The following is a 288,358-nucleotide window of genomic DNA, read 5'->3' as shown; positions in this document are numbered from 1 at the left end:
ACAAACAAACAAACAGGAAGTTAAGACATACCCAACATCTATTTGTGCTAATTCATCAGAGATAGAGGGGTGGGCTCAGCAAACCCACGTGGGTACTGTGTCCTCACTAGCTGCCCAGTGCTGTCTCCAAGGTCATGCCCAGTAAGGGTGGAAAAAGGTTTGGACTTGGAGATTTTGAGTCCTCGCTCTGCCCCTGATGTGCTGTGTGACTCTGGGCATGTCACTTTGCCTCTCTGGGCCTCAGCTTCCTCAGTACCAGGATTCTTGTGTTTATCATTTTTATGCACATTATACCTGACAGGGTCCTGACATGTGGAGTAGGTGCTTCATAAATGGAGTTAAAAGAAAGCTTTGTTCTCCCCACCTACGCCCCATTATGCCCACCCAGCAAACTTCTACTCGTACTCATACCCGTACCCATCTCATATGTCACCTCCTCTAGGAAGTCTCCCTTGACTCAGCAAGTCACCTCTATCGCAGCACAGAACTCTGCTCCCACCTCAGACAGCCTGGACTGTGATCCCTCTGAGAGCAGAAATCATGTCTGAACCATCTCTGGGTCCCACGTCCCAGCCCAGGACCTGGCACCAGGGAATGGCTGTTGGACTAATTATCTAATCAGCACATAAGAAAACTTGCTCCTTCAAGAGGATCCTGAAGGGATTCTGGCTGAAGGCCACACAGCCTGTTCCCAGTCAGCGGGGAGCCCCAGCAGCCCGGCTCCTCTGAGAGGCCCATGAGCGAGGCGAGCCACGAGGCTGCTGGGGAAGTCACTGGCATCTGGACGCTGCCTCCTCAGCCGAACCCATGACACACATGAGACTCTCATTTACTCACTTATTTTCCAACACTGGCAATACTCCAATAGTGGCATATTTTTTTTTCTGTTAAGTTCTGCAGACATAGATGAGGATAGTAATTGGCATCAATGCCAACTTAAATACATCCTCATGACTTTCATATCTTAGCCAAACGGCACAGGGAAACTCCCACTGCTCCGCCTGTGGATTGCCCATGGCAGTGCGGACTCCCAGGTTGCTTCCCTGGGCCTCCTGGGCCACCCGCCTCTCTCATCCGAAGCTAAGGTTAGCCTTAGCTAACCTTAAAATAAAGGTTTAAAAAAAAAAAAAAACCAAAATAAATACCACATTTTATTTTAAAATAAAATAAAATCTGATGTCCTGAGATTTGATCCTGGTATTTGATCACAGACCCTCGGCCTGTTTCAACCCAGTCCAGCTCAGTTAGGGGTGAACTCAGACCCAAGGCAGCCCATGGACCATGCGCCAGTCCCTCTATAAGACCCCTGTAGGAGCCAGTCTGTCCCTCTGCTTCTCTGCCTGCTTCCCCATTTGCATACCAGTGCAGCCTGAGACACCGTCTCAGAAACACCCCTCCAGCTGCTGGTCAGAGAGAGGTGAGAGAGGGGAGACTGAGGCAGGAGACCAGTGCTGCAGATGCTCTGATGCCCTGCCCTACATCACCCAAGGCCACCCCAGCTGCAATAAACGGTTCTCACACTGTGACAGCGGCCCACCCATGTGCCACCCTCTCTCTGCTTCTCTGTCCAAGAAGATAAGGGCTTTCACATGAGCCTGTTCCACCCTACAGATACCTCAGGGTGCCCAGTGAGACCAAGTTTGTTTCTCACATATACTTCATTGTTTTTTCTCCTCATTTCCTCACTGCCTGCTTTGCTTCTAGGAGGATCACCCCCCCCCCCCCACCCCATATACTACATAACCCAAGTCCTTATATCAGGGTCTGCTTTTGGGGGATCCTAATGAAGACAGCCATGGAAGAGGCTGAGGGAATGGTGCAGAGGAGAGATAACCATGTGAACCTGGAGAGGGACTGTGAGGGCGGAGAGAACTGATTGAACAAGCAGAAGGGGTGGGACCTGGCAACTGATTAGATATGGAAGGTGGGGTGAGAAAGAGGGAGGAGGCAAGAGTTATATCCAGGTTTCTCATTAAAGCAGCACCTTTCCTGTGAAACTATAAGGAGGTATGGTGGCTCACGCCTGTAATCCCAGCCCTTTGGGAGGCCAAGGAGCGTGGATTGCTTGAGCTCAGGAGTTCAAGACCAGCCTGGGTAACATAGTGAAACCTTGTTTCTATAAAAAAATACAAAAATTAGCTGGGTGTGGTGACTTGCACCTGTAGTCTCAGCTACTTGGGAGGCTGAGGTGGGAGGATTACTTGCACCTGAGAGGCAGAGTTTGCGGTGAGACTGTGCCACTGTACTTCAGCCTGAGCTATATGTACTTATGAATATATTGCATATACTTATTAATATCCTTGTGAGATATTCATAAGTATATTGATCATGTCAGAAAAGGGATTTAAGGTGGCTTATGAGTTTTCATAAAATTACAAGATGGTGTGAGTACAGGATTGTACATTTAATCAATAGGATGTTAAAGGCAATTATCAAAACAATGACATAGAAGAAAGTTGGCCGGGTGCGGTGGCTCACACCTGTAATCCCAGCAGGCAGGTTGAGGTTGAGGTTGCAGTGAGCCGTGATCACTGCACTGCACTCCAGCAACAGAATGAGATCTCTTTTTTTTTCCCTCAAAAAAAAAAAAAAAAAAAAAAAAGGAAGAAAAGAAAAAGAAAACAGCCTTTATAAAGGAGAGCTCATTTTGGGAGTATGTATGTACATGGCTATGTGTAACACATTCCAACCACAGAGCACTCATATGTGCAAAATAAGTGGTAATTTTATTTTTCTAACTAAATTTGGTTTCTATTATGAGCCACCATTCTGTGAAGTGGAAACTTAATCTCAATCACTTCTGGATCCCCCCTCACCTCATTTTCCCTATTCCTACAGGTAGGTCCTCCACTATATCCATCTACAGTGGTGTCCCCTGACACATCCCGTCAGCTTGTCTGAGCCCTGGCTGTCAGTCCTCACTGGTCATTGCCTGGTCAAGCCTTGTTCCCAGCCACATGGCCCTTCTGTTCCAGGCAGCTTTCTTGGCTACTACAAGGTCCTTGTGGTAGGCAGACAAAATGTCCCCCTTCCCCAAGATATATTCACTTCCTAATCCCCAGAACCTGTTAGTGCTGTTATTACCTTATATGGCAAAAGATGAATATTGCCTTATAGGGCAAAATATGCGATTAAGATGAAGATCTTGACAGCAAGAGCTTATCGTGTGTTACCTGGATGGGTCCTAAATGCAATTGCACATGCCCTTACAAGAGGCAGAGGGAGATGAGACAGATTCACAGGGAAGGCCATGTGCAGATGGAACCAAGAAAGATGCAGGAAAGCTTCCACCCTGGAACCCCAGAGGTCGTGTGGCTCTGCTGACACCTTCGCTTCAGCTCCCTGAACTGATTTCAGATTCTGGAACCAAGAGAAAACACATTTCTGTTGTTTTAAGCCACTCAGTTTGGTGTCATTTGTTACCACAGGAAACTGACACAGCTGCACGTCAGTATACTGTGATTGCTTCCAGGTGTGTGTAAACAAAGGTGCACCTGGGATGGGGGTTCCCCGAGGCTTTCCATCACTCCCCACAACCCTCTGGGGCCCAGGACTCCCTCTGCTGCCCCAGACCCTTTCCAGGGGTGTGGGACATTTTGTGAAGCTCTCTCAGGCCCATTTGCCTGGACTTCTCTCAGGCATCTGTGCTCTGCTAGCCAGGACCGCAGCGGGCTGTCAGGAACTCGAGTGCCCTGGCGCCTCCCAGGTTCTACTGAGAGGGAGGGCACAAGTCCTCCCTGCTCTGGGAGTCCCAGCACCCCTCAGTGTCCATCTCTGTGTGGCTGGTTCTCACTCATTCTCTTCCTGGGACAAAACTGGGGAAGGCAGGTGGCGCAGGACCCCTTCTTAGCACCCACAGTTCCTTGAAACTCTCCCTTCCCTCCATCAGAATATTTTCTGACTGGCCTGGAAGCTGGGTTGCTTGACTCTTCACCACTTCTTCCAAATGTGTTGCTTACACTCAAACCCCCAAAGCCAAAGGCCTTTACTGTCAGTGTTCCACCGCGGCATGAAGGCGTGGTCCCCAACAGCCCAGGTGAGAGTGAAGGTCATGGGTTAAAGAAACTCTGGAGGAAGGGGAATAACGTTTAATAGTTCAATTGTTTTTTCTAGCTATGCACACACACACGTACATACATATACACACGTACCTATGTATATGATCGGAGAGAAATACTACAAAAAAGATTAAAATTGCTTAGCTTTGGTTCACAAATATTTACTTCATGGTCCCTTTCCTGTACATTTCCCCAAATACCTAACAGTAACATGTATTGTTTCTGTAATTGAGGAAAAATTGTTATTTTAAAGAAATTGTTTAAAGGGCATAACATTTAAAACAAAAATTTTAAGTAGGCATGAAAGAAACAAGTGCAAGAATAAAGCTGGAATTGCTTAAAGACCAATGCATTTGCCATGGGGAGAGCACATGCTTTGCTTCCCACCTCCCAGCAGCCCGTAAGCATGAGAAACGCAGCCACAGTGTTCATGAGACTGAAACAGACCAACTGCTCAGAAGGACTGCTATTCTTAGGCCCAAAAGCAGACAGACATTTCTGCCAAGGATCTGTTAGACACATAGCATTAATCTAGTTTTTAAAGAGGAAAGTGAAGCTGAGTGCTGAGATGATTTGCCCAGAGATGCAGCTACCGAGATGGGCAGCTGGGGTTTGAACCCACAGAATAGCCATGAGGAGTGATCCTTTTAGAATATGTCACATCATGTCTCTTCCCTGCTCAAAACCTTCAATGGCCCAGGCCTGGTGGCTCACACCTGTAATCCTAGCACTTTGGGAGATCAAGACGGGTGGATTACGAGGTCAGGAGATGGAGACCATCCTGGCCAACGCGGTGAAACCCCGTCTCTACTAAAATACAAAAAATTAGCTGGGCGTGGTGGCATGCACCTGTAATCCCAGCTACTCGGGAGGCTGAGGCAGGGGAGTTGCTCGAACCTGGGAGGTGGAGGTTGCAGTGAGCTGAGATGGCGCCACTGCACTCCAGCCTGGGCAACAGAGTGAGACTCCATCTCAGAAAAAAACAAAACAAAACAATACAAAACAAAAAAAAGTTCCCTCCAATGGCTCAGGTCACTCAGGGCAAAAGCCAAAGCCCTTACCATGGCCTGTAAAGCCCTGGTGAACCTGCAGTAACAAATAGCCTGACCTCCTGCCCTAATGCTCTCCTATTCCCTGCCACCCACAACAAGCCAGGTGGCCCCACCTTAGAGCCTTTGCCATGGCTGTTCCTTGGCCAGAAACATACTCCCCACAGACTATTGGATGATGAAGTCCCACACTCTTCAAGCCCTGGCCCAACTGTCCTTCTAAAGAGACCTGCACAATTTAAAATTGTAACCCACCCCCTTTCCCCCCACACTCCCCCTCGCACTGCTCTATTTTTATCCGTAGTGCAGTCATTTTCTAACATTCACTGTGTTTGCTCTTTGTCATCTGCTCCCTCTACTGGAAAGCAAGCCCCACAAGGACAGGATTTGTGACTTTTGTTCACTGATGTCACCTAAGTGCCACAGACGGAACCTGACACAGAGTATATATATGCTCACTAAGTTTTTGTTGAGTGATTGAGCAATGCACAGAGAATGCTCCCCACATTGCCTCTCACACAGGGAGGCTCAGAGAATATGGCCCTATTTAGCTTGTGCAGGTCAAGGTCAGGGCCATGCCTCTCACATGTGTTACGATGGATGGGTCAGGTCCTGCGTTAGGCACTGGGGATCAACATAACCCAGTGCTCAAGGACTTCTCATTCTGATGGGGAATACACACCAACTAACACAACACAGAAAGCAAGACAAATTTTTATTGAAGGAAAAAAGTATCACCATAAGGAGATAATTTATATGCTAAAATCATGCTGGGCATGTTTGTACAAGTTTTCTCACCAAATGCTCATAGGACCCACAGGTAGGTACAAACAGCACCATATGCAAGCAAGTAAACGGAGACTCATTGAGTCAGGTAACCTGCCCGAGGTCAGGTTGGTGTGGGAACCGTTCCGACCCGGGGGGATCTTGGGGAGTTGCAGTAGAGCTGAAGGATAGGTAAGATGTTAACAGAAAGAGAAGGCGGACTGCACATCCCAGGTGGCAGGGACAGCAGAACCAAGGCAAAGACGCAGTAGCCTGTGAGACGTACTTAAGGGCAGCTGGAATCAGGAAAGGGCAGGTCTGTCTGCTATGCCGCCTGGACCCATGCTGAAGTGGGACAAGAGTCTGGTGCTCAGCCTGGGGATAGAGTGTGCCCAGGCTCACTGCTGAGATAGGGAGTGAAGCCTGTAGTCCTGAAGACAGCCTCACCCCTCCATCCAGGCCCTCAATGGCAGGACTGGCCCTCTGACCCTGGCCTCCTCGGGCCTGCTTCAGGGTACAGCATCCCCAGATTTGCATCTCTGGCTCTCAGCAGTCACCCTGGCCACTTGGTCAAGAACCTGCAATAATAAGTTGGGCACGCTGACTCACACATGTAATCTCAGTGATTTGAGAGGCCGAGGCAGGAAGATCACTTGAGCCCAGGAGTTCAAGACCAGCCCAGGCAACAAAGCAAGATGCCCATCTCTACAAATAAAATAAAATAAAATAAAATAATAATAATAATTTGCTGAGTGTGGTGGTGTGTACTTGTAATCCTCGAGCTAAGGAGGCTGAGGCTTCAGTGAGCTATGATTGCACCACTGCACTCCAGTCTGGGTGACAGAGGAGACCCTGTCTCTTAAAACAAACAAGCAAAAAAACAACCTGCAAAAAGTCTCCAGGCACCTTCACTCAATCTGCTGTGGGCTTGAGGGCCACTAAAAGGCAAGCCAGGCCCTTTTTCCATGCTCCTTAGCAGTTTGGGCTTAAGTGGGGCATCTGCCCCAGCATTTTGTGACTCTTGATTTTTTATTTTAAGTCTTGTACTAGGATTATCATAATTTATATAAGGGCAAATGTGCATGAGCACTGACTGTGCACTTTCTTATTCCTTATTCAATTTCATTCTCTTGACAAGTTTGCAATGTAAGTTTTACGTCTCCATTTTCCTGAGAATCTGTGATATATGCAAAGCCACAGGTGATCAGTGATTGAGATTCAGTCATTCATCATCTCCTCATCCCTTCATTTGTTTACTGTTCAATTCTTTTTGAGCATCCCCCTGGCCAGCCACAGAAGGCATAGATGGGATTTGAACACAGATACCCTGACTCCTGGCTTATTCTTTTGTCAGGCTTTCAGATTCCTTCCCAAGTAACATTTATCAAGAGCCTGCAGTGTTGGAGGTTTTATCCATGTCTTAACATGTAATTCCTATAACAGTGTACCAGGAGGGAATCTGCTGTCCCATTTTACAGGGAAAAAACAGAGGCTCAGAAAAAAGAACTCATTTGCCCGAAGCCTCCCATTGGCAAGGGGCAGAGCCCACGATCCCACAGGGCTGAATCTAACCTGTTGATTCCCACCTCAGCATTCACATTTCGTCCCATTTTTCCTTTCTGTGCCTTGCCCTCTCATGCCTGGGTTCTCCTATATCCCTCGGACTGGGTTCTAGAGTGAAAACTGAAGTAGCGAGATATCTAACAGCCCAGCTCCCAGAGGGCTCTGCGGGAGAAAGGCAGCAGAGGAAAGCATTCCCCAGTGTGTGTATGTTTGGGGGTGGGGGCATAAGTGCAGCCCCTGTTCTGGGGCCTCCTCCCTCGCCAGGCACTGGAGCAGTCAGGGACTGGAAGGGACCAGGCTGCTTCATGCAGGGTAGGGGTGGGGCATCTCCAAGCCGGCAAAACTCAGATGACCTTGGCCATGGGTCACAGCCAGTCCCTTCTCCCCCTCGGGGAGGCAACGCTGAAATGTTGTGGGTCCAGTACACTCCCCCAGCTGTCCTGGGGCACACACCCGACAGAGGTGTGTGGAGGAGGTTGGGTGGGAGAGGGGATTCAGGCTGGTCAGGGCAGGTTCAGAGGCGGGCCTGGTTCGGAGAAACAACCACCCGTCAGCCAGGCTTGGGGAGGGGAAGGCCAGAGAAGAGGAAGGAGGAGTCTGGAGAAGGGAGAGAAAGACGTAGAAAACCATGCAAGGAGAGAGGGCAGGAGTTGGCGACACAGGTACCGGAGCGAGTAGAGACACAGAGACGAGACAAAAGACACCAAAGACAAAGCCAGAGACGCACAGCCTGAGAGGCAGAGCCACACGGAGAGAACGGAGCGGGGAGCAGGGTCAGAGGGTCCTGACGGCGCAGAGGAGGACGCGAGAGGACACAAGAGGGACTTTCCCCAGGGGCAGGGAGAGGCCTTGGGCAGCTCCTCTGCTGGACTGGGCTGCCTGCCTGCTGGACTCCGGGAAGGAGGCAGTGACCACACCCATCTGGAAGCTGTCAGGTCCCTCAAGGATGAGGGCGTTGGGAGGAAGCCAGATATGAGCCACGTCGATGTGAGTGGGTAGAGGGGGCAGGGAGGTTGCAGTAGACCGGGTTCTCCTGTCTGGAATTTTTCAGTGGGGAAAAGAGAAAGAGTCTGGCAGTTTGGGACTCTTCTGGAGAAGGCCTGGGCTGGGCGGGTTGGTCAGAGAGAAGGCCAGCTCCCCAGCTCCACCTCTGTATAGATGGAAAACAGAGCCCTAGAGAAGGGAAGTGACAGGCCCAAGGTCACAGTTTTCAGGTCATCTTATCATTCATTCATTTATGCACTCATTGATTCAGCAAACATTAACTGAGCCCAGTACTGTGTTAGGTTCTAAGGGAACATAGATGAGCATTAGGTGGTCTCTGCCCCAGAGCCCACAGTCTGTGAGGAAGGCGGGCACGACTACACAGTGTGCCAAGTGCCACCATGCAGAGAAGCCCAGGGCTGTGAAGGTCAGTCTGGGGGTTCAAAGGCAACTTCCTGAGGAGGGATGCCAGGGCTAAACTGAACCGACCAAGAGGAGCAGGGAGGGAGGGCATGCCAGGCCGTGTCACACTGGTGGGGGGAGTCACAAAATTCAGCTCACTTTACTCTTCAGTGCACAAGGAAGCTGTGATTTATGTGTTACTAATCTGACTTTCCTCCCAAACTGCTCCCTCCCCTCCCTAACCCCAGACTGGCAGGAAACAGTTACAGAATGCCATCTAATTTGGTTGAAAGTTTGGTCTGAGCTGATCATTGAAACTGTCTAGGTAATATCAGTCTGTCTTGTATAAAAACGCCCTGTCCCTCAGGTCGCTTCCCCTTTCACCTGCCTCTGAGCTGTGTGGGAGCATCAGGGGTGGTGGGGGAGAGGGGTTTTAGTGGGAGCAGCCAGGCAGGCCAATCGTCCTGAACTGGCAGATGCAGTCAGTGCCTCTGCCTCTCCAGGGCCATCCTGAGCCTGTCCAGTTGCTGGTTTCTCCCATGGGGTCTTCAGCTCATGAACTCAGGGCCTTCCTTTAGCCCAGGCCATTCCTCCAGTGGTGGCCCTGGCTGATCTGACTGCACCTGGGCTCCTGGTGCTTGCAGACCCACAGTCTCTGCCCTGGTCCCCATCAATCCCCCTGCCCAGTGGGCTCTCATCAGCCTCTACCACCCAGGCCCTTTACCCTTTCAGGCCTATTCGTTCACTGGCCCTCAATTCAGTCTCCTGGTGCCCCTGGGTCAGACCAGCCCAGGGAAGCTGATGCTCAGGCCTCCCTCTCTTGGGCCACATTGTAAGTCTAAGTTTACAGGGCTGCATTGCCTTGTTGCTCAATGGCATTCCATACTATAAATGTATTGGAGTTTTTTGTTTTTCTTTTTTGAGCCAGGGCCTGGCTCTGTTGCCCAGGCTGGAGTGCAGTGGCACAATCTCAGCTTACCGTGACTTCCACCTCCCAGGCTGAAGCCATCCTCCCCATATCAGCCCCCCTAGTAGTTGGGACTAGGGGCACACGCCACCATGCCTGGCTAAATTTTGTTGGAGTTTTTAACCACTTCTTATTCTTGTACATTTTCCTGCAATTTTTCACTATTATAAACAGTGCTGCAATGAATATCCTCTACTTTCCTCTTTGTGCACATATGCAGGTGTTTTTCTGGGGTAGATACCATGAGGTGAATTGCTGGGTCAAATACATAAAGATATGTGCATTTTAAATTCTAATAGAGCAGGAGTGTCTAATCTTTTGGCTTCCCAGGGCCACATTGGAAGAAGAGTTGTCTTGGACCACACATAAAATACACTAACACTGGCCGGGCGTGGTGGCTCATGCCTGTAATTCCAACACTTTCGGAGGCCAAGGCAGGTGGATCACCTGAGGTCAGGAGTTTGAGACCAGCCTGGCCAATGTGGTGAAACCCCATCTCTACTAAAAATACACACACACACACACACACACAATATATATATATGTGTGTGTGTATATATATATATATATACACACACATATATATATATATCTGGGCATGGTGGCGGGCACCTGTAATCCCAGCTACTTGGGAGGCTGAGGCAGGAGAATTGCTTGAACTCGGGAGGCAGAGGTTGCAGTGAGCCGTGAGCCGAGATCCCGCCACTGCACTCAAGCCTGGGCAACAGAGCAAGACTCTGTCTCAAAATAAATAAATAAACAAACAAACAAACACTAACACTAACGATAACTGGTGAGGTAAAAACAAAAATTCACAAAAGTGTTTTTAAAAAGTTTATGAATTCGTGTTAAGCTTCATTCAAAGCCGTCCTGGGCCACATGCGGCCCGTGGGCCCCAGGCTGGACAAACTTGTGATAGAGTCTATCAGATGGCCTCCAAAAGGCAATGCCAATTTACATGGCCAGCAACTCTTACCAATGTTGACTATCATCAACATTTTTCAAAATGTGTCAATGTTATAGGTGAAAACTAATTTCTGATTTATGTTCCTTTTATTTATTCATTTATGTACTTACCTATTTATTTGTTTAATAGAGATGAAGTCTCCCTATGTTGCTCAGGCTGATCTCAAACTCTTGGGCTCAAGCAATCCTCCCACCTTGGCCTTCCAAAGTGCTGGGATTACAGGCATAAGCCACCACGCACTGCTCATGTTCCTTTTAAACTTCCATTTCCCTGATGACCAGTAAGGAGGGCATCTTTGCATGTATACATCCTTTTTACTTCTTTTGTGATTTTCTTATTCAAACACTTTGCCCAGTTTTCTGTTTTGTCTGTCTTTTCCTATTGATTTATAGGAGCTGTTTCTATTTCCCAGACATTGATCTCTTCTTACACACGGGGCAAATACTTCTCTTGATTTGTCATTTATTTCTTAACATTATTCTGTCTCTTACTACAAAAAAAGTTCCTAATTGATATGTGGTCAAATGTAGCTGACTTAATTCTTTAGGGCCATTGTGCTTTATTTTTTTCTAAATTAAAATTAAAATTTGCTCAGATCTCCAATCTTACCTTTCTTGGGGAGAGACCCCCTGAATTGTCCCCCAGACAGTGGGACTTAGTTCAACTTTCCCAGTCAGTGAGCCAGCACCTGTGTCCAAGGAACCCTTGCGGCCATCACTCCTCCCAACCACCAGCAGCACTGCATGGAAACTTGGCCCTGCCAGCTGCAGCAGGGCCCTCTGCCAGGCCATCGTGGTCCCCTGAGGGATCATCCCACTACCTCCATGCCAAGCTCAGATAAGGGTGCACCTGGTCTCTTTGCTTGGCAGCCCTGGCCATGGGTGGTCCTGGTTGGGTGGAGGCTGGCGCCACCACTCTCTCAATGATAAGACTTCTGTTCCCTCGTCTCCTCTGGGTTGGCTCAGGGGCCTGGCAGCTTTTCCTTTTCAGCCCACAAAATACTTTAATTACACTCTAATTACACTCCCATTCCCTGCCACACTGCTGTCCCCACCCAGGCATGGCTTTTCTCCATGCTTCCCTGGCCACCCCGTTCAAAGGATGACTGTGTTTCCCAGGAGCTGAGAAGAATACAAATCCTCTAGCAGCAACCTCACCCCTTATCAACCCTTTGTACACTGACAGCCTAAGCATATGGTGTTGCAGTTATTAGGGGGACCCCGTTCTCATTTTTCATTCCCAGGCAATCCCAGAGTCCGAGATGCAGGTTGCTTCCAGGGTCTGCTTTCTGAAGAACCCTGACCTACCCCTGTTCCTCCAGGGCCCTCTCACTCTCCTAGGACAGTGGAGGCCTACCCTGCAGCAGCGTTGTAAGGAAGGCCACATTCAGGAAATCCAAGGTCATTTTCTGCCTATTAGGCTTCTTGTTAAATAAAATACAATTTAATTCCTTACAGGGCCCTCCTTCAGGGAGAGCACCCACTGCTCATCTGAATTCTAGAGAACCACTCAAGTGCATATAGACATTCAGGACGGCATCCATCCTAAGAAGGAAAGTGCTCTCTAAGAAGCTACTATGCCTGAAATGCCACCATATGTATACACCATTCCACCGTGGAAAACGTTGCCTTTTCGGGGCTCTTCCTGTGAAATGCAGGCATATTTAGCTCTTCATGCTATAGTATGAATTAGCCTGTCACAGGGTTCCCTTGTGACAAGAAAGCCCATGGCAACCAGACTGCCCAGGTTTCCCAGGGACATCCTGATTCTAAATATTAAAACATTGCACTAACCGGAATCTATGTAACCAAAGTTTGTACTCGCTACACATCATCCTGTTCTTTTCAAGGAAGTCATTGGTTGAGTGTGTGACTGCATATGGTTTCATTTTTATGCCTTATTGACACTTAACCCTGTTTCAGGCTGTGAGCTAGTGCTGGAGATAGCAGAACAAAGACACAGTCCCTTCAAGATGGCATTCACAGCCATAGGGCGGGACGACAGGTGGGCGACAACCATAGCCAGCAGAAGAGCAGACGCTGGAACAGAGGTTCGAACCAAGCACTATGGAGCCAGCTGAGGTGGTAACTCATGGTCTGGGGAGCTGAGAAAGCCCTGAGGGATCTCTGGATGTAGCCAGATGGAATAGACTGGGAAGGGCATTCCAGACAGAAGGAACAGCCGTGCTAAAGCCCAGAGGCTGAAAGCAGCATCTTGCTTTCAGGGAGTGGCAATCACCTTGGTGCTGTGAGGGCTGGAGAAGGGGTGGGTGGAGTGAGAGGAGGACGGCAAGGCAGGGGCCAGGTCATGAAGGACTTTGCATTTACCAGTCTAGAAGGGAGTCTGTAGGTTTTATCCTGAATGCAATCAAGACTCAGGGAAGATTTTATTTATTTCTTTATTTTAGCTTTTTTTTGAAGCATAATATAACATACAGAAAAATTCACCTATCATAAGTATGCATCTTGGTAAACTTTCACCAGGCATATACCCATGGAACCAACATCCAGATCAAAATCTGTCAGGCGTCTAGCACCCAGAAGCCCCTGCGGGTCCCTGCCAGTTACTATGTGTCCCCAAGGCTGACCAGTATCCTGTCTTCTGGTACCACAGGTTTGTTTTGCCTGTTTTTTGAACTTTATAAATGCAAGTGTACAGTATGAACTCTGTCGTGTCTATTCTGTTGTTCAACAGGACATCTGTGAGATTTCTCAATATTGCAGCTATCTCCGTAGCTTGTAGCACTCTGTTGTGTGAATCCACCACTGTCTGCTGATGGGCATTGGGTGGTCTCCAATTCTTGGCTATTATGCATAGTGCTCTGAATGTCCTTGTACACATCTTTGATACACATGTGTACACATGTCTGTTGGGTATATTCCCAAGAGTAGACTTGCTGGGTTGGAGAGTACATGCATGCTCAACTTGAATATGTGACGCCAAATCATTTTCTCAAGTGTTTGTAGATGGAGGGTTTTGAGCAAGAAGGTGGCAGGAGCAGGCCTAGGTCTCGGCAGTCCCTCTCTGCACAGGCTGAGTGTGAGGGGCATAGGGACATCCCAGTGGAGTTGTCCTAAGGCTAGAGAGCAGTGGGTCTGGAGCTGGGGAGCTGGGGAGCTAGGCAGCAAGGCTCTAGGCTGGAGAAGGTGGAGAGGGTGTGGAGTGAGGAAGGCAGGAACCAGGGCCAGGCCATGGATACAGCAATAATTAGGATGCCATGGACACAGAGGAGCCCTCGGAGGCAAGTGAGGAGGTGCAGCCTAGAGAAGAGGGAAGACGCAGCAAGGGGAAAGGAAGAAAATCACATGGCTGCCAAGGGGAGCATCTGAGGCAGAGGCAGGCCTAGAGCAACAGAGGCACTAAGGGGCCAGTTAGTCAAGACTGAGCAGGAGGTGTTCACCAAACTTGATAAGGGGGCCATGGGGACCTTAAGGAAGGCATGGTCAGTGGGGTTGGTGTGCATGTCAGACTGCAACAGAGAAAGCAGGGAAGAGATGAGGGATGAGCTTTAAGAATTCAGCACTGCACCTGGAAGCATGGTATTGGTGCTGCTGAAGTCAGCCCACCTGGAGGCTGGGCTTCCCTAGCATCCTCCCATCCCCCAAGTGTAGTGGGAGCTGTTCTGCCATTCCAACTAACAAAGGCCTCCCATGGCCAGTGCATCGTGGAGGAGGAGAGTGGGGTGGAGACTCAAGGAGATTGAAAGGGACAGGCAGTTCTCTCTACTCTTCCATTGTTTATCTGAAGCTTAAAGGTGATTAGAGAATGTAGAAATGGGAGTAGCTTTGTGGGATGAGAATGAAAACAAAGAACTCCCCACGGACTGTTTCCAACACAAAGCAACTTTGGTCACTGTCCAGGTCTTCTCCTCCCTGGGGACACCTTGCCATTTTCTCTCCCTGGGTGTGGCTCTCTCATACCAAAGAGACCTACATCCTAACCCTAGGGATGACAACCACAGCGGAGTATTCTGCCAGGCCTTGTGTTAAATGCTTCCCACACAGCATCTCATTTAATTTTCATTACAATCTGATGAAGAGAGAATAGCGTATTATTACCCCATCTTATAGATGAGAAAACTGAGACTCAGGGAAGTAAAATGACTTCCTCAAGATGGCCCCAACCAGAAGGCTGCAGACACTGACTCCAAAGCCTGTGGGCTTCTGCCAGCAAGTCAGCCTCCCCAACACCCAGGCTCTTAGAATCTTGGAGTCATAATGTGGCCACCTGCTCTATTCTTTAGGAAAACCCAAATCTACCCTTTTTCTCTTGACTTCCCTGAAGTAGGACTCTGTTTTGTATCAGGGAACAATGGTGCCTCCACAAGAGGGTAGAATTTTCTACTAGCTGCACAACCATGGGCAAGTCATTCCTCCTCTCCCAGCTTGTTTTCTCCCCTGTAATATGGGGATAATAATTTAACCTCTGAGATTAACTGAGCTGTATGTTAAGGCCCGAGCGCGGGTGTCTCAGAGTAATGGTCTACCCCTGTGAGTTCTGTTCTTTCCCCCTCCAGTTTCCATGCTTGGTCCTCCCATCTCCCTTTCTCACCAGAGACCTGGGCCTCTGCATGGACAGATCCAGGGATGGTCCTCGCTGTGAGATCTGGTAAGGGCTCATGTTTGCTTTGGGTGACCCAGATCTCCCCAGCTTCTGACAGCCTCCGCTCACCTTTCAGCCTAAAGAGCCCCTTACCCCAAGACACCAACAAACCCTGCAAAAGAAAAAAAAAAAGACAAAAAACAAAAACAAGGCTGAGAGTCTTTTGGCTTAGAGCCACTGAACTGGCCTACCAACAGGCTAACTGTTGGGATCCTCATTTGAACACCCTGACTCAGAGGCTGATAGGTGTGTAGCACTTGCTGGGTCTTCATTCAAACTTATCTGACTTACTTTCATGAAGTTCCTTGTGTGGGCGCACTCACGCACACATCCTCACAAAAGCCCTGCTCACAGGTGCACTCACAGCCAAGGCCACAGCCACACATACTCATAGCCAACAATATATGCCCCAACTCAACCTGCTAGCAAGTGAGCTTGGGGGTGCAGGGGCATCAGGTGAGCAGGATACAGAGTTCTGTTATGTGGGAAATTTCATGGTCCTGAACAAACAGGGGTCTGTTTTTAGCCCCCCCCTCCAAAAGAAGAGTGAAGCTTCCAGCCAGAAGGGGCTTTGCTGTGATGTGTGTGCCCATCACTGCCGAATGGCAGGTGCCCACTGCAGAGAATTGACACGGGCTCAGCATGGAGCAGGCGCTGAGCTCCGTCATGCCACCAAGCTTGTGGACGCAGAAGCGTCACCTTAACGCTTCACTCTGGTGCTGGTGGTCATGATGCTGGTCAGTTCTGGGTTCCCTCAGATAATTCAGGGCTTTTCCCCACTCCTACTTGGAGTGCATTTGTGTTCTGGAGGTGGGAGAGGTACAGAGGGCCAGGGCATTGGCCTAGGTCACCTTCAGTCTATAAGGGCATCCCCCGCTGCCCCTCATTCCCACTGGTAGCTCGAGCACGAGCATCTCCCCTCTGACATCTGTGGAAGGCTTACATTTCCACCTGCTCAGACCCATAAGGGGCCTGAGCTTTGAGATTTAGAGTCCCATGCATATCACAAAAACTTAGATACAAACATATAGATGGAGTCTTATAATAAATCATTTTGAAAGCCCACTAACCGACTGAAACAACAAAAATGACCGGAGATGGCAGTAAGAGGCAGATTTCCTCCTCTCCCTGCCAGGCTGGAGGATCTGGGCTGAGATGTGGCACCAGTTGAGAACAGAGCAGTCCTGTGTCTCAGGCTCGCTGAGGTGTCAGGAGGGGAAGGCACATTGCAAAGATGGCCCTTATCCCCTCACATATCCACGTGGGCTCTCAGCTGCCCCCACTGTGCCTGGACCCCTCCGATCAGTGCTACCAGCACCATTAACCTCACAGCAAGTCTGAGCACCAGGAGGTCATAAGCTCAGACAGGCTTTGGGGCAGTCATTAAATCAGGCCAATGGCAGTGGGTCTAACTGAGTGCAGGAAAATGAGGAAGCATCTTTAAGGTTCTGAAGGAAAATAGAAGCACAGAGGCATTCCCACGGGGCCTGGCTAAAGCTCTGGACTCAGGTAAGGCGGGACTCAGGTGGCACAGGGCAGGGGGTAGAGGACAGGAGTTCCCAGCTGTGACTCTGCCCAGACTCATCAAACCTCAGAGCTGGAGGTTCCGGCAGTCTCTGTGCAGCTGAGAAGGTGAGGTCCAGGGTGGGCAGGGCTCACAGCTGAGCCAGGATTGAAACCAGATCTTTTGATAAATGGCTCTACCTACCTCCCCATGCACCTCAGGAGCCCTGGAAGTTCCAGGCTATGACTCATCCCCATGTGACTGGGGCTTTGTTTCTTCATCATAAGATAAAGATATTAATGAGACCAAGTCACTGAATCCTACCTTGACCCCAAGCAGGGCCCTGCATCTCCACGATGACAGCTTCCATCCCCCAAAGACAAATATAACCTTAAGAATAGCTGGTCAGGCCGGGCGCGGTGGCTCAAGCCTGTAATCCCAGCACTTTGGGAGGCCGAGATGGGCGGATCACGAGGTCAGGAGATCGAGACCATCCTGGCTAACATGGTGAAACCTCGTCTCTACTAAAAAAATGCAAAAAAAAAAAAAAAAAAAAAAAAATCTAGCTGGGCGAGGTGGTGGGCACCTGTAGTCCCAGCTACTCGGGAGGCTGAGGCAGGAGAATGGCATAAACCCGGGAGGCGGAGCTTGCAGTGAGCTGAGATCCGGCCACTGCACTCCAGCCCGGGCGACAGAGCGAGACTCCGTCTCAAAAAAAAAAAAGAAAAAAAAAAAAAAAGAATAGCTGGTCAAATTAGCAAACTCAGCACATAGATTTTCGGCTATTGCATTGCTTTGGAAACTGACCTGAGTTCAAGGACTGGTCCCACTACTGACTTGCTAAGAGCAACTGGATAGTCACCTGATCTGTCTTAGCCTCAGTTTCCTCAGCTTTCAAATCAAAATAACCCATTCCTTGCACAGTTCTTGTGAGAATTACAGAGAGCATCTTGCATTGTGCCAGGTACACAGCAGGCCCGAATGACACGTAGTAGGTCAAACCATGAGGAATTGTCAGTTTTTTGAATAATGGATCCACCTAATAATTATCTATTTTATTCGTATTAGCATAATCATTATCAACTATGTGCATATTACTTTATCTCTCAGTCTCCTCATGCAAAAAACTGGAGATGATATGCAAAGCACCCTGCATAAGGCCTGGCACCCTGCAGAAGGTGCTCACGAAAGCTTCGCCTCCTCCCTCCTCACCCCCTCCTAATGCAGTCACTTCTTCCATGGGTGGACACGGGGAACTTGTCCTCTTTCCTGATTACCACAGCCCTGTTGGCATGAAGCTGAAACTGTGACTGAGAGATGGGAGAGGAGTAAGAAAATGGTTTCTAAAATAATATTCTCAGAGAAGTTTAAAAGTTAAAAGAAAAGGAAAACATGTTGTGTTTTCAAAAACCTGACACAGTGCCGCACTTTCAGGTCATGCCCAAGACTTCTGGTGGGTTCTGGGGCAGGAGACCAGAGCACTGCAGATGGGCCTCTCCCTTCCCTTCCGCCCCCTGCTAACACTCTTCTTGACTCCCTGAACAGGGTTCTGCAAGGAAGTTATGAGTGTTATGAGGCACAGCCGACCAAACAATCGGAATATCTTTTAGGCATCCAGATGCCACCTGGAGCCATAATGGAGTAGAAGATTCCAGGTCCGGTAAGGCTCCAGCATCTCTGAGTCCAGCTGTCTGCCTCTAAGTGGAGTAGCTGTCACACCCTGCAGGGCAGAGGCTGGTGGCCCCATCCCTGATGCCCCCTGCAGGGTTCTCTCTCATGCCAGTCATGCAGCCCTTTCTTTTGTTCAATCTCAGCCCTTCCTTCCTTCATCCATTCATCAGATAACCCGTGACAGCATCACTGTGCTGGCACAGGAGTAATGCAGGGATGATGGAACAACCCCTGTATGTTCCCTAGTCTGTTTCACTTGGATGGCATTACCTATTAAGCACCCAACTTCTCCACCAGCCCAGGCGCAGGTGAGGCTGGAACCAGGTGAAACAGGACCCAGGTAAGGCTGGACCCAGGTAAGGTGAGACTCAAGTGGCACAGGGCATGGGAGGTACTCTCTAAATAGTTGCTCAATGTTAAAGGAATGGATGAACAATGAATGAATAGCCAGGTCCATAGGAACACTTTGGTAACAAGATGCTCACTGCTTCAAATGCAGCTCATTTTCCTGAAGGTTGGAGGTGACAGAACCAGGTTGAGGCAGGCATAGCTGGCCCCAGATCTCCTTCTGACATGGGAGGTGGCATCCATTGGAGAAGCCGCTGCTACCCAGAACCTTCCCATACATGCCTGGGCTCCAAACTGGGAGCTGGGGGATTCCCCAGGCCTGGAAACCCCCAGTAGGGTTGTCTCACTCCACCCACACCCCACAAGGCTGGTCATTCTCAACCCTGCTTCTTGGAAGGAGAAACTGGCTCATGATCAGAAGTTCTGGAATTCACTACAGGAAGTGGCCATCGAGTGAGAGGAAAGGCCCTTGGTTAAATGAGCCAAGAATTCTGCATTCTGATTCCCACTCCAACATTTAAAGGCATGGGATGCAGGCTCAGGCGGACCTGGGTTCAACTCCAGTTTTGCTGTTTAAGAGCTGCTTGGTTTCTGGAAAGTTACTTCACTAAGCCCTGGTTTCCTCTTTTGGGAAAGGGATTACAGTATTTGCCTCAACAGGTTCTTGTGAGGATTCTAAGAGGAACTGGTAGGGCTGATACTCAGCTGGCATGCAAAGATTCTAACTTACTGCTTGGTAAATAGCCATGACTCCAAGCACCTTGAGTGTCCCTGCCACGCAACCCCGCATCCCCCGACCTTCCCACCATGATTCAGCAACCAAGGGGTTAACATCTAGCCCCTTGGAAGGTCCTCAAGATCCTGGCAACCCCTCTGATTGGTTGCTGCCCATATTGAACTAAATGGGTGCCAGCAAATGCTCTGTAAACTATAAAGTGCTGGCTAACTCCAGATCCACACTTCCAGCTCCAATTTATCTCCTGGAGCCTCTTCACCCAACTCTTGGCCCTTCCACCCGCATACCTCATGCAAATGGCACACTCACAACTCCCAAACTGAACTGAGTTTCTCCAGTTACACTCATCCCAGGGACTGCCTCCACCTCTGCCTGGTTGCTCCAGGCAGACAAGCCTGGGAGACCCCCTCCTTACCCAGTCTCTATCTGGCAGTCCTGTTTCCTCTATGTCCCCCAGCTCTGTCCCTCCTTCCTGCCCCCACCCACCTGGTGCCTTCATCATTTCTGTGCTAAATCACAACGACCACCTTCCCACTGGCCTCTGGACTCCAATGTGTCCTTCCACATCATTCTCACACTGCAGACAGAATCACCTTCCAAAAGCGGGGTCTCTCATTGAACCCTCAGTGAAATGTCAGCCACCATTGATATCCCTCAGTAATGATCGTTGGAGGTTTGGTTCTTGGGGAAGGAGACTCTGAGATGAAGATTCGCTTGCGGGAGGTTTACTGGGGGAGTACGTTCAAGGTCAACACCTGGCAGGGAGTGATTGAAGCAGAATTGGCCAGAGGGATAAACTGGGTTGTGATGCAGACCCCACAAAGGCCTCGGCCAGCCCCTCAGGGAGCTGTGGAGCTGGAAAGACTCTTTGTAGTTGTCCCAGGTGGGGGCAAGGGGCCTGGGATTTTATACCCCCATGCGAACCCATCTCTGGATGCAGGCTGGCCCTGGAGGCACCATGGCATTAGGTGAGCAGGCAATGGTGGTGATGGGAGGAGTCTCACCTGCAAGCTGCCTGCCCTCAGCACTCTCAGCAGCTGAGGGGTGGGGGTAGGAGGCACAGGCATCGGCAGCCATCGCAGTGCCTGCTACAAAGATGTCTCGGGTCAAGTAGATCCTCAGGAATGTTTGTCGCATGATGAAAATAATAACTCCCCATCGCCTTCAAGACACATTTTGAATGTCTGGTGTAGCACACAGGCTCTTCATGATCTCCCCCAAACATCCTCCCCATTCCGCCTTCCTCTTGCCCTCTCCCCACTCACACCATATTGTGCTTCTTGCAGTTTCCCAAACTCAACATGCTATTTCCCACCTCTCTGCTTTTGCACGTGTTATTTCATCTGCCTGGACTGCTTTAAATGGAAAAAAAGAAATCCTATTCTCTTCTTCCAGCCAATTCCTACTCCTTCATCAGGACTCCAGCTAAGCTCTGCCTCCCCTGGGAAACCTTCTATTAATTCCTCCAAGTCTGGTGCTCCCACCTCACACAGAGCACAGCCATTGGGTGCTGATCTGCCCCTGGGCTCCTCCGGGCTCAGATTCACAGGGCCTGGTTACTCCATTACTTAGGATGCATTTGTGCTGGAAGAAGTCTTGGGGGATGGTGAGGGAGAAGAAACGGCAAGTGTGAAGCCTGGAAGCATGGAAGTACCCAGTATGTCGGAGAAGGCTGAGCAGCGTCTCACACTGTTCAACACAACGGTTGTCACCATCCTTTCCCCACTCATTCCCATCTTCATCATCATCATTGTTGTCATCAAGGCCACACTTTCTGAGTGCCGACTACATACCAGGCTCTGTGCTAAGTGTTTTAGAGACACTTCCCTTTAATCCTTATTTTATCCTCACTATTAATAACCTTCAAAAGTAGGCACTATTATTATCACTGTTTTACAGATACAGAAACTGAAGTTCAAGCAGGTTAAGAGCTCTGCTCGAGGTCACACAGCTGGTTTATGATCTGTGTGACCCAAGGACACTCTCTGTTCACTACTCCAGCAGGGAGCTGGGCCACACTGATCTCATCCCTTTCCAAGCCTCCTGCCCCATCACTGTCTGCCCGTTTAAGGAAACTCCTTTCCTAAATGAAAGGACATGCCACTGAGAAGATGTGGGGTGGGCCCAGCTGGGGCAGCCAAGAGACCTGGGAGGGGTCAGGGAGAACATTCTGACCACATTTGCCCTTCTAGATCCGACCAAGACAGGGTTTGATTCAGCTCCAGCTACTGCATGTTGCTGGGAGATCTTGTTCCCTCTTCATGTCTGCAAATAGGGAATCTGAAGTCCCAAAAGGGAAGGGCCCCATCCAAGGTCACACTGACCATCAGGGAGTCAACTGAAGCTACAGCTTAGACTCTGGGCTCCCAGACCAGGGCCTTGCCCACTGCCAGCCTAACTGCAGGCAAGGCTACTTTTGAGGGATAATTTGAGGGTGCCAGGAAGAGTGCCTCCTCCCCACACAAGGGTGTGCCTTCCCAGGCTGCTGGTGATACCTGGAATCCCTCCAGAGGGCACAGGTCATGAGCCCTGGGTTCAGGCCCACCGTCTCCTCTCCACCTTCCTGGGACCCTCCTGCCCGGGCTTCCTTGCCTTAGGAAATGCACAAGCAGCCAGAGACTGGCTCTGAGGAGGCTGTGGAAGGAGGCTGGCTCTGAAGCAGCTTGGAAGGAGGCTGCCCCTAAACCTGGCCATGCCAGGAACAGAGAGACAAACCAGAGGCAGCAGAGCCCAATAAGACTTGTAGCCAGATTGGTTTTAATCAGGCTCCACGCATACTAACTGTGTGACCTTTGGGAAGATATCTAATTGCTGTGGGCCTCAGTTTTCTCGGTTACAACATGGGGATGAGAGTTACTATCTGGCAGGGCTGTTGTGGGGATTCAGTGAAGTAGATATTGCTGGTATTTGATGAGGTGGGGGGCTGAGCGCCCAGAAGGGGCTATCGGTGGCAGCTGGGATTATTATTGAGTCTGGAGTCGGACAGAGCTACTGGACTTTATGCCTGTCTAGTCCTTGCTGGACCACACTGGTTCCTTCATGATCCTGGAGTCTGGCATGAGGCCTGGCCAGGGTGCCCAGTACCTAAGGTCTGTTGAATTGTATGGAGTTCTGTGGCAGCAGAACTGACCCCAGTGGTTGGGTGATGTAGGAAGAAAGGTACAGTGTAAGGGAGACCTTCCTGCTACCTGAAGGTAGAAGGAAGCCGTGGAGATGTGGGGAGTTCTCTGGAAGTTTTCAAGCAGAAGCTGGGTGGATACTGGGCAATGATGCCATCACTGAGAGTCACGTAGATTCACTGAATTTATGTGCCTGGGGAGAATGTCTAAGTTGGAAGGCCTCTCACAGGCCCTCAAGTCCACCCCCTCAACACATACATGGGGAGACAGGCCCAAAAAGGGAAGAGAATTACCTAAGGTGAGTCAATGCCAGATCCGGGACGAGGAGCAGGGCTCTTGTCTCTGCAGAGAGAGGACTGGTGCTATTACAACCATTTTATAAAAGGGAAGACTGAGGTCTGGGGAGAGGTAGAAACTTTCTGAGGTTACCAAGAGAGTGCGTGAGAGACCAGAATCTATGTCTCTGGCTTCAGGGTTCCCCCATGGCTGCCTGGCTGGAGTAGGACCAGAAGCCTGATCCCAGCCCCAGAAAGGCTGGAATGAATTCTTCCTGGGCCCTTCCTGGGGCCATTGAGCAGTGTCTCCTGGCTGGAAAAGATACCAAAGCACGCACTAGCTCTAAAGTCTGTTTCGTCTGCGAAAACACTAGGTCCCGGAGGAGAGGCCTGCCAGGCGCTGACGACCCACCCACTGTGCATCTAAGGAGGAACCTAGGCTTAGAAAGGGGAGTGGTGGCTGCTCCAAGATCCCATGGCCACCCTGGCAAGGCCAGGCCTGGACCCCAAGGCTAGACTCTCTCAGGAGAGGGACAGAAACAGACAGACAGAGGCAGAGATACCAGCTCAGACAGGAGAATGTACTCCCCCGGCAAAGTCAGAGCAGTAGGGAGGAAACTTCTGCAACCACTTGGCAAACGCAGGCAGCTCCTGGCAGCCCTGGCTCTCCACAGTCAGGAGCCTCTGAGCACTGGGAGAGAAACAGCTTGGATTTGCTGTGTTCTGTGAGATCCCCACCGTTGTCTCAGGGGACCCTCCCACCACCAGCCTCTACCTTCCCAGACACTGCACTCAGTGACAGCAGCAAACGCCTCTAACTCCACACAGCCTTCCTGCCTTCCTGCCTTTGCACAAGCGGCTCTCTCTGCCTGGAATGCTGCCCCTCCCTTGTCCCCCTGACCCTTCCTTGTCCCCCTGACCCTCCCTTGTCCCCCTGACCCTTCCTTGCCTTGTACTTCTCAGCGGATGTTTCTCTGAGGCTTCCCAGGTCCCCGAGCCGGCCCGGCCTACTCCCTGAAGCAGATCAGATGCCATCTGCCCTGGCTTCCCCAGCCAGAGTGCCTCCTTCCCTCTGTCACAGTGCAGGTCACACCCGCAGTCACTGTCTGCCTCTGGCACCAGAGGGGAAGCCTCTATCAAGCAGGGTTGGGCTCTAACCTAAGGCAACATCCCCACTTGCAGCAAAGGGCTGACCACAGAGGATCCACAATTTCCACCCTCCCTCCCTCTCTCCCTTCCTTCCTTCCTGCCGCAAGTACTGACTGAACTCCTGCTGTGTGCCAGGCACTGTTCTAGGTGCAGGAGCTACAGCATTCAACCACACAAACAGTGAACAAAGTCCCTGCTCTATGACCGCCACTCTAGGAGGGGATGAGGAAGCAGACAACAGTGACAATACAATCAATAATCCAGAGAAGTTTGAGTGGTGACAGGTGCTATCAGAAAGTAAAACCACATTTGTTAAACTCAGAACTGCAGACAGGGAAACCAGGGGTGCAGACAGGTACAGTGGGCAGGAAGTAGGAGCAAGGTAAATTTCAGACCCTCTGGGCCCCTCTGTTATCTTCCCTCTCAAGGGCTGCCAGGCGCTGGGGGAGGCAGGCATGTGGGAAGGAAGCCTTGGGCCCCCCCTGGAAGTGCCAGACGTCTCTCCCACCCACAGACATACTTCCTGGCTCTCCAGGAATTTGATTCAGCAACAGTAACTCAGCAGTTCCTTGTGAAAGTCACAAGAACTCCCTTGAGAGCTCCAGCGGTGGAGATGGCCTCTCACTAAGCCTGCCAACAGCCTGGCGAGGTGCGCATGATTAGCCTCCCATCAAAGGAGGGCCCAGGGTCACACGGCTGGTCGCTGGTCTGGCTGAGATTTGAGCCCAGGTCAGGTGACTGCTGGGCCCATGGGCCTCCCACCACCCCCCATAGCCTCCCAAAGCCTTGGAGGGCAAGCAAGTGGTCCAGCCATGGCCAGAGCCTGGACACCAAGGACCTAAGCCCAGCACAGGTGAACTGAATGGGAGTCCCTCAACTCCTCTGGGCCTCAGTTTCTCTCCGAGGGTAACTGTAAGCATCAGATAAAACGCAGCGTGCACGCACTGTGGAAAATGCCCCAACGCACCTGTCAGCCCCTGCACCCGAGGCTCCTCCCCTCCTGCCCTCTGTGCCTGGCCAAGTTGGTCAGTCGCTCACGGCAGGTGTGCTGCTGAGCATGGGCAGAGGCAAAGCAGCTTTGAACTCTGCTCACCTCACAGCCTGGCACACAGAAAGCTGTGAACTCTGCTCACCTCCAAGGACAGGGGTGGGGCTGAGGGCAGCACTGCTCTTCTGGGGAAAGAGGAGGGCAGGATCGAGGGTCAGGTGTCCTGGGTCCATGCTGAGGCAGGATGACTCAGTAACATTCCCACTCCCCTCCCCTGAGACAGCCAGCCACTGTTCCTAGGCCTGGAGGGGAGGCAAAGCCAGCATTTGCTGAGGGCCTACTATGTGCCCATGCTTCGTAGGGTGTTACTGAGTCTACTATGTGACACACCGAGAGTTGAGTCACTAGCTCGATGTTGCATGAGTGTATTCATTTGCTAGGGGTGCCATAACAAAGTACCAGAGACTGAGTGGCTTAAACACCAGACATGTGTTTCCTCGCAGTGCCAGAGGCTGGAAGTCAGAGATGGACGTGTCAGCAGGGCTGGCTTCTGGAGGCCTCTGTCCTTGGCTATAGATGACCATCTCCATGCTCACAGGGTGTTCTCCCTCTACATGTGTCTGCGTCCAGATTTCTTCTCCTTATCAGGACAATGGTCATCCTGGATTAGGGCCCATCCTGCTGACCTCATCTTCACTAAATTACCTTCATCCTGAGCCTCTATGTAAGTGAAGCAATTCAGAGCACAGGCTGTGAAACCAGAGGGCCTGGATTCGAGTGTCAGCTCCACCACTTACTGGCTCTGTGAACTGAGAAGTTGCTGAATAGCTCCATGCCTCAGTTTCCCTCTCTGTAAAATGGGGATGATAACAGTAGTGTCTTCCAGATAGAATTGTGAGGATTAAATGGGTTAAGATAAGAATGTGATCTTGCCCATTGTGAGCTTCAGCTAAGTTGTTAACTTTGTTTTATTTACTGGGGCCACTCCTACACATGCCAACAGCATAAAAACTAACTGTGTGTCACAGCTCTGCTTCTCTCTCACTGTGTGGCCTTGGACAACCAATTTCCCTCTCTGAGCTTCAGCCTGTAAAATGGGGGTAGGAGTCCCACCTCCCAGGGTCACTGTGAGCATCAGATGTGACCACAGCATAAACACTGGTAAATTCTCTAAGAATGTTTCATCCCTGTAATGACACCAGGAATGAAAATGAAAGCATGCCGACAAAGTATCCTTTTTCCTTTCTGCTACAGGGCCTGTCCTGCAGCTCCAAAATGAGGACTTAGAGCTGACTAGGGTGGGAGGGAGGATCTCAGCTTAGCCATGGGTGGTTCACTGACCCTGGCCGCTCACCAGGGGCTTAAGCATCCCTCCTTTGCAAAATCGTTCTGGCATGTCTGCTCTGAGAGCACAAAGCTGGTGAACTTTCTTCACCCCTGGCAGGACACCTGGCTCTGGTCAGGTGGTGGCCTTAGGCACACACACTTACACAACTGTGCACGGCCTGGCCCTGGCCCTGCCCTTTTACCCCCTCTTCTCTCTCCTGCCCTCGCCTCCCTCCTCCTGCCCCTTCCATTCTCTGCTTTCTGTGTGTCCAAACTAGACCACCCCACTTCCTCCCTTCAAGGCCTGGTTTTGAGGACAGACCCAGCTTCCAGATCTGTCACTGGAGACACCTAGGATTTCAGTCTTTGGTGAGAAGGGGAGGGGCATTCTGAGTAGTGGAGACAGCCAAAGCTAAAGCTTACAGGATGGAAAGTGCTGCCGTGTTTGGGGCCTGTCACCTAGTACGGGTGACCATTGGCTGTGCCTGGGAGGGGGCAGATGTGTGGTGGGCAGTGAGGCTGGATGGGCAGATGGGACCTCACCTTGTGGTCCACAAGGACATGGAGAGGTGGAGGCTGGAAGGGGCTGGGTCAAAGCCCTTTTGGGCAGCATTCTTCGTGGAACCAGGGCTCACTCGAAGGGTCCAGCGTGGCTCAACACAGTATGGCACAGAGGACCTACCAGCTGAGACAGAGGACAGGCAGGTGAGTGTGTGGAGGGTGCTCCGGGACTCTCAGGCCCAAAAGCCTGAGGTGCAACTCTGTCGTGCCACTCACAAGCCATACAACCTTAGTCAAAGCATTTTCCCTCTCTGAACCTCGGTTTCCCCATCTATAAAATCAGACTAGTAATTGCACCCACCTTGTAAGCACTCACCAAGGTGGCAGTTGCGACATTTTGCACAGTGCCTGGCCCACAGCAGGAGCTCTGTAAATATTAACCCCTTCCCCATCACCCTCCAGTCTCAGCCCTGAGGGCAGCTATGTGAACTGATTCACCCCTGCTATTCACCAAGGTTCACTGAACACCTGTCTCCATAATTCTTGTTATAAGAGATCGTTATAAATAAACACTTACTAAGCAACTACTATGCATCCAGAATCACGTGAACCACTTTACATAAATGATTTCATTAAATCCTTTCCACTACCTTGCAGGGTAACAATTTTCTTCATTTTACCGACAAGGAAATAGTTTTTAAGGGACTCACCAGGAAGTGGCAAAGCCAAGATTTAAACCCTATGAGAGGTCACAGCTGGAGATACAGATTTGCAGTTTTTCTGCATCAGGAAACAACTGAATGTGGGGGACAGGGGAGTGGTCCCAGAAAACTTCCCATTGTAAATCGTTAGTGGGATGTGAAATCAATTTACAGGGACATGACCACCATTGCTATTCCTAATGGAATAGAATGGAGTAGAAAGGAAAATACCAGTCCATATTACATGCAGCAAGGGTGAGTACTGTCTGCCAAGCTTGTGTTTCATACACACACACACACACACACACACATATATATATTTCCCCGGTTGTGTGATAACATGCGTATCTTACTATGGACTAACTTTTTAAAAAAATCTGAAAATCCCTTAATGGAACTTGTTTGCTTAAGGCCAGGACTGATTCTAATGTGCTCTGAAGTAACCTTCTGTGGGGTAACATTCTAAAGTTCTGTTTGTCTTGGGACAGAAGGTAATAAATTGAGCAAATAGCCCTTTGCACACAATAACATAATCACACAACAACCCAAGCGTGATAACAAAGTTCCCCGGAGTTCACTGGCCCTCAGAACGCTTAGACCTAGTTGAGAGGCTTCTGGGTCATGGTGACATCTTCCCCTATAGGGGGTCAGAAGACTTTATCAGCTGAAATCACCCTGCAAATACTTGTTATTAATAAGATGCTCCTGCTCAGGTCAGTTGGTGGCAAAAATAGGACTGGAATCCCGTGTCCTGCCCTGACCTCCAGTCGGGGGCTCTGTGCCTGGTGTGGTTGCTAAGACACAGGGAGATGATGAGCAAGGGAGAAACAGTAGGGTCTGCATGATTGGCAAGGGCTGATAGGCCAAAGGGAGGGAGAGAGACCAACAGAGGACAGACAAGAGCGGGGAGGGGATGAGTCCGCAGGCCTGTTTGGGGACGGTGGGGAAGGCAAGAGAGAATTGCCAGGCCTCTGGGAGGAGACCAACAGGCTAACAGGAGGACACAAGGGTCCCCAGTGCTTGCCCTCCCTCCCTGGGTCCCCCCCACCGGGACTCCCTCAGATGAGCACCTGACAATGAAGACACCATCTGTGGCTCCCATGCATGTGGCACCAAGGCCTGTCACCTCAGCCTACCATGTCCCAAGAATGGTAGGGACATTGTCCCAAGAATGGTAGAGACTCCATGTCCCAAGAATTGCTCCCCTTCTTTCAGACCCATGGCCTGTACCCAGCCACGCTGAACCACTTTTCGCTCCACAACCTCCAGTGTGGTCTTTGTTCATGCTTCTCCTTTTGCCTAGAAGGGCCTTAACTTCTTCACTAAGCCCACACTCCCAGCCCTCTGTGCCCAGCAGGACTCTCTCAGCCAGGCCCTCCCTCAGGACACTTTGCCTGATGGCTCTGGCCGGCACCGCAACCCTCTCTGCTCCGAATGCTCTGCACAGATTTCTAGTGGGCATCCAAAACTCTTCAGGACCTACAGTATATCTGTGTCAGTGTGCCCACCCCAACTTTAGGCTCCTGGAGCCCAGCGCAAGATTCAACATGTGTCAGAGGTTCAGCAGGTAAACATTTGTTGGATGGATGGATGGATGGATGGACGGATAGAGAGTAAAGACAGTAGGACACATGGATGGAAGGATAGGATGGGTGAGGGGGAATACATAGTGATGTATGCCATGTAGAGAAGTAAACAGAGCTCTTGACTGGGAATCTAGCTTTCCTGCTCATTAGCTCTGTGACTTTGGACAAGTCACTCTCTCTCTCTGCACCTCAGTCTCCCACCTGCAAAATGAGAAAGGTGTTGAGGTTAAATGCCTGATATCTGATCCCCAAGGCCCTCCAGCTCCCATGCTTATTTCATGGTGCCTGGAGCATCACATCCTGTCAGAACATGCAAGTCAGCTTAGCTCCTGGATGCAGGGATGGGGCAGAGGTTTCAGGCTCAGAGGAAACCTGGAAGCAAAGCTGGGGAAGGGCAGTGCTTCTAGTGTAGACCTGGCCTTCTGGAACTAGATCAGCTCTGGCAGCTGCTCAGGAGACAATTTGTTCCTGGCCTCCTCGCACCACCACCAAACTAGGAAATTTGGAGGGAGGGCTTGGCAGATTTGACCTAACAGCCTACTGCCTCTTTATAGGTTACAGTCTCCTGCCTAGAAAGTGGACTAGAGATCCACACGTGGCTCCAACTGAGGGAACCTCCCTCTCTACTGTGTCCCCTCCCCCAACCAAGGGCCAAATCTACCTTCCATTTTTTTCTCTTTGTGCCTTCCAAGACTCCCACATCTCACACTGTGCTCTCCTGGGCTCTACACGCTAGCTTCTGCCTCAGTTTCCCTGTCCAGTTTCTTTTGTTGTTGTTCAGTTTTTTTTTTTCATTGTGGTAACATGTAACATAAAATTTGCTCTCTTAGCTATTTTAAGTGTACAGTTCAGTGGTATTAAATACATTCATAATGTTATGCAACCACCAACACCATCCAGCTCCAAAATTATTTTCATCTTGTAAAACTGAAACACTTTACCCATTAAGTGTATGTCTATTAGATCTAGTTGGTTTATTCCATACTTATCTTCTGTCCGGTCATTCTATCCATTATTGAGAGTGGGGTATTGAAATCTCCAACTACTATTACAGAACTGTTTATTTCTCCCTTCAATTCCGTCAGTTTTTTGCTCATATTTTGATGGTCTGTTACTAGGCACATAAATGCTGATAATACCTTCTTGCGATATTGAAACTTTTGTTTTTTTCCTGAGACAGGGTCTCATTCTGTCACCCAGGCTGGAGTGCAGTGGTGCGATCTCAGTTCACTGTAACCTCCATTTCTGGGGCTTGAGCGATCTTCCGGCCTCAGCCTCTGGAGTAGCTGGGATTACAGGCATGAGCAACCATGCCGGCTTATTTTTGCATTTTTTGTAGAGACAAGATTTTGCCATGTTGCCCAGGCTGGTCTTGAACTCCTGAACTCAAAACAATCCACCTGTCTTGGCCTCCCAAAGTGTTGGGATTACAGGCATGAGCCACTGCACCCAGTTGAACCTCTTATATAATGTCCTTCTTTGTCTCTTATAAACTTTGTGTAAAGACTATTTTGTCTGATATTAATATAGCCACCCCTGCTCTCTTTTGGTTACTATTTAGTTGAAATACATTTTTCCATCCTTTCACTTTCAATCTATTTGTGTTTTCACAAGTATCTAAAGTGAGTCTCTTGTAGAGAGCAGATAGCTGAATCATGCATTTTTATCCATTCTGCCAATCTCTGTCTTGATTGGAAAGTTCAGTTCATTTACAATTAAAGTAATTACTGATAAGGAGGAATTTGCTTCTATTATGTGCTATTTGTCTTCTACATGCCTTATAGAGGATTTTTATTGTTTTTTATTTGTTTGTTTGTTTTGTTTTTTGAGATGGAGTTTTGCTCTTGTCACCGAGGCTGGCGTGCAATGGCGCGATCTTGGCTCACTGCTTCCTCCGCCTCCTGGGTTTATGCGATTCTCCTGCCTCAGCCTCCCTAGTAGCTGGGATTATAGGTGCCCACCACCATGCCTGGCTAATTTCTGTATTTTTAGTAGAGAGGGGGTTTTACCATGTTGGCCAGGTTGGTCTCAAACTCCTGGTCTTAGGTGATCCACCCACTCGGCCTCCTGAAGTGCTGGGATTACAAGCATGAGCCACTGCGCCTGGTCAATAGAGGTTTTGTACATTTCCTACAACACTGTCCTCTTCTGTGTTTAGTTTTTTTTTTTTTTTTGGTAATAAGACATTTCAATTCTTTTCTCATTTCCTTCTGTGTATATTCCATAGCTTTTTTCTTATTGTTAACACGGGGATTATATTTAACATCCTAAAGTTATAACACTCTAATTTAAATCTATACCAACTTAACTTCAATAACATACACAAACTCTGTTTATTTTGTTTTATTTTATTTTTTAGAGACATGGTCTCACTATGTTGACCAGGCTGGTATTTAAATCCTGGCCTCAAGTGATCCTCCCATCTCGGCCTCCCAAAATGCTGGGATTAGAGGCATGAGCTACCATGCCCAGCCCATAAATTCTGTTTCTTTAACATATTCCATCCCCAGGCCTTTTGGTGGTGGTTGTCACAGAATTATATCTTTATTCACTGTGTGCCTAAAACCACAAACTAATAATTATTTTAAATAATTAGCCTCTTAAATTATGTAGAAAACAAAAACTGGAGTTACAAACCATTGTTACAATACTAGCTTTGTAACTGCCCACATATTTATCTTTATTGAGACCTTCATTTCTTCAAATGTCTTTGAGTCCCTGTCTAGTGTCCTTTTATTTCACCTGCAGGACTCCCTTGAGTATTTATTGCAGAGCAGGTCTAACGGTAAACTCTTTCAACTTTTGTTTATCTGGGAATATCTTAATTTCTTCCTCACTTTTAAAGGATGGTTTTGCCAAATATAGGATTCTTGATTGACAGTTTTTTCTTTTTCTTTTAACACTTTAACTATATCATCCCACTGCCTTCTGACCTCCAAAGTTTCTGATGAGAAATCTACTGACAGTCTTATTGAGGATCCCTTGTATATGATAAGTAACTTCTCTCTTGCTGCTTTCAAGATTCTGTGTCTTTGGCTTTTGACAGTTTGATTTTATGAGTCTCAGTGTGGGTCTGAGTTTATCTGACTTGGAGTTTGCTGAGCTTCTTGGATGTTTACGTCTTTCATCTAATTTCAGATGTTTTCAGCCATTATTTCTTCAAATATTCTCTCTGCTCCTTTCTCTTCTTCTAAGACTCTCACAATACATATGTTGGTCCATTTGATGATATCCCATAGGTCACTTAGGTTCTGTTCATGTTTCTTCAATCTTTTTTCTTTATGTTCCTTAAACTCAACCATTTTTATTGTCCTATCTTCAAATCTGTGGATTCTTTTTTTTGCCTCCTCAAATCTGTCTGAATCCCTACGGTAAAATTTTCATTTCAGTTATTGTACTTTATGGGTCCAGAATTTCTTTTTGGCTTCTTTTTAGGTTTTTTCTCTTTTTTGATCCTTCTATTTTGTTCACACGTCATTTTCTTGACTTTATCTACATCTTCCTTTAATTCTTTCAGTATCTTTAAAAGAGTTGTTTTAAAGTCTTTGTCTAGTAGATCTGCCATCAGGTCTTTTTCAGGGACAGTTTCTGTTTGTTTTCCTTTTAATGGGCCATACTTTCCTGTTTCTTTGTATGCTTTGTGTTGAAAACTGAACATTTAACTGATGATGTGGTAGCTCTGGGAATCCAATTATCTTCTTTCCCTAGGGTTTGCTGGTTTTTGTTATTGTTTTTCTGTAGATGTTGTAGGCCGTCTCTGTGCCCAGGATCAGCCTGAGGTATAAACTGTTACTGTTTTTCTGTTGATGTTGTGGACTGTCTCTGTGCCAAACATTAGCTTGCAATGTAAACTTAAGGTCTTCTGGAGTCTTTTCTGAGCCTGAACCTTTCCCTGAACATACATGGTCACTTTCTAACTTTTCCTGTATATACAGTTGCTTTTAAATGTTCTAGTTTTTAATGTCTGGCTCTCAAAGGGGAAAAAGAGAAAAATAAAGGAAAAGGAAGGGCACTAGCCCTTTAAATCCTTTGGAAGTCACTTCAGCTGGAGGAGGAGAGTCTTGAGACAACAGAGGAGGTGCAACAATGGCCACCTGCTTTTGTGTCTGTATTTCTTTGATTAGAAGCAATAATCAGTGATCAGAGCTCAGATACCCAGTATTCACTACAGGGTCCTTTTTATCCACCCTGGCTCTCACAGGCTTTGTATAGGTTGCTGCAGGAACACACACACAGCCTCCTGGCCTGACATGGGGCTGTGGTCAGAGTGGCTGCTTTCATGTTAACAGCTGAAATTGATGAAATTAAGTACAATTTACTGTCCCAGACTTCCCCTGGAAGTTTCATGCCTTCAATAGACTCCAGTGTTACAAAGCAGTTACATCAGACAGATTCTGCCAGTGCAATTGTTGTCTAGGTGGGAAGATGGATTCCTGATGCTTCCTACTCTGCCATCTACCCAGAATCCTCTTCTCTGTCCATTTTTACAAACATTTTTCTTATGTTGTAAAGTGAATTAACAAGTTGTAAGAGTAGTAGCCAACATTCACCAAATACTTGCTACTGTATTAGTGTGTTACTACATTCGAGGCAGTGTTATACACATGCTATACAGATAATTCATTTAATCCTTACAACGTTTGAGGTAGGGACTATTGTTTTCCTCATTTTACAGATAGTAAGGCAGGGTGGGGTGGTTAAGAATTTGCCCACTTTGAAGCTAGGGTTCAAACCTGAGGTTTGGCTTCAGAGTCTGCACCTTGCTATAATGAATGAATGGGTGAACGAATGAACAATCTTGTTCATTACAGAGGTATCCTTGGTATACCATGGCATCACAGAGGAAGGGCTCCTAATAGTAGAATTAGGAGTTGGGGAGGTCAGGGGAGGCCTCCTGGAAGAAGTGATACCTGAGCTGAATTTTGAATAATAAGTAAGAGGTGGGGCAGGGCAAGGGGCACTTCTGTAGGCACAAAGAGAAGCAAAGACCCAGAGGTGGCAAGGAACTGCCAGAAGCTGCGGGAAACCCCAACAGCTGGGGATGCTGGAGCATCAAGTTGAGGCAGGAGGTTGGGCTGAAGAGACAGCTGTACTGAGGCACAGACCAAGTGTTTCTAGGCTCAAAGGAAGAGAAACTGTGGAAAATGGAAACATCTTTGTGCAGGAGGTGGCAGGGCTCGGAGGACAGTGAAAACTGCAGCTGGTAGATTGAACTGAGAAAAGCATTCCAGGCAGGGGAAAAAGCATGGAGGTGGAAGAGTGGGAGAGAAATATTTAGGGAAGCATTTGATTTGGCAGGATGGGAGAGGCATTTGTCATGCATTGACTGCTGAGACACCAGCAAAGCCCAGACACAGAATTCCGCCTGGCAGAGGAATGGCTGGAGTTCTGTCTGTGAGCCAGTTTTCAGTTCCAGCTGTGCAATCCTGGGTAAGTCACTTCTGACTCTCAGTTTCCACATCTGTAAAATGGAGGGAATAATCAACTACCTAAGAAGCCTGCTCGGAGGTTTAATGAGAACATGCGTGGAAGGTCTTCCAACTCCAAGGTATTCGGTCATGTCCCACAGCCCTCGTACTGACATCAGAATCACCAGAGGAACTTTTAGAAAACATAACCTGCCACACGCCACATCTACAGAGTCAGGGTTGGGGGCGGGCGTGGAGACACATCCTTCTTCTTCCGGCTCTTGTTGTCTGCTATTTCCACACATGGTCCTGATGCTCTATTAACTTAAGACTTGCCAGCTTCTGACAGCTGAAAAGAAGAAAATGCAGCAAGGAAAATAGAGATCCTGGAGGCTCACGGAGATACATAGGATCTGAAGAGTTTTCTGGTCAGGGCTTGACAGCTATAATGAAGGACAGAAAATGAAAGGCCTGTCTCAAAACACGGAAAACGTGCAAAGCAGCTGAAGGGACGAATAGTGTCTTCTGACCTCCACTTGAGAGCTCTTCAAGAAAAGAGATCTTCAACAGATCACCTGCAGCTGCAGTATGGCTGTTCAGGTAAGTCAGTTAAAATCACACCACGGCCAGACACGGTGGCTCGCACCTGTAATCCCAGCACTTTGGGAGGCCAAGGCGGGAGGACTGCTTGAGCCCAAGAGTTCGAGATCAGCCTGGGCAAGATAAGACCCCTGTCTCTACAAATAATTTACAAATTAGCGAGGCACGGTGGTGGTGTGCCTGTAGTTCCAGCTACTCAGGAGGCTGAGGCAGGAGGATCCCTTGAACCCAGGAATTCAAGGAAGCAGTGAGCTATGTATGATTGCACCACTGTGCTCCAGCCTGGGTGATAGAGTAAGACCTCATCTCTAGATAAATAAATAAAAGCACACTGCACCCTATGGCTTATAACACATTTGCATCTGTATTGATTCCTTTGATCACCCTGATATCCCTGGGAGGTAGGACTTCTTATTTATCCCTATTTTATAGGTAATGAAACTGTGGCTTAGAGGAGGAAATGACTTACCCAAAGTCCACAGCTAGCCAGGGATAGAGTGACAGTTTGCACGTGGAATCCTTAGATTCCCAGGCCTTTCTGCTACGCCACCTCTGCTCTTTGTGGAGATTATAAGGTAACAGAAAGAGCACCGGAGCCCTAACTGTTGTTCCAGCTCTGCAGAGAACATGCTATGTAACCCCAGACAGATCTCCTGCCCTTTCTGGGCCACACCACTATCCATCTAGTGTGGTTGTTTGGATTAAATCATGATCTTAAACGTATCCAGCACAATCTCAGACATGTCACAGTGGCCAAGATGATCACAAGAAGGGGAAGAGAACAGTGAAAATGATGGTGCTTACATACAAAGGGCATGGCAATATTATAGACGGAGAGGCCAAGTTCACCAGAGAGAGAGCTCCCTGGGGGCGAGGACACTGAACAGACTTGAATGGAGAATGTCCACCTCCCTTCCCTTCTTTCCAGGTGACTAGGGGACTAGAGTTTGAGACGTGTGCGAGGGGGTGGCTAGAACTGATGCTGGAGAGTGAAAGTGAGGTGGGGGCGTATCACACAGGCCTTGAATGATACGCCAAGAAGTTTGGCTTTTGCCATTGAAAGGTTTTAAGCAGGCAAGTGTCATGATCCATTTTGCAGATCTGCAGTTTAGAAAGGGCACTCTTGCTGGAATGTGGACAGCAGACAGGAGAGGAGAGTCTAGAGGCACAGAGATTCTCAACTGGAGGCACAGTTATGAGGGGAGGTGGGTAAAGTTCATGGAGATCCACCAGCTGAAGCCCTTCAAGGCCACCTCTCCCTAAGGGGAGATCAAAGGAAATGATGAATGTGGAAGTGCTCAGAAACTGCTGCCAGCTACCAGCCAAAGTGTGAAGGGTTGTTGATCACTTTTATGTTTTTGTTTTTTTGGTTTTTTTTGTTTTTGTTTTTGTTTTTGAGACAAAGTCTCGCTCTGTCGCCCAGGCTGGAGTGCAGTGGCTGGATCTCAGCTCACTGCAAGCTCCGCCTCCCGGGTTTACGCCATTCTCCTGCCTCAGCCTCCCCAGTAGCTGGGACTACAGGCGCCCGCCACCTCGCCCGGCTAGTTTTTTGTATTTTTAGTAGAGATGGGGTTTCACCGTGTTAGCCAGGATGGTCTCGATCTCCTGACCTCGTGATCTGCCCGTCTCGGCCTCCCAAAGTGCTGGGATTACAGGCTTGAGCCACCGCGCCAGGCCCACTTTTATGTTAAATGTGAGGTCTGGAGCCTCCAGCCCAGCTGGCTAGACCCTGCACACACAATGTAGTGGGAGTTAGCTTCCCTGAGTTCCCGGGCAGTTGGGTATTTTCATCTCCAGTTCTCAGATGCTGAACTTGAGACTCACTAAACAATTCCACATGGAGTAGAGGATGGAAATCGTTAGTTCAGGGCAAGGGGAGGGGGGTGCCATTTCTTCCAAAGAATGTCCCTATGGGAGGGGAGGAAGCAGCAGGAATATAAGCTAGACAAGCTAGGGAGTACGGAGGTCATTCCCAGGCACGCTCCCCTCCCAAGCCTGCTGGGCTTTCCAACCTCTACCCCAGTCCCTGACGGAAGACATTTAGCAACCACACAAAGGAGCTTCCTGTGAGCCAGACTAACGCTTTACCTAAATTACCTTGTTTATTCCTCAGAATAGCCTCTTCTACAGTTGCAGAAACTGAGTCTCAGAGAGGTTAGGTAACTTGCCTAAAGTTACCCAGAACTGGTAAGTGGCAGGGCTGGAAACTGAATCCTGACCAAGCTTGGCCTTCACCGGATGCTCCCATCCAGGTCTCTCTTCCATCTAGGCAGGGAGCCTTCAGAGAGGGGAGGGAATGGGAAGGTGGGAAATGGGAGGGGCCTGACTCCTCTCTATGGGTCCCAGGGGTTGTGGAGTTGAATCCCTGCAGCCCTTTCAAGCCCAACAGTGAGGAAGACACTGGACACCAAAGGGCCCACGGTGCCATCCCAAAGACTCCTGAGTGTGAGCTGGATGATCACAGAAGGCCTCCTAGTTCTGAAAGCTGGGATTCTAATCAGGTGAGGACGATGAATGGAAAGGAGAGAGGGGAGCTCTCCCTGCTTCCACACATATGAGACCAGGCTGCCAGCCTTTTCTCTGCACGTCCCTAACTGGCAGGGTCCACAGGTCTCAAACCAAGTGCATCCCCAAGACCACACAATGGCTCTGAGTGCATGGAGGGCCTGCAAGACCAGTTTGTTTTCTGGGCAGCAGATGATTTTGCTGGCCTGAGGCCTAGGGTAGTGGCCTCTACTCCTACCTCACCACCTCTCTAGTGTCTTCCTTCTTCCCAAAGTAGACCCGCATGCGTGCACACACCCAGGCCCAAGCAACTCCTTTTGTTAAAAAAATTTTAAATTTAATTAATAAGAAAAAGTAATAAGGAAAGAAGCAGCAAACAGACTGGGTGTGTTAACGAGTCTGGGCCACTGCAGGGGGGACGTTGCCCAATTTCTGCACCCCGAGGCCCTCCAAAGTCTAGGAGAAGCTCCTGGGAGGTCCAGGGCCCAAGATCAAAGCCTCTATCAACTCCCCCACCTGTGAACTGCCCCTCTCCGAAGGTAGGCATTGTCTGGGTGTGTACACTGGGAGCCACCCACACACCCAACTCTCCCCTCCTAGGGAATGCGTCCACCAGGTCATTTCTCCTGCAAACCCTCATTTTAAAGTGTCTTGGATGCTTTCCTGCCCCGCCCCCCCCCCGCCTTTTTTTTTTTTTTTTTTTTTGTAGCATAAAGAGGGATGAGAGCCCAAGAGCTGTAGCAGGGGGAATAGATTGAAACTGCTGCCTACTCATACGCCAGTTTCCCTTCTTAGAACTCTAACCAGAAGCCAATGGTTTCCTCCATAAAAGAAAAACTCAATCTGTTGACTTTCTCTCTCCTCTCCTGCCAGCTTTTCTGCCCGAGCCGGGCTCTCTCTTCTCTGTGGGTTCGTCTTTCAGCCAGTCTTTCTCTGCTTCAGATTCTTGGTTTCTGGCTCCCTGTCGTCCCTGAACCTTTTTCACTCTAAAAAAAAAACGGGGAGGGCGGTGAACAGGCAAAGAGGAAGGCCTCACCCACCCACCCCATCTCTTCCTTACTAGCAACTAATTCCCTCTCTCTACACACACACACACACACAGAGGCACGTACTCCGGCGACCTCCAGATGTTCCCGACAGTGAGGCCATCTGCTTAGATTGCTGGGGCGCGCAGGGGGAGGGGGCAGGGATCCGGGATGCAGGAAGCTGTGAGCGAAGCCTACTGGAGGGGGCGGGAGCTGCGCACTTTTGAGACGCTCCCTAGAGTGGAACCCGGGCTCGGCTCAGGCTCCGCGGGCAGGGCTCGCGCCGGCAGAGGCTGGCACTTTGGCGACACTCCCTGAGCCGCCCCGCGGCTGGCCCGAGCCGCCACCCGGCGCCCGGCAGGGGGGAGCCCGGCTGCGGGCGGGGACCGGGGGGCGGGCCGCGCCGCGAGGAGAAAAGCGGCGGCCGGAGGGCCCGCGGCCGGGCCGCCGGGGTGAGCGTGCCGAGGCGGCTGCGGCGCAGGCTTCCAGGTGGGTGCGGGTCCCCGGACGGGGCGAGAGTTCGCGCTCCGGGTGAAGATCCCGAGTCCCCGACCCCAGCCTCGCGGCCCCTTCGGCGGGCGGGCGGGGGACGCCGGTTGCAGGGGCGGGGCTGGGTCCCGCCAAGGCCCCTCAACTTTAGCCGGACGCCTGGGGCTGGGCGGGAGTGAGGAACGCGAACCCAGGGGAGAGGGCTTGCGGGAGACAAAGGCTCCGCCCGGGGGTCGTGTGGGTCTTTGTGCGGACACGTGCATCTCATGTTTGTGGGTCTTTGTGGATTTGCAGTCGGGGACGCGCTGCTGCCGGTGCCTTTGTGTATCCGTGGCTTTGCGCGGCTGCTTTGCGCCGGTGTCCACGTTTGCAGGCCTGCGCTTGGCTGTGGGCGTCGGTGGGCGCATCGCGTGTGTCCGCATACGTGGTCGGTGCCTGCCGACGTGTCTGGGCTGGGTGTCCACAGAGGGTGTGCGCGCTGAGAGCCCAACTCCGCCCCACCTCCCCGCTCCCCCGCTGTCCACTCGGGCCCACGACTTGGCTCCAAACTTTTCTCCCGGTTCCTCGGGCAACAGCCCCAGTCCTCCCCACCGCAGCCCGGCCGGGGGCGCCGGCAGCCCTCCTCCTCCCCCTCCTGAGGTCCCAGGACCGCAAGGGGCTGCGATGGGATTGGTGGTCGCGGGGATCGGCAGCGCCTGGGGACTGGCCGGGCAGGGGCTGGGAGGAGCGTGCGGATTCCCCCGCAGACCCCGGCTGGGAGGAGGAGGTGAGAGGTGGGTCCCGGGCTCCGGTCCTGGGCTGGGGAAAGTAAGGGACAGGGCGGCTGGCGTTGCCCTCCCCGCGCTTCTTAGAAAGAGTGTGACCCAGAGAGTTGTATCTGTTTGGTGGGGAGACAGGCTCCGCTTTGAGACCCGCTCTCCGTTTGCAGCCCGCCCCCGGGAAAGGGGGACCAACCCTCCGACCTGGTAGGGGAGCGAGCGACTGCCAGTTCAGATCATGCCCGAGGCGCCGGCTCGCAGGACCCGGAGCTGGGCTGGGGGCCGTGGGAGCCTCGCACACACAGGTTTCAACTGGGACGGCCACTGGCCCACTGTGCGGCGCTGGCAAGTTGCTCAGCTTCGCGGAGTCGCGGTCACTCTGGCACGGACAGGGCGAGAACTCCCTCGCGGCTTGGGGCGTGCGGTGGGAATAACCCGCGCTGCTGGAGCCAGGCGGAGAGCAGCGCCAGCCCACTTTTGGCCTGGCGAGGAGGTGACTCAAGACCTTCGATCCTTCTTTCATCGTTGTGCGCCCTGCCTTCCGGATAAGTCTAGACTTGCAGCGCCTGGGACTGACCGGAGAAGGGGGAGCTCAGAGCGGCAGGAGCCTGCTGGGCTTTTGAGCCTAAGTCGCAAAGGTAACCCTAAACACCCTCCTCCCCACCGCTCACTCCAGTCTTTAACCTAGAGCTTTGTCGGATGCTGCAGACATGATGGAAGGGCACAGGCTGCTAACCTGGGAAAGAGACAACTGTGGGCATTTTCCTTTCCCTCTCCGGCCTCAGTTTCCCTTCTGTAAGGGGAAGTATTGAGAGCCTCTTCTGTTCTGGCTGACTGCTTCAGATCCCAGAACCTAGAAACACTTTGATGTTTAACCTACACCTCCATTCTGACCTGACCTATTCCCAGGCACTACTTTGCTGCCCAGGAAGGCTGCAATGCTACAGCCACCAGGCTTCCACCTACCCTTCCTCCAACACCAGGAAAGGCAAAAGCTGATCAATGAGTCAAAAATGGAAAGGGAAGGGAGGGGGATTGACCTTTTCTCCTCTTACTTTTTAAATGACAGTTTGTGGGTGGTAGAGTCCAGATCAGTTTTCTTCTTAATCATAACTCTTGGGTCAACACAGGGGATGCACTTAAGAGTTCATGCTTCCTTTTTCAGAGCAAGGCTGGCCTGGGCACTGAGGACACTTCATAAAGAGGGTTGAGTCCTCCCTGAAAGCCCCCTGGCCAAAGCAAGTCCTAAGAGGGGTTCTGTGGGAATAACCCAGGGGAGGGGCCTCACCGGAGTTTCTTCCTGCTGCGGTTTTGAAGTCAGTGGGTACACAGAGAGGAGGCAGGAAGTATCTCCCACCAAAGGATCAGCATGTGCAGGACCTGTGCATGAAAACAGCACAGGTGGTCCGCATGGTGGATCGGCAGACACAAGGTCTTGAGGGTGGTGAACTGGAATTGAACTTGAGGCTGGGAAGGCAGGGACCAAATCACCAAGGCCTTGAATGCCAGGCGGAGAAGTGGGATTTGACCTTGTAGGCAATGGAGAGCTCCTGGAGGATTTAAACAGATACAGCAGGGTGGGGTTGGTAATTCTGTGAAACCGGTCTCTGGCTTGTGGGTGGTGCTGGAGGTCAGGAGACCAAGCTGGAGGCAGAGTGATCCAGCCTCTTAGAGTCAAAGGACCCGGATTTTACTCCCACCCCATTGCTTCCTACCTCTGTGGCCTGGGACAAGTAACTTATTTAAAATGTGAGGATATTAATTCTTGCTCCACTGATCTGGTGTATTAAATAAGATGATGAATTACATGTGCAAATAAATGAAAAGTGGTTTCTACTATGTATTACATTGTGTAGACAGAAATTCACTGGATTGCACCGACAATAGAAGGCAGAGACAGCATTGACTCTGGTCCTAAACCTGATTTCACCAGCGGGCAGAGCCCTAAGCATCCTGCAGGGTTGCACCAATTGTTATGTTCCCCACAAAGCAGAAGGGAGCTTTCTGTCCATCTACACCGATTCGTAGATGGCCACAGAAGTGGGCCAGTACCTTGACAGGGGCAGCCCAAGGGCCATGGGAGCTCACAGCATGGGTGGTCTTTCCTGGGTGAGGGGCAGGTTAGACTGGGAAAGCCTCACAGAGGAGGGGGCTTTTTGAATCAAATGTATGAGAATTTGCTGGTAGACAAAGAAGGGTATCTTTGTCTTCATCAGAGGGAACAACCTGTGCAAAAAGGCAGGTGGCTCTAGAAAAGTCACAGGCCTCTAGACTAGAAAGCTGTCTCTGTGGGATGGGTTTGAAAGAGGGAGCTGTGGTAGGGTCCTGGTCTTCTGTTGGGAAGTGCATTCTGGTGCCCAGCATGGCTGGCAGTTGAAGTCAGGGGCCAGGAGTGAGGCTGTTGCAGCAGGTCTCCTGAGCCTGACCTGGACAGTGGGAGGTGACTGTCCAGCTTAGGGATGTGGGAGAGGGAAGACAGTGATTCCACCAACCCAGGGGGAGCTGCGGATCTGATGCTGAGCCCTCATGCTGTCACAGGCAACACAGCAGCTTCTGCTTGCTTTGGCCTCTGAGACCTTTCCAGTTCGCCCTTCCCAGTCTCCTGGGAGTGCCTTGTCAGCACCTCGTAGCCACACCGGGATCCTGGATGGTATGTGGAGAGAAGATCCAAGGCCTCTGGGATGAATTGTGGATTCTTCTCCATCTTCAGCCCCTGCCTTGCCTCAGGATTTGCTGGTGTCACAGCACCTTTTTCTTCCCTGGTCCCTAAAATCACTCACTGGGGACAGGAACCAACATTCAGTGAATACCAGTGTGTGCCAGGCCGGGTCTGGGTCTTCACTTTGCCTCATGTAATCATCACAGTGACCCATTGGGACCAGCATGGGGAATATCACCATGTTACGGATGAGGACTCAGAGGGGTGAGGGCACGAACAAGCCTCAGAGCAGTGAAGGCCCTGTAGGGTTGGAACCCAGACTGCCTGGTTACAGAACCCTTGCCCTCTGCCCCGTAGCGCCTCCTCGTGTGTCCATGTACGCTGCCTCAAGTTGATGGGAACTTGAAAATCTTCAGGAAGAAGACATACTGGAAGGAAAATATCCTATTGGGAGCCTTGCCCATCTCCCTGTAGATTATCCTCCTTGGGTAAGTTGTTAGGCTTACGGGTCCCTGGGATCATGTCATGGAGGGGACCAGGTACTGGATGTCAGAATACCTGGGTCCTGGTCCAGCCCCATCCTCTCTGGCTGTGTGACTCTGGACAGATCACAGAATCTCTGTGGACTTCTTTACGCAGCTGTAAAGTAGATACGATGCCGTCTAACCTGCTGATTCTGCAGGGTGACTGAACAGATGGTAGTTGAGGAAGCATGGGAGAGGTTGAGAGGTGTCCTTTGGTGAGGTAGCGGTATTCTAGATGCTTGGTGCATCTTCACATGGTGTCTGCTCTGTACCAGGCTCGGTGCTCAGCTTCAAGGGCATAAAAAGGAACCTAATACCATCCCTGCCCACAGTAGGATAGACAGGTAAACATGTAAGTACAGTTCAGCATGACCAGGTCTAAGCTGTCTTGCACATGTGCTCATTTGGAAGCTGAGGCAGAGTGGATTTGGAGCTAAGACATCTGGGGTTAAGTCCTGGGTCCTCTCCTTCCCAGCTGAATATCATCCATTCCCATGTCTGCAAAACAGGGACAGTATCCCCTGGGTCAAGGCTGTGGTGAGGCAGAAGTGAGATGCTGATGGAGAGCACATGGTGGGCTGCTGTGTTTGTCCAGATGTGCTGCATTAGCGGGTCTGTTGCAAGAGCTGGCCCTCGGGGCTCCGGGAGTCTGGCCTTGAAATTCTTTCTGCCTTGCATTTCCAGAGCTGACAAAGTGGTTGGAGGGCAGGACATTTCTGAAAACCGTCCACCTGGGGATTTCCTTGGCATCAGCTTGAGTGAGCTCATGACTGAGGGGAGCAGGGTGGGAGGCAGCTCTGCATTGAGGAACAGCCGGTTGAGACAAAGGCCAGTCTCAGGAGGGTGCTGGGGCTCTGTGCCAGTGGGGCCCTGTGCCAACAGTGCCCTGTGGAAGTTGTTGAGGGCAGTGGGAGGAGCTGGAAAACTTTACAGACCAGAGATGCTGTAGTGCAGCACCAGGGTCAGGCAGCTGGGGCCAGGTGGGTTCAATCTGGAACCCAACACCCAGAGAGCTGTCCTTATCAGCAGACACCAGGGAAGTGACTGGAGAATGTCATCACAGGCAGTCTCGGACCTGCTGCACTCCTGGGCTGCACTAGGAACTTGGTTGGGGAGGAACATGAAGGATCACATGGTGACTGCCTTTAGAAGGCTTAACAAATCACCGTCATTGTCTACCACACATTGAGTACTTGTGTAGCAGATAGTGAGTGGAATGCCTGCCATTCGGTCATTTAATTCTTTCAACAATCCTGTGCTCTTAGCCCTGCTGAGGACCCTCGGAGCGGGTCCCAAGACTTACCCAAGGCTGGTGGGTACAGAGCTAGGTTCACACCTTGTCTGGGTCTTGCAGTTGACCGGTTCATCCTGCTCTTCCTCCACGCACCCTCTAGGCCTGGCTCTGATCCCAGGTGGGGGAAAGAACACACAGTTAAAGTAGGCACGGCACTGCCCCATGCTGCTCACACATCAAGTAGGAAAACAGCAGGTAACTCATGGCAGAGAATTTACTGAAGGAGGCCTGTGGGTAGCCTGTGGGGTGAGAGGCCAGGAGGGAGGGGTGGGGGGGACTGAGTGGACAGAACAGGCTTTGTTCTGCTGGGAGCAGGCCAGGGGCAGGCAGGATGGATGCATGCAGTTCTGGCAGTCACATGAGGCATCAGGTCCTAGGTCCTGGGCCCTGCTCTGCCATTCCTTGCTGTCACTGCCCCTCTCCGGGCCCCAGTCACCCATGATCCCCAAGGGGCCGTCTAGCTCCCAAGCCCTGGAATTCTCCAACTTTGGAGATGTGTTAGCAGAGGGTGAGAGTTGTTCAGAGTCCATCAAGGTGAAGACTGTTCCCACTCTGGCTGTCAAGGAGGGTTCAAATCCACATGGGGGGCTGGGGACAGGTGGGAGGGGAGAAGAAGGTGGTGACAACTTGCAGGTGCCTCGTGCATGGGAGAACTTGATTTCTATAAGTAAAAAGCAGAACCCAAGAGGTTTCTGGTAAGGAGAGTGATGTGGCCAAAGCTGTTTTAGAGATGTCTCATAGCAGTGTGTGAGGTGTCAACTGGGGAGACCTGCCTGGGGCCTGTTTGGGCCGTAACATTTACTCTTTGTCCTTGCAGACCATCAGCAAACTTAGAGTCACTGTGGACCTGGCCCCGTGGGCCCAACAATGCATGATTCATGGCCCTTGCACTGGAAGGTCTTACAGTATATCCCCCAATCCACAGATGGATGTGGTTTCTAAGCCCTTGTCCTCCTGTTCTTGTGTTATATAATCTGGTCAATCAGTGGATATCTTTTATCTGCAGGTCATGGTTTGGAAATAAATGTTGAATCTTGACCGAAAGATCCCTTTCCTTCTCAGCCTTCTTTGGTGGCTACCAGTCTTCATTTCTCTTTCTCCTGGGGGTAGAGTACGGGTCCCAGAGGGAGGCAATGTGAATACTGTTACACAGATAAGAAAATCAAGGCTCAAAGAAATAAAGAAAACAGGGAAGGTCACACAGATAGTGGCAGACCTAGGACTAGAGCCCTAGTCTCCTGGGTCCAAAGCTGGTGTTAGTGATCTTGTTATAAGTTGGTCTTCTATTCTCATTGCTGGTCTGTAAGCCCCATCAGGACAGGGACCCTAGTATCTGTCTCGTCACCACCACCCCCTGCCCCCTACTCCCCACTCCCTCCTGGCTTAGCCCAGTGCTTTGTATATACTTAGTAGAAATTTAGAAATTTAGGATAATGAATGTGCTTTTGTTAAACTTTAAAATCCCAAAACCCTGGAGTTGGATTATCTAAACTGAACCTCTTAATGTGAAGCTGGAAACTGAGGCACAGAAAGGGGAAGAGACTTGTTCAGAGATGAGATGAGGACAGTCCATGGCAGAACAGGCACTGAGACCTAGGGCTCCTGACAGTCCTGCAGGACTTATCTTGTCACCAGGTACAGTTGCCCTGTCACCTCCCTGTGAGTGTCCCAGAGTGTGGGGAGGGACGTAGTTGGTGACTGTGTCTCAGTCTACCATTGGCTGCACATCTGTCAGTGTCCTGGCACTGTGCTGGGTGTTTCACACAAGCAATCTCTAGCCCTTGCGGCAACTCCTTGAGGAAGGGATTGTTAACTCCATTTTCACTCTCCATGACTTCTGATATGGTTTGGCTGTGCCCCCACCCAAATCTGAACTTGAATTGTCTCTCCCAGAATTCCCATGTGTTGTGGGAGGGACCCAGTGGGAGGTAATTGAATGCAGGAAGCTTTTGCTTCCTCCTCATTCTCTCTTGCCACTGCCATGTAAGAAGTGCCTTTTGCCCTCTGCCATGATTGTGAGACCTTCCCCAGCCACGTGGAACTGTTAAGTTCAATTAAACCTCTTTCTTTTTTATGTTGCCCAGTCTCGGGTATGTCTTTATCAGCAGCATGAAAAAGGACTAGTACAGTAAATTGGTACCAGTAGAGTGGGGCGTTGCTGAAAAGATACCCAAAATATGGAAGCAACTTTGGACCTGGGTAACAGGCAGAGGTTGAAACAGTTTGGAGGGTTCAGAAGAGGACAGGAAAATGTGGGAAAGCTTGGAACTTCCTAGAGACTTGTTGAATGGCTTTGCCCCAAAACCTGATGACAATGTGGACAATAAAGTCCAGGCTGAGGTGGTCTCAGATGGAAATGAGGAACTTGTTGGGAACTGGAGCAAAAGTGACTCTTGTTATGTTTTAGCAAAGAGACAGCAGCAATTTGCTCCTGCCCTAGAGATTTGTGGAACTTTGAACTTGAGAGTTATGATTAGGGTATCTAGCAGAAGAAATTTCTAAGCAGCAAAGCATTCAAGAGGTGACCTGGGTGCTGTTAAAGGCATTCTGTTTCATAAGGAAAGCAGAGCATAAAAGTTTGGAAAATTTGTAGCTTGACAATGCATTAGAAAAGAAAATCCCATTTTCTGAGGAGACATTTAAGCCAGCTGCAGAAATTTGCATAAGTAACTTGGAGCTGAATGTTAATTCCCAAGACAATGGGGAAAATGTCACCAGGGCATGTCAGAGTTCTTCAAGGCAGCCCTTCTCATCACAGGCCTGGAGGTGTAGGAGGAAAAAAAGGGTTTCTCGGGCCAGGCCCAGGATCTCCATGCTGTGTGCAGCCTAGGGACTTGGTGTCCTGTGTCCCAGATGCTCCAGCCATGACTAAAAGGGGCCAAGGTACAGCTCAGCCATGGCTTCAGAGGGTGCAAGCCCCAAGACTTGGCAGGTCCCAGAACTATCATTCACTGGCCTTGGGCAGGTGACCCAATCTCTTTGAGCATCCACAAAAGGAGATAATTGTTCATTTTACAAAACCCAAACCAAAGCTCAACAGCACTTGGCAGCTTCCACATGGTGTGGAGCCTGTGGGTGCACAGAAGTCAAGAATTGAGGTTTGGGAACCTCTGCCTAGATTTCAGAAGATGTATGGAAACACCTGGATGCCCAGGCAAAAGTTTGCTGCAGTGGTGGGACCCTCATGGAGAACCTCTGCAAGGGTGGTGCAGAAAGGAAATGTGGGGTCACAGTAGAGTCCCTACTGGGGCACCGCCTAGTGGAGCTATGAGAAGAGGGGCACCATCCTCTAGACCGCAGAATGGCAGATCCACCAACAGCTTGCACTGTGCACCTGGAAAAGCTGCAGACACTTAATGCCAGTCCGTGAAAGCAGCCAGAAAGGTACCCTGCAAAGCCACGGGGTGCAGCTGCCCAAGACCATGGGAACCCACCTCTTGCATCAGCATGACTCAGATATGCAAGATATGGAGTCAAAGGCGATCATTTTGGAACTTTAAGATTTGACTGCCCTGCTGGATTTTGAACTTGCCTGGGTCCTGTAGCCCCTTTGTTTTGGCTAATTTCTTCATGTGGAACAGCTATATTTACCCAATGCCTGTACCCCCATTGTATCTAGGAAGTAACTAACTTGCTTTTGGTTTTACAGGCTCATAGGTGGAAGAGACTTGTCTCAGATGAGACGTTGGACTGTGGACTTTTGGGTTAATACTGAAATGAGTTAAGACTTTGGGGGACTGTTGGGAAGGCATGATTGGTTTTAAAATGTGAGAACATGAGATTTGGGAGGGACCAGGGGTGGGAATGATACAGTTTAGCTGTGCCCAAACCCAAATCTCAACTTGAATTGTATCTCCCAGAATTCCCATTTGTTGTGGGAGGGACCCAGTGGGAAGTAATTGAATCATGGGGGCCAGTCTTTCCCAAGCTATTCTCATGATAGTGAATAAGTCTCATGAGATCTGACGGGTTTATCAGGGGTTTCAGCTTCTGCTTCCTCCTCATTCTTTCTTGCCACTGCCATGTAAGAAGTGCCTTTCGCCCTCCACCATGATTGTTAGACCTTCCCCAGCCACGTGGAATTGTAAGTCCAATTAAACCTCTTTCTTTTGTAAATTGCCCAGTCTTGGGTATGTCTTTATCAGCAGCATGAAAACAGACTAATACAACTTCCCAGAGTTGCACAGTGTAGCAAGTCACTCCTGCTAAAGATGGTCAGCCACCTTCCTTTTCCCATCTTCAGTTCCTCTGCTCTAAAATGGGGATGAGACTGCTGGCTCACAGAGTGACTGTGTGGACTGAATGAAAGCATGTGTGTCCAGCACTAGCAGAGAGTGAGGACTGTCATTGTTGGCACTTCCCACTGCCAATGCCCAGCCCTGGGCATAGGCCCGGCACAGAGCAGGAACCCCGGGAGAGGTGTCCACTGTGCAGGGCTGAGCAAGGAACCTAGTCCAGTGCCCTGGGAGCATCTGCGAACAGTTACCTAGGTAACTCCTGCCTCTTTACATCAGGTGCCTCTTTATATCGGCTGTTACTACCATTGCCTCAGTTCTGTATCTTCTGGCTGCTGGGTTATGACCGCCCTGTGCATGTGCACAGCCCTTCACAGTTGGCAGTAAGGGTTAATCAACTTAGGTGAAGAGGGCAGGGCAGAAATTGCCACCCTTTAGTGCAGAGGACAAGGCTGAGACTTTAAGAGGGTCAGCGAGAGGTCCCCTCTGGTGGGAGTGGATTTGGGCAGTGTTTTGAGTTGCTGGTTATGTAAGTGGGAGCTCATACGAGGCCATTTGGCATTTCACGGACCCCTTGTATAATCCCCTCTGGGAATCAAAGGGTAATCTTGGGGCCTTTGTGGTGTTTGTTTAAACCCCAGGAAGGGTGGGTATGAATGAGCAGATCAGTTTAGCAGGGGAGGTGGGGCCTTTGGTGGTAATGAGCCCTGCGGTGAGGAGCTCACCCAGGGGAACAAAGGGGGCCTGGAGCAACTTAGTATTTTCCTTTTGGTTCCAGACATTGGAACACTCTGTCCTGCCTTGGTTGGGACCATGCCCAGGACGCACCTGGGCTGGATTTAATCCTGAAATTGGCCTCTACAAAAGAAAGAGGTGGGAGAGGAGGGGCCTACATGGGGATGGGGGCAGGGGAGAAGAGTCCCACTTTTCCCTGCCCCTGGGCAAAGCCAGAGTGCAGATCAAGTGGCTAGCTCTTTAAAGTTTCATGCAAGGCTGGTAATACAATCCTGCTCCCTCCCCACCCACCTTCCAGTCTGGAAGCGGGGCAGGTCCCTGGTCCATCTCCTCCCCCCATCTCACCTCCTTCCTGAAGGGCAGAGGGAGGGATGGGCAGGAGGGCAGGGGGCCCAGAGCAGGGCCACCCAGATGAAGAACCCTGCTAGAAGGAAGCTTAGTGCCTTCTGTCTCCCAGACTGCAGGCCGCTGTGCAGGGCAGGGGTGACCACAGACTATCCAATTCGTCTAGTTAGAGGCTCCCACTGCCCAGCCCTCTGCTTCTCATGCTAGCACCACTGAGCACCAGCATCCCAGGAGCTACAGTGGACGTGAACACAGGCTTTGAATCCAACAGCAGTGGGTGGTGTGACCACTAGATGTGACAACACATATGTAGCGCCCGGCATCTGTGGCAGCCACCACTGTAATTGTACAGAGGGAACTGAGATCTGAGGAGGGACACTGGCTCGTGCCATAGTATGTGTCAGTGGGAAAAGCCCCTCCTGCATCCTGCCTCTCCACCAGCTACTCTGCCAGTCCAACTGGAGGCAATGCATATGAATATAGGAATTGGAGTATAGCAGGCCTGGGTCCCATTCCTGCCCTGCATTTTACTAGTTTGGGGTAAAGCCCTATTCCTCTCTCAGCCTCTGTTTCTTCATCTGTATAATGGGGGGAGCAGCCTAATTGCCTGCCCAAGGTTAAAGGAGGCACGAAAGAGGTGTAGTAGCTTAATCTGCTGGGGGAAGGGACAGGGTAAGGGGGAAAGGTACTCGGGACAGGTGTCCCCAGAACCCATCTGGGAGTATAGACACCCACGCTGGACACCAGGATGCCCAGTGAGAAGGGAAGATCCTGCCTCTGGATGACAGGCTAGGGGGACAGGGCAGGTGGAGTAGGGGTGTGGTGGGGTAGTCACTGCAGGCCCCATTGCAGGGAGGGAGCCCTGGTCTTGAAGTCTGGAGTGTGGGTCTCAGGCCTGGCTCAGCCCCAGCCAGACCACAGCAGTGGGCGGTGCTTTGTCTGTCAGTGTCCCCTCTAGTGCCACTCCACTCTGTTGTGTGGCTGTCCAAAAGTGTCTTAACGTAAGGCCCAGTCCCTTTTGGTAAAACAATTTTCTGCCTTGCAAGGGGGTCGTGAGGGTCAGATGTGACTGTGCTGTGGGGCAGCCAGAACAGCACCTGACACATAACACTTGCTCAGCAGAGAATGGGGCACCCTGGGCACACCCTACCCTCAGCCCAGTGGATGAGCCCCTCACCCGGGGATCGGGGTCTAGACCAACCCAGGGACTCTGGACCATCAGAGCTGGAGAGGCCAGCCCGAGAAGCCGTCTAGTCTGGTGGGTTTCCTAACACCCTAGGCAGGGATGGTGGGCAGAAGTGGAGGGCTTCAGGTCCCCCTCACTTCAGCCAGACCAGGCCTGCCTTCATCTGCTGCTCTTGTTTAAGAAAGGAGTCTGCTTCTTCTAGTTGAAAATTCACCACCTAGCCTCACGCCCCTTTACCATACAGATGGAGAGGCAGAGGCCAGAGAGGAACTGGGTCTAGGAACTCTGGGGAGTGTTCCAGGAAGCATTCCAGGAGGTTGGGGCCTGTGACACCTTCCAACGGTGTCTAGACTGGGCTCATGTTCTGTGCGGTGGGTTTAGACCATCTGGTGCATTCAGTCCTCACCCATGGCTCTCTTTCTAGCCCCCACCATGCCGTGGCCCCTGCTGCTTCTGCTGGCCGTGAGTGGGGCCCAGACAACCCGGCCATGCTTTCCTGGGTGCCAGTGCGAGGTGGAGACCTTCGGCCTTTTCGACAGCTTCAGCCTGACTCGGGTGGATTGCAGTGGCTTGGGCCCCCACATCATGCCAGTGCCCATCCCTCTGGACACAGCCCACTTGGACCTGTCCTCCAACCGGCTAGAGATGGTGAACGAGTCGGTGTTGGCGGGGCCGGGCTACACGACGCTGGCTGGCCTGGATCTCAGCCACAACCTGCTCACCAGCATCTCACCCACTGCCTTCTCCCGCCTTCGTTACCTGGAGTCGCTTGACCTCAGCCACAATGGCCTGACAGCCCTGCCAGCCGAGAGCTTCACCAGCTCACCCCTGAGTGACGTGAACCTTAGCCACAACCAGCTCCGGGAGGTCTCAGTGTCTGCCTTCACGACCCACAGTCAGGGCCGGGCACTACACGTGGACCTCTCCCACAACCTCATTCACCGCCTCGTGCCCCACCCCGCAAGGGCCGGCCTGCCTGCGCCCACCATTCAGAGCCTGAACCTGGCCTGGAACCGGCTCCATGCTGTGCCCAACCTCCAAGACTTGCCCCTGCGCTACCTGAGCCTGGATGGGAACCCTCTAGCTGTCATTGGTCCGGGTGCCTTCGCGGGGCTGGCAGGCCTTACACACCTGTCTCTGGCCAGCCTGCAGAGGCTCCCTGAGCTGGCGCCCTATGGCTTCCGTGAGCTACCAGGACTGCAGGTCCTGGACCTGTCGGGCAACCCCAAGCTCAGCTGGGCAGGAGCTGAGGTGTTCTCAGGCCTGAGCTCCCTGCAGGAGCTGGACCTTTCGGGCACCAACCTGGTGCCCCTCCCTGAGGCGCTGCTTCTCCACCTCCCGGCACTGCAGAGTGTCAGCGTGGGCCAGGATGTGTGGTGCCGGCGCCTGGTGCGGGAGGGTGCCTACCCCCGGAGGCCTGGCTCCAGCCCCAAGGTGGCCCTGCACTGCGTAGACACCCGGGAATCTGCTGCTAGGGGGCCCAACATCTTGTGACGAATGGTGTGGCCCAGGGCCACATAGCAGACTGCTGTCCTGGGCTGCTTCTGGTCCCGAATGACTTATGTTCCATGTGCCAACACCAGTGGGGAGCCCGCAGGCCTATGTTGCAGCGTCACTGCAGGAGTTGTGGGCCTAGGAGAGGCTTTGGACCTGGGAGTCACACCTAGCAGCAAAGTCTCACCCCTTTGTCTACATTGCTCCCCCAAACCATGAGCAGAGGGACTTCGATGCCAAACCAGACTCTGGTCCCCTCCTGCTTCCCTTCCCCACTTATCCCCCAAGTGCCTTCCCTCATGGCTGGGCCGGCCTGACCCGAGATGGGCAGAGGGTGGCTGCGACCCCCTGCTGCAAGGCAGAGTTCAGGTCCACTGGGCTGAGTGTTCCCTTGGGCCCGTGGCCCAGTCACTCAGGGGCATGAGTTTCTTTTCTAACATAGCCCTTTCTTTGCCATGAGGCCGTGAGACCCACTTCCTCCTTTTCTATTTCCCTAGAACCTTAATGGTAGAAGGAATTGCAAAGAATCAAGTCCACCCTTCTCATGTGACAGATGGGGAAACTGAGGCCTTGAGAAGGAAAAAGGCTAATCTGAGTTCCTAGGGGGCAGTGGCATGACTGGAGCACAGCCTCTGGCCTCCCAGCTGGGCCCATTGTACTTTCTTGTCTCCTCTAATAAGCCCCACCCTCCCCACCTGGGCTCCCCTTGCTGCCCTTGCCCATTCCCCATTAGCACAGGAGTAGCAGCAGCAGGACAGGCAAGAGCCTCACAAGTGTGACTGTGGGCCTGGTGACCAGCTGTGTGGCATGGGCTAAGTCACTCTGCCCTTCGGAGCCTCTGGAAGCTTTAGGGCACATGGGTTCTAGCCTAGCCAGTTTCTCACCCTGGGTTGGGGTCCCCCAGCATCCAGACTGGAAACCTACCCATTTTCCCCTGAGCATCCTCTAGATACTGCTCCAAGGAGTTGCTGCAGTTCTGGAGCCTCATCTGGCTGGGAGCTCCAAGGGGCCTCCTGGATTCAGTCCCCACTGGCCCTGAGTGCGACAGCCCTTGTCACCCTCCCAGGAATGCCGTGAAAGGAGGCAAGGTCTCCCCCACCCATGTCTATGCTCGACCCCCAGGGTAGCATCTCAGCTTCCAAACCCTGGGCTGTTTCCTTAGTCTTCATTTTATAAAAGTTGTTGCCTTTTTAATGGACTATCACTTTCAACCCGCCTGCCCCACCCCTGCTGGCCGGGGATGGAGACATGTCATTTGTACAAGCAGAAAAAGGTTGCATTTGTTCACTTTTGTGATATTGTCCTGGGCCTGTGTTGTGGTGTTGGGGGAAGCTGGGCATCAGTGGCCACGTGGGCATCAGGGGCTGGCCCACAGAGACCCCACAGGGCAGTGAGCTCTGTCTTCCCCCACCTGCTTAGCCCATCATCTATCTGACTGGTCCTTGATTTAATAAACACCATAAAAAGTTCTTTGCTTCACTCAGCCAGTGTCCACTGGCAATCCCTGGGCTGGGCTCTGGGGCCACAAAGATGAATCAGGTTAGGCCATGCCCTGGGCAGCTTGTTCTCCCTGAAAAGCCTGATAATCTCAGGATTAGGGGAGTAAGGTGACGTGAGGGAGGGAGTTCCTGCACCCTGCTCACTCTCATCTCCCCCGGCCCTCCCCGCTGTTCCTGTCACCCCAACTCCAGCCATAGCCATGAGCATGCCAGGCAGGCCCTTGCACACCTGTTCTCTTGCTCAGGTGTTACTATGGGACCTTGCCCTTGTCCTCACCCCTGTCTCTCAACCTCCTTCCCATCCAGTAGACCTAGTGCCTGCCGGTCCTCAGAAGCTTCCCTAGCCCCTCCCACCTCTCTCCTCTGAACTGCAACAGTATTTTGTTCTTCCTTGGCGCTTCAACTGCTATGGTACCCCAGCTCCTGTTTGCACACTTCCACTGACAGAGATCAGGCTTGCAGCTCATCTGGGTGGCTCTGCTGTCACCAAGTTCTTCCTTCTAACTGGCCAGTCTACAGGGAATGTCTACCATCATCACTAATGTCAGGTTTTCCCTGATACCTACTCTGTGCCCAGAACATTCAGGCCATATGCACTGGTAGAGAGCTTGCCCATCTTGTAATCAGGCCTCCCCAGGGAGAAGTATCAACCTGAGGCCCTGGGTCCGAGGCTGGCACCCAGCGGTCAAGGTAGGAAAGGGCTGAGGCATGGCGCAGGGCGGTGAGGGGGAGAGGGAGGTCAGGGTGAGACTCCGGGCCCCCACAGTCCTCCTGTTCTACACCTCCCCCACATTTCCTGGGACAAGAGAGGCTTCAGATGGAGGTTGGGATCACGGTACTTTCAGCCACTGGGTCAGGGTTTTCCCAAGTCCCCGCTTGTGGAAGGAGTCCTTGAGGGAGGGCCATGGAACAAAAAGGCCTTAAACACAGGGCCAAAGTGCGGAGGCAGCGAAGGGAAGGAGGGGGCTTCTGCGGCAATCAGTTCTGGAGCAGGTCACCTCTGCCTGAGCTGCGGCTTCCTCCTCTGCAAAACGGGGCAGGGTGAAGGCCCAGTGAGATCATGGGCGTGGATGCCATCACGCTGAGCGGGCTCGTCCTTCCTGTTGGGGAACCTGCCCTGCACCCTGCAACCCTGGCCTCCTGCCAGCCATAAGGAGAGTGGAAGCCCCGGCGGGCCTAGCCGACCCAGGAGTCCCCGCGCCCCTCCTTCCCCTTGCGGACACTCCCGGCCCGCAGCGCCATCTCGTGCTCACGCATGGCCAGACACCCCAGGGCCAGGAGCCAGGCCCAGGGCGGCTGCAGAACAAAGTGGGCTGCGCTGTTTGCTTTATGAGGCCAGTCCCTCCACGCCTGCCGGACTACCCTCGCCCTGCCTTACTCCACCCTCCAGGAACCCTGGTGCTCAGGGCGAGGGCCTTCGAATCTTACGCAATCAGGAAAATTAGTGCAAAGAATCCGTTTTGGAATTCACAGAAAGGGTTGAAATCTTGGGTTCATCACTAACCAGTTGTGTGATTTTTGACCAGGTCACTTCACTTCTCTGAACCTGGAAAATAGGGATGAAAATATCCCCCTCAAGGCCGGGCACGATGGCTCCTGCCTGTAATCCGAGCACTTTGGGAGGCTGAGTCAGGAGGATCGCTTGAGCTCAGGAATTCAAAACTAGGACTAGCCTGCGCAACATAATTTAAAAATTTAAAAATTAACCGGGCATGGTGACGCCTGTAGTCCCAGCTACTTGGGAGGCTAAAGTGGGAGGATGGCTTGAACCTGGGAGGCTGGGCGACAGAGCTAGACCCTGTTTAAAAAAAAAAAGAAAAGAAAAGAAAAGAGAGAAAAAGAAAGAGAAACAAAGAAAGAAAGAGGAAATATCTCCTTGATCCTGGGAGGTTGAGGCTGCAGTGAGCTGAGATTGTGCCACCGCACTCCAGCCTGAGTGACAGAGCTAGACCCTGAAAAAAAAAGGAAGGGAGGGAGGAAGGGTGGGAGGGAGAGAGAAAGGAAGGAAGGAAGGAAGGGAAAATAGCTCCCTCCACAGGACTGTATGAAAAAGAAATGAAGTAACATTTGTAGAGAACCAAATACTGTGCCTGGCACAAAATGACAGCCTGTAAGTGCTCTTTCCTGCCCTCATCCAGCTTCATAGAGCCTTCCGAGTAGCTGGGACTACAGGCTTGTGTCACCATGCTCAGCTAATATTTTATTTTTTAGTAGACAAGATCTCGTTTTGTTGCCCAGGCTGGTCTTGAACTCCTGAGCTCAACTTCATAGAGTTATGAAGTAGATTACAGAGCCATGTAGTCTGAGTCCGTTTTTTATAACTGTCACTCAGAACTGAAGAATTTTGTAAAGTTCTGGGACTGTAGAATCACAGAACAACACCTGGTAATCCACAGGGTCATGGAGTAGGTACTCACCGTCAGCTGTGGCCCAGCTCACCATCCTGGGTCAGCAGGGTCACCAGTCTCTTTATGCCTTTCATAGTAATGCAGCGGCCAGCTATGGTTATGTGTTCCTCATGCTTTGGGTACATGCCATCATCTCCTCACAACTGCACCAGGTTTTTTGTCACTATACAGTTGAAGAAACCAGCATAGGCCAGGCTTTATCTGTCAGATGGCAATTCTGACATTCTTCCTTGTCCTACCCCAGGGGCTGGGCCAGCTGTGTAAACCCCATGAATCAGAGAGGGTAGAGGTGCCCTGAGAGACCAGAGAGCACTGGGATTCCATTGCTTTTTCATTTTCAAATAAATTGGAGAAGTTAATGCAGTTCTACATAGCTCCAATCAGACTGTTGATTCTAGATCTTAGAGTATAAAAAGCCGAAGTTCAAAGTTAAAGTCCTTTCTCTCCTGGCCCCTTTTCACAGATGGGGAAACTGAGGCCCAGAGATGAGTAAGTTGACATGGTCCATGGCCAGGATTCTGTGCTTCAGAACTGCCTGTATGATTTGTGCCTGTATCAAATGAAAATGTGGGGCCCCTTGTTCGAAGTTATTAGGATTTCAAGATGACAAGAACAGAGCATTAAACCAAGCACAGGGTCCTTCCATGGTTTCACTGCCCAAGAAGCCAGCCCTGCTGCGATTTGATTATCTCATTTCTAGAGGAGGGGCAAACACCCAGACAGTGTTGGTCAGGATGGCAGAAGAGAGTAGGTGTGGATTTGTGTGTAATCCAATCCCTCTGTAGTTCAGGAAGCCAATGAGACTCTTCCAAATTCAGAAATGTCCCTCTGTTGTTATCACACAACTCCCTGGTTTCCCCAAATTGCCATGGCCAAAAGGCTTTCAGAGGGAAAAGGTGGCTAAAGAGGTAGATTCTACCATCCAGCTGCCACCAAACCAGCTCATGAGCTGTTTTTCTGGACTGCCAGGAATATGGCGGGCAGAGGCCTACCCCTTACTCACTTTATATGCTTACAGAATTTAAAGTCCACCAGTGCTAACGCCCACGCATACCTAATCTCCACCAAGGGCAATGTCTGTGATAACAGAGGTCATCATAGGCTAATAGGGCCTTGCCCATCAATGTTCAGTGTTCCTTGTTGGCTAATGTTCACCAGGGTGCAAATGTGGGTTGATATCTAATGTTTATCATATGAATGATAGCTTCCACCAATGACCAATATCCACAAAGGGAAAATGTCTGTTGGAGGCAGTGTCCACTGTATATCAGTGCCCAGTGTTCACTGGTAGCTAACTGCAATTATACTTGCTCTGTGCATCAATACCCAATGTCAGTCCATAGCTCAGCTTCTAATGACAGCAAATGTCTATCCAGTTAAGTCACATGCCCTGTGTTTATTCTTCTCTTTATTTATTTAAGTACTAGTGGTTCTGTCTACAGGGATTATTGTGTTTGTTGAGCTTGGAAGGAAATTCCTGTATGTTTATTCTTTAGTTCCCAAAGCTATTTATTATTTTCTTTTGCATATCCATTAGATAGTCAAAGTGTTCTGAACTGGAGGTACAAACACATTTATGTTTCTTTTTGTCTTCCTTCCTTCCTTCCTTCCTTCCTTCCCTCCTTCCCTCCTTTCTTCCCTCCCTCCCTCCCTCCCTTCCCTCCTTCCCTCCTTCCTTCCTTCCTTCTGTCCTTCCGTCCTTCCTTCTTTTTCTTTTTTCAGGCTCTCATTCTGTCACCCAGGCTGGAGTGCAGTGGTGTGATCATAGCTCACTGTAGCCAATCTCCCTTGCACAAGCAAGCCTCCTGCCTCAGCCTCCCGAGTAACTAGGACTATGGGCTTGCATCACCATGCTCAGCTAATAGTTTATTTTTTAGTAGACAAGGTCTCGTTTTGTTGCCTAGGCTGGTCTTGAACTCCTGAGCTCAAGAAATCCTCCCACCTCAGCCTCCCAAAGTATTGAGATTACATATGTGAGCCACTGTGCCCTGCTATGTTTCTTTATATATGCACATATGTATATGTAACATATAAATAATTGCATATATGACACAGGAAGACACAGAAATAATTATATACATGATACAGGAAGACACAGAAAAAGAGAAACTGGTCTTTTACCAGAAGTATCAACTCAGGAACAATTTTCTAATTAGCTGAGCCTCAGAAGCAACAACTTGTCCAAAGTGAAGTGATGAATGGAGGTGCCAGCCCTCTTGCTCAGGTTAAGAAAGGCAAAGAGCCCAGCTTTTGGCTGTAAAAAGCCAGGTTCCCTAATCAGGTGAAGGCCTGAGGCAGGGACTCCTTAGGGCAGTGTAACTAGTAGCCAAGGCACAGGCTCCAAAAGGAGGTTGCTTGGGCTCAAGTCTGGCCCTGCCACTCACAGCTGGGTGTCCCGGGGTGAGCTGCTCAGCCCCTCGTTTACCCTCAGTTCCACATCTGTAAATGGAGGTCTAGTAGCTACCTCACAGGGCAGTTGTTGAAAATAAGCTAATGCTCCTAAAACCCTGAGAAGAGTGCTCTGTGTATGATAAGTGTTCATAGACATCACATGATTTATTTATTTTGAAAATTCTTCTTTTAGTCAAACTTAAAAGTTTTCTGTGACTCAAGATATTCTCAACCAGGGTTTCTTTAGTGGCCATCAGCTCCCAGAGGGTGATATCATGGAAGCTGTTATGCTTAGGAATTTGTTTAAAAAGACATCCTACCCTGTGCCCCAGTACATTTCAACACCACCCAGCCACACAGTCGCCTTCTGGCCCAACACTCTTAAAGACACAGTGCTTAGGAAATGTCCTCATGCCCCTTTCCTGAGGCAGGTTTGCCACTGTTTCCCCAGGCCTGCATCACAGATGGCAGTCACTGACCTGCTGTGATTTAAGAGATGGAGAGAAAAACCTTCCACTCTTTTTACTCTCCCTAATAGCCTCAGTCTCCGCCTTCAGTTCCAGCATTTCCCTTTGGCTTAAGCTATGATTGTTGTCCAAGACCTCTCCTAGATAGGCAAGGACGCAGGATACCAAGAGTGTGATGAGGGGATAGAGATGAGATATCTGGGTTGGATGCGGGAGTGGGGCATTTTCTAACTAATGGGGTGCAAGAGGTACCTGAGCATGCTCTCAAAATGTGTTATACCCTAAAAAATGTTTTTAAGGTAGTGTGTTGATATAACAGTTGTTAAGACCATGATGCTAGAGGCAAGACTGTGAGATCCATAGAGAAGGTAGTTGAAAGGTAGGGCGTTTTATTCACATATATGCTGCCTTCTCCACCAACTGATGTGATATCCTTTTCTATTCCAGTGAACCCACACCTCTGAGGATTTACACCATTGTATTTGTACTCCTCTTGAGTCTGGGCTGGAATGTGACTTTAATCAGTGCAGTGCAGAAGTGGTTCAGTGCCAGTTCTAAGACTACGAAGAGAAAGAAAAGTTCAAACTTCCAATATCCCAGCAGACTTCAGGCCCCAGCTGTGCCACCAGCTTCACACTCATGAGTGACCACAACAAACCCAGCCGAACCAACCAGCCCAGCCCAACCCTGGTTGCAGAGTCATGAGTAAATAAAATGGTTGCTGTTCTAAGCCTTCGTGCTTTGCAGTGGTTTCTTATAAGGCAATAGATGACTGAAACAGCAAAAGCCACAGCCTCCACCTCCCCCAGCCACATTTCCCCTCTCCTCCCTACTTGCTAACCTCGCTGGAGCCCTGGGACATGGGCAGCTGAAGATGCAGAAAAGATGCCAAATGAAAAATCCACCCTCCTTGACGACAGCCCAGCTGAGGGGAGCAGGCAGAGAGGGGCGGTTGAAGGAAGCACGCTGCTGCCTGGTGTTTGAAAGCATATGAGGGGCTGCTCTGAGCACATCTCCTTACATTCTTGTCTCAAGACCACCCAGCAGGCAGGGCCCCTCCCGGTAACCTCGCACGCTCCTCCTGTACTCCTCCCCAGTCCCTGGACAGACCCACCTCTCCCTCTTAGACTCTCCATGGGTCCCTTCTCCCCACCTGCTGCTGGGATCAGGAAGAATAAAGGCCTGAACTCACTGTCTTATTTGTTGTTGTTGTTGTTGTTGTTTGTTTGTTTTTTGAGATGGAGTCTGGCTCTGGCACCAGGCTGGAATGCAGTGGTGCAATCTCGGCTCACTGCAACCTCCGCCTCCTGGGTTCAAGCAATTCTCCTGCCTCAGCCTCCCCAGTAGCTGGGACTACAGACACATGCCACCACACCCAGCTAATTTTTGTATTTTTAGTAGAGATGGGGTTTCACCATTTTGGCCAGGATGGTCTCGATCTCTTGACCTCGTGATCCACTGCCCTAAGCCTCCCAAAGTGCTGCGATTATACGTGTGAGCCACCGCGCGTGGTCTTTTTTTTTTTTTTTTTTTTTTTTTTAAGACAGAGTTTACTCTTGTTTCCCAGAGTGCAATGGCATGATTTCAGACCACTGCAACCTCCGCCTCCCGGGTTCAAGCAATTCTCCTGTCTTAGCCTCCCAAGTAGCTGACATTACAGGCACCCACCACCACACCTGGCTATTTCCGTATTTTTAGTAGAGACAGGGTTTCACCATGTTGGCCAGGCTGGTCTCGAATTCCTGACCTCAGGTGATCCGCCCGCCTCGGCCTCCCAAAGTGGTGGGATTACAGGCATGAGCCACCACGCCCGGCTCACTATCCTGTTTCCTTCAGACCAAGGGACTCCCAGGAGGGAACTGAGGCTAAATGAGGCCAATCACTGTGTGGGAGCAGGTGGAAGCTGCTCAGAGGGCAAGAGGTGGAGGGGACAGACCAGCACTCCCAGGGGACCCTGGGAAAGGCGTAGCTTTTGGGTGCTTCCCGCAGACTGTGGGCAAAGTCATACTTAAAGCAGGCTTTAAATACTTTCCCCACACACAGACACAAACACTGTCATTCCTGGACTTGCCCCACCCACCAGTAACATTCGACATCCTGCTCAGACACGTGAGGCTGGCAGGGAGGGGACAGAATGGATGCATGCTGGGCGTGTAGGAGTGAGTCCGGATTCTGAGCAGACCTCAGGAGTGACTACATAGATGTCCTTTGCTAACATGTTCTAAAGAAAGGTGACCTCAAGGGTAGAAGAGGAGAGGGGGAGGAATGAATGCTTCCCTATCCTCGCACCCACCAGCCTGATTAGCTCCCATTCATCCTTCCTGCCTCAGCTGCCATGCCACCTCTTCTGGGAAGCCCTCCCTGACCACCTTCCCCCATCCTACGACAGGCAAAATTAGATGCTCCTCCTCTGTGCCAGCCCAGTACCTGGTCTTCCCTTCAGAGTGATGCTCATCACATTTACTTTGTGTTTATTTTTCCCCAGAGGCAGGAACTGTTCCTGCCTTGCTCCCCACAGGGTCCACATCACCTAGGCTGCCGTCCAGCACATAGCTGGTTGTCAATTCATATCTGTAGGATTAATAAATGGGACTGTTATATCCATTTTACTGATGGTGAAATGAAGGACCGGAGAGAGTAAGTGGCCTTTCCAAGGCTGCACAGCAAGCTCGCGGAAGAAACCACCAAGAAACCAGCTCTTGAGACTTCCAGCGTTTGTTCCAGTTCCTCTGCAAGGGAAACCCCCATTCCCTGCTCCCTCTTCTTCCCCTCCTCACAGGCAGCAGGTGTGTGCACAGACAGGCCTGGAGCTGGGCTAGGGTAGGAGTCCCCTGTGAGGCTCCACCTCTGTCTCTCCACTCCTTGGCCAGGACCCACTTCTGCTCCGAATCTTGCTGGTGACTAAGTCTGTGCCCTGCCTCACTCAGCTCACCGCAGCCCCACTGCCTATGGAGAGGTGAGTCCCACCTCTCTGAGCCTGCTGTCTTCCTCAGCCATAAGACGAGTCAGCCTAGGAGATCCTGAGGCTCCTTCAGCTGGGAGAGCCTATGATGCCCTGTGAAGACGGAAGAGGCTGGGGCCAACTCCATGCTGCCTGCAGCATGGTTCAAAGCACAAGTCTTCACCAAGCAACAGAAAGGCCCAGAAATCTCATTTTTTCCCAAATGTTCCAGAATTTCACTTCAATGTCACATACTTTTAAAACTTTCCCCTGTGTGGGGTGAGGGTAGGGAGTCATAGTTTTCAGTTTTTTACAACAAGCAAATCCAGATGATCTTACTGCATAAACAGGTTTGGGCCACACTTTAAAGCTGACATGGATCTTCCATTTCATACCACACCTCATTTGCTCTGTATAGCCTTCCTGTGAGGACAGCAGGGCAGGGCTTAGCATCAGCACATTTCACAGTCAAGGAAAATGATGTCCAGAGAGTAGGTGGCAGGGCCTGGGACTTATACTCAGAGGACCTGTCCCAAATTATGTCTGCTTCCTGCTCTCCACAGAGTGATTTGAGTTGAAATGAGAAGAAAAAGGAAGGAAGGAAGGAAGGAAGGAAGGAAGGAAGGAAGGAAGGAAGGAAGGAAGGAAGGAAGGAAGGAAGGAAGGAAAGAAAGAAGTGGGAAGAAGGGAAGGAGGGAAGGAAGGAAGGAAAGAAGGAAGGAAGAAAGGAGAGGGAAGGAAGGAAGGAAGGAAGGAAAGAAGGAAGGAGGGAAAGAAGGAGAGAGAGAGAGGGAAGGAAGAAAAGAAAGAAGAAAAAAAGGTCGCATATAATAACTTGATTGGTAGACCTGCCTGAGGAGCCCGCTTAGCCCTGGCAGAAGGCTAAATCATTTTGTGGGAAGCCCTTTCTCTATGGGATGAGGTGAGAGATGACAAGAATAATAAAACTCTGAGACAAAGCCAGCAGCACGCTGAGTGACTCAAAGGATTAGGGCAGACCAGGGAGTAGGCCCCTGGGTCTCGGCGTGCAGGATTCGTCCCCACATACACGTGAGAGCCGTATGTTTGGCAGACACCACAGTCCTAGCCATGGGGCACCCAGAGATGGACCAGAGCCAGCCCTGGCCCCAGTGACTTTCCATCCCACGGGAGAGCCAGATAACTGCAATACAAGGTGGAAAGTGACGGCATAGGCAGGGCACGAGCTTGAGTTCCCACCTGACAAAGGGGCAAACTAGGGGAAACCTTGCAAGAATGGAGTTGCGGGCTGCGGGAGTGTGGACAGGGATTCCAGGTCTCCAACTTGTCACGGAGTTTGTGCCCACCAGAGGGCGCTGCCTGAGACACTCCCGTTCCTTTCTCCGCCCGCCCATTGCTCCCTTTCTTCCTGCCCTGTGCTGGGCTTGTCTCTAAAGGGGTCCCCACAAGAGGAAAGCAGAGGGCAAGCTCAGACGCAGAAGTCTGATGAGCAGTGGTTTTCAGCAGCCACCAAAGACTCCATCGCTTTCACGTCTTCCCCTCTGATAAAAGAACTTTCAACCTGGTGTTTTATAGAATTTAAAAAATAATGTTTATTCAGTAGGCTGGGCCTGGTGTTTCATGCCTATAATCCCAGAACTTCTGGAGGCTGAGATGGGAGAATTGCTTTAGTCCAGGAGTTCAAGACCAGCCCGGGCAACGTAGTGACACCCTGTCTCTAAAATAAATAAATAAATATTTAAATAAAATAAAATTCAATAAATAGTTCAGAGGGTCTCCTGCGTCCAGACCCAGAGACAAGTACTGGGGAAAGAGCCATGACCATAGACCGCCTTGGTCCCTGCTGTCATGGTGGTGGCCATCTATGGGGAGGGCCGACGATAAATGGGTGGCTGGGGATCTAAGTAAGTGAGAAGATGGTCAATGCTATGAAGAGGGCAAATGGGAGCACAGTAGAGGTGCCGGAGGTGCCAGCAGAGGTGACATGGCTGGGTGCTACTCTCACATTGAGCTGAGACTTGAACGAAGGGAGGTAGCCAAACCTGCAGGGACCTGAGGAACCTTTTCCAAGAGAGGGAATCTCAGTGCAAAGACCTTAATGAGTGAGTGAGCTTGACTTGCTCAGACAGGAAGCGAGGCTGGTCGGGGCTTGAGGGGAGAATTGAGGGCAGCAAGGCTGGCTGGATAGGCCACTGTCAGGGCTGCGGATTTTACTCCAGTCACAGCAGGAAGCCAGTTAGAGGCCTTTAGGCAGAGGTGATGCAGGCTCTGGGGACACTTTACAAAGATTGCCCTGGCTGTGAGTGCCAGAGCAGAAGCAGAGAGATCCATTAGGAAGTCCTTGCCATAAACCAGGAAGGAGATGAGAGTGACTTGATGGTAGCAGTGGAGATAGGAGGAAATGTAGGAATTTGAGTCTATTTTGAAATAAAAATAAAACTTGCAATGAAATGACAGGTTATCAGTGCCAGGCGCTGAGATGTAGACATTGTGTGTATTGACTTATTCATTCTCGCTGTGTATAAAGCTGTTTTACAGAGGAGAAAATGGAAGCTCAGAGAGGTTAAGTAATTTCCCAAGATCCCACAACTGATAAGTGACAGATTCTACATTTTAGAAACAAGTCTGTCTGGTTCCAGAGCCCACAAATAGACTGCTCAATGCAGAGAATGAAAAGCAAAAGATTAGCCATACAGAATCAGAAACGGAATCCCAGAGTGCTAGTCCAACAACTTTGACGCAGGCTCCAGCCCAGATCAGAGACTTGTCTCAACTGTTTGGTTGTTCTCTTGGCCAAGGACAGCTGCCCTGGGATCCAAAAGCTCATCAGAGAAAGCTCCCAGGAGCCCAAGCCTGCATTCTTCCCCTCCTTGGGTAACCTGCTCATGGTCACCACCCAGTTTAAATCCTGGGTCCTCTGACCTTCCTGTCCAGGCCTCCTCCCTGTCCCCACAGAGCCTTCTCAGCACAGCGTAAAACCAAGAACATCATGTGGCCACTGCTCATGTCAGATGACAGCATGGCATATTCCCCTCATGAGTCCTTGGCTTTTTAACATGGATCTCAGAGCTATAACTAAAAGTACTTGATTATGTATCCAGGTGCTGTGGCTCACGCCTGTAATCCCAGCACTTTGGGAGACCAAGGCCGGCAGATCACTTGAGATCAGGAATTCAAGAGCAGCCTGGCCAACATGGTGAAATCCTATCTCTACTAAAAGAACAAAAAATACAAAATAAATAAATAAATAAAATCCGCATGCCTGTAATCCCAGCTATTTGGGAGGCTGAGGCAGGAGAATTGCTTGAACCCAGGAGGCAGAGAGAGGTTACAGTGAGCCGAGATCACACCACTGCACTCCAGCCTGGGCGACAGAGGGAGACTCCATCTAAAAAAAAAAAAAAATTGATTATGTATGCAGAGGCACCCAGGCATAAAGGTAGGTAGCAGGGAAGGTATTTTGCTCCTTAAATTGGTGTGGCAAAGAGCTGGGTTACCTTGAATTCAATCACTCCTGCAATGTTCAAGCTGTGTCACAGAAGTGTGGGGGACATGAACAAGCATGGGGGACAGTCTTTCTCTGATGTTCTCAAAAGATCCAAACCATAAAAAGCTTTCTTTACCTGGTGAAAATATACTGTAGCATAATAATCTACTATTATGACATTAGCTCTCTTGCATGAGAAGTTTTATACAACCAGAAAACATGCATTGAAAATAACAATTTAGGCGGGGCGCAGTGGCTCATGCCTGTAATCCCTACACTACGGGAGACTGAGGTGGGCCAATCACTTGAGGCCAGGAGTTTGAGACCAGCCTGCCCAACATGGTGAAACCCTGTCTCTATTAAAAACACAAAAATTAGCTGGATGTGGTGGCATGGGCCTGTAATCCCAGCTACTTGGGAGGCTGAGGCAGGAGAATCCCTTGAGCCTGGGAGGCAGAGGTTGCAGTGAGCCGAGATCATGCCACTGCACTCCAGCCTGGGTGGCAGAGAGAGACTCTGTCTCAAAAAAAAAAACAAAAACCAGAAAATAACAATTGAGTGAAATTCCTTTATAAAATGTTTAAATGGCCCATCAGGTGACCAAATGTACCTGAAGCTTTGATTGTTTTCCCAGAAATATGGGACCAAACATTGGTTATAAACTATTTTAGCAATGTATAAGTCACCACACCAATATATTCAATTTGGATCATTTTATCTTTTCCGTGATGAGTCGTGAAATGCAGAACTTTTAATAATAAAAGCTTGAAGGACTCAGGAAGGACAAGGTGGTCATCCTGGTTCTCCATGAGTCCATGCTTAGTTAACTTTAGATTTATATCCTCTTGAATGCCAGTTGTTTCTTCAAATTATGTGAATAGCACTGGTAATTGATGGGTTATCATAGGTAATTTGACTTAGACCATGGTGTTCATTCAAATTATATATCTAGACAATTTCAGTATCAGCTGGTTAAACATGAAAATCTGACAAAATATTTTCTTGGTATTTAATTAATTTTTTGTTCTACTTGGGTTAGTAGCTTTATACAAGGAAATTTGGTTATTTCTGTGGTTTACAATCAGTTAACATAATCGCCATAATTATGATTGATAGCATATACTCAGATATATTAGAATTTTAGAAATCCTATACAATTTTGGAACATATGTTAATATTTCACACACAGAATTTTTTATAATATTTATTTTTTAAAAACCTTCCACAACTTGTTCAAACCTTTAGCTTTATCTTAACTTAAAATAATTCTTTAACACTTGGCAAAAAAAAAAACAAATTCACATTCCCATGCCTTCTTATAATCTTTTACCAAAAACACATTTTACTTTTCTTACACACCTTACATGTAAAACAGTTTCTTCAGTAGATTACATGTTACAGTGTTAACTCTTTGCAACTTTACTTTTGGTGAAAACCTTGATAAGTTTGGGATTTTAATTATGTACAAGATGTGGAGCCTAAGACCCACACAGAAGTGCAGATAAGGTCTGACTTCTTCCAGTGTCTAACTCCGCATGTCCCAGGTCTTACCTAGCTGTAAAGCAGGCAGGTTGTACAATTAAGAGTCATGGTGTCATTTTATGAAGCATTTAGGTGGCCTAATCACCTTTAAATTGTACAGCATTTCTTGCATAAATTCTTTCATAAATTCTTTCATGTCATACACAGACGATGTATGACATGCTTGGACTTTCTGACTTGTCCTAAACATCCCTCTTTTAAACAACCAATTATTTTACTTTAGGACAAAAATTTACCATATAAGATCCTTTCGTATGTAAAATATCTTTTCTTTATAACCTTCTTTGCATAGCTAGGGGGCATGGCTAATTTCACACATTCCCAGGCCTTATCTAGAATATAATGCTCCAAAATAAATTGAACAATTTTTAAAAGTCAGAGAAGTAGTTTATGACCTAAAGTATTTAGCAAAACTAGTATCTGACCTGCATAATTTAAGCCAAATGTTTACATTTTTTGAAGATATTTTTATTTTGCCAATAATCTTTCTAACTGTCTTTGTTCCCAAAGATTGTTTAAGTCACATGAACTAAATAAAAGGCATTGAATGGCCAGGTGCAGTGGCTCATGCCTATAATCCCAGCACTTTGGGAGGCTGAGGCGGGTGGATCACCTGAGGTCAGGAGTTCAAGACCAGCCTGACCAATATGGTGAAACCTCTTCTCTACTAAAAATACATAATTAGCTGGGCATGGTGGCTCATGCCTGTAGTCCCAGCTACTCAAGAGGCTGAGACAGGAGAATCGCTTGAACCTGGGAGGCAGAGAGAGGTTGTAGTGACCCAAGATCACATCACTGCACTCCAGCCTGGGCAACAGAGTGAGATTCCATCTCAAAAATAAAATAAAATAAAATAAAACAAAATAAATAAAATGCATTACACGTTCTACTTTTCTGACAAAATATTTAAGCTCCTATATCGGGGGAGCCCACCCCCAATATTTCGACATAGGTTCTTTCTATTTTCCCTAAGTGTTGGCTGGTCTGAGAAATAAAGAGAAAGAGTACAAAGAAAGGAATTTTACAGCTGGGCTGCCTGGGGTGACATCACATATCCACAGGACCATGATGCCCACCTGAGCTGCAAAACCAGCAAGTTTTTATTAGGGATTTCAAAAGGGGAGGGGGTGTAAGAAAAAGGACTAGGTCACAAAGATCACATGCTCCAAAGGGCAGAAAGGAGAACAAAGATCACATGCTTCTGACGAAAAGGGCAAGGACAAAATCAGGAACTCCTGATAAGGGTCTATGTTCGGCTATGCACGTATTGTCTTAATAAACATCTTAAACAACAGAAAACAGGGTTTGAGAGCAGAGAACCAGTCTAACCTCAAATTTACCAGGGCGGGATTTTTCCCCCACCCTAATAAGCCTGAGGGTACTGCAGGAGAGCAGGGTGTATTTCCGTCCTTAGCCACATAAGACAGACACTCCCAGAGTGGCCATTTATAGACCTCCCCCGAGGAATGCAATTCTCTTCCGAGAGTATTAATATCAATATTCCTTGCTAGGAAAAGAATTTAGTGATATCTCTCCTACTTGCACATCTGTTAATAGGCTCTCTGCAAGAAGAAAAATATGGCTCTTTTTGCCCGACCCCGCAGGCAGTCAGACCTTATGGTTGTCTTCCCTTGTTTCCTAAAATCACTGTTATTCTGTTCTTTTTCAAGGTGCACTAATTTCATATTGTTCAAACACACATGTTTTACAGTCAATTTGTACAGTTAATGCAATCATCACAGTGGACCTGAGGTAACGTACATCCTCAGCTTACGAAGACAACAGGATTAAGAGATTAAAGTAAGACAGACATAAGAAAAAGAGTGTTATTAGGGAAGTGATAAATGTCCATGAAATCTTCACAATTTATGTTCCTCTGCCACGGCTCCAGCCGGTCCCTCTGTTTGGGGTCCCTGACTTCCCACAACACTCTTATTATTAAACCAATTAATTAAAACTCTTTTATATTACACACACAACACATATAAATACACAGACAGCCAGAAGATAAAGGACTCATTCCCTAAGCCAGGAATTGAACCCTAAACCTGGGCCACCATTGTGAATAGAGAAAGCACGGCCACATGGTTGCAAGGTCAACCTCCCAAGGACATGACTGACCAGTTTGCTGGGCAGCCTTGAATAGTGAGCCTATAGGTTCCTAGGCTGACATTTTATCCTAAGGTACTCCTCTTTATAACAGAACAATATAGAAAGACACATAAAGCACACTGGATTCACTACAGTTTAAGACCAGCCTCAGGATTCTTTTTTTGTGTTAATCAAAACTTTGCAGAGAAGATAAACAGTGACTTTTACCATTCATTTAACCAGTTTGCACAGAGAGACAGAGGCCAGAGTCTGACTGGTAAGAAATTCTTACCCTTTTGCTGGTATGTCAGGCTTCTGAGTTCTTTCTCCCTGAGTGGCCCTAGCGGCCCTGCTTAACTGTATGCAAACAAACACATTGCTGTGAATTAAGAATATGCACAAATAGTTTACAAATTTTGGAAAAATTAGGCAGAGAGAGAAATATGACTCAAATTCCATTTACGAAAGTATGCTCAACACACTTAACATATTAGGAAGCTTAACTCCAAAAAGTCAGTTTAAGATTAAAAAGCTGGTGTGTTCCATTAATTCCTGAAAGCCTGACAAAGGTAGCCTATGAATTTCAGCTAAATGAAACCGATGATGACTTGCTAGAAACACATAGAAAACAAAATAACTATCCACAGAATCAAATCAAACCTTTTCACTAGAAACTAAAAATATTCATGATTTTATATATACATGCATACACAAGCAAAGCCCAGAGGAGAATAAACAGCAAACAAATGAAAATTAGAAGCAAAAACAAATAAACAGGAAACCAACCCTGAATTTTTCTTATTCAATCTACTGTGGAGGTTATGGTGTTACCCAGGGCCCCTAAAAACCCACATGATGAATATTTTATTCTTGATACACAATTCAATATCCTTAAGTTCACCAATATCATCATACATCCTGTGCAATCAAGAAATTCACCTTAGGCACATGACCAATAGGTACTCCAGTGCCAGCACTATCCATGCAAAACAGTAAACATAGTATGAAGCAATGCAAGCATGTATGTGAAATTTGGCTGCACACTAAATCTAGCTTCATGCCTAACCATATGTAAAAAAGAATTGCCAAACTGCCAATACATTTCTTTACAATATTTGTTTTATTTTAATCAAGACTAAGAGCTTTAACTATGAAATGTTAATTAGCCAAATGTCTCCAATTCTCTATCAGGTTTTAAATAATATTCTATTATCTAAACATTTCCACATCCTTACCCCCTACTTACTAGTTCTTTACTACATTGTTTCATAAATAACCTTTTCAAATCTGTAATTTGAACCAACTTTTAGATAACTTCTGAATTAGACAAAATGATTCTTTTCTGACTAATAACATAACCCTTTTGGGCACATTTTGTATACAGAATTATGTGTTAACTAGAATTCTTATATTTATTAATCTAAAACTTTAGTGAGACCCTAAAAAGCAAGAAATCCTGAACCATCAGCTATGGGTATTTACAGACAAGAACAATTCCATAATTTTAGAAACATGTTTTCCTGTATCATAACCCTTTCTCAATTGGAAATGACTCATATATTCAATGAGCATCAAAAATAATCTTAAGATTTTAATTTATGCAAAAAGTTTACCTAAAACATTTATCCCATGTACATGGACTCAATTCTCTCATTTTTAAACAGTTTATCTAGATTACTTCTGTAAACTGAGATATTGGACACTATCATTTGAACTTAGTTATTTCCTTGTTAACCATGTTTTTAATCACCAGTGAACATCAGATGCTCACCTAAACCAAAGTAAGAGCCTCAAAGTTAAATACATGGGTATTTTTGCCAACAACTCAAAAGATTTAGCTAATACTAACTTACTCTCATTTGTCAAAAAAAGGCACACAAACCAAGATCATTTTGTTTTGGCTGGGTTTATAGTTTTATAACCTTCTATGCTAAACCCTGACATCTCAAAATATCTAGCAGAGACAAATATAAAATCCAGACAAAAATGTACGCTGACAATTCTGAAGGTATTTCTATTTTTATTTTACCCATTATTTTAAAGTCAGCTTGTTTTGTAAAGTTATACTTAAGTCACGTGAACTTGAAGATTGCTTGGACTTATTTGCTTAATTTATTAGCGCTCTTTTACTTATCAGCCAATCTGATAGACACAACATATAACAATAAATTACATACAAATAAACACATCTAGACATGTACACACACATGAATGAAGATCTAATGGCTTGGAATCCTAGCCATGAGATAGCAATACAAGCTCACTGGTTTCACTTTGCCCCAATAGGTAATCCAACGAAGGCTGTGAACCAAAATTTCAGGTACAGAAGTTTCCCTGGCAGTTTGATTTTTAAAGCCAAACCTCTCCAGACTCCAAAGAATACTGGGCCCAAACAGCACCAAAGGAGAGCATCACAGGTTAACCAGGCCCCCTCCTTAGAACAGCAGCACAAAAGCCTGGCCACATGCAATGCCATCCCACTTTCCCATTCAACAGCAAACTTCAGATTCCAAACAAGATTGGGGCCAAACAGTATTGTAACTGTGAGAGTAAATTCGTAAGAGGGCCTAGTACTGGGCCTCAGCACTTCTGCCAAGGGCGTCCGCTTTGGAGAGGTTGAGGACTGGAGGATCTCCCGGAACATCCCCCTTTGGGGTCCAATCTTAGAGTGTCAGACATCTCTGACCTTAGGTGGGCACTGGTGCCACTTGCAAGTTTTCCCACCAGAGGCGATGGTCCACTGTGAGCTTTCCTTTTGTCCCAGGATGAAGGCCTTGACTTCTAGCATCCTTATAACTTGATAAGGCCATGCTTTCCCATGTTTCCTGTTCCATGAGCTTTAATGATAGGAGCTGGAGGCTAGGCGGGTTTCTCTGCCCTTAGCCAGTGGACTGGGAAAGGGAAGAATTTCGCATAAGAAAAGAAGGTTTAAGTCGCCTGAAACTCATGAGAGTTTGCCCGAGCTGCACCAAATGCAGGGATCAGGAACCACAACTGGAAAAGATAAAAAATTGTCCTTAGAGTGGCCCCAGCCAGAAGCCTGCAGTTGCCTCTGTTTAGGCACTGCTCACCAAGCGTCCCAAGTTGGAAACGAAAAGAGAGAGAGAGAGAGAGAGGGGGGAGAGGAGGAGGAGAGAGAGAGAGAGAGAGAGAGAGAGAGAGAGAGAGAGAGAGAGAGAGAGAGAGACTCATTTCTACAGAGCAGAAAGGAAAGTGGAAAGGAGAAAAATAAATTCCAAACTTCGGGCTTACCTCCTGGCTGGTTCACTAAAATATGTTACCAGTTGAAGGTGTCCAGGTTCTTGGCGTCTTGAACAAAGAACTGGACAAAACACACAAACAAAGCAAGGAGAGAATGAAGCAACAAAAGCAGAGATTTATTGAAAATGAAAGTACATCCCATAGGGGTGTCGAGCATAGGGCCTCAAGAGCCCGTTACAGAATATTCTGGGGTTTAAATATACTGTAGAGGTTTTCATTGGTTACTTAGTGTATGCCCTATGTAAACTGTCATAGCGGAAGTGTTTCCATTTGATTTAGTTCTAGGAAGTCCAGCGTGAATCGGCCTTTAGGTTCCCTGCCTCCGGACCCTATATTCCTGCCTCAGAAGAACAGAGGAGCGTCAGGGACCCAAAATACCCCTGTGGCTGCCCCCATACTGGCCCTTAGTAATCAAAGAAATACAGATTTAAATACTAAGAATTTTGTTTTGTTTTATGTCTAGGAGGTGGTCCCTAGCTTGGAGGAGAACAGGCTATTTCATACCCAGCTTGAGACACAGCATTGGTGCAAACCTTGCTGAGGAGCAATTTGGCAATACGTTCCCTATGCCCTAAAAATTACCTCAGTAATTTCACTTTGGTAATACTCTTCTTAGGAAACAATCATAGATAAGTAAAAGATTTAGCTACAATAATACTTATTTTGCTACTTATAAAAGCAAAAATATTGAAAACATTCTAAAGATTCATCAATAGCATGGCTGTTTAAGTAACTTATGATATGTCTCAGGACAGAATATTGGCAACCATTAAAAATTCAGCTGCATGGCAAGGTGCGATGGCTCACACCTGTAATCCCAGTACTTTGGAGGGTGGAGGCAGGAGGATTGCTTGAGCCTAGGAGTCAGAGACCAACCTGGGCAATACAGTGAGACCTCATCTCAAAAAAAGAAGAAGAAAGAGAAAAAAAGACCAAGCTGCACATAGGGAAAAAACTTTTTAAAATCTTTGATTCCTATCTCACATCTTATATAAAAATTAACTCAAAATGGATCACAGATCTAAATGTAAAACAAAATGGTACAATTTTTAGGAAAAAACATAGGAGAAAATCTTTAAGATCAAGGACTAGGCAAAGGGATTTTTAGACTTCAGATCTAAAGCAGACTCCACAAATGAAAAAATTGATAAATTGGACCTCATCAAAATTTAAAAGTTTGTTTTGTAAAAGAATCTGTGAAGAAGATGAAAAATTAAAGTACAGGCTGGGTTAAAATAGTTGCAAACCACACGTCCAACAAAGAACTTATATATAGTATGTACAAAGAATTCTCAAAACTCAGCAGTAAAAAGAACAAAATCTCAATCAAAATATGGTCAAAAAAACATGAACAGACATTTCACCAAATAAAATATACAAAAGGCAAATAATCACATTAAAAGATGTTCCACGTAATTGGCCATCAGTGAAATGCAAATTAAAACCACAATGATATAACACTACATACCTACCATGGTGGCTAAAATAAAAAATAGTGACAACACCAAATGCTGGCAAGAATGTGGAGAAAGTGGATCACTTGTGGGATAGCTGGTGGGAATGCAAAAGGGCACAGCCATTCTGGAAAACAGTCTGATAATTTGTTATAAAACTAAGCAATACACTCGTCATACGACCCAGCAATCACACTCTTAGGCATTCATCCCAGAGAAATGAAGACATATTCACACGAAACCTGGACACAAACCTTCATCATAATCATCTGTAATGGTCAGAAAGGGGAAACAACTCTGATGCTCTCCAACAAGTGAAAGGTATACAAGCCATAGTATATCCATACCATAAAATCCTGCACAGCAATGTAAAGGAACACATTATTGACACTTGAAAAGGTTTCAAAGGAATTATGAAATATATCCAATCCCAAAATGTTATATAGTCTATTATTCTAACAATATATAATGTATTAACATTAATATTATGTAATATTATATATTAATGTTATATAGTTATAGATTAATAGTATATAATATTGATAATATAATAATATTGAAATAATAAGATTATGTAGAATATATAATATTCTTGGAATCATATAGCATGTAACAAAAAACAGTAGGTATGTAATCAAAGAAATACACTATACTATCTTTACACACTATAAGAATGGTATGTAACATTCCAATCATACATACTATATAATTTCAAGAATATATAATATTCTTTTTTTTTTTTTATTCAAGGTCTTGCTCTGTCACTCAGGCTGGAGTACAGTGCCATGATCTCCGCTCACTGCAGCTTCCGCCCCTCCCCCCATATCTGCTGATATGACTAGTCCTGCCTGGACACTGCAGGGACACATGACACCCATCGCCCTTCCAGGAGAAGGAGGTAGGAGGGAGACATAGGAGGCATCTCAGTGCCAAGCCTCCCCAGCACGCACACACACACAGAGGAACCTGCATGTACTCATCCACACACCTCACTGCCCAGGAACGACTTCCAGGGTTCACAAATCCTTCATATCCCACCAGGAATTTCAGCTCTGCTCTCATAGCCCTAAGGGAAATGAGTCAGTGGGAGGAGCTGAGGAAAACAAAGAGAAGAAGGAAGGAGGCAGTTCTGGGTTTCCCACAGGAGTTCTGAGGTGACTTTGTGCGAGTCACTTCTCTTCTTGGAACCTCAGCTTCCTCATTTGCCAATCAAGGTGTGGGTCCCTACCCTAAACCACACTGGGGCCACCATGAGGATCCAGTAAGATCAGGAATAGAAAAGAGCTTAGAAAAATCAGGGACCTGGGTCAGATCGCAGAGGGTGGTACGGGGCTATTGCTGTATAAAGTGGTCTGAGATCTTCCTTCCTTCTCTTCTCATTCTTTCATTCATTCCTCCTCTCTTGGCCAAGCCCTGAACCAGGCGCTAGAGATGGAGAGATGAGTCAGCCAGGGTACTACCCTCAGGAGTATCTGTGGTGGTAGTGATGTGGGATGGGGAAGGGAGAAATGGAATGAACTCAGTCTGCAGAACACAAGGAAGGCTTCATGGAGGAAGTGACCTGGGGCTGGGATTTGAAGAAGGAATAAGAGTTTGCCCTGATGCACAAGATGGGGAAGGGCGTAGCCGACTTACAAAGCAAAGGCATAGATATGAAAAAACACCTCCCCCTCACAGTGCATGACAGATTCCAGGAAGAGCTTTCTAAAGTTACGTCCAAAGATGGAGAAAGACTTCTAGGAAAGGAAGAGCATGTGAAGGGGCCAGCTTTGTTTGGAATGCTCTGGGGAGTCAGCATTATGTGGAGAATGGAGAGGCTGGAATATAAGGCCTTTTGGGTTTTCTTAGGTCTAAACTCTGAGTTAACCCTGATTAGAAAGAAAACATAAGGTTGCTATGCCTCTGCACCCAAGAAGCAGTGCCACATCTCAGGACCAAAGAAAAATCTCAAGCTGGGAACAGTGGCACTCACCTGTAATCCCAGCACTTTGGGAAGCTACAGTAGGAGGATTGCTTGAGCCCAGGAGTTCGAGACTAGCCTGGACAACATAAGGAGACTCTGTCTCTACCAAAAAGAAAAAAAAAAATTCACCAGGTGTGGTGGCACATGCCTGTAGTCCCAGCTACTCAGGAGGCTAAGGTCTAAGGATTGCTTGAGCCTGGGAGGTTAAGGCTGCAGTGAACCATGATGGCACCACTGAACTCCAGCCTGGATGACAGAATGAGACCCTGTCTCAAAAAAAAAGAAAAGAAAAATATTGAACCAGGGTCACGCTATTTATTAACAAACTCACAAGTGAGTTTGCATGCTCTGGCAGGCAACCTCAAACACCCACAGCCTTTCCTGCCAGGGGCCTGAGGGCATTCGTCTTCCCATAATTAAGTCTTAGCATCCCATTCTGAGTTTTTCCAGGGAAGGCCTGGGCCCCAGGCCTCCAGCCTGAAGTAAAAACCTGTTAAAGCATGTGTAGGCTGGATGTGGGCTATGTGGAAGGGCCAAGATGAAATGGCCAGCGCCTGCACTCCCAGCAGCAGAGGCAGCCCAGTCAGCATCCTGACCTCTGAGGACTCCCAACTAGCACCCAGTGATACAGAGGTATTTTCTCCTTCTGATGCCTATAATCAATTTCTCCCTGATTCCCCTGAGATCTGCTCCCCTGAAAACACAGGTTCCAGTCATCCCCATTAAGCACTGTTCTCCTCCCCTGCCAAGACTGGGAGTTTTGGGCTTCTTTCTCTGCCCTCGAGGACAGTAGCTGAGTAAACTAAGTAACATCCTGGTTCAAGCTGACTCAGAATGGAGAGAAAGAGGAATTTGGAGGGCAATCTTTAGGAGGCTAGGCTTTTGTGATGGTCCAGAGACAATGGCTGAGGTCTGAGCTGGGCCGAGGACCTGGAGAGGAAGAGAGACCACAAGACTCTGTGACTGATTGGATATGGAGGTTAGAGATAGGGAGGGGTGCAGACCAAAAGTAAAACCCCCCAACTGACTGAATGGACCCCCATCTTGGCCAAGGGGTTCCCCCAAAAACCTGAAAAACTAGTACAGGCCACAACAGGAAGAGGGAAGTCTGAAATGTTTCCTTATAACCACTTCCTTTGGAGTTTAGGCACAGCTGACCAATGTCTATATTAAAACAGAGATCATAAGACTGACAAAACAGACTATTTGTAGCAATAAGATACCAAATTGCAACCTAGCTCTGGTATAGCATCACATGACAGATAGCAGGCCCTGAAAGAAATCTAAGTATTTTAGCCCAAAATATATTTCTTTGACATATCCTGAAATGACCCTGCGAAGCTGGTCTCTTGCTGGGGAAATGTGCATTGTGTAGATAATCTCCTTCCCTTACTTGGGTCTTTTCCAGGGAGTCTAACACCCTTTAAGTTTCCATAAGAGACATTTACCATCTACTGCTTACTTAGAGGCTTTGTCTATATAACAAGAACATAGTAAGAACCTTGGCTTCCAGTCCCCTTATGTCAATGCATGCCTCTCTTTCTGCTGACTCAATTCTTTAGGAAAAGATCAACTCTTTCAACCAACTGCCAATCAGGAAATCTTTTTTTTTTTTTTTTTTTTTTTGAGTCGAAGTCTTGCTCTGTCGCCCGGGCTGGAGTGCAGTGGCCGGATCTCAGCTCACTGCAAGCTCCGCCTCCCAGGTTTATGCCATTCTCCTGCCTCAGCCTCCCTAGTAGCTGGGACTACAGGCGCCCGCCACCTCGCCCGGCTAGTTTTTTGTATTTTTAGTAGAGACGGGGTTTCACCGTGTTAGCCAGGATGGTCTCGATCTCCTGACCTCGTGATCCGCCCGTCTCGGCCTCCCAAAGTGCTGGGATTACAGGCTTGAGCCACCGCGCCCGGCCTAGGAAATCTTTAAATCCACCTATGACTTGCAAGCTCCCCAGCTTAGAGATATCCCACCTTTCTGGGCCAAATCAATGTATACCTTACAAGTATCAATTTATGTCTTTGTGAAAAACTTCTATCTCCCTAAAATGTGTAATATAAAACCGAGCTGTAACCCAACCACCTTAGGCACGTGTTCTCAGGACTTCCTGAGGCTGTGTCATGGGTCATGGTCCTTAACCTAGCGAAATAAACCTCTGAGTTGATTGAGACCTGTCTCAGACACGTTTTGGTTTACAGGGGTCAGGGTGGACTCCAGAATTCTGGCTTGGCTGACATGTAGGCTGTAGAAACACAGAAGAATAAAACAGGAAAAAGGGATATAAAATAAGTCAGGAAATTAGCAGGAAATGCGCATGATCTCTTTTAAAAATTCACCTTTTGCCTAGTAGAAAAAAACATTATAAATAACTTAAAGTGTCAATAGAAGGCTGGGCTCGGTGGCTCACGCTTTTAATCCCAGCACTTTGAGAGGCCAAGGTGGGCGGATCACTTGAGGTCAGGAGCTCAAGATCGCCTGGCCAACATGGTGAAACCCTGTCTCTACTAATGATACAAAAATCAGCCAGGTGTGGTGGCACGTGACTGTAGTCCCAGTTACTTGGGGAGCTGAGGCACGAGAATCACTTGAACACAGGAGGCAGACGTTGCAGTGAGCCAAGATCGCACCACTGCACTCCAGCCTGGGCAATAGAGCAAGATCCTGTATTAAAAAAAAAGAGTCAATAGAGAGGTAACTTAAGTATACTGTTAGATCCATACTAGGCAATACTATGAAATACAAGACATGGAGAAATAGTCATAGTAAGTTATGTTTTGAAAGTGAGTCATAATGGAATCCAGAATAATCCTATATTTGTAAAGATAGATGTATATGTCTATACATGAATTTTTAAAAACTGAAATAATAAAGACCAAAACGTTAAAAGGAATCACTGGGGATTTTTACTATCTTCTTCATGTATTTTCGTCATTCTTTTCTAAAGAGTAATAACAATCATTACTTATCTATGTCCTCTGCAAGGAAGAAGATGTGGAGTCTGAGCTTATAGTCCTTAGAGCAATGACAAAGGGCCTGAAGGTCCTCCTGCCCCCAGTGTGTCTCCATCCTGCACGTTCTGTCATGTCAGGAAGCTGCCCCTCTGGCCCAGGCAGCAGCTAAATATCCCCGTTCCTACATTCTGAGAGGCACAGTCCCGCTTGATTCTTGGGTTTTGGTCCAGACAAGACAGAGGCCAACAAAAGATTGCTTCAGGACCTCTGGCCTAGGATGGCCCAGGGAGCTCACTGCTGGTACAGTGAAGACAACCTGCCAAGGCCAAGAGTCTGGAAGAAGAAAAGGACAAAGTGAAGGTGATGTTGAGCTGGCCCAGGAGCACATGGCAGATGTTCAGTAAAAACGTATTGGATGACTGAGTTAATTAATGAAGGGGGGAGATCAACTTAAAATCTTTTGAATATATTGGGAATTATTTTTTCAAACAATGAGTGAAATCAACAGAATTATAAGGAAATTAAATTCAACATCAAATGCCAGTTGTAGAATATCAGGTGCCCCAGATTAGCTCAGATCCTAGTAAGATCCAGTGACAAGAGACAGCACTGGCTCTTCAAGATCCAGCCGAACTCCCTCTGCCCCCATGGCAGGGTCCCGTCTATGGTGGCAGCTTGGTTACATTTCACTAAAGCGAACAGAAGGGGATAGAACCAGGGCCCTCACTCGCTGTGTCTTGTCTCTCCCCTGAGCTCCTACTCACATTTCACTACAGAAGTCCTATGTACATGGGGTATCCTTGGACACAATTGAAACTGGCAAAAAGCCCCAGACCTCTTCCCAGTGAGAGTGTCGTTAATGCACTCTAATTCCAGAATCACAGCCCATTGGTATTTTTTTTTCTTCCTTGCCTGAAAACCTATTAATGTAGGAGCATCTGGGGGATTTCAGAGTCAGTGATGAGCTCAACAACTTCTCCAGCTGCTCTGCCTAGGGAACTCTTGGGCACTCAGTGGGATTTAATGGGCTTATGTGAGCCTTCCAAGAAACTCCATGCTAGACTAACTCCCATTTAATCACTCTGACATCTCCTGAGCAGATGTCATTGCTATTTTCTGTCACTTACCCTTCATCCTGACTTGCTCTGGCCCAGTCGCTGTGGTTTCTGCTCCCCAGTATTGGCAGAGGTCTAAGAATCCAACCCTGAGTCATGGATTCACGGAAGGTCAGAGCTGGAGGGGTCTTGCAAGAGCAGTGGGTCCAATCCCCTCATGTGCAAATTCATTTCTTTTCATCCATCATTCCTGAGCTGCTTCTTTGTGCCAGACTCTGTGCCAAACTGTGGGGGCACAGATGGCACCCCGCATTCTCCCCAACAGCCCCTGAAGAATTTGCTCACAGTCGAGGGGTAGAGACAGAGTGAAACTTACCAAATTCTCTCAGTAGGGCAAGGCTTTGGTGGAGGGCTGTATAAAGTCCAGGAGCAGGCAGCCTGGAACGGAGGAGGAAATGGCCAATTCGACTTCGTGAGGTGGAAGAAGGCATCATAGAGAAACAAACATTTCCAGCAAACACAGAGTGACCTAACCGTGAGGAGTTTGGGCTCTGGAGTCAGACTGACTGAGCCTGAATTCACCCCTAACCAGCTGTAAGACCCTGGTTGAGTTCTCCATACTCTCTCGGCTCAGCCGCCTCATCTGTCAAATTCACAGACACCTGTGAGCAGGACTGTCACACGCAGTCTGTGGCACGGGACTCCTTCTCAGGAGATGCCCTTCACCACCGAGAGTTTCTCATGACAATTCTCCAGTGGATGAAAGTGAAGTGCTTGCTTTCTCAAATGTTAAGACAATGTGTGTCTGCTGGAAGTGTCTTGAAGAAGGGTGCCTTTTTCTAATTTGCACGGAGGCATCAGGTGGGCTACAGGTGGCCCAGTACTCATGTTTCTTTACCTCTTTCTCCTTTCAAAAGTGAAACTTCTTCCAGCAGGCTGGGGTCAGAGGAGGTTCAGTCTTCCTGCTTCTCCTGCGTCGCCGCCCCCACCCCCCCACCCCCCCACCCCCCACACCCCCACCCCCCCCACACCCCCACCTCCCCACCTCCCCACCTCCCCCACACCCCCTACCGCCGGAAGCACTCCCTGCTGTCTGGGGCTGCTGCCTGCTGGCTCTAGCCCTCTCCTAGGAACCTGCGCTGTGTGCCCTTCTCCATAGAAGCCCTGGAGGAGGCAGGAGGGAGCAGGGCTCCTTTTCCTCACAGCTCCATCCCTTTGGTTCCCTCTGAGATGACACAGCCTGCTGGGCAGTGGATGAACCTTTCTTCAAAGGGTACTGGGACGATTATAAGAGGAGCTACAATGTCCAAGAGGAAGATGAAAGCTCATACTCTCCTGACATTTCCCAGGTACAGAAGGGATCTTTCACAGGTGAAGTAGTTCCCTCAGGGCGTGCCCCGGTTTCCACCCTCCCTTCCTCACCCTGAGAATCACAGCTCTCTTCCCCCAAGAAAGGGAGCCTTGCCCAGGTGAGGTGGTTCACACCTGTAATCCCAGCACTTTGGGAGGCCGAGGCAGGTGGATCACCTGAGGTCTGGAGTTCGAGACCAGCCTGACCAACATGGAGAAACCCCGTTTCTACTAAAAATACAAAATTAGCCAGGCGTGGTGGTGCATGCCTGTAATCCCAGCTACTGTGGAGGCTGAATCACTTGAACCCAGGAGAATCACTCGAACCCAGGAGGCGGAGGTTGCTGTAAGCTGAGATCGCGCCATTGCACTCCAGTCTGGGCAACAAGAGCGAAACTCCGTCTCAAAAAAGAGAGGGAGCCTCCTTTTCTCAAGCCTCTCCTCTGGCCTCTACTCCAGTCCCACTGAAAACCAGTTCCTACATAGGGTGGGGGTCTCGCTCCCTGCACCCATTGCCCCCAGCACATTTCTCTGAGCAACGCCCTGCTCCTCAGCAGGTGGGCTCATCAGGGCTGTCACACAGTGCCTCAAGTCTGTTTGGGCTGTGTGGAGTGTGAGGTGTTTGTATGTGGATGGTGTGGTGTGGTGTGGTGTGTGTTTGTGGTTTGTGAGATGTGTGTGTGTGTGTGCTGTGGTGTGGGAGGGCTGTGAGGTGTGGTCATGTGGATGGTGTGGTGTGGGGGGTGTGGTCCTGTGTGTGGTGTGGTGTGTGTGGTGTGTTGTGTTGTACGTGTATTGTGTGGTATGTGTATGAATGTGGTGTATGTGTGTATGATGGTGTGTGTGTGAGTGTGGTGTATGTGTATTGTTTGGTGTGTGTATTGTTTGGTGTGTGTGTGAGTGTGGTATGTGTGTGGAGTGGTGGTGTGTGTGAGGGGTGTGGTTATGTGTATGGTGTGGTGTGTGTGGTGTATGTGTGTGGTATGTGTGTGGTGTGTGAGAGGTGTGTGTGTGTATGGTGTGGTGTGGGGATTTGTGGTCCTGTGTATAATGTGGTGTGTGTGAGTGTGGAGTATGTGTGTGTGGTGTGGTGTGTGTGTGGTGTGTGGGGTGTGAGTGTGGTGTATGTGTGTGTTGTGTGTGAGTGTGTAAGTTTGTTGTGTGAGTATGGTGTGATATGTGTGTGACTGTGGTATATGTGTGTGTGGTGTGTGTGTGTTGGGAGGGCAGTAGGCAGGTAGGGGGAAAGAAGGTCTGTTTTTCACACTACAGATCAAAATGATGAAAGTGCTTATCTCTGGGTAATGGAGTTATAGCTTTTTTTTTTTTTTGTCTTATCTATTTTTTTCTATTAGGAACATGTACGACTTATGTAATAAATCTTAAAAAGGAATTCACTGTATTCCACTGTCATCCATTTTGAGTCTTTCAGTCCGTCAAATCCCGTGAACACTCAGTATCCTAGTGTGATGTGTCGTGGGAGAGGACTCACGGGCAGTTTCCAGAAATAGAGCTGTTTGGAGGAGCCATCTAGAGACACTGGCCCCACACTGCTGTGGCATCCAGGGCTTGCCCAGATGGCCTCATAGGGCTTTGGCAGGGCCTAAGCATCTGATTTGCAGGGTTCCAGGCAGCTTTGGAGCTGGATCCTGGTTAAGGTGGGGAACAGGTGGAAGACCCAGCTCTGGAGAGAGGCCTGGTGAGAGCCAGGATCGCACCAGAAAAGTTTCCCCCACCACCCCAGAGAGCTGCCACAGCTCCTGACCTCCAACACTTGCATGTCCTCCTTGTGTTGTTTCTTGAAATTGGGATGTATCTGGTAATTGACAGTTACTGAGGTGAGGTTTCTTGTTTTTCCAAAAGCCTCTTGTTAAATCTACAAGTTATACACAGAATGGAGCACAGCAACTGGTCCATAGTATTTGTGGCTAATAAATATTTGTTAATAAATAAATACAATATGAAAATGAAAAGCATAGTATCTACCTTTCTGTAAGAGCAACGTGCCTCCCACCCTCACCCCAAAGTAAGTGATGCATCTCCCTTGGGCTTGGTTAGCTTGGCACCATCCCCCTGAGCACAGTTGTCCCTGGGCGGGTTGACACCCAAGGACTTCTTGGGAACCATAAGAAGTGCAAAGCTAATAAGGAGCCCTGGGGACCTTGCAGAGATACTGTGACCTGTGAGCTCTGCCTCAGGGCCAGGCATTCTCCCCCATTTCTTTATACACCAGCCCTCCCCAACCATTTCCCCAGAAACATGAGCAAGTTCCTGGTACAAAGTTGATGCTCAGTGCTGGGTTCTAGTCATGACCTTCTCCTTCCAACTTTGGCATTTGGAGAGTCCTGCCCAGAGCAAAGCTTTGCCTTCAGGGCATACCCAGGCCCACAGCAGGTGAGGGATAGAAGTGAGCAGCTAAGGTGAAGGTGAAGCCAGATATTAATGTAAAGCACCAGCCACCTCCTGCCCCTTACTCAAGGGCAAAGGAAGGGCAATATTTAAAGGAATATTAGATTGAAAACCTACAAGTGTAAAAAGCATTCAATCTATGTTAAATATATTTTATTTTTGTGCAGACAGGGTCTCACTATGTTGCCGAGGTTGGTCTCCAACTCCTGGGCTCAAGTGATCCTCCCGCTTTGGCCTCTGAAAGTGCTGAGATTACAGGTGTGAGCCATCGCGCCCACCTGACAATTCATTCTAGATGTTGGGTATTCACTGTAAGAAAATTAACCATTTTGAATAATTGTCCCTCTGCATTAGAAGCAAGTAACTGAGTGTCCAAAGGCATGTGGCAATGAGCTCAGTGGTCTCTAAGGGGTTCTCTTGGTGGACTGGGCACCTCCCCCACATTCTCTAGCTGCTGTTATTCCCTCACTACCACTTCCATCAAGTGCAGGTGGACTGGAGAGACAAGAAGCAGATAAGGCCTAACTTGACTGCTGCAGGCATAGCGTGGCACTGGGGCCCTCTTCAAGATCGCTATGTGGTTATCGGCATTTGTCTTGCATGAAGGTCCATGGGCCCCCACAGCCTTTCCTTGTCACTGGAGTTCTCCCGCCTATGGCCCCTGGACTTGGCTTTGGCTTCTCTGGCTGGGTGCTCTGATTCTTCCCTCCGGCCAGCTCTCATCTGTCCCTTCTGAGGGGTCATCTTCCCTTCTAGGAGTCCTCTTGAACTGTGTTGTGACCGTTTTAATTCTGCTCCTTGCCATGGGGACCCATCTGGGCCATGGAAATCCCCAGGCATCCTTGCCCAGCCAGACTCTAGGACATTCCCAAAGTACCCCATCTCGTGACCAGTCCCCATACCTGCTGAATGTCAAGGCACACAGGCTACGTTCTCTGGATGGTTCACTGGGAGCATCCCTCAGTTGGCCTAAGTAAAAAAGAAGCTCCCCTTCTCCCCTCCTCATGTAGGGGTCAGGACAAGGCACAGGCAGGCAGAGCAATGAACAATACTGTCCACTTTCCAATGAAAAGCCTCAACACTCCCTTCTAAATCCACCAAATCCTCAGCCTTTTTTTTTTATTTTTATTTTTTTGAGAGCGAGTCTCACTCTATCGCCCAGGCTGGAATGCAGTGGCGCCATCTTGGCTCGCTGCAACATCCACCTCCCAGGCTCAAGTGATTCTTGTGCCTCAGCCTCCCAAGTAGCTGGGATTATAGGCATGTTGGCCAGGCTGGTCTCGAACTGCTGACCTCAGGTGATCCATTGCCTTAGCCTCCCAAAGCTCTGGGATTACAGCCCAGCCCAAATTCTCAGCCTTCTCCCTTCCCAGTGGGGCTTTAGTCTCTGAGGTTGTCCTGTGGAGGTTGTCTTGCTTTTGGTCTCTGGTGCCAATGTGGACACTCTGAGCCAAACATGAAATTGTCTCAGCCCTCAACTCCCCCTTAAATTCACATGGATTCGGTCTGATGTGGATTCAGACCCTGGCCCTTTGCTTAACAAGTCTCATGTCCTTCGGCAAGCTGCTGAACTTCTCTTGGGCTCAGATTCCTCACCTGCAAGTTGGGTTTCAAAATCCTGTTTCATGGAGTCTGGGAGAAGTTTGGAGAGAGAATATTGCAGAGTGTTTGGCATGGTGCCTGGCTTATATAAATGCTCACCAAATGGGAATCATTACTCATATGGTCCTGCTGAGATGTGGGCTTGCTGCTCTTGGCCAGGGAGATATTCAGGTTTTCAAGGACTGCTCTGTAGTGGGATAACCTCATCCATTATGCTAGGAGTTGCTAGTTTGGCTCCCTGAGTTGTGGTGGGGAAAGATCACAGGTGTTATCTTCATTCAGGGCCAGGTTTCCATCCTGCCCTGTTGCTTCTCTCTGAGATCCATGTTCCTCCCCTGAAAAGAGAGGATAACATCAAACTGCCTCAGAAATAAGCACTCCTTGGCCTCACCAGGCTGTTGTGAGAAGGAAATTAGGGGACATATGGCGTATGTCTGGCACAAGGCTTGCAGCCTGGGGGCCCTCAGCAGTTGTTAATCCCTTACCTTTGTCCCATGAGATGGAGTGCTGGGAATGGCATCTGCCTTCTACATGTCTTAATCCACAAAACTGTTGTAACAGTGGAAGGAATGAGTGTGCAGGTATGTGTGCTGTAAAGGGTGATGCACTGTGAAGGGTAAGTGGGCTCTGATCATTGGCAGGAAAAAAGGAGAGGCCAGAGGTTCTATGAAAAGTTCCTGAAGAAGCAGCCTATCCCCGAGTAAGATTCCTAAGTCTGATCTCCCAAAATGTGTGTTTCTTTTGTGGGAATAGCTCCCACCTGATTGGTAAAGAGAGCCACGGTGTCCTCATTATATGAAAGCCATGTTGGTTCACATGCAATATTTTCCAGCAAGTACATGTGTTGAAGCAATCAGAAGCAAACTTTCTCTTAATAAAGGAGGAGGTATGAAGACCTTACGAAAACATTGAAAATCTTGCAGAAGCACCTTTCGCTGGTGGAAGTAGCTGCTGATTTAGTATCTTTAAGAACGCAGTATCAGCTGGGCATGGTAGCTCATGCCTGTAATCTCAACACTTTGGGAGACCGAAGCAGGAGGATTGCTTGAGCCCAGGAGTTTGTGACCAGCCTGGGGAACATAGTGAGACCCCATCTCTACAAAAAGTTTTTTTTTTAATTAAAAAAAAAAAGAACACACTACCCTTTCCACCGTGTTAGGCTCTTTGGGGAAGCGAAGAGTGCAGATGAAGAAGCTGTGAAGAGATTTCCTCTTGTATTTAAGAAAAAAAAAGTTTAGTTTTTTAAGAACTCTAAACCTCAGATCATACGTTTCACTTTGGTGAATCCAATCTCCATTACAAATGTATGCTAAAAAGGTCCCACATCTGGGAGAAAGTACAAAAACCAAAGGTTTAAAGCTGCCAGGATGAAGAGACTATGATGCTGGGTACAAATGCTGGTGATTTAACCCTGTGACTGTTTTACTAGGATTGGTGCTGTTTTTGTTACAGCTGTGCTTACAAAGACCATACGTTTTAAATGATCTGCTCCAAACTTTGTTGTTGTTGTTAAGCCCTATAATTTTTACATCATAGTATTTTGCAAAAGGATTTTGTTTTGCTTTGTTTTGTTTTGTTTTCAGGATGATATATATGGTGTTGAGACAAAAATGCATCCATCAGGAGCCGCTGGGCAAATCTGAATTTCCCAAATTTCTAAGATGCAAGACTAAAGTACTTTGGGGCTAGTTCATTTCTCCTCAACCACAAGTTTTCCATTGAAAGCCATGTTACCGGGAGAAGAAAATACTCTTTATATACAAAATATGAAATTAACATGTCCCCTCCTCCAGAAAGTGCTCCCTGCAGGTTTCCACCAGACTGGGTTAGAGGATCCTTCAGCTTTCTCCATTTGTCTGTCTTGCCTCAGCCCACATTGTATTGTGTGGTCGTTGCCCCATGTCCATGTCTGTTCTGACTCCCTTGATATGGTTTGGATGTTTTGTCCCTTCCAAATCTCATGTTGAAACAAGACCTGCAATGCTCAAGGTGGGCCCAGTGGGAAGTGTTTTGCTCATGGGAGCAGATCCCTCATGAATGGCCTGGTGCCATCCCCACAGTAATAAGTTGACACGAGATCTGGCTGCTAAAAAGAGCCTGGTGCCTTCCACCTTTCTCTCTTTTTAATTTTTTTGAAACAAGTTGTCCCTCTGTCAACCAGGCGAGAGTGCAGTAGCATGAACATGGCTCACTGCAGCCTTGACCTCCCAGGCTTACTTCCTGAGTAACTGGAACCATGGGCACATGTCACCACACTCGGCTAATTTTTCTTTCTTGCTTTTGTTTTTGGTAGAGATGGAGTCTCATTGTGTTTCCCAGGCTGGTCTTGAATGCCTAGGCTCAAGCAATCCACCTGCTTTGGACTCCCAAAGTGCTAGGATTACAGGCATGAACCACTGTGCCCAGCCTCCTTTCTGTCTTGCTCCCTCTCTTGCCATCGGACACACAGGCTCCCCTTTGCCTTCTGCCATGATTGTAAGCTTCCTGAGGTCTCACCAGGCGCAGATGCTGTCACGCTTCCTGTACATCCCCCAGAACCGAGAGCCAAGTAAACCTCTTTTCTTTATAAATTACCCAGTCCTGGGTATTTTTTTATAGGAACACAAATGGACTAACACATCCTTGTCGACCTAAGGAAAGAGACTGAGGCAAAATTTATTTAGAGAGTTTATTCAGGTCAAGGCTCAGGACAGTGGCCCAGGACATACTTCCAGGTTGCCTTGGGGAGTGCTCTCTTCCCCCTTTGTTATAAGCAGGCTTTAAAGGCACAAGGGGACAAGAAATGGGCTGATACAAAATTGCTTGACAAGGGCTAGTGCGGCTCATGCCTGTAATCCCAGCACTTTGGGAGACCAGGCGGGCAGATCACTTGAGATCAGAAGTTTGAGACTAGTCTGACCAACGTGGCAAAACTCTGTCTCTACTAAAAATACAAAATTAGCTGGGCATGGTAGCGTGCACCGGTAATCAAGCTACTCGGGAGGCTGAAAGAGGAGAATCACTTGAGCCTGGGAGGCAAAGGTTATAGTGAGCTGAGATCTCCAGCCTGGGAGACAGAGCAAGACTCTTACTCAAAATAAATAAATAAAATAAAATAAAATAATAAAAATAAAAAACCCAAAACAACAACAACAACAAAAAAAAAAAAACAAAAAACAGCAAAACAAAGTTGCTTGACAGGGATTCTCATTGGTTTATAGAAATAACATTGATTAGTGATTGGCTATAACTGTTGAACTATAGGGTATGATTTATGGTGTCCAGTGTATGACATTTTATGGCTACTTGGCATCAGTGAGTCTAGAGCCCACGTAGCAAGCGGCTTCAAGAGCTAAGTATTTAGCTCAAGGGGGTGGTGAAATATGACTGCTGTCACATGGTGCCACATTTCAGTGCCTCGCTGGGCCTGATAATTAAAGGGAGCTCATATCCCTCTGATAAAAAGTTTGTTTCCTTTTTCCCCTCAGCCTAGGTTCGCTGGTCGTTAGGAGTCCAGGGCCCAGCAAAAGGCCAGGCACTGTGGTGGCTTCAGGAAGTCTTGTGGAGCGAACAGAATGATCCAGCAGGAGATTGGAGGCTGGTGGCTATAATGATGTGCCTGCCTGCACTTCCAGCCTGTGAGAATTTATTTCAGAGACCGTTTACCATTGTAGGCCAGTTAGTAAGCGTGTGTATAATCACTTGTTATAAAGCTTGTGAAATATTTCAGCTTTGTTTATGAGCTCTGGCACAGGCTTCCTGACAGCCTAAAAATCCCCCTGAGCCTTGGGAACTGTGTGGATGTATGTGAAACCTAGGACAGGACTCAGAATGCTGCATGTGAATAATGGAAAAAACCAAAGCAGCAGCATTCAGGGGGCATCAAAAAGCATTGGGCTACTTCAGTTCTGCTCTAAGCTGCACTCTGCCATTCACGTGCTGTGTAGCCTAGAGAGTCACTTTGCCACTCTGGGCTATAGCTTCCTCATCTGTAGAATGAGGCCTGTTACGGACAAATGTCTGTGTCGCCCAAAATTAATATGCTGAAATTCTTTTTTTAACACATTTTTAAAATAAAACATTTTTACTTAAAAATTTTTGTAGAGATGAGGTCTTGCCATATTGCCCACCCGTATGTTGAATCTCTAACCTCCAAGGTGATAGCATTAGAAGGTGGCAACTTTGGGAGGTGATTAGGCCATGAGAGTGGAGCCCCCGCTGTGAATGTGGGATTAGTGCCCTTATGAAAGGGATGCCAGAGAACTTTCTTGTCCTCTTTCCTCCATGTGAGGATACAAGGAGGAGAAGGCAGTTTGTAATCCGGAATGGGGCCCTCACCAGAACCTGACCATGCTAGCATCCTGATCTTGAACTTCCAACCTGAAAATTGGTAAGAAATAAATTTCTATGGCTTATAAGCCACCAGTCTATGGTATTTTTCTTAAAAAATAGCAGCCAGAACTAAAACAAGGGCCTTGGAATAGATTTCACCATTTGTTCAACAAACGTATTTGTCTTCAGGTCCTTGTGACACACTGGCTCCCCTTGGCAGGGAAATGATAAAAGACAGAGCTGTCCTTGGGAGGTCACAGCCTGGAAAATGAAGCGGCTCACACCCACATAGTCCTTGATGGAGAGAAGAGGAATTAACATTTAATGAGCACCAAGTGCTTACCAGGCAATTTATACCCAGTATCTAGTTAAATACCTCATGTAAGGTCGACGTTATTATCTCCATTTTATAGCTGCAAAAACTGAGGCTCAAGAGGCTAAGTGACCTATTTGTGCTCATGAAGCCAGCAAATAGTAGAGCTGGCATTTAAGCCCAGTTCTAAAGACTGAAATGGTTCCCACCTAACCCGAACAGTTTGTAACTCCATGATGAAAAAAAAAAAAAAATTAAAAAGATTAAGTCAGGAGAATACATGACCATTTCCTTCTTTAGATCTGGGCTTTTAATAATTTAAATTGTATCTATTTATTTAAAGACAGGGTCTTCCTCTGTTGCCCAGGCTATATAGTGCAGTGGCACAATCATGGCCCACAGAAGCCTTGACCTCCTGGGCTCAGGCAATCCTCCTACCTCAGCTTTCCCAGTAGCTGGGACCACAGGCGACGGCCACCACACCTGGCTAATCTTTTAACTTTATGTAGAGACAGTAAAGATATAAACAACAAAATATGATGATTTCAGTTTATTATAAGTTCTAGGAGAAATATAAGCTAGAAGTACTATGGTGTGATTGAGGGGTCTGTGTAAGTTAAAGTGGTCAGAAATGGCCTCCATGAGGAGGTGAAATTTGAGCAGAGATGAAAAGATTGAGAAGGACCTTGCCATGCAATGATGTAGGAAAAGTGCTTCCCAGGCTTCAGGAATAGCAGGTGCAAAGACCCTGAGGCAGGAACAAGCTTGATGATTTGAGGGACAGAAAGGAGACTAGTGTGGCTGGAGCAGATTAAAGACATGGAAAGTGGCAGTTAAAGTGGCAGATAAGAGGGAGGGAGGTGGGATCACATGGGAGCATGGCATGGGCTTTAGACAGCAAGGGAAAGTCACCAATGTGATGTCAGCAGGTTGGTGATGTCTACATATGCAGTGAGGGAGTGAATGCAAGAAATACCTAGATGGCTCCCATGGAGACACCTGGTATAGGAGGCAAAACGCCATCTTTGGAGGGTTCCTGTAATTAGTCAGTATGACCTTGGACTAATCACTTTACCCTCCAGAGACTGTGGCTTTAAGATTAAATGAGATAATGTATGTGAAGCTGCTGGCATAGTACCCAGACCTAATCCTCAGGCAACAAATGTTACTTCCTTTTTCCCTTCTCCCCACTGGCCTGTGAGCTTGCCAAGCAGGGGATCTTTGTTAATGGTGCCTGAATCTGCCCACACCCTCAGCACCAGGCACACAGCCCAGTGAACAAACAATAAACATATGTGGACTCTTGAGGTTGCCTTTGCAATATTTCACATATCTGTTCCTTCAGTTTCATCCTTTCTGCCAGAAACCTCCCTCAGAGCATCATCTTCTCTCATGGAAGCTATGCCAATGGCCACCTACTGGTAGTCAGGGAAGGGCTTGTTCCCCTCTAGCTGTACTGAGCATGGTATGAGATTTGTCTTTGTAAAACACAGCTCAGACCATGCCTCTGTCTTGCTCGGAAGTCTTTGTGACCCCTATGGCTGGCCCTCTTCACTGCTGCTGTTTAGGCTGGTGTTTGAGGCTCACGACAGTCCACCCCTGGCTGTCCTTGCTGTGTCCTCTCTCTGTGTCCCCTCTAACCCTCTGCCCCACACCCCCCAAGCCACAGTTCCTTAGGCTTTGACATCATTGTGCCTCTGCTCACAATGTTTCCCTGCCTGGAACAGCCTCCTGTGAGCATCACACACCCCATATTCCAAGGTCCCTTCCTGCACCTAAGTTTTCACAGCACTTCACAGTCTTCTCCCTGCGCACTTGCTGCTTTGAACCTTGTGTTTACCTGCATGCATGACGGAGCGGGCACTTAGTAAATGCAATAACAAATACATGTCCCCACCGTAAGGGCAGGGACTTGTCTCCTCCATCTCTGAACCTCTCATCTCTCTCACATACCGTTTTCTTAAACACAGCAGGAATATAATACATATTTGAGAGACACATCAGTCACCTCGTCTTGTCTGTTCTCATTTGTAAAGGTGTCTTGAATGAGTCTCCTGTTCCCCTTAAGCCAGGTCACATCAGCTTTCACTTGGGCTGTGACAACAGCCTCTTAACAGTCTCCCCTCTTTCCATCTAAGCCCCACACAGATGACCAGAGCCATTTTTCTAAAATGAAAATTGGATCATGTCTTTCTTCTGCTGACAACCTGTCATGAGTTCCCCAGTGCCACAAGAAAAAGTCTCAGCCTCCTACAGCCTAATAGCTTTTGTTTCCCCTCTTCCCCATCTCCCCCGAGACACTTCCTTGCATTCCTCCTGAACTACCTATAATGCCACAGTAGCCCTACACTGTTTTGGACCTTTCTGTCTAGGAATCTACTGCTCCCTTTTCTTCAAATGACACCCCCACTTCCACTCCCTGCCCCCATCTTCTGACAAACAGGGGTCCATGCCTCCCAACCCAGTTCTGATGAAAACTTCTCTGTGAAGGAGGAGATGGCTGACCCAGGAAGAGAAACCTGCACTAATCACACATTCACTCGACAAATGTTATTGGGCATTCTCCATGCTCCAGACACTCCCTCTAGGCAGTGCTTGTACTGTCAGGTTGCTATGGTTGCAGTCATCACCCCATATGGACATGAATGGGGTTCAAACCTGCCTCATTTCCAAGTCTGGGAGTCCTGAGGTCAGGGGCTACCCTGACTCTCATCACCGAGTCCTCACACAGTGCCAGGCTGTGGGAGAACCGTAAATGAACCCCATTGTATACAGGGGAGAGGGAAGGAGGAGGTCAAGTGAGAACCAGAGCGGGACAGCTGCCAAAGTCCCACCCAGGCTGACAGGGTCTCTCACATCTTATTTTATAGCCCAGGATCCTACTGATCAATAGCAAAAAGATACTTCAGCTTCTCCTGTTCTGAGGCTCCCGTGCCCTGGCTTCCATAGAGTGGTTCTCAGTGGCAAAATCCTCGGGAAATTCCCTACAACCCCCAAATTGTTGGATCAATGAACAGGTTATACAGGCTGCTGACAGACCAGCACAGTGCAAAATGCATCTTTGTTACCGTCAGGGTGGCAGGAAATAAGTTCTGGCCCTGGCTTCAAATGTGCAAACTCAATGTGTCTGTTCTTCTCTTTAAAAAAGCTTTGCTGATGGCTGCTTTGTGCTTGGCACCGGGGACAAAGGGATAAACTAGACCAGAATCCTGCCCTGGAGAAGCGCCCCGTCTGGGAAAGCAGGCCAGTGTGTTCAAAGACATTGCCCTGAATGAGTAAGTCACTGCATGGCTAAGTCCCAAACAGCGATTCTCCAAATTTCCTTTTTTTAACTATTTATAAGAAGTAAATGGAGATTTTCATTGGATGGGATGGCTTGAACAACTTTTTAAGATTTCTAGCTGCCTTTAGCTGACTGGCCTTTACTTTATCTTCAGGATAGTATTTTGAGGAATGCTCACTGGGCTCAGTTTGTGCTCGGTTCCCGGCTGCTGCAACTGGAGGGACCTGGAGTAGACAGAAGGGACCCTCAGCTAGGAGTGGGGAGTCAGTACCAGCAGACAATGGCCCCATCCAGTGGGGAAATGGAGGCTGGAGGCACAAGGGGACACACTGGGGTCAAAAGGGAGAAGACCGAGGGACAGAGAGAGGGGAATTTGCTGGAGAGTGGCAGAGAGCAGAAGAGCTTTAGGGACAGAGGGAGAAATGCAGGGGCTGGAAAAGAATATATCTAGAAGAATCCTTAATGTTCCAGAACGTATTATTCTAATGTAGACATATTCTTGAAGAACACATTCTTACTCCTGAATAAGATTCTATCAGTGATGTTTCCTTTTCCTAAACATATTCGTGAATAACATGTTCATAAATATATTCTGAAATGTTCATATTCTAATGACTTCATTCTTCTCATGGCCTTTGGTCTCGTCTTCTCTCTGCCCCTCACTCTTTCCTCCCTGCCGCTCACTCTCCTCTCCCTCTCCCACTCTCAGCCTCCCCTTCTCTTTGACCCTCAGTCTCCTCCTCATTTTGCAGTCAAGCAGTGGCTGGGAATGGAGTGTCCTAAAGGCTTCCTCATTTGCATTTCTTGTGCCTGCACTAAGACTCTAGTAGCCAGGGTTCCTCAAGCTTCTTCCTCTAGTTCTGTGTTCCTTCCCCTTGGTATCTCCAGCATGCCAGCCCCGAGCTCCAAAGGTGTGTGTCCTAAGAACATATTGCCCTTGGTGACTTAGCCTCATTAGTCATAGAGTGTCACTTCCACAGGCTCTCCCAGATCAAAGGGCAGTGAACAGACTCCACTTTTCAAAGGAAGAGGATCAGTGTCACATTGGGACTGGCACAGGCTGGTGCAGCCACTTTGGAAAATACCATCTTCCTCAAGTGAGTCTTTAAAACCAGCTATCTGCTATTTGCTGAATATAAATCTAAGGTAAAATAACACACACAAAAAAAGGTGAAAGTAAGAGTAAAGAAAGTTATACCTGGCAAATATCAAGCAAAAGAATGCTGGTGTAGTAGTTATTTTAATATTAGACAAAAGAGATTGTAAGGATAGAGCATTACAGAATTAAAGAGGGTTGCTAGGTATGATAAAATGTTCAAATCAACAGAAGGATAAAACAATTCTGAATCAATACACACCCAATAGCATGTGGATATACTCACATATATACATATATATGACAGAACACACACAGATACACATCTGGTTGGTGCTTACTCATTCTTTGGGACTCAACACAGATCTCCAACAAACCTCCCTTCCTCTTCCAGGTGGAGTTACAATCCTTGCTCCAGGCCTGTCCACTCTTTCTTCCTTCTAATAGCCCTGATCTTACTGAACACCAGACTCTAGGTCAATTTTTCTGACAAGTAAATCATGGAAAGTCAGCTGCCCAAATGAAGAATTCCTCAAACCATCACTTTGCTGAATGGTTAACATGTTAGAAGCTAATTCACCAAAAGTCAAGTCATTCAAAGTTAATTCTCTAGTTTTGCTTATGTCTTTTTCAACTATTATATAGTTCACAGCAGTTGATATTAGATGGCATAGGTTTTTCAAATTGTTGTAATAAAATTAAGTAGGTAAAAATACTTACAAAGTAGGTGCAAGGTATAAAGAATGATACAACAAAACGCACGCACCCAAAACCAGTTTTTTAAAGTGAACATTACTGTTACCTTTGGAACCTCCTCAGTTTTCTGCCCTGAGGAACACCCCACCCTATCACCTTCCTTCTCACCCCAGAGATAACCATTCTTCTGAATATTCTGTGTTTTATTCCCTTGCTCCTTCTTCATAGTTTTACCACATATTTTTCTGCTCAAAGTGCTTTTTTTAGTTTTTCATGTTTCCTTTAGGTTAAAGGAAGTATGTATTTTTCTGTGACTCACTTTTTTATTATTTTTAAAAAGTATTTATATAAATTACTTTAATCTGGGCTCAAGTGATTCCAGTGCCTCGGACTCCCTAAGTGCTGGGATTACAGGAGTGAGCCTCACTCTTTTCATTCAACATTATGTTCCCGAGACTCATTCTTGTTGATGCCTAGAGTTTTCATTCATTAATTTTCTTGGCTGCATAGTATTGTGTTTTATGGATATATTACAATCTATCCATTGAGTGATGGGACACTTAAATGGCTCCAGGGTTCCAGCATTGCACACAGCATGGCTAGGAACATTTTTCCTTTTTTCTTTTTCTTTTCTTTGTTTTTTTTTTTTTTTTTTTTTTTTTTGAGACAGAGTCTTGCTCTGTTGCCCAGGCTGGAGTGCAGTGGCATGATCATGGCTCACTGCAGCCTGTATCTCCTGGGCTTAAACAATCTTCCCACCACAGCCTCCCGAGTAGCTGGGACCACAGGTGCATGCCGCCACACTCAGCTAATTTTTAAAAAATATTCTGTAGAGATGGGGATCTCCCTGTGTTGCCCAGGCTAGTCTCAAGTAATCCTCCCACCTCAGCCTCCAAAGTGCTGAGATTATAGCCATGAGCCACTGTGCCCAGCCAGGAACATTCTTATATGTTTGTCTTAGGGCACTCATGCTATGATATTGATTTAATTCATTCCTTACAACAACCATATGAAGTATGTATAATCAGCCTCATTTTGGAGATGAAGTAATTGAGATTAAAAAAAAATTAAAGGACTAAAGACAAGAGTCTAATAAGAAGGGAGAGACTTTGATACATTAAACCTCCCCATGTCATGAAGTTGTCTTTCAGAAGGGAAGCCTACCCACTGACCCATTCTCTAAGCAAAGAGCTCCTCTCTGGACAATTCCTATCCCCCTTTCCCCATCCCCTTTCTAACAATATCCCGCCAGTCTCTCCCTTCCAACCTTATCCTTCCCTGTTCCCTTCCTCTCGATCCCTAAAACCCACCATGATTCCATTTCAAATTGAAGCTGCCCATTCAGAGTTAGAACAAAGAGCCTTAATCTCCCGCCTAATGTTTTCCACCTTCCCTATCACTCAGTCTCTTGTCCCTAAACTCTGACCACCCACAGCTCTGCTCTACCTCTGTGATGATTCTGATTACTCTACCCAGCTTGCAGTGTATCCCATCCCAGGTAGAAGCTCTTTGAGCAAGGGTCTGTGCTTTTTATCTCCATTTCCACTGCAGTTCCAGAGAACCTCTAGAGTATATTTAGCATGCTCCGTCTCATGTTAAAGGACCTGTTTCATTTTTCCAGATCTCTCCAGGGCCCTGCTCAGTCAGAATCCTGCACAGACTGAGTTAACAAATATTTAATGAAAGGATCAATTCTTACCCAAACCACTTTTTGTGTGGTGCCTAAATTAATTTCAGTTAATGTTTACTAATCTGCTTTAAAGTACCAAATACAGTGCAAAGCCCTCCTGCGCCAGGTGAGTCAAACCACTCCTTCCATCTCATGTCTCCAGGCTCAAGCAGAGAGCCAACCCTGATCTGGTACCTTCCTGGGCACAGTCCTCTTCAGAGACATCCTCAAATTCTACCATTTCCTAACAACCACCATGAACATTTACATAGCTTTTCTGAAGTTTAAGCAAGTGTAAGCACTTTCAGACATATTTGATCTGCCTCAGCATCCAGTGCTACAGGTATCATGGTCCCCATTTTGCAGATAAGAAAACCAAGACCTAGAGACAAGGGATTCCCCCTAGTCCACACAGAAAGAATTAAATTCAATTTTTCTTATTTCATAGGCCTTGACTTTCTTCTCCATTAAGCCACTGCTTCCATGAAGCCTTACTCAAGGCAATGGAGTTTGGCAGGCAACACATTCTAATGGGAATGGGTGCCAACTTGGGGTAAATCAGCCTTTCAGTTTGAGTTCTAGCTCCATCACTCAGTGTGACCTTCATCAAGTCACTAATTTCCCTAGTCCTGAGTGCTTCATCTGCAAGTGGGGTGGAATACCTACCTCAAAAAATTATGAAGATTGAATGAAAAAAGAAGTGTATAAATTGTCTCACATATAGTCAAGGCTCAGTAAGTGTTAGCCTCTTATCTGGCCCCGCTTTGCTTTCACCCGCCTCCAATCTCTGTGATGATAATCCAAGAGATCTAAACGCTGTGCTCTAAACCAAAGTATTAGTTCAGTCTGTGCACGCGGAGGATTGCTCACCTACAGAAGACACTGCAATCAGCACGAAGGATGAATGCATATTAATTTTCTGACTCCTGGGTCCAGCTCTTTATCTTCCTCTGCTTGGTTGGTGGCTTGCTTTTCCCAAGACTTCTGAGCATTTATGTGTCTGGGTTTGCCCACCGCCTTATGGGGCCTGCATTAGCTACAGAGCATTATCTCAACCTTCTCCCATACTGAAACCTATCGCCCACTCCCCAGCCACTCACCTACAAAGGAATGTATAATTCCTTGAAGCCCATATTGCCTTCAAGGAAATTCTTTAATACCTGCTTTTCATCTTAGAAATTACTCCCTGCCAAAGGAATGAATTGTTTATTCCGGTCCAGTAGTCTAACAAACGTTTCCGAAGAAAAAGCACCAGCTCATGTGCCACACACCAGTAATAGTTACTACAAAGACTACAGTTGGCATTTATCAAGCATTTATATGTGCACAACAATGCTAAGTGCTTTACACACTTAGTATTTCATCACACTTTATCTCCTCTAATCTTTACAATGGAATACAAGATGGGTGATTACCTCTATTTTAAAGATGAGAAAACTGATAATTAGACTTGGTGACTTGCTCAAGACCACACTTAATGGCAGAGCTATGGTTCAAAACCCTGATTCATTCCAAAGCTGAGTTATTTCTTTGCCCTAAGAATCTCCACAATCTGTTAATGGGAGATACAAACCCAGAAAACACATATTTTGTTCATTTATATATCAAAACGCAAATGTTCTTTGTTTCTGATTATGATAAATGGTTCTGAATATAAAAGTCCTCCTCTGGGGAAGCTACTGCCTATGGGGTAGCCCTGCTTTACAAGGAACAGTAAAAAAATTAAATAAATAAATAAATAAATAAATAAATGTTCTCCTCTGGGGAAGAGGGCTAAGGCGTAAGAGGGCTAAGGATGCGATAAGAAGACAACTTATTTTAAGCATTCTTTTGAACTTGGTGCAGTTTTTTTTAAACCTGTGCAGTTAATTTTTGTTAACGTAGCTCTTAAAAACAAAATGTTGTAAAACATTTAGCAAATACAGTCAGCAATAAAAATCATTGCTAACCTCACTTTATATGGATACTCATGTAAAGTATTTTTTTCTACACATACATGCACACACTTAAAAATGAGATCATACTGAGCATGCTGTTTTATAACCTGATTTTTATGCTTATCAGTATCTTATGCCATATTTCATCTTTTCATGTCCACAAATATAGATCTGATGGTACTGAGGGAGTTCAGGTGGTTTACAAGCTTTTGATACTATGAAAATGCTGAGATAAACTTTTTTTTTTTTCTTCATATGAGTCTCGCCTTGTTGCCTGTACACCCTCTACCAGTAACATATTTTGGTGAGCCAGCCAGGAGGTAAGCCCAAAGTTTGGGATTTACTTTTCTGCTTTTCCCTTTCCTTTCTGCTCTATACAGGAGAATCTCTCACTCTCTTTTCCTTTCCAACTCAGGACCCTTGGTGGGCAGCGCCTAAACATGGAAGCAACTGCAGGTTTCTGGCTGTGGCCAGTGAAACTGAGGGGTTTCCATGTGGAGATGCCTAACTGCTACCAACTGGTTCGCTTAAGGGACCTGGATCTTCTTCTTCTTCTTCTTTTTTCCTTTATTTTTCAGTCTTTCAGCAGCTATTTCCTAGTAGCTCCTTGGAAATTGGGGACAACTAGCTGGGGCCACTCTCCGGTGTTGCCTGAAGGCCAAGAAGTGAATGGGGATAGTTGCCCTGCCCGGAAAGGAGAGGGACTCTTTTCTGTGTTTGCTGGTTGTGGTCCCTGCTCCTTACATGTGGTGGACAGCTCCTCTGGGGCAAACTCTCATGCTTTTCAGTTGACTTAAACCTTGTTTTCTTATGCTAAATTCTTCCCTTCCCCTACTCAACTGGCTAAGGACAAAAGAAACCCACCGAGGCTCCAGTCTCCTATCACAAAGGTTCATGGCTATCACTCTAGCGGAACGGGAAGCATGGGAAAACGTGGCCTAATCAAATTTTAAAGATGCTAGATGTTGAGGCCTTCATCCAGGGACAGAAGGAAAACTCACAGTGGGCCATCGCCTCTGGTGGGAAAACTTGCAAGTGGCACCAGTGCCCAGAGGTCAGAGACATCTGACACTCTAAGATTAGACCCCAAAGGGGGACATTCCGGGAGATCCTCTGGTTCTCAACCTCTCCAAAGGGGATGCCCTTGGCAGAGGTTCTGAGGCCTAGTATTAAGCCCTCCTTAGAATTTTCTATCACAGATGACAATAGGAACTTTTGCAATACTGTTTGGCCCCAATATTGTTTGGAATCTGGAGTTTGCTGGTGAAAAGGAGAGTGGGATGCATTGCGTGTATCCAGACTTTGGTGCTACTGTTCTAAGCAGGGTCAGGCCTGGTAAGTATGTGATATTCTCTTTTGGTACTAGGTGGTCCCAGTGTTCACTGGAATCTGCGGAGGGTTGGTCTGTAAAAATCAAACTGCCATTAAAACTGCTTTTCCCAAAATTTTGGATCACAGTCTTCATTGGATTACCTACTGGGGCAAACAAAGTAAAACCGGCAAGCTTGTATTGCTATCTCATGGCAAGGATTCCAAGCTATTGGATCTTCATTTGTGTGTGTATATACATTGAGATGTGTTTATTCCTATGTACGCTTGTTGTTATATGTTGTGTCTACCAAATTGGCTTATAAGTAAAAAAGCTCTCATAAATTAAGCAAGTAAGTCTAAGCAATTTTCAAGTTCACATGACTTAAGTATAACTTTACTAAACAAGCTAGCTTTAAAATAATTGGTAAAATAAAAATAGACATGCCATCAGAATTGTCAGCATACATATTTGTCTGAATTTTATTTTATTTTTTAAAATTTTATTTATTTATTTTTGAGACAGAGTCTTGGTCTTGTAACCCAGGCTGGAATGCAGTGCAGTGGCCTGATCTCTGCTCACTGCAAACTCTGCCTCCCAGGTTCAAGCGATTCTCATGCCTCAGCCTCTTAAGTAGCTGGGATTACGGGCATGTGCCACCATTCCCAGCTAATTTTTGTATTTTTAGTAGAGACGGAGTTTCACTGTGTTGGCCAGGCAGATCTCGAACTCCTGACCTCAAGTGATCCGCCTGCCTTGGCCTCCCAAAGTGCTGGGATTATAGGCATAAGCCACCGCACCCGGCCTTGTCTTGATTTTATATTTGTCTCTGCTAGATATTTTGAGGTGTCAGGTTTTGACATAGAGGGTTGTAAAACGATGAACCCAGCCACAATAAAATGATCTTGGTTTGTGTGCCTTTTTCATTTTTTGACAAATGAGAGAAATTTAATGTTAGCTAAATCTTCTGAGCTATTTGCAAAAACACCTATGTGTTTAACTCTGAGACTCTTACTTAGGTTTAGGTTAGCACTTGATGTTCACTGGTGATTAAAAACATGGTCAGCAAGGAAATAACTAACTTTAAATGATAGTGTCTAATATCTCAGTTTACAGAAGTAATCTAGATAAACTGTTAAAAATGAAAGAATTGAGTACATAAAAATAGGATAAATGTTTTAGGTAAAGTTTTTGTGTGAATTAAAATCTTAAGATTATTTTTGATACTCATTGAATATCTGGGTCATTTCCAATTAAGAAAGGGTTTTGATGTGGGGAAATATGTTTCTAAAAATGGTGGAATTGTTCTTATCTATAAATGCCCGTATTTGATAGTTCAGGATTTCTTGTTTTTTAGAGTTTCACTAAAATTTTAGGTTACCAAGGATAAGAATTCTAGTTAACACATATTTCTATTTACAAAATGTGCCAAAGGGTTGTGCTATTGGTGAGAAAAAGAATAATTTTATGTAATTCAGAAGTTACTAAAAGTTGGTTCAAATTACAGATTTGAAAAGGTTATATATGAAACACTGTAGTAAGGAACCCGTAAGTAGGGGAGAAAGATGTAGAAAAGTTTAGGTAATAAAATATCCTTTAAAACCTGGTAGAGAATTGGAGACATTTGGCTAATTAACTTTTTTTTTTTCTTTTCAGGCAGAATCTCCCTCTATTGCCCAGGCTGGAGTGCAGTGGTACGATCTCGGTTCACTGCAAACTCCACCTCTCAGGTTCAAGTGATTCTCCTGCCTCAGCCTCTCCAGTAGCTAAGACTACAGTGCGCCACCACACCCTGCTAGTTTTTTAAAAATAATTTTAGTAGAGCTGGGTTTTCGCCATGTTGGCCAGGTCTCAAACTCCTGACCTCAGGTGATCCACCCACCTCGGCCTCCCAAAGTGCTAGGATTGCAGGTGTGAGCCATCACAACCAGCCAAATTAACGTTTTTGTAGTTAAAGCTCTTAGTCTTGATTAAATTCCTATTTGACATATTGTAAAAAAGCATCAGCAGTTTGGCAATCTTTTTTAATACTGTTAAGCATGAAGGTGGATTTAGTGTGGAGCCACATTTCACACACATGCTTGCTTTGCTTCACACTATGTTTACTGTTTTGCATGGATAGGATAGTGCTGGCACTGGAGTACCTATTGGTCATGTGCCTAAAGTGAATTTCTTGATTGCACAGGATGTATGATTATATTGGTGAACTTAAGGATATTGAATTGTGTATCAAGAGTAAAATATTCATCATGTGGGTTTTTGGGGGCCCTGGGTAACACCATAGCCTCCAGGGTAGATTGAATAGGAAACATTTAGGGTTAGTTTCCTGTTTATTTGTTTTTGCTTCTAATTTTCACTTGTTTGCTGTTTATTCTCCTCTGGGCTTTGCTCATGTATGCATATATATATATATAAAACCATGATTTTTTGAAGTTTCTAATGGAAGGCTTTTATTTGATTGTGTTGATAGTTATTTTGTTTCCTATGTGTTTCTAGCAAGTCATCATTGGTTCAATTTATCTGGAATTCCTAGGCTACCTTTGTTGCATCTGTAGGAATTGATGATGCACACCAGCTTTTTCACCTTAAACTAACTTTTTGGATATTAGGCTTCCTGATATATTAAGTGTATACTTTCATTAATAGCATTTACAAAATGTTGTTTACTTTCATAAATAGCATTTAAGTCATATTTCTCTCTCTCTGCCTAATTTCTCCAAAATTTGTAAACTATTTGTGGATATTCCTAATTCACGGGAATGTGTTTGTTTGCATACAGTCAAGCAGGGTTGCTAAGGCTGCTCAGGGAAAGAGAACCCAGACGCCTGGCATGCCAGCAAAAGGGTAAGAATTTCTTAACAGTCAGTCTCTGGCTTCTTTTTCTCTGTGTAAACTGATTAAATGAATGGTAAAAGATTATAAGAAGGCATGGAATATAAATTTTTGTAAACCTTTAACATATTTAGTAGGCTTCCCAAAGTCTAATTTAAGCTTCAAAATCATACATGTTTAGTTACATGGGAAGCATTGTCAAAATAAAAAATGTTTAATCTTCTTCAGATTATATTTTGGTGAATGATATGTTTATGTTCCAAAATTGTATGGACTTTCTAAAATTCTAATATGTCTGAGTATACGTCTTGTCAATAGTGTTTTTAACTAAAAGTCATTTGAACTCCATGGTGTATGTCAAATTACCTATGATAACCCCTGAGCTATCAGTGCTATGCACCTAAATTGGATAAATAACTGGTTAAACAAGAGGATACAAAGCCAATGTTAAGCACGGACTTATGCAGAACCAGGACAGCCACCTTGTCCTTCCTGAGTCCCTAAAGCTTTTGTTATTAAAGGTTCTGCATTCCATGACTCATCATGGAAAAGATAAAATGATCCAAATTAAATATACATTGGTGTGCTGACTAATAAATTGCTGAAATATTTTATAAGCAATGTTTGAATTGCCCAATTCATATTCCTGGGAAGGCAATCAAAGCTTCAGGTACATTTGGCTACCTGAGGGGCCATTTAAACATTTACAAAGGGATTTCATTACATTGTAATGTTCAATGCATGTTTTCTGGTTGTACAAAAGCTTTCCTGTGCAAGAGGGCTGATGCTGTAACAGTAGATTATTATGATACAGTATATTTTCACCAGGTAAAAAAAAGCTTTCTATTGTTCACTAAGGACAATTAACCCCTTCACAATCTAGAACCCAAGGACTGGATCTTCTGAGAACATCTACTGTAAAGGCTATAGTTACACAACAGACTTTAAATTATTTTGTGAAAGTTATGATAGAATTGGCCGAACAGGCCAGGCACAGTGGCTCACGCCTGTAATCTCATCAGTTTGGGAGGCTGAGGTGGGCAGATCACATAAGACCAAAAGTTCGAGACCAGCCTGGCCAACATGGTGAAACCCTGTCTCCACTAAAAATACAAAAATTAGCTGGGTGTGGTGGTGCGTGCCTGTAATTCCAGCTACTTGGGAGGTTAAGGCAGAGAATCACTTGGACCCAGGAGGCAGAGGTTGCAGTGAGCTGAGATCTCGCCACTGCACTCCAGCCTGGGTGATAGAGCAAGAGTCCATCTCATTAAAAAAAAAAAAATTGGCTGAACAGCTGGGTGTGGTGGCTCACGCCTGTAATCCCAGCACTTTGGGAGGCCAAGGTGGGCAGATTGCCTGAGCTCAGGAGTTCAAGACCAGGCTGGGAAACATGGTGAAACCCCATCTCTACTAAAGTACAAAAAAAATTAGCTGGGCATGGTGGTACGTGCCTGTAGTCCTAGCTACTTGGGAGGCTGAAGTGGGAGAATCACTTGAACCCAGGAGACAGATGTTGCAGTGAGCCAAGATCATGCCACCGCACTCCAGCCCAGGCAACAGAGCCAGACTCCATCTCAATGACAACAACAACAAAAAAAAAAGAAAGAAAGAAAGAAGAATTGGCTGAACCAATGAACAGAGAAATATCTGTGCAACCGCTGGTACTCCTGGCCTATGGAGAAATACATCAAATGAAGATTATAGAGATTTAGTTACAGGGAATTAACAAAGAGATTGCTTAGTTATAAGTAGACTGTTTAGCTCATTCTTCAATCTATTTAATTTCAGGAGGTTTGGTTTATGGGAACCCCGAGTAAGGAGTATTCTCCAAACTGTTGGTATTATCCTCCCAATAGTCATGATAATAGTCTCCTTGGTGCACTGTATTCTCTCAAACGTTTTAAATGTTTGCACGTAGACATCTCTAGAATGTCAGAAGGTCTCTCTTCAACTGGAATGACAAGAGCTGAAAGAAGTGTGCAACCATGAGGACACCATAATCTGTGAATGATGTGCTGAGACCAGGAACCCAAAATGATGGTAACTGAGAGTGGTGCTAAGGCCCTAAGTTTTGGTCACACTCTCACCTAAGTGAGAACCTGACCAAAAAGCGGGATTTTTTTTTTTTTTTTTTTTTTTTTTGAGACGGAGTATTGCACTGTCACCCCAGGCTGGAGTGCAGTGATGTGATCTCGGCTCACTGCAAGCTCCGCCTCCTGGGTTCACACCATTCTCCTGCCACAGCCTCCCGAGTAGCTGGGACTACAGGCACCTGCCACCACGCCTGGCTAATGTTTCTGTATTTTTAGTAGAGACGGGGTTTCACCGTGTTAGCCAGGATGGTCTCAGTCTCCTGACCTCGTGATCTGCTCCCCTCGGCCTCCCAAAGTGCTGGGATTACAGGTGTGAGCCACCACGCCCAGCCAAAAGCAGGAATTTTTTAAAAACGAAATTATGGGAGGCCATTGTCTTGGACTGAGCTCATGCACTAGGCCCCAACAGACCAAACCAAACCAAAATGGAGTTGCTTGTGCTAAGACGTTAAGGAAACATATAGATCCTAGAACAGACCAGTTTTTTTTCTCTCTCTCTTGAAAAATCTCTATAACAAACATTCCTGACAGCATAGGTATCCACTCACTGAAGTTCCCATTAAATCTTTTAACCAAATTAATTTCCTCTCTCCTAGAGACCATCAAACTTCAGATGATCATGTGACAAGTGTTCCAGCCAGTTCCAGGTGAAGACACCACCCCCAAAGAAGCTAACCTGTTTCCACTAGACAAAGAAGGGTGAAAGTTCCATGATTTCATGATTCCCAACATGTAAGGACTACACCCCAATCAGCAAGAGGCAATTACAGAAGAAAGACCATTGGTCCCTCTGCCTCTCATAAAGACTTATGGAGATCACATCTCTCAGGGAAAATGAGGCAGGAGAATAGGGTCTGGAGGCAGGGATCTTAAGGCCGATTCACACTGACTTCCTAGAACTAAATCAAAAGGAAAACCCCAACTTTCCACACCTAAGTAACCAAAGGACTACAGGCTACTTCCTTTGCAAACCACGCCCCCGCCACCCCCTCCCCCCCGCCCTTGCCCCCCTCCCCCCCCCACACCCCCGCCCCCTGCTGCCCTTTTTCTACATGGCAGATGGAAAATTTAAAGTATCTCTGATTGGTTGCAGATTGCAGAAAGCAATCAGAGGTTTGCATAGGAGTGTAACTTTGTAACTTCAGCCTCTGATTGGTTGCTTTCCTAAGCCAGACAGACTAATTGCAGGTCACTACTTCATTTACATAGAGTGTACACTAAGTAACCAATGGGAAACCTCTGGATGGTATTTAAACCCCAGAACATTCTGTAATGGGGCTCTTGAGCCCCATTGCTTGGGCCACTCCCACCCTGTGGAGTGTACTTTGATTTTCAATAAATCTCTGCTTTCGTTGCTTCATTCTTCCCTTGTTTTGTTTGTGTGTTTTGTCGAATTCTTTGTTCAAAACACCAAGAGCCTGGACACCCTACACCGGTAACACATACTATGGTCAATATCTATAATTTCTGTCTCCAAGTATGCAAGCATTCCTTTGAACTGCATACACTAACAGCTTGGTGTTCTGGGTTATTACCTGCAAATCAACAGTCTGTTTTAGTCACAACATCAAGTGTCATCAGGGAGATGCTCTGGAGAGGAAAATGTGGGTTTGGGATATTGTTGATACTACCTATCAATCAGCTATGTGTTATTTGGAAATTCTTGGCCACGTTTGGCCCAAACTTTGCTGCCTGTTTTGCAATGTGTGGTTTGGCCTGGTTCTACCATTCACTTCAATTCATAAGCTTCGTATAATAATATTCAGCACCTCCTTGGTTTCCAACATATTCAGGTTACTCACAATGATCCCAACTTGTGTTTTGTGTCACCTGTTGGTGTGCATACACAAAACATCGAGTTCTATTGGAACAAATTGTAAAATAAAGTGCAAGATCATAAGAGGAGTTTGTCTTTATATGCTGGACTCATGTAACCAAATTTATGTGGCACAATCAATTTGGAAATAATGCTTTCAATTCCCTTTTGCTGTATATATCAGAAGAACAATTTCCTGTTAACTAGTATCATGTTTTGACTTAGGGTTTTAGCATGTTTTATTACAAATATCCAGAGACAAGTTTTTCAGTAGAGTCCATTGGACAGACAAATTGTTCAATTGACCCAGTTTTCTTATCTATAAAATGAGGATAGTGATATTTATCTTGCTAAGTGACTGGGATAATTAAATAAAGTAATGCATATAAAAATGCTTACTCCCGGGTGTGGTGGCTCAATCCTGTAATCCCAGCACTTGGGGAGGCCCAGGCAGGCAGATTGCCTGAGCCTAAAATATTGAGAGCAGCCTGGGCAACATGGCAAAACTCCATATCTACAAAAAATACAAAAATTAGCCAGGTGTGGTGGTGTGTGCCTGTAGTCCCAGCTACCTGAGAGGCTGAGATGGGAGGATCATTTGAATGTAGGAAAGGGAGGTTGCAGTGAGTTGTGATCACACCACTGCATTCCAGCCTAGGCGACAGAGCCAGACTCTGTTTCAAAAAAAAAAAAAAAAAAAAAAAAAACAAAAAAAAACATGCCAGGCATGGTGGCTCATGCCTGTAATCTCAGCACTTTGGGAGGCCAAGGTGGATGAATCACCAGAGGTCAGGAGTTAGAGACCAGCCTGGCCAACATGGTGAAACCCTTTCTCTACTAAAAATACAAGAATTAGCCAGGCATGGTGGTGGATGCCTGTACTCCCAGCTACTCGGGAGGCTGAGGTAGGAGAACTGCTTGAACCTGGGAGGTGGATGTTGCAGTGAGCCAAGATCATGCCGTTGCACTCCAGTCTGGGCAACAAGAGAGAAACTCCATCTCTCTCTCTCTCTCTCTCTCTCTCTCTCTCTCTCTCTCTCTCTCTCTATATATATATATATATATATATATATATATTTTTTTTTTTTTTTTTTTTTTTTTTTTTACTTAAATGCCTGGCTAGCAGGTGCAGTGGTGCACACCTGTAGCCTCAGTCAACTTGGGGCTGAGGAGAGAGGATTGCTTGAGCCCAGGAGTTCAGATTCCATCTTGGCAACATAGAGAGACTCTGTCTCTAAAGAAATAAAATAAAAATTTTAAATTCCTGGCTGGAATTAAACAGGCACTTCATAAATAGTAGTGGTGGTGGTGGTGGTGGTGGTGGTGGTGGTGGTAGTATATGGTCAATTTGTATTGAGTTTTTGCTATGTTCCAAGGCATTGCCCTAAGTGCCTTAAACTCAGTATCTCATTTACTTCTAATAGCACCGTTATGAGAGTAATGTAAGTATTAGCCTAGTTTTTCAGGTGAAGGAGCCAAGGCATATACAATATAGGAAAATAACTCAAATTCACAGAAATAATAAGAGGCATTGCTGGCTTCAAATCCAAGATCTGTCAGGGTGTTTGGAATTGATCCCATGAGCAATAGAGAATCACCAAAGATTGATTGATTAATTGATTGCTTTACCTATCTGACATCAAAGTCTGTGTACCCTGTAACTAGTAATCATTCTTTTAAGTGGATGACACCATTCTACCTCATTCACATACGCAGCAACAAGGCCTGAGAGGTGGGCAGGAACCGGGTCACAAAGAGCTTTATCTGTCATGTAAGGGAGTTTGGACTTGATCCTACAGGTAGTGGAAAGAGAAAGGATTTGGTGTTACACAGATAGCTCACTCTGTGCCCTGCCCTGTGCTAGGCACTAAAGACACACTGAGAGTCAAGACACTTTCCTTGCCCTGAGGCTGCCTGGAGTCTGCCTTAGTTTCTCAAGATGTGGTTCCCGCCTCACAATGACCCAAGCTTGCAGATCTAGGGCCCCAGAGATTCTGATTCTTTTTTTTTTTTTTTTTGAGACAGAGTTTTTTGCTCTTGTTGCCCAGGCTGGAGTGCAATGATGCAATCTCGGCTCACTGCAACCTTCACCTCCTGGGTTCAAGCAATTCTTCTGCCTCAGCCTCCTAAGTAGCTGGGATTACAGGCACGCACTACCACACTTGGCTAATTTTTTGTATTTAATAGAGATGGGCTTTCACTATGTTGATGTTAGGCTGATCTTGAACTCCTGACCTCAAGTTATCCACCCACCTTGGCCTCCCAAAGTACTGGAATTACAGGCGTGAGCCACTGTGCCCGGCCAAGATTCTGATTCTTTAGGTCTCGGCTGAAACATAACAAGCAGCTATTGTGATATTCTCTTAAGTTTGAGAGCCGCGGATCTTGCTGGTGGGGAAGACAAGCAGACAGATGATTACAATGCAGAGTGATGTTACGATCTACAAGAATTTCTGGAGAAAGCCTGGTTTGAGCTGAGACTTGAAAGATTAAACAACAGTTAGCTAAAGTGGCAGAAAGGGAAGCTGAGATTCAAGCTGAAGGGAAAATGTTCACAAAAGCCCAGGAGTGAGAAAAGGGGTTCTCTTAGGGAACAGAAAGTATTTTAGGAATGCAACAACAAGGCTTGAGAGTTGGGCAGGAACTAGGTCACGAAGAGCCTTGCTGGTCATATCAGGGAGTCTGGACTTTATCCCATAGGTTGTGGAAAATCACTGAAAGTTATTTTGTTGTTTGGAAGAGGACATTGATAGAGCCCTCTGGCAGCCACAGTATAAAGAATAATAGGTTGTGGGATTGGAGCAGGGCAAGACTTTCCTCAGGGCTATCAGGGCACAGGCAATGATGACTTGGACAGAGATAATGGTAGTAGGGGAGACAGGAAAATGGACAGATAGAAGAATCCATAGGGTCTGATCACTGGATAAGGCTGCATGGAGATAGGGAGGTATCAAGGCTTCTTTCTTTTTTTTTTTGAGACAGGGTCTTGCACTGTCGCCGACAGCTCACTGCAGCCTCAACCTCCTGAGCTCAAATGATCCTCCCACCTCAGCCTCTTGAGTAGCTAGGACTATAGGCTCACGATACCACACCTGGCTAACTTCTGTATTTTTTGTAGAGACAGGGTTTCACCATGTTGCCCAGGCTGGTCTTGAATTCCTGGGCTCAAGTGATCTGTTCTCCTTAGCCTTCCAGAGTGCTGGGGTTACAGGCATAAGCCACCGCACTGGTCAAGGCTTCCTTCTTTAACAAACTGGGTCAATGGTTGTGAATTTCACTATGAAATAAACAAAACAACAAACAAACAAACAAAAACAGTAGAAGAGAAGCCAATGTGGAGGGAAAATGAGATAACTTTAGAACATAACAAATCTGAGATGCTTATGAAATATCCGGCCAGGCGCCCTGGCTCACGCCTGTAATCCCAGCACTTGGGGAGGCCGAGGTGGGCAGATCACCTGAGGTCAGGAATTCAAGACCAGCCTGGCCAACACAGTAAAACCTCGTCTCTACTAAAAATACAAAAAAAATTAGCTGAGTATAGTGGTGGGTGCCTGTAATCCCAGCTACTTGGGAGGCAGAGGGAGGAGAATTACTTGAACCCGGGAGGCGGAGGTTGCAGTGAGCCGAGATCACGCCATTGCACTCCAGCCTGGGAGACAGAGTGAGACCCTGTCAAGAAAAAAAAGAAAGAAAGAAAAACAGAAAAGAAAACGCATCTCTACAAAAATATATAAATTAGCTGGGCATGATGGCAGGTGCCTGTAATCCCAGCTACTCGGGAGGCTGAGGCAGGAGAATCACTTGAACCTGGGAGGCAGAGTTTGCAGTGAACCGAGATCATGCTGTTGCACTCCAGCTTGGGTCACAGAATGAGACTCTGTCTCAAAAAAAAAAAAAAAAGAAAGAAAAAGAAAAAGAAAAAAGAAAAAAGAAATATCCAAGAATTGTCCAGAAGATAGTCAGAAATGCTGGTCTATGGGAGATCCTATCAGTTGGTCACTGAATATCCTGTCCCCCTACTTTTTTCCTAACAGAAGCCAATTTTGTTTGGACAGTGTGGTGCCCAGCTAAAACATCCACTCTGCTAGACTCTTTTGCCAGTCTTCCCAGACTATTTGTGGTTGGTCTTGAGACCCCTGTTCCGACCAAAGAGTTCTAAGTGGATATCAATGGGTATAGGTTTTGAAGAGGCTGTTTCCTTCCCTTCACTCCCTTCCTCTCTTCCTCCCTCCCTCCCTCTTTTCTTTCTTTCTTTTCCTTTCTTTTTCTTTCCTTTCTTCCCTTCCTTTCCCTTCCTTCTCTTCTCTTCTTTCTTTCTTTCTCTTTCCTTCTTTCCTTCCTTCCTTCCCTCCTTCCTTCCTTCCTTCCTCTCTCTCTCTTTCTTTCTTTCTTTCTTTCTTTCTTTCTTTCTTTCTTTCTTTCTTTCTTTCTTTCTTTCTTTCTTTCTTTCCTATTTTTCTTCAGAGACAGGGTCTCACTGTGTTACCCAGGCTGGTCTTGAACTCCTGTACTCAAGTGATCCTCCTGCCTCAGCCTCCCGAAGTACTGGGATTACAGGTGTGAGCCACCATGCCTGGCCTGGCTATTGTTTTTGTGATAGCAATGGACAGCCCTGGCTGGAATTTGCTTTTTACCCTTGCCCTTCTTCCTTTGTCCTACCTAAACAGAGTTGGGTTTCTTAGACAAGAAGCAATCATCTTGTGACCATGAGGATGAAGACCATACCCTAAGCTGGCAGAGCAGAAAGAAGGATTCTGGCACTGTGGAGCTGTAGCAGGGCCCTGGACTGTCTACTGCCTGAGAAAAATAAACCCTTTTTTGGTTAAGGCACTGGATCTAATTTTCTGTCACCTGCAGCAAAACATGATCCTAACTGATTGAAGAGCCGAAGCTGTGGAGACTGATCTGGGTTAGAGATAGAAATTTGGGTCAGCCTCTAGATGGTAACTGTGCTAGGGTAGCTACAAGAAAATCAGGCATCCGTCTATGTACAGATAGAAATTATGAGTTAAAGAAAAGAGAGGGCTCGGCTTACAGGCAATGTTGAAAGGAAGGAATTCCTGTTCATGGGGCAAGTGTCTTTAGGGTACTTTTAAAATTGTTAATGTTTCCATAACCTCATTCAAAACAAAACAATCAAATTAGAGCTATTCAATTAATACTCAACTTCTTGAAATTTATTTTGTAACAACTTTCCAGGTGGAAAAAGGCTGTTGACTCTGTTCATATGTGTGGTGACTTACCTCCCAGGGTGTGGCGTATTTTGGGCTCAGGAGCTGACTTGGTAAACTTCAGCTCTTCTCAGTCTTCCACTAAGCAAGGAACTCTGAAGTTCTCTCCTGGAAAGCTAGCGCAAGGACCGTCCAGGACCTGCGATGCAGTTTAATCTGACTGTCCTATCCTTTGCCAAGATTATTTGCCACAGCCTTCCAATTGATTTTCCTGATCTCCTGCCTCCTCCTTACCCTGCCCTACTACAAAAAAAAAAAAATCCTCAAATCAAAAACTTATTTCTTCTAACACATGGATTTAAACGTTATTCCTTTTCTTGAACACTAAGATAAACCCCAAATGCATTATCACAGCACATTGGGCCCCAGCCTTTCCATCTTTAGTCCCTGATATTTGTCCTCACTCCTCCCTCATGTGTGTACACAAGTTCAGCCACTCTCAATGTCTCATTCTGCCTGTTTTTCTCTTGCCCTTTCAAGCCCTTGCAGTCTGTCTCTTGCCCAGAAATGCTTTCTCTGTCTTCTGCTCTGACCAACCACCCCCAACAATCTACTACAGCCAGATTAATTTTCTGGCTTTCCCAGCAGTTAGGAATGGCTGTAAACCTACCTCTTCCTTCTCCTTCAACCCTTCCCCACAGTCTCTCTCCAATTCCTGTTGATTCTACCCTCTAAATATCTATGAATTTGTCCTCTCCTCTCCATCACTATTGCTGCTCACCCTATCACTGCAATAGTCTCTTCTACAGGCTCCATATCTTCAGTCTTTCCCAATTCAGTCAATCTGTCCTCCCTCCTGCATATGTACCCACATCAAGCTCTTGCTTAAAACCCTGTAGGCCCTTGATGGCATTGTCCCTGCAGACCTCATAAACCTTATTGCCTACACTTCAGATGCAAAGTAAAACCAAACACAGTGCTGGCCTCTAAGGAGACCTACAGTTCTCTCTGTCCAGCACAGCCCTTTCTTCCAAGCTCACACAGCTAGCTTGGCACAGCAAAGAAGAACATGGCCTCTGGCACCAGACTGCCTGGATTCCAGCCTAGGGTGAGCTGCTTATGATCTGGCTGCCATTGGGTGAAATACCTAACCTCACTGTGTCAGTTTCATCATCTGTAAACAAGGGTTAAAAGTAGTACTTAATTCACAGGATTGTTAGAAAGATTTTAAAAGATAATCCCCAGCTGGGCGCAGGGTCTCATGCCTGTAATCCCAGCACTTTGGGAGGTTGAAGTGAGTGGATTACCTGAGTTCAGGAGCTCCAGACCAAGCTGGCCAATATGGCAAATTACTAAAAATACAAAACTTAGCCAGGTGTGGTGGTACATGCCTATAATCCCAGCTACTTGGGAGGCTGAGGCAGAAGAATCGCTTGAACCCGGAGGCAGAGGTTGCAGTGAGCTGAGCTCGTACCTCGCACCATTGCACTCCAGCCCAGGCAATAGAGTGAGACTCAGTCTCAAAAAAAACCCATTTTGGCCTTTGAGATTTGTCTGTTTTTCCTCTTCTATTGCCCAGAATAGTGCCTGACACACAGCTGGGGTTCTTTAAATATTTATTAGAAAGTGAATTTACTAACTTGCTTTGTGTGTTTTGTCATATTTCATTTATTACCAGGTCAAAATTGGGAATACTCTGTATTCCCAACACTAAGCTTGCTCGATAATAGATGTTCAATTCATTTTGCAGAGTCTCATGTAAACTGGCTTTTACTTATTCAAGTTTTGCAAAGATGTAATGCAACTGGAAGAGACTCCAATTGGGAGAAAATGGGAGAGAACATAGGGGCACTAGCAGGAGACATGGCAGCAGGTGACCTGTGGCGGGTACAGAAGAGGTCTGCAAGGGGAAATCCAGGGAGACAAGGGGCCCAGGAAGTCTAGCTAGCTCAAGGAGCTTGAAATTGACTTTTGTTCTGTGTAATCCAAGTTTCTTCGGAGTTTAGAAAATAAATCTTATGAGAGAATCAGGCCTTATGGGAAAATCAGGCCCTAGCACTAACGCTGCCTGGAGGGTGGGGCTTGTGGTCCAGCTGCTGGGGTCTAATGCCTTCCTGGGGTCGTCAGGATGGCATCAGAGTAGAGTCTCAAAGTCTGGAATTGGGAGTGATGATTAGATGTTTCTGGAAGCATAAGCATCAGCAGGTACATAATACATTTATTTTTCAATGCTTATCACTCATTTTAACTAAAAACAGAAAGCTCCAAAATGGTTTGTATTTTATAACTATTTTAACAAAACATGTATATGTATATGTATGAAAAATATCTGGCTAGTTATACACCAAAATATTATCAGTGTTTACTAAGTGATGAAATTCCAGGTGATTCTTGATTCCTTTTTCTTTCTTTCTTTCTTTTTTTTGTTTGAGATGGAGTCTTGCTCTGTTGCCTAGGCTGGACTGCAGTGGTATGATCTTGGCTCACTGAAACCTCCAGCTCCTGGGTTCAAGTGATTCTCTGCCTCAGCCTCCTGAGTAGTTGGGATTACAGGCGCCCACCACCACGCCTGGTTATTTTTTGTATTTTTAGTAGGATGGGGTTTCACCATGTTGGCCAGGCTGGTCTTGAACTCCTGACCTCAGGTGATCCACCTGCCTCGGCCTCCCAAAGTGCTGAGATTACAGGCATGACCCACTGCACACAGCCGATTCCTTCCTTCCTTCCTCCCTTTCTTCCTTCCTTTCTTTCTCTCTTTCTTTCTTTCTTTCTTTCTTTCTTTCTTTCTTTCTTTCTTTCTTTCTTTCTTTCTTTCTTTCTTTCTTTCTTTCTTTTTTTTCTTTCTTTTCTTTCCTTCCTTTCCTTTCCCTCCCTCCCTCCCTCCCTCCCTCCTTTCTTTCTTTCTTTCTCTCTCTCTCTCTCTCTCTTTCTTTCTTTCTTTCTTTCTTTCTTTCTTTCTTTCTTTCTTTCTTTCTTTCTTTCTTTCTTCTTCTTTCTTTTCTTTCTCTCTTTCTCTCTTTCCTGCTTTTTTTTTGACAGGATCCTGCTCTTGCTCTGTTGCCCAGGCTGGAGTGCAGTGGTGTGATCATAGCTCATTGCAGCCTCGAACTCCCAGTCTCAAGATGTCCTCCCACCTCAGTCTCTCAAGTAGCTAGAACTATAAGCCTGTGCCACTACACCTGATTTATTTGTAATTGTTTTGTAGAGGTAGATTTTACTATGTTGCCCAGGCTGATTTTGAACTCCTGGCCTTAAGCAATTGTCTCACCTTGGCCTCCCAAAGCACAGAGATTACAAGAATCAGCCACTGTGCCTGGCCTCAGGTGATTCTTGACATATTTTTTCATTGTGGATTTTTTTTTTTGTATAAATATGTTTTCAGTGTGAAATATAATTTAATTGTGAAAATGTAAATTGGTACAACCTTTGGCATTATCCACTAATTTGAAAATGTGCAAACGTTCATTCATAGGTAACCTGCCAAAGGTAATATGCTTGTACGTGTGTCAGAAGTATGTAAAAATAAACATCAGGATGGTAGTGGTTATAATAGCAAAAGTGAAAAACAACTTCATATTCATCTTAGGAGAATTGATAAATACATTGTGGCATTGTCATACAAAAGAAGGTCATAAAAGAGTAAAACTTGACCAGGCGTAGTGGTTCACACCTGTAATCCCAACACTCTGGAGGCCGAGGTGGATCACTTGAGGCCAGAAGTTTGAGACCACCCTGGGCAACGTAGCCAGACTCTGTCTCTACAAAAAAATTAAAAAATAAAAACTAGTGAGCCATGGTGATGTGCTTATAGTCCTAGCTTCTCAGGAGACTGAGGTGAGAGGATCTCTTGAGCCAGGAGTTCAAGGTTACAGTGAGCTATAATGTGCCACTGCACTCTAGCCTAGGGGACAGAGCGAGACCTCGTCTCTAACAAAATAAAAAATAAGAGTAAAAATAAATAAACTAAAGCCTTATGCAACAACATGGATGAATCTTAAAAGTATAGTATTTTGATTAAAAAAAAAACAGCAAGTCTCCAAATAATACATTCCATGTGAGTCTACTTATATAAAACTCAAAAACATGCAAAATATATGTTCAGGGATACATTTATATGATAAAAGTATACAGAAAAGTAAAGGAATGATAAAAACAAAATTCAGGAGGGTGATTGCTTATGGAAAAAGGAAAGTGATGAGATTGAAGAAGGATACACAGGAGTTCAAGGAATTGGCTAAGGTCCATCTCTCAAACTGGGTGATGGCTATGTCAAGATTCATTTCATTATTTTTCTGAATACTTTACATAAGTTATATATATTATCTTAGTATATTATATATTCATAATAAGATTATTTCTCATCTGTATTTTTGAATTTTCCATAAGGAACATACATTACTGGTTATATTAAACAGAGAAAGTAAATAATAAATGTAATAACATTTTTAAAAGTATTCTCTTGTGCCTTTTCTTGTCCTTGCCTTTTTATAGCACTCATTCACTGTGTATTTATTGACGATATAATCTGCAGCAAGCTGTGTGTTAGGCATACTGTGGCGACATATGATTTCTATACTAATGGCACTTACCCTCATGAGTGCTCTCTAGATCCCTGCAAAATCCTCTGAGTAGGCTTCATTATCAAGATTTCACAAATCCATTAGCAATTTTTCTTAATGTAGCTATTAAACACCTGTGCTCTAAAGCCCTCCTGACAGATTTAAATCCTTGCTCTGCTATGAACTAGTTATATATATTTGGGCAAGTAACTTAACCTGTTTGTACTTTAATGTCTCTAACTGTGAAATGAGAAAAGGAACAGTGTCTACCTCATAGGATTGCTGTAAGATTTTACTGAGTTTATACATTTATACATAAAACTCAGAACAGGGTCTAGCCCATGGTAAATGTTTGAAAAACACTATTGTTATATTGTTCTATGAATATCTCCTGAGCGCAATCCTGTGTGAGGTCCAGATGAAGATACAGAGATAGAGTGGGACAGGATCTGGAAGACCAACTCCTAAACAGACTATTACCAAGAGCGAGAGGGGTATGGCAGAGGGAAACCAAGGGTCTGCAGGAGAACACAGGAGGCTCTTCAACCCTGTCTGGGGGTCAGGGGAGCCTTCCCAGAAAGGCTAGGGTTTTGTCCCCAGGTTGAGGTCTGTTGTCTTTTGGTGACACTCCATGTCTCCCATAGAGAGGTGGCCAGGCAGTGTTGAGGGGCTGCCATGAATGCACTAAGCTGTAAGAGAGGCCAAGAGGTAACTTGTAGATCTTAAGATCACTTATTCTGCAGTGAGCCTACACATTTGCTTTTTGTGGTTTCAAATTTTCCTTTGCAGTTGTGAAATGGTACAACATATCTCATATGGAAAAATTAATTTTAGCTTGGATTTCTTTTGTCATATTTAAACTGGTAAAAATAATTTTCAGTAGGAATCTAGTAGAAAGTTTTCAAAATTGGGGTTGTTAGTTGAAAATAAATATTGGCATTGGAAATAACCTAAATACCCAGTAGTAAGGGAATAGTAATATATCATAATCAAGTAAATTGTGATTTATTTATAAAATTGGAACTTCTTCTTCTTTTTTTTTTTTTTAAAGAAACAGAGTCTCACTCTGTTGCCCAGGCTGTAGTGGAGTGGCACATAATATGTCACGGTAACTTCAAACTCCTGGGCTCAGGCACCCTCTTGTCTCAGACTTTTGAGTAGTTGGGACTGCAGGCACACACCAACACAGCCAGCTAATTTTTAAAATTTTTTGTAGAGACAGGGTCTGGCTATGTTGCCCAGGCTGGTGTTGAACTCTTGAGCTCAAGAGATCCTCCCAGTTTGGCCTCCCAAAGTGGTGGGATTATAGGCATCATCCCCTGCACCCTCCTTAATGTAACTATTAAAGTGATATTTATGAGCATTTTTAATGGCATGAGAAATGCTTATGAAAGAATATGAAATATAAAGACAAAAATAGCTCCATCATGTAAACAAATCATTAGATAAAATCATGGAAGAAAATATACTTAAGTGTTGACAATGGATATTGCTAGTTGGTGGGATTACAAGTGATTTCTTTTTTTAAACTTTTTTTTTTGGTATTTTCTAAATTTTTCAACTGAAGAATGTATTGCTTTAAAAAAAAGTTTTGGCTGGGTGCATTGGCTCATGCTTGTAATCCCAGCACTTTGGGAGGCCGAAGTGGGCGGATCACCTGAGGTCAGGAGTTCAAGACCAGCCTGGCCTAAATGGTGAAACCTGGTCTCTGCTAAAAATACAAAATTAGCCAGGCACGGTGGCACACACCTGTAATCTCAGCTACTCAGGAGGTTGAGGCAAGAGAATCACTTAAACCCAGGAAGCAGAGGTTGCAGTGAGCCGAGATCACACCATTACACTCCAGCCTTGGCAAAAAGAGCAAAACTGCATCTCAAAATAAATAAAATAAAATAAAAGTTTTAAGATATAATTTACACACCATACATATTAGCCATTTAAAGTGTATACTTCAGTGGTTTTTTTTTTTTTTTTTTTTGCATGTTCACAGAGTTGTGTAACTATCACAATTTAATTTTAGAAAACTTTCATCATCCCCCAAACTTACCTTATTCCCATTAACAGTCACCTCCCGTTCCTGCTCCCCTTCTCAGCCCTAGACAACCACTGATTTACTTTCTATCTCTCCAGATTTGCCTATTCTGGATGTTCCATATATTATAAATGGAATCACAGTATGTGCCCCTTGGTGTCTGGCATCTTTGATAAGGCATAAAATTTTCAAGGTTCATCCATGTTGTAGCATGCACCAGTATTTCATTTCATTCTTTTCTATTGCAAAATAATATTTCATTGAATGGGTATATCACACTTATTAATCTATTCATCAGTTGATGGACATTTGGTGTGTTTCCACTTTTTGGCTCTTGTGAATAATACTGCTACAATCATTCTTGTACAAGTTTTTGGTGGATATATGTTTTTAATTCTCTTGGTGTATAACCTAGGAGTAAAACTTCTTAGGTCATATGATAACTCCATTTAGCATTCTGAGGAACTGAAAAAGTTCTCAAAGCTGCTGCACCATTTTACATACCAGTGATGTTTGAGGGTTCCACTTTCTCCACATGCTTGTCAACATTTGTTGTTGTCTTTTTGACTATAGCCATCCTAGTGTGTGTGAAGTGGCATCTCACTGTGGTTTTGATTTGCATTTTTCTAATGGCTAATTATGTTGAACATCTTTTCATGTTTTTATTGATCATTTATATATCTTCCTTGGAGAAATGTCTATTCAGATCCTTTACTCTTTCTTTAATAGGGTTATTGGGAGCTATTCGTCTTCCAATGATTGAGTTACAAGTTCTTTATATATTCTGGATACAAGTCTCATATAAGATATATGATTTGCAAATAATTTCTTTCATTCTGTGGGTTGTCTTTTCACTTTCTTGATGGTATCATTTTCAGCAAAGGAGTTTTTAATTTTGATGAAGTCCAATTTATTTTTCCTGTTGTTGCTTGTGTTTTTGGTGTTTTATGTAAGAAACCATTGCCTACTCCAAGGTTACAAATATTTATTTTTATGTAAACTTCTAAGAATTTTATAGTTTTAGCTCTTACATTTAGTTCTATGATCTATTTTGAGTTGAATTTTGTTTATTGTAACAGGAAGCATTCTAATTTCATTCTTTTGCATGTGCATATCCAGTTGTCCCAGCACCAATTGTTGAAAGACTATTCGTCCCCTATTGAATTGTCTTGGCATCCTTGTTAAAAATCAATTGACCATAAATGTAAGGGTTTATTGCTGGACTCTAATTCTATTCCTTTGATCTACATGTCTACCTTCATGCCAGTACTACACTGTGTTCACTACTATAGTTTTACAGTAAGTGTTGAAATCGGGAAATACAAGTCCTCCAGCTTTGTTCTTTTTGAGATAGTTTTGACTAGTCTGGGTCCCTTACATTTCCAGGCATTGCTTTTATGCTCAAGGGGGGAAATTTTTTAGAAAAAAAGAAAAAGGAAGGTAGATATTGCTGAAGGAACTGTGAAATTCATTTTGTGTTTTCTGAGTGAAACTTCTGCAATGCGACTTTTCTCTTGGATGGGGAATTTCTCTTCTAAATTCTGTCCTGGTCATGGTAGATTTCCTTTTTCCCTATTGATGAACACTATGCAGAGTATTGACTCAGCCACAGCTTCATCCTGCCTTGAGTCACTTGGCTGGGTCAGGGGTTATCCTCACATAGGGGGTTCCACAACACCCTAATTTTTTTTTTACTCCTAGCTAAGAATGATCATACTCTATTGTTATGGTCTCTGCAGTGTTTTGATTGCACACCTCATCGGCAAATCACTTTTGAGTTTGAGTTTTTGCATATTCATTTTGAGCACACACAAATATAAATATTTCATTCATTTATAAATTATAAATGCTCATGATTATGATATAAACAAATAAACAAAACAGAAGTTTTAGAAGATGAGATAAAATGACTAGAAATAGACGTTTCCCCACACCTCAATGGCTTTTATCTCTCTGGAGATGGGCTTCTTAGATCTTTCCTGTTTACCTCTGTGTGGTCCTAGCACCCAGCCAGCCAAACAGGGCCTGGTATATAGCAGAAGCTCAAAGACATTCAAAATAAAAATTTCAGGCCAGGCGGGGTGTACCTCAGGCCTGTAATCCCAGGACTTTGGGAGGCCAAGGAGCGCAGATCACTTGAGGTCAGGAGTTCGAGACCAGCCTGGCCAACATGGTGAAATCTTGTCTCTATTAAAAATACAAAAATTAGCTGAGTGTGGTGGCAGGCTCCTGTAATCCCAGCTATGGGGATGAGGAGGTGCTGAGGGATGATTCCCAGGAGGCAGAGGTTGCAGTGAGCCAAGATGGCACCACTGCACTCCAGCCTGGGTGGCAGATTGAGACTCTGTCTCAAAAAAGAAAAATTTCAAACAGGCTACTATTCCTATTAAAATACACTGCTTCCGGCCGGGCGTGTTGGCTTATGCCTGTAATCCCAGCACTTTGGGAGGCCAAGGCCAGTGAATCATGAGGTCAAGAGATCAAGACCAGCCTGGCCAACATGGTGAAACCCTGTCTCTACTAAAATTACAAAAATTAGCTAGGCATGGTGGCGCGCGCCTGTAGTCCCAGCTACTCCAGAGGCTGAGACAGGAGAATCGCTTGAACCCGGGAGGCGGAGGTTGTAGTGAGCCGAGATCACGCCACTATACTCCAGCCTGGCGACAGATCAAGACTGTCTCAAAAAAAAAAAAAAAAAAAACCAACCAACCAAACAAAAAAAAAAACCCCACTGCTTCCCTAGGTTTTGCACCTAGCAAATAAAAGTTCTGCCTCTATTTTCTGCTAATTGGCTATGATTATTTTGTAGAAAGGCTGTGGGCTCTTCATCTCTCTGTCTTCTCTTTTACCTTTGACTTGCACCACATCTGACTTACATATTTTCTAAAATAGCAGTTGTATCATCCTTCATTTATACTCTTCATTTCTTACTGTGTATTCAGGCAGAGTCCTGATACTAAGACCACAAAGAATGGAAAGCAAGGTCTCTGATCAGGATGTAGCACAGTAGGATGTGAACAAAGGGCAAGGAAGCTCTAGGGTGTGAACATCTGGGACGGCTTCAGGGAGTTGGATTTTAAAAGAAGAGTGGGGAGTTGGTCAAACTGAGAAGAGAGGCTGTCCCAGTTGAACTGTGGGAGCAAAGGTAGGCGACCCAGCACATTCTAGGAGAGGGGAAAGTTTGAGTTTGGTGTAGCTGAACACCAGGGGCAAGGGCGGTTGCATCTCTTTTAGGAAGAGCTCTCTGGCAGACCTGTAAAGTATTAGACTTTTTATTTATTTATTTATTGAGAAACAGGGTCTCCCTCTGTTCCCCCAGGCTGGAGTGGCACAATCTCAGTTCACTGCATGCAATCTCCACCTGGGGGCTCAAGTGATCCTCCCACCTCAGCCTCTCAAGTAGCTGGGACCACAGGTCTGAGCCACCGCGAACGGCTAATTTTTGTATTTTTCGTAGACACGGGGTTTTGCCGTCTACGATATTCCCAGACGGGGGCTGGGAGTATTAGACTTTTGAAGTTGGAAGTAGGGGTAGGCTGTTGGTTGCCTGGAGAGCAGGGCACAATTATAGCTAGAACGTGAAAACCTCTGTGCTTGGAGGCCCAAACGAAGCAGGGAAACTTTGCTTTAGTGCTCTAGCTAGCAGCATTCTTTTTTTAGGATCTCAAAATCTACTTTTTTTTTTTTTTTGGTCGGTCCTAGGTTGTTCACTTTTTCCCTTTGTTCCGAAGAGACACTTAAACCTTTATCAGAAAATCACGGTTTATTTCCTGAGAACCGCGGGGACTGGTTGGGGGTACTCTGTTTTAGGGCTCCATTTGAGGCCTGTGGCTCAATGGAAGACATAGAGGCGCTTCACTGCACAGGTTTAATCAAGCAAGGGCTTGATAGAAGGATTCATCCCACCCCCGCCCCGATTACATCAAACCACACACCACCCCTGTCCGGATTAAATCAAACCACACACACACAAATAGAGGCTCTGGCACATCCTGACAGAATAGCCTCTGCGATGTCAGGAACCCCCAACCTACGGCCATTGGCGTGTCTACGCGGTCCAGGAAGCCCAGGCCCCCGGCCCCTTCCTGGATCACGTCCCTGCCCCGCCCAAGGCTGAAGAAGGGCGGGGCCAGCCGGCGCCCTCCGAGTGGGCCTTGCGCCAGGTCAGGCCTGGCCGGGCCCAGCGGCCCAGCGGCGCCGGTGGGCGGGGCCTCCCTCAGGGCAGTGTCAGTAACGGCGCCAGGCCCCGCCCCTCGGGGAGGCAGGGCAGGGCGGGGCGCGAGCGAGCGCGCGAGCTGGGCCGGAGCCGGCCTGGTCGCCAGCCTAGCCCGGCACAGTGAGCCGAGCGCCTGGGCGGTGGCGGCGGCGCGATGGCTCCGGCCGCGGACCGGGACGGCTACTGGGGCCCCACGACCTCCACGCTGGATTGGTGCGAGGAGAACTACTCTGTGACCTGGTACATCGCCGAGTTCTGTGAGTGTGGCCTGAGGCGGGAGCGGGGGTGAGAGGGCACCCGGCTGAGGAGACGCCGTGTGAGGAAGGCAAAGGGCGAACCTGGCTGCGAGGGGAGGTGCCAGGCCTGGCCCCAGGAGCTGGAATGCGGCGCCCTGGGCCAGCGGGAGGCTAAGAGGAGCCGGCCGGGAGTCCACTGCGTAGAGGGAGGAGTGCCGGGGTCTGGGCGGGGGGAAGGGGGCCTGAGGATTGGTGGGGCAGAAGAGCAGTGGGAAGTGGGGAGCCCCTGCTGGACCTAAGGGGGAAAGCCTGAGGAGCCGGGTTGGGAATGGGAATTGCCGCCCGAGAGCGGAGTGGGGCTAGGCTGGAAGATTGGAGGACCCTGTCCCTTGGAATGAGGGCCCAGGACACCTGCTCTGCTGTTGCCACCACCAGAAGGGGACAGTTCCTAGCTTCGTCTTTCCCCCAATCCGTGAGAATTCTACCGCCTTTCCCTCCCCTTTTCACTAGAATATTAGACCTCCTCGCTCACCTCCAGAAAACGGTTTCACCAGTCTGAGATCTGAACCATCCCACCCCTATCCCCCAGGTTGTCTTAAAAGTACCAGAGGTCATCTGCTCTGTGAGTATGATTATTCAACTGTCATCTTGCACCAAGAGTCGAAGGCATCTTGCATCTAGTCTGTACCTTCTGCTCCCGCCAGGTTGCCAAGAGTACAAAGGACCAAGTCCTCGCTCCATTCTGTCCTATCCAACTATCTAGGAGTTAGGGGTTATCTGAGAACACTGCTTCCACCGACTGCACCTTCTGAGGATTTAAGAATTCTTCTTTAGCTGCTACTCTGTCAGGCACTGCTGGTCAGGTTGGGCTTGTTCTGTGTGCCTGTGTGTGTGTCTGTCTGTTTTCCTAGGCGATTTTTCCTGCGAGGCTAGGAGAAATCTGCCACTTCTTTTTCTATCATTTAATCAGGTTTTGAGAGCACAATATTTGATCCTTCTTTTAGGTACCTGCTTCTGGCAAAGTGCAGAGAACATCCTTTGGCTAACGATTACTGCGTTCTTTTAGTTGGATCTACTTCTCAGGACGTGAAGTGAAACTCTTCTTAGCTAACCTCATTGTTGAGTCCTGCTCCCAGGCATCTGTGCATGGCTTTGTAGAAAAGAGGCAAGCATATCATGACAAATGGTCCCACTTTATTCTGTTCTGGTAATTGGCTAAGTTTCCAAAAAAAAAAAAAAAAAAAAAAAAAAAAAACACTTTTTGCAGTTTTCCGGACTTTAGTACTATTCTCTTATGACCATGATTTAGGCTGAGAGTCACTTTTCTTGAACTATTAGTTTAAATTAATTATTTTTACATAATCATGGAGAAATATGGGCAAAGGGATCATTTGTAATGCAATTACTTGGGAACCACATGTTGGCAAAGGAAGCACTTTACCAGTTAGTTTGTTGTTAGATCACTTTGGCAAGCCCATGCCTGGTCCAGAGAACAATGACCACGAGGGAAGAGATGTAAAATCATGCACTCTGTGCTGGAAATATGTAACATGGAAAAGAGGAATTAAAGAGTCTTCAAATATTGAATGGGCTATCATATAGAATAATTTTTTTATTTATTTAGAATCTGCAATTAGGGCCTATGGGCAGAAACTAACTGTAATAGGGAAAAGTTGACTTCAATGTAAGGAAAAACCTTCTAACCAATGATATGGGAAAGGTTGGCTTGGGGGACAGAGGACTTTCTGTCACTGAAAATGTTAAATCAGACATTGTTCAATGAACTCGTGAATATTTTTGGAGGAAAAATTTATTTAGTTGAGAAAAGGGGCTGACCTTAGTTGGTCTTTAGATCCTTTGCAGCTTTATGGGTCTATGCAGGTAATAATGACTCTTAGTTTAGAACCAAGGTTTTGGATTCAAATCAAAAGAAAACACTGGGCTGGGCATTGTGGCCCATGCCTGTAATCCCAGCATTTTGGGAGGCCAAGGTAGGAGTATTGCTTGAAGCCAGGAATTTGAGTCCAGCCTGGCAACATAATGAGACCCTGTCTCCATAAAAAAATAAAACAATTAGATATGCATGGTGGGTTGTGCCTGTAGTCCTAGCTACTTAGGAGACTGAGGTGGGAAGATCACTTGAGCCCAGGAGTTCAGAGTTGCTGTGAGCTGTAATTGTGCCACTGCATTCCAGCTTGCGCAAGAGTTAGACCCTATTTCTACAAAAAAATAAAATAAAAGATGCAAAGAGAGAAAACTGGCAGTTAAGTCATGTGGACTATGAGAGAGCAAGATACTGTGTTCTGGCAGATAGCTCTGAGAAATGGGAAATGACATTTGTTCTCAATGTGCTCAGAAGAGGAAACTCTGAGCAGACTGTAGGGAGGGTTTTGACATAGGAATCAGAGGGGTTGCAAGAAGAGGATGAGTGAATGTTGGCAGCCCTTTGCGCATGCACCTTGGGAGAAAATCATCTGGAGGAAGTTGAGGTCAAGTCATCTTACCATAGCAAGTCATGAGTATCTATAATAATATATCTTGGACTAAGAGAATTTGATCTTTGAAAAATATGCTGATTAATAATAATATGTTTAAAATATGTGTTTAAAGCAAATGCAATTTTAACATCATGAAGTATTTACATTAATGATAGTATTGATGGTAATATTAAAGGTAATGTAATAATAGCTATTATCTAAGTGGTCACTATGTACTACACTTTGCTAAGCACTTCATATATCTTATCTCTTTTGATCTTTGCAGTAATTTCAAAAAGAAGGTATTATTATCCCCATTTCAAAGATAAGGACATTGAAGCTCTAAGAAACAATTTACCTAAGATTACAGTAAGTGATGTAGAGATAGTATTCACATTGAGGTCTGACTCTAAAGCTACTATCCATGTTACCTTTTCATCATTACTTTTATCACACATTCATTGTTTTGCCCCTATATTCAAGAAAGGAAGACAGATATGAAATACTATGCTCTCACAAAGGACAAATTGAACAACTATTCAGTTTACTCAACCGTCTTTCAACTGTCTTTCAGCATTAGAATATATGTATTTTAGGGAATAATGAAGAGTCTGGGGAATTGCATGTTCAGATATGGCCGTGGTTCTCAGTCACTTTCAGCACCTGAAAACTCTTCTGAGCATCAGCCAAGATCAGTTTAAATTCCTTTTGTTTGAACATATTGTAAGGACCAGGGGAAAAGGTCTCTCATTGTGAAATCATAAGCCACTTGATGTGCCAGAAGTTAGAGGTACAGGCAGTCCTTGCTTTGCATAATAGTGTGGGACCATACAAATGACTGTGCAAGTTAAAACCAGGTAACACTATGGTAATAATCGATGGGAAAAGTTATGATGTTCTGTGAACTTTAAAACTTTTTGTCAAACATTGTAAACTCTCTTACTGTTGGTTATGAATATATAGGGAAATGAAAAAAGTAAGCATGTTTATTTAGTACACTTTGAAACATTAAAAACATTGAGAAATAAACTTTTTTCTTTATAAAGATCACTTATCAAGATAAGTGATCCATTCATAATATGGAATGAGTTTTGTTTTTTTTTTTTTTTTTTTTTTTGAGGTAGAGTCTCGCTCTGTTGCCGAGGCTGGAATGCAGTGTTGCTATCTCGGCTCACTGCAACCTCCACCTCCTGGGTTCAAGCAGTTCTCCTGCCTCAGCTTCCCAAGTAGCTGGGATTACAGGTGCTTGCCACCACACCTGGCTAATTTTTGTATTTTTAGTGGAGACGGGGTTTCACCATGTTGGCCAGGCTGGTCTCGAGCTCCTGACCTCAAGTGATCCACTTGCTTCAGCCTCCCAAAGTGCTGGGATTACAGGCATGAACCTTCATGCGCAGTTGTCTTTTTTCTTTTAAATTAAAAAACTTTTTTTTAAGCCAGCTACAGCTACACTAATGACGGCCATCAGGTTTTGGGGTTTTTCTTGAGACAAGGTCTACCTCTGTTGCTTAGGCTGGAGTGCAGAGGCACAATCAGAGCTCACTGCAGCCTCCACCTCCCAGGCTCAAGCGATCCTGCCACCCCAGACCCCATAGCTGGGACTACAGTCGTGTGCCACCATGCCCAGCTAATTTTATTTTTTTTTCTGGATTTTTAGTAGAGACAGGATTTTGCCATGTTGCACAAGCTGGTCTCAAACTCCTGAGCTCAAGCAGTCCTCCCACTTCAGCCTCCCAACGTGTTGGGATTATAGGCATGAGCCACCATGCCCAGCTGGGATGAGTACTATCCCTTCATGAATTCTTTTCTAATTTGTATCAGCTTCCAAAATTTATCCTTTGCACTTTTAATATTGTGAAATCTCTCCGAGAGTTCCTTTAATGCAAAGTTGTTTTTTGTTTTTGTTTTTGTTTTTGAGACGGAGTCTCGCTCTGTAGCCCAGACTGGAGTGCAGTGGCACAATCTTGGCTCACTGCAAGCTCCGCCTCCTGGGTTCACGCCATTTTGCTGCCTCAGCCTCCTGAGTAGCTGTGACTACAGGCGCATGCCACCATGCCTGGCTAATTTTTTTTTGTATTTTTAGTAGAGACAGGGTTTCACCGTGCTAGCCAGGATGGTCTCGATCTCCTGACCTCATGATCCACCCGCCTCAGCCTCCCAAAGTGCTGGGATTCCAGGCATGAGCCACTGCACCCGGCCACAAAGTTTTTTTTTGTTAGCATCATTTCTCCTGGGACATCTTTATCCTTTTCACCACAACTACTTTATTCATTTATGTTGATAAGTTTGCCTTCACTTTCTCTGAATTCCTCAGGCTGCTTTTTCTCTTAAATTTTTTATTTTTATTTTTATTTTGAGACGGAGTCTCGCTCTGTCACCCAGGCTGGAGTGCAATGGTGCAATCTTGGCTCACTGCAACCTCCACCTCCCGGGTTCAAGCAATTCTTTTGCCTCAGCCACCCACATAGCTGGGATTACAGGAGTGCGCCACCATGCCCAGCTAATTTTTGTATTTTTAGTAGAGACAGGGTTTCACCATGTTGGCCAGGCTGGCCTCAAACGCCTGACCTCAAGTGATTCACCCACCTCGGCCTCCCAAAGTGCTGGGATTACAGGTGTGAGCCACCTTGTCCAGCATCTTTTTTTTTTTTTTTCTTTTTTCTTTTTTGAGACAAAGTCTTACTCTGTCGCCCAGGCTGGAGTGCAGTGGCGTGATCTTGGCTCACTGCAATGTCCGCCTCCCAGGCTCAAGCGATCCTCCCACCTCAGCCTCCCAAGTAGCTGGGAGGTACGCATCACCATACCTGGCTAATTTTTGTATTTTTTTGGTAGAGATGGGGTTTCACCATGTTGGCCAGGATGGTCTTGAACTCCTGGCCTCAAGTGATCCGCTCACCTCAGCCTCCCAAAGTGCTGGAATTACAGGTCTGAGCCACTGCGCCCAGGAGAGTTCCTTGAATGACAGTAGCGTCAGCATTCTTATGGTCAGCTATTTCTTCTATAATTCTGTTTACATTTGATTGGAATTTTACTTCCAACATTATACATTTTTGTTTCTCTGCTACCCTTTCATCATTCTTGGCCAGTTCTGTCTTTCTGCACTCATTTTTGTAACATGGCACATAAGTTTATCACCCTGAGACAAGGAGGCAGCTCAACTACAGAAAGCTTTGCTTTCTGTACATGAACTGAATAACCGGTACCAGGTTCACTGTGACTGATCACCAACAGACATTGAAAGAAGTGACCTGGTTGGTCACTGATGGTGATGTACCTCTGTTATTTGTACAATGATTTGTGGACTTAAGATGTAGCAGTGAACTCTGTACTATATTCAGCTACTCACAATTAGTATACAGTGGTAACTGAAATTTGAATTGTGTCATTGGGTAATTGGTGTTATTTAACTAAACTATGATCACTGAAATTTGAGCATATTGGAACCCTGCAAAGTGAATACTGTGTATTTCTAATCCTCAGAACATTCCTATCAAGGAATGTTAGATGTTGTTACCCCATTGTAAAGAGAAGGACGCTGAGTCTTGGAGAAGTTAGTTAAATAAGCAGCTCAGCATCATACAGCTGTTAAGAGGCAGAAACGGTATTCAAATTTAGGTCTCACAACTCTTTCTACCAAGATATACTATCTATACAAAGTGGAGTTTCAGGTGCTGTTGATTTAATGGAAGACATATTACATAAAGGGAAATGGAGGGGAATTCTAATATTTACCTACAGCTTCATGATGTGAGCCATCATGCCCAGGCCACATTTTCTTTATTCATTCTTCTGACAGCATAAACTTGGGTTACTTCTACCTCTTGGCTATTGTGAATAATGCTGCTGTGAAGATGGGTGTTCAGAAAAGAATTACCCAGTTAAAAGTCATTCAGAATGTTTTATTTATTCAGCAGATATTTACTGAGTACCTATTTTGTCACTGACTAAGACTGTAAAACCATTTGAAGACAGCTTCTCTGTTCAAAGTAGCTGAGAGGGCCAGGCATGATGGTTCATGCCTGTAATCCCAGCACTTCGGGAGGCCAAGGCAGACGGATCACTTGAGGTCACGAGTTGGTGACCAGCCTGGCCAACATGATGAGACACTATCTCTACTAAAAATACAAAAATTTGCCAGGTGTGGTGGTGTGTGCATGTAGTCCCAGCTACTTGGGAGGCTGAGGCAGGTGAATCGCTTGAACCTTGGAGGTGGAGGTTGCAGAGAGCTGACATCGTGCCACTGCACTCCAGCCTCAGTGACAGAGTGAGACTCTGTCTCAAAAAAAAAAAAAAAAAGCAGCCGAGAGGCCAGGAGGAGTATGAACAGACAAATACAAACAGGCATATTCTTTCAGGCGAAATGCATTCCCGAAAACGTATTTGATCAAGGAATGTCCAAGAATTGACATATTATTAGGAGGGGTTTATCTATCAGAAAGCTAAAAAATAAAAAATAAATAAACAAAAGAAAGCTAAAAAAATACTTGAAAATTCCCAATTATGGTTTTTATAGGACTTACCTCACCTCAGTCTGAGGAGGTAACCTGGTTGGTATGACTTTCATGGATGGGAAGAATGGCTGTTATAATCTAGTATGATCATCTTGCCATATCCTTTTGTCCATGAGTGAGAATGGTTCAAGTTAGGTATTGTTCTTTCTCATAGGTTTGCTGCCTCTCTCCCCATCCTGTTCGCAGGAAGTAGGCAGAAGGAAAGTAGGGCAGCCTTCAGTCTTTATACCTTTACTATGGGATTCACTTAGATGGGGGAACAAGGTCTTTTTTTTCCTTGCTGCTGCAGCACAAGTCAAAAGGGGTTTTTATCAGCTACCTCTGCCATACAGGTATGCCATGAAAGGCATTTGACTGCTTGTAGCCCTTTGCTATATTTCTTTTTTTTATTTTTATTTTTATTTTTTTGAGGAGTCTCGCTCTGTCGCCCGGGCTGGAGTGCAGTGGCTGGATCTCAGCTCACTGCAAGCTCCGCCTCCCGGGTTTACGCCATTCTCCTGCCTCAGCCTCCCTAGTAGCTGGGACTATAGGCACCCACCACCTCGCCCGGCTAGCTTTTTGTATTTTTTAGTAGAGATGAGGTTTCACCGTGTTAGCCAGGATGGTCTCGATCTCCTGACCTCGTGATCTGCCCGTCTTGGCCTCCCAAAGTGCTGGGATTACAGGCTTGAGCCACCACGCCCGGCCGCTGTATTTCTTTTCTTTTCCTTTTCTTGGGTTCCTTCCTGCCATTTTCCCTGAAAAGCAACCTCAAGTTAGTGAGCACATGTCAGGCTTCTTTTTTGGTCTTGGGACTCTGTGGGCTGGCAGAGGTGACATCCCTGTCATATGAAGGAAGTGCTCCTTTCTCTGAAGGTTATTGACAAGCAAGCAGCACTGCCTCCAAATTATAACTCAGAAGCTCATAAGTCAACTGAAGAATGAAGGCCAGATGAAAGGACACTTTGAGTGTACAAAAGAGTTTAGGTTTAATATCTCTGTGATTGTGTGTGTGTGTGTGTGTGTGTGTGTGTGTGTGTGTAGCCCATGGTTCCTGGCTCATAACTCTCATATTCTTTTTTAGAGTCTTTTATTATAATGTTGGGGCACTGTAGGCCTCAAAGCAGGCCTCAGGAAACAGAATCTCTGTCTCTCTGGTCTTCCCCTGCCCTTCTGTCACCTACCCAAGGCAGGACTCTAATCTGACTGTGGGTCACAAAACCCTCATTAGAGAGAGAGTCCTGCCCCATACCCTGGAGGACGGAATGCTGCAGAGAGAAGCCAAGAGGAATCTGAACAGACAGGCTTTGCTGGGTTTCCCCATTCAGTCTATTAATATTAGACTATACCCTTTTTGTCCAGTCATATTTCAACATGGTTGTTCATGCTTCAATCATGCCTATCCAATGAAGTCTCCATAAAAGGTTCAAGAGGACAGGTTTGGAGAACTTCCAGATAGCTGAACAGGTGGAGGCTGACAGGAAGGTGAACAAGAACTCATCCACATATTAGGAGGGTGCTGCACTCCAAATCTATGGGGACAGAACCTCCTGTGCTCAGGACCCTTCCAGACCTGCCCCTGTGTATCTCTTCTTCTGGCTGTTTATTTGTAAACTTTGAAATGTCCTTTGTAATAAAATAATAAGCCTGTTTCCCTGGTTCTGTAAGCCTCTGCCCTGGACTTGGGACAGGTGTCTGAAGGAAGGGGGCAGTTTTGGGACTGAGTCCTCAACCTGTAGGATCTGACACTATCTCGAGGTAGATAATGTTAGAATTGAATTGGAGGACACCCAGCTGGTGTCTGCTATCAAACTGATTGCTATAGAACTGATTGGGTTTCCACGCACACACTTGGTCACAGAAGTCTTCTGTGATGATTGTTGGGTTGTGAGAACAGGAAAAACACAGTTTGAGTTATGCAACAGTATCCAAGTCAGACTGCCAGTTAATTGCTTTAGGTGCTATGATCGCTTATTACAAACTTAAAACATAGATAGGTTCATAAAGGTTTTAGAATGTTAGTGCTGCCAGAGCTACCATACCAGCTATTTATTTATCTTTAATTGTGGAAAAATACACATAACGTAAAATGTATCTTCTTAACCATTTTAAATGTACGTACAGTTCGGTAGTCGGTAGTCGGTAGTGTTATGTACATTCAAACTGTTGGGCAATCAATTTCCAGAACTCTTCATCTTGCAAAACTAAAACTCTGTATCCATTAAACAACTCCCCATTTTCTCCTCCTTCCAGTTGCTGGCAACCACCCTTCTACTTTCTGTCTCTATAAATTTGACTAAGTACCTCGTATAAGTAGAACCATACAGTGCTTGTCTTTTTGTGAGTGTTTTATTTCACTTGGTGTAATGTCTTCAAGGTTCACACATGTTGTAGCAATCAGAATTTCCTTCCTTTTTAAGGCTGTATAGTATTTTATTGTATGTATTTGCCACATTTTCTGTTTTTTGAGAAAGGGTCTCATTCTGTCGCTTACGCTGGAGTGCAGTGGCATGATCATGGCTGACTGTAGCCTCGACCTCCTGGGCTCAAGTGATCCTCCCACCTCAGCCTTCCAAGTAGATGGGACCACAGATGTGTGCCACCACACCTGTCTTTTTTTTTTTTTTTTTTTTTTTTTTTTTTTGTAGAGATGAGGTCTCACTATGTCACCCGGGCTAGTCTTGAACTCTTGGGCTCCAGTGATCCTCCCAAGGTACTGGGATTACAGGTGTGAGCCGCTATGCTTGGGCCACATTTTTTATTCATTCTTCTGTCAGTGTACACTTGGGTTGCTTCTATCCCTTGGCTATTGTGAATAATGCTGCTGTGAACATGGGTGTACAAATGTCTCTTCAAGACCCCTGAGGTGGAACTGCTGGACCATGTGGTAACAGAGTAGCTATTTTAACCTTTTCATTATAAAGAAGCCTTTTAAAAAATTTCTTTCATGGGTGCCATGAATTTATCACTCTTACATAAATTGCAATTTATTATTCCTACATAAATTACAATTGTTAGTGGACTTTATCCCTGTTTTAATTAATCAAAGGTACATGTAACTCAATCAGATAAGTTCTAGATACTATTACCATGCTGTAACGATTATATGAGATATAGCCACTAATTAGTTTAATGCATTGATATAAAGCAAAACAGCATAATATTTTCATTACAGTCTTCTTGTGGATAAATGTGATTTTTGAAATATTAAAAATAGCCAATAGAAATAATAATAGCTAAAATTCATGGGGTTTAATGTACAAAGTTCTAAGTGTATTATCTGATAAGAACTCTTATTACAATCCTTACAACAACTCTTAAATTAGGTTCTGTAGTCCTGTTTTAAAGATCTGGATATTTAGGGCAGACAGGGATTAAATAATTTGTCTAAAGTTTTCTACTTTGCAAGTGGCAAAGCAAAGAATTAAACTCATGCTCTGACTTCCAGAGTGCATTCTCATTCTCTCTCTTCCTGTTTTACTTTTGCTATTAGCTTTTTGAGGTATAATTTACTTACAATAAAATGCAGCTATTTTAAGTATATAGTGTAAAGCAAAAAGTATCTGAGAAAGGTTTCAGCCAATTTACAAGTTTTTTTTGCCAGGGTTAAGGATCATGACCTGTGACACAGCCTCAGGAAGTCTTGAGAACATTTGCCTAAGGTGGCTGGGTTACAGCTTCGTTTTATGTTTTAGGGAGACATAAGATGTCAATCAGTACATGTAAGGTATACATTGGTTCAGTCTAGAAAGGTGGGACAACTTGAAGTGGTGAGTAGGGGGCACAGCTTACAGGTCATAGGTGGATTTAAAGATTTTCTGGGCTGGACGCGGTGGCTCACGCCTGTAATCTCAGCACTTTGGGAGGCCAAGACGGGCGGATCGCAAGGTCAGGAGATCGAGACCATCCTGGCTAACGTGGTGAAACCCCGTCTCTACTAAAAATACAAAAAAAAATTTAGCTGGGCATGGTGGCAGGCACCTGTAGTCCCAGCTACACGGGAGGCTGAGGCAGGAGAAAGGCATGAATCCGGGGGACGGAGCTTGCAGTGAACCAAGATCGCACCACTGCACTCCAGCCTGGGCAACAGAGTGAGACTCCGTCTCAAAAAAAAAAAAAAAGATTTTCTGATTGGCAATTGGTTGAAAGAGTTAAGTTATTATTTAAAGCCTTGGAATCAATAGAAATCAGTATCTGGGTTAAGATAAGGGGTTGTAGAGACCAAGGTTCTTATTATGTAGATGAAGTCTCGTTGGTGGCTGCCCTTAGAGGCAATAGATGGCAAATGTTTCCTATTCAGACCTTTAAAAGATGCTAGACTCTAGCTAATCTCTTCAGGATCAGAAAACAAGCTGGAAAGGGAAAGGACTTTTCTATAGAATGTAAATTTCCTCTACAAGAGACAGGTTTGCAGGGCCATTTCACATTATGTCAAAAAACATATGTTGGGTAAAGTACTTTGCTTTCTTGCAGGGCCTTGCTCTTTATCTATTTATCAAGTGATGGTATATTAGAGTCAGGTTGGAATTTGGTATCTTGTTGCTCTGAAAAGTCTGTTCTGTCAGTCTTAGGATCTCTATTTTTTAATGTTAATGCTGGTCAATTGTGTGCCTGAACTCCAAAGAGTATAATGAAGCATATCTGACCCCTCTCTCCACCCACCACCCCCCTTCATCCCCTAACTTTACCCCCCAAACCCTGGCATGGACTGAACTTTTTTTTTGAGACTGAGTCTCACTTTGTCACCAAGGCTGGAGTACAGTGGCGCCATCTTGGCTCACTGCAACCTCTGCCTCCTGGGTTCAAATGATTCTCCTGCCTCAGCCTCCCAAGTACCTGGGATTACAGGCACGTGCCACCACCCCTGGCTAATTTTTATATTTTTAGTAGAGACAGGGTTTCGCCATGTTGGCCAGGCTTGTATCGAACTCCGGACCTCAGGTGATCTGCCTGCCTTGGCCTCCCAAAGTGCTGGGATTACAGGTGTGAGCCACCACACCCAGTCTTGAAGTAGCCATTTAATCCCAAAACTATACACTTAACTACCATACTACCCTGTCTTCCTCCCTTATCACTTTTTCAGACCCAAGTGAGTCCAGGGACCTTATGTTGGGAACTAGTGATCTAATGTTCTCATTTTACAAATAGGGAAAAAGACCTTGAGAAGTGATCTGCCTAAGATTACATTGAAAATTAGTGGTGAAGCCTAGATTGGAATCTACATTTAGTAGTTTCTCCGTCTGGAAAATGATGGAGCTGAGGATGATGATGTCATTATTGTTGATGTCATATTGTTAATGGGTTACCAGATCACAGGACTTCTCCAAACAAAAAGTTTCTAATGAACTGTTTTATTATGGTGAAGATACCTAACATCTATGAAGTGCTTTACAACAGTGGACCTCAGACTTTAATGTGTATGTGAATTACCTGGGAATCTTGTAAAAACATTCTGGTTTAGTGGATATGGAATGTGGCCTTAGAGTCTGCATTCCTTTTTTTCTTTTCCTTTTCTTTCTTTCTTTCTTTCTTTCTTTCTCTTTCTTTCTTTCTTTCTTTCTTTCTTTCTTTCTTTCTTTCTTTCTTTCTTTCTCTCTCTCTCTCTCTCTCTCTCTCTCTCTCTCTCTCTCTCTCTTTCTTTCTTTCTTTCTTTCTTTCTTTCTTTCTTTTTTTCTTTTCTTTTCTTTTCTTTTCTTTTTTTTTTGAGACAGGGTCTCACTCTATTGCCCGGGCTTAAGTTCAGTAGCATGATCATAGCTTACTGTAACCTCAAACTCCTGGGTTCAAGGGATCCTCCTGCCTCAGCCTCCCGAATAGCTAGCACTGCAGGTGTCTGCCACCATACCTGGCGATTTTTTAATTTTATTTTTTGTAGAGATGCGGGGAATCTTGCTATGTTGCCCAGGCTGGTCTCGAACTCCTGGCCTCAAGCGATCCTCCCAAAGTGTTAGGATTACAGGCGTAAGCCACCATGCCTGGCTGAGTCTGCATTTCTTAAAAGCTATCAGGTGATTCCAGTGCTGCTGGTCTGGAGACTACACTTGGAGAAACAAGGCTTTAACATACACAAAGCATTTTTATATCTTTTCTCAGTGTTGTCTCTGTTTGTATGTAAGGAAAGTAAGTTCAAAAGGATAAGCAGTTTGTTAAGGATCACAGGGCTGGTACTAGAACCTGGGTGTCTAACTTTGCAAATCAAGTTAGGTGTTGATTACCCTGCACAGTAACAGTAGGCTGAAAACCTGTATGTGAAGGAAAGCTTAAAAAGGATCATTCTGGGTAATGAGCTAAATTGAACTTTTTAATTTCAGAAACAGTTTTCATCCCTATTTTCTCTTAGTACCTTTCCCAAGCTTAAATGAAATCACCTTTTAGACTCAAGTCTGTAGTTAGCAGCTAGAGCTTAGTAGGTACTTGAAGTCTGAGTACATTTGGAAGTTTAATCTTGGTATCTGCTCAAGTCTTCAAAGATATTAACTGGAAGAATTGTCATTTGGTAGCACATTTTGGAAGAAATGATTGATTTTTTTAAGTGAAACAGTAATTCGGGTGTGTGTGTGTGTGTACATAAGGAGAACAGTACAATTCCTCAAACAGTAATTTGGGGAACTTCACTGAGATAGAATACATAGTATAGTAAACATTTAAATGAAAGTCTTGTCCACTCTATTCTTATTTCAGGTTAAGATTTTAAGTTTTTTTTTCAGTTTTTAGAATCTACCTTTGTTCCTTTGCCAGCTATTTCCAATAGTGGGAAAAAACTCACCTGGAGAGTTTTAGGTAGTGCAGAACATTGAAAAGAAGTAAAGGCATGAAGAAACATTTTGGGACCCAGCAAAATGATAGATCCCAAAAGGGACAGTAAAAGCATTTTATGGTTGCATGAAAGTCCTAGATATTTTACTCTGGGGAAAGTAAATGGTATAATGGAACAGCTGGCCAATGGACTTGCAGTCAGAATCAAGATTCCTATCTGAACTTCGCTCCATTGAGCCTGTGACTTTGAGCAAATCACTTAACCCTATCAAATATCATTTTTCTCATTTTACAAAAACTGATAAAAAGAATGGTTATGAGATTTAAATGGCATGATGCATGTGAAAACACACTGTGAAGTACCTGGCAAATATTAGGTACTTAATGAAGATTAGTTGAATTGGAATCTAATCAAAATAAGTTTAAAAAAAAAAAAAAAAGCAAAGCTAACCCATTGCTTGTTGTGGCTTCCTTACCTGTGGTGATTAGTTTTATCTGTGAACTCGGCTAGGCTATAGTATTCACTTATTTAGTCAAACACTTACCTTGGTGTTGCTATGATGGTATTTAGTAAATGTGGTTAATATCTATAATCAATTGACTTTAGGTAAAGGAGATTACCTTCAATAACATGAATGGCCTCATCCGATCATTTAAAAGGCATTAAGCGCAAAAGCGAAGGTTTCCAGGAGAAGAAATTCTGCCTTATGTTTGCAGCTTCACCTCCTGCCTGAGTTTCTAGGGCATGGGAGGTGGGGACGGGGGCAGTTAAAGCTTTATTTTGGGAGGTCTACTTGATTCCTTACTTTGGTGGACTTTCCATTTCTCCTTTTCTCCCTCCCTTCTTTCTTCCTTCTTTGATTTGTTTTTAAATTCAGGATTTTAAGATGTTTTCTGTGGGAGGTTCAATTGGATTATCTATATGTCACATATCCTTAACCTGATGCTTTTGCACATGCTGTTGGCTTGTCATTTGTCATTTGTAACTGCATTATCTGAGTCAGTGGGTATCTCTTTAAACCTTGACTGATTACTTCTTAGAGAATTAGGTGCTTTTTCTATTTCCCTTTGAGGACTTTCTATTGACTAAAGGATAAAGACCAAATTCTAACATGGCATGAAGAGCACTTCTTTTTTTTTTTTTTTTTTTAGATGGAATCTTGGGCTCTGTTGCCAGACTGGAGTGCAGTGGTGCGATCTTGGCTCAATGCAACCTCCGCCTCCTGGGTTCAAGCGATTCTTGTGCCTCAGCCTCCCAAGTAGCTGGGATTACAGGCATGCCACTACACCCGGCTAATTTTTGTATTTTCAGTAGAGATGGGGTTTCACCATGTTGGCCAGGCTGGTCTCGATCTCCTGACCTCATGATTTGTCCACCTCAGCCTCCCAAAGTGCTGGGCTTACAGGCATGAGCCACCGCGCCTGGCCAACGTTTCATTTTTTTAACATGAAATTTTTACATATACAACAAAGTTGGATGAATTCTTCAGTGAATATCCATTCACCCACTAACTAGATTCTACCATTAACATTTTATTACACTTGTTTTTATCACACACTGATTTGTTTTTCCATTCCTTTCTCCGTCCATCAGTTCATTTTATTTTTGATACATTTTGAAGTAAATTGCAGACATCTGTTTGCTTTCCTCTAAATACTAAAGCATGTCATTAAAGTTTAATTCCTTGTTTTTTTCTTTTGATGTAAAATTTACATTCAATGTAATACACAATTTTTTTTTTTTTTTTTTTTTTTTTTTTTTTTTTTTTTTTTTTTTTTTTTTTTGAGATGGAGTCTTGCTGGGTTGCCAAGGCTGGAGTGCAGTGGCATGATCTCAGCTTACTGCAACCTCCCTGTCCCAGGTTCAAACAATTCTGCCTCAGACTCCCAAGTAGCTGGGATTACAGGTGAAGACCACCACACCTGGCTAATTTTTTTATTATTAGTAGAGACGGGGGATTACAGGCATGTGCCACCACACCCAGTTAATTTTTCCATTTTTTTTTGTAGAGATGGGGTTTCACCATGTTGGCCAGGATGGTCTAGAACTCCTGACCTCAGGTGATCCTCCCACCTCAGCCTCCCAAAGTGCTGGGATGACAGGCTTAAGCCACTGCACCTGGCCTGTAATACACAAATCTTAAGTTATTTTTGCTAGATTTTGAGAAATGCATACACCTATGTAACAACCTCTATCAAGATGTGGAACTTTACCATCCGCCAGGAAAGTTCCCTCATGCCCCTTCCCTGTTAATCCCTATCTCCATCTTAGCCCTTCTTTCCAGCGTAACCACTGTTGGCTGATTTTTTTTCCCTACCATAGATTAGGTTTGCCTGTTCGAGAACTGCATGGAAATGGACTCATCTAGTATTTACTATTTGGGGTAAGGCTTCTTTTGTTCAGCATGTTTTTGAGATTCATCCATGTTGCTATGTGGTAGGAATCCACTGTGTGAATATACCACAGTTTGTTAACCCGTTTTCCTGTTGATGGACACATGGCTGTTTTTAGGTGTGGGCAATTATAAGTAAAGCTGCTATAAACATTCTTGGGCAGATCTTTTTGTGGATATATATTTTCATTTCTCACAGGTAAATGCTTAGGATTGGAATAATTGGGTCATAGAGTATGTATATGTTTAGTTTTATTAGATACTGCCAGACCTTTTCCCAAAGTGGTTGTACCATTTTACACACAGAGTATCTGATCCACATCTTTGTCAACATTTAGTGTCAGTCTTCCAAATTTTAGTCATTCTGGTGGATGTATGATTGTATCTCATTGTGCTATCCAGTTTATTTTTAACTCTTCAGTCTTTCTTATTTCATTTCCTTGCCCTACTTACATTTCACTCTTGCCAAAACAAGCTATTTACATATACATTAATACCCCGTGCACTTTTTATTGTTCATATTGTTCCCATGAGAGGTAATAATAAATTTGTTTTAAAATCATGAAGTTTGTGATGGTTATTCAGCAATAAATACCTGAAAACTGTGTCTGAAGTTGAGTTTTGAGAAATTTTGATTTTCTATTGTGAAAACTCAGAGTATGTCATATTATACCATGCCTTTTATTCTTAGAAGATGAGACTAAAGAATAAAGGTTAGTACTTTTATAAGCCCATCTGAAGATAACAAAAAATTTTATAAGCATCGTTTTATTTATACCTGCAATGTACTCAAGACTCAAAAGAATTATTTTACCCAATGAAAGCAAGTAAGTACCTCAGGGTTGAAATAATTCAGTTATGAAGCTGGAAAAAAATCTTTGACTCATCATAGGTATAGATGCTTGCTCTAACATATGTTCTTTAACTTTTCACAGCATGCTGCTTTTAACAGCAAGTAGGACTGGCTAGAGTCAGAACTCTAAAACTATGCATGTTAAAATCTTGATGCTGCTCTAAAAGCTGTGTTTTTATGATCTTCATTCACTTATTCATTTATACAAAATGATAAGGAGAGATTCTAGATAAGATACTTTTCCTGAAATGAAACATTATGGTTTCTAAGCTATTTCACCTTCTGAGTAGCAGTTTTTCCTTTTTTTCCCCCATTTCTTTTTTTAAGCAGATATGAGGGCAATTTGACTTTGTCTTCTGAAATCCCATTGATTGCTAGAGTTGATTCAATTAATCTTGCCAATCAGATGACTGTTTTGTGTTCAGAAAGTTCAACCTAAAGGTTGACAAATGAAGAGAATTGTGACCTTAATAAAGGAGGACAGTCCTTTGGTTAAGAGCACCCTCTGTGTCCTTCCCTGATCCCATCTTTTTCCTTTTCCTCTGGAGATAACCAGTATACTTAATTTAGTGTTTATCATTTCCTAGCTTTTACCACTTTGCATTCCTAAAAATATACTATTTAAGTTTGCTTGTTTTATATTTTATATAAGTGGAATTGTACTATGTGTACATTCTTCCACAACTTGCTTTTTTTTGTTTTTTAACACAAATTGTGCTTGTTAGTATCATTCATGCTCCTGAGAATTGACTGTGTTGATGGATGTAGATTTAGTTCATTTATTTTTGCTGTTGTTTAGAATTCCACTGTATGAATATATTCATTTATCCATTCTTTAATCATTGGACATTTTGTTGTTTCCAGGTTTTTGCTATTACAAATAAGGCTGTTGTGAACATTCTTGTGCATCTTCTGGTACACAGAAATGTAAGGGTTTCTGTATATACGTAGGAGTGTAATTGTTAGAATATAGGTCATGCTCATATTCAACTTTAACTTTTAGGTTGGTGCAAAAGTAATTGCGGTTTTTGCCGTACTTTCAATAACAAAAGCCTCAATTACTTTTGCAGCGACCTAATAGAAGTTCTCGAATTTTTTGGTCTCATGACCCCTTTACACATTTAAAAAGTATTGAGGACCCCAAAGAGCTCTGTGAGTTAAATCTATTGGTATTTACTGTATTAGAAGTTAAAACTGAAAAAAATTAAATCTTTATTAATCCATTTAAGATTTGTATTTGTGAGAAATGAGATTTATCCATGTGTTGTATCAGTAGTATCTTTCTTTTGATTGCTGAGAAGTATCCCATTGTATGAATGTAATAGTTTGTTTATCTATTTTCCTATTGACAGGATACCTGGGCTGTTTCCAGTTTTTGGCTATTATGCATAAAGTTGAACATTCTTAAACAAGTCTTTCTGTGAATGTATATTTTCATTTTTCGTGAATCAATGCCTAGGATTGGAATTGCCAGGTTAAGGTTGGTTTATGTTTTAGTTTTCTAAGAGCCTGTAAGACTTTTTCTCCACAGTGATGTATCATTTTTCATTCTCATCATGGAATTTTTAGGTGCTCCACATCTCCAACAATGTTTGATGTTGTCATACTTCTTAATTTTATCCATTCTGGAATGTATGTAGTGGTATCTCATTGTAATTTTAATTAGCATTTACCTGATGTCTGATGATGTTGAGTATATTTTCTTGTGCTTCTTGGTCATATGTATATCTTCTTTTGTGAAGTATCTTTTCAAATCTTTTGCCCATTAAAAAAAATTAGATTGCCTTTTTATCATTGAGTAATAGGGGCTCCTTTCATATTCAAAATATAAGTTCATTTACCAGATGGATGTTTTGTAACTATTTTCTCCCTGTCTCCCTACTTCATTTTTTTAAAGGAGTTTTTTTGATGAGAAGTTGTATATTTTGATGAAGTCTAATTGATCAGCTTTTTCTCTTACGGTTATTGGTTTTCTTTTTTTTTTTTTTTTTGAGGGGGAGTCTCGCTCTGTCGCCCGGACTGGAGTGCAGTGGCCAGATCTCAGCTCACTGCAAGCTCCGCCTCCCGGGTTTACGCCATTCTCCTGCCTCAGCCTCCTTAGTAGCTGGGACTACAGGCGCCCGCCACCTCACCCGGCTAGTTTTTTGTATTTTTTAGTAGAGACGGGGTATCACCGTATTAGCCAGGATGGTCTCGATCTCCTGACCTCGTGATCCGCCCGTCTCGGCCTCCCAAAGTGCTGGGATTACAGGCTTGAGCCACCGCGCCCGGCCGTTATTGGTGTTCATAGCTTGTCTATTCCCATGTTTTCTTTTGGAAGCTTTATAGTTAATTGCTTTGTATTCAGGTCTATATCCATCTCAAATTTATTGTCACATATGGTGTAAAGTAAGGATTGAAGTTTATTTTTTCCTCATAGGCATATCCAGTTATTTTAGCACAATTTAACCATGTAATCTTCAAGTAGAAGTTTCACTTCTTTCTTTCCAATCTTTATGCACTTTATTTCTTTTGCTTACACTATTGCACTGGCTAGGACCTCCAGGGCAATGTTGAGTAGAAATGACATCATGAGTGAACATCCTTGCCTTTTCCTGATTTAAAAAGCAAATAATTCAATATTTCATTATTAGATATAATGTTAGCTATAGGTCTTTTGTAGATATCCTTTATTTGATTGAGGAAGTTCTTATTGAGTTTTATCATGAATAGGTATTGGGTTTGTCAAATGTTATTCTTGTGATTTTATCCTTTCTGTTAATATGATTGATTGATTGATTTTTGAATGTTGGATAAACTTTGTTTTGCTGGCCCGCTTAGACATTATATGTTATCCTTTTTATGAGTTGCTGAATTTAATTTGCTTGTATTTTTGGCAGGGTTGATTTTTGCCAGGATTTTTGCATCTTTGTTCATAAGAGATATTTTTCTGACATTCGTTTTTTGTTAGGTTTCTTGCTTCAGGTTTTTAAGTTGTGTTTTTCAAGGAAATTTGTTCATTTCCTCTAAATGGTTGAATATATTGTCATAAAATTATTTCTGACATTTCCTTATTGCTTTATTAATGTCTGTAGAATCTGGGGTAACTCTGTTCTTTCATTCCTGAAATCAGTAATTTGTATATTCTCTCTTTTTTGATGATTAATCATCCTAATGGTTTATTTGATTTTATTATGTCAGTGGAACAACTTTTGGCTTTGTTAATTTTCTCTACTTTATTCTTATTCTGTTCTTATTTTTTTCCTTCTACTTATTTTTATTTAACATATTCCTTTTTTGGCTTCATGAGATGAAAGCTTAAAACACTGATTTTAGATCTTTCTTTGTTAATAGAAACATTTAAAGTTGTAAATTTTTCTCTTGGCGCACAAACTGTTTTTCCTCTGTGCTCACAACACAATCAACACAGAAGATTTCTGTGACCAGATGTGTGGGGATTTCTCCCCACCAACAGAAAAGCAATCAGTTTTGCAGTGGACACTAGCTGGGTATCTTTCAGTTCAATTCTGACACTATCTACTTGGTAGCACCAGATCCACAGGTTGAGGGCTCAGTCCCACAAGACTGTCCTCTACTTCCCAATGCCAGTCAGAAGCCCCATGTTGTTTTACTTGTGTTTCTGATTAACCTGCTATAAATAGGATTAGATTCAGATTCTTCTTGGCCTCTCTGTGCAGCATTCCTTCCTCCAGGGTATGGGATGGGGCCCCTTCTGAAATGGGGGTCTTGTGATCTACCATCAGATATAGTAGCAGAGAATTTATTTATGTCCAGCTCTGAGACAGAAAGGTGAGGGAAGATTAGAGTATATTTTTTAGTTTCTGTGGACTGCCATGGGGAGAAACAACAAGGACTATGGGAGCTATAAGCCAGGAACTGTGGATGAAAACATATATATATGTATGTATGTTATGTATGTATACTATCACAGTACTCCCTAAGCTTATTGTGCTGGTATTTGGAGGTGGGGGCTTTGAGACATAATTAGTTCATGAGGATCTACCCTTATGACTGGGATTAGAGCCCTTGTAAGAAGATGCCAGGGTGGGGTATGGTGGCTCACACCTGTAATACCAGCACTTTGGGAGGGGGAGGTAGGCGGATTGTTTGAGCCCAGGAGTGAGAAACCAGCCTGAGCAACATGGTGAAACTCATCTCTACAAAAATGAAAGAAATTAGCCCTGCATGGTGGTGCACACCTGTAGTCCCAGCTACTTGGGAGGCTGAGGTGGGAGGATTACTTGAACCTTGAAGGTCAATGCTGCAGTGAGGTATGATTGCACCACTGCACTCCAGCCTGGATGACAGAGTAACACAATGTCTCAAAAAAAAAAGAAGTAGAATTCCTGAGCAGATAACAATTTAAATGTTATTAACAGGGCAACAAACTGTCAGGTTTATCTTTGGTTGATATGGTTTGGTTTGGATCTATCATTTTATTATTGTAATTATACTAGCTGTTTTTTGTTCTTCTCTTGCATTTTAACAAATTATGTAAATATTATTTTAGAATTAAAATATTTTACTATTGCCTTTTTAGTCATTCTTCTTTGCATTATTTATTTAGTGGTTACTCTAGGGATTACAATACATGTCTTTAACTTTTCACAGCCCACTTCATGGACCACTTTATGAAAAATGTAGAAGTTTGCAGAATAAGGCAACTATATAGGCTCATATCTTACCTACCTTGTTCTTTATGCTATAGTTGTTATATATATTACATCTATATGTTATAAACCTCCAAATATCAGCATACTAAAAGTAAACAAGTTATAAATCAGTTAAAAGAAAAAGGAAACATTATTGTCTTTTGTAGCTTACCATTTCTGATGCTCTTCACCTTTCACCCTGATGTCTGAGGATCTGCATTTCCCTCTGGTATCATTTTCCTTCAGCAAGTTGAGCTTCTCATATCTATAAATTTCTATATTTCATTACATTTTGAAAAACTTTGATCATTATGTATTCAGATTTTTTTCTGCTTCATTCTCTTCTATCCTTTGGCTCCAATTACAGCTATGTTGCATTGTTTATAGGTTCATTAGGATCTCTTTAGGATTATTTTGTAAAAAATCTTTTTTTTTTTTTGAGATGGAGTCTCGCTCTGTCATTCGGGCTGGAGTGCAGTGGTACGATCTCAGCTCACTGCAAGCTCTACCTCCTGGGTTCCCGCCCTTCTCCTGCCTCAGCCTCCCGAGTAGCTGGGACTACAGGCACCAGTCACCATGCACGGCTAATTTTTTGTATTTTTAGTAGAGATGGGGTTTCACCGTGTTAGCCAGAATGGTCTCGAGCTCCTGACCTCAGCATCTGCCCGCGTCGGCCTCCCAAAGTGCTGGGATTACAGGCGTGAGCCACCACGCCCGGCCCAAAATCTTTTTTTCATTCTCTGTGCATATACATATTGGGTAGCTTTGATTGACCTATCTTTGTGTTCACTTAGTTTTTTCTCTGTCATTTGTTTGTCTGTTAGGTCTATCTGGTGAATAATTTATTTCAGATATTTTATTTTCAGTTGTAGAGTGCCCACTTAGTTCTTCCTTATTATTTCTATCTTTCTCCAGAGATTTCCTATCTTCTTTTATTATTGTTAGCATATTTTATCTTAATTCCTTGAGGTTAGTTATAGCAGTTTCTTTAACATCCTTGTCTGCTTTCTCTAACATCTAGATGATCTTGGGATCAGTCTCAATTGATACTCTTTTGTCGATAGAGTAAGAACCATTTTCCTGGTTCTTCATATGTTAGGTAATTTTAGGCTTTATATTGAACATAAAGAATGTTAAATTGACCAGGCGCAGTGGCTCACGCCTGTAATCCCAGCACTTTGGGATGCCAAGATGGGCGGATCACGAGGTCAGGAGATCGAGACCATCCTGGCCAACACAGTGAAACCCCATCTCTACTAAAAATACAAAAAAATTAGCCAGGCATGGTGGCGGGCACCTGTAGTCCCAGCTACTCGGGACGCTGAGGCAGGAGAATAGCGTGACCCTGGGAGGCGGAGCTTGCAGTGAGCGGAGATCGTGCCACTGCACTCCAGCCTGGGCAACAGAGCAAGACTCAATTTCAAAAAAAAAAAAAAAAAAAAAAAGTTAAATTGTGGAGATTCAGGTATCTTTGTTTCTTATGAGTGTTGTTTCTGTTATTTTAACTGGCATTTAGTTATCTTGACTGACTTGACTTGAACTGTACACTCTTGTTTCTTGGCCAGCATCTCATTTGTCTTTAGCTGGACTTCTTTCAATCTGTTATATGCGCATGTGGTTCATGGTTCAATCAGAGACATGGGCAGACAGAATTTAGAGATCCCTTCTTTGTTTTCCCTTTCAAGATTCTTCAGTTCTCTTCAATGCCATATTTTTTTTTCTGGCTTCAGTGTGCTGGTTCCCCAGGCCAGCAAACCTGTGGTGTTACTTTTTCCTGTTTCTTATGTACTGTGTCAGCTGCACTTATCCCAAGGCTACAAGCTGCGAAAATGGGAATTCACTTTGTACAGTCGTACACACTTCTTGAAATGTGTACTCTGCATTAGAATTTGTCAGCTTCTTACACTCCGGTGCTTCCAGATAATCTTTTTTTGTATTATCCTAGATTTTACCATATTTTTCTGAGGGAGAATTAGCTAGTAGGGCCTTATTCTGTCATTGCTGGAAGCAGAAGGGTATATGGACCTTTTTACTGTGTTCCGTTTCTCCCCGCATTATGTCCATGTTTTCTTTAGATTCTTGAACTTACTTGTAATAGGTGATCTAAAATCTTTGTCAGTTTCATCACTGTCATTTTGGCATTGCTTCTTTTGAATGATTTTCTTGCTTTTTTTTTTGAAGACTGAGTCTCACTCTGTCGCCCAGGCTGGAGTGCAGTAGCAAAATCTCGGCTCACTGGAACCTCTACCCCTCTGGGTTCAAGTAATTCTCCTGCCTCATTCAGCCTCCCTAATAGCTGGAATTACAGGTGTGCACTACCACAGTTGGCTAATTTTCATATTTTTAGTAGAGACGGGGTTTTGCCACGTTGGCCAGGCTGGTCTCGAATTCCTGACCTCAAGTGATCCGCCTGCCTCGGCCTCCCAAAGTGCTAGGATTACAGGTGTGAGCCACTGTGCCCAGCTGATTTTCTTGCTTTTTAACTTGTTTAGCAATTTCTGTTTGGATGCCAGACATGGTAATGGGATATCGTTGAGTGAATAGATTTTGTTGTCTTCTCTTAAAGTGTGTTGGATTTTGTTCTGGCCAGCAGTTTGATTCTGATCAGCTGATCCCTTTCAAGGTTTGTTTTAAAGCATATTTTGGGAGTGGTTCTAGAGTTGTTGTCTTTATTCTTTTGGTAGTTTTGCTTTGTTACCAAAATGGTCTAGGATCTCTACTGGATGGTCTAAGTGTTCAGCATGATCACTGTGCTCTCTAGTCACAATGTGAAGGTCTCAAACCCTATGTGTTATGGTAGTTGTTTGGTTTACAGCTCTATAGTAGTTATTTCTCCCGCTATTAGTTCTTCTCTCAGCCTAAGAGACTGTGAGCATGTGCAGTTTTTTATTTGGTGGTAGACTTGAAGATTCCTTGCAAAGTTTGGGAGCTCTTTCTCCACAAGACTGCTGTGCTATGCTTGGATTTTTTTTTTCCTTACACCAAAGTCTAGAAATACTTCCTCCAGAAAGCTGAGTTTACCTCATTTATTTCTCTTTTTCTCAGGGATCACATTGCATAGAATTTGTCCTCTTTTATACTTGTTAACTGCAAGGGAAAATCCAGTCCCAGTTACTCTGTTATGGTTAGCAGTAAAAGTCCCCCAAATCATTGTAGTGTTCTTATGGTCATTAGTTTTAACATCTATTGGATCAAGCCCATTGTGATGTTGAAGTCTATCGGGGGAACCCGTCCCCAATATTTCAACATATGTTCTTTCTATTTTCCCTAAGTGTCAGCCTGTCTGAGAAATACAGAGAAAGAGTACAAAGAGAGGAATTTTACAGCTGGGCTGCTGGGGGTGACATCACATATTGGTAGGTCTGTGATGCCCACTTGAGCTGCAAAACCAGCAAGTTTTTATTAGGAATTTCAAAAGGGGAGGGGGTGTATGTACAGGGAGTAGGTCATAAAGATCACATGCTTCAAAGGGCAAAAGGCAGAGCAAAGATCACATGCTTCTGAGGAAACAGGACCAGAGCAGAATCAGAAACTCCTGATAAGGGTCTGTGTTCAGTGGTGCACATACTGTCTTGATAAACGTCTTAACAAAAAACAGGGTTCGAGAGCAGAGAACTGGTCTGACCTCAAATTTACCAGGGCTGGGGTTTCCCAATCCTAGTAAGCCTGAGGGTACTACAGGAGACCAGGGCGTATCTCAGTCCTTATCTCAACCGTATAGGACAGACACTCCCAGAGCGGCCATTTATAGACCTCTCCCCAGGAATGCAATTCTTTTCCTAAGGTCTTAATATTATATTCCTTGCTAGGAAGAGAATTTAGGGATATCTATCCTACTTGCATGTCCGTTTGTAGGCTCTCTGCAAGAAGAAAAATATGGCTCTTTTCTGCCCAACCCCGCAGGCAGTCAGACCTTATGGTTGTCTTCCCTTGTTCCCTAAAATCGCTGTTATTCTGTTCTTTTTCAAGGTGTGCTGATTTCATATTGTTCAAACATACGTGTTTTACAATCAATTTGTACAATAGTGGTCCTGAGGTGACATACATCCTCAGCTTACGAAGATAATAGGATTAAGAGATTAAAGTAAGACGGGCGTAAGGAAATGTAAGAGTATTATTTGGGAACTGATAAATGTCCATGAAATCTTCACAGTTCATGTTCAGAGACTGAAGTAAAGACAGGCGTAAGAAATTATAAGAGTATTATTAGGGAAGTGATAAATGTCCATGAAATCTTCACAATTTATGTTCCTCTGCTCTGACTCCAGCCGGTCCCTCCATTAAGGGTCCCTGACATCCCACAACAAAAGTCTTTTCTAACTCTACTGATTTGTACAGGGGAGCATGTGAAAGTTGCTTCATCTATTAAACATTAAGATAGGTGTATTAAAATCTTCTACCATGTTGGTGGATTTGTTTTATTTTCTTCATTATTATTCTGTTAGTTTTTGCTTTAAGTATTTTGAGGCTATGTAATTTGGTGCAAATATGTTTAGGATTATGATGTCTTCCTGGTGAACTGGATTCTTATTTTTAGTTTTTCTCTTTTAATTTTTTTTGAGACAGGGTCTCACTTTGTTGTCCAGGCTGGGGGGCAATGGCACAATCACAGTTCACTGCAGCCTTGACTTCTTGGGGTTAGCTGATTCTCCCACCTCAGCCTCTGGAATAGCTGGGACTACAGGCACATGCCACCATGCCCAGCTACTTTTTTGTATTTTTAGTACAGATGGGGTTTCGCCATGTTGCCCAGGCTGTCTCAAACTCCTGGGCTCAAGCAATCAATCCACTTGCCTTGGCCTCCCAAAGTGCTAGGATTATAAGTGTGAGCCACGAAGCCCAGCCAGATCCTTCTTCTTCTAATGCTTTTTGTTTTAAAGTTCCTTTGGTTTGAAGTATTTATATATTACTGTTTCTTATTCTTTACTTAAAACCTTTCTGCATTCTTTTTTTTTTTTTTTTTTTTCGAGACAAGAGTCTCGCTCTGTTGCCGGGGCTGGAGTGCAGTGGCCGGATATCAGCTCATTGCAAGCTCCGCCTCCCGGGTTTACGCCATTCTCCTGCCTCAGCCTCCCGAGTAGCTGGGACTACAGGCGCCCGCCACCTCGCCCGGCTAGTTTTTTGTATTTTTTAGTAGAGACGGGGTTTCACCATGTTAGCCAAGATAGTCTTGATCTCCTGACCTCGTGATCCGCCCGTCTCGGCCTCCCAAAGTGCTGGGATTACAGGCTTGAGCCACCGCGCCCGGCCGCCCTTTCTGCATTCTTATGTGTTATTTGCATGTACTGTATGCTAGGCACTTATTTTAAGGGTACCTGGGATTTGTTTTAATCAGGTATAGTTAGACACAGAGACACAGAAATGACTGTCATGAAGGAAGAAGTTTGTTTTTTTTTTTTAAATTTTACTTTAAGTTCGGGGATACATGTGCAGAACGTGCAGGTTTATTACATAGATGTGCATATGCCATGCTGGTTTGCTGCACCCATCAACCCGTCATCTAGGTTTTAAGCCCTGCATGTATTAGGTATTTGTCCTAATACTGTCCCTCCCCTTGCCCAGGAAGAAGTTTTTATACTCAGTTTCCTAGAAACAGGAGGAATAACACACCATGTAGGGCCACTTAAGAAAGCACCAGGGTCAGTCGGGGGGCAGAGGAAGTAGGGGGAAACATGGTCATACAGCTTTATTGTGGTTTCTGCAGGAAGGAACAGGCAAGGCATTATGAGTAGGCTTAGGCTTGGCTAGTTTTGAGTAATTTCAGTGGACGCTGGGATGTAGGGGCTGCCACTAGTTGTATGGTACGTGGCCTGGGATGATTTGGGTAGGGGAATAGTGGCCTAGAGTGTGAGAGTCTGATAAATGAGGTAGTTGGGACTATGGGCTCTGGACTGTTTGGTTTGCATATGGAAGGTGCACTCCTTTGCTACCTGGCTAGCTCTGGGAGGAGCGATTCCACTAGGGTAAGCAAGGCCCCATATACCAAAACATGAAATACAGAAACCAGAAAACGTGATTATCATAGCACTGTTCTAGGTACTTGTTGATAATGGCAGTGAGGAAAGCAGATAAGAAAGCCGTTGTTGTGAACATGCATTCTATTGAGAGAAGATGACAAATAAACGGTTAAGTATATAAGTGGTTGCTAATTGTGATAAATGCTGTAAATAAAACTAGGTAATATGATAGAGAATGGCTAGAGGACTTCTTTAGATAGGGTAGTTAAGGAAGGCGTCTTTGAGTTGGTGGCATCTGGTATAAGCCCTGAAGAATGAGATGGTATATGTGGTAATCTGGGGTAATGATGTTCCAGACAGTACTGCAAATGGCCCTGTGGCTGGAATGGACTTGGTTTGGTCTAGGAACATTGGGAAGATTAGTGTTTTGGGAATGATGAGCAAAAAGGAGAGTAATTAGAAGAGATAGGCAGGGGTTGATTGTGTTAGCCTTGTAGACCATGGTAAAGACATTGGCTTTTATTTTATTTGCAGTTGAAAGCCTTTGGAGTGTTTTCAGCCAGGGGAGTAAACTTTTATACTCAGTTCAGAACAAGTCAGGTACGAATACCATTAACAGTATAACACTTGGGAGATATATTAGCATGCTACAGTTATATGATCAAAAAGGAAGATGTTGTTAAATTGGAAATGTTTTCATGAAACAAATGGCTGCAAAGGAGGATTTTGATCATAGTGGGGGACTAGGATTGATGAAGAATGAGAATGGAATTTTAAAGGAGAGAAATCATACAAAACAGGCCTAGGTACTCAAGGTACTGTGGGGGTTTTGCTGTTATTGTTTTTGAGACAGAGTCTATGTGGCCCAGGCTGGAGTGCAGTGGTGCCATCTTGGCTCACTGCAACCCCCGCCTCCTTGGTTCAAGCAATTCTTGTGCCTCAGCCTCCCAAGTAGCTGGAATTACAGGCATGTGCCACACCTGTCTAATTTTTGTATTTTTTGTAGAGACGGGGTTTTGCCATGTTGCCCAGGCTGGTTTTGAACTCCTGAACTCAAGCAATCCTCCCACCTTGGCCTCCCAAAGTCCTGGGATTACAGGCGTGAGCCATACCATCATGGGTTTTTAAGTATAAGAACTTACTGTCAAGAACAATATATAAAGTTTAAGAATGATCAAAATAAGTGATGACAAAAATAGGTATAAATCCTGCCCGGGCAACATAGTGAAACCCTGTCTCTACAAAAAATACAAAAATTAGCTGGGTGCGTGCCTGTAGTCCTAGCTACTTGGGAGGCTGAGGTAGGAATGTTGCTTGGGAGGTTGAGGCTGCAGTGAGCCATGATCATGTCACTGCATTCCAGCTTGGGTTACAGAGCAAGACCCTGTCTCCAAATATATGTATATGTCAGATAAGGTTTTTTATCTTTAACTTTCTAGAAAATATTTTCAGTCAGAGATTGGGAGACTAAAGATAGATTGGTTTTAAGGGGGGTAAAGGTTGTAAGAGTAGGTGATGAGAAAGCAAAGGAGAACTCAAAGAGAGACTGCATGAAGTAAATTTATATACCATGCATTAGATGGATGAAGAAAATGATCTTCCTAAAGTAAATCATAATAATTGGTAGCTATCATTTATAAAAGTATATAGTTTTTCAAATATGTATATATATTTAAAACATTCAGAAAAGACATTGTTATAAAATATTTTTATAAAATATTTGTCCTGCTTATGTAATAGGATTGTTTTGAAGGTCAAATGAGGAAACTAATACAAATTGATTTTGTATTTCAAATCTTATTTTGAAAAGTGCTACCATTCAGAAGAGTATATATGAGTTTTTGTGATGCCCATGCATGTGCATAAATTGCATAAAACTTCTCCTATATGTCTAGAAATTACCATAACTAATTGAAGCTGTTTTGGAGTCTGTGGATGTTAATTACTATAGGTAACTTTTTTTTTTTTTTTTGAGATAGGGCCTCACTCTGTTGTCCAGGCTGGAGTGCAGTTGCATGATCTTAGCTCACTGCAGCCTCGACCTCCCAGACCCAAGCCATCTTCCTGCCTCAGCCTCCGAGTAGCTGGGACTACAGGTGCATGCCACCACACCTGGCTAGTTTTTGTATTTTTTTGTAGAGACGGGGTTTTACCATGTTGCACAGGCTGGTCTTGGCAGCTCCTGGACTCAAGTGATCCACCCACCTCAGCCTCCCAAAGTGCTGGAATTATAGCCTGCCTTGCTTATTATTGCCCTCTGTTAAGAGCGTCTTTTTAGGTTATATGTATGGTAAGCATGCTGTACAGCTAGCTTCATAAATTGCTCTGCCAGCTGTGAAACTGATACAAAGCTGTTGTGTGTAATCAATAAATAAATGATTTGCTTTTTTAAGATACTAGACAAAACACGGCATTAATTTAAAAAATGATCTGAAATTTAAGCTATATATTGAATGTATTCCTTAAAATCTATTCTGTTTCTTTTGCCTGGCATATTTTTTCCCCAGTGTCTTACTTTCAGTAATTATATTACCATATATTTATATATGGGAATACACACATTTATAATCTCACAGTTTCTATGGGTTAGGAGTCTGGATCTAGTTTAGCTGAGTCCTTTGTTTATGATTTCACAGGGCTGCGGTCAAGGTGTTAGCTGGGGCTGTGGTCTCATCTGAAGCTTAACTACGGAAGAATCCATTAGCAGAATTCAGTTTCCTGTGGTTATAGGACTGACAGGCTTCAGTTTCTTGTTGGCTTTTGGATGGAAGCTGCCCTTAGCTCCTGGAGGCTGCCCTTCACATATGGGACTACCAAAATAGGCGGACCACAACATAGGAGCTTGTTTCTTCAAAGCCAGCAAGGGAATGAGAGACTTCAGCAAGATGGGTGCTACAGTCTTAGTAATGTCACCACATACACATAATTGTGTGTCTCTTGTCACCTTGCCTTATTGTCTTGGTTGGCAGCAAGTCACAGTTTCTGCTTATACACAAAAGGAGGGAGTTACACAAGACTATAGATACCAGGGGATGGGGATCTGGGGGCCACTTTAGATATCTGTGTTTCACATACCTTATTTTTATATTTCCAAGTGCAGTAATTATTGTTTTCTTTTTACTTTTTACCCTGTGACCAGGTCAAGAAAGACCAGTGGTCTTCTTGTTCCTTTGTGCTAGTGGGTGTTTACTTTTCTATTTCATTTAGCTACTAAGTAGCCCCACAAGCATCTCAGCTCTATATAGATGATCTCAGATCCATTTCCTATCCTTGTGTGGTCCAAGGCCTCATCTCTCATTCCTGTGTGAGCATTGAAACCCAACCTCCTATGGTACTGAGACAGGCAACTCAATGCCTTATCTCTTGCCCTCATAACTGAGTTATTACTATATTAGTTTTCAATTGCCTCTTTTTTTTTTCTTTCTCCTTTTAAGAAGTACTTTTAGTTTTTTTGGAGCCCAGCTGTGCATTTAAAAAATATTATTTGTTTAATTTTTACAACTCATCTAGGTATTTGTAATGAGAGAATTTTTGGGTTTTCTGTCACATTGCTTAATAGCTATTTCTTTGTTTTCTTTTAGCCAAGGGTTTATTTCAATACTGGAAATACTAAATGTTATATACACATAGGTGTACTTAAAAACATATAAGTGCATCAGATAATCAGTATTAACACACATGGAAATATAGAGTTGAGAAGTATAGCATATGAAGACTTTCACGATCTGTCCCTTGATTCCCTCTCTAATGGCCTTTCTAAACACTTGCACTTTTGTATGGTACTGCTTTTGTATTCCTGAACACAGAATGCAGCTCATAGTTTCATGTATTTGCATACATTATTGTCTTTGTCTGGAATGTTCTGCTTTATGCCTATCATCTTTCTTTATTTTGTTAACTCAGCCTTATTTCTTTTTTTCTTCTAAATTCAATTTTTTGTATTTTTAATTATTCTCTTTTTCATTTCTAGGGGTATTGTTTCTTTTTTTCAGATCTGCCTGGCCATTTTTGTTATTTTTTCTTCCTTGGTTATTTTTTCTTGCTATCTTATGTTTCTTTAAATATTTTTAAAACACAATATTTCATATTCATTAATTTCAATATATTTCATTTTTGCTTGTCTAATTCTGTTGCTTATTGTTTTGCTGATTCTCTTTTATGGCTGCATGTTTCCTCACGTATTCTTGTGATTTTTTTTACCATGAATTCATTGTCGTGGAGACTTGAGAAATCTTTGAGACCATCTTGGATTGTAAAGTCATGAGGGGAGGACCCCTGTGGTTTTGTTCATTGCTGTATCCCAGGGCTTATTACAGTGTCTAGTACATGAGACTCTCAATAAATATTTATTGGATGAACAAATTATGTGCCCACACCTTACAGACAGTACTATAATTATTTCTATGTATGTTTATTTTCTCTACTATATTGATGATACCTCAAGTTAGAGAACTTTTTGGCTTTAACAACATATCCCCAGCATTTAGCACAATGTCTAATATAGATTAAGTTCTCAGTAAATATTTGTTGAATGAATGAGGAGTTGCTTGGCATATTCTGCCCAATGAAATCTTCAGAATAAATAAGACTTATTTTGCCTGTTTGTCATTATAAAGTCATTTTAATAAAATGGAGGGTACTAGAGAAATGATGAAGCAGCGCATATTGCTCATGATTGATTAAAGCAGAACCATTTTCCAGACTGAACTCCAAAGTCACTGAAGGCTAATCACATTAACTATTCCTGTACTTATAGATTTCAAGGCATAGTGAGTATACAAAATGTTCAGCCAATAAATATGTACCAAACATCTACTATATGTACATTAGTTTGCAAGATACGTGAAAAATATATATATATATTTTTCCCAGTACGTTATGTGCTAGCTAAGGTATACACTTAAAAATGTGAAAAGGGTAAATAGAACACAAGATAAATGATTTATTATAGTAATCACTGAGTACAGTGGCTCACTCCTGTAATCCTAGCACTTTGGGAGGCTGAGGCGGGCGGATCACTTGAGGTCGGGAGTTTGAGACCCCTGGCCAATATGGCAAAACCCTGTCTCTTCCAAAAAATACAAAAATTAGCCAGGCAAGGTGGCGTGCGCCTGTAGTTTCAGCTACTCTGGAGGCTGAGGCATGAGAATCGCTTGAACCCAGGAGGTGGAGGTTACAGTGAGCTGAGATTGCACCACTGCACTCCAGCCTAGGCGATAGAGTGAGACTCTGTCTCCAAAAAAAAAAAAAAAAAAAAAATTACAGTAATAAAACAGTTGTCTTAAAACAGTGTCATTTAATCATATAGAATACAATTGAATACATTTTATAGAGGTTCAGATGAATCCAGTATTGTGATATTATACACACACACACACACACACACATATATATTTTCATCCACGGTTCCTGGCTCATAATTTTCATAACCCTTGTTATAGTCTTTTGTTGTAATGTTGGGACACTCTAGGCTTCAGAAGCAGGCCTCAGGAAACAGAATCTCTCTCTCTGATCTTCTGCTGCCCTCCTTTCACCTGACTAAGGCAGGACTCTAATCTGATAGTGAGTCATCTGACTGTTTATTTGAATCCTTTAAAATATTCTTTGTAATAAACTGATAAACACAAATAAGTGTTTCCCTGAGTTATGTGAGCCATTATAGCAAATTAATTGAACCCAAAGAGGGGGTTGTAGGAACCCCAACTTGAAGCCAGTTGGTCAGACAGTCTGGAGGTCTAGACTTGTGACTGGTGTAAAGAAGAGGCTCTCTTGTGGGACCAAGCCCTCAACCTGTGGTTTCTGAGGCTATCTCCAAGTAGATAGCTTCAGAATTGAATTGAATTGGAGAACACCCAGCTGCTGTCTGCTGTAGAATTGCTTGCTTGCTTGGTTTGTGGGAGAAACCGCCACATATTTGGTCACAGAAGTCTTCTGTGCTAATGATTGTTGTGAAGTGATTAAAATAGGAAAAAGCACACGAGTGTTGTTTTGTTTATACTCACAAGTTGCCAGAATTATATAGTTGGATTGCCTCTTAACAATTATTAGTATAGACCAACACTCATGATTGTATTTCTTCTGTTTTCTTTCTCTTCCTTTGCATTTTCAGCATGAAGGTTGTATTTCTTCTGTTTTCTTTTTTGTCCTTTGCTTTTTCAGCATGAAGAATACAGCTTCTTGTTAAAGGGACATAAGATTGAATCCAGATATTCCCATTTAGCAGCTATATTACACTGGAAAAATTTCTTAACCTCGTTGGGCCTCAAGTGTTCTAATATGTAGAATGAGAATGATAACACCTGCCTTATAAGGTGATATTTTGTATCAAAAGAGATTATGTAAATAAAGTCACTAGTATGGTTATAGGAATATAAACTCAATAGGTCTTGGTTCCCTTCTGCTTTATTCTTTCTTTCATTATCTACCCTGTGTTTTTTCCGCTTTCATTCTATTTTTAAAAAATAAAAACCAGGTTTTAAAATAATAAATTTAGTATTTAGATTGAAGCTTAATAGGAAAGACCATGCAAATATTCCAGTTATATGTGTGTGGGGGTTTAACAACACTGCTATTTTAGTTGGATCACAGAGAAACCTCTGTTTGCTGCTGTGGCACACTTGTCTTGGCTGACTGATCCCATTTTCTCTGGTTTTCTTTAAAGCAGTTTTTTTCAGACCTTTAAAAGCTGACACTCGGGCAGTGAGTACCCTGGAAAATAATATCTTGTTCCAGTAGAACTTGGCCCAAAGGATTCTGGTAGAACTAGCATAATTCATTTGAGAGATTTGAAATTTTTTAAAAATTTAAAAACTTCTGTTTTCTAGTCTTTAATTTTTGTCTTACTGCTGAGGAACTTGATATAAATTTAACACTGTTTAAGAAATTAAGTTAAATTAAATAAATTCAGAAAGTCTTAGCCAGAGCAGTTCATCAAGAGAAAGGAAGGAATAAAAAGCATCCAAATTGAAAAGGAAGAAGTTAAATTGTCCCTGTTTGTGAATGACATGACCTTTATATAGAAAAACCTAAAGACTCTACCAAAAGCCTTTTACAACTGATCAATAAATTCAGTAAAGTTGCAGGATATAAAATTAATATACAAAAATTAGCATCTCTATACACAAACAGTGAACTAGCTTGAAAAGAAATCAAGAATGCAATCTTGTTTAAAATAGCTACAAACAATTACATAGGAATAAATTTAAGGAGGTAAAAGACTTCTATGAGGAAAACTACAGAATACTGATGAAGGAAATTGATGAGGATACAAACAAATGGAAAGACATCCCATGCTCATGAATCAGAAGAATTAATATTGCTAAAATGACAGTACTAGCTGGGCATGGTGACATGTGCCTGTACTCCCAACTAGTTGGAAGGCTGAGGCAGGAGGATCACTTGAGCCCAGGAGTTCAAAGCTTCAGGGAGCTGTGATCACGCCACTCTACTCCAGCTTTGGTGACCAAGCAAGACCCCATCTCTAAAAAAAAAAAATAAGTAAAAGAAATAAATTTTATAATCAATATCCTTGTATTTGAATCCTGACTTTGCCATTTACAAGCTGTGTGATCTTGTATATATATATATATTTTTTCTTTTTTTTTCCTTTAAATTACATTTATTTTAATGCTGAATTTACTCCCGTGCCATAAGTTTTTGTTTCTTCAGTTTCTTCTGGGATATCTTTTTCTTCTGGGCAACCTCCTCTTCTGGTTTAGGAACAATCTGTTCCTTTTCAGTAAGGATCATCTCAATGTGGCAGGGAGAGCTCATGTATGGGTTAATCCGACCATGAGCTCTGTAGGTCCGTCGGCGCATCTTAGGTGCTTTGTTCACTTGGATGTGCTCGATGACCAGAGAATCTACATCTAAACCCTTAAGTTTAGCATTACTCTCTGCGTTTTTAAGCATGTGCAGCAAAAATTCAGCACTCTTTTTGGGCCATCGACCTTGTGTCCAGCCCCACTGCTTGGCCTGGGCACACCTGCCAACTCCACCATTGTAACGTCGGAATGGTACGCACTGTTTCTGTAAAGTGACATCTTTCAGATACTTCGTGGCTTTTCGAATATGCATACCCTTGATGGCCTGGGCAGTTTCACGAGTGTTCTTAAAGTGAACACGAAGATTGGAACCTCTTGATTTGCATGATTTCGTGGGGTTCTCCGGGTCAAGTGAATAGCGAACCATTTTCACAGATTACCTCAGGCCACTTAGGGAAAGAGGATCTGGTATATATTTATACAAATTACTTAATTTTGATTTTCACCTTCCTTAGCTGTCAAATTGGATTGAAAATACCTCATAGGGTGGATATAGTAGCTTGTGCTTGTAATCCCAGCTACCAGGAAGGCTGAGGCAAAGGAACGCTTGAGCCCAGCAGTTTGAGACCAGCCTGGGCAACATAGCAAGATCCTATCTCAAAAAACAGAGAGAGAGAGAGAGAGAGAGAGAGAGAGAGAAAATACTTCATAGATTTGTTTTGAGGATCAAATGAGACAATGTAGTGATTTCATACACTCTCAAATACCATATAAATTTTGGTTAATGGCTTTCTTAAGAATTTATAACATCAGATAATACAATTAAATTCAAACTACTTTTTTTTATTTTTATTTTTTTTATTATACTTTAAGTTCTAGAGTACATGTGCACAACATGCAGGTTTGTTACATATGTATACATGTGCCATGTTGGTGTGCTGTACCCATTAACTCGTCATTTACATTAGGTATATCTCCTACTGCTATCCCTCCCCCACCCCCTCCCCACAATAGGCCCCGGTGTGTGATGTTCCCCTTCCTGTGTCCAAGTGATCTCATTGTTCAATTCCCACCTATGAGTGAGAACATGCGGTGTTTGGTTTTCTGTTCTTGTGATAGTTTGCTGAGAATGATGATGGTTTCCAGCTGCATCCATGTCCCTACAAAGGACACGAACTCATCCTTTTTTATGGCTGCATAGTATTCCATGGTGTATATGTGCCACATTTTCTTAATCCAGTCTGTCACTGATGGACATTTGGGTTGATTCCAAGTCTTTTCTATTGTGAATAGTGCTGCAATAAACATACGTATACATGTGTCTTTATAGCAGCATGATTTATAATCCTTTGGGTATATCCCCAGTAATGGGATGGCTGGGTCAAATGGTATTTCGAGTTCTACATCCTTGAGGAATCACCACACTGTTTTCCACAATGGTTGAACTAGTTTACAGTCCCACCAACAGTGTAAAAGTGTTCCTATTTCTCCACATCCTCTCCAGCACCTGTTGTTTCCTGACTTTTTAATGATTGCCATTCTAACTGCAAACTACCTTTTTTTAATCCATGAACTGAAAAGTTATTTATTTTTCTGCTTTAAAATGTCTGACATTTTAACTAAAACTGTGAGCTTTACCTAACATAGTGCCTAAGCCCAACCATAGGTGTTCATTCATTTGTGGAGTGAAGGAATGAATATGTTCAACCTCTTGGCATCAGCATTATGTATTACTATTAAAAACTGAATTACCAGCCAGGCATGGTGGCTCATGCCTATAATTCCAGCACTTTGGGAGGCTGAGGTGTAAGGATCACTTGAGCCCAAGAGTTCAAGACCAACCTGGGTTGCATAGGGAGACCCTGTCTCTACAAAAAATTACAAAATTAGATGGGCGCAGTGGTGCACTCCTTTAGTCCCAGCTACTCAGGACGCTGAGGTAGGAGAATCACTTGAGCCCAGGAGATTGAGGCTATAGTGAGCCGTGGTCATGCCACTTCACTAAAGCCTTGGAGACAGAGCGAGATCCTGTCTCGAAAACAAACAAATGCAAAACTAAGTTACCTCTTTAATAATTAGATAAATGCAGATACCATTGTGTCTTTCTTTCAATAAGCCTCATCAGGATTCAGAGGCATTACCTTAAACTCTCACATTTGCTGTGGATATATCATAGACATGTAATTGTCACAAATGTTGGAGGCCACATAGTATAATTAATATGCTTAGACTTAGGTTTTAATCCATTCCTGCCTCTTACTGGTTGAGCAACTGTTGGTAAGTCATTTAATCTTTGGAGCTTCAGTTTCTCTAGTAAATGGTGAGACTACTCCCTTACAAAGTTACTTTGGAAATTAAATGTTATATGTATTTATAAACCATAAAGTGGCATAAAATATAGAAGTTTTTATTTTATTAAAGTTGACAGTATGAGCTGGGCCATATGACTGATTTTTTACATTCATGAAAGTGTGTAGAAAATATTGCAAAGATCTCACAAGTTTGGCTATTTGAAAGGACTGAAAGTCTCCTTAGAGAATATTTACCTTTCATTTAAAGGCAAAGGAAACAGTATAGCAAAAGAAGAGGACAGGCAAATATTGAGGGTATGGAAGATAATCAAGGAGCAAACTCCCTTAGGATCTTAATCTGCATGGAGGCCTGCTTCATCTCTGGATTGAATCACCAAGATCTGTCTGATAAATCTTGGCTTCAGGATAGCTCAAGGCAGAAATTCCCAGTGAGGTATTTTATGTTGCTCTGGTCTTGAAGTGTTTTTTCCCCCTAGTACTTTTAATACTTTATTATTATATATTTTAAAATATATTTGGAATATAGCCTCGTGTATAATGTGGAGAAAGGATTAAACTTAATTGATTTCAAGATGATTTTTACCCAGTTGCCTCAATACCATTTACTGAATACTTCCTCTCTACTTTTAATGATTTGAAATGTCAACATTATTATATACTAAATCCCATATGTTTTTGGGCAGATATTTGAACTTTCTACCCTGTTTTATTGATATCTCTCATATCTCAATATCATATTGTTTTAATGATTTTATGTAACTTCGTATTTGCCTCCATTATGGTTCCACTTTCTGCATTCCCATTGTACCCAGGTTCTTTATGTCACTAGCAGGAAACACTGCACAACATTTAAAGACTTTGTATTTTTGTTTAGGGCCAGGAACAGAAGGAAATAATTTTTTAATGTATTCTGTGGTACCAGGAAGAGAAAAAGTAGAAAGAGAGATGTAATAGGGCTGGGGAAGGAGGTATTTAGCCTCCAATCAGGATACTCTGGTTTGAGTCTGCTTCTGATGCTTACTGTATACATGTAGACAAGCCAGTTGACTTTTTAGCTTCTCTGTTTCCCTCAATTGCAAAATGAGGAAAATTGATTAGGTCACTGCTTAAATTTTTCCACTGAAGCATCCTTAAGGGCAGAAAAAAGAAAACAAGTACCTATGTGTGAAGATGAAACTGCAAGCAGCCTGCCATAAGTACAAATTTTCTTTTAATATTCACGAAAGATTTTTTTTATTATTATTAATGCCTTTTAATGTTTCACATTGTTTTGTATTTTTCAGAAGATTTGTAACAAAAATACATGGAACTTAGTATATATTTCAACAAAATGGGTAAATACAGAATCTGAACAAGACAGGTCTATACAATATAATCCTTCTTGTGGGGATAGAACATTCCACTCCACTAAGAAAAGAGAATCACAACATGATTAGGCCTGACTATCTCATACTGCCTACTGTGCTAATTTCAGACTGGTGGACTTGGAGGAAAAAAACAAATTAAAAATAAATAAATAAAACTGAATATGGTCAACTGCCTCAATTGCCCTCTCCTTTTCCCATTTCTTCATAGAGCCATATGAGATGAGGACGTGAGGCAGAGCCCTGGGGGGACAGTCAGGGGCTCTGCTGCCTAAATGCCAGGCAGATGCACGGGTTCCCTGAGGTGGCCCAGAAGTGTACTTGGAAACAACCACTCAGTGCTGTAACTGAGAAATACAAGTAGATAGAGGAGCAGGAATGAAAAAGGAGCTTCAAGAACTGCTGGCAGGAGGCCCGATGTCCACAGCACGTGTTTAAAACTCAACTTACAGTTAGAAAAGACAGCTGAAATAGAATCCTCAGCCACTACCTTGACAAACACATAACTGAGGCATTAATACCTCTTTATAATAATGCAAGTTGGAATGCTAACAAAGCATACACACTTCTGCAAAAATTCCACAAGGCACAGTTGTTCATTCAACAGAAAAAGTCAAAACCACTTGGTTTTTAAATGAAAATCCTTCACATCCACCTGTGTTCAAAATAATAATAATAACTTATGATATTAATAACTTCCTTTAAAAAGAAATTACCACAAAAGATTTAAATCATAAGCATGAAAAGACTTATTTTCCTACTAATGTAGTCTTAGAAGGGAATAGATACCTAACACCATTATACGTTGTGTTTTTAGCATAAAGGTAAAGCTACCAGAAAAACTTTTTTTTTTTTTTTTTTTTTTTTTGGAGACGGAGTCTGGCTCTGTCGCCAGGGCTGGAGTGCAGTGGCCGGATCTCAGCTCACTGCAAGCTCCGCCTCCCGGTTCCCGCCATTCTCCTGCCTCAGCCTCCCGAGTAGCTGGGACTACAGGCGCCTGCCACCTCGCCTGGCTAGATTTTTGTATTTTTTTGGTAGAGACGGGGTTTCACCGTGTTAGCCAGGATGGTCTCGATCTCCTGACCTCATGATCCGCCCGTCTCGGCCTCCCAAAGTGCTGGGATTACAGGCTTGAGCCACCCGCGCCCGACCCAGAAAAACTTTTAAACAAGTTACGTGTTTTCCATTGCAAATGATCTCAGCTTGCTTAGACCAACACACAATAAACTAAAGACAGAAAGATACGTACTGTTTCTCCCCCATTTCTGGTGTATGTCTGCCTCCATGACAAATAATGGTGAGAATCACACTGTACTACCAAATGCCAGGCAATGGCTGGCCAGGTAGCCATTTCCCTTCCTAAACAGACCTTAAAATAATAATCATCTGTGACGTAGCACACAGAGGCCAATTTGGCTAGAGTCGATTGCAGATGTACTTGTTTTGGGCATATATGAGAGAAGAAGCTGCTGAGCAGGTCAGTAAAGAACAGTCCATTTCAGCTGCAGGACAGTTCTCTTTCCTGGGACAAGCCTACAAAGCCTCCAAGGGAGCCAAACTATCCCTTCCATGCAACAAGACACCTTGTATGGATACTCTAGCCATGACTTACTTTTGGACAAAAATCAACTGCTAACGTTTTTCATCTCTAATATCATTAACACCATGGAGAAAAAAGAAAAAAAATCAACATTAGAAAACTTGACAACGAGAATAAGAAAATCCACAAGGAAAGGTCATGCTAGAACTGATTTGACAGTTGTTCCATCACCGCCTACCCCATGGGCTTGAGACTCGTGACTTCATGGATGCATCCCTTCGATGCCCTGCCAAATATCAGCTTCAAGTCTGTCAGTGACCCCAGTGTGATGCTGCCTGCCTTCTATTCACCAACTCCTATCCAAAAGATCCAAGGGGGCCTTGGGCGGTGGTAAGCACAGGATACGTGGGTGCCGAGAGCCCAAGAACCCTCTAGAAAGCTTCGCCTTGGATTTGGGCACGGAAACGAGTGAGTGGTTTGGCATCTTGGCAACAGCATCCACACTGGGGCTTAACCTCAGCAGCCAGCCTGGAGGATGCTTGCCCCGGAGCGCTTGGTCACAGACAATGTTGTGAATACCTCTGCACAGACAGGGTGGATTCCAGTTGTGCTGTCCAGCTGCTTTTTGGTCAGTCCACATTTGAGTGCAGCTGCGAAGCCTTGTGTAACTTCTCCAGCATTTGGACCCAGTACGTGAAAGCCCACAACACGTTCATTGTCTTTAGTATTACAGATTATTTTTGCATAACATTTGTTGTTATCTCTTGATGGAATCGTCCATTCCAATGGCCAAAAGTAACTATGGTAAAACTCAATATTTTCTTCCCCAAACTTCTCCACAGCTTTCTCCTCAGAAAGGCCACAAGCACCATATTCCAAAGGAGTAAATACAGTGATTGGAACATTTTCATAGTCACACTTGACAGTGGAACCTGCATAGAGCCTCTGAGATTGCAACTGGGGTGAGCTCCACCTTATCCTCCAATATATCGCCAATGGCATAGATGTAAGGCACATTGGTCTGTTCTTCATCTGTGACAGGTATTTTTCCAGTCTTTTCATTTATCTTCACCCCTACAGTTTCTAAGCCAATTTTTCTTGTGCAAGCATCTCTTCCTATTGCCAGCAACACCGTATTATACTCTCCTTCAATGATTTCCTCACTATTGGTGGACTGAGCTACTACTCTGAGTCGGCCTGGTGTCCCCGCTTCAATTTGTTCAATTTTAATTGGTACAAACTGTCTTATAAACTTGATGCCATGTTCTTCCATATGTTCACCAATTTTGTTGGCCATGTCCTGGTCAAATCCTCTAAGAAGAATGGACCTAACCATAACAGTGACATCTAAACCAATACCAGCAAGAAATCCAGCACCCTCCAAAGCGACATAGAATGCTCCAACGACCAGGGTCTTACCCGGGCAGTAAGGCAAGGAGAAAAGATCATCACTGCTAATGCAGTATTCTTTGTCACCAGGGATGCCCAAGTAACGTGGTCTTTCACCAGTGGCAATGAGAAATCTCTCTGCTGAATAAATTTTTTCTTTGCCTTTATTATTTGTTGCCTTAATCCTGTGAGGACCAATAAACTGCCCGTAAGCATTCTCATAGACAACTTTTTTCTCCCACAGCGCTACTCGGTAGCCCCAATTCAAAGAGCCAGTGTGATTCTGTACAGCTTCTATCATTCTGTCCCAGTCATGCTTAACTGTCTCCTCGACTTTCCATCCATAGTTTCGAGAGTCTTGTAGGGCTTGTCCTAACAAAGCTGCTTGATGCATCAGTTTTTTAGGTATGCAACCCACATTCACACATGTTCCTCTGAGACCCCATCTAGTTCCAAGAGGGGTGGGAGTGACAAAGTCCAGGACCATCACCTTCTTGCCATATTGGGCTGCCTCCTTAGCAGCTGCCAGGCCTCCTGAGCCACCTCCAATGATGATAAGGTCATAGTCATAGGACTCGGGAAGATCCTCAGTGCCGTTCATTTTTAGTAGCTTTTGAAGTCTGCCCTCCTGATAAGCAAGAATTTGAGAATGATGAAGACATCAGGCACTCCTTCAGGACTCGACCACCTTTCTCTCCGCCGCAAATGCTGGACTGAAGGAAATTACAAAAGATTTTTTGTACATTGTTTATATAACATTGGCTGACAGTAAAAATTGGAAATAAGCTAAATGTTACTTAATAGACAATTGTGTAAATAAAATATGATGTAGCCTTATAATAAAATACTACGTAGCCAACAAAAGGATTGAAATTATATATATTGAAAACATAATTAGGGCTCTGGCTCCATTTCTCTTAGTCCCCCCCATTCTTTCCTCTTTATATTTCCAGTTTGTCATATTACTGGACAACCTTAATCACCAGCTAAGACCTGGAAAAACGCTGGAGTTATGCAATAAAAAGGTTCCCATATCTGGAACCATTTTGGAACACCTAATTTTAAACTAATTTTTAATTATTGGCCCTTTAAATTTTTGCTTGTTAGAACAGGAAAACTTCTTTGCTGTTTGGATATGAAAGGGATTCTGAAAAGGGATTATTTCAACTGTTCAAATTCTTGAAACATCTTTACACAGGTACTATTCATGGGATCCTTACTGTTGTACAAAAGCCCATGCTTCCAGAGTTGCATCAGGACCTTTCATAAAGTTTTATTCTTCATTTTTGTCCTCCTATGCCATAGTTAAGGGGCATAAAAAAAACTAGTGGAGTGGGCTTGGTGGCTCACACCTGTAATCCCAGCACTTTGGGAGGCTAAGGTGGGCGGATCGCTTCAGCTCAGGAGTTCGAGATCAGCCTGGGCAACATGGTGAAACCCTGTCTTAAAAAAAAAAAAAAAGAAAAGATTAGTAGAATCCCCCCTCCAAGCTTTCTCACTACTGTCCCACTAAGTGGAAATCTTTGAAACAGAAGTATATTATGGGAACGTTGCTAAAGAAGGCCCCTCTGCCCGCTTAAATCCTCCCAATTCTGGCAGCCTGTGAATAGAAGATTGGCTTGATCCTATGATAGACTTTGAGACTCATATTAGACTGGTGCTGTACTCTTCTTTTCTCAAACTTTTTGCTTTCAGGACCACCTTCTGCTCTTAAAACTATTGAGAACCTAGAAGAGCTTTATATGTGGATTTTTTCTACTGAAGTCAGCTGGATTTTCATATATGCTTTTGCATTTAATCTGTGTAATCTGTTGTTTTGGTTGATATATTTAAAGAAAATTAGGCTTTACACAGATATATGTAGTTGTTGAAGGGAGGTTTTGTTGTTGTTGGTGTTGGTTTTTTGTTTGTTTGTTTGTTTTTGAGACAGAGTCTTGCTGTTGCTCTGTTGCCCATGCTGGAGTGCAGTGGTGCAATCTCAGCTCACTGCAACCTCCACCTCCTGGGCCCAAGTGCTTCTCATGACTCAGTCACCCGAGTAGCTGGGATTAGGAGGTGTGTGCCACTACACCTGGCTAATTTTTGTATTTTTGTAGAGACAGGGTTTCAACGTGTTGGCTAGGCTGGTCTCAAACACCTGGCCTCAAGTGATCTGCCTGTTTCAGCCACCCAAAGTGCTGGGATTATAGGCATGAGCCACCATGCCTGGCCAGGGAGGAGCATTTTAATAGCCTTTCTAGATAATTGTGGATGTTCTTTGATATTATATATACCAAAACTTGACAAGTAGTAGTGTTAAGGTTAATTGGAATGTGGAATCTGAGATCATATCATTGAATTTTTCTTACCACCATACATTAAGATCCATTGGCCTTTCTTGCACTTTGAATGGCCTTTTACCTATGCATCATTTTATAGCACTGTGCATAGATCATTTGGAAAATGTTGGTTTGCTGTTGATGCAGATCTTCCAGATGTTGAGATATTTCTTTATGTAATATTTAAAAAATCACACGTGTTATTATTATCATCTCTGACATCATCAGACGTCTTTAAGTATTGGGAAGCTGTCAAGCTCATTGTGGTAGATGCACATTTTCCAAAATTCTTATTTTTGCTTGAATTTCATTGCTGGCAAAAAAAGGAAAATATACTTAGCTGTTTTTTTTTTGAAAAGACAAGGCTCAATTTGCTCATTTCTAGGAAAGCATCTTCCAAATACCCAGGAATGAATAATCATAGTTTACTCGTCAGTTTGTCTTTTAGGTAAAAATGTGGTTGATGAAAAAAGCGGCCAGGTTGAGCTCACATCTCAAAACAGTCATACAAGTGCTATTCCTTGAGACAACATTATACTTTGGTATATAGTAGAAATTCTTTATGCAAATTCCATTTAATGATAGAGAATATTAAAAAGATGTGCACCTAAGAGTTGAGATTTAATACAATTAGTACTTTTTATTGCTTCATCAAAGGCACTGTTAATTGAAGCTGACTTTTTTTTTTAGCTATGAATATATGGTAGTGGAAAAGAATACAATGATTATAGTACAGACTGGTTACTACTGCCCTAATTTGTGCAAAAGTGTACCCACCATTGCTTTTATGCCATTAATGTAAATGTGCCATTAGTGTAAATGTCAATACAGTGCATAAGTTAAATAACTCTAAGTATTATGAAAATAGTTTTGACCTCAAAAGACTCCAAAAAGGGTACATCAACCAGTTTGAGAACTGTTGCTTTAACCTACTAAAAAAGATTTGTCTACTTGAACGTAGTATTTACATTTCACTTTTTGGAGTCTGCTGCTTTATAGAGGAAGGTTTTGTTTGTTTGTTTTTTGAGACAGAGTCTTGCTATATTGCCCAGGCTGAATTCAAACTCCTGGGCTCAAGTGATCCTCCCACTTCAGCCTTCTGAATAGTTGGGACTACAGGTGCATGCTGCTCTGCCCGACTTATAGAGGAGTTTTAATAGAGTATATTTTAGCCGTAAGTAAGAAGATATAATTAATTTCTCATTTCAGATAATGGGCCCTATTCTATGCAGAGACTTCTTCAAAATCCTCATTGGTGATCTTCCTACCACCAGAGGAAGTTTTATATATTTCCTCTTCTATTTAAAGGCTTTTTCAACAACTAGATCTGATGAGATGCCTTATAATCTTGGCATCAGGAAAGACTTTAAATTCTGAGAACCCGTGCCAAGATTGCAAGGAGGGAACACTATTTGTTAATTAAAGAATATACAGATTTCTAGGGAAAATGAGTTCCTTTTGTGGCCTTTTTGCTAATATTAAAAACAACACCACTAATATAGTAGCCCATATCTATTAGGACCTTGTATATGTCAGCCACTATGCTAAGAATTTTATTATAATGAAAAATCTGTTTGGGAATATTTATGATGAATGCCCTGCATATTTAAAGTTATTTTTTCTTTTCTCCTATGGAAAGAAAGCAGATAACTTTCTTAATACTTCTGACATTTTATTAGTTTTTCAGCAGCGTAATCATTATATTGCATGCTTTTTGGTGGTCTTCTGTATGACCAATTTGGAATATCAGTTGGAAACATATCCTTTCATCATCGAAATCTTAGTCAAATGTATGTCTTTCTTCTCTTTGAATTTTCCTATCTCACAGATATCTTAATTCAAGCTCCCATTATAATTTATATTGCAGTATTGTCCTATTTTGTCCTTTTGTATCCTCTTGCTAACATCTCCAGACTATTAGGCTTATCTTAAAGTTAATTGTCTTTTTATCCTTCCTCTTTATCATTTGCTCTTTATTTTTTAGGGAGATCACAGACATGTTATTCATGTTTATCTTCTAGTTTATCTTAGTAGCTTTATCTCCTGACATTCCTTTCCCCTAGACATGTTACTTTGTAGTATTCCCTAGGCACACTATGTTCTCCTGTTTTTTGCACATATATGGTTGACCCTTGAATAACATGGAGGTTGGGGTGCTGAGCACAACCCCCGACCCCAGTCAAAAATTTGTGTACAATTTTGACTCTCCAAAAGCCTAATTACTAATAGCTTACTGTTGACTGGAAGCCATACTGATAACATAAATCGTTGATCATTAACACATATTTTGTGCATGTATTATATACTGTATTCTTCTTACAATAAAGTAAGTGAAAGAAAATAAAATGTTATTAAGAAAATCAGGGCCAGGTGCAGTAGCTCATGTCTGTAATCCTGGTGCTTTGGGAAGCCAAGGTGGGGAAGATTGCATGAGGCCAAGAGTTCAAGACCAGCCTGGGCAACATAGCAACAGCCTGTCTCTAAGAAAATCATAAGGAAGAGAAACTATATTTACTATTCATTAAGTGGAAGTGGATTGTCATAAAGGTCTTCATCCTCATCATTTCACATTGAGTAAGCTGAGGAAGAGGAGGAGCTGGTCCTGTCTCAGGGGGTAGCAGAGGCAGAAGAGGTGGAGAAGGTAGAAAGGGAGGCAGGAGAGGCAGGCACAGTTGGTGTGACTTTATGGAGACATGTGTAATTTCTGTCTAACTTTTTTGCGTTTTCATTTCTCTAAGAATGTTTCTATATGATAACCATATTTTTCCACTATTTGCTTTAGTTTCAGTGCTAGTATCGTATAAGGGTCTATGTCGTAAAAGGAGTCAAAGCAGTCTTGAATAATAGGAACCCTTCTGGCCAGGTGAGGGGTCTTACTTCCATAATCCCAGCACTTTGGAAAACTGAGTGGAAGGATTGCTTGAGGCCAGAAGTTTAAGACCAGCCTGGACAACATAGTAAGACTCTGTCTCTATTAATCAAGATAATAAATAAAATAATAGGAACCCTTCTGCCAGATTGTCTAATGTCAGTTTGTTTTCAGGCACTGCTTCATCTACATCTTCTTCCCCATTCTGGCATTGTTTCAGAAGCACTCATTTCTATCAAGTCATCTTCTGCTAATTCCTGTGATGTAGTATCTATTAGTTATTTAATTTCTCCAAGATCCGTATCTTGAAACCCTTCACCTTCTACCTTTTTGCCATATCTATAATCTGTTTCATGATTTCCTTGACTGACTGACTGATCCTGTTGTAAATCCTGTGAAGTCATGTGTATGACATCTAGACACAATTTTCTCCAGCAGGAATCTATTGTTTTGGGGCTTGATGGTATTCATTACTTTTTTCTATAATGATGGCATCTTCTATGGTGTAATTTTCCAGACTTTCATGATGTTCTCTCTATGGGCCTCTCTTTCATAGCATTGACAATCTTTTCCATAGAGTACTGTGTTTACATGAGTCTTAATGGTCCTTATGATCCCCTGATTTAGAGATGTTGCATTTAAGGGGGTAGATCACCTTGATACTTTTGGTGTTGAACTTATGGGGTTCTCAGTGGGCAGACACATTTTCCAACATTGTTCAACATTAAAAAAAAAAAAAAAAAAAAAAAAAAAAGCCTTTAAAAGACAGTTCCTTACTAGCAAGATACTTCTGACCTCAGGAACAAAGCATCAATGGAACCAATCCAGAAAAGGGTTCTTGTCTTCCAGGCATTTTTGTTGCATAACCAGAGACTGGCAGCTGGTTTTGTCTTTTCCCTTCAAGATTCGAGGGTTAGCAGCTTTATAGATAAGGGCAGTCCTGATCATAAATCCAACTGCATTTGCACAAAGTAGTAGACCTATCCCTTCCTGCCTTAAATCCTGATACTTGCTTCTCTTCCTTACTAATAAATGTCCCTTGTGGCATTTTTTTTCCAGAATAGGGTACTTTTGTTTGCATTAAAAACCTGTTCAGGCAGATATTCTTTCTCCTCAATATTCTTAATGGCATCTGGGAACTCATCTTCTATCTTTTGATCTACAGAAGCTGCTTCTCCTGCCATCTTGACATTTTAAAGCCAAACCCCTTTCTAAAATTATCAAACCATCCTGTGCTGGCATTAGATCTCCAGCTTTAGATCCTTCACCTTTCTTTTGCTTGAAGTCATCCTATAATGACTTTGTTTTTTCTCGAATCATATGAGAATCTATAGATAGGCCTTTCCTATAGCAATCCCAGACCCGCATAAAAGCTGCATTTCAATACAAGATAAAAAGGTATTTCACAAAAAGTGCAAAGTTTTTGCTCCTGCTGGCATAGCTGCAGTGATGCCTTCACAGATTCCCTTTTCATTTTTTTTACAGTGATCTTTACACTAGATTCATTTGTTTTGAAATGGTTGGCAACTGCAGCTGCAGACCTCGAAGTACAGTACATATCAAGCAATTAAACCTTTTCTTGTTATGTAATGACTTTTCTCTGCTTCTTGGGAGCACTTCTAGCATCATTAGTGACACTTCATATAGGTCCTGTGTGTTATTCAAGGTTTACAATATTGCACTAAACACGATAAAAATACTTGAGAATCACAAGAGATCACTTTTTACTGCTATATGTAATTTACTAGAGAGATGAACGGCTCACAACGAGATGATTAGCATCACATAGTGTTTTAAGCAGATGCTCGTGAGACTTGACCTCACCACAGTAGTAACTGGAGATGGCTTTGAAATTATTACAGTAGTTGCGGTATGTACTAAGTTAATCTTATGCAGTTATGATTTAATACTACATCTTCACATTTGTTTCTATTTTTCTTGACTGTAAATAGTGCTGTGTACCATCTGTAAGTATATGTGTAAGTTCTGATAAATTTTAACTTTTTATAATAGATTTATGTATATGTTAGTAAATGATAAAATAGAGTAGTATTTACATATGTTTTATGCATCCATGACATACCTTTTTCTTAATTTTTTTATATTTCCAAGCTACATAGTTTGTCTACAAGTTTTTTCAAATTGTCACAAACCTCCAAAAAATTTTCCAATATATTTATTGAAAAAAACCCACATAGTATACCTGTGCAGTTCAAACCTGTGTTGTTCAAGAGTCAACTATATGTGTTATCTCTGCCCTGAATAACCTTCTCCTATGCATCCTTTAAATTCAAATATTATCCCTTCAGTGAAACCTTTATCAATTGTACCAAGCCAAAGAAGCAAAAAAGGAAATGCAACACCAGTAATCACTCTGCCCAGCATCGATTTTACAATGAAATTGCCTTCAACCAAATGAATGGAAACCGTCCCGCTACACACACCTTTTTTGGCCAAGGGAATCCCAAAGAACCTGAAAAACTGGTTCAGGCCATGACAGGAAAAGAGAGGTCTGACATGTCTGCTTGTAACCCCTCCCTTTGGAGCTCAGGCACAAGCTGACCAGTGTCAACATTAAAATAGAGATCATAAAAGACTGACAACCAGATTCTTTTTGCAATAAGATACACAACTGCAACCCGACTCTCTGTTATAGCATCACATGATAGATGGCAGGCCCTGAAGGAAATAAAAGTCTTTTACCCCAAACAATATTTCTTTGACATATTTTGAAATGGCCCTGCAAAGCCATCTCTTATGGGGAAAATTTGCGTATAGAGAATCTTCTTCCCTTTCAAGGTCTTTTCCTTATCCAGGAGAGTCTGACATCTTTTAAGGTCTGATAGGAGACATTTACCATCTATTATTCTCTCTGAAGTCTCCAACTCAGAGACTTCACCTGTATAATAAGAACATAACAAGAACTTGTTATTGGCTTCCAATCCCCCTTATTTTTATTTTTATTTTTATTTATTTATTTATTTATTTTGAGATGAAGTCTCACTCTGTCGCCCAGGTTGGAGTACAATGGTGCAATCTTGGCTCACTGCAACCTCAGCCTCCTGCGTTCAAATGATTCTCATGCCTCAGCCTCCCAAGAAGCTGGGATTCGAGGCACACATCCCCAAACCCAGCTAATTTTTGTATTTTTAGTAGAGACGAGGTTTGACTATGTCAGCCAGGCTAGTCTCAAACTCCTGACCTCAAGTGATCCTCACCTGCGACCCCACCCCGGCCCCAAAAAGTACTGGGATTACAGACGTGAGCTGTTACACTCTGCCCAATCCCCCTTATCTTAACTGAAGCATTTATTTCTGCCTACTTCAGCTCTTTAGGAAAACCTCAACTCTTTCCACCAATTGTCAATCAGGAAATCTTTAAATCCACGTATGATCTGTAAGCCCTCCCTGCCACCCCCCATAAAGATGTCCCACCTTTCTGGGCCGAACCAATGTATACCTTACATGTATAAATTTATGTCTTTGACTATAACTTCTGTCTCCCTAAATTGTATAAAGCCAAGCTGTAACCCAGCCACCTTGGACACATATTCCCAGGACCTCCTAAGGCTGTGTCATGGCCGTGGTCACTTATATTTGGGTCAGAATAAACCTCTTCAAATATTAAAATAAAAATTTTTTAAAAATGAAATGGGTAAAATTGGGACCTGACTGGAGATGAGGCACAATTAAACTGCACAAGCAGGTGACCTAGACTCCATGGTACCACCTCCTACTGTTTTGCTGCCCCTCTCAACCCACATCTGTGGCCTCATGGAAAAGTTCTTAACTAGTTAATTATTTGCTATAAGTCTCTCTCTCTCTCTCTCTCTCTCTCTCTCTCTCTCTCTCTCTCTCTCTCTCTCTGTGTGTGTGTGTGTGTGTGTGTGTGTATGTGTGTGTGTGTGTATTTGAGATGGAGTCTCCCTCTGTTGCCCAGGCTGGAGTGCAGTGGCACAATCTCAGTTCACTACAACCTCCGCCTCCCAGATTCAAGTGGTTTTCCTACCTCAACCTCCCAAGTAGCTGGCATTGCAGGCACACGCCACCATGCCCGGCTAATTTTTGTATTTTTAGTAGAGATGAGGTTTCACCATGTTGGCCAGGCTGGTTTCGAACTCCTGACCTCAGGTGATTCACTCACCACGGCCTCCCAAAGTGCCGGGATTACAGGCATGAGCCACCACACCTGGCCATGTGTGTATTTTTTTTAGTGAAAATGTGATTGCGCATTATGAAATATTTTGTGGCTTGAATAAAGTATGATTTAGAAGATAATTTTTTTTATTTTATGAGCTTACCTTTAAAAAAAATTGAATCTACATTTCTCTATCAAAAGTAAAACAATATCTATTGACTCCCCTCATGTAAAATAATGTATTTAGCATATGTTGTTCTTTTACTTTTTTCTTACTTTACTTTTTATCATGGCAAGTCAAGGAAAGAGGGCCTGAAATATAGCAGTGATAATGGGGTGAACGGGGTGAACTCTACTGCAGTGAGCATTTCCATCCATTGCCCCTAGACCTTCTGCCTTCTGTGGTAGCTCAAGACCCCTTCCCATTTCTTTCTTTTTTTCTTTTCCTTCTCCGCCAACTAGGAAGACTCTTCTATATGCATATAAAGCATGAAACAAGACATTTGTGTAAATGTACATAAGGAAGTATAAACAAGGTTGTTCATGGCAGTATTGTTTAACAAAAACATAGGAAACAATCTGGAATGTTCATTAGTATGGGAATGGATAAACAAAATGTGGTATATATTTCTATCATAGCATATTATACAGAAATTAAAAGGAAAAAAGTATAGTATCTAGTAGATCTCTCAAGAATAATTTGTATTGATAAAAGCTATTTGCAAAATGATATGTGCACTTATTTCAATAAAATAAGAAAACAAAGCAAAACTGTTGGCACACATTTATGTAAAATCATTTAAAAATGAATTATAGTGATACACACCAAATTAACACTAACCATTACGTCTGGAAATGCATGAAGGGGAATTGGCTGGACAGATGGTTGACTTTTGAAACTGCTTTTGCAAAGATTATGACAGTGAGAGAAAGTTAACATGGCTGACTCCATCTTGCTTCTAGCCTCACAGGCTGGGCTGTCTTCATTCATTACGGGGTGTAGGTAAAGCTAACCATGGGAGGAATTTAGTTTATAGTTTTTAACTTTGAAGCAAGGATGATGATATTCCTTCCCTAAAATTGATCCCCTGCGTGCTCAGGGGCTGAAACTGCCTTTGTAAGACTAATGAAAGGCCACAAGATTAGGATTATGGGAGGGGCCTGAATTCTGCTCAAGTATAGATGTAGTTTCTATAATCCCTTACTGCTCAGGAGTCACAGGCCAGAGGACACACATTTGTGACTTCTCCGATTACTCCTACTATTGGTACTTGGAATTCAGATTTTTGCATTCTGGCACTGAGATTTGTAACTCAACTGGTCCTGTTGCCCCCTAACCAGAAACAGTCTCAGCACAAGAGGATCGTTTTCCACACCCCTATGATTATATCTCCAACCAATCAGCAGCACCCATTCCCTAGTTCCCTGCCCACCAAATTATCCTTGAAAATCCCTAACCTCCAAGCCTTCCGAGAGGCTAATTTGAGTAATCACTCTGTCTTCCATGTGGCCAGCTTCACGTCAGTTAAAATCTTTCTTTACTGCAGTACCATGATCTCAGTGAACTGGTTTTGTCTGTGCAGTAATCCAGAAGATCTCCTCAGGCAATTACACTTTGACTTTTTTTGTATTATTTTATTTTATTTTTATTTTAAATATTGAGATGGGATCTCACTGTGTTGCTCAGACTCATCCTGAACTCCTGAGCTCAAGCAATCCTCCCACCTCAGCCTCCCAAAGTGTTGGGATTATAGGCATGAGCCACCGTGCCTGGACATGACTTTATCTGTAGTAGTTTTTTGTGTTTATTCAAATAAATGCTCGATAGAGACATAACAAAATATAAACAATGATAAATTTTTAGGCGTGAGCCTGTTTGTTACATTGTTCTTTATTCTGAATTTTACAGTTTCTCAAATTAAAAACAAAGGGTCATGTTGTATAGCATCTGGTGCAAAATAGATATTTAATTCACTTCTCTCCCTGTTTTTTTTTTTCACCCTTTTTTATAGGATTGGATCATCAACTTACATTAGACAGCCAGTTTAATACCCCAATTATTTAAAGCTTCTCTTGTCACTTTAAAGTGAATCCCTCCAATGAGGTGCAAATTCAGGAAACAAGCATTCTTTATGATAGGGCCAGGAACTGGTTTTTATGAGTATAATCAGTGGCCCCATCACAACACCTTTTATGTTATCTGGTTATTGCTTCTGCACTTGAAAGTCTTGTGTAGATCACAGCTCACTAGACACTATTTCAAAGAAATTTATTGTGAAACTTGTGTAATTTAGCCGATTTATTCTTAGTGGACATGGTGTCTGTGTTTATGTCTCTATTTTTGTGGTTCTCTTTGATATTGTTTCCAATAAGGATGACTGTTAAACTCATGGGCACATTAAATAATATGTATATATGTGATTTTCTTGAGTGTTTTATTGTTTTCACCTTGATTTCTGACTGTTCAAATTTACAAGATTGTTTTTGAATTGAATAAAATAAACCAATAAAGCTGGGCACGGTGACTCACACCTGTAATCCCAGTGCTTTACAAGGCCAAGGTAGGTGGATCACTTGAGTCTGGAGTTCAAGACCAGCCTGGTCAACACAGTGAAACCCAGTCTCCACCAAAAAATACAAAAATTAGCCGGGCACGGTGGTGCATACCTATAGTCCCAGCTACTTGGAAGGCTGAGGTGGGAGAATCACTTGAACCCAAGAGGGAGAGCTTGTAGTGAGCCGAGATCACACCACTGCACTACAGCCTGGGTGACACAGTGAGATCCTGTCTCAAAAAATAAAATAAATTAAAAAATAAGCCAATAAGTTCCAGTTTTATAAGGCTGTTGTTGCTTGTCATTATATATGAATTATAATTTTCGCCGGGCATAGTGGCTCACACCTGTAATCCCAGCACCCTGGGAGGCCAAGGCAAGTGGATCACCTGAGGTCAGGAGTTCGAGACCAGCCTGGCCAACATGGTGAAACCCTGTCTCTACTAAAAATACAAAAATTAACTGGACGTGGTGGCACAGGCCTATAATCCCGGCTACTTGGGAGGCTGAGGCAGGAGAATCACTTGAACCTGGGAGGTGGAGGTTGCAGTGAGCCGAGATCACACCACTGCACTCTGGCCTGGGTGACAGAACAAGACTCCATCTTGATTGTATGATTGTATATTTAGAAAATATGATTGTATATTTAGAAATGGTATGATTTTATATTTAGAAAACATATGATTGTATAATAATATGACTGTATATTTAGAAAACACCATCGTTTCAGCCCAAAAACTGCTTAAGCTGATAAACAACTTCAGCAAAGTCTCAGGATACAAAATCAATGTGCAGAAATCACAAGCATCCCTATACACCAATAATAGACAAACAGAGAGTCAAATCATGAGTGAACTCCCATTCACAATTGCTACAAAGAGAATAAAATACCTCGGAATACAACTTACAAGGGATGTGAAGGACCTCTTCAAAGAGAACTACAAACCACTGCTCAAGGAAGTAAGAGAGGACACAAACAAATGGGAAAACATTCCATGCTCATGGATAGAAAGAATCAGTATTGTGAAAATGGCCATATTGCCCAAAGTAATTTATAGATTCAGTGCTATTCCCATCAAGCCACCATTGACTTTCTTCACAAAATTAGAAAAAACGACTTTAAATTTCATATGGAACCAAAAAAGAGCCCGTATAGCCAAGACAATCCTAAGCAAAAAAGAACAAAGCTGGAGGCATCATGCTACCTGACTTCAAACTATACTACAAGGCTACGGTAACTAAACTGGTACCAAAACAGATATATAGACCAATGGAACAGAACAGAGGCCTCAGAAATAAGACCACACACCTATAACCATCTGATCTTTCACAAACCTGACAAAAACAAGCAATGGGGGAAAGGATTCCCTATTTAATAAATGGTGTTGGGAAAACTGGCTAGCCATATGCAGGAAACTGAAACTGGACCCCTTCCTTACACCTTATACAAAAATTAACTCAACATGGATTAAAGAGTTAAATGTAAAACCTAAAACCACAAAAACCCTAGAAGAAAACCTAGGCAATACCATTCAGGACGTCGGTATGGGCAAAGACTTCATGATTAAAACACCAAAAGCAATGGCAACAAAAGCCAAAATTGACAAATGGGATCTAATTAAACTAAAGAACTTCTGTACAGCAAAAGAAACTATCATCAGGGTGAACAGGCAACCTACAGAATGGGAGAAAATTTTTGCAATCTATCCATCTGACAAAGGGCTAATATCCAGAATCTACAAGGAATTTAAACAAATTTACAAGAGAAAAACAACCCCATCAAAAAGTGGGCGAAGGATATGAGTAGACACTTTTCAAAAGAAGACATTCATACGGCCAACAAACATATGAAAAAAAGCTCACCATCACTGGTCATTAGAGAAATGCAAATCAAAACCACAATGAGATACCATCTCATGCCAGTTAGAATGGCAGTCATTAAAAAGTCAGGAAACAGTAGATGCTGGAGAGGATGTGGAGAAATAGGAAAGCTTTTACACTGTTGGTGGGAGTGTAAATTAGTTCAACCATTGTGGAAGACAGCGTGGCAATTCCTCAAGGATCTAGAACCAGAAATACCATTTGACCCAGCAATCCCATTACCAGGTATATACCCAAAGGATTATAAATCGTTCTGCTATAAAGGCACATGCACATGTATGTTCTTTGCAGCACTATTCACAATAGCAAAGACTTGGAACCAACCCAGATGCCCATCAATGATAGACTGGATAAAGAAAATGTGACACATATACACCATGGAATACTATGCAGCCATAAAAAAGAATGAGTTCATGTCCTTTGCAGGGACATGGATGAAGCTGGAAACCATCATTCTCAGCAAACTAACACAGGAACAGAAAATCAAACACCGCATGTTCTCCCTCATAAGTGAGAGCTGAACAATGAGAACATATGGGCACAGGGAGGGAAACATCACACACTGGGGCCTGTTGGTGGTTGGGGGGGCAAGGGCAGGGATAGCATTAGGAGAAATACCTAATGTAGATGACGGGTTGATAGGTGCAGCAAACCACCATGGCACATGTATAGCTATGTAACAAACCTGCACATTCTGCATGTGTATCCCAGAACATAAAGTATAATAATAATAATAATAATAAATTATAATTTTTCACAGATAGGTCTTAGAGTAACTATTTCTTACTGCTTTTTAAGAAAAGACTACATATAATTCCAATGAATCTATTATTTTTTTCTACCAAATTATTATAGACTGTATATTTTTCTAAGATATTTCACCCTGTTAGAATAAAACTGTTTTATCTCATTATAGAATAAACTCTTTAAAAGAGAACTAACATTTATTCCTTGCTTACTCAATTCGCTTTTGCAATATTTCATCATCATGATAGGTATTATGCCTAATCTACAGAGGAGAAAATTAAGGCTCAAAGTGGTTAAATAGCCTGAATAAACATTTCACAAAAGAAAGTATGCCATTAATAAACAGAAAATAATAGATATATAAATAGTTTAGTAACCCAGAGAAATGTAAACTAAAAAGTAATAATATATAATTTTCCACCTCTTAAATTAAGACTTTATATTGTTCAGTGTTACTGAAGTTCATATGTGAACCAATCACCATTATGTACTGCTAATAGGGTTATAATTGGTCCAACCATTCTGAAAAGTAGTTTGGTTAAACTATGTAATGTACCGACAGATATAATGATTAAGTAAGGTGATTGTTATATGGTAGAACATTATGCTGCCATCAAAATTGTATTTTCAAAGATTATTAAGTTAGATGGATGAATACTTACGTGATTATAGGAAAATCAGAAACAATGACCATTTTTCTGATGAAAATGAGATGAAAATTGTTTATAGTTATTAAGATTACTCTCTACAGTCTCTGCTACTGTTACCCCATCCAGACCCCAAGAGAGGGTTCTTGGATCTTGCGCAAGAAAGAATTCCAGGCAACTCCATGTGAATTGAAAGCAAGTTTATTAAGAAAGTACAGGAATAAAAAAAAAAAAGAAAAAAGAAAGTAAAGGAATAAAAGAATGGCTTCTCCAAGGGCAGAGCAACCCTGAGGGCTGCTGGTTGGCTGTTTTTATGGTTATTTATTAATTATATGCTAAACAAGGAGTGAATTTTTTTTTTTTTTTTTTTTGAGACGGAGTCTCACTCTGTCACCCAGGCTGGAGAGCCGTGGCCTGATCTCAGCTCACTGCAAACTCCACCTCCCGGATTTACGCCATTCTCCTGCCTCAGCCTCCCGAGTACCTGGGACTACAAGCACCCGCCACCTCGCCCGGCTAGTTGTTTGTATTTTTTAGTAGAGAAGGGGTTTCACCGTGTTAGCCAGGGTGGTCTCGATCTCCTGACCTCGTGATCCGCCCGTCTCGGCCTCCCAAAGTGCTGGGATTACAGGCTTGAGCCACCGCGCCGGCCACAAGGAGTGAATTATTTATGAGTTTTCCAGGAAAGGGGCGGGCAATTCCTGGAAATGAGGGTTCCTCCGCTTTCTCGACTATATAGGGTAACTTCCGGACATCGCCATGGCATTTGCAAACTGTCATGGCACTGGTGGGAGTGTCTTTTAGCATGCTAATACATTCTAATTAGCATATGATTAGCAGTGCCAGGACTAGAGGTCACTTCTTTTGGTCGTCTTGGTTTTGGTGGATTTTGGCAGGCATCTTTATCAGCCAAAATCCAGTCCTGCTGACCTCCTATCTTGTCCTGTGCCTAACCTCCTGAGAATGCAGCTCAGCAGATTTCAGCCTCATTTTGCCCAGCCACTATTCAAGATGTAGTTGCTCTGGTTCAAATGCCTCTGACGCTACCATATGGTGTTTCATGTCTGCTACTATCTGCCTTATCTACCTTTTTTTTCTTTGTCTATAGAACAGCTTTCTCTCATTCATTATATACTTGGCCTAATATGGAAGCCTTAGCTTTAGCTTTACACTACCTTCAGTACAAGTATCCAAAAAAGTGTCATTTTTATTTGAGTCCTAATTCTTATTTTTCAGACAAAGAATCTGGAATTAGTGTGATATTTGGCAAGGGAAATGAGGGAGTGGGGAAGGTCTTATAATTTGCTGCCTACCCCGATAGACGCTAAAAAGAAAATTCTTAAAGGGAAGCTGGGGAGTTTCTCCAAGAGGAGATTCTACCCTAAGGAATTCATCCTGTGAACTTAATAAAATGTATGAACATATAAATATTTTAAGAATGTCCTAGTGGTTGTATAATGTCTCCCCAAAGTTCATGTCCATCAGGAACCTCAGAATGTGACCTTAATTGAAAATAAGGTCTTTGCAGATATATTAATAATTGAGGATCTTGAGATTAAATCTACTGGAGTTAGAATATTCCTTAAGTTCAATGATTGGTATCCTTAGAAGAAAACACAGTGACATAGAGAGCAGAAGGCAAGGTGAGGAATGCCAAAGATTGCTAGCAACCACCTGAAGCTGAGAGAGAAGCATGGCACAATTTTTCCTTCAGGGTCTCTAGAAGGAACCACCCCTGCTGACACCTTGATTTCGAACTGTGGACATCCTGAATTGTAAGAAAATGAATTGGTTTTTTAAGCCACCCAGTTTGTGGTAATTTGTTATGGCAGCCCTAGGAAATTAATACAGATGTTCACAGTATTGTTTTCTTCTGGTGTGAAAACCTGAAAATAACATAACTATCTGCCAATAAGGGATTACACAAATTATAATATATCCATACAGTGTAATACTCTGTGATCATTTTTTAAAAATGCTGATCTCTATTTATAGATTAAAGATGACAATGACATATTGTTTTTAAAAGGTTATAGAACCCAGATCACTAATCTTTGGGGAATCCTGAGTCTTGGTCTGTAATGTGGAGGCAGTGCAGTCGTCAGAAAAAAGATTTTTCCTCGTGTGTTTATATAATAAATAGCTGTTTGAAAAACTTTTTTGCATGTATTAAGGCAATTGAGGAAATTTTTGTGCCATTTAATGACAATAAATCATAAAAATATTGTATTGTTAGCTGTGGAAGAGGTCCAGGTTACTGGCAGTGAATCCATACGGGTGGGTCCATAGCAACTTCGGTCCTTGCCTCCTCAGAAGAAAGAATTCGACTGAGGGCCATAAAGCTGAAAAAGAGACTGAGGCAATTTTCAGATCAGTAGTGGAAGCTTACTTAAAAGGTTTTAGAATAGGAAAGGAAGGAAAATTTGCTTGAAAGAGACCCAAGCAGATGCCTGAAGGTCCAAGAGAAGAGAGCAAAAGAAGACAGAAAAAAAAAAAAAAAGGCCCTTTTACCTTGATCCTAGGACTTTATGGGCTCACCTCTTTCCGAGGATTTTTCCTTTTGTCATGCCCAGTGCTTTCCTTACCCTTTGGAATTGAGCACGTGCAGTGTGTTCAGGGATTTATACACATGCCCATCTGAGGCTTTCTTCCCTTTTCTCGTGGAGCATATCCACCCCCACCAAGATCATACTTCACCATTTTTGTCTCGATGTTAACAGGTGTGGACCATCCGGAAATGGCCTTTCCCTGGCACCCCTACTGCTTAGAGAGGCAATGCGATAATTGCTGAAATATCACCCGACATTTCTAGTGGGTAGGGGGAGAGCCCTCCTCTGCCCCACTCATGCCTAACTACCTGTCACAGTATTAGTCCATTTTCACACTTCTATAAAGAAATACCTGAGACTGGGTAATTTATAAAGAAAAGAGGTTTCATTGACTCACAGTTCCACATGGCTGGAGAGACCTCAGGAAACTTACAGTCATTGAAGAAGGTGAAGGGGAAGCAAACTTGGACTTTTTCACATGGCAGCAGGAGTGTGTGTGCAAGGGCAGGAAAAACTACCATTTATAAAACCATCAGATCTTGTGAGAATTCACTCACTGTCACAAGAACAGCATGGGAGAAACCACCCACATAATCCAATTGCCTCCCACCAGTTTCCTCAACACCTGAGGATTGCGATTCAAGATGAGATTTGGGTGGGGACAGAAAACCTAACCATATCAAATATAGAAGGTATCTTTTGTGAGATTTTAACAGCAATAAATCATCTGCATTTTTAATAATTAAGGTTTAGTCTAAATTTAAAATGCATTTCAAAGTCTTATACATTCATGATTTTTGACCGATGCATTTTAATTCTAAGTAAATGAAGAGTGAATGAAAAACTATACTGAAATTAGTTTGGGGTGAAGGATGAATCTGTTAAATTAATTTTGGGGAAAAGAATAACTTTATTATGTCATAACTGAACCACATCTGAAATAATATCTATTAGGTTTTAAATATCTGTACTCTTTTGAAAATTTGGAACTAGTTTAATTTGCATGAGGGCAGTTTGTCTGTTTTTCTTTTGTATTCTTTTATAGAGCCTTTTGTAGTAGATGATTAGTGGGTATTTGCTATTGAATGAACATAAGGCCACTGCCCTCAAGAAATGTTACTGAGGAGATAAGTCATAAATATCAGTTGATCAGATTTAGTGAAGAGATCTAGCTACGCAAGGCAATCTGTGCTAAGTGCCAGGTGAGAGGTTAAAATGGTAGGTGGTGTAACAAGAGTGGTCATTTTGAGTAGGATGATTAACAAAAATTCACCAAATGTAGGTAGGATTTGAGTTGGGCCCTTAAAGAAGTTTCAGTAAAAGCAGAGAGGAAGAAGGGATTATCAAAATAACCATTTCCAGATTATGTCATTTAAATAATGCCTCTTCATTCCCGAACATAGTTTGGAAACTTTCCCTTTTTGACCTTTGGATAAATAAAACATGTTCATTTCACCAAATATTTCTCTAGGGATTTCAAGACCCTGTTACTTCCCTTGTTCTTCTCTGGCTCATGACTTCATCATGCTTATCTGTTTTAAATCTTTCTTGCTGTGCTCATCTTTGATCCTTCTCCAAAGCAGCATTTTAGACCTCTAAATGCTGTTTGTGCTGAGTCTTCCCCTCCGCCATAACCTCCATCTTGTTAGGCCAGAGTTTACCTAAGCCATATCTGATATGGAGCTCCCAAGTTCTTCTCTTTTTTTTTTTTTTTTTTTTTTTTTTTTTTTAATTTTTTTATTATACTTTAAGTTCTAGGGTACATGTGCATAACGTGCAGGTTTGTTACATATGTATACTTATGCCATGTTGGTGTGCTGCACCCATCAACTCGTCAGCACCCATCAATTCATCATTTATATCATGTATAACTCCCCAATGCAATCCCTCCCTCCTCCCCCCTCCCCATGATAGGCCCCAGTGTGTGATGTTCCCCTTCCCGAGTCCAAGTGATCTCATTGTTCAGTTCCCACCTATGAGTGAGAACATGCGGTGTTTGGTTTTCTCTTCTTGTGATAGTTTGCTAAGAATGATGGTTTCCAGCTGCATCCATGTCCCTACAAAGGACGCAAACTCATCCTTTTTTATGGCTGCATAGTATTCCATGGTGTATATGTGCCACATTTTCTTAATCCAGTCTGTCACAGATGGACATTTGGGTTGATTCCAAGTCTTTGCTATTGTGAATAGTGCTGCAATAACATACGTGTGCATGTGTCTTTGTAGTAGAATAATTTATAATCCTTTGGGTATATACTCAGTAGTGGGATGGCTGGGTCATAGGGTACATCTAGTTCTAGATCCTTTAACACTGTGTACTTGGCCTTTCTTCCAAACTTACAGTGTACTTTCCTCTTGAATGTAACATGAACATTTCCATTTTTACTGCGTCCCAATGATCAGTACAAGCTCTGCTCAGTGAATGTGGGTTCCAGCAAACTGAAGACAAAAGGCCCGGACTTCTAGATGAAAAGTTTCACCATAAACCTACTTAGACTGGATGGAGGTCTTCCAGAAGCCATCTGCACAATTTCCCCCTTACCCAGGAAATATTTCTGGGTAATATTGATGGTTTAAAAATATTTTAAATAATAACTTACATGCAATAAAGTGAATGTGTAATGTTTATTTTTTAAAATAATATGAAAAGAACTAATTTTCGTAAATTAAATATTTTTTGAAACTATTATATATATCCCAAAGAAAATAGAATGACTTAGGGCAGCCACAGTGGCTCATGCCTGTAATCCCAGAACTTTGGGGGGCCGAGGTGGGAGGATCATTTCAGCTTAGGAGTTCAAGACCAGCCTGAGCAACATAAGAAGACCTCGCCAGTACAAAAAAATAAAATATATATAATTGACCAGGTGCAGTGGCTCATGCCTGTAATCTGAGCACTTTGGGAGGCCAAGGTGGGAGGATTGCTTGAGTCCAGTAGTTCAAGACCAGCATGAGCAACATAATGAGACCTTGTCTCTACAGAAAAAAATTTTAATTAGCCAGGAGTGGTGGCATGTGCCTGTAGTTGCAGCTACACAGGAGGCTGAGGTGGGAGGATCACTTGAGCCCAGGAGGTCGAGGCTGCAGTGAGTCATGATTGTGCCACTGAACTCACTCTGTGCGACAGAGTGAGACCCTGTCTCAAAAAAAAAAAAAAAAGAAAAGAAAAAGAAAATAGAGTGACTCTTGTAGTAATAAAAATCCTGCATTCCTGTATATCTTTTTATCTTTCAAAGCATAGCTTAAGTGTTATCTTCTTACTGAAGCCCATCTTGGATTCTGTCCCTCCCGCTAAGTATATTGTTTTTTTTTTTGCACTCTTTGTTCCTATCACTCTCTTTTGCTAGTTGTTTACCTGTCTGTCTTTCCTGCTACATTTATACATACTTTTTCAGGATAGGTACCAAAGTTATTCACTTGTTAGTTTTTCTTCTAGCTCCCAACTTAGCGCCTTGCCTGTAGAAAATACTTAATAAATGTTTGTCAAGTTGAATTACATTTGTGTTTATCATTTTTTAAAGTAAGACACTCTTAAAATAAAAATAAAATAAAATAAACTATAAAAAAAAGACACTCTTGGTTTCCTGTTTTTTTTTTTTTTCCCCCCCTTCTGATATCTATCTTAATTTAAAGCTACTGGAAGGAGTCCCTTGTACTGTAATATACATTTGTATGATGGTTATTATTATTATTTTTTTCTTTAAGTTTAGCGTGAACCAGAGTACCCTATAACTTTCCTTGTTACTGGCCTGGATTAGAAGGCAAACCTTCTCCCTTGTGATAAGTGTTCTTGAGCTGGTGCAAGTACCAATACGATTCCCAGGTTGCACCTATTTTTGTTTGGTTTTTACTTTTTATTTATATCATAAGTAGTATGTGGGGTTTTTTTTCAACTTTTATTTTAAATTCAAGAGTACGTGTGCAGGTTCGATATATAGATATTAATTCTTAACAGCAAGATTGTGGAAGTTCCTATATAATATTCTATGGATCTTTCTCATATCAAATAATCTTTGTATGTGTTATTTGGTCACATTTATTGTTTTTATCATATTCAATTATTTAATTTAAACATAATTGTTCTTACCCATTTTGCTGGTTAGGAAACTAAGGCTTAAGCATAAATAAGTTGCCTAAGTTCACACAGCTAGAAGGTGGTAGTAGATAGGAACACAATGATGCCTACTCTAAATTGTGGAGATGAATTTAGATGATCTCCCTATCTACTTCCAGCTCTGAAGTCTCTGAAGCTCTGGGAATGTTTAACATTATTTGAACATCTGCATAATCAGTGAAATATTTGGCAAAATGAACTTGCATTGGGGAAAAGTACTGGGTTGCTTTCAGGCTCAAATCAGTTATAGCCTTCATCTAGCTAATTTGCTGACAGTGCAAGGAGAGCTTTTCACAGTGGCAATGAAGCAATATAGATCACTTTTTCAGCTTCACTAGATTTTAATGCTTCTATTTTTTTTATCTTTAGCTGTGGGTGATGGTTTTACAGTTGTAAATACAACTGAGCTCTCAATTGTTTATCCAGTCACCTCAGGGCTTTATGTATTCAGCCAAATGTTGGAAAACCGTTTAGCTTGTGGAGCACACTGGCTCCACCTACTGTCATATGAGAAAACACCTTCCTACCGTATCTTCATTCACAATTCTCTTAAATTATACCCTTTTGCACATTGTGCTTTTCCCTGAACTTTCTTTTTCATATTTTTGATATTTGAGTTTCCGTTTACCTCTCCCAACACAGTGAGACCCATCTCTAAATAAATAAATAAATTAATTAAATAAATGTTAACAAAGTTATTGTCAAACTTCTGTTTCCACACAAGATGAAGAAACAAGAACCAGATTTATCCTCTTACCTGAAATAAGCAGAAGACAGGAGAAGAGGGAAGGGGAGGGGAGATAAAATATATGAAACAACTTGGCAGGCTCCCTGATGAGGAAACAAAGCAGAAGACTGATTAGCAGATGTATATGAGCAGACTAGTCGAAGCCAGGAAGGAATCATGGTGAAAATATTAGAGGGAACAGTACCAGGTGTTCACACATAGCCAGTACACACATGGCCAGAAACAGTACCTATTTCCACAAGCCGAAATAGTAAAATTTGCATCTCACTGGGCATTGGATAAAGGAATAAAGAAGGCCTGGCTTCAGTAATACGGAATAGCTAGTACTAGACTGAACCCTGTTCCAGACGCACCTAACAAATCACAAAAACAAAATCCAAAAGGATCAAACTGTTTCCAAGTAGCTTCACTGAAATCCAGAACAAAATTCAAGACTATTTATAGTAATACAAAAATTATTCAGCACCTAACAAAGTTTTAAAAAGCATGCTGTCTGGTATTCAATCAAAGATTACCAGGCATACAAAAAAAGCAAGAAACACAATCCATGAGGAAAATAATCAATTGGAACCAACCCAGAACAGATGTTAGAATTAGCAGACAAGGACTAAAACAGATCATATGAAAGGCTAGAAAATGCAAACTAATCTACAGTGACAGAAAGCAGATCAGTGGTTGCTGGGGGAGAAATGGTAGAACAGTTCAATGCACAAGGAGGGCTTAAATAAAACTTGGAGGTGAAGGATATGTTACTATCTTGTTTGTGATGGTTTCACAGGTATAAGCCAATGTCAAATTTTAATTTGTACACTTTAAATATGTGCAGTCTGTTTTGCATCTCATGTTTCTTAGCTCTAGTGTCATCCTTTCTCATGGTCAGTTTCCTTGTTTGCACTCACTACATTTTCCAGTTGATTCCAGAGAAAAGATATGTTGTAAGTGTATTTTTTTAATCCTTGACTGAAAATGTTTTCTTCTACCCTTTCAGTTAATTGATTATTTGTCTTGACATTAGCACCTCTGCTGAAAATCATTCTTTTGAAATTTGGAAAATATTGTGCCACTTTATTCTTCCCATAATCAAATTCATAAAATATTGTTTAGTCATTTCTTTCTCCATTTTATCTACTTATATCTTCTACTGGGGTTTTTACTATTCCTTTGCTATTCATGTTTGCACTTTGTTTTTGTGAAGACAGGAGCAAAGATCAAATTAAGATCCATTAATTAAGCCTTCTATGTTTTGCTAGAAACAGAAACTAGAAATTGAAACATTACTAGAAAAATGAAATGTTAAAGAGACATACAAAATGTAAACTGCAATTTGTTGCTTTTTCATTCCAAGTAACAAAATTAGGCCAATCCTGTATTCATCTTGTCATACTGCACCCATGGACCACAATTTCAGTGCATCGGTATAGGCTGCCTTCCCCAACTCATTTTTTGCTGTATCTCTGAGGTTCTTCCTGAGATCCTTTCCTTGCTTGCCTTTAGAAATTAGAATTTCCTTTAGTGGGTTTGCTGGTGCAAAATTTTTAGTTTCATTTGTCTGAAAGTATCTTTATTTTATTTGGATTATTGTGAGAAATTTTTGGTGAGTACGGAATTTTTTTTTCAGCAACTTGAAAATATCTTCCCAATGTCTTTCTGAGAAGTTACTTGTTTAATTGTTGTTAAAGGCTACATGAATGTATCTTTATTTAAAGTGTTATTGATGAACCTAAATGTCTTCTTGTGTTTTTCTCTTAAAGGGAATACAGTGAGTAACCTGATCATGATTATACCTCCAATGTTCGGTGCAATTCAGAGTGTTAGAGACGGTCTGGAAAAACGGTACATTGCTTCTTATTTAGCACTCACAGGTAAGTATAACACTGTTCAAATGGGCCAGTTTGCTCATTCATTTCTAAAAGCAGTTTTCAATTTTGTGTTACATAACTTGAATATATTCTGAAACTTCTTAGTTAAAACTCCAGAAACTTTGCCAGTGGTTGAACTGCATTTTGATTAAAATATTTTAGAAATTACAAAATATTTTAAGCATACAAAAAAGAATAGAGATAATATAACACATATACCCACATATCTTACTACCCCGTTTTGTCAGGTCCTAACAATTTATAATATTTGTTTCAGACCTTTTTCTTTTTTAAGGAAATTACTACAGATAAAATTGAAAGTCCTTTGTATTCCTCCCTAATTATATGCCCCTCAGCCTCCCAGCCCATCCCCTAAGAGCGAACCTCAATCTTGAATTTGATGCTTATCATTTTCTCATGTTTTCATGTTTATACTATGTATGTATATATCCTTAAAAGTATACATAGTATGGTTTTGTATAGTTTTCAACTTTTTGGAAAGGATACCATCCAACCTTTTGTGACTTACATATATTCTACTTGTCTGTGAGGTGGTGGACTGTGTCTTAATCATCTCTGTGTCCCCATTGTCTGGCAGTTTAGTGTTCCTCAATAAGTACTGGGTGGATGGGTAAATCACCTATACCAGGGCATAACGTAGTGAAATCACTTCTGTCTTCTGTCATGTTCTTGCATCATCATAATAAATAAAAAATGCCAAAAAAGTGGATTCTTTCTAGTAGTTTCGTTTTTTAATTTTCTTTTCTGTTTGTGTGTGTGTGTGTGTGTGTGTGTGTGTGCAGTGGTACAATCTCGGCTCACTGCAGCCTCAACCTCCCAGGTATAAGCGATTCTCCTACCTCAGCCTCCTAAGTAGCTGGGACCACAGGCGTATGTCACCATGCCTGGCTAATTTTTGTATTTTTTTGTAGAGACAGGATTTTGCCATGTTGCCCAGGCTAATCTCAAACTCCTAAGATCAAGCAACCCTCCTGCCCTGGCCTCCCAGAGTGCTGGGATTATAGGTGTGTGTGCCACTGTGCCTGGCCCTATTTCTTTCTTATAACTCGCTAAAGGCTCTTTCTTTCTTTTTTTTTTTTTTTTAGCTCATGGTGAGTATTTCCACATTGACAGAAAGGACTTCTAATTATCCCCAAACTGTAAGCTATAGTGAATCATGTCAGATTCTATCTTAGATTATTTATTAGATATGAGAGACTTTAATTTCAGAATCTGTTGCTCATATGCATTTTAAGAAAGTTACTTGATTTATCTTCAAAAGGAAGACTTGTCTACAAACTTATCCCTTTGCTTTTTTTCTGGGGTGTTTTCATAATGTTCATAAAACATGGACAAATCACACTCTGTAACAACAATAAGAATAAAAAGACCTGAGGGACTTCTAATTGCTCTAGGATAATGGTGGCTTTCTACGTTAGAGTTTGTCCACTTATTCTCCCAGAAAAACATACAGATTAATAAGGAAAACAAATGAAACTACATGCAGCCCACAATTTCAGCCTTACTAGGAGAAAGAATATTATGAACTTCAATTTATTTTAAGATAAGAAATAAACACCAAATTCCAACAGAACTGTTTTCAGTGTTTCAGACTTGGAGATGTTTGAAAAACTATATGGAAAAGAGAAGAGAGGACTCAAGGGCCTAATTCTGACAAAATTGGCAATAGAAAGATAAAACTCCACAATAAAGGCAGAATCTATGAAAGCAGTCTAAGATCTGGTAGGTCACAGTACTGTCTGAAGGTAAAAGACTGGAAAGTGTGTCAGACCTAAGGTGGCAGTTTTGGAAAGGCATCACTTCTGGGAAAGAGATAAGTAGAAAGGGGGAGGTGCCCTTTGGAGATGTGTTAGTGAAAGGAAAGAAGAAAGTTGGGGGGAATTAAGATCCTATTGAAAACAAAGAGTTACAAAACACATCAACCTCTTCTCCCTTCACTGCTCCCCTGAATATTACATGTTTCATATATATATGAAACCTCACTATTCTGTCCGAAGTGGCCAGTCTTGAATTAGGAATCTTGTAAGCCACTTAAAATCTTTACCCTCTCTTTAAAATAGACCCCCAAAAATGCAGCCTATTTCCATACAAAATTAGGGCAAAAAGAAAACAGAAAATGAGAATCAAAACCATTTGGCTGATAGAATTTCTTCCCCACAACAAACTATGAAACAGAAGGAAGATGTAATACAATACTCCTAACTGAATTAAATAGCCTCAAACAACGAAATGAATCAAAAATTTAAAAACTAATAACAGAAATCGCTCCATTACTCCCCTCAAAAAAGACGAAACAAAATTAGAATTCATTGAACTTAATAAAGAAATTAAGACTAAATTACAGTGTGCTTGAGGGAAAGTAGAGTCTACTGAATATTTAATAAGGACTGTTGTAGAAAGTCAGAGAAATAAGCAAGAAAATCAAAAGGAGATAAAGAAATAAAAAAGGTCAGAGAGAAAATGATTGAAATGGAAGACAGGCAAAAAAGATCCAATATGCATATAATTGGAGTCCCTAGGTAACATGGAGGGGAACCAATGAAACATAATTATATTTAAAATTATCATTCAAGACAACTTTCTGGAAATGAAAAAAGACTTTAATATGTATGTTGAAAGGTCCAGTTTTGCCTGGTAAACTGACTTAGAATGATCAATTTTGAGATAGAGCCTAGTAAAACTATTGGATTGTAAAAATGAACTTATTCTCAAAGCTCTTGAAAATAAGCCTTGATTACTTACAAAGGACCAAAAATTAAACTGGCATCAGACCTTATCAGTAATATACAAAGAAAATACCAGTGGAGCAGCATTTTCTAAAAAGTGAAGAGGAAGTATAAGCCAAGGATTTTATCTTCCAACCAGGTTGTTCTCCAGGTGCTCTAGTTATAGAAAAACAGTTTTAAACCTGCAAATACTCATGAATACTGTACACATGACTCCTTCCTGATGAATCCACTGTTACTGCACTGTTCAATTTAGTAGCTGCTAGTCACATGTTGCAATTTAAATTAATTACAGTTAAATAAAATGTAAAATTCAGTTCCTTTGTCACTCTAGCCACATTTCAAGTGCTCAATACCCACATATGGCTTGTGACTACTATATTGGGCAGTGCAGATATAGAACATCTTCATTATTGCAGAAAGTTCTACCAGCCACACTGTATTAGAATGTCCATCCAGTCATAAGAATACTGAAAAAGGCTTAATGCAAAAATAATTCCTAAAACAACAACAAAACATCCTGTATTAGTTTGTTTTCATGCTGCTGGTAAAGACATACTCAAGACTAGGAAGAAAAACAGGTTTACTGGACTTACAGTTCCACATGGCTGGGGAATCATGACTTTACAGTCAGGGCAGAAAGCAAGGTGGAGCAAGTCACTTCTTACATGGATGGTGGCAGGTAAAGAGAGAGCTTGTGCAGGGAAACTCCCATTTTCTAAAACCATCAACTCTTGTGAGACTTATTCACTATCATGAGAAGAGCATGGGAAAGACTCACCCCCATAATTCAATCACCTCCCACAGGTTCCTCCCATGATACATGGGAATTGTGCGAGTTACAATTCAAGATGAGATTTGGGTGGGGACACAGCCAAACTGTATCATACCCCTTTCCTAAATATCAAAAGAATTTATCTTAAAGAGAGAAAAAGGGCCAGGCACAGTATCTCATGCCTATAATCTCAGTACTTTGGGAGGCCAAAGCAGGTGGATTGTTTGAGCCCAGGCATTCAAGACCAGCCTGGACATCATAGTGAGACCCTGTCTCTTTAAAAAAAAAACAAAAAAAAGAAAAAGAAAGAAAAAAGAAAAAAAGTGAAAAAAAGACACGTTGCTTAGGGAAAGATGGTAAATATAAAATAAAACGTGATAATTATAATAAAACAACATGATAGAGTTGTTTAACTTAACTATTAAAAAAAGAGATATATTTCATCAAGCCTGGGCAACATAGTGAGCCCTTGTCTCTACAGAAAATTAGTCAGGCATGGTGGCACATGCCTGTAGTCCCAGCTACTCAGGAGGCTGAGGTGAGAGGATTGCTTGAGCCTAGGAGGTCATGGCTGCAGTAAGCCAAGATTTCACCACTGCATTCCTGTGTGAGTGACAGAGTGAGACCCTGGACCCTGTCTCAAAAAAAAAAAAAAAAGATTTTCAAATTGGCTCACAAAGCAGAAGCAAGATCCAAGTTTATGCTATATGCAAAAGATACACCTAAAACAAAGTGATTCAGAAAAGTTTGACATCATATAAAGTAGAATTCCTTTCAAAAAGCATTATTAATGCCTCTGTTATTAATGTCTCTGTAACAAATAATATAGCCACCACTTTTATATGGCAGAAATTGTGGGGGGGAGAAGAAATAAAAACATATAAATAATATAAGATTTTATGTCACACTTGGTACAAGAGAAGTCAAGTGACCAAAAAAAAAAAAAAAAAAAAACAATATTAAAAGACCTAAGCAACACAACTAATAAGGCAGATCTTAAAGATTTATGCTGAATGTTACATCCTGATAAGACTACACCCCCTTCTCGAGTGCACATAGAATGTTCATAAAAACAAAGAAAACATGATAGATATAGTAATTACCCTAATCTGATCACTATACATTGTACGTATCAAAACATCACTGTGTACTCCATGAATATGTACAATTATTTGTCAATTAAAAAATAAAATTTTAAAAATTCCAAAAAAACCCCAAAGAAAACAGTAATGTCCATGAAGTCGAAATATTAAAACAACATTCTCTGATCACAGTGCATCTACACTAGAAATCAACAACTAAATCAAACTAGAAAAAGGCTTCTATTTGAAATTATAGACTCTTCTATTAATTGTTGGTTAAAAGGGAAAATGGAAACTGAATGATGGAATTTCTGAAATATATTTGCAATGAAAACTCTGCATATCAGAATCTATGGGGATTTATTTTGAACAGCCATCAAGGATACTTCATAGACTTAAACACGTAATGAAAATAAAAGAGAAAATTTGAAAGAAGAAAATTTAATTAAAACTTCAACTCAAAAGGTAATTAAACAAGACAACAAAGTAAACCAAATGAACATTAAAAGGAGGAAATTATCAAGATAAAAGCAGAAATAAACAAAATAGGACAGAAACCAGTGGTACCAAGAAAAAAATAACATAAATGACTCTAATAAAAATACCAATAAGCTTTTTTTTCCCCTTGAATTAGACAAGTTGATAGTAAAGTCTATATGAAAAAATAAACATGCAAGGATATCTAGGAAATCCCTAAAAACTAGGAGAGCCCTAGGGGGCTACTAGCCCTATCAGATACGAAAACAAACTGTAAAACCTGCACAATTAGAATAGTATAGCACTGATATTCCAGTAGACCATACAGTGGAGTTTTTAAAAAGTGCAGAAATAGACCCAAACCTATATTGGGGTTTAGTATTAATAAAGATGGCATCTCTAGTCACTGGGGCAAATATGATGTGTTTTAATAAATGATGCTGAAGAAAAGAATTGGATGTGTGCCTTATACATAAGAATAAATTCTAAATTGATAAGAAGCCTAAAAGTAAAAATAAAAGTCTTACAACTACTAGGAGAAAACGTATGTGCATTCTTACATGGGGAAGAATCTTTGGGGAAAGACTTTCTGTGATTCAAAATCCAGGTATAAGAAAGGAAAAGGTTGCAAATTATGTAAAAGTAAAAAAAAACTTTTGTTATATGACATTTACATTGTATTGAAAAATAAAGCCTCTTTTGTATGACAAAAAATAGCATAAGCAAACTCAAAAGCAAAAGGCCACATGGTAAAATTATTTGCAATACACATCACAAGAAAAGGTTTAATATCCCCAATACAATTTTTCTTTTCTTTTCTTTTTTTTTTAGACACAGTCTTGCTCTGTCGCCTAGGCTGTAGTGCAGTGGGACAATCTTTGCTCACCGTACCCTCTCCCTCCTGGGTTCAAGCAGTTCTCCTGCCTCAGCCTCCTGAGTAGCTGGGATTACAGAGTGCTCCAGTATGCCCAGCTAATTTTTGTATTTTTAGTAGAGATGGGGTTTCTCTACCATGTTGGCCAGGCTGGTCTTGAACTCCTGACCTCAAGTGATCTGCCCACCTCAGCTTCCCAAAATGTTGGTATTACAGGCGTGAGCTACCGTGCCCGGCCAATAATTTTAAGCATTGAATTATAAAAGGATGAAAAATTCAATAGGAAAAAGTGGTAAGGACAGAAAATTCTCCAAGAAAGATATAAAAAATAGCTCACAAGTATAAGAAAAAATATTCAACTTAATAAGAGAAATGCAAATGAAAACTACACTGATACATTATTTCTCATTTATTAGATGGGCAAAATGTCAGACTCTTGACAACACACTATTTTGGCAAGGCTGTAGGAGACATAGGCATTCTTCATGCATTGCTGATGAGAACACAAAAGTTTTTGAAGCTGAATTTGGCAATATGTGACAACTATATATGCATTTATCCTTTGACCCAACAATCACACTTTTAAGAATTTTCTTTGAAGATATGCCATCAACAGTTCAAAATTAAATATACACAAGGTTACTGTAGTATTATTTGTAATTACAAAATAATGTGAACAAACATGAAAATTGGTTGAATAAACTGGTATATGTACATCATAAGTACTATGAAGATGTAGAAAGGATGAGAAATGTCCCTGAACTGATATGGATATGTTAAGTAAGTTTAGATGAGAATGTAAAATAATATATATGGTATACAACTTTTTTGCTAGTAAAAAGAAAATAGAACCAGAAAATAATGAAATGGTCAATGCAGAGGGTGGATAGAAACGGTGTGGAAAAGACAGAGGAGAGAATGACACTTCTGAGTATGTATGTTTGTATTTTTACTTCAGAATTATGTTACTATTTCACATATTCAAAAATGTAACTAGGTTATCCAGACTAAATCTGAGTAACTTTTGAAATAGTATTCTCATTACATATCCCCAATCTGAAAACAAAAGAAAACCTCACTTTACAACGTTTATTTACTATATGTTTATTGTTGGTAGTGGTATGGGTATAGAAATTCTGAAGCTGTCTTTGTATGCATTTTAGGATTTTGTTTTTTTGGGGTTGTTTGCCGTGGTTGTTTTGAGACAGGTTCTTACTCTGCCACCCAGGCTGGAATGCAATGGTGCAATCATGGCTCTCTACAGCCTTGACCTCAGGGCTCAAGCAATCCTCCCACCTTGGTCTTCCTAGTAGTTGGGACTACAAGCATGCACCACCATGCCTGGTTAATTTTTGTATTTTTTTGTAGAGATGGGGTTTCACCATATTGCCCAGGCTGGTTTGGAACTCCTGGGCTCAAGCGATCCACCCACGATGGCCTCTCAAAATGCCGAGATTACAGGCTTGACCCATTGCATTAGAAAAGCAAATTAAAAACTTTTTTTTGAGATCAGGGTCTTGCGCTCTCATCTAGGCTGGAATGCAATGGTGTTATCACGGCTTACTGCAGCCTCAACCTCCCAGGCTGAAGCAATCCTCCTACCTCAGCCTCTGAAGTAGCTGGGAGTACAGGTGTGCACCACTACACCCAGCTTATTTATTTATTTATTGGTAGAAACCGGTCTCCCTGTGTTGCCCAGGCTGGTCTTGAATTCCTGGCCTCAAGAAGTCTTCGTGCTTCAGCCTCCCAGTGTGTTCAGATTACAGGCATGAGCCAGCATGTCTGGCCTTGAAAAACTATATTGATATTGTTAGGAGCTAGGATTCTCACTGTGGAAAAGGGAGATACAGATTTGGATGAGCAAGGCAAGGAAAAACCCTGTGGTACTGGATTGGAGTTAGAGGTATCAGCATGTTTTTGTTTGTTTGTTTGTTTGTTTGTTTAATTGATTTCAAATGCTCTATAGTCTGAAAGGGCCTGGGAGCAATGACTGCTTAGTAGCAATGCATATACCTATTAATAGTGCTAGGCTTTGGTTTTTAAGTCTTTCTGCATTGAAAGGAACCAAAACTTCTTGGAGAAGTGGCCAATTTTTGGGCTAAGGCAGAGAAAGTACAAGATAAGCCTGGAACATCTTGTCAGAAAGTAAGAAAGTGCTAAAAAGCAAATCATGTCAAAGTGACACCGAAGGCAGTTTGGCCAAACCAGGACAATCTGAACTTAATAATCTGAAAAATAACAGTAATAGATTTTAACGTGGTATAAAAAAAAATCCATGAGTTCCTGTGGTTCTAAAAAACAAACCAATGGGGTGAGAAGAGAAAGCTTAAAAAAAGTAGAATGCCAACTAATAAATGTAAACAGAATGATAAAATAACTGATTCAGGCAAGAGTCATCAGTGAATATAAAACTATTGGGTCAGAGTGTTTGGTCAACAAGATAATTACAGCTTTACAGTATCTCCTCACAGATTACTCATTATTTACAAAGGGAAGAATGTTAACAGTGGGGAAATCATCTTGTTTTCAAGTAATCAAAATTAACAGCATTAATAATGGTACATTCAGCCTGGGCAACAGAGTGAGACCTTGTCTCTGCAAAACAGAAATCTTTTAAATTAGACAGGCATGCTGGTGCATGCCTGTAGTCTCAACTACTCAGAAGGCTGAGGCAGGAGGATTCTTTGAGTCAAGGAGGTAGAGGCTGCAGTGAGCCAGGATTGTGCCTCTGTACTCCAGCCTGGGTGACAGAGTGAGATGCTATCTCTAAATACAAACAAAACAAAGGTACAAACTGACAGCAGGTTCTTCCTGGTGTGATATACTGAAAAGGAAATATCATTATACAGTATTATTGCCAAAAGTGCTGAATGAAATTAAGAGAACATAACCAGAAAAAAAAAAAAATTGAGGAGCCGTTTATAAAACAACTGTCCTGTGTGCTTCTAAAATGTTAGTGTCATGAAAAACAAATAATTCATCTTGAATTGTTCTAGATTAAAAGAGACATGACAGCTAAATGCAATATGTAATCACAGATTAGATTCTGGGTTGGGGCATGAGGGGAAGAAGCTCTAAAGGACAATATTGGGTGAATCAGCGAAAGTTGAATAAGGACTTTATAATAGATAATAATACTACATTAATATACATTTCTTGAATTTGCTTATTATAATATGATCATGTAAGAGAATGTCCATGCTTAGGAGATACATGCTAAAGTATTTAGGGGTAAAGGGTCATGCTCTCTGCAACTTACTTTCAAATTGTTGAGCAAAATAACAATGTGTTTATTGCTTTATTTTATATACTTAATTTTTTTTTAAAATAGAGATGGAGGTCTCACTATGTTGGCCTAGGTTGGTCTTGAACTCCTGGCCTTAAGTAGTCCTCCCACCTCGGCCTCCCAAAGTGCTAGGATTACAGGCATGAGACACTGTACCCAGCCAACCTTTTTTTTTTTTTTTTTGAGACGGAGTCTCGCTCTGTCGCCCAGGCTGGAGTGCAGTGGCCGGATCCTAGCTCACTGCAAGCTCCGCCTCCCGGGTTTACGCCATTCTCCTGCCTCAGCCTCCCTAGTAGCTGGGACTACAGGCGCCCGCCACCTCACCCGGCTAGTTTTTTGTATGTTTTTTAGTAGAGATGGGGTTTCACCGTGTTAGCCAGGACGGTCTCGATCTCCTGACCTTGTGATCCGCCCGTCTCGGCCTCACAAAGTGCTGGGATTACAGACTTGAGCCACCGCGCCCGGCCCAACTTTTTAAATATATTGAGAGAGAAAGATAAAATGCAAGATGTAATAATGAGTAAACCTAATTTAAGGGTGTTTGGGAGTTCATTGTAATACTTTTGTAACTTTTTTTTCTAAATGGGAAATGGGTTAAATATTTTTAAAATAAAATATTTAATTATTTTAAAAGAATTGTTGAACATTTTAAAAGATTTATTGGTATACTATAATCAACTATAAGTGTATATAGACAATACTATGTATAGTCTATAGTATACCAAGCAACTTAACAATGAATGAGAGTTTTGGAATAAGTAAAGCTAGGAACAGAAGTGGGTAGCGATTATAGGAGTATTTTTCTGACTTAATCTTTCTCTTCCTATCCATCAACTCTGGTGGTAAATGACTTCTTCCTCTGTGCTACTTCTATACCTTATTCTTACTTTTTGAATTGCACTTATATCACTGTATGTGGTACTGTTATAATGTTTTTAAGTATCTGTCCCTTCTATAAGACGAAGCTTCCTAAAAGTAGGGTTGAGTTTTATTCTTCTGGATTTTCTGCATTCAGCAATACCTGGTGCAAACTAAACACATGAGAATATTCGATGGATGAGTGAATGAAAAAAATGAATCCTTTATTTTAAACACCTCTAAACATTAGGCAAACTTTGCTAAAACTTCTTTTCTTATAATCTTGTTTGAATTTTACACTGAATTAAGTCTCCCCACCAAATATGTGTGTGTGTACACACACACACAGAAAGCAGGGAAGAGAAGGGGAGAAGAGAAACACAACTTTACCTGGAAACAGAGATTTTATTTCAAATAAAGAATATTTGCCGAATACCGTAACAAGATTTTCAGTTTTTTCTTTTTTGACAAAAACCCATAACAACTCCTTAACTGATATGCACTTAGTTGTTGGTGTTGAAAGAGATTTTGTAGAAAGAAGTGGGAATTTTGGCTTTGTGGAGAAATATTTCAGGAACAGACAATAATTTATGAGATTTCTGGTTTAGAGCATCGATCCACTAAGAATTCAGTCATTTTAAAATTTGAGGGCCGGGCGCGGTGGCTCAAGCCTGTAATCCCAGCACTTTGGGAGGCCGAGACGGGCGGATCACGAGGTCAGGATATCGAGACCATCCTGGCTAATACGGTGAAACCCCGTCTCTACTAAAAAATACAAAAAACTAGCCGGGTGAGGTGGCGGGCGCCTGTAGTCCCAGCTACTAGGGAGGCTGAGGCAGGAGAATGGCGTAAACCCGGGAGGCGGAGCTTGCAGTGAGCTGAGATCCGGCCACTGCACTCCAGCCTGGGCAACAGAGCGAGACTCCGTCTCAAAAAAAAAAAGAAAGAAAGAAAAGAAAAATTTTTGAGCTGGGCACAGTGGCTCACGCCTGTAATCCCAGCACTTTGGGAAGCCGAGGTGGGCAGATCACGAGGTCAGGATATCGAGACCATCCTGGTTAACACGGTGAAACCCAGTCTCTATTAAAAATACAAAAAATTAACCGGGTGTGGTGGTGGGCGCCTGTAGTCCCAGCTACTCAGGAGGCTGAGGCAGGAGAATGGCGTGAACCCAGGTGGCAGAGCTTGCAGTGAGCCGAGATCACACCACTGCACTCCAGCCTGGGCGACAGAGCGAGACTCCGTCTCAAAAAAAAAAAAAAAAAAATTATTTGAAAAATATTTACTGAGTATCTATTATGTGCTAGTTATAATTCTCAAAACCAATGTTCATTGGAGCTTATAGTCTAGCATGGGAGACAGAAATTAATTAGATAATTTTAATTTTTTATTTTTATTTATTATTATGTTTTGAGACAGAGTCTTGCAGTATAATTTGAAGTCAGGCAATATGCTGCCTCCAGCCTGTTCTTTTCACTTGAGGCAATATGATGCCTCAGCCTTGTTCTTTTCTCTTTCACTTAGCATTGCTTTGGCTATTCTGGCTCTTTTTTGGTTTCATATGAACTTTAGAATAGGAAATGATGATATTTTGATAGGGATTTCATTGAACCTGTAGATTGATTTGGGCAGTATGATCATTTTAATGATATTAATTCTTCCAATCCATGAGCATGGGATGTTTTTCCATTTGTTTCCAATTTCTTTCATTAGTGTTTTGTAATTTTCCTTGTAGAGCTCTTTTATCTCCTTAGTTAAATATATTTCTAGATATTTTATTATTATCATTATCATTATTATTATTATTTAACTATTGTAAATGGGATTGCCTTCCTGATTTGGCCCTCCAATAGATCATTGTTGGTTTATAGTAATACTATTGATTTATGTACGTTGATTTTGTATCCTGAAACTTTACTGAATTCGTTGATCAAATCTAAGAGTTTTTTTGGTGGAGTCTTTAGGATTGTCTGGATATAAGATCATATAGTCAGCAAACAGGGCTAATTTGACTTCTTCTTTTCCAATTTGGATGTCTTTTATTTTTTTCTTTTGCCTGATTGCTCTGGCTAGAACTTCCATACTATATTGAATAAGAGTGGTGAAAGTGGGCATCCTTGTCTTGTTCCAGTTCTTAGAAGGACTGCTTTCAACTTTTCCCCATTAAGTATGATATTGGCTATGGATTTGTTGTATACGGCCTTTATTATGTTGATATATGTTCCTTCTATGCCTTGTTGAGGACTTTTGTTATGAAAGGATGTTGAGTTTTAATGGATACTTTTTTTGCATCTATTGAGATGATCATATGGTTTTTGTTTTTCATTCTTATGTGATTATTTGCATTTATTGATTTGCATATTTTGATTTTTGTATTTGCATATGTTTAACTATCTTTGCCTCTCTGGGATAAATGCCATTTGATCATGGTGTATTATATGTTTTTGATGTGCTGTTGGATTTGATTTGTTAGTATTTTGTTGAGTTTTTTTGTGTCTATGTTCATCAGATATATTGGTCTGTAGTTTTCTTTTTTGTTTTTGTGTGGTTGTCTGGTTTTGGTATCATGGTGATTCTGGCTTTGTAGAATTAGGAAGAATTATGTCCTCCTTGATTTTTTGGGGTAGTTTCAGGAGGATTGGTATTAGTTCTTCTATGTATGTTTGGTAGAATCCGGCAGTGAATCCATCTAGTCCTAGACTTTGTTTTGTTGGGAGATTTTTTTTTTAAATCACTGATTCAATCTCACTAGTCATTATTGATCTATTCAGGAGTTTCATTTCTTCCTGGTTCGATTTGGGGAGGTTGTATGTTTCCCAGAATTTATCTGTTTCCTCTAAGCAGAGTGTATAGTTGTTTATAATAGTCTGTGATGATTTTTTGTATTTTTGTGGTATCAATTGTAATGTCTCCCTTTTCATTTCTGATTGTTTTTATTTGGATCTTCTCTCTTCTTGGTTAGTCTAGCTAGTGGTTTATCAATTTTGTTTATCTTTTCAAAGAACCAACTTTTCATTTTGTTGATCCTTTGCTTTTTTGTTTGTTTGTTTCATTTATTTCTGCTCTTATCTTTGTTATTTCTTTTCTTCTGCTAACTTTGGGTTTGGTTTCTTCTTGTTTTTCTAGTTCCTTGAGGTGTGACATGAATTGTTAACTTATGATCTTTCTACTTTTTTGATGTAGGCATTTAATGCTATCAACTTCCCTCTTAGCACTGCTTTTGCTGTATACCACCAGTTTGGGTATGTTGTTTCCATTTTCATTTATTTCAAAATATTTTAAAATTTGTATCTTACTTCCTTCATTGACCTAGTGATCATTCGGAAGCATGTTGTTTAATTTCTGTGTGTTTGTATAGTTTCCACAGTTCCTTTGGTAGTGATTTCTAGCTTTATTCCACTGTGATCTGAGAAGATACTTAATACAATTTTGATTTTTTAAAAAATTTTAAGATTTGTGGACTAACATGGTATATCTTATATAGTGTTCCATGTGCTGATGAAAAAAGTATATATTCTGTAGTTGTTGGGTAGAATGTTCTGTAAATATCTATTAAGTTCATTTGATCTAAAGTCCAATGTTTCTTTGTTATTTTATCTTGATGATCTACCTAGTGCTGTGAGTGATGTGTTGAAGACCCCCCACTATTATCATATTGCTGTATACTTCTTTCTTTAGGTCTAATAATGCTTGTTTTGTGAATTTGAGTTCTCTGATATTGGGTGCATATATATTTAAGACTGTCATATTCTCTTGCAGAATTAATACCTTTATCATTATATAAGGACCTTTGTCTTTTTTTTTTTTTTTTTACTTTTTTTTTTTTTACTGGTTTTTTTTTTTCAATGAATTTTTCATTTCCAGAATTTCTGTTCGGTTTTTGTTTAAAGTCTATTTTATCTGATATAAGTATAGTTATTCCTGCTCACTTTTGATTTCTGTTTTCATAGAATGTCTTTTTCCACCCCTTTACTTTCAGTCTATATGTATCTTTACAGGTAAGGTGAGTTTCTTGTATGTAGATATCGCTGGATCATGCTTTCTAAAATCCATTCTGTCAATCTGTATATTTTAAGTGGATCATTTAATCCATTTACATTCAAGGTTAATATTGATATGTGAGGCTTTGTTCCTGTCCATTGTTAATTGTTTTCTAGTTGTCTTTTTGTCTTTGTGGTTTAATGAAATTCTATTCTGTTCCCATTTGATTCTTTTCCTCCGTTGTGCAGTTGTTTTATAAGACTTACGAGTTTTATATTCTCATGTATTTTCATGATGGTGATTGTTGACCTTTCATTTCCATGTTTTTAAGACTCCTTTGAGCATCTCCTGAAGGACCAGTCTAGTGGTAACAAATTCTCTCAGTGTTTGCTTCTCTGGGAAAGACTTTATTTTGCCTCCATTTGTGAAACTTATTCTGGCAGGATGTAAAATTTTGGGCTGATTTTTTTTTTCTTTCAGCACTTTGATAATCCCATTCCATTCTCTTCTGGCCTGTAAGGTTTCTTTTAGAAAGTCTGCTGTTAGTTTGATGGGGTTTCCTTTATAGGTGACTAGATGCTTTTCTCTTACTAATTTTAAAATTCTTTCTTTTACTTTGACTTTTGACATTCTGAATATAATATGCCATAGTGATGTCCTCTTTGCTATGCCTCCTGAATCTGGATGTCTAACTCTCTTGCTTGACTTGGAAAGTTTTTATTGACTATTTCCTTAAATATGTTTTCTGAACTTTTGATCTCTCTTCCCCATTGGAATACTGATAATTTGTAAGTTCAGTCACTTTGTGTAGTCCCAGAAGTCTTGAAGGCTTTGTTCATTCTTTTTTATTATTATTTTCCCTATTTTTGTCTGATTGGATTATTTCAAAAGACCTGTCTTCAAGTTCTGAGATTCTTTCTTCTTAGTCTAGTCTATTATTGAAGCTTTTAAATGTATTTTGTATTTTTTTCAATGAATTTTTCATTTCCAGAATTTCTGTTTGGTTTTTGTTTAAGATATTTATCTCCTTGGTAAAGTTCTCATTTATATCCTGAATTGATTTTCTGATTTATTTATATTGGTTCTCAGATTTCTCTTGTATCTCATGGAGCTTCTTCAAAATCAGTATTTTGAATTTTTTATCTGGCATTTCAAGGAATTATTTTTGGTTGGGACTGGTGCAGGACAACAGTTGTGGTCCTCTGATGGTGTCATAGTTTCCTGCTTGTTCATGTTTCCCATGTCCTTCCATTGATATCTAAACATCTGGTTTAGTATTCACTTGTTCCAATTTTTTGAAATTGCTTTTGTAGGGCAGAATTTTTTCCTGAAGATAGATATATGTTGTTGGTTGAATAGGATGCTTTGGCTTTGATTTTGAGTGCCTGCAGTAGTGTGGTCTTTGTATGACTTCTTTGGTAGTACACAGGTTCAGTGGTATCTGTTATTTCCTCTATGGCTTAGGGTATAGTTAGCTGAGGCTGTGGTGAAGTTTTGCTGGGGGCTTGGACACCTGCTGAGCCAGTATTCACACCCCACTGGTGGCAGAAGTAGGCTGTGTGTCTGTTTTAAGTCTCCAAAACAGCATACGCTGGCACTAGTGTTAGTGGGTCCTGGAGAGCCAATTCTTGGGCCTGTACTTCACTTGCTTAGAAGCTAGTAGTGGAAGTACAGTAGGCCAGGTATGTGGGCAGGTTCTCAGACTCCTGGGCAGCTGGTATGATACGGGTAATGGCAGTAGTGGTAGTGGAGCAATCCACTGGGAGCCAAGTGGTCTTCGTTGGTGTTGCTAGTAGCTGTGATGGGTTGGGCAGGCTAGTCCTCAGTCCCACAGCTGCCTGAAACAGGGTGATAGGTATTGTCTTAGTTATAAGCAGGAGAGTCTGGTTTCCCTGTGCCTCCCTCGGCTGGTTGGTAGTTGCAGCCGGGTAACCTCAGTCTGAGGGCACAGCCTTGCATTAAATTCTCAAAATGGTGCTAGCTGGGGCCTGTGACCAGAGAGGGCAAGGCCCCTCTCAGGTGTGTAGCATGGGCAAGTGTGAAGAGTGTGGTCTGCTTAAGTTTTAGTCGCACAGCAGTCTGTAGCAGAGCAGTGGGTATTATCCTTGGTATATGTAAGAGAGCCTGATTTCCCTGTCCTCCTCAGCCAGGCAGCAGATGCAGCCTTATCAGCTTGAACTGAGCCCAAGGGCAAGGCACAGCCCAGCATTAAACTTTCCTTTTTTTTTTTTTTTTTTTTTTCTTTTTTTTTTTCTTTTTTTTTTAATTATACTTTAAGTTCTAGGGTACATGTGCATAACGTGCAGGTTTGTTACATATGTATATTTGTGCCATGTTGGTGTGCTGCACCCATCAACTCGTCAGCACCCATCAATTCATCATTTATATCATGTATAACTCCCCAATGCAATCCCTCCCCCCTCCCCCCTCCCCATGATAGGCCCCAGTGTGGGATGTTCCCCTTCCCGAGTCCAAGTGATCTCATTGTTCAGTTCCCACCTATGAGTGAGAACATGTGGTGTTTGGTTTTCTCTTCTTGTGACAGTTTGCTAAGAATGATGGTTTCCAGCTGCATCCATGTCCTAAACTTTCTAAATGATGCCTTGGACCTGCGACCCGGGGAGGGAAGGGTGCACCTAGGAAGGCAGCATGGGCAAGAAGCTGCAGGGAGTATGATCTGCTTGAGTCTCAGTTTCACAGCAGTCTGTAGCAGGGTGGTGGGCATTGTCCTAAGTATTAGTAGGAGAGCTTAGCTTCTTTGTTACTCCTTGGCCAGGTGGTGGCTGCAGCCACATCAGCCCAAACTCAGCCTGCGGGTGGAGCGCAGCCCAGCATTGAACTCTCAATATGATGCCTAAGGTCAGGACTAGGTAGGGCGGGGCCCCTCCCAGGTAAGCAGTGTGAGCTAGAGGCTCTGGAGAGTGTGGTCCACCCGCGTCTCAGTTGCAACGGTAACCCCAAGCAGGGCAGTAAGGACCCCCCAGGGGTACATGGGAGCACCCAGTCTCCCCTCCCCTCCTTGGAGCAGTGTAGCAACAGCAGCTTCATCTGTAGATTCCTGGTATCTAGGCTGTCACTATGGCATTTAGCCAATGCTGGTCTAGGCTTGGATGCCTGTGGGATTTTGCATTGATTCCCTTTTGGAGCAACATCTCTGGGCAATCTCTAGGTAGCTTCCTGTGTCAGCCCACAGGGATTGAAGGGTTCTCCCTAGCCAAAATTGTAAAAGCCCATTTTGGAGTGTGGAACTCTGGGGGTTTCTCTCTTCTTGTTTTTTTACATCCAGGACCCTCTCCAGGCTTTCAGTCAGTCCCTGGCTAGCCAAGTTGCCTTGAACCCTCTCTTTATTCACTTTTGGTGCATCTTGTCACTTCTATAGTGAATCCTAGTGTTCTCTCCTAGACAGTCTGTTTGAAAGATATCTGCTTATTATTCTGGTTCCTCTCCGTGGAGGAGACACACACTACCTGTGTCTTGTCAGCCATCTCTCCCTCTTTTCCTTCAAAGTGCCTGATATTCTTAGGTACTGGCAATGAAAAGATGAACAACACACCTTCCCTGAGCCAGAGAAATTTATGACAGTTCCCAAGAGGAGAGGGTACACTACACTACACAGGGCTTCATGGGGAAGCACCAGGACCCAAAGTGATTTTCATCAGAAAAGGACCATTGGAAATTCTTTGCATGGAGGAAGCTTAATTAAATTTAGTGTGATCATATCTATAGTCTGTCACTGCCAGAGTAAATAAAAGTCATCTTAAGTGATCTTAACAACATTTTACCTCTTATCAAGGAGAAATTGAGTCGATGCATTAGCATACTATATTCTGGTCTAATAGACTTTTAAATTGTAGCAATAGGCATCAAATCAATGTGCCATGGAAAGGATTTTTGGAAATCATTTTACAGCTTGCTTAGTAGCTCATTTATTCCTCCCTCTCTTTTTTAGTCCAATTTGCCAAAAATATTAGTGACCTGTTTTTTAGTCTGATAAATAGTAACACTGAAGAAAAATTTGGGGAAAGCAATGAAAAATATTCATAATCCCATCATCCAACAGAAATAATATTTTAATTTTTGGTTAATAGTTCCAGTACTTGTGCATATGGAAGTATGATTTTCAGCCACCACCTGGCCAAGGAGTGACAGAGATAGATAGATAAATGTAGACAGATTCAAAACTACATTTTGAATAAACACGTTTAACCTAGTAGCCCAAACCCAGGGACAGGACCAATCAGAGATGCAGAAACCACAGATAGCTAAGTAGCCCATGTAGTCAGTGAACAGGAAATGAAATGAGATAGCCAGTACCTAGCTTGGTAGAACTGCCTAAGGCAGAAAGCAGGCAGCTGCAATGGCTCTTCATGTGGTTCCTATGAGCCTCAGTTGTGGCTTACGTTTCATAGGGTTTTAGGCTGGAGCTAGAATAAGACAATAATTAAATAACAAATTATTTTCTAAGAAAAAAGATGTAAAAGATTATAACATCTAGTCTCATTTTTACTATTACCATGTCTGTTATTGCTGTAGCTCCATTCTGGCTCTCTCTCTCTCTCTCTCTCTCACTCTCTCTCTCTCTGTGTGTGTGTGTGTGTGTGTGTGTAGGTGTGTGTGTGTAGGTGTGTAGGTTACAATAATAAGGTTACATACTAGTTAAAAGATAAATTAGAGAATGATCAGTTCCCTTGAGGGTAGATGGGAAACAGTTTAAAAAGCTCTTTTTAAATAGCCTAAATGGCTTCTTATCAGTATAAAGATAAAGTTCAAACTTCTTAGGACAACTTTCCAAGGTTCATGCTTTCAATTACTGCACTCTACTGCCCCCTAATATGATAGTGCATTTTGTTTCTATTGTGAATGCTTATACAGCCATGCATGCCCTGGAAGTCATAGTTGGCATTGTTTTGACAGTAGTAATAACACTAAAACCTCTGAATATGTAGATTTTATGTCATATACCAGGTTGCTGATGCCTTGACACTTTATAGAAACATGACCTTCTCCTTGTATCGTGTATTCTAGGTCCCTTCTTATGCATTATGGTAAACCATGATGTGATTTAAAAGGAACTTGTAACTCTTGGGCTTTTACATTTCTGTCATGGCAAATAAGCTAACTTGCTTCCGAAATCTAATTATGTCATCTTTGTACATGATTTTTTCATAGCTTGAGTTAGACTAGAAAATAAAATTCATCGATACCTATTGTATGCCAGACACATGGTAGATAATCCTCATAGCAACCTTTCATGACAAGTATCCTTATTTCATAGCTAAGGCAACTGAGTCTCAGAGATTTAAACAGCTTTTTAAAGTTGGTAAGTAATAAGTGATAAATCTGGGATTCTAGTCTAGGTCTGATCTCAAAATCCTTGTACACTATTTCTAGTGTGATCAGATGAGTCAAAATAAATGTATATCAGAGCATATTTGTGTTTTATTGTAACCTTGAAAAACTTTGGCTGATAGTTTGCCAAGATATCTGAATCCAGAGGTTCCAACTAAGTGAAATTCTATTATACATTTGAGAAACTCTTAAAACTATAGTAAAATGTTGTGAATATGAACATCTGATTAGAAGATGCAGATGGTACCCTGACCTCCTTGTTCCAATTTCAGTTCTATTTTGATTGTATCTGTCTTCACTTTGGACATGACCATATGGGGGAACTTATCCCTATTACTTATTTTGTGGAATGTGCTGGATAATTTCTACAGATACGAATTTTATATTAACTTTGATGTCACAAGCAAGTCAAATGCAGCTCTTCATCATGATGAAATGTTGGCTAAAAGAGTCACCTTGATATTAACAAAATATTTTATTCTTCATGTGACTAAATCAGTGTGCATGCAAGAAGAAAAAATGCTTAGATTCCTTTTTAAAATTATCTTCAGAAATTCTAATTTTTATAAATTAAGGACCAATAAATGCAATTTTGTTTTCACACATTTGACATTTGTTCCTTTGACTTAAATAACTTCTCCACTCTTTATTTTCCTATTTGTGGTGATGTGAATAATTTTTCAGAAAATATGTACTTCCTGATAAATTGTAGTGTGTCAATAATGAAAACTGTTCTATGGTGCTAAACTTCACCTGTTCTCCAGCCCTGCCTACCTCTTTCTAGTCAACCATTTTCTGTTTAGGTGAGATAACCTATTTGAAAATCTGTATTCCTTAGCACATGGGTTCTAATCTGGACTTTGTCTGCCTTGCTAGGTTCATCTTCCGTAACTCTCCCACGTATACCCAACAGTTTAGCTATATCAAACTACTTGCTGTTTTCAGTACCATATGTATTTTCACATCTCTGCCTTTAACCTTCTTTGTCTGGTGAACTCCGCATGGCTATCAATTAGGACTCTGCTTTCTCTAGAAAGCCACCTTTTAAATCTTCCTTAGTCTCCTGCTAGGATCAGATAACTTTTCTGCTCTCCCACAGAATACAGTGCATATCTTTATTATAGCATTTCGTGCACCATATTGTAATTATCTGTGTACTTCCTAACTTTCTCCTAATATACCTTAGAAGTCAAGAGGGAATGTGGTAGAATATGAGGTTGGAGAGATTTGGGCAGGAGCCAGGTCACACAGGGCCTTACCATAAGCCAGAGTAGAGTCTAAAGTTTATTCTAAGAGCAATGGAAAGCCAATGGAGGGTTTTAAACAGAGGAGTGACATGATCATATATATATATATATATATATGAATATGTGTGTATGTATATCTATATATAAATATAGATATAGATTTGAGGCAGGACATCACTCTGTCACCCTGGCTGGAGAGCAGTGGCACGATCATGACTCACTGCAGTCTCAATCGCCTAGGTTCAAGTGATCCTGCCACCTCAGCCTCCCTTGTAGCCGGGACCATAGGCGTGCACCACCATACCAACTAATTTTTTACATTTTTTGTAGAGACATTGTGTCACTATGTTTCCCAGGCTGAGCTGGTCTGGAAGTCCTAGGCTCAAGCAATCCTCCTGCCTTGGCCTCCCAAAGTTGTAGGATTATAGGCATGAGCCACTGTGCCAGGCCCAGAATTTACAAAGGAAGAAAAAATTCCAAAGCCAATTTGGAGATTTTCTCTTGATAGCCTTGTTATAACTACAGAAAGTATGTTTTGTTGAGAGAAAGATAATATGGACGGTCTTTTCTGTCTTTTCCTGAATTTACTAAGATCTAAAAATTATACTTGCCCTCATTTTTCTTTCCATCGAATGAAAATATGTTTGATTCTAAATATGTGCCTTATATTTGCACTTCTGCCTTTTGAATTATTTTATAACTTGGTTCCTCTAATTTTGTCTTGATTCATACCCTTGCCATGAAATGATCCTCTCCTAAGTTTTGGATCAGCCCTTTTTAAAATTTATATACTAAAATCAGAGGTTCTGAAGTACCTGTATCTTATCAAAAACAATTTATGTACAGCCTTAAGTTACAACTTATTTTTGTCACAAGATTCATAAATAAAAATCTTAATGGAAATAAATTATGCAGCAATTGCTAACTTTGGTGGGATATTTTTATTGCTCCTTTACTTTTGTGTCTTGCTGATTTTTATAGCTAGAAGCATTTTTTTCCTCTCCCCTCCACCATTAAAACATATCATAGTATTCCCTTAAAGTGGGTATAATCACAATGACGAAACATTTTAAGAGGCTCACAATAGCCGTTTTGATCTTCTTGGTCTTCTTTTCTTTCCAGTGTTGTAATGTGTCTGGAGAACATTTCAGTTCATCATTGACTAGACAGAAAGTGACCAAAATTGCTTTCTGAATTCTCCCTTGATTTCTTGTTAAATGTGGAGACGTGACTGGGTTTCCCCCATCTGGTTCACTTCAGAGAGCTAATTTCAGGTACCTTCTTTTATTTCTCCCCCTTCCTTCTCTCCTCCTGCCCTATTTCTTGTGAAATAGTGGATTATCAAAGGAGAAGAAAAAAAAAAATCAGCCATTCAGCGAATACCTAATAAGTGTTCTCTATATGCCTGGCACTGGGCTAGTTTCTAGTGATAGTGAACCGTGGAGACCTAGACTGTGCCTTTTATGAACCTTAGAATCCAACAGTGATCTTTGGGTCTTCATGGGCAACAGTCATTGACAGCCCTTTAAAATACATGTGCCAGGGCACCCACTGAATGAGAAGCTTCTGGACTGGCCTGGCATTTTAAAAGCTGTATGGGCAAAACAGTATGATCCAAAAGCTGATAATTACTGGCTTTGTCAAACATTATTTCTTGGATGCTTTGTATAGTAGACTTAACTGGAGAGGAAGCAGAGGAAGATTTGACTTAGGAGATGACACTTAAAATGAATCTAGGATACACACTGAAGTATTAAGGGGTAAAAGGACATGATATATCAATTTACTCATAAATGTTCAGAAAAATATTATGTATATATACACACACACACACATACATATATATGAAAATTAGCCAGATGATAAAAATTGGTAAATCTGAACCAATATGTAGAACATATACAAGAATTCACTATACTATTCTTTTTTTTTTTTTTTTTTTTTTTTTTTTTTTTTTTTTTGAGACAGAATCTGGCTCTGTCGCCTAGGCTGGAGTGCAGTGGCACAATCTCGGCTCACTGCAACCTCTGCCTCCCAAGTTCAAGGGATTCTCCTGCCTCAGCCTCCTGAGTAGCTGGTACTACAGGCGCCTGCCCCCATGCCCAGATGCCCGGCTAATTTTTGTATTTTTAATAGAGATGGGGTTTCATTAAGTTGGCCAGGCTGGTCTCGAACTCCTGACCTCGTGATCTGCCTGCCTTGGCCTCTCAAAGTACTGGGATTACAGGTGTGAGCCACCGTGCCTGGCCGCTATACTGTTCTTTCAACATTTCTGTAAGTTTGAAATTACTTCAAAAGAAAAAGTTGAAAGAAACAAAAAGCAAACAATAAAATGGCTGTAGAAGTTGCCTAAGATTTTTTTTTTTTTTTTTTTTTTTTTTTTTTTTAAGACAGTCTCATTCTGTCACCCAGGCTGGAGTGCAGTGGTACAATCTATCTCAACTCATTGCAACCTCTGCCTCCCAGGTTAAGTGATTCTCCTGCCTCAGCCTCCCAAGTAGCTGCAATTACAGGTGCCTGTCACCACGCCCGGCTAATTTTTGTATTTTTAGTAGTGACAGGGTCACTATGTTCACTAGGCTGGTCTCAAACTCCTGACCTCAAGTGATCTACCCGCCTTGGCCTCCCAAAGTGCTGGGATTACAGGCGTGAGCCACTGCACCCAGCCACGAAGTTGCATAATATTTCAATAAACAGAGAGATAGGCTGGGGACAAGTGGGACTGAACAATGGAAAGAGTAAGTATTCCAGGCAGAAGTGACAGAATGAGCACAGGATGAGCAAAGGCAAAGCAGACTAGAGTTAATGGTGTGAGATCAGAGACCAAAGGCAATCAGCCATGACTGAACCACAAGCTACAGTGGAAGAAATCAGCAGAGCCAGATTATGAAGCTCCATGTATGCCTTGCAAGGAGTTTATTCATTATTTAAGTTAGCAGTTAAAATAGGATGCACACACTACAGGGACTGAGAAAAATCTTTTGGGATGCAGGAAGAAAACTCTTTAACTTCTATTTGTGGCTGGGTGTGGTGACTCACACCTGTAATCCCAGCACTTTGGGAGGCTGAGATGGGTGAATTACTTGAGGTCAGGAGTTCGAGACCAGCCTGGCCAACATGGCGGAACCCTGTCTCTACTAAAAATACAAAAAAATTAGCTGGGCGTGGTAGTGGGTGCCTGTAATCCCAGCTACTCAGGAGGCTGAAGCAGGAGAATTGCTTGAACCTGGGAGGTGGAGGTTGCAGTGAGCCAAGATTGCACTATTGCATTCCAGCCTGGGTGACAGAGTGAGACTCTGTCTCAAAACAACAAAACAAAACAAGACAAAAACTTCTATTTGTGTATAGTTAATTATTTACCTCATTTTAAAAAAATTTATATTTTATGTGTTTTAAAATATGTATAGTATCTTAGCACCACAGTGTGTATACAGTGTACAAATATACATACATGGGATTGCTTTAAAATATTTTTGATATCAAAATTGGAAAACTAGTCTTTAGACATTTTCCTACCTTGTAACCTGAGTGGTATTTTTAAAATGCAAAAGTGATTATGTCAATTCGTATGTGCATCTGTATGTGTCATTTTTTAACAACTGTACTTTCTCCTTAGGATAAAGTCCAAATCTGAATCAGAATCAGATTTTAACATGGCTTTAAAAGTTCTTTTTTTTTTTCTGAGATGGTGTTTCGCAAGAGCCAGGCTGGAGTGCAAATGGCGCGATCTTGGCTCACTGTAACCTCTGCCACCCAGGTTCAAGCGATTCTCCTGCCTCAGCCTCTCGAATAGCTGGGATTACAGGCTTGCACCACCACGCCTAGCTAATTTTGTCTTTTTAGTAGAGACGGGGTTTCACCATGTTGGTCAGGTTGGTCTCAAACTCCCGACCTCGGGTGATCCGCCCGCCTTGGCCTCCCAAAGTGCTGGGATTACAGGTTTGCGCTACCACGCCCAGCCTAAAAGTTCTTCTTAATCTAGTTTCTATAAACCATGCATGCCAGTTTCATCATTGGATCCCTATACCCAAGTTGTTCATGGTTTAAGCCAAGCTCTTTTAGTTCTTCGAATGCACTAACTTCGCCTTTATTCTAGATGATTCTTCTACATAGAATGATCTCATTTTTAAAAAAATTATTTCATCTGGTTAATTTTAACTTATTCTTCAAATTCTAGCTTAAGTGTTACTTCCTCAGGCAGCCCTCTTTTGACCCCCTAGACAAGGTAATAACATTATCTTTGCATAGATTCCCATAGCTCTATACCTCCCCTTTTTGATGTTTTTTTGTTTGGTTGGTTTTTGTTTGTTTGTTTGTTTTTTGACAAGATTTCACGCTGTCACCCAGGCTGGAGTGCAGTGGCACAATCATGGCTCAGTGCAGCCTTGACCTCCCAGACTCAAGTGATCCTCCCACCTTTCAGTCTCCCAAGTAGCTGTGACTACAGGACTATGCCATCATGCCCAGTTAACCTTCTGTATGCTTTGTAGAGACAAAGTTTCTCTGTGTTGCCCAAGCTGGTCTCGAACTCCTGAGCTCAAGGGATCTACCCACCTTGGCCTCCCAAAGTCCTGGGATTATAGGTGTAACTCACCATACCTGGCCCACTTTTTGTATTTTTAATGGTGTGTTTAAAGTTCTGAGACAGGAACCATATTTCTCTTGTACACTCACTTATCCCAGTGGAAATGCTTGGAGCATTAAGTACACAGTAGATATTTATTGAAAACAAATGGGGTCCTGGTTAAGTAAATACTTATCAAAATCATAATGAAATACCACTTCACATCCACTAGGATGGCTGTAATCACAGAGACAGCCAGTGATAAATATTGGCAAGATGTGGAGAAATTAGTATATTGCTGATAGGAATATAAGATGGTACAGACACTCTGAAAAACACTTCCTCAAAATACTAAACCATGTGACCCAGAAATTTCGCTCCAAAGTGTATATGAATGAATGAAATAAAAAAAAGTCCACATAAAAACTTGTATATGAGTGTTCACAGCAGCACTATTCATAATAGCGTAAATGTAGAAACAACCTAAATGTATTTTTTAGCTCGGGCTGCCATAACAAAATACCATAGACTGGGTAGCTTAAACAGCACGCATTTATTTCTCACAGTTCTGGAGGCTTGGAAGTCCAAGATCAAGGTGGCATTTAATTTGGTTCCTGGTGAGGAACCAAAACCAAAAAACGTCTCCTTCCTGGCTTGCAGACTGTCATTTTCTTGCTGTGTCTCACATGGCCTTCCCTCTGTTTATGCTGTGGAAAGAGAAGAAGCAAGCTTCAGTGTCTTCCTCTTATAAGGGCACTAATCCCATCCTGGGGACCCCACCCCCACATGACCTCATCTAAACCTAATTAACTCCCAAAGGTCTCACCTCCAGATACCATCACATTAGGAGTTAGAGCTTCAACATATGAACTGGGGAGTTGGGGAGGCAGGCATACAAACATTCAATACATAGCAATGTCCATCACCTGATGAATGGATAAGTAAAATATGGTATGTTCATATAATGGAATATTATTATTCATCCATAAAAAGGATGAATCACTGATGCATGTGATGACATAAATGAACCTTGGAAACATTATGCTTAAGGGAGAGAAGCTAGATGTAAAAGACTACATGATGTATGATTCCACTTAGATGTAATGTCCCCAGTAGGCAAATCTGTAGAGACAAAGTAGATTGATTGCCCAGGGCTGGAGGGGTTGAGAGAAAATGGAAAATGATTGCTAATGGGTATAGGCTTTCTTTTAGGGGTGATGAAAATGTTCTAAAATTAGCTTGAGGTGATGTTTGCACAAGTCTGAATATACTGAAAACAATTCAATTCTATACTTTGAATTAATTTTATGTGAATTGTATCTCAAGAAACCTGATAAACTTCAGCAAAACTTGGTGGTTTGCTTTAAAGGAGCAAAGTAAAAATGCTGTTCTGTTACATGTCTTTGGACTCTAAATGTCTGGAAATGTAAGTTGCAGGAGAGTACTTTTTTTAAAAGAATGGAAACTAACAAAGAAAAAGAGTGAATAAACCTAGTGCTACCCTCTCCTGAAAGCAATTTGAAACCTCTGAGTAGCCACCAGAATAGATTTTCTATCAGAATACTTTTTTATGTGTTACCCAGATTGTTGAAAGGAAATAAATTGTAGAGACCTCTAAAAAGTCAGACGTTTAATGGCTCTGTGAGCAAAAGCAGGGGGAAAAAATCAGACCTTTAATGCTAAATAATTTAACAGTATCAAGAGAACACTTTGAAAACGTTTTGATAAAAACAGTCCTTGAGTAAGGCATGATAAAGTGGCCATTCTACCAAGATGAATAATCATCCCATCTCACTTTTTTTTTTTTTTACTTCATAATATATTGTTATTGTGTGACTTTAAATAACTTAAAGGTTTTTATTTTTTTCCCTTTACATTGAATAATTTACCCACCTTTGTACCTTCTAATTACTTTTTTGGGAAAAAAAACACAAACCACCCCACTTCCTTATTTCTCTAATGAGATGAGTGCAATAACTGTTTTATTTCCCTCATTTCATTTTGAGGAATAAAAATTACAATCTATATAGTGACTTTTTTAAAGGCAAGAATAACATATAGTTTGAAATTTTTCTCAGGTGGTGTCATACAAGTTATTTAATGACACCCCTACTTACTACATGTGTTGGGCTAAGTCCTATGTATCCTTAAGTTTAATCTGTACCATCATTCTTGCATTCTTGGATTTCCTTCACAAGCGTTCCTTCTCTGTGCTTCCATGGTACTCAACACATATCTCCATGTACAGGCACTGTCTGTTTATCTGCCTGTCTCTTCCATTAGACTATATGTTTCATTAAGGCCAATGACTGGATCTTATCTTTGTACCTTAGCATCCATAACTGAATTTGGCAAATAGGATGCACTCAGTAAATTCTGAACTAAACTGAATCAGAGAAAAAAGCTCTATTAGATGTCATAGGGGCTGATACTTGGTCAGTTAATTTTTTTAAGTTGAAGCATAGAATTTTTTAAATTTTGGATATTAAACCTTTGATATATTGAAGCACAGAATTATTGAATACATATATACATGAAGTTTAATTTTTAATTTTTATTTATTTATTTTTTTTATTTTTGAGATGGAGTCTCACTCTGTCACCCAGGCTGGAGTGCAGTGGCACAATCTCAGCTCACTGCAACCTCCATTTCCCAGGTTTAAGCGATCCTCCCGCCTCAGCCTCCCAAGTAGCTGGGACTACAGGTGTGTATCACCATGCCTGGCTAATTTTTGTATTTTTAGTAGAGATGGGATTTCACCATGTCGACCAGGCTAATCTCGAACTCCTGACCTCAGGTGATCTGTCTGCCTCGGCCTCCAAAGTGCTGGGATTACAGGTGTGAACCACTGCGCTGGGCCTGAGGTTTTATTTTTGTTGTATGTAATCTTTGACAATTATTTAACATACGGCATGACCATTGAATGAGAGACCCTAATTTTAGTTCTACTTACTCTTTTTTGCTTTAAAAACCAAACATTTTATAAAACCCTAAAATGAAAATAGTTTATTTAAAATGGAGGCACTTGGGAAGAACTTAGGATATGAACACAGAATCTTTTTATTCTTTAATTTTATTATTATTATTTTATGTATTAATAGAGATAAGGTCTCACTGTGTTGCCCAGGCTGGTCTTGAACTCCTGACTTCAAGTGATCCTCTAGCCTTAGCCTCCCAAAGTACTGGGATTACAAGCCTGAGCCACTGTGCCCTGCCTACAGAATCTTTTTAGATTTTTACTATTTTTCCCAGTCTGTAACAGATAATCCAACCACAACTAATTCAACAATGATTTTTATTAGCACTTTTTTTTTTTTTGAGACGGAGTTTTGCTCTTGTTGCCCAGGCTGGAGTGCAGTGGCACAGTCTCAGCTCACTGCAACCTCCTTCTTCTGGGTTCAAACGATTCTCTTACCTCAGCCTCCCAAGTAGCTGGTATTACAGGGGCCTGCCACCACGTCCAGCTAATTTTTATATTTTTAGTAGAGACGAGGTTTCACCGTGTTGGCCAGGCTGGTCTTAAACTCCTGACCTCACGTGGTCCACCCCCCTCAACCCCCCAAAGTGCTAGGATTACAGGTGCGAGCCACCGTGCCTGGCCAGCAACTCATTTTTATTGAGTCTACTTTAAACATTTTAAATAGTTCTTGGAGAAGCAACAACTCTTTTTGCAGTCATAGTTTTGATAACCAAATACAATGGCATCAACAAGTTCAGGAACAAACTGACCAGCTCTTACTAAGCATACACCTTAGCCATTTGGGACAGAAGTGCAAAGGAGTAGCTAACCAGCTACGTGCATTAAAACTTATCCTGAGCATCAGATAATACATTTTACAGAAACAATGAAATATTGTTAGTCTAGTAAGTCACTTAGTAGGAGGGAATTTAAGAGAACTTATATAGTACTTCTTTTCTACACTAAAATTTCATCAATGATAGCACTTACTCAAGAGTCAGCTATATCTTGCCGCTAGATTTTATAAACTTCATTATCCTTAACTCAATGCTTTGAAATGTCTTATTGTCTTCTCAGGTCACTCTGGCCACGCACAAAGAATTTCATGCTAATTTTTTTTCATTTGTTTAATTTCAGTGGTAGGAATGGGATCCTGGTGCTTCCACATGACTCTGAAATATGAAATGCAGGTTAGTAATGATGAAATTGACAAATGCTTATTTCTCTTAATTCAGAAGTACTTCAGATTTGAGAAAAGAGCACATAACTATGGCTAAAAGATGGGATTTGTAATCTCTGGAGTTTTTTTACTTCAAGTCTGAGGATCCAAACTGACTAAGTGAAGTAAAGAAATAAGCAGGTGAGTCCATAAAGAAAACAAGTATAAATAGTATAGGGCTTTTTGACCATCTCTGTGCAGGCATATACAATTGAGAGCAGCATTAGAGAGCAGTCACATGGGGACATCTTAAAAAGACACAATCAGTTCACCAGAACAATACATTCTTATTCTGAGAAACCTGCATTCTTTCATGTTTCTGTGGCATCCATTTGAATGGTCTGAGTCCCTCTAGGTAGCAAGACTTTAGAGCAAGCTTGTCCAACCTGTGAGCCACATGTGACCCAGGATGGCTTTGAATGCAGCCCAATACAAATTCGTAAACTTTCTGAAAACATTATGAGGTATTTTTGCAATTTATTTTTATTTTTATTTTTCATTTTTTTGAATCGAAGTTTTGCTCTTATTGCCCAGGCTGGAGTGCAGTGGTGCGATCTCGGCTCACTGCAACCTCTGCCTCCCAGGTTCAAGCAATTCTCCTGCCTCAGCTTCCTAAGTAGCTAGGACTACATGCACCCACCACCAAGCCCGGCTAATCTTTTGGATTTTTAGTAGAGATGGGGTTTCACCATGTTGGCCAGGCTGGTCTCGAACTCCTGACCTTAGGTGATCCCGCCTGCCTCAGCCTCCCAAAATGTGGGATTACAGACATGAGCCACCACACCCGGCCATTAGTGTTGATTTTATGTGTGACTCAGGGAAGCCAAAACATTGGACACCCCTGCAGAGCTAGCTAAGGATTTTTAGTTTCCATCCTTACTCAGAGGAGGGCATATATGTCAAGTCCTTAGTCTTTTGATCTCTTGATTTCCCATCACTAATCCAGAAACTTCTAGAACAGTAGAACAAATAAAATCTGAGCTACATTTGTAATTTAAATTTTTCTAGTAGCTACATTGAAAAAAACTACACAGAAATGGGTGAAAATAACAATATATTTTATTTGGCTGGGCATGGAGGCTCACACCTGTAATCCCAGCACTTTGAGAGGCCAAGGTGGGTGGATCATGAGGTCAGGAGATCGAGACCATCCTGGCCAACATGGTGAAACCCCGTCTCTACTAAAAATACAAAAATTAGCTGGGTGTGGTGGTGTGCGTCTGTAATCCCAGCCACCCGGGAAGCTGAGGCAGGAGAATCTCTTGAACCTGGGAGGCAGAGATCGCACTGAGCCAAAGTCGTGCCATTGCACTCCAGCCTGGCGACAGAGCGAGACTCCATCTCGAATAATAATAATAATATATTTTATTTAACCCAGTATATCTAAAATATTATATATATATAATCAATATAAAAATTATGAATAAAGTATTTCATATTTTTAAATCTGGTTATATTTTATACCTGCAATATATTTTTAGTTAAGATTAGGCTTATTTCAAGTGCTCAGTAGCCACACTGGAGTGTCAAAACCTGAGTGTGGCTTATAGGATAGCCACATGGGGTGGGGACTATCCATCACAGAACACTGGGACCTGAGCCAGTTAAAGAGAGTGTCAACATAGGGAGATAGTCCAGTGTAGGATGTCAGAACCTAATTAGGAGTGAAGAGGGTATTTGCACATCAAGGCAGCCCAGGGACAGGGTATTAGAGACCAGGGTTGAAGAGGTATCCATGCAAAGGGGACAGCTCAGTGCAGAATAAGGAGGGTGTCCTCACACATTGGGGAGGTCATTTAACATGTGGTTGGAATCTTGAGTGGGACGGGGAGACTGCCACATAGTGGGGACAGCTTTGTGCCATGTTTTGGTACCCTGGGAAGGTGAGGGTGACTTCTACATGGCAGAGTGGCCCAGTGCAGGATCTGAGAGCACAAGCAGATCGAGAGGCCTTCTAAGTGGAGGTGCAGCAGCAGCCCAGCACTGAGTGTTGGAGCCTGAATTGAGTGAGAAGGGCATTGCTTGGGAAAAGGAGATGTAGCAATGGAAGCCATGTTGCATACAGGGTAATTAATCAAATAAATAAATATACTAAGGAGAATGGGAGCCAGGTTTCTTACTGTTAGAGAACAAAGTCGCAAACATGGAAAAGATGAAAACTAGAATGAACTCTGTGGTGACAAATTGAAATTGGAGTTAACAGTGCAAACTCACATGTTCAACACATACATATGTAATAGACATATAGATGTGAAAATATGTGATACACATACGTATTTTGTATATATGTATACATACTTAAATATTTTAATACACACATATGTACATACATTCTCAAGCTCTGTCCATGAGAGGATCTGGGAATGGTGAACTTCAAAGCCAAAGAATATATCTAGCATCCAGATCTTGTTTTCTAAAAATCATTCTTTAAAAGGAACCAGGGCTGATTCCAAGGGCTGGGGCAGAAAAAAAAAAAAAGGACAGTATCAGCCTAGATCATCTTTTTAAGCCGGAAAAAATGGAAAGGCTTAAAAAATTATGGGAATATGTCAAAAGGACACTGAAGCCAACTTGAAGGGGTTCCTGCTGGCCAAATCTGGGACAATTTGAGCATCAAAATAAGTGGTAATGGGTTATAATAGTTATAACCCGATGAGTAATATGGGAAACCTGAGTCCATACAAAGATAATAAATGATGTATTAAATGAAATAATACATGAGTATAAATAAATGAAGAAAAAGTTTGATGTTGAAGAGTATATTTATATAGTTTCAAAGTACCTTTTCACCAAGTACTTAAAAAGGGGAGAAAGAATACCTTTACAGTGGAGAAGCCTAGTGGGAAACACCTTAATCAAGCAACCTAATCATCACTAATGGGACAAATCAAAATTATATGTGTTAATGGAAAAACTAAACCTTGTCAAATATTTTTATTTTATATTATTATTTTTAATTTTTATTATTGTTATTTTTTGAGATGGAGTTTCGCCTTTGTCGCTTAGGCTGGCATGCAGTGGTGCAATCTTGGCTTACAGTAACCTCTGCCTCCCAGGTTCAAGTGATTCTCCTGCCTCAGCCTCCTGAGTAGCTGGGGTTACAGGCGTGCACCACCATGCCCGGCTTATTATTTTTTTTTTCAGATGGAGTCTCACTCTGTCGCCCAGAGCGACACTGGAGTGCAGTGGCGTGATCTCGGCTCACTGCAACCTCTGCCTCCCAGGTTCAAGCGATTCTCCCGCCTGAGCCTCCTGAGTAGCTGGGGTTATAGGCGCCTGCCACCACACCTCGCTAATTTTTGTATTTTTAGTAGAGACGGGGTTTCACCACATTGGCCAAGCTGGTCTTGAACTCCTGACCTAAGGTGATCCACCCACCTGGCCTCCCAAGGAGCTGGGATTACAGGCGTGAGCCACTGCGCCCGGCCTGTCAAATATTTTTTAAAGGCTTATTCTGAGCCAATATTAGTGACCATGGCATGGTGTGATACTGATGAGCTGGGAGAAGTCCCCAAACACCAGTGGACCTCTATCCTAGCCAATGTCTAGGCTCTTGATACCATCACAAGAATGAATTCAATGACAAGTTGAAAAATAATAGAAGTAATTTATTGCAAAGAATAAAGGTAAGAAAAAGGAGTGCAGATGTACTTGAGAGAATGTCATGCAGTGGGGTTTAGGGCTGCTACCTTTATGTGTTTCTCTAACCAAGGAATGGAATATTCTTGAAAATTCCTGGAAAAAGGTAGAAATTTATCAGAACTGTGGTGCCACCCATTTTACATCAAATATAGGTATTCCTGGAACTGTCATAGTGAAGGAGAAGAAAAGGAAAAATTGATTAGGTAAACAGTTAAGGCTGGGCCGGGCGCGGTGGCTCAAGCCTATAATCCCAGCACTTTGGGAGGCCGAGACGGGCGGATCACGAGGTCAGGAGATCGAGACCATCCTGGCTAATACGGTGAAACCCCGTCTCTACTAAAAAATACAAAAAAAACTAGCCGGGCGACGAGGCGGGCGCCTGTAGTCCCAGCTACTCGGGAGGCTGAGACAGGAGAATGGCGTGAACCCGGGAGGCGGAGTTTGCGATGAGCTGAGAGCCGGCTACTGCACTCCAGCCTGGGCGGCAGAGCAAGACTCCGTCTCAAAAAAAAAAAAAAAAAAAAAAAAAAAAAAAAAAAAAAAAGTTAAGGCTGGTCCTCAGAAAAGCTGCCTGCTGGAAAAATCAACAGCTACAGGGAAGATAGAGCAGCTTGGAGAAAAACTCAGACTGTGTAAGGTGCCTGCCTGAAAAAATCGCAGCTACAGTGCACCTGCACAGATAAGCCACAGATAAGCAGGCAAGGCAGGAAAAGTCCAGCATAGAAGCCCTTTGTTCTTTGTATGATTAGCGAGCACCCAGGAAAAGTGTCCTCCCCCTTTCAGACATGTACACAGTGGGCTCCATGGAAACTTGCACAGGGAGGAGGGGGGCTTACTTTAAACAAACCCACAATTATAAAACAAAAAAATTTCACTTAATGCTTATCTAGAGACATACCCACAACTACATAGATAAAGGGGAGTTATGCACACAGTTTTATAGATAAATTCCTCAAACACAGACATGAGAGCAGTTTCTTATGAAAGCTTTTGAATTCAGCTTTTCTTCTTTTGCTTATTAAACTTTTGCTCCAACCTCATTCTTTGTGTCCACACTCCTTAATTTTCTTGATTGTGAGACTACAAGCTCGGATAACACATTAGACAATGAGACCAGTGACCCTGACCTGTTTCAGCATGCTGCTGGGTTTGTGATTTAGTACGTTAATGAGCACATAATGAGGTCCTAGGTGAAACCTAGGTCAAATCCAGTGACATGTTGGATCCAATCGGTCTTAGCCAGCTTGGTTCACACCCTGTTTTTCAGGATCTTACCAGCCCAAAGACTCTAAGTCATATGAAATTGCTGCCTGGAATTTCTTCTCCACCCTGTATTATTGCTATCTCAGGACAATACAGTCTCAGGAGGTCCTTTGATTTCCTTGTCATGTGATGCTATACCAAAGTCAGGTTGAAAAGTAAGCCACATTATAGTGGGTTAAGAAAAGAAACCTGTTTAATAAGATCTTATGGTTTGCAGGGTGTAACTTAACTCTTAGCTTGCATGGCTACCTTGCAACTCTTACCATGATTATAATTTGGTAATGACTGTTTATTACCAAAATCTGTTTTATCAGTCTTACGATCTCTGTTTTAACCTTAATCCTGGGCAGTTATGCCTAAACTCCAAAAGGGTGAGGATTGTAACAAGGCATGTTGGACCTCTTTTCATCATGGCTAAAAATTCAGTTTTCATGTTTCTCTGGGGTCCCCTTGGCCAAGAGCTGTCCATCTAGTCAGTTGGAGGGCTTAGAACTTTATTTTTGGTTTACAAATGCCATCTAGTAGGATGCAGTGACAAGAATCACCTCTCTGATACTCTTGCCAAAGATGTGTAATCTGAATTTAATATTATGAAAACATCAGACAAAACCAAATTGAAGGACATTATATAAAACATCTGGCCTATCATCTTCAAAAGTATGATAGTTATAAAATTCAAAGACTGATGAAGTGTTCTAGATAAAAGGAGATAAAAAGACCTGACAACTAAATACAGTGTACATGTGTGTGTGTGTTCATATTTGTATTTATGATATTATTGAGGCACTTAAACTTGAATGAGGTCTGCAGATTACATGTAGTAATAAATAAATGTTAATTATTGATTTTGTTGGTAGTATTATAGATATGTAGGTGAGTTTTTTTTTTAAGGTATAACTTATATACCAAAAAATTCACCCTTTTTTTTCACCCCATCATACAACAGTAAAAATTCACCTTTTTGAAGTGTACAAGTCAGTAGTTTTATGTATGTTCACAGATTGTGGAGCCATTGCCACTATCTAATCCCACAACATTTCATCATCCCAAAGAGAAAACCATGCCCATTAGCAGCCACTCCCTATTACTCCCTCCAATGACCCCTGACAATCACTGTCTTCCTGTATAGATTTGCCCATTGTGGACATTTCATATCAATGGAATCATATAATGTGCGGCCTTTTATGTCTGGTTTCTTTGACTTAGCATGTTTTCACACACTTCATCCATGCTGTAGCAAGAAGTACTTAATTTTTTACCTAAATAATATTACATTGTATGGATATACCACATTCATTTATCCACTTACCAATTAATGGAAATTTAGGTTGTTCCCATGTTTTAAGTATTATGAATAATGTTGCTATGAACTTTTGTGTACAAGTTGTGTTGTAGGAAAGTTTACATTTTTCCCCAAAGGCTCAGTGATTTGAGTCTATAAAACAAACTGATAGGCCGAGCACGATGGCTCATGCCTGTAATCCCAGCACTTTGGGAGGCCGAGGTGGGTGGATCATGAGGTCAAGAGATCAAGACCATCCTGGCCAACATGGTGGAACCCCGTCCCTACTAAAAATACAAACATTAGCTAGGTGTGGTGGCGTGCACCCGCAGTCCCAGCTACTGGGGAGGCTGAGGCAGGAGAATCACTTGAACCCAGGAGGCAGAGATTGCAGTGAGCCAAGATTGTGCCACTGCACTCCTCCTGGTGATAGAGCAAGACTCCATCTCAAAAAAAAAAAAAAAAAAAAAAAAGATGATAGATTGATTAACAAGAAAAAGGGCATACAGGTCTTATTAACATGTGTATGGGCATGGCATACAAAATATGAAAAACTCAAATGGCCAAAAGATTGATACTTTTATACCATCTTGAGGTCACACAAAGAATAGGGGCTTGGAGCTTGGCAAAACAGGTTATGGTAGCAAGACAGGTTATAAGAGAAGAGGAAAGGCCTGGCTAGCAAAGGCAGGCTTGTTATATGGATGAAACTTCATGGGTAGCAGCTCTTAGAAAGAACAGATGGTAGCCTTTGGTAAATATTTCTGTCAGACCTTTAAAGGTGTCAGATTCTCAGTTAATCTTCCTAGATCCAGATGAAGGGGTGGAGCATGGTTCAAAGAAAGCCTGTTTGCATCTGTTATTTACTTGACTTTATTTTCTCTACAGATGCACATCTCCTCTAGAACAGACAGCTTTTTAGCTGTTCTTTGGTTTCTAGTCCCTCTGAATCACTGTCCCAAAATATATGAAAGAAATATATTTGGGGGTGAAATATTTTTAGTTTCCCTCATTGTGGATGTATGTTTTCAGTTTTCTTAGACCTATACTGAGGAGTGGAATTGCTGGGTCATTTAACCTTTTGAGGAGCTGCAAGGCTGGTTTTCAAAGTGGCTGCACCATTTACATCCCCACCAGCGACTTCTCCATATCATTGCCAATACTTGTTACTGTTTATCTTTTTAGTATAGCCATCTTGTGGGTATGAAGTAGTTTCTCCCATTGTGACTTTGATTTGCATTTCCTTAATGACTAATGTTAAACATCTTTTCATGTGCTTATTGACACCATTTGTATATCTTCATAGTAGAAATGTCTATTGATATGCTTTGCCTATTTTTAAAATAGCTGTAGTTGTATTTTTCTTATTGAGTTGTAAGACTTCTTTCTATATTCTATATTCTAGATACTAGCCTCTGGATACAGATATGATTTGCAAATATTTTCTTCTGTGACTTTTCTTTTCACTTTTTTTTTTAACATCAATTAAATTACACTTATTTAAATATCCTCATCAAAACACATCTTATGAAGCATCTTTTCTGTGATACCCTGATCTGTTCCAGATCCGCTCTGTGCTGCTGTTTTCTGACACCAGTTTCTGCCAGTGCCCTCCAGTGAGGAGCCCCCAACTGGGAATTCTGAGGGTGCATGTGTCTCCCTCGAGGCTTCCTGAAGCAGGGGCACGACACCTCCTCCATGTGCCAGGGGGTGAAGGTCTGAACAGTGTCAGGGGTTGGGGGGAACCCTTGTGTCATTGCTGCTCCCTGCTGCTGTCCAGAGTCCTTTGCAAACTGCTGACCCCTTCCCAAAGTGGCAACAATGTGAGGGTCTGACACCCACAGTGGTGTGTGTGGGACCCCCAAGGTGCCCCATAGTAACTGATGGTTCCTATCCCCATCTCTGGACTTCTGGGCTTCCAGTGCATCCCAAATGTTCCTTTGTCATGACAGTGATGCCACAGGCTCTCAGATGATCTAGGCACTGTTCTTGAAGCCCCATAAGTGAGGCCAGGCCTGTGGAGCAGAGCAGCTGCCCAGGTGACAGCCATGATGGGGCCTCGCAAGCCAGGAAAGGCAGGAAACAGATTCCCCTGAATTGGCCCCTTGATTTCAGCCTAGTGAGACCCATTCTGGACTTCTGACCTCCACAACTGTCATCAGCTTGTGCCATTTTGCGTCACTGCATTTATGGTGACTTGTTACAGCAGCCTTGAGATACCCCCTGTGCCCCAAGTCTGTGGTGTCACTGCTTCAGCCTGGCCCTGCTTCTTCTGGGACTGCTGCAGTAGCCTGGTGAGCCTGACTGGACCCTCAGTGGGTGTCAGACTTTTTATCTGAGAACCTCAGGGGTGCTTGCTCTATGGTGGTCATGATCTTGGTCCTCAAAGGGATGGGCATGTCCATACCTCATGCCTGTCCACACCCTCAGCTCCTCCACCCAGCTCCAGGGAAGCACGAGCGCCCAGCTCAGGGTTGGGTGCTACTCCCTTCCTGCCCCTAGGAGGCCCCCTACAGATGCTGAGTTCTACCATGTGGGACACAGGCAAGCAGACCCTTGCCAGGCTTAGAGCATGGATGGCCTGTCGCATCTTTTCACTTTCTTAGTAGTGTCCTTTGATGCAAAAAAAAAGTTTTCAGTTCTACCAAAGTGCATTTTATCTGTGTGTGTGTATGTGTGTTTTTTTTCCTTTTGTTGCTTATGTTTTTGGTATCATAGCTAAAAAACTATTGCCTAATCCAAGGTCGTGAATATTTCTATCTGTGTTTTTGCCTAAGAGTATAGGTCTTACATTTAGGTCTTGGTCAATTTTGAGTTAATTATTTATGTGGTGTGAGGTAGGGGTCTGGCTTCATTCTTTAGTACTTGGATATCTAATTGTCACAAAACCATTTGTTGAAAAGACTGTTCTTTCCTTATTAAGTTGTCTTAACACTCTGACTGAAAATCAACTGGTCATAAATGTGTGAGTTTATCAGCTCTCAATTCTATTCTATTGACTTATATATCTATTCTTATGCTATTACCACATAGCCTTGATTACTGTAGATTTGTAGTAAGTTTTGAAATTGGAGAGTGTATTCCAAGTTTGTTGTTCTTTATTGAGATTGTTTTAGCTACTGTGGGTCCCTTGCATTTTCATATGAATTTTAGGATCAGCTTGTCAATTTCTGCAAAAAGGTAGATGGAACAGGTTTTCACCATGTTGGCCAGGCTGCTGTACTACATCTTCTTACCTAACTTTGAAATAGGGCTTGATGCCACATGGGTCATAGCAGCTAGGTGGCATTCTTACTTTTATTGTTTCTGGATAAAGATCAGTCTTAGTAAAAGTAAGAGCTATCAGTGATATAGTTGGTTATAGCTTACTAAAAAGAAAAAAACCTTTCAATTACTTTAGTGTGTACCATTAACTTTGAGAGAGGTATCAGGAAGTAGAAGTCAGATATGAACTGCTTTAAATTGTGGCTCCACCACTTAAAAGTATCTCAGGATCCTTAGGGTGAAGGAGTGGCACATACAATGAAACCTGAAAAATATCCAGAAGTGATTAAGGTAAAGGGGGACTGGGGGAAGAGGAGAAGCTTAAGTAGAAGAAACAGCACATGCAAAGGTCCTGTGGTAGGAAAGAAATGTGAAGAACTGAAAGCCAAACATTGTTGAAACTTAATTAGTGAAGAAGAGAAGGGATATAAATTTTTACTGTGGTATGAAGGGGTGAAAAAAAAAGGGGTGAATTTTATGGTATGTAAGTTATTTCTTAAAAAAAAACCTCACCTACATAACCACAATACTACCAACAAAATCAATAATTAACATTGATTTATTACTACATGTAATCCACAGACCTCATTCAAGCTGAGATCGTGCCATTGCACTCTGGGTGACAGAGCAAGACTCTGTCTCAAAAATAAATAAATAAATAAATAAATAAATAATGACTAAAAATAGTTAACTTGCACAAATGCTATTTTTTCATAATTCTGATAATTTACCAGAATACATCATTCACTTTACATAAGCTCTCTTCCTACTTCCTAGAATGCTGTTCTCCACCACCCCATTTCATTTCATTCCTGCCATCACTTTCTTTGGCTTTTGTGTGCTCCTTTTGTTGGAATCCTTACTCTAAGCTTTCAGTCCCTTAACCTCTAATTAGAATGTGAACTCCTTGAAGGCAGTGACTGTGTCTTATAATTGTATCCTCAGCTCTTAACACATTACTTGGCACATAAAGAATTAATTAAATGTGTATCTAGTGATAAATAAACTCTGTAAGATTGGTATCTACAACACCTAGCTTAGTGTCTAGTTTGCAGTTTAACACATAATGACTGTAATTATTATTCCTACTACTATTATCATTGCTAATAATAATAGTAAATGTTATTTCTCAGAGATATACTTTACTTGGATTAATAATATTATTTCCCTGGTCATTAATACCTCTTCTTATGTATGTTAGTAGTCACTTTATCCATTTAAGGTGATATAGGAAGGATGGAAATGCAAAAGAATACTGATAGGACCTATGAACCTACAGACGATGGACATCATTTTTTTCTGGAGGTGCAATATCATAGTTTGTAATACCAGATGATATGAGCAGCGCAATGACAAGTCTGCCCTGCAGGAATAGTGAGTCAGGTACCCTGCTTAGGTATGTACATTAGGACACTTGGATAATAACCTTGTTTGTTCAAAAACAGTAAACTACACACACATACTCAGAGTAAATTTGATGATAAATACATAAAAAGAATTAGTAAAAGAAATGAAATAAGAGCTAAAACTTTTTTTTTTTTTTTTTTTGAGACAGGATCTTGCTGTTTTGCCCGGGCTGGAGTGCAGTGGTGCAATCATGGCTCACTGCAGCCTTGACCTCTCAGGCTCAAGCGATCTTTTGCCTCAGCCTCCCAAGTAACTGGGACTACAGGCACATGCCACTACCATGCCCTGCTGATTTTTTTTTTTTTTTTTTTAAGTTTTTGTAGAGACAGGGTATTACTGTGTTACTCTGGCTGATCTCAAACTCCTAAGTTCAAGCGATCTTCCAACCTTGGCCTCCCAGAGTGCTGGGATTACAGGTGTGAGCCTCTGTACCTAATCTAAGAGCTGAAAATCTTAATCATTTTGATGTCTTATTTTGATTTGCATAATAATTGCTGCTCCATGATATTCAAGCCCGTTATCTTTCTTTGTTTCTTATAGCTACTGGATGAACTCCCAATGATATACAGCTGTTGCATATTTGTGTACTGCATGTAAGTACTTTTAAAATTTCATTGTTTGATATATTTAAAAGTTTATATTTACCTCATAGTGGATTAATATAACTGATGCATTTATGTTACTAGAATATTATAATAGTGTAGAAGATTATACATTTTAAATAGAGTATAATTTCTGGGAAGTTATAATAATGTTGTTTATTAACTTTTGTGATCTCAAAACCCTGTAGCCAATTTAGATAGAATCTAAATAGCTTGAATTGCATAATTTGCCTTTCCCAAGTGAATAATGTATACAAATTTAGATAAAGATTTTCATATTATGCCATAAAAGTTTTCAGATAAAGTTTCTGTATTCTACAATATAGTTTAACAAGAAGCTTACCAGAAAAGTGAGGTACACTTCTAGTTGTATAGTGATCATGTCAACTTAATCTCCTTTTTGTTTGAAGTTATCTTTTAAATAGACACTTGTTTTCTTATTCTAAGGTAGACTAAATGCTCTCAAGAATATACTTATTTTGATTGATTATTTACAAATATGGAAACAGTTTACAGGCCATTCCCAATCCAAAAGTTCTCTTACTGTATTATATTCTGTTTACTTTATTATCAAGTTAATTTGCATTTTCTGAATGTCAGGGAAAAAAATCAATCTTGTAAGATAAAAATGATTATGATAGTAACATTAATAAATGCTAATATTTGTCTACTTTGTACTGTGCTAGGCAGTGTATAATGCCATCTCTAATTCTCAACAACTATGCAAGATAAATGGGTATTGTCCCCATTTTATAGACAAGGAAGTAAAGCACAGAGAAATGTAGTAACTTGTCTATGGACAAAAACAGAGCTTGATTTAAAAGCATACCAGCCAGACCACTGTCCAGATAAACAGTCTCTAAGGAACACTGAAATATCCCTGGAAATGTATCATGATGGAGAAAATTACAATGATCATAATTCCTCTCAAGGAGAGGTTGGAAGAACACTTCAATAGGCTGCCTGGGTATGTGGAAGAAGTGTAGAAGTGGGACCCTTCCTGTACTGCATGATCAAATAATGTGCCTTCTAAGGAGGGTGGTTGAGGTTAGCTATAGGTCTTCTATTTGAGTAAGTTAGGGTATGCAGGTTTGGGCTCTAGCTAAGTCACTGGGAACATGAGAGGAAAGCCTCCTTTACCCATTATCCTGCAGCATCAGCCTTCTCTAAATGTTGGACAAGTATGTTAAGAATATGTGTTTGGAGGGGGAAAAAATTACTAGCTTATGTGGGGACCCACATGCCTGAGTCAGGCCCTAGTAACAAGGCTTTTGAGGGCAGCAGCAGCCCAGTTAGAGCAGCCACTGCAAAGATGCTGGCTGCAGCAGGGGAGGCAGAGCTGGTGGGGGCAGGGAACAGGTGGGAACCCTGTCCCCTACTGAGTTGGTGGGGCAGGAGCCCCACACTCCTGGGCATAGCTGCAGCTGCCCAGCCACAGCTCTGGACCTGGGCATCCCTGCACTCTTGGAGTTCCAGGAAGCCCCTTGCCCCTGCAGGCTTGAAAGTGCCTGCTCCCACTGCCTGGCCTCTCTCCGCTCCCAGCACCCACTCCAAGACAGAGCAAAGCTGTGACCGAGCCCAGGTGCTATCGTAACCTGGCAAGGTGTGCATGTGCTTGGGGTGGTGCTGACATGCCAGCCCCCTGCCACCTCAGCCCCCTCTGGACTTCGGGCACCAACAAGCATGGGAGGGAGGCCGAGGCGGGGAATGAGGGCAGCTTGGCATGGGCCTGCAGGCACCCCTCTGCAAGAACAGCCTGGGCAATTGGGCCATACATTGATGGCGGCAGGAGGCAGACAGGCTCCTGGGCAGCAAGGGGCAGTCCCCAGTGAAGCTACGCCTTCAAGCCGGGGACAGCCTGAAGCCTGGGGGCCAGGCTGTCAGTTACAGGTGGAGTCTGTGGCCCACAGTGATAACTTATAGTGCTTTTTCCAAGCCCTCCCATGGCCATCCATGGATCAGTCAGAACTCACTTCCTCCCTTCTAAGCCCATAAAAACCCCAGACCCAGCCAGACTCAGGCAGATGACTGGAGAATCCACCTGCGGATAGGAGCTACCCACTCTGGGTCTCCTCTCCACTGAGAGCTGGACATTCGTTGGGATGACCTGCCTGCAGATAGGAGCTACCCACTTTGGGTCTCCCAAGAACTGTTCTGTCACTCAATAAAGCTCCTCTCCACCTGGCTTACCCTTCAGTTGTCCACATACCTCATTCTTCCTGGATGCAGGACAAGAACTTAGGACCTGCCAAATGGTGGACTGAAAGAGATGTAACACAAACAGGGCTGAAACATATCCCTCTCCCACACTTGCCATGTTGCAGGCGATGAGAAGGAGAGAAGAGCTGTGGCCCTTCGGAGAGCCCAGACCTAGGGGCTCTGGGAGCCAGGGCTGTGACACCCTTTTTGGGGCTTGGTGGTTTCTGGCATCTCCAAGTTTCCAGGCACCAAGCATTCCCCTTGTCCAGATGTGGGTGCCCACAGTGGAAGATGCTTACGGTGTATCTGATCAAACCACAGGCTTGCATGGAGACAGTGCCTTTGCTGGCTTCTGAAGCTGCCCGCCCTGCTACAACAGCCAGTGTGCCTGGCTGTACACAGTGATCAGACCCCAAGCTTGCCCATTCACACACCTCTCACTGCTCCATGCCTGGCTTCCCCTTAGCAGGCATGGGATCCAGGCTGTTAGCATGAGCCAAGTGCAGCCTGCCAGACCGAGTGGGCAGAATGAGCCCAGTGGGCCAGAACAAAACTCTGGCAAAGGTGCCACCAGCCACAGAGGTTTCCAGCTAGAAAAGCAACACCCTAAGGATCCTGAGACACTTTTAAGTGGTGGAGCCACAATTTAAAGCAGTTCATATCTGACTTCTGCTTCCTGATACCTCTCTCAAAGTTAATGGTACACACTAAAGTAATTGAAAGGGTTTTTTTCTTTTATTTTTAGTTAGCTATAACCAACTATATCACTGTTGGCTCTTACCTTTACTAAGACTGATCTTTATCCAGAAACAATCAAAGTAAGAATGCCCATCTAGCTGCTATGACCCATGTGGCATCAAGCCCTATTTCAAAGTTAGGTACGAAGATATAGAACAGCAACCTGGCCAACATGGTGAAAACCTGTCTCTAGTAAAACTACAAAAAATTAACCAGGCGTGGTGATGTGTGTCTGTAGTCCCAGCTACTTGAGAGGCTGAGGTGGGAGAATCGCTTGAACCCAGGAGGCAGAGGCTGCAGTGAGCTGAGATGGCACCACTACACTCTAGCTTGGGTGACAGAGTGAGACCCTGTCCCCCCATAAAAAAAAGATGTAGAACGGGGATCAGAAAACTTTTTCTGTAAAGGGCCAGATTGTAAATATTTTAGGCTTTGTGGGACAGGAGTCTCTGTTGCAGCTCTTCAACTCTGCTGCTGTAGCTTGGAAGCTGCCACATATAATATGTAAATAAATGAATATGACTCATTTGTTCCAGTAAAATTTTATTTTAAAAACAGGTTTAGCTGGGCACAGTGCTCACACATGTAATCCCAACACTTTTGGAGGCCAAGGTGGGAGGATCGCTTGAGCCCAGGAGTTCAAGATAAGCCTAGGCAACATAGGGAGACCTCGTCTCTACAAAAATTAAAAAATTACCCAGGCATGGTAGTGTATTGCCTATAATCCCAACTACCTGGGAGGCTGAGGTGGGAGAATCACTTGGGCCCAGGAGGTTGAGGCTGCAGTGAACCATGATTGTGCCACTGCTCTTCAGCCTGGGCAACAGAGGGAGACCCTGTCTCAAGAAAAACAAAAAACAATACCAAACTAACAAAAAAACAGGCTCAGGCCAAGAGATTGGCTCTTGATCCATAGTTTATCACCTTGTTCTAAAAAAATAAGGTAAACTCCTTTAATAACATATTTTAAAAACTATTCTGATGTTTATATATCTTTAGGAGAAGATATTCTTGAGCTAGCAATTATGACTATATTGAATCAGATAACCATCATATAATGGGTACAAAGAACTCTTAAGTATTAGTGCTAAGAGCCGGGCACAGTTGCTCACATCTGTAATGCCAGCACTTTGGAAGGCCAAGGCAGGAGTATTGCTTGAGCCCAGGAGTTCAAGACCAGCCTGGGCAGTATAGTGAGACCCTTGTCACTACAAAAAAATTTAAACAATTAGCTCACATGATGGTGCACACCTGTGGTCCCAGCTACACAGGAGGCTAAGGCAGGAGGATTGCCTGAGCCCCAGGAGGTCGAGGTTGCAATGAGCTATGATTGTGTCACCACTGCCCTCTTGCCTAGGGGATAGAGCAAGACCCTGTCTCAAAAAAAAAAAAAAAAAAGGAAGGAAGGAAGGAAGGAAAGAAAGAAGGAAAGAAAGAAAAAACAGTGTTAATGCTAGGGAACAGCAGATATTACTTAGAAGATAAGGATACTGATACTGTAGTTCAATTTCCAGCTCTGATATTTAGTAACTGAATGAGCTTAAATAAGTCACTTAATCTTTGTTCCTTCATTTGTAAAAGCGGAGGTTATAGTACTTATAAATTCCCCATGAAGATTAAAATAAATGATTTAATTGTTTATAAAACAAACTTATTGGCAAAGCTTTTGTTTCTCAAAAAGCATGTCTCTTGATTCTAATCTTTCCTCGGCAATCTTCTGCAGTATCTATTTATGCTCATATTCCCCCATTCAGAAAGACCCTGCTGTAGTACGCTTTAAGTGACACATAGAAGGAAATGAAAGGGGTGAAATAATTTTTAATCCACTGTATTGACACATAGTTTACATGGAATTAAATGCACCCAGTTTAAGTGTATGGTTTGATGAGTCTTGACAAATGTATACTTCTATGTACCCATTACCCTTATGGCAAGAAAGAGAAACAGAACATTTCTATCACTTTAGAACATTCTTTTCTGACCCATTACAGTGAATACTGACCCCTACCCTGGCCTCCAGACCACCACTGATCTCCTTTCTATAATTATAGATTAGTTTGTCTGCTCTGGAATTTTATATAAAAGAAATTATACCATATGTACTCTTTTGTAACTGGCTTCTTTTATTCAGTGTAATATTTTTTGAGGGCACTAATTTGCCAATTACTTCTGATGAATACATTCATCTATGTTGTTACATATATCATTAGTAGTAGTCCATTTTATACTGTTTACCAGTGTTGAACATTAAGGTTGTTGCCAGTTTGGGGCTACTATGAATAAAAGGATTATGTACACCTGTTAACAAGTCTTTGTATGGATATATGACTTCATTTCTCTTGGTTATATAACTAGAAGTGGAATTTCTGTATTGTATGGTAAGTATATGTTTTACTTTATAGGAAACTGCCAAACTGTTTTTCAATTTAGTTGCACCTTATTATGGTTCTACTGGCAATATATGAAAATTCCATTTGCTCCATATCCTTGCCAAGACTTGGTATTATCAGTCTTTTTTATTTTGGTCATTCTAGTGGGTATGATATACTATCTCTGTGCTGTTTTAATTTGTATTGTCTTAGTGACTAATGATGTGCATCTTTTTATATTCTAATTGTCCATTTGTATATGTTATATTGAGAACTATCTATTCAAACCTTTTTCCTTTTTTTTTTTTTTAAGATGGAGTCTCACTCTGTTGCCATTCTGGAGTGCAGTGGCATGATCTCAGTTCACTGTAAGCTCCACTTCCTGGGTTCAAGTGATTCTTTTGCCTCAGCCTCCCAAGTAGCTGGGACAACAGGTGCCTGCCACCACCCCCAGCTAATTTTTGTATTTTTAGTAGAGACGGGGTTTCACCATGTTGGCCAGGATGGTGTCAATCTCTTGACCTCGTGATCTGCCTGCTTCGGCCTCCCAAAGTGCTGGGATTACAGGCATGAGCCACTGCACCCAGCCCCCATTTTTATAAACTAGCTTTTTTTCTTTTTGAATTGTAAGAATTCTTTATGTATTTTGGGTTCAAGTACTGTCAGATATTTGTGTTTTAAGTATTTTTTCCAGTCTGTGAATTCTCTTTTCAATTAATGTCTCTTGGAGAACGGAAGTTTTAAATTGTTATGAAATCCAATTTATTTTTTAAATGTTTATGAATAGTGTTTTTGTGTCCTAATAGATCTTTGCCTTCCCAGGATCAAAGATATTTTGTTTGTTTATTTTTTCTAGAAGTTTTATAACTTTATTTTACATTTAGGTCCATGATACATTTTGAGTTAGTTTTGTCAAAGATCATGTTTTTTTTTTACCAGTATCTGGTTGTTCCAGAACCATCTTTGAGATTATTCTTTCTGCATTAAATTATCTTGACATTTTTCTCGATTCTGTTTTATTGATCACTGTGTGTATCCTCATACTGTGTAGTTACTGTAGCTTTATTGTAAATCTTGAACTCAGTTACTGAGTAAGTCCTCCAATTTTGTTCTTTTTCAGTGTAGCTTTGGAAATTTTAGGCCCTTTGCATTTCCACATAAATTTTAGAGTCAGCTTGTCAATTTTTATAAAATAGTCTGCTGGAAGATTGACTGTAATTTCTTCGACTCTATAGACCAGTTTGAGGAAAGTTAATATCTTAACAATACTAAGTCTCCCAAACCATGAATGTGGTATATTTCTCCATTTATTTAGGTTCCTTTAATTTATCTCAGTGACGTTTTGTGATTTTAAGTGAACAGATCTTTGTGAAATTTAACCCTCTGTTTTTCATGGGTAGGATGCTATTTTCAATAGTATTGCTTTTTTTCTTTTTTGACATGAGGTCTGGCTCTCACCCAGGCTGGAGTGCATTGGCACGATCTTGGCTCACTGCAACCTCCTCATCTCAGGCTCAAGTCATCCTCCTACCTAGCCTCCCCAGTAGCTGGGACTACAAGTGTGCTCCACCATGCCCGGCTAATTTTTGAATTTTTGTGGAGACGGGATTTCGCCATGTTGCCCAGGTTGGTCTCAAACTCCTGACCTCAAGCAATCTTCCCGCCTCAGTCTCCCAAAGTGCTGGAATTACAGGCGTGAGCCACCGCACCCGGCCTCTAATGATTTTTAAATCTGTCTCGCCTTCTGTGTGCTTGTTCATTTGTGAAACATGTACTGGAAAACCTCCTTTATTTTAGGCATGATCCTAGACTCTGTATATACAGAGTCAAGGAACTCATTGTCTGAGGAAGGGGACAGATAAGACAGTGACTATATGTAATAAAGTGAAATAACCATGGTAATAAATACAAGCCAGGCCTCATAAAGACCTTGGTTTCTTAATAGATAACTTGCTTTAGAATTTGGAATAATAGAGTTTAAAAGTAAAAACTAATATTTCACCTAATATTTTCATCATTATCCAAGTCGCAAAATTTAAAGGTAAAAGAGATATTAGAAAGTGCCTCTTCTAACCACCTTTCCTTACAAACAAGAAAATAAGAGTTGGTCCAATTCCCACAGCCAATAGCAAACTGAGAGAACACTCTTGCTGCCTATACCAAGTCACAGTCCTCAAAGGTTGGATTGGATACTCACTGATGGCCAATTGTCTGTTCATATTTGGATATTTACCGGATACCTCCTATGTGTTAAGCATTATCTTTGTGCTAGATATATGAAAAAATAAAATTTATTCCTGCACACAAGGAATTCTCAGGCTAGTTGAGGAGATGGATAAGGAAAGAGACAATTATGATAGACTGGTATTTTCTCCAATAATGTTCCTTAGGAATCATTAGTTGCAAGATACAGAAACCGGTTCAAGCTAGCTTGAATTAGGAGAGATTATTTATTTATTGTAAGGATATGAGGAAATTATATCCTTATTTATTGTATCCTTAGTTATTGTAAGGATGTGAGGAAATTATATGGGACCCAATAGCAGGAAGTATAGCCCCACCTTACTAGAACTGGAAGGGCAGATTCTTCCCCCTTCCCTCTTTTTGCCATTTTGCCATTCCTTCCCCTCCACATGGCTTTACCTCTTTGTGTCTGCTCTATTTTTCTCTCCCTGCAGATTGAGATATATATCTATTCAAACCTTCTGCTCATTCATCTACTTCTTCATTCAATTTGGCTGCCCCCAAATATCAGCCTCAGACCTTGAGTCCATATGACTTTGACTCTCTATACTTTTTTTTTTTTTTTTTGGAGACAGGGTCTTGCTCTGTCATCCAGACCCTCTATCTCCCAGACTCAAGCTCTCCTCCCACCTTAGCCTCCCGAGTAGCTGGGACTACAGGCATGCACCACCATGCCCACTAATTATTTTATTTTTTGTAGAGAGAGGGTCTCAATTTGTTGCCCAGGGTGGTCTCGAACTCTTGCGCTCAAGGGATCCTCCTGCACTGGCCTACGGAAGTGCTAGGATTACAGGCGTGGGTCACCGCGCCCAGCTGACTCTCTATACTGAATTGATTCAGTCTCTCCCTCCCAAACTCCAGACTTTCAGGCGAGAGCCTTTCATTGTCCCAGCTTAAGTCATGTGTCTACTCCTAGTCCTTCCAGCCTCTTAGAGGATAATAGGCAGTGCAGGTTTTCTAAGACTACGAGTGGAAAGAAATGATGGGTATCACTCGATCATCGAGAGACACAGGCAAGTGGTAAAGCAGCATTCTATTTATGTTCCTACTTATATATTCTTTTAAAAGTTTCTTTCTCTTTTTTTCAAGGTTTGAATGTTTCAAGATCAAGAACTCAGTAAACTACCATCTGCTTTTTACCTTAGTTCTATTCAGTTTAATAGTAACCACAGTAAGTCATATTTTGTTTCTAACAGATTAAGCATGTAAATTCACCATTTGTAGAGTTTGGCATATTTTACTTCCAGTATTTGCTTTATGCTGTCAAACTGAAATCTTTCTACACAAAACGGGAATATCACACTGACAAATATTGCTCCCTTGTTCCCTGTTCAAATGTTACTTCTCACTGTAGTTGAAATACTTTTAAAACTCTGTTTAGTTTTTAAAGGGGAAAAGAAAAAAGCAAATATTAGCAGCAATAGGGAAAAATTAATTTTTCTCATAGATGGGCATATTAGCTCCTATTTGTTAAAAATGAGAGATTGGCTCTGCTCCATTGGTCCTAATGTTAATGTTTTAATGGTTAACTTTTCCCTAGTAAGTTGAGATAGCTAGTCACTTCTAATCCTACATTAATGCTTTCTTTCCTCAAGTAAATTGCATTTTATATTATGAAAATATTTATTTCAAAAAACATTTATTGAAAACTTACCATGTCAAGCACTAGAAATACAGAAATGATTAAAAAGCAGTTGCTATCTGTGAGAAGCTCATTCTATTAGAGATTTTAGGCATGTACACAAAGAATTGCATCAAAAGATAATAACTGTAATAATAGGGGTAAAAACTACTTCTATGGTGATGAGATAAAGGAGGTTCAATCAAGCCTTCATGCATGGGTCAAGGAAAGCTTTCAAGAGGAGGCATCTGAACTAGAATTTAACTGATGATTAGGAGCTCATCAGGCCCCTGGGCAAGAGTGTGGTGAAGCATTTGTAGATAGCACTATTGTTTGTTCATAGGCAGAGAACTTTGAAACAACATAGTGAACTACCATTTTCAATCACTTACTATATGCCAGATATTGTAACCATGTACTTTATCTTTATTGTCTCATTAAATCAACACCACTGGTAGAATTGGGCAAGATTTAATATGGCTGGAACATATAGTAATTGAAGAGCAGTGAATGAGTCTAGTGAATTAGACAGATGTCAGATTATAAATACCCTTGTATGCTTTGTTTAAGAGTTCAAATTTTTATCCTCGAAGTAGTGTGGAGCAGTTAGGCATGATGGCTCACTCCTGTAATCCCAGCACTTTGGGAGGCCGAGGCTGGTGGATCACCTTGAGGTCAGGAGTTCATGACCAGCCTGGCCAATATGGTGAAACCCTGTCTCTACTAAAAATGGAAAAATTAGCCAGGCATGGTGGCATGCCCCTGTAATCCCACCTACTCAGGAGGCTGAGGTGGGAGAATTGCTTGAACCCGGGAGGCGGGGGCTTCTGTGAGCTGAGATCGTGCCACTCCACTCCAGCCTGGGCGACAGAGTGAGACTCTGTCTCAAAAAAAAAAAGAAAAGAAAAGAAAAAAGGTAGTGTGGAGCCAATTACTAGTTTAAAGGGAAGATGTAATCAGATATGTGTTTTAGAAAGATTGCTCTGGTTATGGAGGCTGGATTACAGGAGTATGAGGCTAGACCCAGGGACTTTTGTATTTGCTTTAGTAAGATATGAGACTCAGGTGAAAGTAATATAGCTGTGGGGTTGAAAAGAAATGGTCATAAATAACAAACTGCAGGATATGTGACCCACGTCATAGTAGAGGGGGTGAAAGTAGAGTAAAAATGAGTTGTCTAGAATGACTCCTGGCCTGGTTGTCAGGATAGATAGTATGTCTTTAATCAAAACAGGAAACTTGGAGGATGAACAGTTTTTGCAGGATAGATAATGAGTAGGTTTGCACCATGGGGTGGGGGTAGAGATAAATTCAATATGAAATGTGTTAAGATTGAGGTGCCTGACATTAATGACATCTGAGGCTTAACAGTTAGGCTGGACTAAAGATGTAGATTTGAGAATTGTCAGGGTATAGATAGTACAAAAATGTGAGAATAGATGACCTGAAAAAGTAGCATGGGCCGTTAGGATGACTAAAGGGGCCAGGCACAGTGGCACACACCTGAAATCCCAGCACTTTGGGAGGCCACGATGGGAGGACTGCTAGAGCCCAGAAGTTCAAGACCAGCTGGGCAACATAGTGAGACTTTGTCTTTACAAAACACTTTTTTTAAATTAGCTGGATGTGGTGGCATGCACCTGTAGTCCCAGCTACTCAGGAAGCTGAGGTGAGAGGATCGCTTCAGCCCAGGAGTTGAAGGCTTCAGTGAGCCATGATTGTGCCACTGCACTCTGGCCTGGATGACAGAGTGAGACCCTGTCTAAAAACAGACAAAGACTAGAAGTACAACCTAATGAAATACTTACATTTGAGGACTAGGTGGAAGAAATGGAGCTAGCAAAAGAGACTGAGAACAAGCAATCAGGGATATAAGAAAGCTCAGAGAGCCTGATGTCATGGAGTACAAAGATTTCTAGAAGCAAAAAATGGAAGAAGAGTTGCCTCTGAAAGGATGAGTACAATGAAGATTGAGAGCTAATAGAAATTTTCAGTTGGAAGACCAGGTAACCTTAATGAGGATGCTGTCAGTAGTAAATTGATGGAGGCAGAAGCTAGATTTCAGTTAGTTGAGATGTTGAATAGGAGGCTGAAAGGGCACATATACACTATTTACTCGTTTCCACATTACTTTGCCTAAACTACTGTATTAGTCCATTCTCATGCTGCTATAAAGAAATACCCAAGACTGGATAATTTATAAAGGAAAGAAGTTTAATTGACTCACAGTTCCGCATGGCTGGGGAGACCTCCGGAAACTTAACAATCATCGTGGAAGGTGAAGCAAACACATCCTTCTTCGCATGGTGGCAGGAGAAAGAAGTGCAGAGTGAAGGGGGAAGAAGCTCCTTATAAAATCATCAGATCTCATGAGAACTCACTCACTATGATGAGAACAGCATAGGGCATGGGAGAACCACCCCCATGATTTGTTCACCTCCCACAAAGTCCCTTCCCCAACACGCAGGGATTACAATTCAGATTACAATTCAAGATGAGATTTTCAGTGGGCATACAGCCAAACCATATCAACTACATATTGGTTAATCATGAAAGAATTGTAGAATTTCAGAGGTGAAATGAAGTCTTGTTATGATATGAAAGAAGAGAATCAAGTCTAGAGATTGTCAGTGACTTGCCTGGCCAATCAAGTTTACATAGAGAATTGGTGAGAGAGAGAGACTTTGAAGTCAGATTTAAGTTTGGATCCAGGTTACTTAAAAACTTTGGGATCTTGCAAATTACTTAATCTCTATAAGCCTTAGTTCCCTTTATCTGTTAAATGAAGAAAATAGTATATATTTTATGTTAGTTGTGAAAATCAATACCTAACACATAGGAAGGACTCCATAATTATTTGCTTTAAAAAATGTCTTTAAGGCTGGGCACGGTGACTCACACCTGTAATCCAGCACTTTGGGAGGCCGAGGTGGGTGGATCACGAGGTCAGGAAATCGAGACCATCCTGGCTAACATGGTGAAACCCTGTCTCAACTAAAAATACAAAAAAATTAGCCACGCGTGGTGGCAGGCGCCTGTAGTCCTAACTGCTGGGAAGGCTGAGGCAGGAGAATGGTGTGAACCTGGGAAGCCGAGGTTGCAGTGAGCCAAGATCATGCCACTGCACTCCAGCCTCGGTGACAGAGCAAGACTCCGTCTCAAAACAAACAAACAAACAAAAAATGTCTTTAAGAGGCATGAGGCATGTCCTTTTGCATTTCTTTTATTAGTCACAATGGGAATCTGATAGCATTACCTATATAAATGGAAATTAGTATTCTGAAATAAGAAATTTCAGAGATTAAAAGCATTCTCCTTTACTGGGTTTAGAGTTACAGATATATAATATCTCATACACATCATACTTTTAAAATTCACAATGCTTAAAGGAAATAATCTGGGGTTTTTTTGTTTGTTTGTTTGTACTGAGGGTAGAAACTTCTTCCAGAAGAAATAAATTTTGTAGCCAAATAGTAAAATTATATAAAATTTTATGGGATTGCTACATTAAATGAGGATATAGAAATATCTAAATCCAGTACTTAGTATCAAAGATATCATAGTCTTGTAGGGAGAAAAAACAAACTATTAAATGCCACAAAGTTTATACATGAAGAGTAATGGTAGAAAGGAGGGTGACTGGTTGCTTCTGCTGTATAGAGAAAGGATCAGAAAAGGCTTCAAGAAGGAGGTATAGTTTGAGTTGAATCCTAAAAGATGATTAATAAGTAGAGGAGGATTTCTGAACAAAGTAAAGAGCAGCATGTTTAAAAATACAGAAGCGTGAAACTAGCACATTTTAGGAAGCACAGTACTTTCTGGAGACTTGGATGAGGAGGAGATAAGAAGACAATAGTGAGACCAAACAGAAAGGCTAAGAAATTTGAACTGTGTCTTGCAAGTGATGAGAGTCATGGCAGGGTTATGACTTGAATTTTGATTCCCCTGTACCATATCATTTAAAAATTGTGCTCCTGTAGGGCAATACATACCTGTTAAATCTTAACTAGGCATTGAGCGTAATCATCCACATGACATTGGAACCTACAACTAGGGTTTGTGTAACCGCGAATGCATCTGGAAAGGTGAGTTAGAGATTTCTGGAAGCATAAGAAAGCACAAGAAATTTGTTTTACATGTCTTCACTTACTGAGCACCTACTGTATGCTAGACACTTTCAGGTATTTTAGCTTATCATTCCTCACCACTATTATTGTTCATTATCCAGAAGAGGAAAGATACGTCTTTTAGTTAAATAACTTGTCCAAGGCATGTAGCAAGTAAGTGGCAGAGGCTGAAATTTACTCCTATCTCTAAGTCCGGTGTTCTCTCTGTTGTAGAACAGATCTGCTACGGGGATTGTCAACATAACTTCTTCACTCCTCATGAGTATCCATGTATCCTTATCCCTCCTTGATACTGATGCAGAGTTTGGAGTGGTCCACAACCGATCTAAAACATTCTGCTCACCATAACAGGGCTAGCACTAAGGAAATCCTCCTGTAGCTCCCAGCCTTCCTGTGGCATGCCACTTGATCTGATTGCTTTTACATGGCTGGATTCAAATCCGAGTAAGATGGGGGAAGCAGAAGAGGTTTGGGATTCGCAGAGTAGTTGGAATTGGTTTTTCTTCCCTTCATAATGTACTTCATTCACATGTGTTTTTCTAATATTTTGCAGGTTTACCTTAAGGTAAAAGAGCCGATATTCCATCAGGTAATTTTTTGTAAATTATTACACGTTAGATTGTTTAACGATACATGGCTGCTTTGTGATTTCCTTGTCTAAGAAATGATATGCAGATAAAAAAATTTTTTAATGAAGTGGTAGATGTTCTAAGGAAGTTCAGTGTTTAAGAGAGGTTGCAAACTCAAATGCTTACAGGAGCTAAGTGTAGGTAACAGGAATATACCTGGGATAGCCAATGTGCACGTCCAGCTGGCTGTTGGTATTCAGTAATACAGGTGCAACATTGCCATTATAAGCAGAAAGAACCAGAAAGCATTATGCACATACACATAAATTCTTTTTATGACATCTAGAAAAGACAGACTGAAAATTCCTTGAACACTTCCCCCCTAATATATTTTAATGCATTTTTGACATGGGAGGTGATGTACATTGAAGGAAGCAGACACAGGAAACGTTATTGTAGGAAATGGTGATTTAAGTGCATGCCATTATGAAACCAGAGTGAAATAAAGAAGCAGGCCTTTGAGTGCTGCCACATGCCTGGTGGTACTATGCTCACTACTACACAGACTTCTAATCTCACCAACAGTCCAACTAATTGGGAATTATTATATACATTTCAAGGAAAATGAGCTCAGAAATATTAAATAATTGCCCTAAGGTGACACAGTTATTAAGGGGGAGAACCAGGATTATAACCTAGATTTGTCTGACTCCTTTTCAACATTCTTTTAACAAACTAGCAAACAAAAATGAATAAATAAGCACGCTTTTCAGAAGTGCCACAGTTTTAAAATATTTTGTGCTTATATAAACATTTACTAATGTTCTTATAACTTTTACAATTCAAGCTATACAATAATCATCTAACTGGAACCTGGCTTTTGAAATATATTCTATAACCACATTATTATGCCTTGCTTTTCTCCAGGTCAGTTGCAGGTGGATGAACTAAAATAAATGCTACAGAAGAGACATCCTCATGGCCAGGCGTGGTGGCTCACACCTGTAATCCCAGCACTTTGGGAGGCCGAGGTGGGTGGATCAGTTGAGGTCAGGAGTTCAAGACCAGCCGGGCCAACATGGTGAAAGCCCATCTCTACTAAAAATACAAAAATTAGCCAGGCATGGTGGTGTGCACCTGTAATCCCAACTACTTGGGAGGCTGAGGCAGGAGAATTACTTGAACCCAGGAGGCAGAGGTTGCAGTGAGCCGAGATCGTACCACTGCACTCCAACCTGGGTAACAGAATGAGACTCTGTCTCAAAAAAAAAAAAGACATCATCACTTTCTTGTTGAAATTATGCCATTATGTAATTACTCTTTTATTTAGAAAGTTTTATTAACAGTATAAAAAACAAAGTTGGCCAGACACAGCAGCCTATAATCTCAGTCCTTTGGGAGGCTGAGGTGGGAGGATTGCTTGAAGCCAGGAGTTCGAGACTAACCTGGGCAACATAGCAAAAAAAAAAAAAAAAAAAAAAATTAATCAGGCATGGTGGGACATGCCTGTATTCCTAGTTACTTGGGAAGCTGAGGCGGGAGGATCCCTTGAGCCCAGGAGTTTAAACCTGCAGTGAACTATGATTGTGCCACTGCACTCCAGCCCAGACAACATCTCTTTTAAAATAATAATAAATAAATGAAGTTAATCTGTATAAATACCTTAGTTTTTATAAACTTCTTGTTCGCCTTTACTAAGAAAGAAAAATAATGACCACAAAAATATAAAATTTGGAAATTCTGGGTTAATTTTTACAAGTTTTATGACCATCTATTTTTCATTTTGTGTTTTAGAACTATTTGACACTATGTAATAAAAAACAACTCTTAATAAGTAACTACCCCTAGTGCAATATCCATGTGTTTTTCCACTAATAAAGATTTTCTTCTCTATGTATAGCAGTAATATTTACTGATAAGAAGAGAAGCAGGATGAAAGCTAGGTCTATCCATACCCACTGTGGCTTGTGTCGTAGGCCTAGAGATTAAAAATCAGGATAGAGAAATGAAGAAATAAGGAAATGCTAGGGTGAAGCCAATAAGTAATCCAAAGGTAAAAGACATTCATTCATTCAACAGATGTCTACTGTCTGCCTTCTCTGCACCAAATTCTGAGCTGGAATTTGCAGACAGGCAGCAAAGCAAAGACTTTATGATCTACATACAGTCAAGCAGACCTGGATTTAAAATCTAGTCTCCTCCACTTACTAACTCTACACCCTGGACAAGTTAGTTAACCTCTCTGAGCTTTGGTTTCCTCATTATTCAACAATCTCCTCACCTTTTTTTTTTTTTTTTTTTGAAATAGAGCCTCGCCCTGTCACTCGGGCTGGAGTGCAGTGGCTCCATCACAGCTCACTACAGCCTTGACCTCCTGGGCTCACGCAGTCCTCCCACCTCAGCCTCCCAAGTAGCAGGGATTACAGGCACACACCACTACAACAGGCTCTTTTGCATCTTTTGTAGAGATGGGTTTTACCATGTTGCCCGGCAGGTCTCAAAACTCCTGAGCTCAAGCAATCTGCTCGCCTCAGCTCCCGCCTTGGTGAAGCTCAGGCAGGGTTACAGGTGTGAGCCACTGTGCCCAGCCTGAACAAACCCTTTTTAAGTGCCTTCAATGTTCCAGGCACTGTACTAGGCACAAGAGATACATACACTAGTGAATAAAATAACAAGCCCTGCCCTCAAGGAACTTACACCCTCTCTCTATAATAACCTCCTAAGTTTGAGGATTGAATGAAATAATGCATATAAAACCCTTGTCACATAGTAAACAATAAATGTTAACTAACATTAGTATACACAGGCAAATAAGATATGGCCACTAATCTCAAGAAGATCATTATCTAATCAGTAATATAGACTTGTAAAAAATAATTGCAGTATATAAGTCTTGTGATAAATATGTAAAAGCAGTGGTAATATAGACAAGGGTATGCTCTGTCTACTTAGATGACTCATAGAGGGGCTTCAAGAGTCTTGAAGATGAACAAGATGTCACAGGTAGAGAAGTAGAGAAAGGCTATTCCATCTATAGAGAAGCCTGTGTTAAGGCAGCAATCCCCAACCTTTTTTAGCACCAGAGACCGATTTTGTGGAAGACAGTTTTTCCACAGACAGCCAGGGAATGGTTTTGGGATTCTACCTCATATCATCAAGCATTAGATTCTTATAAGGAGCACACGACCTAGATCCCTTGTGTGTGCAGTTCACAATAGTGTTTGTGTTCCTATGAGAATCTAATGCCACTGCTGATTTGATAAGAGGCAGAGCTCAGGTAATAATGCTCACTTGCCTGCAGCTCACCTCCTGCTGTGCAGTCCAGTTCCTAAAAGGCTGCAGACCGGTACCAGTCTGGGGGATGGGAACCCCTGTGTTAAGGTACAGAAGTGTGAATTGGTAACTCTTGCACATGAAACAGGAGTACAAGTTCACCCAGGGATTTGTGGTAGCGTGCTGAGGTGTTTACAAAATCACTGACTGCATCTCAACATTCCTATTTTCCTATAACATTTATTTTATTCAACTATATTGCAGGGATTAAACTTTTTTTGTTTTTGTTTTTTGATACGGAATCTCACTCTGTCACCCAGGCTGGAGTGCAGTGGCACAATCTCGGCTCACTGGAACCTCCATCTCCCGGGTTCGTTATTCTCATGCCTCAGCCTCCCAGGTAGCTGGGACTACAGGTGTGCACCATCACGCCTGGCTAATTTTTGTATTTTTAGTAGAAACGGGGTATCGCCATGTTGGCCAGGCTGGTCTTGAACTCCTGACCTAAAGTGATCTGCCCACTTCAGCCTCCCAAAGTGCTGGGATTAAAGGCGTGAGCCACCACTCCTGACCTAATTTTTGTATTTTCAGTAGAGACAGGGTTTTTTCATGTTGGCCAGGCTGGTCTCAAACTTCTGACCTCAAGTGATCCGCCCACCTTGGCAACCCAAAGTGCTGGGATTACAGGCATGTGCCATCGTGCCCAGCTGGGATTAAACTTTTTAAAGTTAAAACAAATATAAATATGTTATAGAATTAAGTACAATGACCACATGAATTTTTAGGATGAAATAAGAAACTTCAAAGAAGTTTGTGTTTTCAGTGTGCCTCTCCCATCTCTGTCCATCAAGAATAAGTCATTCTTCCTTTGCTATTAGGAGTATTTCATAGAAAAGTTTTAAAAGCATTGGTATACTGTAAATATTTGGTATGGCTGGCCCTAGCTGCAGGAGATGGGTTTGGATTACTGATGAGGGGTTAGGTCATGAGGAGCCCTTTATACTATGCTTAAAATTATAAGCAGTCAGGAGCCATTAAAGGGTTTTAAGCTGCAGTATGACCAGATGAGATTCTCATTTTAGAAAGATCATTGAAAGGCTACCTAGGGTCTGGAGGAAGGAAGTAAAAGGCCAAGGAAAGAGACAAGTTTGATTTCTGTTGCTCTAGTCCATTGAGAAAGGATTTAAAAAAAAAACAAAAAAACAAAAAACAGTGCTATAGGATGATATGAAACAATACACTATAGATATAACAAGTAAATTTATATAGTATACATACTTGCTAGAAGGTGATAACTGCTATAAAAAAGAAAAACCATGTTAGGGTAGGGTGATGTCCTTCCACTTGCCCCTCCTTCACTCTTTCCAGTCACAGTGAGTCTTGCTTTCTAATTCAAACACAACAAGCATGTTTCCACTTTAGGACTTTAGCACTCACTATTACCACTGCCTAGGATACTAGTACCCCAGCTATCTACATGGTTTATATCCTCACTCATTCAGGTCTCTGCTTAAATGTTAACTTAGCAGAGAGGACTTATCTAACAACTCTATCTAAAATTACAGCCCATCCTTCTCTGTGTTATCCTGATTTAACTTGTATTAGTTGCTTTAGTAGAGAGAAAACACTAATAATACTTTTATAGCCTTTGGAGTCTGGAGACTGAAAACAACTATTAAATATAGATAAAATTTCACTATAAAAATATACATATTGTTAGATAAAAATTATATAGGACCGGAAAAGTCTATATTCTATCATCCTTTTTACTTAAAAAAAAAAAAAACAACTCTATAAGTTGAGAAATCAAACTTACATAGCTGAACATGCTGCCAGCCAGATAAAATCAGTTTCTATATAGTCGGAAGGAGAGAATGAATACTGGGTAGGCCACTAGCAATGGGCAGCATCAGAAGTAGGGGTAAGTGTGCTCTGGAGAGAAGAAAGTTAATTTGAAAAAGTCCCATGCTGTTGCCAAGGCATAGGTTCTTTCCTAATCCATCATTTCATATGCTCAACAAATCCCTGGGAAATTCATTCCCATTGACTCCTATATGCTGACAGTTCTGTTTCTTCAGCTCTGATTTTTCTTCTAAACTATAGACCTAGGTATCCAACTTCTGCTAGATGTCTCTACTTAGCTATCTCACTGGCACATCAAACTCTGAACATATATGCAGAAGTGAACTCACCATTTTTCTCCCTAGTCTTTCTTCTCTTCATATATTCTCTAATCCAATAATTAATTTTGCCATGCATCTAACTGTCCATGCCATAAACCAGGCCATCATCCTTGTCTTTCCCCCTCTCTAACTTCCATTCAAATTAATGATTAGTCTGAACCCTAAATCTCTAATCTGTTCACTTCTCTGCATCTCCCCTATATTACCCTAGTTCAGGTCTCCATCTCTCACTTAGATTACTACAACACGTTATCATTGGTCTCTTTCCTGTCAGTCTCACCTCCCTCTCATTCTCCACTCAGCACAACAGGGACATCTTTCTAATACATGAGTCTGACCATGTTATCTATTGGTGAAACCTTCATTGACTTTCCATTATTTTTCCTTTTGTTTGTTTGTTTGTTTGTTTTGTTTTGTTTTGTTTTGTTTGTTTTGAGATGGAGTCTTGCTCTTGTTGCCCAGGCTGGAGTGCAATAGCACGATCTTGGCTCACTGCAACCTCTGCCTTTCGGGTTCAAGCAGTTCTCCTGCCTCAGCCTCCCAAGTAACTGGGATTACTGGCACCCACCACCACGCTCAGCTAATTTTTTGCATTTTTTAGTAAAGATGGGTTTTCACCATGTTGGCCAGGCTGGTCTGGAACTCCTAACCTCAGGTAATCCACCCACCTCAGCCTCCCAAAGTGCTGGGATTACAGGTGTGAGCCACCCCGCCCAGCCTTTTTTTTTTTTTTCCCCCTGAGACAGAGTCTTGCTCTGTCACCCAGGCTGGAGTACAGTGGTGCAATCTTAGCTCACTGCAACCTCCGCCTACTGGGTTCAAGCAATTCTTGTGCCTCAGCCTCCCAAGTAGCTGGGATTACAAGCATCTGCCACCACACCTGGCTAATTTTTGCAGTTTTAGTAGAGATGGGGTTTCACCATGTTGGCCAGGCTGGTCTTGAACTCCTGACCTCAAGTGATCCGCCTGCCTCAGCCTCCTAAAGTGCTGGGATTACAGGCGTGAGCCACCACACCCAGCCTCTGTTACTGTTATATAAAGTCCAGCTCCTTAACATGACTTGAAAGGCCAGATTCGACCTCTGGTCTCTGACTCCATTTTTCCTATTCTATATTACAACAATATACTATAAGGATTTTTTTTCCTCCTTGTCTCTGGAATATAAGATATGACAATAACTCTCTTCCACTTTCTTTTAAGGTAACTGCTACATGAGCTTCAGGTATAAAATTTTAAATACCGTATCCTCTAGAAAGACTTTCTACTGTATAAGTCTGTATTAGGTGGCCTTCCCATGTGTTTACAAAGTACTCTGTACAGTTCCTGCCATAGAGTTATAATACTGTATTATAATTGCCTGGTTACTTATCTCTCCCTTTACTAGATTGTAATTGCTGTGAGTATAGGGATTATGCCTGTCTTGTTCACCATTTGAGCTGTGGTTATGGATTTAAGCTGGCAATGAGACTCTAATAAGCTTTAATCTAATACTATGTTTACTCAGCTTTATAGAAGGATACAGGGTGAGAGGTATAGCAGATGTAGCATCTTCATCTCATCAGAAGACCCAGAGCTATTCATATACACAGCTTCTTTTCTGCCCTTATCCACATAAGATTGAGACCAGCCTGGGTAACATAGTGAGACCTCGTCTATACTAAAGAGAAAAAAATTAACCAGGATACGGTTACGCACACCTCAGCCACCCAGCTACTCGGGAGGCTGAGGCAAGAGGATGGCTTGAGCCTGGGAGATCAAGGCTGCAATGAGCTATGATCATGCCACTGCACTCCAGCCTAGACGACAAAAGACCCTGCCTCAAAAGAAATAAGAGTAATAAAATAAAACTTAATCAAAATTCTATTATAACTCAAAAGCAAACAGTATTATTAATTACTTAGGAATGCATTTGTAGATGACTACTTTAAGTTAGTAATTATATAAAGAAAAGCAAAACAATATTTATTATACAAGTCAGGAGAGGGGTTTCCTCTAAAAAGGAAGGGAGAGGGTTGGACTGGGAAGACACAAATGCAGCACTTCTGGGGGGTTAACTAGGATTTACTTCTTGACCTGGGTGGTGCTTTCTCAACTATTGGCTTTATATGTATTTGCTAAATCATATTTTCCCACTAGGTTCAATTTTCCAGGTACTAATACTCATCTAATGCTCAATACAGAAAAGAAAGAAGAGCCAATGCTAGGAAGATATGGGAACATATAGAATAAAGAACACAGGAAAATGGATTAACCTTAGTCAAGAAGTGGGCACCTTTTTTGGAGACTAGGGATGAGAAAGAATGCCAGGGGAGGATGCATATGAATGCAGAGGCATTTAGAAGAGTTAAAAGAATTCAGGTTTATAATATTGTAAAATGGGAAGCACAATTACTGTATTTGCTGAAAGCAAAGCTAAAGAGAAGAGAGGAGCTGAAGAGTATGAGGCAAAATTACAACATTTGTTCAGGTTTCAGCAGATATTTAAAATGTCAAGGATCCATTCAGAATTAAAATTGATACAGGAATTCTGATATTGGTTATTTAATAAAGTTAAGCAGCCTCTTAACTTTTCCTCAGAAGTTAGCATGACTCAGTGATTTCACACATTTTTTAAAATTCTATTCTCTAAAATGTAATGAAGGATAATAAATATTTACATTTAATTGGGAAGGCTATTTTGATAGGCAAAATAGACTTCCTTTACCAAAGAATAATTATTATACTAACCTCATTTTCCATTCCTATTTAGGTCATGTATGGAATGTTGGTCTTTACATTAGTACTTCGATCTATTTATATTGTTACATGGTAAGTAGTTTGGATCATCTGTACTATGATTGAAGTATATGCAGACCTGTGACAGTAAATCTATAGCCTAAATTGAAATAACACACAAAAGCTCACTTCAGTAGAGATGTTGTAAGAAAACTATAACCCAACATTTATTGTTATATTATAAGGAATACTGGGTCTTCAGACAAGTTGTTAATGGGCATCATGTGAGAACTAGGGTTCCAAAATTAAAGACATGGGAAAATTAAAGGGAGCTGTCTATGATGGCCTTGTTTTGAATATTTATAAAGTTCATTAGATATTAGAGACCTTAAAAATCCTACAGTTGAAACAAAATTGTTTTTGTCTTTCTTAAACCTACTTGACTAGTGATTTCCTTTTACATAGTACCTCCAAGGAAGGCTACTAATGTCACAAAGAATTAGTATTTCATGAAAGATTATTTGGGAAATGGGTATAATCTTTTTGCATTCATGAAAATTAAATAAGAAATAACATTCGTGAGATTACCTTAAATAGGGCGTGGCCGCACAACCGGTGTTCAGTAAATAAGTAGTATGATTTGTGGGTTTGTTCTTTTTTTTCCTTTTTTATTAAACTTTTAGTTTCTAGATAACTGTAGAAATGCATACATTTGTAAAAAAAAAAATAGATCCCAGTATCCTTTACCAATCTCCTTCATTTGTAGCATCTTACAAAACTATAGTATGATATCAAAACCAAGGCTTGATATGAATACAGTCAAGATACAAAACATTTCCATCATCATCAGGATGCCTGTGTTGCCCTTTTATAACCACACCTACTTCCCTCCTGCCCCACCTCACTCCTCACTCCCTGTCCTTAACCCCTGGTGATCACTTAATCTGTTCTGCATTTCTGTTTTTGTCATTTAAAGAATGTTATATAAATGGAATCATATATATAACCTTTGAGATTGGGTTTTTGAACTCAGCATAATTATCTGGCAATTAATCCAAGTTGTTGAGTGTGTCAATAATTCATTCCTTTCTATTGCTGAGTAGTATTCCATGGCATAGATGTACCACAGTTTAACCATTCACCTGTTGAGTAACATCTGGATTGTTTCCAGTTTTGGGCAATCATGAATAAAGCTGCTATGAACAATTGTAATGCAGGTTTTTATGTGAACACAAATTTTCGCTTCTGGAATAAATTTCTGGAATAAATGCCCAGAGTGAAATTGCTAGGTTTTATAGTAATTTATGTTTAGTTTCTCTCAAAACTGCTGAATTGTTTTCCAGAGTAGCTCCACCATTTTTACATTCCCACCACCAATATATGTGTAATCCAGTTTCTCTGCATCCTCACCAGAATTTGGTAGTGTCACTATTTTTAATGAAGTTTTTTAAAATTTGCATTTGCCTAATGGCTAATCATATTGAACGTAACTTCCATGTGCTTATTTGCCATATGTATATGTATTCTCCCTGGTAAAATTTCTGCTCATGTCTTTGCCTGGTTTCTTCTTTTATAAGAGATAATAAGGACACTTTCTATTGTTTTTACAGTTGAGTTGTGAGGTTCTAATTCTTTATTAAATATGTGATTTGTGAATTCTTTCTCCCAGTCTATAACTTTTCATCCTGTCTTTCAATGAGCAAACATTCTTAATTTCAGTGAGGTCAAATTTATCAGTTTTATGGATTGTGTTTTTGGTGTCAAGTCTAAGAACTCTGTACCCACCTATAGATGCCGAAGATTTGTTCCTATGTTTTTTTTCTAAAAGATTGTATAGTTTTACATTTTATGGTTTATTTTCAGTTAATTTTGTATAAGATCTGAGGCATAGGGCGAGGTTCTATTTTTTACATGTGGATGTCCAACTGTTCTAAGACCCATTCGTTGGAAAGACTGTCCTTTCTCCATTGAATTGCTTTTGCACTTTTGTCAAAAATTATTTGGGTAGATTTGTGTGTCTATTTTAGGGATCTCGGTTATGTTCCATCGACTGATGTGTCTCCCCCTCCAACAATACCACACAGTCTTCATTACTGTGGCCGTATAAGTCTTCAAATCATACAGACTGATTCCTGCCACTTCATTCTTCTTTTTCAAAATTGCTCTAGCTATTTAGCTTCCTTTGCCTTTCTATATAAAGTTTAGAATAATATTGTCTAAATTTAAAATCTTGTTGAGATTTTAGGAATTATGGGAATTACATTAAATATGCATATCAGTTTGCAGAGTTGACATCTTTACTATGTTGAGTCTCTTGATTTATTTAGATCTTTAATTTCTTTCATCAGCATTTTGTAGTTTTCAATTTTTAAGCAGTTGTTATATTGTATTTTTAAATTTTAGTGTCCACATGTTCATTGCTATTATATAGATACACAATTGATTATCTTTTATTCTGCCACCTTGTTGAAGTCAGTTCTAGGATAGTTTTTTTGTAGATTGTTTTGTTTTGTTTTGTTGTTTTTTTTTTTTTTGAGACGGAGTCTTGCATTCTCCCGGGCTGGAGTGCAATGGCACGATCTCGGCTCACTGCAGCCTCCACCTCTCAGGTTCAGTGATTGATTCTCCTGCCTCTGCCTCCCGAGTAGCTGGGATTACAGGTGTCCACCACCATGCCCAGCTAATTTTTCTGTATTTTTAGTAGAGACGGGGTTTCACTATGTTGGCTAGGCTGGTTTCAAACTCCTGACTTCATGATCTGCCCACCTTGCCTCCCATAGTGTTGGGATTACAGGCGTGAGCTACTGCGCCCAGCCCTGTAGATTTGTTTTTAAGATTTGCTGCAAATAGAAATAGTGTATATCCTCATTCTTGATGTGTGTGCTTTTTAGTTCCTTTTTGCCTTATTGCCCTGACTAGAACTTCCAAGACTATGTTAAGTAAGAGTGGTGACAACAGATCTCCTTGCCTTGTTCCCAATTTTAGGGGAAAAGCATTTAACCTTTCATCATTAAGTTAAATGTTAGCTGTATGTTTTTTATAGATGTTCTTTATTAGGTTGAGGAATTTGCCCTCTATACTGGTTTGATAGGGCTGCCATAAAATACCATTAGATTGGGTGGCTTAACCAACAAACGTATTTTCTTACAGTTCTGGAGGCTACAAGTCTGAGACTAGGGTGTCAGCAGGTTTGGTTTCTTCTGACACCCCTCTCTTTGGCATGCAATTGGCCACAGAGAGAACACAGAGAGAAGGTGGTCATTTGGTCTTTTCTCTGTGCATGCCTGTGTCTGATTTCTCTCTCTGTGTGTGTCCTAATCTCCTTTTCTGATAAAGGACACCAGTTATATTGGATTAGGGCCTACCCTAATGACCCCATTTTAATTTAATTATCTCTTTAAAGAACCTAGCTCTAAATAGTCACATTCTAAAGTACAGGGGGTTAGGGCTTTAACATATGAATTTCAGAGGAGACACACTATGTCCTCTATTCTTTATTTTTATCGTAATTTTCATTATCATAAATGGACCTATAATACACTCTATTACTAATCATGAATGGGTGTTGGATTTTGTCAAATGCTTTTTCAGTGTCAATTGATTTTATCACACTGTTTTATTCTGTAGTCTGTTCATAAGGTGGATTATGTTAATTGATTTGGGAATATTGATCCAGCCTTGTATCCTGGGATAAACCTTACTTACTTATACTATGTAATTCTTTTTTTTTTTTTTTTAAGAAAACAGCAGCATTTTAAGTGGATGCAAAAAGCTTCCTAAGTCCCTCTCAGCATCAGATTATAAGAGAACATGATCTAATATTCTGTACACATAACATTTATCATGAGGAACTGAAGATGAGCTAAAACCCAAAGAAAGCCCTTAAAAAAAATTCTACTTTAATTTTGAGGAATCAAAATAATTATATAACCAACAATTATATCAGTTATTTTGCAGATCTCCATTAACTTCAGTCAAGCAAATGCTCACCCCATTTTCTTAAAGTCACTTAATATTTCTTTTTTTTTTTAATTTTTTTTTTTATTATACTTTAAGTTCTAGGGTACATGTGCATAACGTGCAGGTTTGTTACATATGTATATGTAATTCTTTTTATATATTCTGAATTCTTCACTTGTTAATATTTTGTTAAGGATTTTTGTATCTGTATTCATGAAGGATATTGGTTTGTAGTTTTTATTTTTTGTCCTGTCTTTTTCTGGTTTTGGCATCAGGATACTAGACATTTCATTAAATGAATTGGGAAATGTTGCTCCCTTCTATTTTCTGGAATAAATTGTGTAGAATTAGTGTTAATTCTTCTTTCAATGTTTGGTAGAATTCTCTAGTGAAACCATCTGGGCCTAGAGATCTGTTTTTTGGGGCATTTTAAAATTACACATTTTAAAAATAAAGGAAATTCTGACACCTGTTACAACAGGGATGCACCTATAAGACACTGGGCTAAGTGAAATAAATTACTCACAAGAGGACAGATACTACATGAGTCCACTTATACGAGGTTCCTAGAGTAATCAACTTCATAGAGACACAAATAAAATGGTGGTCGGGGCCTGGTGGGGAGTAGGATAAGGGGGATCCCTGGGGAAGGCATTGGAGACTTATTGTTTTGTGGGTACCAAGTGCAGTTTGGGAAGATGGAAAAAGTTCTGGAGACAGACAGTGGTAAGGGTTGCACAACAATGTGAATGTACTTAATGCTACAGACCTATATACTTTAAAGGGGTTAAAAAGTTAAACTTTATGAATACTTTAACATAATAAAGTTTTTACATTAAACATATGCAGAAAAATAAAATTACAGGTTCAGCTTCTTTAATAGTCATGCAGTTATTCACTTTTTTCTTCCACTCTTGTTGAAGACATGCAGCTATTCAAATGTTTGATTTTATGTTGGGTGAATTGTTCATTTCTTGAGTCATTGGTTCATTTCATCTAAGTCATTAAAATTTGTGTAGAATTGGTTATAATATTCCCTTGTTTTCCTCTTGATGTTGAGAGGGCTTGTAGTGATAATCTGTTTCATTCCTAATATTGGTAATGTGTTAGACTTCTCTCTCTCTCTTTTTTGGTCAGCCTTGCCAGAAGTGTCTCAAAGTTTATTGATCTTTTTAAAAACCAGACTTTTGTTTGATTGATTTTCTCCATTTTTCATTTTTCAGTTTCATTGATTTCTGTTCTTTATATTTTCTTTGTTTTGCTTGTTGTGGGTTTATTTTTATTTCTTTTTCAAGGTTCTTGAGATGGAAGCTTAGATTTTTATTTCAGACCTTCCTATTTCTTTTTTTTTTTATTTTAATAATGTATTTTATTTAATGACAAATGCCCAGATTTTAAAAGTATTTTGTCAATATAAAAAGTTATTACTAGGTATATTGCATTCTTTTTTTTTTTTCAAGGGCAGAAAGTCTAGTGTATATTTTTCCATCTCTGCAGCTTTTTTTTTTTTAATTATTATACTTTAAATTATAGGGTACATGTGCATAACGTGCAGGTTTGTTACATATGTATACTTGTGCCATGTTGGTGTGCTGCACCCATCAACTCGTCAGCACCCATCCACTCGTCATTTACATCAGGTATAACTCCCAATTCAATCCCTCCCCCCTCCCCCCTCCCCATGATAGGCCCCAGTGTGTGATGTTCCCCTTCCCGAGTCCAAGTGATCTCATTGTTCAATTCCCACCTATGAGTGAGTACACGCGGTGTTTGGTTTTCTGTTCTTGCGATAGTTTGCTGAGAATGATGGTTTCCAGCTGTATCCATGTCCCTACAAAGGACACAAAATCATCCTTTTTTATGGCTGCACAGTATTCCATGGTATATATGTGCCACATTTTCTTAATCCAGTCTGTCACTGATGGACATTTGGGTTGATTCCAAGTCTTTGCTATTGTGAATAGTGCCGCAATGAACATACGTGTGCATGTGTCTTTATAGCAGCATGATTTATAATCCTTTGGGTATATACCCAGTAATGGGATGGCTGGGTCATATGGTACTTCTAGTTCTAGATCCTTGAGGAATCACCATACTGTTTTCCATAATGGTTGAACTAGTTTACAATCCCACCAACAGTGTAAAAGTGTTCCTATTTCTCCACATCCTCTCCAGCACCTGTTGTTTCCTGACTTCTTAATGATTGCCATTCTAACTGGTGTGAGATGGTATCTCATTGTGGTTTTGATTTGCATTTCTCTGATGGCCAGTGATGATGAGCATTTTTCATGTGTCTATTGGCTGTATGCATGTCTTCTTTTGAGAAATGTCTGTTCATATCCTTTGCCCACTTTTTGATGGGGTTGTTTGTTTTCTTCTTCTTTTTTTTTTTTATTGTATTTTTTTTTATTATTATACTTTAAGTTCTAGGGTACATGTGCATAACGTGCAGGTTTGTTACATATGTATACTTATGCCATGTTGGTGTGCTGCACCCACCAACTCATCAGCACCCATCAATTCATCATTTATATCATGTATAACTCCCCAATGCAATCCCTCCCTCCTCCCCCCTCCCCATGATAGGCCCCAGTGTGTGATGATCCCCTTCCCGAGTCCAAGTGATCTCATTGTTCAGTTCCCACCTATGAGTGAGAACATGCGGTGTTTGGTTTTCTCTTCTTGTGATAGTTTGCTAAGAATGATGGTTTCCAGCTGCATCCATGTCCCTACAAAGGACGCAAACTCATCCTTTTTTATGGCTGCATAGTATTCCATGGTGTATATGTGCCACATTTTCTTAATCCAGTCTGTCACAGATGGACATTTGGGTTGATTCCAAGTCTTTGCTATTGTGAATAGTGCCGCAATAAACATACGTGTGCATGTGTCTGTAGTAGAATAATTTATAATCCTTTGGGTATATATCCAGTAGTGGGATGGCTGGGTCATATGGTACATCTAGTTCTAGATCCTTGAGGAATTGCCATACTGTTTTCCATAATGGTTGAACTAGTTTACAATCCCACCAACAGTGTAAAAGTGTTCCTATTTCTCCACATCCTCTCCAACACCTGTTGTTTCCTGACTTCTTAATGATTGCCATTCTAACTGGTGTGAGATGGTATCTCATTGTGGTTTTGATTTGCATTTCTCTGATGGCGAGTGATGATGAGCATTTTTTCATGTGTCTGTTGGCTGTATGAATGTCTTCTTTTGAGAAATGTCTGTTCATATCCTTTGCCCACTTTTTGATGGGGTTGTTTGCTTTTTTCTTGTATATTTGTTTGAGTTCTTTGTAGATTCTGGATATTAGCCCTTTGTCAGATGAGTAGGTTGCAAAAATTTTCTCCCATTCTGTAGGTTGCCTGTTCACTCTGATGGTAGTTTCTTTTGCTGTGCAAAAGCTCTTTAGTTTAATTAGATCCCATTTGTCAATTTTGGCTTTTGCTGCTGTTGCTTTTGGTGTTTTAGACATGAAGTCCTTGCCCATGCCTATGTCCTGAATGGTACTACCTAGATTTTCTTCTAGGGTTTTTATGGTATTAGGTCTAACATTTAAGTCTCTAATCCATCTTGAATTAATCTTCATATAAGGGGTAAGGAAAGGATCCAGTTTCAGCTTTCTACTTATGGCTAGCCAATTTTCCCAGCACCATTTATTAAATAGGGAATCCTTTCCCCATTTCTTGTTTCTCTCAGGTTTGTCAAAGATCAGATGGCTGTAGCTGTGTGGTATTATTTCTGAGGACTCTGTTCTGTTCCACTGGTCTATATCTCTGTTTTGGTACCAGTACCATGCTGTTTTGGTTACTGTAGCCTTGTAGTATAGTTTGAAGTCAGGTAGCGTGACGCCTCCAGCTTTGTCCTTTTGACTTAGGATTGTCTTGGCAATGCGGGCTCTTTTTTGGTTCCATATGAACTTTAAAGCAGTTTTTTCCAATTCTGTGAAGAAACTCATTGGTAGCTTGATGGGGATGGCACTGAATCTATAAATAACCTTGGGCAGTATGGCCATTTTCACAATATTGATTCTTCCTATCCATGAGCATGGTATGTTCTTCCATTTGTTTGTGTCCTCTTTGATTTCACTGAGCAGTGGTTTGTAGTTCTCCTTGAAGAGGTCCTTTACATCCCTTGTAAGCTGGATTCCTAGGTATTTTATTCTCTTTGAAGCAATTGTGAATGGAAGTTCATTCCTGATTTGGCTCCCTGCTTGTCTGTTACTGGTGTATAAGAATGCTTGTGATTTTTGAACATTAATTTTGTATCCTGAGACTTTGCTGAAGTTGCTTATCAGCTTAAGGAGATTTTGGGCTGAGACAATGGGGTTTTCTAAATGTACAATCATGTCATCTGCAAACAGGGACAATTGGACTTCTTCTTTTCCTAACTGAATATGCTTTATTTCTTTCTCTTGCCTGATTGCCCTAGCCAGAACTTCCAACACTGTTGAATAGGAGTGGTGAGAGAGGGCATCCCTGTCTTGTGCCAGTTTTCAAAGGGAATTTTTACAGTTTTTGCCCATTCAGTATGATATTGGCTGTGGGTTTGTCATAAATAGCTCTTATTATTTTGAGATATGTTCCATCAATACCGAATTTATTGAGCGTTTTTAGCATGAAGGGCTGTTGAATTTTGTCAAAGACCTTTTCTGCATCTATTGAGATAATCATGTGGTTTTTGTCTTTGGTTCTGTTTATATGCTGGATTACGTTTATTGATTTGCGTATGTGGAACCAGCCTTGCATCCCAGGGATGAAGCCCACTTGATCATGGTGGATAAGCTTTTTGATGTGCTGCTGAATCCGGTTTGCCAGTATTTTATTGAGGATTTTTGCATCGATGTTCATCAGGAATATTGGTCTAAAATTCTCTTTTTTTGTTGTGTCTCTGCCAGGCTTTGGTATCAGGAGGATGTTGGCCTCATAAAATAAGTTAGGGAGGATTCCCTCTTTTTCAATTGATTGGAATAGTTTCAGAAGGAATGGTACCAGATCCTCCTTGTACCTCTGGTAGAATTCAGCTGTGAATCCATCTGGTCCTGGACTTTTTTTGGTTGGTAGGCTATTAATTATTGCCTCAATTTCAGAGCCTGCTATTGGTCTATTCAGGGATTCAGCTTCTTCCTGGTTTAGTCTTGGGAGAGTGTAAGTGTCCAGGAAATTATCCATTTCTTCTAGATTTTCTAGTTTATTTGCATAGAGGTGTTTATAGTATTCTCTGATGGTAGTTTGTATTTCTGTGGGGTCAGTGGTGATATCCCCTTTACCATTTTTTATTGCGTCTATTTGATTGTTCTCTCTTTTCTTCTTTATTAGTCTTGCTAGCGGTCTATCAATTTTGTTGATCTTTTCAAAAAACCAACTCCTGGATTCATTGATTTTTTTGGAGGGTTTTTTGTGTCTCTATCTCCTTCAGTTCTGCTCTGATCTTAGTTATTTCTTGCCTTCTGCTAGCTTTTGAATGTGTTTGCTCTTGCTTCTCTAGTTCTTTTAATTGTGATGTTAGAGTGTCAATTTTAGATCTTTTCAGCTTTGTCTTGTGGGCATTTAGTGCTATAAATTTCCCTCTACACACTGCTTTAAATGTGTCCCAGAGATTCTGGTATGTTGTATCTTTGTTCTCATTGGTTTCAAAGAACATCTTTATTTCTGCCTTCATTTCCTTATGTACCCAGTAGTCATTCAGGAGCAGGTTGTTCAGTTTCCATGTAGTTGAGCGGTTTTCACTGAGTTTCTTAGTCCTGAGTTCTAGTTTGATTGCACTGTGGTCTGAGAGACAGTTTGTTATAATTTCTGTTCTTGTACATTTGCTGAGGAGTGCTTTACTTCCAATTATGTGGTCAATTTTGGAATAAGTGTGATGTGGTGCTGAGAAGAATGTATATTCTGTTGATTTGGGGTGGTGAGTTCTGTAGATGTCTATTAGGTCTGCTTGCTGCAGAGATGAGTTCAATTCCTGGATATCCTTGTTAACTTTCTGTCTTGTTGATCTGTCTAATGTTGACAGTGGGGTGTTGAAGTCTCCCATTATTATTGTATGGGAGTCCAAGTCTCTTTGTAAGTCTCTAAGGACTTGCTTTATGAATCTGGGTGCTCCTGTATTGGGTGCATATATATTTAGGATAGTTAGCTCTTCCTGTTGAATTGATCCCTTTACCATTATGTAATGGCCTTCTTTGTCTCTTTTGATCTTTGATGGTTTAAAGTCTGTTTTATCAGAGACTAGTATTGCAACCCCTGCTTTTTTTTGTTCTCCATTTGCTTGGTAGATCTTCCTCCGTCCCTTTATTTTGAGCCTATGTATGTCTCTGCATTGAGATGGGTCTCCTGAATACAGCAAACTGATGGGTCTTGACTCTTTATCCAGTTTGCCAGTCTGTGTCTTTTAATTGGACCATTTAGTCCATTTACATTTAAGGTTAATATTGTTATGTGTGAACTTGATCCTGCCATTATGATATTAACTGGTTATTTTGCTCGTTAGTTGATGTAGTTTCTTCCTAGCCTCGATGGTCTTTACATTTTGGCATGTTTTTGCAATGGCTGGGACCGGTTGTTCCTTTCCATGTTTAGTGCTTCCTTCAGGGTCTCTTGTAAGGCAGGCCTGGTGGTGACAAAATCTCTAAGCATTTGCTTATCTGTAAAGGATTTTATTTCTCCTTCACTGATGAAACTTAGTTTGGCTGGATATGAAATTCTGGTTTGAAAATTCTTTTCTTTAAGAATGTTGAATATTGGCCCCCACTCTCTTCTGGCTTGTAGAGTTTCTGCCGATAGATCTGCTGTTAGTCTGATGGACTTCCCTTTGTGGGTAACCCAACCTTTCTCTCTGGCTGCCCTTAAGATTTTTTCCTTCATTTCAACTTTGGTGAATCTGGCAATTATGTGTCTTGGAGTTGCTCTTCTCAAGGAGTATCTTTGTGGCGTTCTCTGTGTTTCCTGAATTTGAATGTTGGCTTGCCCTACTAGGTTGGGGAAGTTCTCCTGGATGATATCCTGAAGAGTGTTTTCCAACTTGGTTCCATTTTCCCCCTCACTTTCAGGCACCCCAATCAGATGTAGATTTGGTCTTTTTACATAATCCCATGCTTCTTGCAGGCTTTGTTCATTTCTTTTTCTTCTTTTTTCTTTAGATTTCTCTTCTCGCTTCATTTCATTCATTTGATCCTCAATTGCTGATACTCTTTCTTCCAGTTGATCGAGTCGGTTACTGAAGCTTGTGCATTTGTCACGTATTTCTCGTGTCATGGTTTTCATCTCTGTCAGTTCATTTATGGCCTTCTCTGCATTAATTATTCTAGTTATCAATTCTTCCACTCTTTTTTCAAGATTTTTAGTTTCTTTGCGCTGGGTACGTAATTCCTCCTTTAGCTCTGAGAAGTTTGATGGACTGAAGCCTTCTTCTCTCATCTCGTCAAAGTCATTCTCCGTCCAGCTTTGATCCGTTGCTGACGATGAGCTGCATTCCTTTGGGGGGGAGATGCGCTCTTATTTTTTGAATTTCCAGCTTTTCTGCCCTGCTTTTTCCCCATCTTTGTGGTTTTATCTGCCTCTGGTCTTTGATGATGGTGACGTACTGATGGGGTTTTGGTGTGGGTGTCCTTCCTGTTTGTTAGTTTTCCTTCTAACAGTCAGGACCCTCAGCTGTAGAGGTCTGTTGGAGATTGCTTGAGGTCCAGTCCAGAACCTGTTTGCCTGGGTATCAGCAGCAGAGGCTGCAGAAGATAGAATATTGCTGAACAGTGAGTGTACCTGTCTGATTCTTGCTTTGGAAGCTTCCTCTCAGGGGTGTACTCCACCGTGTGAGGTGTGTGGTGTCGGTCTGCCCCTAGTGGGGGATGTCTCCTAGTTAGGCTACTCAGGGGTCAGGGACCCACTTGAGCAGGCAGTCTGTCCATTCTCAGATCTCAACCTCTGTGTTGGGAGATCCACTGCTCTCTTCAAAGCTGTCAGACAGAGTCATTTGCATCTGCAGAGGTTTCTGCTGCTTTTTGTTGTTGTTGTTGTTGTTTAGCTGTGCCCTGTCCCCAGAGGTGGAGTCTACAGAGACAGGCAGGCCTCCTTGAGCTGCTGTGAGCTCCACCCAGTTCCAGCTTCCCAGTGGCTTTGTTTACCTACTTAAGCCTCAGCAATGGCAGGCGCCCCTCCCCTAGCCTCGCTGCTGCCTTGCCATTAGATCACAGACTGCTGTGCTAGCAGTGAGGGAGGCTCCGTGGGCGTGGGACCCTCCCGGCCAGGTGTGGGATATAATCTCCTGGTGTGCCCGTTTGCTAAGACCCTTGGTAAAGCACAGTATTGGGGTGGGAGTTACCCGATTTTCCAGGTGTTGTGTGTCTCAGTTCCCCTGGCTAGGAAAAGGGATTCCCTTCCCCCTTGCGCTTCCCAGGTGAGGTGATGCGTCGCCCTGCTTCAGCTCTCATTGGTCGGGCTGCAGCCGCTGACCAGCACCGATTGTCCAGCACTCCCTAGTGAGATGAACCCAGTACCTCAGTTGAAAATGCAGAAATCACCTGTCTTCTGTGTCGCTCGTGCTGGGAGCTGGAGACTGGAGCTGTTCCTATTCGGCCATCTTGCTCCGCCCCCTCCAGACTTTCCTATTTCTTAATGAGCATTTAGTGCTATAAATTTTCCTTTCAGCAAGACAATGCTAAAGCATTGCTTTAGCAGTGTCCCACAGCTTTTTGTATGTTGTATTTCATTTTTATTCAGTTCAATGTATTTTTTAAAATTTCTCTTGAGACTTCCTCTTTGACCCATGGATTATTTAAGCTATGTTGTTTCACATTCAAGTGTTTGGAGATTTTCCTGTTGTCATTCTTGATTTCTTGTTTGATTTCATTGTGGTCAGAGAACACACTCCACATGACTTCATTTTTCTTAAATTTGTTGAGGTTTGTATTATGGATCAGGTTATACCAAGGATATTTATGCCAAGGATATCTTGGCATATGTTCCATATTTGTTTGAAAAGAATATGTATTCTGCTATTGTTTCATAAAATCTTCTACATATGTCAATTAGATCCTGTTGGTTGATGGTTGTGTCAGTGTTCCCCATGACTACTCTCAGGTCGGATGATTCACTAGGATTCACAGAACTCAGAAAGATGTTACACTCATGGTTAAGGTTTGTTACCTAAAGGTCAAACTGATAGAGCATGGCCCAAGACCCCAGGCAAATAAAAACAGGTGTTTCCTATAAAGCACATTAGTTGCATAAACTATCTGGCATGGCCCAAAGTGTCAAGTATACAAAGACACTCTTATTGGGCAGGATTTTCTAAGGTCTCAGAAGTTATCTCCCAGAAGCCAGTCAAGAGCCAGTCCTTTCTTTGAAATGTGCAGTGTTTGTGCTTCAAGCCCACCGAGTTAGCTATTTAATGCTCAATGGTGTTTTTTAGTTCTTCTATATCATTGTTGATTCTCTAGTTTTTCTATCAGTTGATGACAGAAAAATATTGAAGTCTCCAAACATGATTTTGGATTTGACTATTTCTCCTTCATCAGTTTTTGCTTCACTCATTTTGCAGGTCTATTGTTTGATGCACAGATATTTAGAACTGCTATATCTTCTTGGTGGATTGGCTTTTTTGTCATTACGTAATGTTTCTCTGTGACTCTGGTAATTTTCTTTGTGCTGAAGTCTAATTTATCTGTTTTATATATCCATATTAGCATAGCATTCTTTTGATTAATGTTTGTGTGGCATATCTTTTTTCATCCTTTTAGTTTCAACCTGATCATATTGTTATATTTGAAATGCATTTCCTTTAGACATTATATAGTTGAATTAGTTGAGTCATGTTTTTAATCCACTCTTCCAATTTCTTTTAATTGGTGTATTTAGATCATTTATATTAATGTAATTATTAATATATTAAAACTTAACTGCCATTTTATTTTTTGTTTTCTATTTGTTCTCTCTGGTTTTTTGCTTTTGTATGCTTTTTCCTGCCTGTGAGTTACTTAAACTTTTTCTTTATAATTCCATGTTAGTGTGTCTATAGTGCTTATGTTTCTCTTTGTATTGCTTTTTTAGTGGCTGCTCTCAGTGTTACTTTATATATACATACCCTATCAGAGTCTAATGTTAATCAGCATTTTACCAGTTCCAGTGAAGTACAGAAAACTTACCTCCCTTTCACGTGTCTGTATTCATTTCCTAGCGCCACCATGACAAAGTACCACAAGCTAGGTGGCTTTAAACAACTAAAATTTATTGTATCACAGTTCTAGAGGCTAGAAGTCCCAGACGAAAATGTCTCAGGGCCATGGTCCCTCTGAGACCAGTTGGGAAACTTCTCTTCCTAGCTTCTAGTAGTTTGATAGCAAGCTTTGGCATTCCTTGGCTTATAGCTGCATCACTCCAGTCTTTGCCTTTGTCACATGGCATTCTTCCCATGTCTCTGTGTCTTCAGATAGCTATCTTCTTATAAGGATACCAGTCATATTGGAGTAGGGCCCACCCTACTTTAATATAAACCCATCTTAAATAATTATATCTGCAAGGATTTTATTTCCAAATTAGGTAACATTCTGAAGTACTAGAATTGTCACGTCAACATATCTTTTTTAGAGGTGAAAAATTCAACTCATAAGAATGCCTTTAGCCTGACCCACTTAAAATATAATTGGTATATTATATATAGGTATATTGTGTGTGTGTGTGTATATATATATATATATATATATATATTTTTTTTTTTTTTTTTTTTTTTTTTTTTTTTTTGAGCCAGAGTTTCACTCTTGTTGCCCAGGCTGGAGTGCAGTGGCGCGATCTTGGCTCACTGCAACCTCCACCTCCCGGGTTCAAGCAATTCTTCTGCCTCAGCCTCCCAAGTAGCTGGGATTACAGCACCTGCCACCATGCCTGGCTAATTTTTATATTTTTAGTAGAGACAAGGTTTCACTATGTTGGCCAGGCTGGTCTCAAACTCCTGACCTCAGGTGAGCCACCATGCCCAGCTGTCTTTAATATTTTGTCTCCATGCATTTAGGACCATATTAGACAGTGTTATGATTTTTGATAGTTTAGAAAACTCGAGAAGGAAAATGTGCTGTGTCCTCCCACATTTATATTCATTTCCATTGCTCTTTCTTGCTTCCTGATGTTCCATGATCCCTTTGTTCATCATTACCTTTCTGTTTAGAGAACTTCCTTTAGCCATTTTTTAGGGTAGGTCTCCTGGAAATACAGTCTCTTAGGTTTCCTTCACCTAAGAATATCCTGATATTTATTTTGTTCCTAAAAGATGTATTTACTATATATAAACTTCTAGGTTGACAATTATTTTCTTTCAGAACTTGAAAAATATCATGCCACTTCCTCTGCCCTTCACATTTTTTTAATGTAAAATTCTTTATCATTTGAATTGTTTTCCCTCATAGGTAAGATGTTGTTTGTCTCTCACTACTTCAAGATTTTCCTATGTCTTTAGTTTTCAGAAGTTTGGCTGTAGTTTGTCTTAATGTGAATTTCTTTGGGTTTAACATGTTTGAGCAGGGCTCGTGCCTGTAATCCCAGATACTTAGGAGGTTGAGGTGGGAGGATTGCCACTGCTTTGTCTGAGAGGGGAAAGATTGCTTTATTATTTCTCACCATCTGGTTTCCACTGACACCCAAGTGGTGTGGCTATGGTATTTCTGGCCAGTGGTGAAAATTCTGACTCTCCAGTACGTCTCTGACACTACCCCAGCAGGGAGGGAAGACAGTGTCTCATCATTGCCACAGGAAGATAGATATCCAAGTTCCTCACATAGTCTCTAAGGGAATGAGGAACTAATTACTGTAGGTGGGGATGAGAGTCCCAAGCCCTCACTACTTGGCCTTCTTAACCTGGCATGAGGTTGAAGCACCTTCTAATACCCTGAGGAGGATGGAAGTCTAGGCTCCCCATTCAGCCTTTGTGGCATGAGTGGGGAATCTATTGCATGGCAGGGTGACTATAATGTATTATATATTTCAAAATAGCTGAGATAGCAAATTTCAAATTTCTCATCACAAAAAAAAGTGATGAGTGTGTTAATTAGCTTGATTTAATCATTCCACATTGTATACATATGTCAAAACATCACATTGCACTCCACAAATGTATATAATTATGCTTTATCAATCTAAAATAATACTAATTTTTTAAAAAGAAAACACATGGAACTCACCACTGTATCATTTCTCAGGTCCCAAAGTCCCTAGTTAATCTGCTTCTTCTCAGCACCTTTCAGGGTCTTCTTATGTCTGTCTTACATATACTGCCCAGCATTTTTAGTTTTACTTAGTGGAATGAATATGAAAAAGTATATCCACTTCATCTTCCCAGGAGCCCAAGTCCCAGTTTATTCTGTTTTTAATTTAGGCCCCTTAGGTAAATATAAAGAAGCATAAAATACAGTCCTTGACTTAAATCAAGTCTGATAGACAGGGTACCAATACTTTTAGAAATACAAATGACAGACCTTTAAAAAGCACTTAACAGTGGCAATCCTATGAAATAAAAGCAACTTTCTTCCATCTGTCTTGCCACAGCTTCTTTCCTGTATGTCCATTTGTTGATCATTTCATTTAGCACTGGTCATTGTTTGCTTATCTGTCTGCTCAACTAGACTGTGAGCTTCTTAAAGTCTTAGTTATCTTGGTAATCCCTGGATCCCAGGATAGTGCTTATCCATAAATGTTTTTTAAAATCAAATTGAAACTCTTAAAACTTTTGTTACTTTTAATTTGTCTGATGAAACATCTGAAAATTCCTCCTGTAACAAAACACCTAGAAATTCTAGATATAATATAACAAACATCCGTTAAATGCCCAGATGAGTTCAAAAGAACATAAAATTCCAGGCTGGATGTGATGACTCATGCCTATAATTCCAGCACTTAGGGAGGCCAAGGCAGGAAGATGACTTGAGCCCAGGAGTTTGATACCAGGCTGGGCAATAATAGGGAGACCTAGTCTATACAAAAAGAAATTTAAAAATTAGTTAGATGTGGTGATGCATGCCTATAGTCCTAGCTATTTGGGAGGCTGAGATGGGAGAATCACTTGAGCCCAGGACATTGAGGCTGCACCGAGCCATGATGGTACCACTGCACGCCAGCCTGAGCAACAGAGAAAGACTCTGTCTCAAGATAATAACAATCAAAAGCATCTGTATTAGGCCATTATTGCATTGCTATAAAGAAATACTGGAGACTAGGTAATCTAAAGAAAAGAAGTTTAATTGGCTGACAGTTTCTTAGGCTTTACAGAAAGCATGGTGTGGCATCTGCTTGGCTTCTGGGGAGGCCTCAGAAAGCTTACAATCATGGCGGAAGGCAAAGGGGAGCAGACATGCCACATGGCAAAAGCAGGAACAAGAGAGAGTAGGGGAGGTACCGTACACTTTAAACAATCATATCTCTTGAGAACTCACTACCACAAGAACAGAACTAAGCCATGAGAGAGCGCCCCCATGACTCAACACCTCCCACCAGGCCCCCACTTGGAACACTGGGAATTACATCTCAACATGAGGTCCGGAGGGGGCATCAAATCCAGAGAAGGAGCTGCAAACTACAGTGACAAATGAGTACTTAGATCATGGTCAACTGGCCAGGCACAGTGGCTCACACATGTAATCCTAATACTTTGGGAGACTACAGTGGGAGGACTGCTTGAGCCCAGACATTCAAGACCAGCCTGGCAAAGAAGTAATAACCCACTTCTACAAAAAAAATTAATAAATTAGGTAGGTGTGGTGGCACATACCTTTAGTCCCAGCTACTCAGCAGGCTGAGGCAGGAGGATTGATTGAGCCCAGGGAGTCAAGGCTGCAGTGAGTCATTATCACACCACTGCACTCCAGCCTGGGCAACAGAGTGAGACCCTGTCGCAAAAAAGAGGGAGAGAGAGAGATTGTGGTAAACTTCAAGGCATTTGAAGATACCACAAAACCAGAGCCTTAGGTTTGAATAGCCACAAAACAGAAGGCAGTTTTTGTTATGTTTCAGACTGGCAATTGGAACTATTTATTTCCTCTTCACCATACACACATATATACAAATAAAGCCAGGACCATTAAAGAGGTATATTGTCAGTGAAGGGCTGGGCTAGAAAAAATTTGCTGTCCAACAGAAAGAATTGACAAGGCAACTTGTCTTTCAGCCTCAGTTTTAGGTAGGAAAAATGACTCCCCTAAGAATTTGTAAAGAAATGTATTCTTAATGGAGGCCCCTCTGGATTTCTGTAGATGGAGATCAAACGTGTACATAATCAATAATTCTAAAACCATGGGAAGGAATAAGCCACCATAAACAAAAGTCAGGAAAAACAAATAACCTCCCTCAAATCAGATGCTGAAATACAAAGTAACAATTTAGAAAATATTTAATAAAATAAAAGAGAAATCGAAAATGAGACCAAGGCACAGAAGATTATCAAAAATGAAAATCAAGATATGAAAGAGAATCAAAGAACTTCTGACATTAAAAATAAAATCGGCCAGGCGCGGTGGCTCATGCCTTTAATCCCAACACTTTGGGAGGCCAAGGCAGGCAGATCACTTGAGGTCAGGAGTTCGAGACCAGCCTGGCCAACATGGTGAAACCCCGTCTGTACTAAAATTGCAAATATTAGCCAGGCTTGGTGGTGGGTGCCTGTAATCCCAGCTACTTGGGAGGCTGAGGCAGGAGAATCACTTGAGCCCAGGAGGTGGAGGTTGCAGTAAGCCAAGATCGCGCCACTGCACTCTAGCCTGGGCAATAGAATAAGACTCCATCTCAAAAAAAGAAAAAACAAAAGAAAAATAAAATAAAATCATCAAAATAAAAAAATGGATAAGTAAAAAATATACTAACACAGCTGAAGTTAGAATTAGTGAACTGGAAGATAACCTAAAGAAATAAGCCTGATAACATCACAGAGAAATAACATTTAATTGCATTTCCAAAATGAGAGAATAGCAAAAATGGGGAAAGAAGAAGTATTCAAAGAGATAACAAATGAGAATTCTCTAGAACTGACAAAGAACATGATTCCTTGGCTTCAAAAACAAGAAATTCCAAGCAAGACAAATAAATGGAAATCTTTCTCAGGTGTGGCAGATGTGATAGATTAGCATGGTTCCAACCTCCTTCTAGTGTGCCTTCCAGTACTACAGATGCTAAAAGGTTAAAAGCTTTAAGATTCCAAGTAACACTCAGGTTCTGCCAATCACATGTATTAACATGAGGCTTGAATTCAGAACCAGTTAAGTGAGGGAAGAGAAGTGGTAGTATGTAAAGAAGTGGTAGTATCCATTTACTAGTGTGGATCTAGGGTATGCATCATGACTGGTGCAAATAGTCATGATGCATACAGCTTCCTGATCTGTGAATTATACTAAGGTAGTTTGATGCTCGGTGCAGAAGTTGGTCCAGAGGCTTCCCAATTCTCTAGCTTCCTAATTGTGACAAAGAAAAAAGTTCCTTTGGCAAGATTTTTCTGTGGTAGTGTTCGTCAGTCATTTCTGAAAAGCCTGTGACTTGCTCATTCAGCATTTCTGTTGAAATTGAAAGTATTAAATTCTTTTCGGCTTACCATCTAGTTGTTACTAGTCTCTACAATTGAATCTTCATTGATACCTGTAGAAAAAGCATACTGAAGATGCTGAAATCCAAAGACAAAGATCTTAAAAGCATTCAAATATTAAAAAAAAACAAAAACAAAAACAAAAACATGTATTACCAACAAAGAGTAACTGTTGGTCTGCAGACAGCAACCATGGAAGCCAGAACACATATAGACTGTTATCTTTAAAGTACTGAGAGAAATTAACCATCAGCTTAGAATTCTATACCCAAATATCTTTCAAGAACAAGGGTAAGATAAAGACAATTTGGAACAAACAAAAATGGAGAGATTTTGCCAATACACCTCACTAAAATACTCTTTAAGAGATATTCTTGAGGCAGAAGAGCTGAGATGCAAGAAAGAACAATAAAGGAGAAAAAATGATAAACCAGTGGGAATATTTGAACAAAATATTGTGACTGCCTAAAATAGTGTGTCATTTGAAAAAATAAAAATATACAAAGTGGAACAAATGGACAAAATAACATGTACAATGGAAGGGGATAATCGAAGTTACAGAGTTTCTAAGTCAAGAAACTTGTTACTTGGGAAGAGAATACATTCAATGATTAGTTTTCATGTTTACATATGCATTTTTGGTAACCACTAAAAATGATAATTGACTTTACAATATCTTTCAGAAACATGGAGGAGTAAATAAGATTCTAAAAACTGGATCCAAAAGGAAGTTGGACTAGAACTTTTAATAACCAACAAAAAGTTAAGGCATCATTTAAAACAAATGCATTCACTAGATTAGTAATAAGATTCAATTTACCAGAAAGAAATGGCAAATTCTAAACTTTTATGGAAATTTTTAAGCAAAAATTGACAGAATTTACAAAGATAAATAGACAATGCTCCATCATGCTGAAATACTTTAACACAGTAACTCAGACAAAAATATATATATATAAATATGGATATAGATAAAATTTGAGTAACACAATAAGAAAATGATCTTGTACTCTTAACATTTAAAATATGTAAACCTTTCTCAAGCATGTGTAGAATAATTATTAATTCTACTCGATATTAGCTTTAGAGCAAGGTTTGACAAACTTTAAAGCAGTAGTCCCCAGCCATTTTGGCATCAGGGACCGGTTTCATTATAGACAATTCTTCCACAGATTGGGGTGGAGGGATGGTTTCGGGATGATTCAAGAGCATTATATTTATTGTATACTTTATTTCTGTTATTATTACATTGTAATATGTAATGAAATAATTCTACAATTCAACATAATGTAGAATCAGTGGGAGTCCTGAGCTTGTTTTCCTGCAACTAGACAGTCCCATCTGAGGGTGATGGGAGATAGTGACAGATCATCAGGCATTAGATTCTCGTAATCCCTTGCATGTGCAGTTCATGATAAGGTTCGTGCTCCTAGGAGAATCTAATGTCACCATTGATCTGACAGGAGGCAGAGCTCAGGCAATAATGCTCATTCCCACCGTTCACCTTCTGTGCAGCCTGGTTCTTAACAGGCCACAGACCAATACTGGTCCATGGCCCGGGGGTTGGGGACCCTTGCTTTAAAGAATTAGTATCATTGGCCAGGCACGGTGGCTCACGCCTATATATAATCCCAGCATTTTGGGAGGCTGAGGATCACTTGAGGTCAGGAGTTTGAGACCAGCCTGGCCAATATGGTGAAACCCCATCTCTACTAAAAATACAAAAATTAGCCAGGCATGGTGGTGGGTGCCTGTAATCCCAGCTACTCAGGAGGCTGAGGCAGGAGAATCACTTGAACCCGGGAGGCAGAGGTTATAGTGAGCTGAGATCGCACCACTGCACTCCAACCTGGGCGACAGAGCAAGACTCAGTCTCCAAAAAAAAAAAAAAAACTGGTATCATGCACAGGTGTTCTCTGACTACAGTGTAATTAATTTAAACAAAACAAACAATTAGTCAAAATGGCCCAGATTTTTGGAAACCTAAAACCACATGTCTAAATACTCATGAGTAAAAAAAAGAAATCATAATGGAAATTTTAAAATACTTAGAATGGAATCATAATGAAAATTCTACAAATCTAAGTAGGATATAGGTAAAATGGTTCTTTGAGGGAAATGTATAACATTAGATGTCTACCTTAGAAATAGGCTGAAATATAATGAACTAAGCATTCGATTTCAAGAATTAGAAAACAAAGCTCGCTTTGGCAGCACATAAACTAAAATTGGAACAATACAGAGATTAGCATCACCCCTTTAAAAATTTTTTTTTTTTGAATTAGAAAACAGATCAATAGAGTACACCTGAAGATAAATGAAGAATGGAAATAAAGGGCAGAAATTAATGAAAGATAAAACAGAAACACAATACTGAAAATCACTAGGTATCTAATTTTGCTCTCTTCTGAAACTCCACTAAAACTACAACAAAGGAATTTACTTGAAAGAAATAAGCCCACAAGGAGGAGACTCAATAAAATGTTAGAAGCTGGAACATAGATAGACTACTACTAACTGCCTTAACAGGCCCAAGAAAGACAAATTCTGAGCCAGGAACCTTCAGTTTACATCACAGAATTTTCTCAAGTATTGGGCATTAGCAGTAACAAGCAGTTTGGAAAAGGAGATAGAAGAGAGATCTAAAATGAGAACTGGTTAAAAGCAGATCCCCTCATCCATTTCATAGCAATGAGTAATTACAGAAGTCTGAAAATTTATTCTCTGGAAAGGGTAAACAATACGTCTACACTAAATTTTGCCAGGCACAATTGAGCATGTGAATAGCATACTGAAATCAGGGAAACTGGGTGAGGTTATACTTTCTCAATGCTGACTGCAAAGAACTCTAGGCAAAAAAAAAAAGAGAATCTTCTTTTAGGGAATATGGTTGACCTAAAAGACCTAAAAATACTGATATTGGGGGTTCCCTCAACAACTCTCCCAGCAAAATAGCCCTACAGTGACGGTTATTAGTCCAAAGACCTCAACCACATACTTAGGGCTTTTATGATCACCTTTTTAGTCTCCCTTTTTAGATTATTAAAAATGAGACGACAGTGTCACACATGATGAATGAATCCAATATGAAAGATGGAGGTCAAAACAAATAATAAGGGAAGGAGGAACCAACTTATGCAGAAGGAATAAAGCTTCAAAAACAATAAATATTAATTCATTAATATTCCTAGCGATATACCATGCCTATGAATCAAAAATAGGATGGTATTTTTTTAATGAACATTCAGAGAATTTTAAAAATCTTAAAAATTAAAAATATGAGCCAAGCGTAATCCCAACACTTTGGGAGGCCAAGGTGGGAAGATCATTTGAGGCCAGGAGTTTGAGACCAGCAGGCAACATTGTGAGACCCTGTCTCTACCAGAAATAATAATAATAATAACTAGTTTGGCATGGTGGCACGCTCTTGAGGTCCTAATTACTCGAGAGGCTGAGGTGGGAGGATTACTTGAGCCCTGGAGTTTGATGTTACAGTGAGCTATGATCGCACTACTGCACTGTAGCCTGGGCAACAAAGCAAGACTTTTAAATTCTGTCTAATTTTAAAAAAAGATAAAAAAAATATAAAATGAAAAGCTGAAGTGTTTAAAAGATACAGTTAAAGAAGACACTCTGAGTATAGGACAAAATAAAAAGAAAGAAATGGCAGATAGAATAGATTCAATAGAAATATTACTGAATAGATAATGTTGAGCCAGAATAGAAGAACCAATATCAAAAAGGAGACAGACGCAGAGAACAGAGAAAATGGAAGAGAAGCAATTACCAAACTAATTCAAGAAAACATTATATAATTGATGGGCATGAGTTATTAGACTGAAAGAGCTCATTGGATACCCAGCACAATGGATGGAAATAGACCTATGGCAGTTTCAGAGTTCCAGAACAAGGAAGGATTCCAGAAAGTATATAAGTTGAGAGGCAGGAATATATACAAAGGATCAGGAATCAGAATGGCTTTGGGCTTGCCAAAGCAACATTGGAACTAGGAGACCAGTGCCTTCAAATTTCTAAAGGAAAATTATGTCTAAGCTAGAATTCTACAGGCAGCCAAACTATCAGTAAAATACAGAGAAAAATATATTTTCATACATTCCAAGATCTCAAAAAAACCTACATCCCATTAAATACTGCTCAAGAACCTACTGAAAGATGTGCTTCACCAAAATGAGAGTACTACAAAAAGGAGGAGTGCATGGGATATAAGACAGGAGAAGAGAGGTGAAGGCAGTTCCTAAGGTGCAGGTGATGGAAAGGGATTTCTCAGATGACAGCTGTATGCTAGACAGGCAGGCAGTCCAGAATAAAGCAGTGTGATAGAGAGAGAGAGATACAGAGAGACATATATTGAGTGCCTTCTGTGTTCTACACTCTTGCACCTGATACTATATGGATAGTAAGTCCCCTTAGCCTTTCATGGACCATGTGCTGATGTTCTTGCTCTCCCCTTCCCGCCCTGCTACCCGGATAACCAAAGACATTCATTTTACCCCACAGAAGAGTTTTGCTTTGAATTGCCCCTGAGAGCTGAAGATTGGCCATGGTAAGTAAGTTTAGAAGCAGAAAACAGATAGCACCCTACCCCCACTGATCATATTCCTGTCATATTTCAGTACCTGGCCCACACTGCCAGAAGCCTTCACTGTGTTGAGGCTTATGTTTCTTAGGACTCATTCTTGCCTTCCCCAAATGGGGGCTATGATAAACTCTGAAAAATTGAAGCCAGACTGTGACTCTTAAGCTCATCTTCTCTTGAGAACCTTCATCAAACAGTAGTAATAATGCCTTTTCCATACATTGCCAGGTTTGTGCTTTCCTGATCGTTTTTAAACTAATTACCTTTTACATTCACTTATATGCCAATACTTACAGTTAAGCAAAACAAAATTGAAAAATGTATTATTGCCATTCACTATATTTAAAAAGTAAAGGACAGAAGCAGACCAGTCTTTAGAAAATTAAAATTAAAAATTAAAAGAAAAATTACATACCAAGATTTAGACTAAAGCATTCTGTAAAATTCAACACCTATTTATGTTCAAAAACAAAACAAAACCCTTTACAAACTAGTAATAGAAGGGAACTTTCTTAACCTATAAATTCTATAGCATATAAAACACCTAGTCATAACATGGATTTTTTTAATCCCTTTAAAAATCAAGAATAAAACTAGGATATATATTATAATTACTTCAATTCAACATTATACTGGTGGAAATCCTACCCAACATTTTACTTGCAAATGACATGATCATGTATAGAAAATATCACAGGACATGTACAAGAAAAGCTGTTAGAGGGCCGGGCGTAGTGGCTCACACCTGTAATCCCAGCACTTTGGGAGGCTGAGGTGGGCGGATCACGAGGTCAAGAGATCGAGACCATCCTGGCCAACATGGTGAAACCCCGTCTCTACTAAAACTACAAAAATTAGCTGGGCGTGGTGGTGCACACCTGTAGTCCCAGCTACTTGGGAGGCTGAGGCAGGAGAATCGCTTGAACCTGGGAGGTGGAGGTTGTGGTGAGCCAAGATTGAGCCACTGCACTCCAGCCTGGTGATAGCAAGACTCCATCTCAAAAAAAAAAAAGCTGTTAGAAGCAATAAGTGAAATTTAGCAGAGGCACAAGATTCTAGTCAGTGATTCAAAAATCATATTTCTCTGTTCTAGCAGTGAACTATTAACAAAATTTTGTAAAGTATAATTACAATAACATCAAAATACATTAAATGTTTAAGGATTAAATTTAACAAAATATGCAGGAGCTGTACATTGAAAACTACACAGTACAGTTTTTTTGTTGAGAGAAATTGAAGAGCTAGACAAATAGACAGATATACCATTTAATGGATCAGAAAAATTAATATTGTTAAGATGCCAGTTCTCCAATCCTGATTTGTAGGTTCTGCAGGCTTTTTGGTAAAAATGGAGAAACTGATTCTGACATTAACATGGGGATGCAAAAGACTGCGAATAGCCAAAACAGTTTTTGAAAAGGAACAAAGTTAGAGGACTTGCATGACTTGACTTACTCTGTGCTGCTACTAAGACAATGTTGTATTGGTGGTAATAATGCAATATAAATCAATAGAACATCCAAAAATAGACCCACACACCCATACTGACCTGATTTTCAACAAATATGTCAAGGTAATTCAGTGGAGAAAAGATAATCTTTTCAACAAATTTTGCTGGGACAAATGAATATACTTAGGACAAAGAAAATGAACTTCAACCTCACACCAATATAAAAATTTAATACAAGTGAATTATATTTCCAAATGTAAATTATATCTCTAAATGTAAAAACTAAGATTATAGAACTTCTAAAAGAAAATATAGGAGGTATTTTTGGTTTGGCAAAGATTTATTAATAAAAAGCACAAACTATAGACAAAAAATTGACAAACTGAACTTTATCAAAATTTCCAACTTTTGTTCTTCAAAATATAGTATTCAGAAAATAAAAGGCAAGCCACAGACTTGGAGAAACTACTTGCAAAATATACATCCAACAAAGGACCTACATGTAAAACAAAGAAAGAATTCTTACAACTGAATAATAAGAAGGCAAACAACAATGTATCAAAGAAGATGTATGGATAGTAAATAACTACATGAAAGATGCTCAAAAACATTAGTCACTAGGGAAATGCAAATTAAAACTACAGTAAGATACCACTACACACCTACTAAAACAGCTAAAATGAAAAAGACTGACTTCAAACCAAGTGCTCATGAAGATGTGGAACATTTGGAACACTTATACATGCCTGGTGGGAATGTAAAATGGTACAGCCACTTAGGAAAACAGTGTAGCAATTATCTTGAAAAATTAAATATTCACCTGCCATACAATCCAGCCATTCTTCTCCTAGCCATTTACCCAAGAAAAATGAAAACATATGTCTATATAAAGTGTTATTTGTGAATGTTCATAGCTGCTTTATTTGTAATAGTCAAAAACTGGAAACCTGCCTTTGGACAGAGAAACAAATTGTGCTGTGACCATACAATGGAGTACCTACTCAGCAGTAAAAGGAAATGAAGTATTGATAACATAATAACATAGATGAATCTCAAAGAATTATGTAAAATGAAAGAAGCTATACAATCAGGGGTATATATGATATGATTCCATTTATATAGCATTCTAAAAAATGCAAATTGAACTTTTGGAGGTGGTGGATATCTTGATTGTGGTGGTGGTTTCATGGGTATATACAGATGTATTGATCAGATAGACACTTTAAATATATTTAATAGTTTTAATGTAAGTCAGTTATACCTCACTGAAGCTATAAAACATAGGTAAGCTGATACTATTTTCAGTACCTCACCAAGCTTCAATTTCCTCATCAGTGAAGTAAAAATAATAATACTCGCCTCACAGGGATTATTTGAACATTTTGTGTGTGGTATGTTTGTGCATGCACACCCATCCACGATACCCCCATATCACTCTTTCCTTATCAGGCCTTATTTTTCTTCAAAGCAATTATAATTATATATTTGATTGTTTACCTTCCCCAACTATACTGTAAATTCTTTGAGAACAAAAACTTTACCTATTGATCACTACCTTCCCAAATGCTTAGAACAATGTCTGGTACACAGCACTCCATATATATTATTAAGTGATTTAATGAATGAATGTGTGTGTGTGTGTGTGTGTGTGTGTGTGTGTGTGTGTGTGTGTAACTACATTGCCTTACATGGAGTATATGACTCAACCTACATTGATAGCTAATCCACTATCCCCCTGCCTCTTTCATGGGACCAAAAAAGTTATCAGGTACTTTCAGATTACCTTCCCAATACATTTATTAAAGTTTTCGTGGCTTATTTCTCGGCACCTTTTAATGGCTACATATAGTAGGCAAATTATTAGAAAATTTGATAGGTCTGCTTTTACTATCAACAAAAACTTTTCCTTCTAATGAAAGTGATGTCTTCTTGCCAGGCAAGGTAGCACATGTCTGTATTCCCAGCTGTTCGGGAGACTGAGATGGGAGGATCCCCTTGAGCACAGGAATTTGAGGCTGGAATGTACAATGATCACACCTGTGAATAGTCACTGCACTCCAGCCTGGGCAACATAGTGAGATCCCAGCCCTTATAAAAAAGGAAGAAAGTTATGGCTTCAATTTCTGATCGTGACATGACTTGAGAAAATTTTATTTTGCTTTTCTTTTTTCCCCCCACAGGGTTTATCCATGGCTTAGAGGACTGGGTTATACATCATTGGGTATATTTCTATTGGGATTTTTATTTTGGAATATAGATAACATATTTTGTGATTCACTGAGGTAAGATATATTTTCATTCCTTCAGAAATATTTTTGGCAAGATTTTATTAAGTAGAGAATTTTATAAATATATAGAAATAATAGTGCCCTGAAATGAATTTTTACTATTGTTGACATTTAAAAGATATGTACAGTATAATAAAGTTAATTATTGGAATGCCTGTTTAAATTACCTAAAATTTTGGACCTGAGACTTTTTCATAACCTCTGTAGGGTTTAGGTTTTGTGTGTGTGGGCATCACAGAACTATATAGTTAATCAAATGTTGACTATTCCTTTGAAACCTGCCTGATCTGCTTCAGTGAATAAAGAAGACTGATTTGTAATAAGCATATGAAAAATATGTATATAAATATACACTTTCATATGCTTAATGTTATTTTCTTAAAAAATGCTGTAAACCATCTTTTCAGCAATCATATATTGCCAGGAGTTTGAATCTTAGACTTAGGTGTCTTTGGATTCTAGTCTGTCATTAAGACACTGTCTTTCTGGCCCTCTTTTCCATGAAATGAGCATGCTGAATAGGTTAAACAGGTGGGTTATTCCAACTCCAAATCCTGTGAACTAACAATTTTGCATAAACAGAGAACAGAGGAAGGTACTAAACAGTACTACAGGAAGGCAATCAACAAAATTCAGACTGTGAGAAATCTACAGAATGAATGACCTGGTCTCTTTGACAGATAAATTGCAGAGGCACAGCCAGGCACGGTGGCTCATGCCTGTAATCTCAGTACTTTGGGAGGCTGAGGGGGCGGATCACTTGAGGTCAGGAGTTCAAGACCAGCCTGGCCAACATGGTGAAACCCTGTCTTTACTAAAAATATAAAAATTAGCTGGGCTTCGTGATGTGTGCCTGTAATCCCAGCTACTTGGGAGGCTGAGGCAGGAGACTCCAGCCTGGGTGACAGAGCAAGACTCCGTCTCAAAAAAAAAAAAAAACTTTGCAAAGGCAGGAAAAAAGAGAGAGGAGGAACATATAGATTAAGAGACTTAGATATATCAACCAGATACAATGTGTTGGCCTTTTTTGGATTCTGATTCAAACAAACCATTTAAAAAAATAAAGTATGAGAAATTTGGAACTTCGATGATCAGTAACTGAATCTTTTATGATATTAAGGGAGTATTATTATTTTTAGGTGTGAAAATGTGGTTATGTTTTAGGGAGGTTTCCATATTTTAGAAATACATACTAAAATATTTAGAAATAAAATGATATAGTATCTGGGATTTGCTTCAAAAAGATATAAGAGAGAAAAGTGTCTAAGGGTTAAGATGACACGGATTGACCATAAATTATCATTGTTGAATACTGTTCCTCAGAATGTACTTTGGATAACAATGTGGCAGACTACAGGAAACTTAAGGCAATTAAATAACTGCTGTTTCGAGAACGATATTTAAAATGCTCTAAGACTATCAGCGTTAGTTGCTAAATATTTTAAAATTTTAACATGGTGATTTTCTCCTTCTTTCCACACAGGAATTTTCGAAAGAAGGTACCACCTATCATAGGTATTACCACACAATTTCATGCATGGTGGCATATTTTAACTGGCCTTGGTTCCTATCTTCACATCCTTTTCAGGTAGGAAATAGAGACTTTTTTAGCCTTGTACTAGAGTTTGTTTTTTTTTTTCTTTACTGTTCAAATAGGATGATGTAAATGCTTTTTAAACACTAGAAAATTCACAAACATGAAAATTAAATAGTATACTCTTGGACAAACATTGGGTCAGAGAAGAAATCAAAAAATTAGAAAATACCTTGAGACAAATGAAAACAAAAATACAACATACCAAAACTTATGGGATGCAGCAAAAGCAGTACTAAGAGAAGTTTATAGAAATTAATGCCACATTTAAAAGGAAGAGAAATCTCAGTGAAACTTTACACCTCAAAGAACTAGGAAAAGAAGAACAAATTAAGCCCAAATTTGGCAGAAGGAAAGAAATAACATGGAGCAGAAATAAACAAAATAGAAAAATTTTTTAAAATCTATGAAACTAAGAGTTGGGATACTGAAAGATCACCAGAATTGACAAATCTTAGCTAGACTAACAAAAAAAAGAGAGACAGAAGACTCAAATAAATAAAATCAGAAATGAAAGAAGAGACATTACAGTGCTGCCACAGAGATAAGAAGAATCACACAATTATATGCCAACAAATTGGATGACTTAGAAGAAATGGACAATATCCTAGAAATGTAGAACCTACCAAGACTGAGTTGTGAATAAACAGAACAGACCTCTAACTAGGTCAAAACATTCATAAAAGAAAGTAAGCAAGACACAAACAAATGAAAAGACATCCTGTGTTCATGGATTAAAAGACAAAGTTGTTAAAATGTTCATACTACCCAAAGCCATCTACAGATCCAATGCAATCTCATTTAGAATTCCAAAGACATTTTTTACAGAAATAGAAAAAATAATTCTAACATTCATATGGAACCACAAAAGGCCACAAGTAGCCAGATCAATCTTGAAAAAGAGCAGACATGAAACATCACACTTCTTGATTTCAAAATAAACAAAACATGCATAACTTTGTTGTTGTTGTACTTTTCAGGTATTGTATTTTTTACAAGTTGAAAGTTTGTGGCAGCCCTGCTAAGCAAGTTTATAGGTGACATTTTTCCAGCAGCATGTGCTCACTTCATGTTTCTGTCTTATTTTTTGTAATACTGACAATATTTCAAACTTTATTATTATTATTATATCTGTTATAGTGATCTGTGCTCAGTGATCTTTTTTCTTTTCTTTTTTCTTTTTTTTGTTTTTGGAGACAGAGTCTCCCCCAAGCTACCAAGCTAGAGTGCAGTGGCACGATGTTGGATGTTGGCTCACTGCAACCTCCATCTCCTGGGTTCAAGTGATTCTCCTGCCTCAGCCTCCCAAGTAGCTGGGATTACAGGCATGCACCACCACGCCTGGCTAATTTTTGTGCTTTTAGTAGAGACAGGCTTTCACCATGTTGGTCAGGCTGGTCTCAAACTTCTGACCTCAAGTGATCATCCCACCTTGGCCTCCCAAAATGCTGGGATTACAGGTGTGAGCCACCGTGCCTGGCCTGTGATCAGTGATCTTTGATGTTACTATTGTAATTGTTTTGAGGCACCACAAACCATGCACATATAAGACAGTGAACTTAATAAATGTTGTATGTTTTGACTGCTCCACCAATTGACCATTCCCCAGTCTCTTTCCTTCTCCTCCAGTCTCCCTATTCCCTAAGAGAAAACAAAGTTTAAAATAGGCCAATTAATAACCCTACAGTGGCCTCTAAGTGTTCAAGTGAAAGGAAGAGTTAGACATCTCTCACTTTAAATCAAAAGCTAGAAATGATTAAGCTTAGTGAGGAACGTATGTTGAAAGCTGAGATAGGCCAAAAGGTAGGCCTCTTGTGCCAAACAGTTGGCCAAGTTGTGAAGGCAAAGGAAAAGTTTTTGAAGGAAATTAAAAGTACTCCTCTAGAGAACACATGAATAATGAGAAAGTGACACAGCATTATTTCTGATGTGTAGAAATTTCTAGTAGTCTGGATAAAAGATCAGACCAGCCACAACATTGCCTTAAGCCAAGGCCTAATCCAGATCAAGGCCCCAACTCACTTCAATTCTGTGAAGGCTGAGAGAAGTAAGGAAGCTGCAGAAGAAAAGTTTGAAGCTAGCAGAGATTGGTTCATGAGGCTTAAGGAAAGAAGCCATCTCCATAACATAAAAGTGCAAGGTGAAGCTGCAGCAAGTTATCCAGAAGATCTAGCTAAGATTATTGATGAAAGTGGTTACACTAAACAACAGAGTTTTAATGTAGATGAAACAGCCCTTCTACTGGAAGAAGATACCATCTAGGATTTTCATAGCTAGAGAGGAGAAATCAATGCCTGGCTTCAAAGCTTCAAAGGACATGTTGTGACTCTCTTGTTTGGAGCTAATGTAGCTGATGACCTTAAGTTGAAGTCAGTGCTCATTTTCTATTTTCAAAGTCCTATGGCCCTTAAGAATTATGCTAAATGTACTCTGCTTGTGCTGTATAAAATGGAACATCAAAGCCTAGATTACAGCACATCCATTTACAGCATGGTTTACTGAGTATTTTGAGTAGGTGCTCAAAAAAAACCGGTTGCTGAACAAATGAAGCATATACTCATGTTTTTTTTTTTTTTTTTTTTTTGCTTTGTACATGCAGAAGCACTATGGTTAAGTTTGTCAGTATACCAGTTTGTATGAATTAAAAATGAATCTGAAAAGCTTTCCCCCTCCCACTTTTCTTTCAGTTTGTATACAAGAACACTTTACCTGAGATATAGGCCAAAAGTGAAGGTAAGTCCACTTCTTAGGTCCTGTGTGTGTGTTGGGGATATGGTACTGGGAGTATAGGATAGAGGTGGAAGAAGAAAGGGGAGTTTGGAAAGGTAGTGGAACAAACACAGGCTTTGGAACCAAAGGCATTGAATCTTTCATTTACTACTGCATGTTCTTGGACAAATCTCTTTAAGCCTTAGTTTCTTCAACAATAAAATTGAGCTGGTAATAACTACATTGCAGAGTTGTTTTAAAGATCAGAGATAATTTATATGCCCAGCTCCATGTTTGACAGTCAAAGCTTAATAAATTTAAATAAACTCAATAAAAATACTCTCTGATATCTGGTCCAAGTCTAGAAGGAATAAACTATGCTTAGGCTACTAATACCAGGACAATCACTAGCAAACCTATGTATAGTCACAGCCCCATGGATTCTTTCTCATTCTTTTTCAGGGATAACATGGAACAATTTTGTCTTTTCTCATTTTGTCCTAATTTGTCCCCAAACAGTTTCTCTTTGGAATCTGGCCAGTGATCCTGTTTGAGCCTCTCAGGAAGCATTGATGAATCATTCCACCAAGAAAACAAGCACCTACCATAGACCTGGCAGAATAAATAAGGAAATCCTTAAAGATCTACAAGTTCAAATATGTCATGACCATCATAGCAGAGGAGTGACTTTCTGACTAATGCTGCCACCCACTCCACAAAAAGAATAAGAAGTGAGGCCTGCTGGGTGTTTAGTTCATGGCATTATCTCATTTGTCCCCTCCTCCTTTCATGCTCCAGTTTATAAAGAAACAGAGATGATGTGTGTGTATGCTTCAAATGCAGAAACAATTGGGCTTTTCTTAACAGGTTAACAGTTTGTGCTGGTTTTAAGGAATTAATCTTTTTTTCTTTTTGCCAAGGGTTGCATGTGAATTATACTTTTCTTAATATTTGATTAAATAATGCAAACAGTCAGCTAAGGGCCAACAAAACCCCATATCCTGATGGTTAGCTGTGAGCCAGCACTCAGCTTTGTCATATTTGATTAGTATTGTATTAATCTCATGGATGGTTCTCAAAGGTAAGAAAAAAAGAGAGAGAAGAGAGAGCGAGCTAGCTGTGGGATTCTGTGTAGTTCTTCACTGTCTGTTCCAGGGCTAGTCAGAGGATCATAAGCAAGCTCAGACCTGCCCCTGGTTCAATACTTAACCACATCCCAGGATTTATGGTGTCCGCCTATAGCCACAGCCAACCAGAATGAGTGGGTCATCTTATAACCTTTCTCAAGCTCCATGAGGACATGTATAGAATGTTGTGCCTTCAGCCAGCTCTGCTCTGATCTTTGCAGATCTTTAAGTTGTCACTGTTTCTATGGCTAGACAAATAGGACTGGTGGTCTAGACTACCCATAGTTCATCCTCCTCACATAACTTATTTGAAGTTGTCAGGGAATGTCATTACACTCCGATTTTTTTAATTATGCAGTATTTTCCAGTTCTCAGAGAGGTCATGGTTGTGCCCAGGGAAGTGTGTTGCGTTAACTAAAACTAAAATGATCAGAATCCTATTTACATAAAGCATATTAAAATATCTGCTCCTTAATTTTCTGAAGGAAATAGATGTAAGTTTCTGTTACTTGAAACCTACAGAACCCACAAAAATTAGGGTGATAAGAAATGACAGTGAAATCTCATCGTAAGGCAGCTAGTTCTAATTTGCATTTGAATGTATTACAAATTGCATCACTTTTCACAAACATAACACCTGCCTGAAGTAAAAATCTGATTTGACCCCTCTGCTCATGTATCATCATATTTGTAGCTCTGCATCATTTAGCATTTTTATGACTTTTTTTGCTTTTTATAAATTATTGTAAAATCCAGATTGTTTTTACCACATGATGACATGACTCAAGATTAAATCCTGAGCTAGTTTCAAAAGGAAAATCTTTTTTTTCTTATGCAAAGATGGTAAAACACTTTTGTCATTTTTTCCAGTATTCAGTAAGTAGCCTTTGTACAAATTTAAAACCAAAAACTATTCTGTTGTTTTTCTTCACCTACTAGCCTTAGTTTTTAACCAAGTATCCAAAGATGTCAAGCTGACATCCTTCCCTTAGCATGCCCAACAAACCATTAGACCATTAGACTGATTCTTCCACCTGCTTTTATGATCCTCCAGGAAGAAAAACACTTGCCAAAACATTAAGAGAACTTTGGTTCTGCCTTAAGAGGGTATAAAACTAAACTATTTGAAGGCACAGCCCACAAGTACACAGCTGTACTTGATTTTGCCCCGAGATTCTGACTTCTGGTTACATTTCACCTGCAGTTACCTGGGCTATCAGCCATCATACATTTTTAAATTCATTTGTTTTCCACCATTATATTTTTATACTTTTCAGTTAGATATACTTCTGCGTAAAGAATATATATACAGTGTAGGATAAAGGCATGTCCTACATGGCAATGCTGTTAAACATGGTAAGACTGAGGTTCTGCAGAATTAAAGTCAGATTAAGGGTACAGAGAGCACACCTTCATACTGAGGCCATTTACAGCAATTTGTTTAATGAGTGGTTTAGCCATCACCACCAGTGGCCACCTGTTCAATAAAATTGCCCAGCACCATAGTGGAGAGTCATCTATACCCCGAGGTGACCTGTAAGACTGGCCAATTCTTTGAAGACCCTTGTTTCTATTGGGAGAATGGAAAGCAGAAAGGGAAGCCAGGCTCTTTAATGTTCCAAATCAGCTGTGCCTCACACAAGGCTCTCTTTTCAACAACTAAGTAACACACTCAAGACTTTGTGTCTGTGCAGCATTTTATGGAAATCACTGGTGACTTATAGGATATTACTAAATTATCTTTATTTCAATAGCTTTATTTTTTCCTATTCGGATTCTAGGTAGACATTACAGGGTTGGATTCCTCACTACCCCCTCCCACTGTCATTTGTTTTATTGGAAAACTTCATGTTAACTAGAGTGTACAAAAAGTCTGTTTCCTGCTGAGCCAATAATGATGTGTTTGCATATCACCTAATGTGAACAGTGCTCATCTGTGAACCCTACAGCAAATTATATTTTAGAAAATACTTTGTGAGGCTGGGCATGGTGGCTTATGCCTGTAATCCCAGCACTGTGGGAGGCCAAGGCTGGTAGATCACTTGAGGTCAAGTGTTCGAGACCACCCTGGCCAACATAGTGAAACCCCATCTCTACTAAAAATACAAAAATTAGCCGGGTGTAGTGGCGCGTGCCTGTGGTCCCAGCTACTCGGGAGGCTGAGGCAGGAGAATTCCTTGAACCCAGGAGGCAGAGGGTACAGTAAGCTGAGATCGCACCACTGCACTTCAGTCTGGGTGACAGAGCGAGACTCCGTCTCAAAAAAAAAGAAAAGAGAAAAGAAAATACTTTATGAGGATGTAAAAGAAGCAATTTGCTTGCACATCTGAATATCCTTCTTGTGCCTCCATTTTCACTCTGAAAAACTGAAAGCAATTTGACTTTGATTTTTGTTTTTTTAAAGAACAGCTAGGTGAAAGGAGGTTAAGCTGATTGGTCACTCTGCCTGCCCACTATCTACTCCCCACCGTGGTGTTTCATGAAACATCCCCACCACCTGAAGTGATCTTTTTAATCCTTGTGATAGGAAATGCATTGATAATTAACAGGAAAAACATTTGTTTTTAAATCATCTACAAATGAGAACCCAAATAGTAGTATTTAGTTTGACAGAAGTAAATCATATGGTTTAAATATAATGCAAAATTTTAGGACAGTTAATTTGGGCTTCCCTTACTCTAAGAGGGTTTTTCTTATAAGGATAAGAGGTGTGGTTCAAAGAAAATTAAGAGACAAAAACTTCGGGTACATAATGCATGAAAATCTTTAAATGCTTGCAAAAATTAAGTTCTGTTATAATACCAGCCAGTTCTGAATTAGCCAATGCCCTAAAAGCATCTAACAATTTAAGGTTATCTTATGAGTCCTA

At 42.2% G+C, this 288,358-nt stretch overlaps 2 protein-coding genes and 3 pseudogenes across 7 annotated transcripts; 2 read left to right on the top strand and 3 right to left on the bottom strand.

Annotated features, from left to right (window-relative positions):
- LOC104665194 overlaps positions 1-6,409 on the bottom strand; it is a 67,820-nt pseudogene extending 61,411 nt beyond the window's left edge.
- A 32,688-nt stretch (positions 6,410-39,097) lies between these two features.
- Positions 39,098-60,475, top strand: TSKU (tsukushi, small leucine rich proteoglycan). 4 transcript variants are annotated; one of them, XM_030918697.1, is made up of 3 exons: positions 39,113-39,288; positions 40,217-40,684; positions 51,449-53,995. In XM_030918697.1, the coding sequence occupies exons 2-3, from the start codon at positions 40,285-40,287 to the stop codon at positions 52,516-52,518; spliced, it is 1,470 nt and encodes a 489-aa protein (XP_030774557.1). In that variant the 5' UTR covers positions 39,113-39,288; positions 40,217-40,284; the 3' UTR covers positions 52,519-53,995. The 4 variants fall into 4 exon arrangements, 3 of the variants coding, with proteins under 3 accessions (XP_030774557.1, XP_030774558.1, XP_010365074.1); XR_004053712.1 differs by lacking the exons at positions 40,217-40,684; positions 51,449-53,995 and adding an exon at positions 59,731-60,475 and having other exon boundaries at positions 39,098-39,288; XM_030918698.1 differs by lacking the exon at positions 40,217-40,684 and having other exon boundaries at positions 39,114-39,288.
- Positions 60,476-122,749: 62,274 nt separating this feature from the next.
- Positions 122,750-286,402, top strand: ACER3 (alkaline ceramidase 3). The gene is made up of 11 exons (XM_010366770.2): positions 122,750-122,953; positions 189,195-189,305; positions 218,639-218,691; positions 230,119-230,171; positions 238,820-238,901; positions 244,032-244,067; positions 252,253-252,311; positions 279,952-280,053; positions 281,543-281,647; positions 284,341-284,386; positions 284,882-286,402. Exons 1-11 carry the CDS (start codon positions 122,851-122,853, stop codon positions 284,933-284,935), a joined length of 804 nt encoding a protein of 267 aa, XP_010365072.1. The 5' UTR covers positions 122,750-122,850; the 3' UTR covers positions 284,936-286,402.
- On the bottom strand, positions 158,106-158,732 carry LOC104665082 (annotated as a pseudogene). Its single transcript, XR_748360.2, has one exon. The product of XR_748360.2 is annotated as a 60S ribosomal protein L17 pseudogene (transcript).
- LOC104665083 lies at positions 163,856-165,595 on the bottom strand (annotated as a pseudogene). The gene has a single exon (XR_748361.2). The product of XR_748361.2 is annotated as a thioredoxin reductase 1, cytoplasmic pseudogene (transcript).
- Positions 286,403-288,358: the final 1,956 nt, after the last annotated feature.

Source organism: Rhinopithecus roxellana, chromosome 15, assembly GCF_007565055.1.
Source record: "Rhinopithecus roxellana isolate Shanxi Qingling chromosome 15, ASM756505v1, whole genome shotgun sequence".
In the NCBI taxonomy this organism is placed as follows: domain Eukaryota; kingdom Metazoa; phylum Chordata; class Mammalia; order Primates; family Cercopithecidae; genus Rhinopithecus; species Rhinopithecus roxellana.
This window is presented reverse-complemented; position numbering and strand designations above follow the sequence as displayed.

Coding starts and splice junctions, on each gene's coding strand:
- ACER3 (XM_010366770.2), top strand. CDS start 122,851: ATGGCTCCGGCCGCGGACCGGGACGGCTACTGGGGCCCCACGACCTCC. Junction 122,954..189,194: donor CTGGTACATCGCCGAGTTCT/GTGAGTGTGGCC, acceptor TTTCTCTTAAAG/GGAATACAGTGAGTAACCTG. Junction 244,068..252,252: donor AAGAGCCGATATTCCATCAG/GTAATTTTTTGT, acceptor ATTCCTATTTAG/GTCATGTATGGAATGTTGGT.
- TSKU (XM_030918697.1), top strand. CDS start 40,285: ATGCCCGAGGCGCCGGCTCGCAGGACCCGGAGCTGGGCTGGGGGCCGT. Junction 40,685..51,448: donor TTTGAGCCTAAGTCGCAAAG/GTAACCCTAAAC, acceptor CTCTCTTTCTAG/CCCCCACCATGCCGTGGCCC.